The sequence below is a fragment of the Ornithodoros turicata genome, unplaced genomic scaffold (genome assembly GCF_037126465.1).
Source record: "Ornithodoros turicata isolate Travis unplaced genomic scaffold, ASM3712646v1 Chromosome147, whole genome shotgun sequence".
Classification (NCBI taxonomy): domain Eukaryota; kingdom Metazoa; phylum Arthropoda; class Arachnida; order Ixodida; family Argasidae; genus Ornithodoros; species Ornithodoros turicata.
Window position 1 is genome coordinate 5043 of NW_026999317.1, and position 288358 is coordinate 293400.

Sequence of the window (288358 nt, forward strand, 5' to 3'; positions counted from 1 at the left end):
TCTGTTATGAATCTCTATCGCGGGATACTTGCACATTGCTCTTCTACGTGCTATGATCTTGCAATAAGATTATGGACTTTGGATGAATAGACCACACAGCACTGCTCAGGTATTTTTGCCTAGTGAACAGCATATATGCAGTACGCACACAGTATTTGTGCAGTAGACACACTAAAAATGTAATGAATGTGGGATTGCCCACAGTAATGCACCAAGTGCAACACAAGTATTGTAAAATGCAGGTATTTTAGCGCACATGCCAATCCAGTGCCACTACCCAATTTGAAGTTGTGACAAATAAATAGTTCCCATTTTTCTTAGCTCTCAGAACACAGACAATGAATTAATAAGAGTAGACAATGTTAACATGAATTCTGGGCTATTCTTCAATCAAACATTCACGATTGCGATTGAGGGTAATAAAATGAAATGAAATGAAATATAGTATAGGCACCTTCCATTTTTGACGCTGATGGCTGTGAAAATTCTAAAACGTTATTGGAGAAGACATCAGCTTCTGCGTGTCAGGACGGATTGTATGTCCAGCAGAAATCCAGCTAACAGTAACAAAAATGCGCAAAAGGCAAGTAAACTACACTAATGTAGCGTACCTTCTATATCAGACAGTGAAGCTTGTACCACATGCCCAAGATTCGCAGACAAAAACTTAAAGTGTGCTTCGCCTGCATTACACCCATAGACGTAATGCATAAGAAACGTATAATTTTATTTTGATGGAGAACGCCGACACTTTTCACTGGTTCGCCACTGGATCCTGTGAGATCTGTATATAAGGAATTGTGCCGAAAAGGAATTATCCGTATATCTATAGAGGCTTTTATTCCCCCGGCGTTAGAAATCTTACACATTGTACTCAATGGGACATAAGTAGAATTCGCGCTCCATCGTGATTTCACAGTCTTATACATAAAAATATATCCGCTTTAGGTAATTTTCCACTGCAGTTTCATAATTAGGGGGATCATGTTTGGAACCTAAAGTGAATGTCTTGGTTTTGTAGCGAGCCAATTTTGTTCCCGATGGCATCAAAGTGCGACTAAAATGCGAGACATCACACTTCGCATTTAGGAAAGCAAACTGTACATTTGAGCGCGTGTAAATGGGAGGAGGAATGAACCTCGAAAGGGAGGGGAATTATCAGAGTTCAGCGCGCACTCTCCTCAGATAACCAGTACCGCAAGACTGGTTTGATAAAACATCTACAAAATAAAGGTGTGCTTTCACGGCCGAAGAGGCCAAAGAACTTTTCTGGTGACTTCTGCTTTAACAACACAAAAGACAAGGCCGCAGATACTGCTTTCCCCTGAGGTTCCCGTTTTGGGAAATCGAACGCTCTTCTTCTTCTTGGTATCACTTAACTCTTTCTGACATTGTACTTACGGCGTTAAAAAGATGTACAAAAATTCTTATGGCTGTAGTGCACCGTTATTGCACTGTGATCTGCCCGCAGATGATTTCCTTTTCATCTTTACCTTATCTGTCACCGTCATGTTTTCTGTATGTATACAATGTATGCTTACTTTTATGTTTCACACTCTTTCTTAATTTTTCCTCGCAGCACCACGGGGAAGCTTGGTTGCCACCAGTATGAAATTTGATGGGTACCTTAATGGCTGTAAAATCGTATATTTTGTCTAACGACGTTATGTACCTCTATTTAAGAGAAGCGAAGGCAAGGCAATTTTTCTTTTTCTTGCATACACTTGTCTCGGCGGCAGCATGCTTAAGCCGTGCTTGGCCGAGCCGTTGCGCCTGCGCTGTGCGGGAGCGTCATTCACGAAAAAAATGTGCATGTCATCTAAGTAAGGCATATGCCCCTATGTTCAACTCACTCAAGTGCGTCGAATACAACTGGGACCTAGCGCATAATCGTGTTACGTCAATGTCTTCTTGACTTCAAGCCGATCATGGCGGCGTACCTGTGCAGAAACTTAACACATTGCCAGAAGCGCGCTTTTGGTCCTTCCTTAACACATTCCAGACATGCATCATTCTGTGCAGTTGCCTGCTTATTTTGTCGGCATGTTTTGCGCGTGAAATAGTGCACCCTGGGCGATTCTTGCAAACACTTGTGGTGACGTTGTATTTCGCCTTCGACGAAGTACTGTCAATACCCTAAGATATCGTTACCCCAATATTACCATCACCATAGCGATATCCGATCTTCTTCTTTTCTTCTTCTTTTTTTTTGTGTACACCAGGGGTGCCGAACTCATTCGTGTCTGCGGGCCGTATTGAACCTTGGAGGAACTACGCGGGCCGCATACGGCTGCTTTGGTGTAGCCTGCTTCTGGTATACAGGGTGTCCCTGAAAACGTGTCATTGAATTCCAATTAAAAAAAAAAAAGCTACGCCACCTAGAATCATGTGGTCAACGGCATTTGTTCTTACTTGGTTTTCGTCACCTCGTGATGTGCATGTCATGTAACCTAAGTTTCATTATGTAAATGTTTGCGAAGTGAACTTGGAAATTTGCCAAGTAAAGGTCACTTTTTTACCCCACCAACATGGCGAGCGTGCCGAATTCTGCCGTCTTCTGGGGCACCTGTAGATGATCGAATTCACTCGGGAGATCACCAAGCCTACCGGTCCGTGTCTAATAGCTTTGAAGGCACTAATATTACAAATCGGCCTTGCAGGGTTTGCTCAGAATTTTGGTAGGAGTGTACTAGTAATACTAATCGAGCAAAAATCTGACGCTGAGACAGCTTTCGAGAGTCATTAGCCAATACGTCGAAAGCAACAGGGGCAGACAGGAAATATCGAACTTTTAACTTTTTATCGTATGATTAGAGGTTGAAATAACTTTTTGTAAGTTTCCGCTCAACGCAGAACGAAGAAATCGTTTGATTGGAGTCCTTTTGATCAGGAAAACGGAAAGATTCCCTGACATCGCATTTGTGAGATTCCCTGGGATACCTGTGTACAAAAAAAAAGACTCTAACATGAACCGGTGCACCGTACCAAGTCAGCGCTGTTTCCAGAAACGCCCCGATCAAACAGCTCGCCTAAGGTGAAGTAATTGCGTGCTTCCAGTGACTTGTACGCTTTCACAATATCAGCTATGAACCGGCTCGGCGAACATATTAGATAAACTACAGTGTGATTGTGATCGGCGGCATGTTTTGTGGCTGGGCTGTCCAGTTGTAGATGTGTAGCGAAAAGAGATCGTCACGTTGTATACCGTTCATAAACAACTTGGTCTTGTAGCGACTCTTGTCTGATTCCTTCAAAGCTCCAAATTATACTGGTATTGTGGAAGGAGACAGTCGAGAGCGGTGTAGCAGTGCGACACAGCCGATGTCGCACTTGCGGAAAGCATTCGCACGGCTGCGTTCATTTTATTTTTCCAACACCCCCTAGATAGCATCAGGCCTGCGCGCTTACGTCACCTCACGGACGCCTCCCCAGCAGCACAATGTACTGAAATAGGGGTGGACAGGTAGGTGGAAGACCTTGAACAGACTCTTGAAACTAAGGGACATGATAAGACACACACCGTCCACCCCTATTTCACTCGGCTTTCAGTACATTGTGCTGCTTGGGCTGTCTGGCTTTGCGACCCGCTTCAAGTTTTCTTCCCGTTCGCTCTTTCATCGACATCATAGCAGCATCCACAGCAGGCCTTCCAGGGCGTCAGTCGTGACGTTGCCCACATACGTGAGGCCGACAACAGCAAGCCCTTTCACCATCACCACCACCACCACCTTCCTGTGTGACGCCGTGTCACGTGGGAGCAGGCCTGATGCTACCTATGAGGTGTTGGTTTTCCCACACAAACTCCGCGCATGCGCTGATGGTGCATCTTGTTTGAACGAACAGATCACTTCTTTTCGTGTACGTTTGTGTTGCTGTCAGGCGACATTTCGAAACTTTAGGGGCACTTTTTTTTTTATGGAAAAAAAAGAAAAAAAGAAACAGAACTGAGAGGAGGTACATAATCACGGGTAAGAGAATCGAAGACCCTTTACCCCTCTACAACTCCGCCACTGACAGTTTTGCTATAGTCCCTGCAGTTAAAAGGAACAACAAATAATTGTAATTAACGAATTATGTAATTTACGCGGAAACAAAAAAATAGACTGAGTATCTCTGCACCCTTGCTAGCATTGCGCACTAAGTCCCGTTCAAGTGCAATGCGCCATTTTTATAAAAATGTTTGACTCATTTTAAATGAAACGTCCTTCAATAATAGTGAAAACAGAAAGTGTCGGAGGTATGATGGCATAGGGAATGCCATTCGTACCAGCGATACTCCTCTAAAAAGAAATCTGGGATTTGAAAGCGACGAAGCAGTTTGAAGAATCCATATCAAGCTCGTCACACGGTGCCCATTATCACCAATCAAAAGGAAGTGACCCGTGATAAGTGTTCACTCTCTCCTGTCCTCCTCTTTCCTTTCGGGTTTCATGCCTTCTCTCACCCGTACACATGTACAAAGGTAAAGTTGTCTCACTTACACAGCACGTGCTGTTAGGCTAAGCGCACTTTAGGGAGACGTGACCGCGAATCTTGGGCATGCCCCCTCCACAGGAACCAATGTTTTGGATAGCAAGAATGCTCAACAGATGCACAACAGATGCTCAACAGATAAATTTAGATGACTCGTACAAAGTAATAAACTCTAAAGAAAAAATTAAGGAAACAAAGAAAAATTACCCTGCCCTCTATTGTATCAGTCCCTACGTACTGTTTAACACGACGAGAGCGAGGCTCTTTTGGCGTCTCTTAAAAAATAAAAAAATACGACACGAGGCAGATGATTATCGTTGCGATAAACATATAAACATTTGATTCCGGTGGCAGTAGGATACATTAAGAAAGGTATCGTATGTGTGCGAAGTGAGCCCAAGGCATGCTGATGGGCGCGCATTGCTCTGTTGGGCACTCAAGCTTGCAGTCAATGATGTTGGAATGACAATTTTGTGAGTGTCATTAGCAACTTATCTATCTAGTGAAAGGTCGTATGCTGATGAACACATGTCAACTGGTTTGGTTTAAAAATGATGACAGCTACAGTGTGTAGCGAATGATGTTCGCATTTACCAGTTCCACTCGATAGTATTCTTGCAAAATATGTGGGTGCAACGAAATAAAAGCAAAAATAACCCTTCTGTATCATAACTGCTGCGCAAAAGCTCGGCACCGTTTTCTCATGGATGTATAGCGAACATGCATTCCTTTCTTTTTTTTTTCTTTTTTGTTACGATTATTATAGCATACTAATGAATACATGCATTCTCGTTTGGTTTAAAAATGGCTTAGAGGGGCTGTGTGTATAGCGAATCCAGATGTATTCTTTGCTCAATTGCTTGACTCACTTCTGTAGTATTGTTTCAAAATATTTTGGTGTAAGTAAATAAAGCAAGAGGCAACGAATTCCAATTCTGTGTTATTCATCTTTTTTTATCACTGCATGGAGCTCGATGTCTTTCTGTACGCAATGGCAATGTTCATTTCTGAGCTGCTTTATTTGTTTTTAGCTGGTGTCGTCTGCGTGGAAGTTCCTATCACATCCGGTGCGAAGACGCGCTGTCCTTTGTACCACTGGCGCATATGTGTGTTGCGTATTTTGTCGTTGGATAATTATTGACCTGAGGAATAATGTGGCTGGGAAGACACTTTTGGGAGTTTGAATAGGCGACGCTCGTTGTGTGTATGAAAAATATGTGGGGGCGTGTGTATTTGTGAAGCTAGGAAGTCACTTGAAAAGTAAGTAAGTAATCTCCGCGTTGTGTACGCCTTTTCGTGTGAAAGAAAAGTACTGTAGCGCGAAATATTGATTAAAAATAAAGTTTATCGCGTTTTCTGGAAAGAGATGGGTACAGGGTGCCCTGCAAACAAGGTGAAGTGCTTGTTGTGGACGCGCTATTTTACCAGGATTCGAATCGATTTTATGAGCCTTCCACGCGGTCATCACAGCGAGGGCTGCATCAAGCTACATTTGTTAGTTAAGAGCAACAACAACAGCAAGAACCGGAGTGCTTGTTCTTATGCTGGCACTCACTTGACGCGAGTTCAGACAGTATCAGTGCAAGCGTGTGTTTGTCAGTTTTTTGTTTAGCACGTGCATTTGTCATGCCCGTAGCTGTGTTCAAGCTGAGTTTTCGGGGTAAAATTCACAGTATGTGGTAGTATTATGCTGATCAAGGAGTAGTCACCGCTCACTGAATGTGTGAGCCCTTGTTTTGCCCGGGTTGCTCCGTGCCTCATTGTACAGCTCAGTTCTGTCAGCAGAAATGGGTGTGTTTGTTCTGTGTTTTGTCATGCCTGTCGGTATGCACATTGCTCGATAAGGCATGACAGGAATTATGAACTTGTTGAAGGTGTTTACTTTTTGCAGACATAGCTATTTTGCTATTTGTGCAAAAATGCGGGTATCTGAGCGCTTAACGCAGATGGTAGAAATTCCAGCCCCCGTACGGTGAGACGATTCTGCAGTAATTTGTTGCATTTGAAGAAATCGTGTTTAAATTTCATGCGCGCTGTGAAGTTGTGAACAAACAAGGGAAGGGATGTGCCTACTCATGAAAGCGAATTGCGAATCGGTATCGCAAAACATTTTTTTGTGTGCTAAATTTAGTAATTCTTTCCCAGCTTTATTACATGATAGGACGCGTCACGTAGCAAGCAGAAATGTTATGTGCGAAAAACTGTTTAAGCTACGTTTTTAAAGCAAAATCAGAAAGAAAAGACAGCCTTCAACACGGTGATTGTGGGAAGGGCTGCGTTGAGCTACATTTGTTATAGACTTTCTTCAAGCACTGTGCTTGTTCTTGTGAAAGCACTTATACGCTCCTACCGCGAATTCACACAGTAGAAATGAAGGGTTGTGTTTGTTAGTAGTTATTGTTGTCGTTAGCGTGTGCATTTGTTATGCTTGACAATATGCACTTTGCTATTCGAGTGCGCTTTCGTGCTACTTTAACGGCAGCAAAGCAGAAATTTTTAATCTATCTATGGCTCGCACAAAGTAATGAGCTCTTGGAAATAACGAAATAAAGAACAAAAATGCTCTGATATTGTTGTTATTATTTGCTACATATAGCGTGTAACACGCTGAGAGCGAGTGTTTTTACCATTTCTTATTTTAAAAAATACGACGTGCAGCAGATGATTATCTTTGCGATAAATCTTTATTCCAGTACCTGCAGGATATATTCAGAAAGGTTTCGAGCTTGTTAGGTGAACCAGCGTGTAGCGTATGCTGAAATTCTGTTCTCATTTTCCTGTTCCACTGTATATTATTCCTTCAAATTATTTTAGTGGAAGCGAATACAAGTAAAAGGAAAGAATCAGAATTTCGTGTAGCCCATCTGTATTACGGTGTTGATGTTGTTGAAAATAGTAATAATAATAGGGAGATGTATTAGAGATGCTGCATATGAGCATGATGGCACCGTTTCTTTCTTTTTTTTCTGTACGCATAGCCATAGCCAACGCACATTCCTGGCCTGCTTTCACTCATGTTTTTCTTTCTTTTTTTCTCTCTCTCTCGTACGCGTCGGTCGGCAGACGGTGAATCCTATTACATCCGAACCGAAGCTCTATTGTTTCATGGCTGCATACATAGTATATATGGGCAGTGTATTGCGATGAATAATTATTGACTTAGAGAAATAATATGGATTTCTGTGACTGTGAAGACTCGCGACGCTCGTTGTGTGTAGTGAAAAATGTGAGTCTGTATGTGTGTCTGTGTGCGTGCCTCACCCCACCGCAGCACCCCACCACACCCCATCTAATCGTCATCATTTATTGTTGTTGTTGTGTGCGGGCGTATTTTATGCGGGGACCCCACTTGACAAGTAAGTTCTTTGTGTATGCCTATTCCTGTCGGTCGAGTGAAGAAGTTATGTACGATTGCGCGAAATATTAGTTTAAAAAATGAGGTTTATCGCGCGCGTTTTTTAATAGAGTTCTTTGTGGAATGACTTGCGGGCAAGGTGAAGTGCTTGTTTTGGGCACGCTAATTTACAAGGATTCGCACCGATTTTATGAGCCTTGCACGCTGTTATCGCAGCGAGGGCCGTATTAAAACTACATAGCTGTTAGGCTTTCATAAAGCGGTGTGCTTTGTTCTTATCGAATCGCTCATGCCTTTAGCGTAGAATTAAATGGTGTGTTTGCTAGTTAACCGTCAGTTATTGTTATAGGTTGATAGATTGCGCGTTTGTCGTGCTTGTAGCTGTGTTCAAACTTAGTTTTATCGGTAAAATTCAGAGTATGTCGTATTATGCTGCTTAATAATTTTCTGAGAGGAGAAATGTGTGTGTGTGTGTCTGTTAGTTGTTGTTTGTTAGCGTGTATCTTGTCATGCTTCACGATTCTTGTGCATGCCCTTTGCTCGATAAAGCATGACACGCATTATAACTGTTATGTTGATGAAGGTGCTTAAGTTTTGCAGTCATAGCTATTACAATTCCAGCATCAATACGGGTATCTGGGCGCTTAACGCAGAGGGTAGAAATTATCGTCTCCGTGAATCGAATCTGGATTTCACTGCAATTTGTTGGAAGTAAGTATGATTATTGGGTTTTCATAGCCAATGTGAACAAAAAACGGGCGGCTGTGTGCCTGCTCATGGAAGCAAATTTCGAAATGGAATGGTGAAAATGACTTTCATATGCTAAAGTTACTAATTCTTGCGATGCTTCATTGCATGACAGGACGCGGAAGACGCAGGACGTAATGAGACGTAAGAAAAACTTGGAGCGCTTAATTGCTAGTTAACCGTGTTTTAAAAGCAAAATCAGCAAGAGAAGTCGTTTTTTGTGAATCGTGCCGCCTCCCACCCGGCTATTGTGGCGATGGCTGTGTTGAGCTACATTTGTTAGGCTTTCTCCAAACGGTGTGCTTGCTCTTGGAATCGCTCACGCATTTAGCGCGAATTCAGACAGCAGAAACGAATGGGTGTGTTTGTTAATTGTTGTTTTTCAGTTGTTGTTTGTCAGTGTTAGCTTTTGTCGGGCTTTTAGCTCTGTTCAAGTTTAGATTTCCTGGTAAAATTCAGGGTGCGTACAATTACGCGGTTCCATAATTTTCGGACAGTAGAAACGGGAGTGTGTGTGTGTTCTGTGTTTTGTCATGCCTGTCGGTATGCACATTGCTCGATAAGGCATGACAAGTATTATGACTTATGTGTTGATGATGGTGCTTAATTTTGCAGTCGTAGCGCAGAAAATCGGGTATCTGAGCGTTCAATGCAAATTTCCGTCTCTGTGAGACGAATCTGCTGCAGTTTGTTCCATTTCAAGTAATAATAATTAAATTTCATAGAGAACGTGAACAAAAGAGGGAGGGTTGTGTGTCTGCTCATGGAAGCAAGCTGCAAAACGGAATGGTGAAAATGCGTTTCATATGCTAAATTTATTCATTCTTGCCCTGCGTCACTGCATGACACATCATGTAGCAAGCAGAAATGGGGGTTGAGGAAAACTTGGCGCGCTTTATGGTTAATAATAATAATAATAATTGGGGGTTTACGTCGCGAGACAACTGAGATCGCGCTTTGTGGATAGTGCGCTACTTTTAAGGAGCAAAATCAGAAAGAAAATATTATTTTCGCGCATTGAGTAAGCCTATTGATCACTTTGAGTGGTCCAGGCTCGCTTATTATTTTCTCATCTTCAATAGGGGCAGTTATTTTAGACAGAAGCAACAGCGTCCATGAAGAGAGCGATGATTAGTTTCTTGAATTGTTGTACAAAAAATGTTGATATGGTTCACAATGATTGAAAGTAGAAAAAGCGCTTTTTGATATGTTTATTTAGTCATTTAGTAAGTCTTCGAGGAAATAGCGCTTAATTGCAAGGCTCAGTTTTTTTTTCTCAGCCTTTGCACATGGATGGTGTTTCCTTTCATGAGTGAATATAATTTATGACTGTTACAAATTAGAGTAATTTCATATGACCTTCAATAACAGGAGCAAGACCATTTTTTGTAGTAGTAGTAGTTTTTGTAATCTTTAATGTAAGAATGAAAAATCAGTAATAGCGCAGTAAAGAAAATAATATGGCGATGTAAATTCAATTAATACCAGGGAGCATGAAGCACTCTTGTCTGGCGCGCATTCTTCACTCCTGATAGCAAGAGCGAACTTTGAAACGTTGAACGTTTGGGCGGTGGTTGGGTGCTCACAGGAGCAGCCTCAGACAATGGGAGGAAATGATGACGTCAAACAGCGCGGTGTCTGGTAGACCAGTGCTTCATTCTCGCAGGGGAAGCTAGGGCAACGGGTATGGTGTGGGTGCGCACCCGTCTGGATTCCGCTTTAATGCAAGATTTCCATAAACAGTGACGTCATAATTGGTTACTATATTTAATGAATAACAGAGGGGGATTTGCGAAGCTCTCCTCTCTGGACGACCTTTGGAACGGATGACGTCACGACCAATGACAGTGCAGAGCTCCTGATGCCCTGGCGGAGAAATCAACGGACGCTTCATTGCTTCGGGTGGATCTCTGAGTGGCGGTCATGCTGTTGGTGCTCTCCTCGCCACGGATTTCGTGACGAGCGACTGTTTTTGACTGAGTGATGTGTGTGGAAATACTTCGGTGCCGGTGAGTTGTCGTTTTAATACTTCTTCTGTTGTCGCGTTTACCTACCCCCTAACTGTGATTACTTGACAGTGTGTATTGGAGTAGTGTATGTAGAAAGTCTTCCCATTGTTGTTGTTATTCTTGTCCGTGCATGCCCAAACATGTTCGCAATTCCCTTGTACGCCATTCTGTCAATGACCCTTGTTGCTATTCTCGTCGGTGCATGCCCGCACATATTCGCGATGGTGAAAATTTTGTGTGTGTCTGCCTGTTTTCGCGCGTGTTTTCCCCTCGTTAGCACTTCTTTGTTTTTGTTTTTTTTTTCTGCATTCCACGGAAGTCCCCATGATGACAGCGGTGCTGCCAACTGACGTGATGCTTTCCGACCTGCCTGGTGTGACGCTTTGCAAATGGCGGCGCCCATGGGCTGATGCTGTTACCGAACCTGGACTGACACATTAATGAATTGAATATGTGTAGTAATGACTTGAATTATTGAATGAGTTTAGAAAGTGTATATGCGTATGTGCGCTTCTTTTCGTGTGTCTCATTATAGAATAACACAACTTAACGATAATTTGATATTTTCCTCCTCTCTCTCTCTCGTTGGAATGAATAGTAATTGAATTTATTAATTGAAAATTATATTCTACGCTCTATTATCGCATTCTTATGCGTGTATGAGCGATTTTAAGTGAAAAAATTGAAAGAAAATTGGGTGGGGTGGAAATTGCAAAATTGGGGGTAACAGGGGGGTGAGAGAGGAGGAAGGTGTCATGTTGCTCGTTAAGTTGTGTTTATCCAATACTACTTATAACAGCTGCCTGCTAATCTACCATGCACAGATAACGAAAGAAGCGAAGCGGCCAAGCCAAGAGTCCACGCCAAGGCTGAGACAGATAAACCTAGAGCAATGACGTCGGTGTGCCCGTGCGCAGGGTTCCCCGACGGTCTGACGGGCAGGCGGGGAAACTAAAAAAAATGTTTACTAAAAAACTACAAACAGGTGAACCAAGATATTTCGCACACATATTCAGTGTTCGTTTATGAACACACAGCGCGAGTATTGCTCAGTTCTGGGGCACTTCAAAATTTGCATATCTGAGCTTTTGCAACGATTAAAGGCAGTAACTGCTTACTTAGTTCACTTTGTACAGTGCTGGACAAAAGTTTACGGAACGCGCGAGCGGCGTATTTTCTCTGTGCAGAGACACCCTAGCGGCGAGCGGAATAGGGCGAGTCCACTCGTTCAGAGGGATGGAAGAGTGCGCTTGTGGCGACCCACCGTGGTAGTAGTGGTAACTTTGCTTTTGAATGTAAGGAACGCCAAAATGGTTTCGTTTTCGGTCTACTGCACCGAGCGCGAGTGGCTATCGCGGGAAGGAAGTCTCTCCGCTATCGGTGAGATAACAGGGCGCTAAGATGAATTGAGGTGACAACGGGCTCGCAGTGCCTAGCTTTTTTCTTTTTTTTATTAGACAAAAACAGTAGAAAAGAGCGTGTACCCTTGAACACATACACACAAAAAAGAGGCAGGGGGAGATGATACTGTCTCAATACTTTGTCGGCCCCCTTTCGCAGCAATAACTGGGGCCATACGCACAGGAAGGGAAGCGTATAGCCGACGGACAAGGTCCACGTCTTCACGTAGCAAGGGCCACTCTGCTTCTATAAATTCCCAGAGTGCGTCCTTGCTCCTTGTAGGCGTCCGTCTCTTGCTCATCCTATTCTTCAGGCTGCCCAAGACGTTTTCGATGATGTTTAAGTCCGGGCTCTGCGCAGGCCATGTCAGCTACATTACGCTGAGGCGTAAAAAAATAAAAAAAGCTAGGCACTGCAGCCCGTTGTCACCCCAATTCATCTTAGCGCCCTGTTATCTCTCCGATAGCGGAGGGACTTCCACTCGCGCTCAGTGTAGCAGACCGAAAACGAAGCCATTTTGGCGTTCGTTACACTCAAAAGCAAAGTTACTACTACTACCACGGTGGGTCGCCACAAGCGCACTCTTTCATCCCTCTGAACGCGTGGACTCGCCCGCTCCCGCTCGCCGCTAGGGTGTCTCTGCCCAGAGAAAATACGCCGCTCGCGCGTTCCGTAAACTTTTGTCCAGCACTGTACATAGACGTCAGTGGTTCCTACCATAGGAACTTTATCTCCAGTGAATGTGCGCAACAAAAGGTCACATAGTGTCATTCTAGCCGAAGGCTGGAATTTATGGTATATATCTTTCAGGCATGAGCGTCACCGCGCAACCTATATCAAGCTCGAAATCCACTTCATGACCGTGTACCTTCATCTTCGATTTTAGAGGTTGTATGCCTGTTACGAAATTGTAGCGTACTATAACCATGGGCGTACTGAAAGGCGGGCAAGAGGGAAGGGGGCCGTGCCCCCCCCCCCCTGGAGCTCTAAGGTCGCTTGTGAAATTCGTGCGCTCTTTTGTCATAGGTCGTAACGATTATTCCCAGATATCATAGCCTCTGACCACCCGCACAGTACGCAACGCCCGCCTCCAGAAAAAGACGTGGTCGTGGGGGTGGTGTGGGGTTGCACACCTCCACCCCTGAAAGCACTTGCCCCCCCCCCCCCCGGGAAAATCCTGGGAACGCCAATGTAGCAACTACTTTCACTTGTTTTGGTTTAAGGCGTGCACGCCCTCTGACACACTGATCTTTAAGTGACCTCTTTTTCCGCATTTGAAACACTTAGCGTTCAAAAACGGACATTTCTGATGTTCGTGAGAACCGCAACGAGAACAATGTCCTACCGCATGTGTTCGCTGTCTGGCAACATCCGCTGCTTGATGAAAGTCCTGACGAGAGCTGCGCAGGCGATGCACATCCTCTGTACCAGAGTCAGTCTGATGTCTAAGCACCTTACACTGCTGCTGTGCAAGTTCCTTAACGAGGGACACCTTGTACACGTCTTCAAATGTGCAACTTCCTTTGAGGTGAAGGAGGGGCTGCTGAATATCACGAAGTCGACATCCGGCAACGTACCTCTCTCGAAGAGTCTCGTCGAAAGCAACTCAAAATCACAGGTAACCTCGAGCTTCTTAAATGCGACAGCAAACTCCGCCAAACTTTCACCTTCTTCCTTATAGCGTCGGTGGAACTTTGTACGTTCTGCTATCAGAGACTGCTACGGTGAAAAATGTTTCTTGAGAACAGTCGTTCGTTCCTGAAATGTCCTACCCGCTGGAAGGTTTCGAACCAAGAAATTATTCAGTGTTTTGTAGGTCGTTGTACCGAGGAAGTTCTGAAACGCTGCCGCTATGCTTTCCGTCTTAACAGCGTTGACGCTAACGTAAATCCAGAAGCGTTCTAGATAATCCTCCAAGGTTTCATTCTCGGGCCTGAATTCCTGAAATTTTGGCATGGTGTTATCGCATTCTCTGTCGCCAATGTTAGACCGGCACGAGAAATTCCCACGACTACACAGCGTCCGTGCCAGAACCCGAGGGCACCCTTTATTTCGTGCGCCAACTTAAATACAAAGGTGTCCCGCCCCCATACAGTTATCACAAGGCAAGATCGTTGGCGGGAAAAACAATCTTATATCTGACGAGACACAACAATGTTCAGTGTGGTGATCACGAAATCTACGAAATTGCAATTGCGCGTCGTCGGATGGGTGACGTCGTTTTGGATCGCAAATCCCATTTGCTCGTACACTTGTTCAGTGAAGCTGGTCGTCTTGGATACGTCTACGCCGTCTAGACGCCGAGTACTATCAATATCGAGGTTTAGTAGGTGGATATACGTTTATTTCGGGAAGGTCAGCCTGACCGTAGGTCGTCTTGATATTCCTAAAACAAAAATATAGTACAAAGATGAAGCAAAAACAAATATAAGATAACGAGGATGGGGTACAGTGTAGGTGACATGAAAGGTCAACTCATAATTTGGTCATGAGGTCTGTCGTCTGGAGGAAGTCGAGCAAAGCTCGAGTGACGCACCACTGACGGGAGTGTCGCACATGGCCAAGTAATACAGAAAGGTCTATGTGTGTGTGTCGCAGAGCAGTCAGGCGTCCTTTGAGGGTGCCACTGGCAGTGTCATAGCGTCTAAAGTGCAGTAGTAGATGCGCTGTGTCTGCTTCCACCGTGCAGGTTGCACATGCTGAGGAGTTCAGTTGGCCCATCTTGAATAGCAGTGACGGTGTTCGGGCTACGTTTAACCGTAAACGGTGTACAATAGTTTCTTCTCTTCGGGTGAGCCGCAGAATGGTCGTGTATTCCATCTTCGGGTCGATGGAGCGCGGGAATGTGTTTTTAGGCACAACATTCTCTGCGAAGTGTTGTTTGTTGCGGGCGCCGTACCAGAATTCTGCTGGGGGACGACGACATCGGTACTGATCCAATCACCTCACCTTCCTCATGAGCCCGGCGTGGCACGCAGCGTCGTCAGCCACTGGAACCAGCCACTGTGGCCCGAGACGAGTAATTCATTGTAGCGCTTTGTGATCCTCGTGCAGATGTCGTTAATCGTATTATTAACAGTATAAGGCTATCATTTGTAATGCTGGCTTGCTGTCAGTCAGGATCGTCCAATTGTCCGCTAATGAATGCGATATATGTGATAGTGCTCCGGTGACAGGGATGGGCTGTATTTAAATACTTTGCAATTGAAATACTATTTAAAATATAAATACATGTATATATATATATATATATATTTGTATTTAAATACCGACTTGAAGAATGTATTTATAATTATATTTAAATACCAATTCTTGGGTATTTATTCTTGTAAATACTTTATAAATACTCCTAACTGCGGTATATACTCACGCGTATCTTAAAGTTGCCTTGCATTTTACCTTTCGGGAAGAAGGGTGAGCTTGGGGCGCAGTTATGCGGTGTTTGCGCTAGCATGCGCATGCGACAAACCATTTTAGAGGCAAGTTTCTCACTGTTGTTGTGGACAACGGTCGCGACTACCCAATTACCTTGTAGTACAAAGCATCTTCATCAAATTTAATACAATAAGCATTTGTTCATCGGCGCCTGTGGAGATGTTGTTCTCCTTCGGGAATCCTACTGTACGGCCGAACAGAAGATGCCTAGAAGGTGCAGTCTTCGAGAATCCTCCAATATTAAAACCGTGATGATATTAATCTAACAAATAAATGCTTTTGTTCGTTGCTGACTTGTTGTCGTTATTTCTGTAATTCCAGATGACATTTTCCTCACAGTATCTATGGTAGTAGTTACGGTATTTAAATACTGTATTTATATTTTGTGTTCAGATACTCATGTTGAAAAGTATTTATGAAGAGTATTTAAATACCCCTTTCAACAAAGCATTTTGTATTTATACTTAAATGCTACAAAGTTTATTTATGCCCATCCTTGTCTGTAGATGGCATAGAGCTCTGCCTCTATGGAGGATGTTTCATGAGGAAGCTTAAAGGGACAGTCCGGGAAAACCGGAAGTTGATTTTTTTTCAACTGTCACGGAAGCTTACATGCTGGGTGGAAAGTTTCAGCTCACAAAACGGCGTGGTTTTCGAGATATCGAATAAAAAATACTCCTCTGAAGACATCCGGTTTCGTTTTTCTCCCTCGCATACTCCTTGTCCCTAGGATCCTCTATGTACGTCAGCCGTCACGTGAGCATGACGTCCCCAATGGACAAAGTGGAGCGGAGGACTACGCCGTTGCTGGGACTCCGAGAGGTGTTTTTGTCTATGAGTGTACTGTACAGAAGGCTACGTCGTGATACCTGTGTTTACATTGACGCTACTCTGCATTTTAGTCTACATAAAGGGCAACCTCCATGGAGCGAATGTACAGCGAAAAAGCTGCGGACTTCGCTCAGCGTCGGACGCCCTGCGCGAGGCGTCAAAAATGTGAGCGTCCGCCGCCGATCTGCCCATGCCAGATATTTTCGCCCAGCGTCCGCGATTCCGGAAGCGTCAACTGCAGATGAACCAATCAAAGTACTCTTCCGCTACGAATCTACGCCAGATCGCCTGCACGTGGTCGTCTGTTCTCGTGAATCATCGTCATCGTCCTCTTCTTGCAACTGGATGCTGTCGTCTGCTCGCTTGTTCGCCAACTGCATCGTTAGAACGTGAGGAATTCACTGCCAAGAAACATGTTTTCCTTTCGCAGTAGTGAATATGCCATTCGGTACGTTGCCGGGCGCAGCTTTTCAGACAGTTGTTGGGTTTCGTTGCAAAATTTGTGACATTAAGTGCACTTTTTCGAGCAATTGATTTCACTAAGCTTTCACCTTATACCCTGGCAACAGTGACATCACAGCATGACTTCCCGACGCCGTCCGCTGGTTTTTCGCTCCTTGGAGCTGGTACCGGCGAACAACTGGCGGCGGAACGCGCGTGGCAGTTTGCCGCGCGAATTTCGTTGCATAAATTCGCTCCATGGAGGTTGCCCTTAACGCGTGATTGCTACTCAAAAACATCATAATGCACAAATGCTAGCACGCAACAATCAACTATCGCGAAAACAGGCATGCGCAAGTCACGTGCGGCATTGCTCTCATGCACGTCGCGCGGGAGCTCGTTGCGGCCTTTACTCGGGACCAACTGCGGCATAGAAAAATGTCGATCATGTGCTCCATGATTTCGCCTATGCAGCTGGTAAGGGCTATTGGGCGAAATGAATCGGTGTTGTGCGGAGACTTTCCTGGTTTTAAGATGGAAATCACCATGGCAGTTTTCCATGGACTCGGAACAGTTTCCGTGCACCAAGATTGGTTGATTAGATTGAGGAGTGTTTGTCGTCCACTCATATGGAGGTTTTGAATGGCTTTGTATGTGACCTGATCAGCCCCCGGGGAGGTGTTTTTTCCGTGTTAGCGCCGCGAAGCAACTGCCCCGGGAGGGTGTGCATTTCGGAGGGTTGTACTGCAGAGTCCAGCTCTTTGAACGAGAAGAGAACGTCTACAGATGGTTCATCCGATGACTCCAGTTGTATGGGAATATCTTTTGCAGCTGCCAGTACGTGATTAGGAGTTGCAGTTAGGCGAGCACAGTACTCCACTGCGGTCTGTGCGTCCAGGAGCTAACGAAGAACTATAAAGGTAAAGGAAGTCATCAGATCAAAGCTTAGCAATGTGATGTCATACGCTGCAAAGAAACAAGGCGTCTAGCTCATCGTGATTTTGGAATCGTTATCGTCAACATCTTCTAATGTACTAAAACCCGTTACTAGTGAATTTTAGTGCACCGTAAGTTGTCGCCTTTCCGTGTACGTGAGGGATAGCAGTGGTGGTTCTTCGCACGCGCAAAACACACACACACACACACACAAAAGATCTTCGCGTAGTGCGCTGAACTACCACAACTAACTAATAATACTGCAATGTAACGTAAATGCCTAACGCATAAAGCGCTCAGCTGGCGCCGGTCTATACTAACGTCCTGTAGTGGATGAAGCAGTTAACAGGATACTGAGAAATACATCAAAAAGCCTTACAACGACCGGTCCATATATCGCACGAGTTTCTTTATCCGATTCCCGAAAGCGCTTTCTCGCCTGTCCCTTGCCCCTCTACCACGAAGCGTTTGACTGATCGACCGTATGCAGCGTGCCGGTTCCTGGAAATTCCTCTTAGTTCGATACGTGTGCTACTGAAATCCATCAGAACGCTTTCATACATGAAGCCAGCTGCGAGTTATAGGGCTTCATAGTAGGCGAAATAGGCCGCGCCAAACGCACGAAGCAAAATTTTGGCATCCGAACCCGCGCAAGGAACCTACAGATATAGGTATTAAAGCGTTGAACTTCCCATAATAATTATTTGACATGTTTGGTTTTGAACTCTCAGAGAACGTGTCGAGGTGTAAAGTTAATTGGAGTTAATGGGGTTGCAAATTAGCCGAAATCGTCGCGGCGCCCACTTCCGGTGAAGTTTTGGTAAGTGAAGCGGCGCCCGGGAAGGACAGATATGCGTATAAAAACGTGTAATTTCCCATAATAATACTTCTATATCTGTCCTGTTCGAATCCAAGGTAACATTTTGATACACAAAGTCAACAACAACTTCATTACGAGATGATGAATGTGGGGATTCATCGCGTGGGGCGATACTCTACCCCATTGCTGGTCATTAAAGTCAAGTAGGTGAGTAGGTTTTCTTTTCTTTTTTTCTTAATAAACATATCCCCCCAAATAGGTGAAAAAAGTCAAATTTTGGTAAACCAAGAAAATGCACTTCAAGTACCGTATAGAGTACACATTTTAAATTGTACTTCAAATAAAGTGCACGTATTCAGAAATTTACTTAAAACATAGCGGGCACTTGCTACTTCAACTCCTATGCACCACGCACCCTGTCAATATCCCGTTTCTGTAAGGTACACTTAGCGCGCTGTGTTCCGAAGCTGTACTTATCACTGTCACAAACATATCGCCTTAGAACCAGACACGCGAAGTCCTTGGTGTTGGATTCCATAGTTTCGGAATAGCCAGATAGGAACGTTTTCGTTCACTGTTTGCTCACAGGCGCAGAGACAGAAGGATTTTGCAGAAGCTCGCAACATGAGGCATTTGAATTTCCTGGTAATAATCGTCATCTTGGAATGTAAGTGATGCAGCGTCTCCTATTATAGATATGTATTTGTTTTTTGTTTTTTTTCTACATTATGACACACGGACGTATAGCGCAGCGGAGTGAACTTGTTATGCAGAGAAGAGAGTGGACTATAGTCAAATAGACGGTACGAAAAGAACTCGTAAGGCGCTGCGATACGTTGAGCCACCTCATGCACCACTGTCATTTTGGCATCAGTCTTAAAAACTAGTCTCTTCCATGCATACATTATGACTCCCATTGCATGGCACGGTTTCTGGCCATTGTTTCAACGCAATTGTACGATTGGTCGGTACTCGAGTTCTTTTGCAGAGCGATCTCCCTCTCAGTATGGCGTCATGTTGTTCATCGAAGGAATTGTGCGCCCTGGCCGACTTTTTGGTAAGATACGGACATTAGTCTCAGTGAGCCTGAGGAAACCCAGCGAAAGCATCCCGGCAGCAGAGCTTGCATTAGAACCAGGGACACCTCTTATTTTCCGCAACGTAAAGTAGTAGGCTAGCAGTTTTTGTTGACGGCGGTAGCCGACACGTAGCGAACTTATCTGTTTTGGAACCAGTGTTGTCTGGATACAGTGAAGTTCTAACGCCCTATTTGGCCAGCAACGCGCAATTGGTGACCTCTTTGGCACAGTGTCCCGTAATTTTGAATTAAAATTTTCTAAAAAAAGTGCAATTGATTCGTAAGCTGTAACGTAAGAGTTTAAATAAATTTTTAATTTAAGAGTTTAAATAAATTTTTGTGAGATTGCACCTCCACTGCTTTATGGTACCTGTAATCACTAACCGCCGTATTCCCTTCAATACGCCACGTGCCCCACGGCCAGGGGTCCCTTAAGTGTGTCACTTGGGGGACTGGTGAGTCCAGTTATGGGAACACCCTCTCAGTGAGCTGTGCCACGAGTGGGCTAGCTTCCCCAGGATACCCCAGCATCAGCACTTGCGCAAACGGGAGGATGCATCAGTGAGAACAAATATAGGAGGGTAATTCTACTTTAAATCGACTAAGGTCCGCCGATGACATTTTTCGATTTCAGTGAAAAATATATATGTCGGAAGCGACCTTCAGTGAAGACGTAAGCAGGTTCCCGGAGCTTCCTACGATCAACCAGTCCACAGATGGGGAGGGGGCAAGGAGGCGGCGTCTTCGCGACGTGATTTTTTCTCGCGACTTTGCAGCCTTACTGATTCCATTTCATTCGCATCACAGCCCTCATGGCTCGCACAACCTGTGTCGTTGCCGAAAGAAATGTCAGTAAAGTTAGGTGAGAGCAGAAAATTGCCGATGTTTGGTATGGCGTACCTTAGCCACTGCAATACTTCTTCCAATAATTTTGCGGTTACTGAAAGGCCAACGTATACCCTAAATCCAGCTGCAAAAATATGTTGCACAATTTTAGTAGGATGAACGCAGCGAGCTTTTCTCTGTGCCCAGGTTTCGCCGTTGCGGCCTTGCACTCCGACTCCACTTTCGAGTGGCACGCCGTCGCGCGTTTCAAATTTCACTATCCTTCGGTCTTCCTGATGTTGCATTGATTCACGCTGCTGGCATTTGTTTGTGGACACGACCACGTCGGCATTCTTAATTACGATCAAACCTTTTATATGCCGTTGCGAGACCAACACCAATGGCGTCTGTCTATTATGCCGCAGCGACTGAGAGTGGAGTACTGATTGGAATAGCTGAGTATAGCAGCAACTTTTGTCAATACCGCACAGGGTGTTAATTTTTTAAATTAAATTCAGTACTGGGAAGCGCTACCAGTGGCTGATTGCTGGGGGTGCCGTCTTTATTACAGCCGCACAAAGAAGCAACAGAAACTGCCTGCCTACATTGCATAGGTACCACGCCTTTCTGCGATGGAAATTATCGTGACATCTATTTGCGACATATATTAATAAAAAATAATAAGGTGTGCATTCTACCGGCAGGGGTTCGCCTGGTCTGGCGTGGTGCAACCTTCCTCGTATTGATCAAATCCTGTGTAGCCTTACCCTAACCCTTACCTAATTGACCAAATAATGTCGGGGCTCAGGGGATGCATATGCTACCTATGTAATGTAAGTTAAAACGTAAGTTAATGTAATGTAAGTTAAGGTACTGACAGTTTTTTGTTACTTCTTCTTGTGGCTGTAATAAAGACGGCACCTCCAGCAATAAGCCACTTGGCCTTATCACTTCCCAGTACCATTTTTTTAGCGCACACTCTGTGCCGTGTCGACAAAACTGTTCCAAAAGTTGTTGCTATACTCAGCTACATATTGTCAGCCAGTACTCCACTCTCAGTCGCTGTGGCATAATAGACAGACGTTATCTGTTCGTCTTACAACGGCATATGAAAGGTTGTACACAAATAAGAATGCCGACGTGGACATATCCACAAATAAGTGCCAGCGGCGGGAATCAGTGCAACATCAGGAAGACCGAAGGCAAGTGCAATTTGAAACGCGCGACGGCGTGCCACTCGAAAGTGGAGTCGAAGTGCAAGGCCGCGGCGAGACATTTGCACGGAAAAAAAAATCGCTGCGTTCACCCTACTAAAATAGTGCAACATATTTTTGCAGCTGGATTTACGGGATACGTTGGCCTTTCAGGAACCGCAAAATTAGTGGAATAAGTATTGCAGCGGCCTGGGTATGCCATACCAAACATCGGCAATTTTCTGCTCTCACCTTATTGTACTTACATCTCTTTCGGCAACGAAACGGGTTAGAATGATTTTCTATATATTCAACGATAGAGGAAAGATTGCAAATTAAAAGCATGCTTCATTTGCGGATATCTGACCAGCCGTCGAGGAGCTATGAGAGCTAAAAAATGTACAATTGTTGTCATATCTACTGACTTTGGCATTTTGTCTTCGCCGTCTCTTTAAAGTGACACCATTTTCACTCCGTACAGGTATAGTAGAGTGCCCAGACTTTATATGTGCTAGCTGTGAGGGCTGTGACGTGAATGGAACGGTATCAATAAGGCTGCAAAGTCGCGAGAAAAAAATCACGTCGCGAAGACGGCTCCACCTAACCCCCTCTCCATCTGTCGACTGGTTGATCGTAGGAAGCTCCGGGAACCTGCTTTCGTCTTCACTTGAAGTCTTTTCCAACATACTTTTTTTTTTTTTTTTTCACTGAAATCACAAAATGTCGGCGGCGGACCTTTCTCGATTGAAAATGGAACTACCCAGAAGATAATGAAGGCTTCAAAAAGGAGGGCACCCGCGTAAAGGTAGAGTGCGGATTGACATGGACCACCTCACCAAGACTATTAATTGCCATGGTGTTGCACCATATTTAAATTATTTGCGCCATATTAATTTATTTGGCGCGGTCCACTCAAGAGTTGCTGAAGCATGCTGGGGCGCCCCCCAGGAACCTTCAGCCGCAGCAACCTTTAGCGCACATTTGAGTGTGGGAGTTGCACAGGATGGAGCCGGCATTGAGAATGATAGAGAGGGTGGTAAGAAGTGTATTAGGCTCTAGGGATCCCCGAGGGCGGAGCCAGAATACGGCGGCAAGGCACGGCATGTATAGTATGCGAGTGGAGTTGTTGTAGAAAGCAACACACGGAAGAATGAAGAAAAGGATATGATGATAGAGCGCCTGAACGCTTGTTAAACACGGTTATATTAACCAGTTATACAGGGTGTTTCACGAAAATCCCCCGGCTGAATAGTTCGTGAGCAGGTGGCGCTATCGAAGAAATTTCGTTTCTGTAAAGATCCTTGGGACATCGACCATGAACAGAGTAGTCAGCGGCTCATTTGCATACGCTCACTATTTAGATAAACATCTTAACTTTTAACTCTTACTTCGCACGCTTAAAGGGACGGTCTCGTACAGCCGGGGCGATTCCGAAACTGAGCCAAAACTATCTTCACGAGTACTGTACGCATACACCCGTCAAAGTTTCATTCGGAATAACCAAGTTGCTTTCGAGGAATTTGTCGAAACGTGCCGTAATAGCAGACGACGAAAGCCGCGCTTCTCTCATGCATACGTCACGTATGACGTCGGCCTGCGGGTAAGTCGTCGTTGTCATGGTAATTGTAACTTGCAGACGCACCTTGGGTTGAGTCATCCCCTTTGCTCTCGAAATGGGGACACTGAGGCAAAGACCTCCGCGAGCGGAGAATGTAGTCCGAGCATTGACTGTGGGGTCTCCGATAATGTGGCGCATAATGAGATACGTGGAAGCTAGGTCACGTGTTTTCTTTCCGCGAGTATTTAATGCGGTTTTTAAATAAACACGCACTCCTTCTCCATGTACGTCGTCAGCGACAGTTCATTTCGAAGCATGATCAGTGTACAACGGGGAGTGTAATGGAAGCGCGCGTAATATATTTTTGGTCGGAGCTGTAATTCGACCGCGCGCGCCGATGGCCAGCGACTTCAGATTTGTGATTGTGGGTGTGGTTGTCCTGCGACTTTTCTCTTGTCTCTGAGGGTTAACATAGTTGTTCTAAAGCACCATGCTTACCACTTCTTAGAATGTGCGTTTATTACCTGAGAACTCAAAGAAAATGTACAAGAGTTGCCGCGGTGCCCAGAAACTTCTGAAAGTCGTCTGCTCATGCCGATCCACTAGCGCGCGCAAAAGCAGACGATTTCTGTATCCTATCACGGAGTTCCACGCAGGGCGACGTGGCCGCTCTTATCGTTGCCAACACAGATCGCGGCATGCTCTGCAATCTTTATCAACTTAATTCGGTTATTTAATAAATGTGGCGTGTTTTGTCGAGTAAATTAGCAGTATTCAATTTTCAACAAAGGGCAATCGAATGGTACATTTTATTAAAGGGGCAGGGGGTACGAGACCGTCCCTTTAAGGAATCTCTGTTTTACGCATCGGGACCTTCAGCGTAAAATATTCCAAGAAAAAACCCGCATCGACACTTCCAAGTAATTTTTCCAAGTAATTAATCGGTTTCGTTTACGTATTTCTTGCGCGGAGCAGTGCACCAATGCGATCTTTGGATCAGCTATCCGGCTATCAATTTCTGTTCATCCGCCTTGTTCACGCAAGGGGGCGACGGAAGATTAGGAACAGCCGCAAGAGATGCTTTGATAGATGCTCCTAGAGTGGAAAACCTCCCCACTTCATCATCAGACTATATATGTTGTTGTTGTTGCTTTGACATCCCTTCTCAAAGCCACTGGTAAACAGCGCTGCCAGTTCAGTCGTTCCGTAGGTGAGATAGCGTGCTCTTATCATGGATGATGACGAATGCGCCACGAGCGCTGTGAACTAGTGGGGTTCACTCTTAAAAAATAGCTACACCACATAGCACGCTCCTAGCCAACCATAATCCCGAATGACAACGTTAGCGGGATTTGTTGAAAACGGGAGGCGGGACCTTATTAGGGACCCCTATTTTCGGCATAATTGATACAAAAAAAAACCGTACGCCTCCCATTTTCCTCAAATCAAGGTAGAGAACGTTATCATTCGGGATGATGGTTGGCTAAGAGCGTGCTATATGGTGTAGCTAATATTTAAGAGTATACCCCACTAGCACAAAGCACGCGGCGCATTCGTCATCATCCATGATAAGAGCACGCTATCTCACCTACGGAACGAGAGAACCGCCAGCGCTGTTTACCAGTCCCTTTGAGAACGAATACCAAAGCGTCTCTTGCGGCTGTTTCTAATCTTTCACCGCCCCCGTGCGTGAAACAGGCGGATGAACACGAAATTGACAGCCGCATGGCTGATCCAAAGAGCGCATTGGTGCACCGTGGTATCGGTGCACCGTGGCATCGACATTGGTGCATTGGTGCTCCGCGCAAGACGTACGTAAAACGAAACCAATTAATTACTCGGAAAACTCACTAAGTGTCGATGCGTTTTTTTTTTTCTTGGAATACTTTTCGCTGAAGGTCCCGATGCGTAAAACAGAGGTTCCAAAAGCGTGCGAAGTAAAAGCTCAAAGTTAGCATGTTTATTTAATTAGTGAGCGTATGCAAATGAGCCGCTCACTACTCAGTTCATGGCCGATGTCCCAAGGATCTTTACAAAAATGAAATTTCTTCGATGGCGCTACCTGTTCACGAATTATTCAACCGGGGGATTTTCGTGAAACACCCTGTATATCGCCTGACGTATACGTGCGAAACATTTTGAGTAGTTTAAGTTGAAAATTTGTTCGTTAGCCGTGGCATTTTCATGACATGCAAATTTTACGGCGTGAACATGGAGGCCTCCTATATACAATGCGTGCTCCAGTCTGTAACGGCATATTAGTCGTTATATCTTTAAGACGTTTAGTCCAGCTGAGCTATATAGCTCGCAGGGAGCCTTGACGAGAAATTCCGTGTTAGAAAACTGAATATCTGAAGAGCAGAATAGTATGAGTCAGAAAATAGTGCGAGTCAGAAAGAAATACTGTCAGAAACACATTATTCCTACCGTAATTCAGACTATTGATAGTTTGACCGCCTAGTGGGCTCTCCTGAACAACTTTTAATCATACAGTGCACATTGGCTGCTTATATTCTGGAGCGAAACGCATCTCAGAGGTAACGTTTTCACAGTAGTGCAGATGACGACAACAACAACAACAACAATAAAGGCGCAGGTGCAGATGAACCAACAACGTTTGTATCCGTTTAGCAGAACACGGGTACTGTGCCTTTTGTGATCGACCCATTAATCGATTTTTTTTCCATGCTGACACTCTAACAGCTTTTCCATCCTATTGCGTTTTGTTTAAAGCAGAGTATTTGAATGATGATACAACGAAGAGTACCGATCCATTTTTCATTTTTGCAGTAAGTGCACTCATTGCAGGACTGTGTGGAACTTTCAATCAGAAGGTGAAACTATTCGTAGCTTGAGGAAAGCTTATTGTGGTCGGCTCACCTATTAATAACAATATAGATACTGCTTTAATGACTACCGCCAGTCACAAATTACGTATAACCCTGACTGGAATTAAAATGCACTGTTTAGATTGCAATTCCTTTTCCCTATTTCAGCGTATGTGGTTCAAGCACTAGGGTTATTTTTTGGGGAGTACCACGAGCACAATCGAATCGAGCTACCCTTTGAAGAAGGAGACATCACATGTCGTCGCTATAGGGATGGAGACGTTTATGAGATGCAAGCTATCGACAGTCTCTCGTTTTGTGATGGTGAGGATGACTGCATGAACCGCGAAGATGAAGATCCTGACATATGTGGTGAGTAAAAGAATAATGCACGATATCTTATCTAACGTCAAGCTGAGGGAACCAGGAAAATGCCAGAATGTGCCGACCTAGAAGGATGACAACTCAGTTGTTTGTTGTGATGGTGGTACGAGATGTAATGCCTCCAGTGCGGGGCATGCCGCTTGAGAGGATCGGTCGTGTGGCTGCAATTTTTTTTCGCCCAGGGGGGCAACTCTATCAGTGAAGAGGCGTAGGTTTGGTTATGTCCGGAACAAGTAGCAGGCTGGGATAAATCACTCCCTAATCAAGATGCAACTGTATTACTGAATGTGTTTCTTAGTTAAATTACTGTTTAACTTAGATGATACTGTCTCCGCCACAAATTAATATGGTACCACAGGTTCCCAGCTAAAGGTATACAATACGGCGAAGGTATAAACGTAAGAGAGAAGTACCTTATTATAGCCTCAGCTGCCGTGGAAGGTATGGCGTCGACGATTTATACCTTCCACATGGATTAAACGGGGTATAGACGTTCCTGATCAGCAAATAAAGACGTTGGTGATGAGGTATTTATACCTTCGTTATACCTCTTCTATGCCTTTTCTTCTAACAGTGATAGCTGTGTACCCGGTATCCTATGCAGCACTGCTTCCGGAAGCCGTTCCGCCTCGTGTAACAGTGTACAAGTAGGTAGTCGTGTACAATCGTGTCACGCTTGCGAACAACAACAACAACTTTATTTTTGACCTTGGAGAGTGGGGAGTTTCATCGTCACAGGCGATACTCTACCCCATTGCTGGTTGGAATGGGGGGAATAAAATAACTAGCCCCTTCACAATAACGATCGAAGTCCGATGGTGTCCAGAAATGTCAGAAGAGCTTTGAGCGCAGAGCGTTGCTGGGCTGGATTGGGCCAGGGACCAAGCAATTTCGATAGGGAGAGAGGGCGAGAGGGAGAGTGTGGTTCGGGAAGGTTGGTAGTGAGGGCAATGAAGAAGAATATGCTACAGATCCTCAAGAGCACCACAGTGGCAGCAGGTGGGAGAGTCAGCTTGTCTCAAGCGGTAACACCACTGAGCTGTAAAGGCCACATCGAGGCGCATTCGGTGGATTAATGCAGCATCTTGACGAGAGGTGTTTCGTGGCATGCGGAAAGCGAGCGTTGGGTCAACTCTGCTCAACATAGAGGGGGGAAGAATGTCGGTTGTCCATTGGCGGGAAGCCAGGGGTGTCACGAGGCGTCGGAGATTTGAACAGCGGTCTCCTCTCAGCCGAACAATACGGGTCCGTTTCCGATACGAGAGTGCTGCTTCTGCGGCGCTGTCGGCCTGCTCGTTCCCCACGACACCACAATGGGCTGGAACCCACTGGAGAACTAGCCTGTGGCCTGCGGCGTAGATAGTGTGGTAAGCCATTAGCACGTCTGTGACTAGGGGTGCGGATGGGCCTCTTCTTTCCAGAAGGTTTGGGAGGCGTACAAAAGTGGGCGGTACCGGTAGAGACCAGGGGGCTTCCGGCGGTATAGTGTCCTTAGTTATGAAGCCAGTGAGAGTCTGGCGTGTCCTCTGCTCTACTCGATAGAAGTCGCTTTCAGGGCGGTATAGAATTTTCCTGAGTCGCGGGTGGCGGGGAATGTGAGTATCCAAACGGAGGTAGTGCAGAGCCGTTGCCCGTTCACGGAGAACTTCAATCGGGAGCTCACCAGCTTCAGCCAGTACTTGCCGTGTTTCAGCGATTCTTGGAACTCCGAGGCATCGACGAAGGCTTCGAGCAAACAGGGACCGAAGTGTATTTAATGAAGTTCTTGATATCCTGTGCAGAATAGGAAGGCTGTAAAGCACAGTCGCCCTCACCAATGCCGCGTGAACCGCGAGCAGGGAACGCTGATCACAGCCCCATCCTGAGCTCACGCTTGCGATAATTCAACAGTATTTCCACTAAAGTGAATTCTGCATTCAAAACAAACAGCGCCCACCAACGAAACTGCGTATATATCGCTCTTGTCTACCAATGATGTCAATTACGCTGTAAAATAATGCGGTCTGCCAGCTGATGCAACGAGAAATAAAGCAACAGCAATCGTTGAGCTGCAAAGAAACTACCGGGATAATCTTAAATTTCGCGTGATGGTTTGTAGATACGGATCCAGTTTAGAGGAAGAACTGGAATGACTCATGATGTAACGCCAGAGAGGATAACGTGCTCTTGGGTTCGGCGTGAAGAAATAGTCGCCCGATGTGAAAGTGAAGGAACCGCGAGCCCGTAGTTGGTCCCTCAACGAGTTTGAAAGTCGCCCAACACGGCAACCATCCACCTTCCACCTGCATATCCTTTTACGGGATCATAAACAAGCTTCCACCGCGGGACCCCTTGATGCCATGCGACTACTCAAGCTGTTCTTGTGTGTGTGTGTGTGTCTTTCTGCTGTCAAGAGGACCTGTGCTCATGTCAGAGGAACACAGTTACATAAAAATAAGTGATGATACGTTTTACAGAATCGGTACGTTTCAGAGTGTCAGGTACACAATCAAGCGCAATGTCGATTCTCTGTGGAAGGCACTACGAGTGAACTCAGGGCCCTTCTGCGTAGCGTCTACTAAAAAGTGTTTGACGACCAGTATATCAGCTTGAGCGCTGTGAAATGTGCTTTTCGGTAATATGACTTTGACATTTGTGGATCCAGCCCGTCAGACAATGCGACCGCGCAAAAATGGAACAGATTGGAAAGTACGTCATACATTCGAGCTAATTTCTAAAAAGCCACATCATTTATCGTCTTTATGTTTTTCTCGTGACTTAATAAGCGCTTGCGACTGCAGAATATGCAAAAACAAACAAACAAAAAACATGCTGCATTACTTGCGTAGCTTCGACGTTACAGGGATCCAAAGTGAGCCTTCCTGCCAATCTATGCACCTGGTGGTTATAACCCCTCTTACGTTTCACCACATAACAGAGACTCACACATGTTTGACCAGCGGTGATGGTAATGTGCACGGGTTCCATGCAGGTTCGTAAGCGGAAGTAGGCAAGGGTGTCACTCTAGACAGCACCCATTATAAACGCAGTGATCATGGGAACTCATTACCCCTTCCCTGGGCTAAGTGTATGCATGTACGCATGTATGTTGGAATATCGGCATGGCAGGATGACGTCGAAATAGATCGTGTAAAAGTAAAACGTTCAAAAATAAATCTCTTACAGATCAACCCTTCAAAATAAACCCTTCAAAATAAATCAGGAGAAAATCCACGCTATCGAAATAAACTCCAAAAAAACGAAATAAATCTTCGAAATAAATATTTTAAAATCCGCCGTCTCTGATTGGCGGACAGCCGACGGCTCTACGTCTGCCGCGGAAAAGAGTGCGCTGATCGCGCTTGGGGATAGCCGAGGCAAGAACTGTGAACCAGGATTTATCTACGCCGGACGTAGGTTGTGTCTGTATGTGACCCGTGGCCAGTGTTCCCAACTTATTGGGGGGAATGTTTTCTGATTAGACGGCTGGCGAATTTTATTGTTCGTGAATCCTGGCCAGCATTATCTCCTCTCTCTCTGGAATAATAACATCCAGTACGAATGACCGTCGTCGCGCAATCCGTCCACAACACCGCCATAGCCATCTCCCCACCCCCCAAGCCTGTTATCCTCGTTCACAACTCAGCTCTCAGCTGGTTCACGGGTCAAGAGTGTGTGTCCTGGCATCCTCCTCATCACTTTTACACTGGATATTTAGAAATCCAAAGTTGTTATTTGAAGAAATGTACTTGATAACAGTACAAACAAGCATGTTCCGCCGAACATCGTGTCGCCCATAAACTACCATACGGAACATTACCTTGCTAAGCCTAGCCATGATTTATTTTAACAACGTTTATTTTGAGGGCGCGTATTTTTAAGCGGTTTGTTTCCGAAAATGGATTTTGAAGGGTGGAACTTTAAGCGTGGATTTTTTAATGTTTTATTTTAAAAGATTTATTTCGGCGTACAGCCGGCATGGCGAGGTTCGGGGCCTTATAAATGGTCTATGGTTACCAGGTTGCATGGTACCATTGCAAACTATAGGATATTATTTGTAAGCATTGCGTTATCTCGGTGGTTGCGCCACACGTAGTCTATATACCGGTGAGAAATGTTTTTATCTTTTATCGCGCCGCGCACGTTTTAAGAAATATTACAGGACACTTGAAGTAGGTCGATCTTTACTACTTACAGGTCTTTCATGGATGGAAAGACATTAAACGACTGCATGCTTTTTCATTCATCAGGTACCCTCCATCCTTGCAGTAGAGGTTTCCTGTTTACAGACGTTATAGTCAATTATTCATTGACTTTTTAAACCGTTTGCGTAAATCCTTTTAACCCTTCCTTCTATGTTAGGCACAGTCATGGTTTTAGCTATTTTCCCTACCATGTAGCACAGTTATATATGTTGCATATATCAAGCGACATGCCAGGCACGTGTGATATGGAGCGGGTGAACTGTTATACCCGCCACACGGGATGAGAACCATCATTTTTTTTTTAGGTGGGAGGGGGAGGGGGCAGTTCGGTTGAGGTTGGGTTTTAGAGTAGAACAAGTAAGGTTCGAACCAATTTTAACCGGTTCACCGAAGCCAATTATTTTAAATTACTGGTACTACAATTCATACGTACACTCTTATTTTGGTAACCTTAATATAAAGGTAAAAAAAATTGGACAAAAATATGCCTTTATCTATAAGTCTACACTGTTGCCTTTGGTTCCTTTAAGCTAGAAGTCTACAGCGTTCCCTGGAAAAATATCGCGGTTGCCTATAAATTAAGAGTACATGTGCCTTTTACATGTTTTGTTGTAACCCCTAAACAGGTAGTGACTTTTGGCCAAATTTACCTCATAATTTATTATTTAAGTTTAACCCTTTATTGTGGGTGCTGGTTAGAACAGGGAAATGGCGGGCAACATATGAGAGAGAACACTGTATGTGTGTGGAGAGAAAAAACAGTACAACCAAGTCAAGGTTAGTGCCAGAAATATGTATTTTTGAATGCTTACAAGATACATAAATCAGGATAGATACATTCAGATACACAAAATGTTCAAAGTACCCAGACAGTCCATCTTACTGCCGTGTTCTTTTCTTTCTGCTTGGGAAATTAACAAAATGAGTGTTACAGAATATGCTTTTTCTCTAACTTAGTTATTAGGTCCCTCAACTTTCCGTTCATGGAGCCCTTAGGTAAGCTGTCTCTGACAAGTATCCTCTGTATCAACAGCAGTATTTGTCCGTAAGCCAAAGGGTAGGTCCAATTTTTTATGTAGTACACCACAAGACAAAGGATCAAGGCTTTTCCTAGTGTGCACAGTGAGTCCAGTTGTACTCATTCCCCCTGGCGCCCACAGTGCAACTCCTTGCTGTTTTCTTGAAAGAATAGCGTAGGTCCCGGTAGGAGTGCGGAGGAGGGTGCTGATGCCTATGAGAAGAGGTAGGACACCATTATAGGCAAACAGCTATTTAAGGCTCGTCCAATATAATGACATTCTCGTCATCTGTATTCCGTAGGGTTTGATGTGTGTGTGTGTGTGTGTGTGTGCGCATCTTGCAGAAATAAAAAACATACAAATGCACTGAGAAGGATTGTTCTGTGGGGATAACTATTTTTGCCACTCCATCTTACCTGTACAATGAGCCTGTGCTGGGAATGCCTTGATCGCAAGTACTGCTCCAAGCAAATGTAAGATGGCACCTCCCCGGTAACTTCGCTGAATGCATTCTTCACCGAACGAAGCGAAAGCTCAAGACTCTCGATTTTGTCCCCGAACCGTAGTTCAGCTTCAAGGGTCAACTGAAATGGCATTTCACCGTTCTATACAACTCTAATGTTATCACGACAGGCGGGATATGATAACTTGGCAAATCTTCCCTGAGGAAATAGGCCGGTATATCATCACTGGGGTGGTTCTGTCTCTGGTTCAAAGTCGCTCTGAGGACCTCTCTTATTCTGATAATGTCTATGCAGGCAGTGTGTGGAGTTATGGCCTGCAAGAAATCCCCAAAATCAAGATGTGCAAGCAAATAATTTGCTAATAAAATATTTGATTATGCACAAACCAGGTACTGCAACTTCCCTATATATATTTCAAATTCAGAAAATTGTGAAATTGAATGACACGGAAAGCTATTATGTCATACCTCCAACTCCTGCATGGCCTCTTCCACTGTGAAAGGACTGCGCGGATCAGGACGCGTATTATCTGTTGTTGGACCTGACGAGGTTGCTGGGCTGCGGCTGTGTCTATAGCGCCTTTGCTTCCTGAGGGTGCTGACGCGATGGATAAACACAGACTGAAAACACATGATCTGCTCAGTACATGCAATGAAATTCCATCTGCATAACAAATAAAACATATTAGGAAAATCTTACCCAAGGGTAACGGCAGCGCTTGTACGTCTGAGCCTTAGTGGTTTCCCAAGCCATGTACGGATATGCTTCTGCAAGTGCTGCTGCTAGTGAATTGTATTGCCAACGCAGCTGTGCCTTGTTACCTTCCAAGATTAATCTGTGTTTGCTATACGGAAGGTCGAGGACATCAGACTTTTAAAGGAATGTTATTAGAACGTGCACGTGTTTTCTCTAAGGCTTCAATAAGTACTGTATTTACTCGAGATGATCAATCAGTTCATGTCGCAGCTGGATACACTGATGGGCGTACTGTGCTATTTGCATGTCTTTTCCTTCTAGCAATGGGCTTAGATATGCAGAAAATGCTGGAAGGTCATTCTTTGTCCACTTTCCAACCTGGAGACAAAATTAATCAAAGTAATTTTTATTTCGTCATTTTTATTACCAGACAAGCTAAGGTATAGCAGCAAATGATGGTCTGATCAGAATTAAAACACACCAGATGAATGCTCATCACTCAGTTGACGCAGGGAAAAAATGCAGGCACTTTGAAATGCAGCATAAGTGGTCAACCCTCTTGTATGCGAAGAGTGGCCACGGATAAAGGAAATCTGTACTGTTAATCACACATATGCGACTTGTTTCTATCAGCTCAAATGCATTCAGCTTACAGAGGAAACCCAAGTTCGTCAAGGAGGAACACACAAAATATTTTGTATTCTGCCACAGAACAATATTCGTAATTTTGACGAATTCTGGATCTTGTGTTGCTTCACCTGTGATCATAACGTCACGAACTTTTAGACTGACATTATCGATAACAGCTGAAGGGGTGGACAGTGCCGTTTTTCCTATGTGTTCTTCCTCGACACCAGTCCTTATAAATTCTGGAAGCAACACAAATGGTGTCAACACTTTGGGTGAACAAGAAAGGCTGCAGTCGTCACGTGGTTCACCATCCGGGCCCCAAAGATCATATGACATTTTCATCTGATACATTTCAGCAACACTCAGTGGAACGTTCTTGAAGTTCCAGAGTTTCTTAGATTTGGGCAGGGCGTTTTTACTCTCAAATCTCATGGTCCAGTGATGATGTGCTGGGCCAAACAGTTTGATCTGTTTTGGGATATGAATGAGCATGTGGTGCTTCGGAAGGAATTTCTCGGCTCCATAACAGCTCACAAAAAGTTCGTTATGTTGCGCTATTAGTCCTTCCAAGTCACTTAGCCCTTCTACTGTCAGCAGAGGTGACAAAACTGCCTGTGTAATAGAGCACAGCAACAAGAAGCAGTGTACATGCGGTTCATCAGGAGCTAACATGTAAGGATCACGCATCAACAGTAAATGCAACAGAAGGACATAAGTTGCAGCTGCAGAAGAAATTGGACAGCAATCAGTGTCAAGTGCACGCGGCCTCAACGTTTTGCCAACCGAATGATGAAAACTAAAGCTCGTAATAGCATCATCTAGTACCGGTTTAGTTATTACCTTAGCTCCATAAATGAGAAATTTGGCAAAAAGTGATATTTCCCGAGGCACAATACCTTCCAGTAGCACATGCATTGGGTCGTACAACAAGTCGTGCACCAAAGAAAAATTATCTATGTCGAACAAAACTGATCCACAGTTTATCCCAAATTTAATAGAGAGTCTCTTTCGTTCAGCATTTGTTCTTGCTGCACAGAGCTCTTCAACTTGTTCCCTAATTTCCTTGTCAGACCTAGGTATGCAGTCACTGTCATAGGTATGCTGGCAAAACTTAGCGGTTTCAGTCTTACAGCTTCTGCAAGAAAAGCGGATGTTGCGGCCGAACCCTTCTTTGAAGCCACCAATATTGTGGGCGGCCAATGAATCTCCAACATATGCTAGTAAGCAACCGTATATCTGTTCAGTACTATTTGGTGTCACAACAGAGATGCCTTTCTGTAAGGCATTGACTGTGCTGACAAAATCACTTAGCAGCACAGACTTCGCTTCACTGGTCTTGAGGTGCTTTGCATGGCCTACAGCAAGCAAAAAAATGTTCTGTACTTTAGATCTTTCTGCTGGAGGAATATTTGTAAAGCTTATGTAAAACATACTCAGTTTCCCTCTCAATCCTCTCTTTGCACCGATAGGGTTACTTAATTCTATTTCATCGCTGTACAGCAAGATAGTCACAACATTTTCACTATGCGCTTGCAAAACAGGGTGGCTCTTCGCCCTCAAACCATCTCTGAAATCGTGGAGAACGCCATCGTCCGACGAGACCTGTGATGTTTTGAAGTAGTTCATATACTTTGGATGTTTCATCAGATGTTCAAGGAGCGACATGAGGGGTACATAATATGCGGTTGCGCTATTCAAGAGTCGAACCGGTTCAGGCTTAAGGTAAAGTCCATGTGCTGCATAATGACGTTTCCGCTGACTATCTGTCGACAAGGACGAGAAACTCAAATCTAAGTCGTATGCTGTAAGCATATCCTGGACTTCGGAAACAACCGTATCAATGACAACCTTGGAACACCTGTGCTGACCCTCGAGCATGCGGCACAAGTGCCCTAACTTTGCAAGAGCAGGACATACTTGTGTGCTGCTGTCATTCGACAACCCAGGAGTTCCATGTGGTTCAGGCTCATGCTCCATAGGCTCCATGTTAGGAGGACTTGTTGTGTCTTCACAGCTTTCCTGTAATATTCCACCAGGTTCACAGAACTTCAAATGGCTTAGATAACGGTGAAAATTAGGAAATGTACACCACATAGCATGCAATTAGGTAAGCATTGCGGAGACACCGTAAGATGATGCTGGAATCGAGAGAGTGATGTGGTGGACAATTTACAATATCCACAACAGTAAATTCGTACTGTCCCATCCGCTTCATGGGCGTTTGTTCCTGGAGGCTCCAGATGACATTCTCCAAGGCCTGCATGGGGTGCAGCTTAAGAAGAGAGTAATGTCAAAATGCAGCCCTTCACTATAATACTATACACCACATTCATAAATACGTACGGTCCAAACGAGGCTGAGCTGTTTTGGTTAGCTGACTGGAGCTACAGGGCTGTTCTTGCTGTGAAACATTTCTTGGCAGTGAACCTATTTGGCAAACAAAAATACTTTACACAATATGATAGTATTAGATTTCGTGTTTTTCTAAGTCATGGCAAGGCACATTAATAAAAGTGCATTTGTGAATACACCACACTGGTACCAAAAGAAGCATTAGTTTCCCATTGTTTCAAAGAATCTGTTTTTCTTTCCGTGCGACTTTTCAAACAGAGCATTATAGCTGTGGACGCTGTACTTTGAATAGGATAACATTGTGCTCAGACGTATATGGAGTACAAGCAAAGCAAGAAACTGTGCCCACACTAATACCATGAAATTTACTGCATAAAAATTGCAACTGTTACTGTCTATGTTGTGTCTTACGCGTTCCTCGACTTCAGCGCTCCCCTATAGATTCCATTTTCTTTAGGATTACTTATTAGCGACGTACTTATAATAACACTTTCGCGCGAAATTTGTTTCAAACAGTTAGCACCGCGCACTGTCTATCCTGTCGTTTTTATTACCTGAAATCTAACCGAGAGAACGCCATTACGGCCTTCGCAGTCGAGATACCTATGGACTAGTGATTGGTGGACTAGGTTTGCGGCAAGCTTGTTTTTTTTCTTACCCACCTATTTCACAAAGTCCAGAGTGCTTTCCCGGAGCATGCTCGCAGTAGCAGCACAATATTCTTTTCGGCATACCCGCTTCGTTTGTCTCACATATATACTCTGGGCAGTCGCAGTGTCCATCGGTGCACCTCCCGCGGCGTACCCCATGGATGTCCGTATTCTGAAACGGCATGGCCGCCTGAAACAGTAATCAAGCTTCAACGACGTGAGCGTCCACTATAGCCGCAAGCTGTCAGCTTACCTGCTTCAGCGCGAAGGCACCGCAGAATACCGGGTTACCAGAAGCAGCAAGTAGGAGTTCGAACACCAAATGATCGCTAAGAATTTAAATGCGACGCAACCGACCGAAGAATTGTCCTGCGTCCGTTGTTCTCGACATGTTCGCACGGCACACTTCACGTGACAACGCACCTCGGTTGAAGAAAGAAAGAAAGAAAGACTCACGTGCAGCGCGAGCGCTCGGACAAGTCACGCGGGCTGTTTTTAGAAGTTGTCACCGTTGTCTTTATTTGCAGGGAACACCGAATTTACAAGTGACGCTGTTTCGGAATGTAGCCGTCACCTCTAAAAATGGGCTGTAACCTTTCTCGCCACTCGTTGTAACCGCAATATAGGACTGTAACCTTTCGAAGAGGAAAGAGTACCTTTTATGCTAGAAGTTACGGCTTTTTATACGTAACGTTTACGCTTACCAGATTAAGAGTGTAGGTTAAGCCATGCTAAGTACACATAACGTTACTTTCTCTCAGCGTGATTTCATTACACAACCTGAAAGCTGTAAGTGCGCCATACATAGCATCACCATATAAGCATATAAGCTACAGGACCACAGTGAAAGTCTGAGTTGTAATAACTCGAGAAGCGATTTTTAATGCTACACAAAACACTACATTTATGACAACAATAAGTTAGCAATAATATGTGGTGCCGAATAAATAAATAAATAAATTCGGGAGAGAAAGAAGGTCGAACTAAAGACGGGGAATTTGCTTCGCGGCGCTAACACGGAATTGAAAAATTGAAAATAAAGTGATGGAATTTCACAGAGTGGTTCTCGCCTCTATGCATGCTCGAAGTTCAGAATTAATCAAGCAAGTTGCTGTTTTTTTTTTCTTCTTTGTTGACTTTGTGAGGAACTATACAATGCCATGAACGAGCTAGTCCTGAGTGAGACAGTACTTTGTAGAAGACTCATAGTTTGGCTGATAAAATGTAAGAGCTTCACACAAGGTGTCCCAAAAAGCAATAAAGAAAAAAAAACGATACAGTTCCATCTCCAGCCTGCCTTCAAGCAGCACCGGGAAACCTGGTACACTTAAACAAAATCATTACCACACTGAATCCCCGTTTGCGCACGTTTTGGCTCGTGAATTCGTCGAATGTATGCGCTCGATTTATCTCAATATAAGATGTTCAAAACGTGGTTGAACTAGCGCTTCGTAGTCTGAAAGAAACCGCTACATGGTCAAACATGGACAAAGACCGTGGGGCTGGCTTGCTGAAGCAAGCATCCCACGTGAACAGTCTCGTGAACCGGTGCTTGAAATCTGTTCAGTTCTGGTTCGGTTCAGCCTGTGAAATAAACAATTTCGGTTCTGTTCAGTTTCTATTCAATTAAAAATAACGATTTTTAGCGCTTTTCGGGTCGGGTTGAGCTCCGGTTCCGACCCGTGCCGCCACATGCGCAATGTGGCCGGAAGGTTCAATTTGCAGCCCTGTAACGCCGACGCCACGCAAAGAATGCAACATGTTTTTGCACATTCTGCAACCGCAAGCCTATATACAGTCACGAGAAAAATACCAAGGCCATAAATGATGTGCGATTTTAGAAATTGGCTCGAATGTGTGGCCTACTTTCTGACTTTTTCGTTTTTTGCGCGGCTGCAGTTTGTGACATGCTGCACCTACAAATATCAAACTTAAATCACCGGAAAGCACATTTCACGACGCACAAAATGATATATTGCTCATCAGAATGATTTCAGTAGACGCTGCGCAGAAGTGTTCAGAATACAACAATAAAGTGAACGACCGGCCAAGTTTGCCATTTTTTTACATAAAAAAGGGATTTTTGTACACCTCTTTTGTACACTCGTACTTTCGTACTTTTCGTACTTTTGTACTTTTCGTACTTTTGTACACCTCTGTCCACTCTGCTCTATGTGGACAACAAGAAAAAGAATCACAAAGGTTTCTTGCGGGCATCTCGGCTCCGCCAGGAGCGGCCAAAGTTGGGAAAAACGAAAAATGCTACAAAGAGCGAATTCCACCTGATTTCATGCACATTTTTTTCTTGGCAACGAATGGACAAAAAGGCTTGAAACAAAGGTTTCGTCACCTAGAGATATCGGCTACAACATATAATTACGACATACAACATATAGACTATGTCCGGACCAACCTGCCCGAGCTTGCGTGGAATCACCCAATGATTGACACTATAGACGAGATATGGGGACTCTTGAGGAGTTTCTCATAAGGACTGGTAACTAAAGGCGAAGTGTAAATACGGTTTTTTTGGCAGCTGCTGTAGCCTGGTGAAGTGAATATAACAGTTCGCTGTGACAATACCTGATAAAGTGTGGCAGTGTGCTAATTTTACTTTGTGAGAGGGCAGTGAGGAAAAAGGTCTCATGATGCCATTGGGGATCAATGCCCAAGACCACGTGTTTTGTATCGTTGGAGCAGTCTGTAGTAGGCGCTGATCTGATGAGAAATAGACTTCTTTCCAGCCCACATAAGCAGAAGGTCGTGTCGCCTCTGCGCTCGGGAATTGCGTAGTTCTGATTTCGGCTAATTTTCATTGAAAAATTTGGCTATTTATCCCCACAAAGTACACGTACGTTTCAGCATTTTTTAAACGAAAGTGATATTCAAATAACGATTGCCTCCAATTCTGTAGTCGCAGATTTTCTCGAAAACATTTAATTGAAAGGTTAATTAATTTCACTAATAAGTCAATCCGCACTACCACTACCACCATCTACAGTAGGTCCGCCTAACCGCGCTACCTGCCGGTAAAAGTAAACTGACAAAAAAGAAAAAAGAAAAACAGGACGTGGCACTGTTCTATCTCAAACTGGTCACTGCTGTCATCTATTGTTGAAACAGGAATGTACGTCTATTGAACACGTTATACAAAATGAAAAGTGTTCAAAACGGTGGATCCGTAGCATTCGAAAAAATAAAATAAAATAAAATCAGAACGATGTCATTTGGAATGTTATTTGGCTAGGATCGTCTTCTGTGGTAAAGTTCTCTTTTAACAGTATATTGTTGGTAACTTTAGTTTTATGGTAGAAGTTATGGAGATATGAATATCTATTCATGTACGGAGATGTATTGTGCATGTTCTCTGGTTTCTACCAATGCCAACCGCAGCCCTGTGCATTTCGCAGCTAAAGACCTGGAGTCATTTCGCCTTGTCGTAAGGGACAGTGGGACCACGTGGGCTCTCCTCCGTTGGGACATCGAGGGCAATCCTCGACTGCCCTTTCCAGGATCCACACCGAGCGGCTTCCTTCTAACGCGTAGACGAGGTGATGTTGTTCTGTCCACGTATCTGGAATACTCGGAGCAGCGAAGTTATGTCATCGAAGATTTACTGCCATATATGAACTACACCATCATTCTACGACCATACAAATACAGGGACGAATATGACGGACATTACGAAGTCGGGAAAGCACACGCTGTTATTGTGCATACAAACAAAACAGGTACGAGTGAGCCAATGCTATTATCGTTCTGGTATTCAGTGTCTTAGGGCAAGATTAACAGATTTTGACTAGTGATGGTCAGAAATTGCAATCCCGTTTTGTGGCAAAAACCTGTTAGATGTTCACAAGTGTTGTAAGTAACCAGAGTAATAAAGAGGGTAGGCACGCCATAACATAAAACTGACTTCCTCCTCCGTTCACTCGGCATCAACCACAACAATAAATTAATAAATGTAAAGTGATTATTACGTGATTCGCCATCAAGCTGTGCATGAAAGGTTAGGTTCTAATATTGGTTCATCATTTCACATAGATGCGCCCGCCCACACAGCGCCAAGAGGGCTCGAGGAACTCGATTTCCATTGTCAGGATCCCATTGCTCCAAATATCAACATAACCGTGGCCAGCAAGTCATTATGCGACGAAGTACAAGACTGCTTCCAGGGCGCAGACGAAACGAAAGAGCTCTGTGGTATGTACGCTAAAACGCCTAAAAATAGGGTGTGGAAGAAGCCATGAAATGTCCATCTTAATTTTCTGTTCGGTTTTGCCTGCGGCGTGTTGTGCGACAAATAACATGAACTATTGTGAAGGAACGGCGACCCCAGCTGACCCCTGGCGCACGCAAGATGTGCCTCTGATCTGCACACCCTGTAGGGTCCCTCCACTATTTCAAACAGCGTGTAAGAGAACGACGGAAATCCAACTGACTTCGTGACGTTCGTAGTCCCGGTGGGAGGGGGCAATTTTTGGCGAAAAAAGAAAAAAAGAGAAAAGGTAAGATGAAATGGGGAAAGGTCAGACAGGTTACACGCCGGCTTGCTATTCCCTGAAAAACGACTCACAGTGAGCCAAGGAGTCCCGTATCACGCTGAAAGAAGGAGTACCGCGTTTGTGACAATGCACCGGCTAGCTCGCTGGACGAGTCCAATGATCGTTCCGAGGGAAGCGTCCGTGCAGCCAAGCTCTGAGAAGCATTGCTAGAGCACGGCCAGATGATGAAGGTGACGCCGACAGTGGAGGAGGATGTCGTCTTCTATGGCGCAGCAGCAAGGGGGAGATGGGACGCGGCCCATTTTGAACAGGAGTGAACGGGTGCGGGCAACGTTCAGCCGAAGACGGTGAACAAAACGTGTGACCAATATGAACCACGTCACGAGTGGGCGAATATGGAAAATACGCAACCAAAGTTGCACATTTTTGCCTTACCACCACTGACTAACCGTGCGTTAGGAAGTATGTCCGGGATTTTCCAACAATCTCTTTTATGTGATGGAAAGAGCGTTTAAAGGCGAACAGAACGATGTCACCCAACCTTCTGGTAATTGCAGAAAAGCAGTTACGCGTCGGAAAAGTGCGATTTCTTGCAAATGAGGCAACTTTGCGATTTTTTATCTGGACACGTGCAGACCCCAGAAACTCAAGGATAAGGCAAACGGTACTGCAGCACATAGGCAACAAGTGTGGAAAAAGTTAAGTGCATTTCCATAATGGTTATGATGGTACAAGGCCTGAAAATTGCGAGGAAGCACAGTGCTCGAAACGGTCAGTCATGAAGATTATAAAAAAAAGTATAAGGCCTTTTCAGCAGTTTTCACAGCCAATGCGTTTCCTAAGCACTAGGATTCAACACATATATTGGAACGAAAAAAAAAGTGATACAGTCCATTGTGCATTCTCCCGCACATTCAGTCCATGATCATAGTGTTGCTTTCAGGGTTGTCTGATTGAACTCTGAGGAGAATATTACACGCCGACCTTGAGTTTCATCCCTGCGAAATGATGGTTGCGCAGGAACTTAATCCACGCGAGTTGGAGAACCGAATGACATGTTGTAAGCATATCTTTAAAAGTGTTCCCTGTAACGATGAAAAAATACGGCTTTGAGATTAGGACTTTCAACATGCGAATATTATTTCCCAAGTTTTTTTATCTAAAAAAACATGGAACTTTTTTGACACACCTTGTTTTACTTTAGTTCAAACTTCTATAGAACCAAACTTGAAGTATGGCCAAGTACCGCAGCGGAAATTACCGTGGAGCTCCACAAGCAGGAGCACCGTGGGTCACTTAGGGGCCTGTTAATCGCCATAGTCCGCTGGCATGAGCTATGCAACAACGGACGCTGGTTGGTGGTAGAAAGGCCAGTGTCAAGTGCCAATGCAGGTCCGTCTTCTCCGAAATGCCCGGCCGAGATGCCGAAACAGCAGGAGCTTGCCTCCGTTGTTTTTGTGTGGTTTTGATTTTTCCGCTTTTGTTTTTGTTGCAAACTTCTGCGTACCCTTCGTTATGACACCAAAATTACGATATCTACTACGTAAACAAAGTCATCTCAAATCAGACGTTTTCCATTGCCTGCTTACTACATTAGTCTCTATACAGAGGACAGTCACATTAAACTCTCGTTCCCTCTTTTAGGAAATATAGAGCAAGTTCAGCTGTCAGTAGAAGAGAGGGCGGAGAAGTTTGCCATTCTGAAGTTGAGCGCGGCGGAGCATGGTAGCCCATGGGGAACAGCCACTGAAGAGCGGAGAGCAACCATTTACGGGCGTAGGGCGTCGCCAGATGGGTTCTTTGTGACAACGATATCCAACACGGAAGTGACTACTCCACGCTTTCAGAGCCTTCTAGGTAGACGGTACTTGATAACAAATTTGAATTCGTCCACAAACTACACGTTCATGGTGCGACCGTACGTCAAGGAAACTGAAAGCAGACGAGGCTACAGGGTCGGCAAGGTCGTTTCTGAATCCGTGATGACGAAGACGGCTGGTAAGTGATATCATATCATTCTACCACAGCATCAGAGAACAGGGCACTAAAATGTAACTGAGCTGGTGTATACCTAGAGCGGACAGCGTTTCCTTGCGTCTGATGTACGGGACACGACAACAGAGGCTGACCACAAACGAAATGCACACGGAGACTCACAAACCAGCAATGAACATACTTTATTGCCCATCCCTTATGCAAAAATATTTGTCCATGCTATAGAAATTCTATAGAAAAGAGTCAATAGACATGATATTGGAATTCTATAGATTTATATGGAAAATCCTTTGGACAGCAAATGGTTATTTGGGACAGACTTCCTTTTGACATTTGTCAAAAAGATTTCAAAAGACATTTCTCCTCTGGACTTCCTTTAGACTTTCTTTTGAGAGCGAACACGCTTTGCTTTGAACGTGTATTGAAAGTCATTTACTTTTCTGTTGATTACTTCCTCCCCCCCCACCCTTGCACATACTATACGTTGTCTCGGGTTGCCCTGGCAACAAATTTAATTCAGTTTGCTGTGAAGTATTAAAGGACAGGAACGCAGAATCACATGTGAACAGGTGTACTTTATTGAATCACCTCATTTTTGAAAGCATTGGCGCGAAGCTTTTTCTTGGTGTCCCGTAGGCTGGTATCTGTCTACTTTCACCGTGTTCCTACAGGGAAAGCACAATTTTCAGCATTTGTTTTGTTTTGTTTATTATACGTTCAAGGCCCTCACTCGAGGGCATTACAGTACGGAGTGAGTATTTACAAAATACATGTGTAAGTAGTGGCAACGACACGGACAACAGCCCGACAAGATAACACAACACGAAAAAAAAATATTGCTGATGCACAAGTTAGCGAGCATTGTATTGTAAATTAGTTTGTTGACGATGTACTGATGAAAGATAGGGAATCAATGCCTGCTTCAAGTGTGTCACGGAAGTTTGCGAGACAATGGATTGGGGAAGCGAGTTCCACTTTTTTCTCCACTTCACCCCACTTCTTCTCCACTCATCGGGTCTAGTCTCCAATTTTTTCGGGGAGCAAAGGATGTATCGTATATTAATGTTTGACAGAGAGGGTGATTTAGTTTGAAGTATATTGTGTACTGCAGACGTCAGGAATCAGGCTGTGATGGGCAAAGAAAAAATAACTTGTACAACAAGCACAATCGCGCTACCGCACGTCTGTCTGAAAGGCTAGGAATATCATGTTCAGATTTCATGCTTGATGTAGATGCGTATCATAGTTAGAGAGTATGAATCCGGATGTACGGTTCTGAACGGCGTCAATGGAATTTGTGAGATATTGTTGGTGAGTAGTAATGTATCAGCTCAACTGGCCCACAACTCACACAGTGGCCTGGACGCCATTAATGAGCAATTAGAGCTAATTGGGACCCCCCACAGTAATTAGGACCCACCAGGGAGTCATTACACTAATTCGGGCGCATCTAGGACGTGTCCAGACCACTGTGTGAGTTGTGGGCTAGTTGAGCTGATAAAAAATAAAAAAATAGGTAGAAAATAAATGGAAAAGATAGAGATAGAGCGGAGAGAAACAATTTATTCGAAAATCAACGATGCCGCGGCGAAGAAGCCGCTCCGCAACACCCGAGTGACCAGCGCCCGCCATGTTGGTAGTTTGCACCCAGCAGTTGCAGAGATCGACGACAGGTGGCCACGTAGTTGCAAGGCATCACACCAGATGCCGCCACCGTCATCGCTCTAGACGAGAAAGACAGAACAAGATACTAGAGGCAGGTAAAAATGGCAGCACTGCTAAACAAGTCTAGGCATGCGAGAGAAAAGGTCTAACCGCTACTGCTAAACAGAAAACAGTACACATCGGGGAAAAAGGCTCACGGGGGCGATCGCTTAGGCCTAACCACAACACTATGCAGCTAACACAAGGCGGGAACCACACATCGCTAAACATGCGTCAACAGGCTTGCTCACCGCACAACAAGTCTAAACATGCGAGAAAAGGCTTAACACGAGCGCGCTTGGGCATAACCTCAACACTACACAGCTAACACAAGGCGGGAACCACACATCGCTAAACATGCGTCAACAGGCTTGGACACCGCAAAACAAGTCTAAACATGCAAGAAAAGGCTTAACACGAGCGCGGTCACCGCTAAACACGGCAAACATACGAGAAAAGGAGCGCGTCAAATCACTCACCTTTTCCCCCGCGGCAACTTCCAGGCAGAAACTGAGCGACCGCGGAGAACACACGTCTGCTCTCTACGAGATCCAGCCAGAAAGTGAGCGAGCGCGCGGAGCACACGTCCGTCTTCCGCGACGGTCCGAGAGAAACTGAGAGAGGCGACGCGCAGCGGCAGCTATTGATGCGCGCGCCCTCTGCTCCACCCGTCCGCGCATGCGCGCGCGCGCTGCTAGCTCCCTCTGCGCCGGCCGCGGGTGTTTTCGGTTTCGGCTCTCTGCTGCGCGCGCGCGCGCGCTCCTAGCGGCGACGGGTGGCTTTTCAGTTTCGCTTTCATTCTCCGTTCTTTGCGCGCGCGCGTTTATCTCTATAAAGGCAGCGCGCACCGCGCTCGCGTCATCACTACGTGAAGATGTTCAGCTACCACTCTTTACAAACTTGTTCCCGCACCCACGCTTCTTGGGAAGAAGTGGAGAAGGAATGTTTCAACGGCGAAAGTCCCCGCAACGAGCTCGTCATCACTGCTTTTCGCTACGTGATAGACATGGTAGGCTTTGGCAATATAGGAGAGATCTCGCCGGGGCCACTGCAGAAGATGGTGCGTCGGATCTACGCCCGTTACAAGAACGTCTGCATAACGATTCCAGACGGACCCCTGGGACTAATGTGCGAATTTGTGAGCTTGGCCAACGCAGAATTCAACTACATCGCTGCAGACATCGTGGACCTTCTCGCTCGTGCCATCGCTCATATTAAGCACGCCCTGCGGAAGCAGCGACATTTGCAAGCAGTCTACATCGCCAATTTTGTCATTGATTTATTGAAATACCGATTGGTTATTGACATGCAACGCATTAAACAGTCCGAATAACTTTGACGAGACTCTGTGTTCTTTCACTGAAACATCTTTATTGAATACATACAAAGGACTTGGTCAATAGATGCCTGCACCCTCCCTCCCTCCCTTGTCTGATCTCACGAACAGAACGAGATGATCAGACGTGCCAGAAAAGGGGAATCTTCATCGCAGCGCCGTCATTGCGCGGGTCACTGCGCCAGCACGATGACGGAATGGTCATTCTTTTCGTACACCCATTCCGCTACCACACTGCCACGATGACCCGTGCTTCTCCTGTCTGAGGGAGAGAGAGAGAGAGAAGCATGTCTCGACTAGAACTTTTATTCTCGATTACATGCGCGTGCAGCTCTTTGTTCCGCGGTTACTCGATGCCTGACGACGACGACGACGCTCTCGGGCTCTCTTCCGGGTTTTCCGTTGCTGCACAAAGAGAGAGAGCACTATCGTAATCCTATACGCGTCAAAACACTAGGAAAGCTTACCGTATTCGCAGCTTCCATAAGGGAAGGAGTGTACGGCATCCACGAGATAGCGCTTGTCGTCGTAGGGGACCAAGCTCTTCTTGAGTCTCGAAATGGTGTACATCGTTTGCTTTATACTCTGGATGGTGCACTGCTTCTGAGAGACCGCCTTTTCATTGAACAGAGAATCTCGGTACACTTCGTGCAATAAATGTTTCCTCACCACGTCTTTCTTAACTCCTTTCGCTCTCGCGATCTGTTTGTGTGTCCCAGCCAAGAGGATGCTGTACATTTTCGCTCGGATGGCTACGACTTCCTGAATAACTCCACCTCCCGTCTCATCTTTGAAGTACCCCATCTGATTCGCGTGCTCGTCGTTGAAAAGTGGGTGGTCCGGCGGATAGGAAGATAGATCTAACTCACTCTCAATCTTCATCAGCTGCTCTTCCAGGCTTTCACACGTGAGAGAAAAAATTATGCTGTCCGTGTCGCTATAGATCAATTGCACTGGACATGTCAAGCGAGAAAAGAGCGACTCGTAGATGAAGCTGTACATTCGGACTTTGGATATTTCAAGAATGGCAAAGCCCACGTAAAGGGGGTGCGTGCATTTGATGCGGCGTTGCTTCATCTTGTATAAGATGCACTTATCACTCAGAATGTGAAAATGCTGACTGTCGACGGAGCTAGCTTTTCTGAGCGCGCTTTCTTTGTCGTAGGCTATAGCGTACCTTTTCATGCGTCTCACATTTTGTATCGACTTACCGAACGTGCTGTTCGACATGGTTTTGTACAGAAGTCGCTTGAATTTCGTGGTCGCGGCATTCCTCAACGCGACGTTTCTCTGCACGAAGGTTCGCAAAAAGTTGTCTTGGTGGAACGAGAGGATGTTGTGAACACGTTTTATTTTCATGCCCAACCTCACGTACAGAGCGAGCAATGCATAATGAACGACATAGCGTTCTTTGTCGTGGCACGTCAGCAAGAGTTTCTTGGTGGGAGGGGCGTTCAGCGACAACGCATCTTTCAGGTGGCGTTGGTAGGGGACAGTTCGTTCTCGTCCACGCACCTGTGTTCGGGTGCCAGGGGAAAATCCCTGGTGAGCGCGTGCAGTTCTTCTGGATATGACAAGTCTACCACGTACACGTAACCCACTTCCGAATCGTGAGGAATGTTGAGAAAATCGATCTCGCTCCACCTCGAAGGATCCACCCACTCAAAACCTCCTGTTGGGAGATGAAAAGTCATCGCGTACGGGTACAAACTGTTCACGTCGAGGTACTGGATAAAAGTCTTTTCTTGGTGGGGATCGTAATCGTCACACCCCTCGTGATTAGCCCTACAGTATCTGTGGAAGCTGTTACAAATACCTCCCCTGATCCCCTTCTCGATCGTTTCATACATCTCGCGATCGCTCATGAGCTCGAGTTTGACATTGGTGAGCTTCAGAGCGCTGCTCCACGCGTAACTGGCGAGGGACATGGCACGTAAGATATCCATCCCATCCGTCTCTAGCGCAATCTTCCTGAAATACAGTACGACGTCGCAGAGCTGACAAGCGTCCAGCGTGACGTAGAGACGCGTGTAATCTCCTAGGTCCTTGCATTTGAACAATTCGAAAATCTCGAGGGCGTACTGATAGTCCTCGTCCGTGATCTCTTGGTCGTTCAGGTCGCTTTTGAAAGCTTCCTTTGGCGGTATTGCGGACATATTGTACGCTTCGAAACTGTCGACGAAGGTGTACGGGTAAATTCCCTTCTTGAGAAGCCGTCGGAAACGGTCACCAAACATTTGACGGGTACAATGAAACGCGCTCTCGCCACCGCTGGCGAGAAGGGTTTCCACCAGGTTCGACAAGGACAGGTTGAAAAACTGCGTGGTATCGCGGAAATAGAGATCTCCAATATTGAACCCTCTTATCTTTTCCGAGCTCGAAGCTAAGGTCCACGGTTCGCCCAGATTTAGAACGTGCATGTGGCGGAGAAGGGAGCTCAAATCGTACTGCAGGTTGTGCACGCACACGACGAGTTCTTTGGTGTTACGACACGTAAGGTTACACGTATCACACAGCGTCGCGACAAAATTCGAGGAACCGGGATCTACGAAACGGGTGTGGTCGTGATGCGACACCTTCCGCGTATGTCGGTTAAATTCGATTCCACAAAATTCGCAGTGCGTAGCGCTCGCGTGCCGAAAGTGGTCTTCCATACTCATGACCAACGGTGAGGGAAGACGGTTCAGCCTATCGATTTGTTCGCTAAATCGCTTGAGCGAGAGCAAGCATTTTTCTGCCGCGTTGGGTCCCAAATAGCCATCTACGTCCATTATTTTCCCATCACAACTTCTCACTAGCACTATGCTATACGAGCTCATCCTGTGCACACTCGAGGCGTCCTTAACGAGCGCGTCCTTTTCCAGTATGCTTTCCATGTCCAACACCGCAAAATAGGGATAGGGATGCATGTACTGTATCTTGGTGAAGGAGACGCTCTCCCCCGCTTTCGGCATTTCGAGAATTACTTCGTTTACGTCTCGACACAAACGTTCGTGGTGCTCCAACGCCCCTCTCGTCCTATAACCGCTCGTGCATTTCTCACAATAAAAATAGTCACCTCGTCCCATGAAAGTGCTAAATTTTCTGATTCCATAGAAATGCTCCCTAACCTCGAGCAGGTGGACTTTATCCTGATAGAGCGTGCAGGGAATCCGCCCGGTAGATATCGAACTCGTCTGCTCGTCGAACACGTAGATGTACACAGAGATTTCGTTTTTTTCTCTCCCACAGGGCAATGTCTTCGTAAGTGACTGGGAAGCAGGGCGGCCAGTACGTTACACGCGTCTCCGGATTCGAAGGATTCATGTATTTGTGGTATCTGACATAATCGTTTGGGTTGTTCCTCAACGGATGCAAGAGTGCCAGCACGCTATACTTGAAACACTCGTTTTCGTGATTCGGCGGAAGTTTGACGTTTGTGAGAGTCTTTCGTTTTCTCTTCAACATTTCGGGAAGCTCGATCGTGCACCCAATCCGCTTCGGTTTTAAGCGCGTTAGTTTTAAGTCGATACATTGGACGTCGTTCCAGGTGAAACCAGACCCTTCTCTCGCATAGTTTTCTACGCGTTGCGAGGATTCTGCGATAGCAGCATTTATCGCGCCTTCGATTTCTTGGCGGTTATGCACCACTCTCAAGTGAAGGTTCACGTGGAGGAGATGAGAAGTCAACCCGTCGGCTCCGTCCTTAACCATGAGCGCTTTCGAGCACAGACAAAATTTGAAAGGCATGGGATAAGCTTCGAGGACGCGCGTGATTACTGGAGCTATGCTCGGTAGATAGAGTCGCAAATCGTCGACGTTGTCGTCGTGCGGGGAACAGAGAAGCGTGTACCTAGTAGCCGTTCCATCAAATGCCTCATCTGTGACAAAAAAAGGAAGGAATCGTCTCTCCGTGACGGAGGGATGATTCTCTACGACGTGTTCTCTCAATTCAACGATTCTACGTCGCTGGACAGGCTCAGCTTCGTTTCGAAATTCTGGGCTTGCATCTGGTGATTCATCTCGAACCCTACCAGACAGAGGAATGAAATCTGCATGCGACTGATCCCCTTCCCACATGAGCAATTCGTCTGCATTGTCATGTCCATCTAGGGGTTCGTCGTCGTCCGTTTCAGGTATTACGAAAGGCGGACTACTGTCTCTGTCGTCGTCGTCGTCATCTGAAAGGACGACTGGGCTATTACCAAGATTCTCTATTCTAGCTTCGTGCTCTCTTTCTACGGCCACGAGCATGGCATCGATGGGGTCGTACTGACATACGAGACAGCGCGGCACTGGGGTCAAACAAAATCAGTACGAGATTCCCCCTCACGAAACAATGCTCACTTTTCCCTTCAGTTGAGGAACGCTTGAGATTGATGATGATGATGAGAGAGGATGGGATGAGTCCCTGTGGTCAGTGTCATGCGGTGACAGCGGCTATCGGTTCCTGAAAAACAATGTCATACATAGAATACACTCTCACAGCAGAGACGGTCAACTTACATTTTGGTCCACGAAACGCCTCGTGTCGTGGATGGATGCCCCTCGTGGGCTTCCTGTCAAGCGTCGTAGAACCAGCGCACCTTTTATAGTCGCTACACCGCTCTCCTCCTCCTCGCATTGCGACGGTGTCGTCTGTACTTTGACCACCCCGCCTTCCGTCTTTCGCGCCTTTTTGCGATGTCGCATATGACAATGATAATACCATCGACGTTGAATAAAACATTACACTAATTTCAAGCTAACACTCTGGGACGACTTGTACATGACGACGAGAAGACCCAGAGTGGGATTCGAACCCAGGATCCTTCTACACTGGGCGCGACACACTAACCACCAATCTAATTTGTACTGCGTGACGTTTTTCGTATTGCGGGGTTCGTGTCTACACACGTCACAACATGTTCAAACATGTTCAAACATGTTCAAACACGTTCAATGACGTCATAGAGAGAGAGAGAGGAAGTAGTGTGTCCAGGGACGACTTCGACGCCTGTGTCTAAACACGTCCAAACACGTCCAAACATGTTCAGACACGTTCAATGACGTCATAGAGAGGGTGAGAGGAACGAGTGTGTCCAGGGGCGACTTCGCCGCCCATGTCCGAACATGTTCAAACACGTCTTAACATGTTCAAACACGTTCAATGACGTCATAGAGAGTGAGAGGCAAAGCTTTACTATAAATGTCGAAGCGAACGTTCGATCGTCATTCCATCATGATCAGCTTGGTAGATCCTCGTAAGTAATACCCATGACGTCATCATCATCGTCGAAATGTTTGAAGAGTTTTGTTTCCAGTGTACAACACTTTTGCTGCGCGTGAAGTCGGTTTTTTCCCGCCTCACATATTTCGGGAGATTGGCAGCGCCCGCTTCTTCTGCACCAATTGCGGTGGATTGTGGTCCAAAGGTACGCTTCCTCATTATTTTTTTTTAATACGTTCTATAATCGTTCACATTTTTTTCCAGAGCAAAAGCATTGGACGGACCGATTGATTCGCCCGTTTCTCGGCTGTCGGACGGTACCGTTCGACGTACGTTGCGAAGGACTTCGACTATTGAAGGAAGATGGAGAAGATGGACCATCAGTGTCACTCTGTGACTGAAGAAGATTGTACGTGTGTGTGTGTGTTTGAATTAAAAAACAAGCGTTTCTCACACTCCTTTCGTTGCAGATTACGAATGGCTACTGACGGGAGACCTACCCTTGGTCCTAACCTTCAACAGCCTTTCGTACCCGATATTTAAAAAATCGTTACTTATGCTGAGATCCATCAGACCGACTTTATACCGATTCGAGAGCTGAAGCGGACTATCGAAAGCTACCGTGAAGGCGTTGAGTTTATTCGAGGGAAACTTATCCATGCTGGCGTTCGAGAGCAGGTGGACGTAGATGTCTGACATCATTTCCCAATCTTGACCACGTCGCTGCTCGGAACCCAACTGTCGTGTTCTTTGTCGTAACCGAACCAGCGAACCAAGGAGAAGCTCTGACCGTTCAGTTGCTTCTTCCTCAGCACTTTAGTTACGGGCCAAGGCTGATTGGCGTCTCGGGTTACGACGAGTACCTCCTCCGGGTAGAAAAATCCGTCCACTTCCTTACCCCGGTAATCTTCCAGGTGTACGACGGGAGGAGAGGTGTCTCTCAGGCGGGAGACGGTGAAAATCTGAGGCGACCAACTCCCTTCCGAGCTCTTATGAAAACCTTTTCTGTGAAGTAGGACCCTCACTTTATCCCCCAGTTTGAGCTTCTTTTTCACGGAGGGCACGACGGGCTTCCCATTTATCTTATTGAACAGTCCAATTCGTTTTCGGGCGTGACTTCGGACGGGCTGATGCCCAAAGTCCTGTGTTTGGTGGTGTTGTAGTCGCGCACGATCTTGGGAAGCGCGGAAACGAAGTGGTATTTTCCCGTTACTCTAAAATAACGGAATATTCTGTCGCGTAAAGTGCGTATGACGCGCTCTGCCTGCGATGCTTTCATTACTGGAGAGAAGGTAGAATACATGTGTACCTTCTTTCGTGAGAGATACTCCTTGACGGTCTTGTTGTAGAATTCCCCGCCTCTGTCGCAAAAGATGCGTGTAGGTACGTTACCTCCCCGAAAAAGTCTTATCATGGCCCTTTTCATTTCGGCGGGGCGCTTCGTCTTTAGGGAGGGTGCGCAGAAAGCGGGAGAGGGAATCGATTGCCACGAGAATGTAGCAGTAGCCACCGTTGAATCTCTTGTATTTTGAAAAATCGGCGAGGTCCATTTGCCACACGTCGTTGATCTTGAGCGCGATGATGCGTCTCCTATTAAACTTTCTTCTGACCGGGTGGTGAAGCGTGTAGGCATCCAGCTTTCTGAGAATGGCGAGAGCCTTCTTTTTGCTCAAGTGATGCGCTTTTCTATAGCGTTCCACACCCCCCAAACCACCCTCTGGTTTCTCATATCCCTCCATAAGTCGTCCACGCAATGGAGGCCTGCTGCTGCTGCTGCTGCTGTTGAGGCTCGCGAGATTTGGGTAGAGAAATCAGACGCAATAGTTTCGAGACTTTGGGGAACCAGGAAGGTTTCTTTCCCGTCTTACGTTGCAACAAATAATTGACGAGTTCGTAAACGGAGGAGTGTCTGATGGGCTTGCCCGACACGGAGACACAACCCTCGCGATCCCAGGAAAGAACCTTCTTTAATTCCGAGACGACCCTTTCCGCTTCCTCTTCGTCCACCTCTGGAGAGAGGAGCGAATAGTCAAAGTCATTTGTAGCGTCGGACGCCTTGTTTTTATTGTCGTAGGGGTCAAATCCGTACTGCTTGAGTATGCGATACAGTGCTTGCAGTATGAGTTTCACTTTGACGTCGTCACTCTCCTTCGAGGAAAGAATGTTTCCGACGGAGGAGGTCACTTCAATTCTCTTGGCCATTGGCGAAAAGGTTCAACACGGCGGAAAGCAGGAGAGGAACCACCGACGAAAGAACGCCCTGTCCTCGCTGCTGAGACAGATAGCGCTTCAAACGTTGCGGATTCTTGTGAATCTTTTTGTAGGCGAGCCGTCGTAAAAAGCGTTTGTGCTTCTTCAAACGCGCGAACGTATCTGGAGCTAGAGCCACCTTTCCGTTCAATACATTAGGCAAATTTCGGAGAGGTGTTTCATGTCGGACGAGGACGAACGTCTCAAGACGTCGCGGCGGCGTGGAGGGGGTAGAGTGGAGAGTACTTTGAGTAAAGTGAGGTGAGGGCGGAGATTCATTTCGGAGCGTAGATATATTGACGTTCTCCCGGAAAGTTATTGCTACACAACCTGTGATCCTCGTGCGTATAGTTGTGAAGATCCACGAGTAAATATGCGTGGGGCGACGACATCGCTTGTTTATATGCGTCCAGAAAATACTCCAATCTTTTTCTGCCAAATAGCTGTTGGCCGAAATGTTCCATCTGGTGCACGCTGCGCACGGTGCGCCACAGGACGACGTATCTGGCATTGTAGGGTATTGTTCTAAAATGGCTACTGTCGAAAAAGATGTTTTGAACGAGTAAGAAGATCGACGCGTTGGCGTGGTGAGAACCCCGAATGAAAAGATCGGTCACCTCCTTCAAGGAACCGGCGTCGGTCATGTGATCGTCGACGACGATCAGCGTAGCGCGCGACGTGTCCCACTCTCGCGGTAGCTCCTTGGTAAATTTTACGGAGTCCCCGAATTCATCCTGCATGCTCGGCGAAGCATATTTCTGCACGTAGAATATTTGTGACGGAGGCTTGTCCACCACGTCGTTCAGGTTCCTCAACACGTTAGCAACGAACGTAGATTTGCCGCACATGGAGGGACCGCTTAAGATACAGCGAAAAGGATGACGGAAACGAAAAAGTTCGGGGGAAGACATGTTACGTGCGTACACGTTTCAGGAAGAGAAAGAAGAGACTGAGGCTCGAAGAGAAATGCATCGCTTTTATTTACACATCCTCGTCGTCGTCCTCTACATCGGAACTGCGTTCCCAATACAGATCGTCCAGGCTAAAGTTGGACTTCTTTTTCGCCAGTCTGTCCGCCGCTAAGATGCGGTCGAGCGTCTTCATCTTGTCCTGACACATTTCTTGACATGCTTGCAACCATTCCAGACGGTGGACTTGAAAGGCTTCCTCCACGATGCCGCGTATAAATTCGCGAAGTTCTTCGTTTTTTGTCTTTTCCTTGCGACGACGAGAAACGCAGGAGAATAAACCACACATGGCGTTTTCCACGTATCGGTCAGAATGATGACGCGAGCGCGGTGCGCGCTGCCTTTATAGAGATAAACGCGCGCGCGCACGCGCGCGTGCAGCAGAGAGCCGAAACCGAAAACACCCGCGGCCGGCGCAGAGGGAGCTAGCAGCGCGCGCGCGCATGCGCGGACGGGTGGAGCAGAGGGCGCGCGCATCCATAGCTGCCGCTGCGCGTCGCCTCTCTCAGTTTCTCTCGGACCGTCGCGGAAGACGGACGTGCGCTCCGCACGCTCGCTCACTTTCTGGCTGGATCTCGTAGAGAGCAGACGTGTGTTCTCCGCGGTCACTCAGTTTCTGCCTGGAAGTTGCCGCGGGGGAAAAGGTGAGTGATTTGACGCGCTCCTTTTCTCGTATGTTTGCCGTGTTTAGCGGTGACCACGCTCGTGTTAAGCCTTTTCTTGTATGTTTAGACTTGTTTTGCGGTGTCCAAGCCTGTTGACGCATGTTTAGCGATGTGTGGTTCCCGCCTTGTGTTAGCTGCGTAGTGTTGAGGTTATGCCCAAGCGCGCTCGTGTTAAGCCTTTTCTCGCATGTTTAGACTTGTTTTGCGGTGAGCAAGCCTGTTGACGCATGTTTAGCGATGTGTGGTTCCCGCCTTGTGTTAGCTGCATAGTGTTGTGGTTAGGCCTAAGCGATCGCCCCCGTGAGCCTTTTTCCCCGATGTGTACTGTTTTCTGTTTAGCAGTAGCGGTTAGACCTTTTCTCTCGCATGCCTAGTTTTGTTTAGCAGTGCTGCCATTTTTACCTGCCGCTAGTATCTTGTTCTGTCTTTCTCGTCTAGAGCTATGACGGTGGCGGCATCTGGTGTGATGCCTTGCAACTACGTGGCCACCTGTCGTCGATCTCTGCAACTGCTGGGTGCAAACTACCAACATGGCGGGCGCTGGTCACTCGGGTGTTGCGGAGCGGCTTCTTCGCCGCGGCATCGTTGATTTCCGAATAAATTGTTTCTCTCCACTCTATCTCTATCTTTTCATTTTATTTTCTACCTATTTTTTATTTTTTATCAGCTCAACTAGCCCACAACTCACACAGTGGTCTGGACACGTCCTAGATGCGCCCGTGTCCAGACCACTGTGTGAGTTGTGGGCCAGTTGAGCTGATACATTACTACTTTGGTGCAGATCCCAGATGGACGAAGCGTATTCTAACTTTGGACGAACAATCGCTAGGTATGATAGCCGTTTTAGGTCGGATGGAGCATGTTTAAAATTACGACGTAACTACCCAAGAGCTTGATTGGAAGTGGAAGTGATGTGGTTTACATGACACGTCCATGAGAGGTCGTACGCGAAATGAATTCCAAAATATTTGTAGGTAGGCACCTGCGATAGTGGAATGTTATGTAACGTGTAAGCAAAACTGATGATGTCACGGTTACGGGAGAAATTCACTACTTTGCATTTGCCTATGTTCAATGACATTTGCCATGTAGTACACCAGGCGCTTATTTTGTTAAGGTCGTTCTGCAATGCTACATGGTCGTCCCCCGAAGAAATTCTACGATATATTACGCAGTCGTCTGCAAATAATCTTACGTTAGAGGTTAAGGTAGAATGAAGATCGTTAATATAGGTCAGAAACAGAAGAGGACCAAGGACAGAGCCTTGGGGAACGCGGGATAACACAGTAGAGACGTCAGATAGGACGTTGTTGAAGAAAACGCACTGCTGACGATCATTTTGAAAGTTCCGAATCCAGTCGAGCACCTGCGGGCAGATGTTTAGTGCTGATAACTTTTTTAATAAAAGAGAATGAGAGATCTTATCGAAGGATTTCGAAAAGTCTAAGAAGATAGCGTCTGTCTGGTAACCGGAGTCACTGTTATAAAAAAAGGTCAAGAGAAAAGAAAGCGAGTTGTCTTTCGCAAGAGTAATGTTTCCTGAAGCCGTGCTGAGACGAGGAGAAAAATGGTTTAGATTCCAGGTGTGCCATTAAGAAAGAGAAGAAGAGAAAATTATATGTTCTAGTAACTTACATGGGATACATGTTAGCGACACAGGTCGGTAGTTTTCAACTGATGACCTTTCTCCACTTTTAAAGATGGGGAATACCTTGTTCAAATCATGATTGATTGAAATCATAGAATAGCATCTCCTGAATATTTGCAAATCCGCGTTATCTGCATTTAATATGAGTAATATCACACATCCTCTACGCCTACCCCATATGGGGAGAAAAGGTGGCCATTACTGGGTCGCTACTTGACATTTACACACGCTTCCATAGCTTAATTGTACACCAGTTATGCTAGTCCGTCATCTTGATAAATAGTGGAATAAACAAGTCCGACAACTGTATTATGCGTCCTCTCTCAAAATACGGCCGGTGTACCATTAAGCAATGGAAATCCTCTGTAGGCGCTCGAAAACTAAGTTGAGCTGGAGCGCTAAGTCAGAACCACGTGCACTGCAGCTGACTACATACACCAGCTGCAAGTACGTTTATCATCATTAAACTTATCCCTCCCTTAATATGTTGAAATAAATAAAACATTAGAAGACTCACCTGTAGCAACAATATACGCATCGGAAGCATCTGTGTCGGAAATCCACTTGACGACGAATTTCTTTCCTCACAAGTAATCAACGCTTTGCAGTATCCGTAAACACGCATCAACGTCCTGGAGGTTTTCGATCGTTTTTCGGTCCAGCATGCCCACATCGGGCCACTTCACAAAAACAAAAATCCACTTGGAATGCGAGAAAAAAGCTAACTTATCGGAGAACTTGTAAATGGCGCCACGACGCTATCAAATATAAACATGGCAAACAAACAGGCGAGGAAGGAATGGATTGGCTTGGCTTGGAAACTAGACAATGTTGCCCGCCGTGATTCACTGTCACCAAAAGCGAAGAATGGAGCAGGAAAGGTGCACGCTAAAAATGACAATATGGTAGAAAAAAAAGAGTAATGTGTGTTACTATAAGTAATGGAAGCAAAAAGGCGAGCTTTTCTTTTTTTATAATGCAGCGCAAATAATTAGGTATTAGGTACCGGCCTTGCAGGAGTGCTCGCCGATCAGGCTCTCGGGAGGGGGGAGGATGTTTATCCACGTCTTCGTTGCGCATCTGCTTGCCTAAGTAAAATTTATTTATTTACTTATTTATTTTACTTGACCGCGGTGAAATCATGCAGGGCTCTATTGACTCAATCATATTCAGCCCATTCACAGGATTAGATACGTTTGTGCTATTACGTGGAGCTCCCGAGCATTTTTCTCTTTCCTACTGTAGGAATGTGTAACCAACTTATCGTTTAATCTATTACCGCAACACTAATTCACTTTACACTTCCACCTAAATTTTCGTGTTTCCGTTGGAACACCCTTTTTTGGTCGGTCTTTGGACTACCTCTTGACTTGTGTTTTGAAAATGAAGAAAAGGGAAGTCCAAAGGCAGTCAATAGATTGCCTTTGGCGCGACCTCTTCAGACTTTCAGGAAAAATAAAGGCCGAACGCCACCTACAGAAATTGTTTGGACAATTGTCTGTAGGAAATCGAAGTCAAAAGAAAAGTCAAAGAAGCCAAAGAATGTCCAAAAGATGTCAATAGACAGGCAAATTTCATTTTCATAAGGGCGATATAGGAAAACATGACAACGAGCCTACAAGGCTACAAGGCAATGGATTGTGAGTTTCCGTGTCTACTTAGTCCGTCGTCCGTCTCTGTTGTCCTTGTCCCCTACATCAGACTCAAGGACATGCTGCCCGTTTTGCCATATCATATTTGAGAATTCGTGGCCTTTATTGGTTACAATCGGGGTCGAAAGAAATTGAATATCGTAACCGTAAAAAAATAAAAGTAAATAAAAACATACGAACAGGAAAACGGAGTATATAATGGCAGAGACTTGTACCTCCAAATCATCTGGAACACGCCGCTGTACTCTAAAAACGGAACTTGATTACACGACACTTAATGGAGATAACGCTTCTAATTTGATTTGATATGATTTCATTAGAAGGCGTACGCCTTTTTGTGACAATTAACATACATCGAAAGTGCCATATAAAAGTTTCCCATTTGCAACAAATGAAAAGCACAGAAAAAATAAGACTATATCATTCTGGGTGTCTGAAAGATGTATCGTCCGTCCTTTTAACGGATCCTGTAAATAAACGCTGCCGTACACATATCCGGTTTATCCTCAGACTTTGTGTCCACCCTGGGAAACTCACCGCGTTCTTTTAGGAAAACGCACGCAGATACGAGGGTGCCTGCGGACTGTACACGGCGCTGGCACAATAACTAATACACTGACTAACTAACTAGCACGCATACATTTACTACCTTTGCTTCCATAAAGTGCCGGAGGATATTTCAGGCTAGCTCAGTGTATCAGGAGCATGCATTCAGCCAGACTCATTGAACTACATGTCATGTCTGAACCTATCTTGCATTGGTTTATATTCCGTCAGATGAGCTTAACGAACATAATTAGAAAGTGGTGAAAATCGGACATCTGAAGGGTGAAGACCCTCAAATACCTTAACTTTAAAGGACCAGCGTGTGAATGATATATTGGGCCAGTATACCGTCGCTCAGTTTTCGGTTGCTTGCTTTGTCTCATTATCGTAAAAAATATACAACCTGTTGGCGGGTTGTTTAGCCGGTATTCCTAGGATTTCCTATGGCTCTTTGCTTCTGACATGTGGCCACCGGTATCTTGATCCAAACACATGTCATCTCCACGCAGAGCTGCAGAATCTGAGAAGTTTCTATGTGAACGGAAACCATGCGGTTGTGCTCTGGAATGCCGAACCTGACGCCCTGTTTTTTCGAGTAAGACCATGCCTTCACAGATTGGATTATCATATACTATTAGACTACTAGTATATACTATCATTATACTAATGGCCTTTGATTGGTCGATCTGAAGCGAATTAGCTTGTTTCTCTTATGAGCGGCGAGCCCTTTCACCTCCACCACCACCACCATCTCTTATGAGTTCCAGATCAACTCCCTCCACAACGGAGCGCTCTTTGTTGCTCCGTACTATTTGGCGCACTGCCAAATGCGTACGGAATGTGATAGTATTGCAGTAGACGAAGGACGGCCTCTGCGCTGTGACCGTACATGATTTGCGTGCGCGCAAATGCAAACACGACCATAGCAGCTCATAGACGTCGTACACGAACACTGGTATCGCATGCAAACGTGTTCACTTCTAGTTGAGGTCACTGTACTCTTTTTGGTGCGGATACCTGAACATCTGGCCGAGTGGAATTCCGGCACGCTTTGTCGCACGTCGCTTTCTGACATTAAGGGCGGATCACATAACACGCTACAAGCAAAAGCTACACGCGAGACAAATTCGGCAGCGGCGCCCGGATTCAAGCGACAAGAAGCTCGCTTTTATCGCATATCGCGCTATCGAATTTGATACTGTTGTCATTTCTCATATTTCGAGGTCGAGCCACAGCTAGTGTAAGACCGACTCGCTGAGTTTGCTGGATGTGCACGACATTGACTGAAGTGTAATTGTTCTATTGCGATGCATTATTGTGCCAGCTGCTCGGAAATTCTTGCGATCTGCTCCGAAAACTCAGGTTGGACGATAGATGGTGGTGGTGGTTGTGAAAGGGCTCGCTGTTGTCGGCCTCACAGAGGTGGGAGTAGTATACGGTCTCGCCCAGTTGAGCTCATACGCCGTCAGGAGGTGCCACCGTCGCGTCTAGGCCGACTTCTTTCGCGATTTTTTTCATCGCGCGCTAGCCGGCTGCGCGTGCGCTTACCGTCATGCACTTTTCAGTCTGGGCGAGTTCGTTGGCAATTTTTTTTCCCGGTGGCGCGTGGGCGGTTTACATGCACGTTGGCATGCCATGCATGCCATCATCGCACCTGGACCCACTTCACTCGCAATTTTTCCCCCTACAACAGCGGTATACATGCAAGTATAGACATACAGGCTGGCAACCCTACCAAGCGATGCCACCATCGCGCCTGGGCCGATTTCATTCGCAATTTTTCTGCCTGGGCCGACTTCACTAACAATTTTTTTCCGCTACAACAGCTGCGTCGTGGGTGGTTTAAATGCAAGTATAGACATACACGCTGGCAACCCCGCCAAGCGATGCCACCAACGCACCTGGGCCGACTTCATTGGCGATTGTTCTGCCTGGGCCAGCTTCACTCGCAAATATTTTTTCTTGCTACAAGAGGTGTGCAGTGGACAGTATTACGTAAAAGTACAAGCGGAAATATATTTATTAATGCCAATGGTTTAATGCCAACCTGTGAAGGGGAAAAATCCAGCCACAAAAACATGAAACAGAAGAAACACAATACAATACAATTCACATATTAAAGAATATACTTACAGTAGTAATGTATCAGCTCAACTAGCCGGCAAGACACATCTTTGTCTGGACGCCATTAATGAGTAATTAGAGCTAATTGGGACCCCCCACATTAATCAGGACCCACCAGGGAGTCATTACACTAATTGGGGATCATCTAAGACACGTCCAGACAAAGATGTGACTTGCCGGCTAGTTGAGCTGATAAAAAATAAAAAAATAGGTAGAAAATAAAATGAAAAGATAGAAATAGAGTGGAGAGAAACAATTTATTCGAAAATCAACGATGCCGCGGCGAAGAAACGGCTCCGGGGTGACCAGTGCTTGTTGACGTCGGGTAGTTGCAGAGATCGACGACAGGTGGCCACTTAGTTGCAAGGCATCACACCAGATGGCGCCACCATCATAGCTCTAGAGGAGAGAGACAGAGAACAAGATACTAGCGGCAGGTAAAAATGACAACACTGCTAAACAAGTCTAGGCATGCGAGAGAAAAGGTCTAACCGCTACTGCTAAACAGAAAACAGTACACATCGGGGGAAAAAGGCTTACGGGGGGGGACGATCGCTTAGGCCTAACCACAACACTACGCAGCTAACACAAGGCGGGAACCACACATCGCTAAACATGCGAGAAAAGGCTTAACACGAGCGCGGTCACCGCTAAACACGGCAAACATACGAGGAAAGAGGCTTACGGGGGGGCGATCGCTTAGGCCTAACCCCAACACTACGCAGCTAACACAAGGCGGGAACCACACATCGCTAAACATGCGTCAACAGGCTTGGACACCGCAAAACAAGTCTAAACATGCGAGAAAAGGCTTAGCACGAGCGCGGTCACCGCTAAACACGGCAAACATACGAGAAAAGGAGCGCGTCAAATCACTCACCTTTTCCCCCGCGGCAACTTCCAGGCAGAAACTGAGTGAGCGCGGAGAACATACGTCTGCTCTCTACGAGAGGCAGCCAGCAACTGAGCGAGCGCGCGGAGCGCACGTCCGTCTTCCGCGACGGTCCGAGAGAAACTGAGAGAGGCGACGCGCGCGCGCCCTCTGCTCCACCCGTCCGCGCATGCGCGCGCGCGCGCTCCTAGCGCCCCCTGCGCCGGCCGCGGGTGTTTTCGGTTTCGGCTCTCTGCTGCGCGCGCGCTCCTAGCGGCGACGGGTGGCTTTTCAGTTTCGCTTTCATTCTCCGTTCTTTGCGCGCGCGCGCGTTTATCTCTATAAAGGCAGGGCGCACCGCGCTCGCGTCATCATTCTGACCGATACGTGGAAAACGCCATGTGTGGTTTATTCTCCTGCGTTTCTCGTCGTCGCAAGGAAAAGACAAAAAACGAAGAACTTCGCGAATTTATACGCGGCATCGTGGAGGAAGCCTTTCAAGTCCACCGTCTGGAATGGTTGCAAGCACGTCAAGAAATGTGTCAGGACAAGATGAAGACGCTCGACCGCATCTTAGCGGCGGACAGACTGACGAAAAAGAAGTCCAACTTTAGCCTGGACAATCTGTATTGGGAACGCAGTTCCGATGTAGAGGACGACGACGAGGATGTGTAAATAAAAGCGATGCATTTCTCTTCGAGTCTCAGTCTCTTCTTTCTCTTCGTGCAACGTGTACGCACGTAACATGTCTTCCCCCGAACCTTTTCGTTTCCGTCATCCCTTTCGCTGTATCTTAAGCGGCCCCTCCATGTGCGGCAAATCTACGTTCGTTGCTAACGTGTTGAGGAACCTGAACGACGTGGTAGACAAGCCTCCGTCACAAATATTCTACGTGCAGAAATATGCTTCGCCGAGCATGCAGGACGAATTCGGGGACTCCGTAAAATTTACCAAGGAGCTACCGCGAGAGTGGGACACGTCGCGCGCTACGCTGATCGTCGTCGACGATCACATGACCGACGCCGGTTCCTTGAAGGAGGTGACCGATCTTTTCATTCGGGGTTCTCACCACGCCAACGCGTCGATCTTCTTACTCGTTCAAAACATCTTTTTCGACAGTAGCCATTTTAGAACAATATCCTACAACGCCAGTTACGTCGTCCTGTGGCGCACCGTGCGCAGCGTGCACCAGATGGAACATTTCGGCCAACAGCTATTTGGCAGAAAAAGATTGGAGTATTTTCTGGACGCATATAAACAAGCGATGTCGTCGCCCCACGCATATTTACTCGTGGATCTTCACAACTATACGCACGAGGATCACAGGTTGCGTAGCAATATCTTTCCGGGAGAACGTCAATATATCTACGCTCCGAAATGAATCTCCGCCCTCACCTCACTTTACTCAAAGTACTCTCCACTCTACCCCCTCCACGCCGCCGTGACGTCTTGAGACGTTCGTCCTCGTCCGACATGAAACACCTCTCCGAAATTTGCCTCAATGTATTGAACGGAAAGGTGGCTCTAGCTCCAGATACGTTCGCGCGTTTGAAGAAGCACAAACGCTTTTTACGACGGCTCGCCTACAAAAAGATTCACAAGAATCCGCAACGTTTGAAGCGCTATCTGTCTCAGCAGCGAGGACAGGGCGTTCTTTCGTCGGTGGTTCCTCTCCTGCTTTCCGCCGTGTTGAACCTTTTCGCCAATGGCCAAGAGAATTGAAGTGACCTCCTCCATCGGAAACATTCTTTCCTCGAAGGAGAGTGACGACGTCAAAGTGAAACTCATACTGCAAGCACTGTATCGCATACTCAAGCAGTACGGATTTGACCCCTACGACAATAAAAACAAGGCGTCCGACGCTACAAATGACTTTGACTATTCGCTCCTCTCTCCAGAGGTGGACGAAGAGGAAGCGGAAAGGGTCGTCTCGGAATTAAAGAAGGTTCTTTCCTGGGATCGCGAGGGTTGTGTCTCCGTGTCAGGCAAGCCCATCAGACACTCCTCAGTTTACGAACTCGTCAATTATTTGTTGCAACGTAAGACGGGAAAGAAACCTTCCTGGTTCCCCAAAGTCTCGAAACTATTGCGTCTGATTTCTCTACCCAAATCTCGCGAGCCTCAGCAGCAGCAGCAGCAGGCCTCCATTGCGTGGACGACTTATGGAGGGATATGAGAAACCAGAGGGTGGTTTGGGGGGTGTGGAACGCTATAGAAAAGCGCATCACTTGAGCAAAAAGAAGGCTCTCGCCATTCTCAGAAAGCTGGATGCCTACACGCTCCACCATCCGGTCAGAAGAAAGTTTAATAGGAGACGCATCATCGCGCTCAAGATCAACGACGTGTGGCAAATGGACCTCGCCGATTTTTCAAAATACAAGAGATTCAACGGTGGCTACCGCTACATTCTCGTGGCAATCGATTCCCTCTCCCGCTTTCTGCGCACCCTCCCGCTAAAGACGAAGCGCCCCGCCGAAATGAAAAGGGCCATGATAAGACTTTTTCGGGGAGGTAACGTACCTACACGCATCTTTTGCGACAGAGGCGGGGAATTCTACAACAAGACCGTCAAGGAGTATCTCTCACGAAAGAAGGTACAGATGTATTCTACGTTCTCTCCAGTAATCAAAGCGTCGCAGGCAGAGCGCGTCATACGCACTTTACGCGACAGAATATTCCGTTATTTTAGAGTAACGGGAAAATACCACTTCGTTTCCGCGCTTCCCAAGATCGTGCGCGACTACAACACCACCAAACACAGGACTTTGGGCATCAGCCCGTCCGAAGTCACGCCCGAAAACGAATTGGAGCTGTTCAATAAGATAAATGGGAAGCCCGTCGTACCCTCCGTGAAAAAGAAGCTCAAACTGGGGGATAAAGTGAGGGTCCTACTTCACAGAAAAGGTTTTCATAAGAGCTCGGAAGGGAGTTGGTCGCCTCAGATTTTCACCGTCTCCCGCCTGAGAGACACCTCTCCTCCCGTCGTACACCTGGAAGATTACCGGGGTAAGGAAGTGGACGGATCTTTCTACCCGGAGGAGGTACTCGTCGTAACCCGAGACGCCAATCAGCCTTGGCCAGTAACGAAAGTGCTGAGAAAGAAGCAACTGAACGGTCAGAGCTTCTCCTTGGTTCGCTGGTTCGGTTACGACAAAGAACACGACAGTTGGGTTCCGAGCAGCGACGTGGTCAAGATTGGGAAATGATGTCTGACATCTACGTCCACCTGCTCTCGAACGCCAGCATGGATAAGTTTCCCTCGAATAAACTCAACGCCTTCACGGTAGCTTTCGATAGTCCGCTTCAGCTCTCGAATCGGTATAAAGTCGGTCTGATGGATCTCAGCATAAGTAACGATTTTTTAAATATCGGGTACGAAAGGCAAGATGCGAAAATCGAGGTTTCTTTCGAGGACACGGTGGAAGCCGGCAGAACTTTTCGTGTCACCTCGGATCTCGAGAGGGATTTGGGAAAAGCCCTTTCGGAATTCGACGTTTCTTTCGCGTACAATAAATCGCGATACGACTTCGTCTTACCCGTGGACGTGAAAGCCGTGGAATTGGACCCTCGGCTCGCGCAAGCGCTCGACGCCTCGCTAGCGTCCCGCGAAGCAGGTCGTGCGGTGAAACCCCCCAAATTGAGCGAACGCGAAGCCACCTCCATCTTATTGGAGCACGCCGCACCCGTCGCTTTCGGCGACGTCACTCTGAATTCGGAAACCACGTCCCTACGGAACACACTCAACAAGTATTTCCAGACGCACAAGCTGGACGCCTCGCTAGAATTCGCGGATAACGTCTACTCTCTGAAAACGCCGAAAGGGTTGCACGTGCCGAACCCTTTGCCAAGCTGCTACATCTCACACCCGTCGAGGGACACGAAGAAACGCTACGCGTCTCTCTCCCCATAGCGCGTCAATTTTCTTTCACGATCAAGACGAAAATTCCTCGATCTTTGCAAGTACATCTGCCTCCCGGCTATTATGCGACACCGCAAGCACTTCTAAATGCGATTAATCAGCGCGTAGGCGAACGCGCGCGCTTCAGCTTCGACGGAACCGAACAGAAATGTAAAATTCGGCTTTCCGAGGGCACCTCCACCCTAAGACTTTCCGAGTACCTGGCCGTGCTTTTGGGCTTCGAATCGCGTACCGTGTTCACGGGGGATGAGGATGCTACGAGCTCCGTCGAGGTACTCCTGGAACCCCCGTTTCACAACATAATCGTGTACACGGATATCGTGGAACCCACGTACGTGGGGAGCGGGAAAAAACCGATATTAAAAATACTACCCTTTTATTACGAGAAAGACAAGCACGTCGTCACCTACACGTTAGATAACATCCAGTATTTTAACCTGTCTCAATTCGAAATTCCCTCAGTGACGATCGTTCTCGCGGACGAAACGGGAAGACGTTTGCCGTTGCGGTCCAAAGGCAGAACCAATCTAACGTTGCATTTCAAATATGTACCGTAATTCCCCCAAAATAATTCCCGTGTACACGGGACCCCTTTTCCAACGAGGGGGCGGTGTGTTGAGCAACATATCCAAGTTTATCGTTCCCATCTGGCAGCAAATAAAACCGATCGCCAAGAGAACGTTGAAGCGCTTGGCGCGGAATTTGGCCGATGGCGAAGGAATATCGCGCGCAGTAAAAAAGACGGCCATAGCAACGGGGAGAGACGTGCTGGATTCCATGGAGGGCTCTGGAAACAACAATGGGAAGAAACGCCGCAAACGACAACAAAAGGCGCCGACACACGACGCACCTGCAGATATCTTTGGTACGCCGTGAAGGTCACACATCCGCTGCGCGCGCTCCGTCATGACGTCAACGAAAGGAAAAATACAGACGCCGATCTGTCTAACGAGTGATGTGATGATATTCGAACCCCCTTCCATTCAATACGGCGTGGAAGATACTTCGTACCAACTCTTTTATCCGGTCAACGGAGTAAATAATTCCGTGATCGAGTTTTGTATTCAAAATTTGCAAAGGGCACACTTGGATCTCTACGGCAGTTTCGTGTCTTTGACCGTGCGCATTGTTCGCGACGACGGGGAAGAAATGGACGAGAAAGATGTCGTTTTCCCAATAAACCACCTGTTGAGCGGCATGTTTAAGACGGTCACCGTTTACGCGAACAACAAGCTCGTCAGTTCCAACGAGTTGTACGCCTACAGGAGTATTTTGGACGTCGTGCTTCATTCCACGCCCGCGGCTCAAGAAACAGTGCACGCGGCTGGACTTTATGTCGAGGACGACGAACATTTAAAGGACGATTACGACGTCTCGTCTCGCGGTCCGAAACAACGTTACGAAGCGACGAAGGGTGGAAAATACTTTAACCTGGTCGGTCAGATCAATACCGACCTGTTTCAACAGCCGCGCCTGATGGTACCTGCCGTCGAAATTCGCGTCGTTTTCCTGTTAAACAACGACGAATTTAAACTCGTATCGGTCCCCAAAGACAAGAAAACGTACAATTACGAGGTGGACATTAAAGAAATGACGTTACACTTGAAAAAGGTGACGCTGGCACCTTCCCTGTTTTTGGAATACGAGCGGCGGCTTCAGACCACGCCGGCCATCTACGTGTTACGCGGATTGGAAACCAAGGTGCGGAGCTTGAGTGCCGGGAGCTTGGACGCTCACTTTGAAAACGTTTACCCCGAAAGGGTGCCTTCCAAATTATGCGTCGCCCTGCTCGCCACGTCCGACTTTCTCGGCGACATCCAATCGAACCCCTACAAATTCCGTCATTACGACCTGTCTCATTCGATGCTCTCCGTGGACGGCCAGCAAGTGCGAGCCGAGTACGACTTTCAGAACGACCTCGTCAAAATTCCCTACTTTAACTTCTTGCAAGAACTGGGAGAGAAACATTTCAAGTATAGCTACGAGCGATTTAAAACGAACGGGTTCCTTCTCTACTTTAACTTGGACGTGGACAAGTGTTCTTCTCCTTCGCATTTGAACGAGTGGCGAAAAGGAAACGTTCGCCTGCAATTACGCTTCGCTAAAGCCCTTCCACACGCGGTCACCGTCCTCTTGATTTCCGAGTGTCCCAAGCTCATGTACGTCGACAAGGACCGTACGGTCACCTTCCCATAAGAAAAGATGTACGAGAGCGACATCTTGGAACTCGTGTCCCTGAACCCCCTCGCTTCCTCCATGCTGAGAGGCATTTGCGCTTCCGACGAAGCCTTCGTTTTACGCAAGCCCGGTTATTTAATCATCAATACGGAAGAGCGAAGAAGGCGCGGGCAGCACTGGGTGCTCTACCTGAAAAACTACGACGGGTCTACCGTGTTTTTCGACAGCTACGGACTTCCCCCCATCGAAGCAAACCTTCGAAGGACTTTACCTGTAGTGGACGAGTATAACGACAAGTGTATTCAATCACCTTTTCGCCTTACTGCGGGCTTTTTTGTATCTACGTAGCCACGCGCATGTCGAAACGCTACAGCTTGAAAAGTTGTGTATCCATGTTTTCCTGTAACCTCGAAGAGAATGACGAAACAATAAAACGTCTCCTCGTGAGCGAACTCGTTTCGTAAAAAATAGGCTATTTATTTATTCACGACATACACAAGACCCTTGCGAGACGATCTTCCAACGTGCTGACCCGACGCTCACCGCCGTCGTCGCCGGTCTGCACCGTGACGTCGAGGGATGTGTGGAGAAGCCAGTAGCGACGGACGATAGGTCGGTTGAAACCCGCGTTGATGAGACACGGGTCGACTGTCTCTCCTCGTCTATACTTTTCCAACAGCTCGAGCTTGTAATCTACGAAACGCTTCATTTTCTTTGCAATCTTCCCACTGACGGTGAACAGACGTAAGGGTATCGTCTTGAGAATCGAGCGAAAGTCTCCCTCGCAGCTATCGCCGTGAATATAATCGCGTAATCGCAGCAAGTCCCGATACATTCGCGTTTGCACAAAGGTGGCAAACCTCTGCTCGGGCGTCATCATGACTGAGACGGAATGAGAGTAGACAACCTTTTTTTATTTCTCGTTACACACGAATTAGGCTCCAGCTTTGGTTTCGTAGCCGGGAAGGCAGCCCAAATACGGACGAAGGCTCGAGTCTAACCAATGGCTGGGGTTTCTCGACCAGAGTCCACCGCAGCGACAGGTAGTCAGTTGATCGCCGATTCGCAAAAAGAAGGTCTTTGGAGGAGGCTTGAAGGTTAGGACCAGGGGTAGATCACCCGTCAGTAGCCATTCGTAATCTGCAACGAAAGGAGTGTGAGAAACGCGTGTTTTTTTTTTTTTTAACTCAAACACACACACGTACAATCTTCTTCAGTCACAGAGTGACACTGATGGTCCATCTTCTCCATCTTCCTTCAATAGTCGAAGTCCTTCGCAACGTACGTCGAACGGTACCGTCCGACAGCCGAGAAACGGGCGAATCAATCGGTCCGTCCAATGCTTTTGCTCTGAAAAAAATGTGAACGATTATAGAACGTATTAAAAAAAAATAACGAGGAAGCGTACCTTTGGACCACAATCCACCGCAATTGGTGCAGAAGAAGCGGGCCCTGCCAATCTCCCGAAATATGTGAGGCGGGAAAAAACCGACTTCACGCGCAGCAAAAGTGTTGTACACTGGAAACGAAACTCTTCAAACATTTCGACGATGATGATGACGTCATGGGTATTACTTACGAGGATCTACCAAGCTGATCATGATGGAATGACGATCGACCATTCGCTTCGACATTTATAGTAAAGCTTTGCCTCTCACTCTCTATGACGTCATTGAACGTGTTTAAACATGTTAAGACGTGTTTGAACATGTTTGGACACGGGCGGCGAAGTCGCCCCTGGACACACTCGTTCCTCTCTCTTCCTCTCTATGACGTCATTGAACGTGTCTGAACATGTTTGAACGTGTTTGAACATGTTGTGACGTCACTGAACATGTCTGAACATGTTTGGACGTGTTTGAACATGTTGTGACGTGTGTAGACACGAACCCCGCAATACGAAAAAACGTCACGCAGTACGAATTAGATTGGTGGTTAGTGTGTCGCGCCCAGTGTAGAAGGATCCTGGGTTCGAATCCCACTCTGGGACGACTTGTACATGGCGACAAGAAGACCCAGAGTGTTAGCTAGAAATTAGTGTAATGTTTTATTCAACGCCGATGGTATTATTGTCATATGCGTCATCGCAAAAAGGCGCGAAAGACGGAAGGCGGGGTGGTCAAAGTACAGACGACACCGTCGCAATGCGAGGAGGAGGAGAGCGGTGTAGCGACTATAAAAGGTGCGCTGGTTCTACGACGATTGACAAGGAAGCCCACGAGGGGCATCCATCCACGACGTGAGTCGTTTCGTGGACCAAAATGTAAGTTGACCGTCTCTGCTGTGAGAGTGTATTCTATGTATGACATTGTTTTTCAGGAACCAATAGCCGCTGTCACCGCATGACACTGAATACAGGGACTCATCCCATCCTCTCTCATCATCATCAATCTCAAGCGTTCCTCAACTGAAGGGAAAAGTGAGCATTGTTTCGTGAGGGGGAATCTCGTACTGATTTTGTTTGACCGCAGTGCCGCGCTGTCTCGTATGTCAGTACGACCCCATCGATGCCATGCTCGTGGCCGTAGAAAGAGAGCACGAAGCTAGAATAGAGAATCTCGGTAATAGCCCAGTCGTCCTTTCAGATGACGACGACGACAGAGTCAGTAGTCCGCCTTTCGTAATACCTGAAACGGACGACGACGACGACGACGACGACGAATTGCTCATGTGGGAAGGGGATCAGTCGTATGCAGATTTCATTCCTCTGTCTGGTAGGGTTCGAGATGAATCACCAGATGCAAGCCCAGAATTTCGAAACGAAGCTGAGCCTGTCCAGGGTCGTAGAATCGTTGAATTGAGAGAACACGTCGTAGAGAATCATCCCTCCGTCACGGAGAGACGATTCCTTCCTTTTTTTGTCACAGACGAGGCATTTGACGGAACGGCTACTAGGTACACGCTTCTCTGTTCCCCGCACGACGACAACGTCGACGATTTGCGACTCTATCTACCGAGCATAGCTCCAGTAATCACGCGCGTCCTCGAAGCTTATCCCATGCCTTTTAAATTTTGTCTGTGCTCGAAGGCGCTCATGGTTAAGGACGGAGCCGACGGGTTGACTTCGCATCTCCTTCACGTGAACCTTCACATGAGAGTCGTTCATAACCGCCAAGAAATCGAAGGCGCGATAAATGCTGCCATCGCAGAGTCCTCGCAACGCGTTGAAAACTATGCGAGAGAAGGGTCTGGTTTCACCTCGAACGACGTCCAATGTGTCGACTTAAAACTAACGCGCTTAAAACCGAAGCGGATTGATGCACGATCGAGCTTCCCGAAATGTTGAAGAAAAAAACAAAGACTCTCACAAACGTCAAACTTCCACCGAATCACGAAAACGAGTGTTTCAAGTATAGCGTGCTGGCACTCTTGCATCCGTTGAGAAACAAACCAAACGATTATGTCAGATACCACAAATACATGATCCTTCGAATCCGGAGACGCGCGTAACGTACTGGCCACCCTGCTTCCCAGTCACTTACGAAGACATTGCCCTGTGGGAGAGAAAAAAACAAAATATCCGTCTACATCTACGTGTTCAACGAGCAGACGAGTTCGATATCTACCGGGCGGATTCCCTGCACGCTCTATCAGGATAAAGTCCACCTGCTCGAGGTTAGGGATCATTTCTATGGAATCAGAAAATTTAGCACTTTCATGGGACGAGGAGACTATTTTTATTGTGAGAAATGCACGAGCGGTTATAGGACGAGAGGGGCGTTGGAGCAGCACGAACGTTTGTGTCGAGACGTAACGAAGTAATTCTCGAAATGCCAAAAGCGGGGAGAGCGTCTCCTTCACCAGATACAGTACATGCATCCCTACCCCTATTTTGCGGTGTTGGACACGGAAAGCATACTGGAAAAGGACGCGCTCGTGAAGGACGCCTCGAGTGTGCACAGGATGAGCTCGTATAGCATTGTGCTAGTGAGAAGTTGTGATGGGAAAATAATGAACGTAGATGGCTATTTGGGACCCAACGCGGCAGAGAAATGCTTGCTCTCGCTCAAGCGATTTAGTGATCAAATCGATAGGCTGAACCGTCTTCCCTCACCGTTGGTCATGAGTATGGAAGACCACTTTCGGCACGCGAGCGCTACGCACTGCGAATTTTGTGGAATCGAATTTAACCGACATACGCGGAAGGTGTCGCATCACGACCACACCCGTTTCGTAGATCCCGGTTCCTCGAATTTTGTCGCGACGCCTGTGTGATACGTGTAACCTTACGTGTCGTAATACCAAAGAACTCGTCGTGTGCGTGCACAACCTGCAGTACGATTTGAGCTCCCTTCTCCGCCACATGCACGTTCTAAATCTGGGCGAACCGTGGATCTTAGCTTCGAGCTCGGAAAGATAAGAGGGTTCAATATTGGAGATCTCTATTTCCGCGATACCACGCAGTTTTTCAACCTCTCCTTGTCGAACCTGGTGGAAACCCTGCTCGCCAGCGGTGGTGAAAGCGCGTTTCATTGTACCCGTCAAATGTTTGGTGACCGTTTCCGACGCCTCCTCAGGAAGGGAATTTACCCGTACACCTTCGTCGACAGTTCGAAGCGTACAATTTGCCCGCACTACCGCCAAAGGAAGCTTTCAAAAGCGACCTGAACGACCAAGAGATCACGGACGAGGACTATCAGTACGCCCTCGAGATTTTCGAATTGTTCGAATGTAAGAACCTAGGAGATTACACGCGTCTCTACGTCACGCTGGACGCTTGTCAGCTCTGCGACGTCGTACTGTATTTCAGGAAGATCGCGCTAGAGACGGATGGGATGGATATCTTACGTGCCATGTCCCTCGCCAGTTACGCGTGGAGTAGCGCTCTGAAGCTCACCAATGTCAAACTCGAGCTCATGAGCGATCGCGAGATGTACGAAACGATCGAGAAGGGGATCAGGGGAGGCATTTGTAACAGCTTCCACAGATACTGTAGGGGCTAATCACGAGGGGTGTGACGATTACGATCCCCACCAAGAAAAGACTTTTATCCAGTACCTCGACGTGAACAGTTTGTACCCGTACGCGATGACTTTCCATCTCCCAACAGGAGGTTTTGAGTGGGTGGATCCTTCGAGGTGGAGCGAGATCGATTTTTCTCAACATTCCTCACGATTCGGAAGTGGGTTACGTGTACGTGGTAGACTTGTCATATCCAGAAGAACTGCACGCGCTCACCAGGGATTTTCCACTGGCACCAGAACACAGGTGCGTGGACGAGAACGAACTGTCCCCCTACCAACGCCACCTGAAAGATGCGTTGTCGCTGAACGCCCCTCCTACCAAGAAACTCTTGCTGACGTGCCACGACAAAGAACGCTATGTCGTTCATTATGCATTGCTCGCTCTGTACGTGAGGTTGGGCATGAAAATAAACGTGTTCACAACATCCTCTCGTTCCACCAAGACAACTTTTTGCGAACCTTCGTGCAGAGAAACGTCGCGTTGAGGAATGCCGCGACCACGAAATTCGAGCGACTTCTGTACAAAACCATGTCGAACAGCACGTTCGGTAAGTCGATACAAAATGTGAGACGCATGAAAAGGTACGCTATAGCCTACGACAAAGAAAGCGCGCTCCGAAAAGCTAGCTCCGTCGACAGTCAGCATTTTCACATTCTGAGTGATAAGTGCATCTTATACGAGATGAAGCAACGCCGCATCAAATGCACGCACCCCCTTTTACGTGGGCTTTGCCATTCTTGAAATATCCAAAGTCCGAATGTACAGCTTCATCTACGAATCGCTCTTTTCTCGCTTGACATGTCCAGTGCAATTGATCTATAGCGACACGGACAGCATAATTTTTTCTCTCACGTGTGAAAGCCTGGAAGAGCAGCTGATGAAGATTGAGAGTGAGTTAGATCTGTCTTCCTATCCGCCGGACCACCCACTTTTCAACGACGAGCACGCGAATCAGATGGGGTACTTCAAAGACGAGACGGGAGGTGGAGTTATTCAGGAAGTCGTAGCCATCCGAGCGAAAATGTACAGCATCCTCTTGGCTGGGACACACAAACAGATCGCGAGAGCGAAAGGAGTTAAGAAAGACGTGGTGAGGAAACATTTATTGCACGAAGTGTACCGAGATTCTCTGTTCAATGAAAAGGCGGTCTCTCAGAAGCAGTGCACCATCCAGAGTATAAAGCAAACGATGTACACCATTTCGAGACTCAAGAAGAGCTTGGTCCCCTACGACGACAAGCGCTATCTCGTGGATGCCGTACACTCCTTCCCTTATGGAAGCTGCGAATACGGTAAGCTTTCCTAGTGTTTTGACGCGTATAGGATTACGATAGTGCTCTCTCTCTTTGTGCAGCAACGGAAAACCCGGAAGAGAGCCCGAGAGCGTCGACGTCGTCAGGCATCGAGTAACCGCGGAACAAAGAGCTGCACGCGCATGTAATCGAGAATAAAAGTTCTAGTCGAGACATGCTTCTCTCTCTCTCTCTCTCTCTCCCTCAGACAGGAGAAGCACGGGTCATCGTGGCAGTGTGGTAGCGGAATGGGTGTACGAAAAGAATGACCATTCCGTCATCGTGCTGGCGCAGTAACCCGCGCAATGACGACGCTGCGATGAAGATACCCCATATCCTTTCTCTTGAGGCAAGTCAGGGAGGGTGCAGGCATCTATTGACCAAGTCCTTTGTATGTATTCAATAAAGATGTTTCAGTGAAAGAACACACAGAGTCTCGTCAAAGTTATTCGGACTGTTTAATGCGTTGCATGTCAATAACCAAGCGGTATTTCAATAAATCAGTGACAAAGTTGGCGATGTAGACTGCTTGCAAATGTCGCTGCTTCCGCAGGGCGTGCTTAATATGAGCGATGGCACGAGCGAGAAGGTCCACGATGTCTGCAGCGATGTAGTTGAATTCTGCGTTGGCCAAGCTCACAAATTCGCTCATCAGTCCCAGGGGTCCGTCAGGAACCGTTATGCAGACGTTCTTGTAACGGGCGTAAATTCGACGCACCATCTCCTGCAGCGGCCCCGGCGAGATCTCTCCTATATTGCCAAAGCCTACCATGTCTATCACGTAGCGAAAAGCAGTGATGACGAGCTCGTTGCGGGGACTTTCGCCGTTGAAACATTCCTTCTCCACTTCTTCCCAAGAAGCGTGGGTACGGGAACAATTTTGTAAAGAGTGGTAGCTGAACATCTTCACGTAGTGATGACGCGAGCGCGGTGCGCCCTGCCTTTATAGAGATAAACGCGCGCGCGCGCAAAGAACGGAGAATGAAAGCGAAACTGAAAAGCCACCCGTCGCCGCTAGGAGCGCGCGCGCAGCAGAGAGCCGAAACCGAAAACACCCGCGGCCGGCGCAGGGGGCGCTAGGAGCGCGCGCGCGCGCATGCGCGGACGGGTGGAGCAGAGGGCGCGCGCGCGTCGCCTCTCTCAGTTTCTCTCGGACCGTCGCGGAAGACGGACGTGCGCTCCGCGCGCTCGCTCAGTTGCTGGCTGCCTCTCGTAGAGAGCAGACGTATGTTCTCCGCGCTCGCTCAGTTTCTGCCTGGAAGTTGCCGCGGGGGAAAAGGTGAGTGATTTGACGCGCTCCTTTTCTCGTATGTTTGCCGTGTTTAGCGGTGACCGCGCTCGTGCTAAGCCTTTTCTCGCATGTTTAGACTTGTTTTGCGGTGTCCAAGCCTGTTGACGCATGTTTAGCGATGTGTGGTTCCCGCCTTGTGTTAGCTGCGTAGTGTTGGGGTTAGGCCTAAGCGATCGCCCCCCCGTAAGCCTCTTTCCTCGTATGTTTGCCGTGTTTAGCGGTGACCGCGCTCGTGTTAAGCCTTTTCTCGCATGTTTAGCGATGTGTGGTTCCCGCCTTGTGTTAGCTGCGTAGTGTTGTGGTTAGGCCTAAGCGATCGTCCCCCCCCGTAAGCCTTTTTCCCCCGATGTGTACTGTTTTCTGTTTAGCAGTAGCGGTTAGACCTTTTCTCTCGCATGCCTAGACTTGTTTAGCAGTGTTGTCATTTTTACCTGCCGCTAGTATCTTGTTCTCTGTCTCTCTCCTCTAGAGCTATGATGGTGGCGCCATCTGGTGTGATGCCTTGCAACTAAGTGGCCACCTGTCGTCGATCTCTGCAACTACCCGACGTCAACAAGCACTGGTCACCCCGGAGCCGTTTCTTCGCCGCGGCATCGTTGATTTTCGAATAAATTGTTTCTCTCCACTCTATTTCTATCTTTTCATTTTATTTTCTACCTATTTTTTTATTTTTTATCAGCTCAACTAGCCGGCAAGTCACATCTTTGTCTGGACGTGTCTTAGATGATCCCCAATTAGTGTAATGACTCCCTGGTGGGTCCTGATTAATGTGGGGGGTCCCAATTAGCTCTAATTACTCATTAATGGCGTCCAGACAAAGATGTGTCTTGCCGGCTAGTTGAGCTGATACATTACTACTCTTACTTATTACAGGTACGATGCAATAGCATTGAAGAGGTATCACACAGAAAGAATCAGACAATATTTTTTATTAACGGTAATCATACACTCAAGTTTTCAATGAATCAGAATTAAAACGGAGCACATTTAATCAAAGAAGATATTCTTAATCAATATAATTACAATCAAAATCACAAGTTTTATTATAAAAAGTCTAATATCCCTAAATTTCTATTCCAACATGACACAAATTTAATTAATCAGTTTCTTATTAAGTGAATAGCATAGACGTAAGGAAATAATTCGAATCAACACAACACAATCAATACCTATCACTGTATGAGAAACAAAGCCGAGGCATCCTCCAACACGCAAGCAACAGTTACATGTAAGGAAATAATAGCGAAACAATTATCTATCAAAACGAGAAACGGACGTCACTTTTAATCAAAGAAGATATTCTTAATCAATATGATAACAATCAAAATTTCTAGTTTTATTATAAAAAGTCTGAGACGTGACCACCATCATTGCGACACTAGCAATAGCAGGGTTTTAATTTCAATTCGAAGTTCTGTTAGATGTAAGTAATTAATTATATATAAAGAAAATTTATTACATTGACCTGATGATATATACAGTGCAAGCAGTAAATAACAGTGGTATATACAGTGAAGCCGGTTAATAACATACAACGAATGACAGTGGTATATACAGAGAAACCAGTAGATAACATAGAATGAATAACAGCAGTGTATACAGAGTAACCAGTTAATAACATAAAATGAGTAAACAGTGGTAGATAAAAAGAGACAGCGAAGAATGGTGCATACAATGAACCAGTGAAGAACATTACTTTACATTACATACATTATATACATTACTTTACATTACATACATTATATACATTACATTACATACATTACATTACATGCAATGAACCACTGAAACTATGAGGAAGAAAACCTATACAGTGCTAAATTAGTGAAGAGAGAGGACTAAGAAGGAAAGATAAGACCAGCTTTCATTTGATGTTTTAACACTGTATAGAGGACACTGGTAACACGACTCAACAGTGCGTGAAAAATATTAAGGAATTTTTCACGGTGAAGACGTTCGTGGCTAGCCACGTCAATGAGAAAGCAGAGAGGTCCAAGTGGTGCAACTCACGGGTCAAAAAGTTTCGCACCTTACCACGAAGGGATGCTACTGCTGCCAGGACCGAAAGGAACCTCGCACGTCTCACCACCGCCCTGTTACGGGCCCTCCAGAGAACGTGAAACCCTAAAAAAGTAACCAAGCGGCATAGCCGATGCGCTACCGATCGCGGTGCGACACGGAGGGCACCCCACTCTAGCGGGCACCGCAACGAGAAACAACGCGCAGTTCGCGACCAGAAACATCTTGAACTGGAAGGCGCACAATAGTTCAATGGACTTCAGATTTGAAGTTTTGTGATGAAATACTGTCGTTCTTAGTGCAGTGACCATCAGCCTGAAAAAGAAATGCAAGCTATCCTTGTTCCGTTAGCTACCGGGAGAAAATAGTGCTTTCACTTTTAACATTCACGCAATCAATCGCTTGTCAATCGGCGTCTCAATCTGCCGGGCTCGAATTATTTGCAGCCAGCAGTCTTCGTCATAGTTCGGTAGACATGGGGAATCAGGTACTTACTCTCAGCGGCTTTCGCCAGATTTACTATCGTCATTTCTTTTTCGGGAGAATTAAAACTTGGTGAAATATTCGTAACGGTTCGTTTGCTTTTAACTTTACAAATGAAAGAAAATGCAGCCAACGCTAATCGCGAAGTCAAAGAGTACCGGGTACAATTTATTCTAGTTATTTCAATTCATTATTTTAGCGTATCAGTAGCATGAATTGCAAAGAAACGAACGTTATAAACGTTTACTTTGAACATCGCCTCGCAATGCTCACTTCACGCGCTCACATCACATTCATTAGCGTTAGGACGTCGTCACATTATTAGGACGTCGGGAATGCCAGTGTACCTGTACAGAACAGCGGGCTGGGTTATTCTTCAAAGAAAGTGCTAAAGTAGGTTCAGACAGTTCCATGAGAGCACCGAGAGGGGGGCAGGAAGGGGCCGTGCCCCCCCCCCCCAGAGCTTCAAGGTCACTTGTGAAAGCTGTCTGTCTCTGTTCGAAATATTGGCGGCCCTCGTCCTGAGGCAACTCCCTTCATACTCTTTTTCTATAGGTCGTCATGATTTGTTTGATATATCTAAGTAATGTGAATCTCTGAACACCACACATTCCGCATCCTCCGACTCCAGAAACAGATGTGAGGGGGTTACATGTTTGCACACCCCCTCGGGAGAAATCCTGGGAACGCCCATGGAAAGTTCCTCAGGCATGTTTTGAAACGCACAGACTGCGCGCTGTTCTGGTTTCTCATCGACAGAGCTGCAGTACTACAGTACACAGTTTTGTCCCAACATCTGCCTCAGAGTGTCTGTGTCTGAGCAAAACTCAGGGAAAAGACTCAAGCATAACAGGCGGTGGCGGTATTCTGCGGTCCTGTCTAAGTGTTCTTGGATTCCATTCCATGCAGGGTTACAGGTCAGAGCCTGTTTGAATGAATCTTCCGCTTGTAGTTCTCCACTACTGTGGTAGTCGTATGCGTCTTCAGCTTCCGAGCAATCCTGCACCTTGCAGATGGCAGTTCGAGAAGGGAGTATCTTACGTATTGTTTTATATTAACACAATTTTTTGCGGTAAACAAAACGGGTTTTGCTCCCGTTTCTTTTTATGGAGGACAATGGTAAAAACCAGGACCTCCGTAGAAGAAGATATTTTAACTCGAATTCAATCATCATCAATTCATCTTTTCCTCGAAAAGCAATATTAAAAAAAAAACTTATAGTGCGACTGGTGTTTTGTCAGCTGTGCATTGATGTTGCCCAAATGGAGCATCCCAACTGATACAGCCATTACACGTTCTGGTCGGCGTGCTTCGAATTACATCTTTTATCTTTTTCACGTGTGCTTCACTGGCTCCGTAATCGTCGTGTTTCTTTCGAACGTGCACCGTCAACGATTATAGTTCGAACTAAGTGAGGCATCTCGGGCCATTTCGAACTCCATTGGAGCTCTGACAAGGAATCCTGCCGAATGTGCTCGGAGCGCAGCGATGTGCAGGTGTTGCGGTCTGACATACAAATTTCCGAACTCAACATGTTTGGGAAATCACATTTTATCCTGTATGAAATGCCCTGTCGACCAAAAGGTTGAGCTTGTTAGAGGTCTTAAGGGAGAATCATTCCTCAGCAGAAGGTTATCTTTGGACCCTTCAAAGTCGAGGGATTCTCATTCGATTGTATCGAAGAGAAGTCGACCGGCAGGGGTGAGCAAGAATGTGAATTTCTTTATAGCAATACGCTAGCGGATGAGCAGAAAGAAGCTGCCTCGAAATGAACACTGGCTGGCAGTTTTTAGAATACTAGGACCTTCCTTTAAAGTACCGACGCGGTACATGCCATGTGGTCCTCTACTTGATGCCGAATACTAAAGATCAGAACGGGAAATTGAGGGCATAATCAGCTAATCAGCCGAGCAGTGTTCTTGACGGTGCTCACTGATAGCTGGACAAATCCTCGCGATGAGTACGCCGAACTTCGTTGTAGCGAGTCAACAGACGGTGTTCTACATGTCGATAGGCACTAAAAGGAACGGTCTCCGGTCTCTCACTAAACTTCTCCACGTCAGCACTGAAATCTGCAAGCACCCTGCGATCAGCCCATTGGCAGGTTTCTCAAGGCGTTGTTACTGCTACAAAAAAAAAAAAAAAGAAACTCCCTTTCCTCAGAAAAGTTGAGTCTGGTACAAGTTGTCTTGGTATGAATTGCCTTGGTATAAGTTGTCCTGGGAGTGAGTTGTCCTCGTCTGATCTCTCTTGCTGTGCGCTCTCTTGGTATGAGTTGTCCCGCTATGTGTTGTCTTGGTATGTGGGAAGTAGTCTCGGTATGGATTGTCCTGGAATAAGTTGAGTTTTGTCTGAATTCAGTGGTATGAGTTGTCCAGACATAACTTGTCTTGGTATGAACTGGATGGTCGGCCGTAAATGAATTCGACAAATGCCCCACGTTCAAGCGAGTGAAGAGAAAGCCAAAGCCAACGCGAAGACCGCGCCAATACCTTTATGATTAACCTTTCAATTGTGCGATGGTCCTTCCAGTATCGTCCTGAGCCTACCCCGTGAACGTTTTTCGGTCTCTTCTGTTTCCACATTCCTCCAACCAAAACTTCAGGCCCGACCAGAACTTGTTAGGAGGGAGGTGCCATCTGGAACACCCGTTGCAGTGTCCGACCTGTTCAGTGGTGACCTGTGCAAAGAGTTCATTCAGTAGGTCAGGTGAAATGCGGCGTAAAGTTTCCACCGCGGCTTCCGCAGTTCGCGCGTTCAGTGGTTATGCCTATTCCTCTGCTTGTTTCTGCTATCATACAGCGAGAAGAGGCCAGCAACCACAGAACATTTTCAATGAATTTTTGCAAATTTACCGCGTCATGTCCTATGTGCTCGGTTGCACACAATAGCAGAATTCGCCAGCATGAAGAGGTAAAACCTGAGTAATATAGTCCCGGATTGTTCAGCGAGTTTTCAACATACTCAGTAATGCCTGAAGGTGAGCACGTTTCCTATCAAATGTCTAGATAATGTGCTAGACCTGCCTAGCTCAAGTGTCCACGCTGAATGCGAGCACTTTAAAAAGTTCGAAAGTTATTGTATGCCATTGTGTGAACGGTCACAGCTATCAGGGCAGTTAGGACTTGTATGTTTCTGTAATTTTGTTTTAACAACGTTCTGAAATGTTGAGGTTATACTCTCCGGACCAATGAGTTTGTGCCTATAAAAGTTACAGCGTAGCTCAGAAGCAGTGTTGTACCCGTTGCCGAAATATGGTATCGCGATACCGATACTCGTTACTTGAGTAAAAAGTATCCAAATACCGATATCGATACTTCCTTTGTAAAGTAACGAAGTACCGCTACCGTTACTAAAAAAAGTAACGCGATACTTTGGGCGATACTTTTGTTTGAAATACGGAGATGGTGCAACATGGAAATATCGCTCACGTGAACAGTTCTGCAGTGAAAAGACAGCATATTTCATAGGTAGCTCGGAAACGTTATGCTTGACTTTTATCAATAGCTGGTTCTTGAAATCGGCTTCTGTCATTCTTGCAAGCTGTGGTGTCTCCGGCAGCTGACAGAGGCCAGTGTTGCAATTACGTTAGCGCCAGGCCCACACATACCATGAAGTCCAATGACCCAGGAATCCTATCTGAAGTTCACAATGCCACAGTATATGTGAGTGTGACTCAGTGCACCAGCTCCGGTGGCGCAGCGGTAACGCGTGCGCTTGGAGACTGGGAGGTCCGCGGTTCGAATCCGCGGGCCGGCTGTGCCGTCTGGGGTTTTTCCTGGGTTTCCCTCAGATGTGTAATAGGCGTATGCCGGCACAGTTCCCCTGAAGTCGGCCCATGGACGCAGCTATCCTCCCCCCGAGCGGATTCCGCTCGGTCTTCCACTTCACCCTTTCCTCTCCTCCTCTCCACCGCCTTTCCCTTCCCGAGAAACATGCCGCCTAATCAGGCAGGCAGACCTCTCGGGTTCCTCCCAAAACGACACTCCTCCTCCCCTCCTCCTCCCCTCGTGACTCAGTGCGACACGGCAGCTTAGCAGTGGAATTTAGAGCGCACTGTTAAAGAACTTGACCTCTGTTCGTTGAACTCAACTCTTTTGTTGAACACAGCGTGGTTATTTCCTTCAGTTTCAAAGAAAAACGGTGAACACGTGTTTGGTATAATTTAATAATTCCGGTTACGGAGCACGTAGCCGTGTCCACACGCTTCTTGTCGAGGGCTAGGCGAACCATTGACAATGAATAAGAGTAATAAATATGGTCGGTGAAGAAAGGGTGGGCACTAAAAAGTATCGGTATCTGTAACGATGCGCTACCATAAATGCGTAACGGAAATACTTTTCCGATACTGATTTTAAAAAGTATCGCCGATACGCACTCCGATACCAAAAAAGTATCGATTACTGTAACGGCGTTACTTGTAACGGCGACACGTACAACACTGCTCAGAAGATACCGAGTTTACCCATAAGTTTACCGAGGTCAACATGAGATTGTGTATCTACATTTACTCCTTCGAATCTTTTTTGAAGCGTGTACAGCGTGCTATTAACTTCTCCTTCGTTCTATTTGCTGCGAGATTGACCTATAGGGGGCGACACTGACACCATCCTAGTGCGGATAACACGTGGGCCGATGTTCGGATTTGATGGTTCTTTTCCGTAATTCCTGTGTATATTCACCGGAAGATCACTTGTGCCGCGATGGTACGATACCGTTCGGTTCCACCTACGGCACTGAACGCGGAATAAACGTGTAAAAGCAGACGACGCGTCCACACTGAGATAGTTCTCCGTTTTCCGCAGCGCGCCGACACCGTTCGATCTCGGAGCGAATAATCAAACTCAAACTCAACTTCTCCTTCGTCTTCAGGTTACCTACGGGAACTGGTGGAGTCACATATTGCGAAGTTTCCCAAACGTGAGGGCTGTTGATAAGAAGAACAATGTGTTCAGCTTCATTATTCCATCCGGCGAATTACCGTCACTTTTCACTGGCGCCGCCTGTGGAAATCATGGGTGCAGCGACGATGTCACGATGTTAATCGATGAAGCAGGTCAAGGTAATACTTTCAGAAAAATAAACGAAAGTAGCACAGATGTAGTTTATCATTGTTCACGTGTGTAGTAATAGGACTTTCCATACAAAATTGTTTGACTTGTTTTCCCGACGGTTACAATTGTGCAGTTTTGTGTCGTGACTGCACTGGACCCTTTACATTGATCTGGTCGATGAGGTCGTCCGTTCTAATGTGTACAATGTGTGAATTGAGTAATGGGTACTCTTATTTACATGGACAAGTTAAGATGGACAGATGACGATACACGTATAGTGAGATCCCAAGAGGCTATGACATGTACGAAAGCGCGCGCGCACCCACACAGAAACAAGTGTGTGCGCGCGCCCGTTTGCAGGGCCAGTTCTGCGTATGATCAATAGGGTCGTGAAGCTGTGGAGCCCACTGTAGCTCACTGCCAAGTAACGCAATGGCTTGTCGAGACTGGAAGGTACCCGTGTTTTTGCTGTCTAACGTTTTTCCTGGCTTTTCCTCAGACGCTCTCAGACATATGTCGGTACAGTTCCCTTAGAAGTCGGCCCAGGACGCACATTCCCCAGGGCGTCAGTCGTGACGTTGCCCACCTATGTGAGGCCGACAACGGCGAGCCCTTTCACCATCACCATCACCACCAAATCAATGGCTTTTTGGTACCACGCTTCTTTGAATAGGTCAATCCAAAACTTGCCCGTCCTATTCCGATTCGACAGCACCTCTCTTGCGCGACACTCGAAGTATCAATTATACGACCTTATTTAACCCTCGTCAAACAACAACTTTATTTTTCAAAGATGGTGAATGGAGAATTTCATCGCCAGTGGCGATACTCTACCCCAATGCTGATGGTGATGTGGGGAATGGAATAATGAGCCCCTTCACAATATGTTCCTCGTCAAGTTTCCCAGCGAGAGCTGTAGTATCATTTCCTATACGTTTTTCCCCCCTTAATTAATCCATCGCCTGGAGCATATACCTGCATGTCTCGAGAAACGGGTAGCTCCTCCTTGCCGTTATGTGTCGAGCTGTAGTGCTGCACTTGCTTCGACGAGCACCCTCCTTTCCGTGTCAGCTATCGATTCGACATTCATACAGTTTACATGGTTGTCAGTGCCATTCCCCAGGCTGAATTCACCAGCATCACAATACCGAAATCATCTACGTGAATCCGTACTCATTTTAAAAGTGGATCTGCCCTAACGAATCAAGTTGCGTTGAACAGACTCGTAGGGTATACAGGGTGAGTCACGTAGCGTGTCGTTTGACCTTTGCAAAAAACAGCTCAACAGAAAAATATGGGGTAAGCGGCTGCCTTCCGGCCATTCAATTTGCCTGCACCTACTAAAAATTGTTTTGACGACTTTTAATTGAAATAAATTAACTTTTTCAATTGAACTCGGAAATTTGCCTAGTCAGTAGTCAGAAAAACTAGCGTATCTCGCAGTGCCTATCTAGCAAAACAATTGCTAGATACGCTAGCTAGCGTATTTAGCATCCACAAACAAGACCGCCCCCGTCCCCGCCCCATCCCGCTCTTGCGAATGTTAATTAGGGCTAAACCACGTGAGCGCCAGCCCACAGATACCGACCTCACTGTATCATCTGAGGAATTAACCACGTGGGCACCAGCCCACTTTCACGACTCTATCTGGTAAGCCATCCCTGCCACATGCCTTTCTTAATATTATAATTAGGTGCACGCCCTACTGTGTTGGAGTAAACCACGTCAGAGTGATACCGACCTCACTGTGTCATCTGAGGAATTAACCACGTGGGCACCAGCCCCCATATCGTAAGCCAGCCTCCAGCAAGTCCCTCGCACGCGCAACACGCGCTTCTTATTATAATTAGTTTGCATGCACACCTACTATGTAAATAACTAAGACTGGGCACGCGCCTCAGTCTTATAAAAACGGTGCATGCAAACGGAGATTAGTCAGAACAGTAAAAAATGGCAGACCAGTTCTACATCAATTTACTCTCAAACGCGGTTGAACCAGCCCACGAAGCTGTCGTTATACTTCTTAATAAGTTTACCTCCACCCTCTCGCAGATTTTAAACCTGACCAGTTGTGGCTGACCACGTGGGGGCACCAACCCCTTTGCTTGCCTGTAGGATGCACTCACTGAATGTCATCTTAATTGTGTAGTTCCATCAGAATGATATACCTCTTGTTTTAAACAAACTACGTTAACAATGAATAATTAGCTTAGTTATGAAATCAGAAATGTGCCATAACCGTTCATCCATCTAAGGATCTTAGTAAAACATAATAATAATAATAAGATTACGAAGATTAATTTTTTATGGATAGTTGCACAATTCTTACTCGATCCTGCAAAAGCGTATACGAAGAGGGGAGTCAAGTCCTGTAGATCTCATAAACAAAATACAGAGGAAGCGTGGACCTCCACGCGAAAGCTTGTACAAATTAAACTTAAACAAAAATCTTCAGTGTCGGCTTCTGTGTTTTGTTTATTGGATCCCTGCAAGGATAAAACGATAGCTCGATTCATACATGGCACAACATTGTTCAAATATTTTTTTTTTTTTCTTATTACGTTTAAAGTCGACAAGTAGGACACCTCGCTATCGTCTGCCTAATGGAAATAGTTGATCAGCCAATCGACTCCTTCCGAAGTGCGAAGAGACAGTATATACTTAAACTTCAGAGCGCTAAGAGCGTAACCGAAAAAAAAAAAAGAAGGCCTACAGCTCTGATCTTCGACAACCGATCGAAAAAAGAAAAAAATGCACCGGCCGCCGCCACAACATCGTTGCGAATTGCAAGGATATGGCGTAGCTAGTATTGAGATGTGATTATGGACAGGGTGCTAAGGGCGTGTAACCGACAAAAGGCTTACCGCTTCGAAATTCGACATCCGACGCATCATGGGGGAACATCATGATATTCATTGTAGAGATTTCATTAAACATGCTTGGACTTGTAGTCGACCAGGCTACCTCTCCCTATTAATCCGTTTTGTGTACGACACGGATTAACTCTCGAGAAATGATAAGATCACTTTTTTCCGTATTCCATTAAGATGTTGTTGCGTTAGCGACGCTTTGCATATTAGACGACGGGATGGCTGAAGGTCACGCTGTTTCCACTCAGACTGTGATATCTCTTCTGCTGATTTGCATGAGCACGCGAGCAAGTCGAATAAACGCTCGAAGATACACGATGTTATTGCAATAGCAAGCATTTGCATATAAGACAACTCGTTGGATAAAGGTCGTACCTTTTTACTCTAGCCGGTGTCGCCTTTGCAACTCGAAGACAGGAAAAATAATTACTATGCGATACATGTTGCGCCGCAGGAAAAAGAAGAAGAAAAAAAGACGCAGTATACTAATGACAGCCACCTCCATGCTGACTGCTTTGATTTCTGAACAGAGCGAGCCAGCCCGGGTAAAGCCGTAATTACCTCTCAAGGATAAACGATAATATCACTTTCCTCATCACGTCTTTGGGGCGAGACGGTCGACGCTGCACTCTCATAGGCAAACGAAGCGACTTCTATATAAGACGGTTCGTCCGCAACGCTTTCCGGACTGAGCTGGAATGTCAAGTGAATGCCACTTGATTGTTTTCAGGTGGATTCACTTGACATTCCAGCTCAGGTTTTTCCGTGCGGGTGTTTGACTGGAAAAGCAGACTAAGGTGAGTACATGCTTTTTTCTCTTCTCTTGTTATAAGTTCTTCCCCTGTGAGCGTGCAAGGTCACAGCCATTTATGGAATGCATGTAGGTGAAAGAAAAAAAGAAATGAGGTTCATTCCTTCCCGCTGCCGACATGCAATCTTTGTGATTTTAAAGTGCACCTTCTTAGATCATCGCAGTAGATGAAATGAAAAATAAACGATTGCAAACAGTACAACATTATTTTTTTATTTAGGACATTGCTAATTTACAAGTCGGCTTCACCTAACTTCTACGTGCGTTGCGGGAAGTCAACGTTAGGAAATGCTCAGTCTTGCTGGATTGCTTGTTTCTTTGCATTTCAATTCAGCGGAACGGTGTTTTTCTAATTGTTTGACTTTGGTTCTTCATAAAACATATTTTCCAGTTCATCGTCTTTGTTGTAACTACTCCGACGAGGTTGAAGGGTCATCTCACATTTTGGGCTTGTAAGATCGACTTCTTCTAAGCATTTTTTTAGCTTCTCTTTTTCATTTCATGTTCGGGTAACAACAGAACACTTCACCTGCACGTCAATGGCAAACAGGTCAGAAAGAAAGGAATGTGTCTACCTTCATTTGTGAGATGTAGCTAGTCTTCACCCAACTCCTACGTGCATTGGGGGAAAGCCTACTTTAGGAAATGTTCAGTCTTGTTACTGCATGTTTCTTTGCATTTAAACTTAGCGAAACGGTGTTTTTTTTTTATCGTTTGATTTTGCTTTGACATAAAACATATTTTCCAGTTCATCTTCCTTCTTTTGCCGTAACTACTCCGAAGAGGTTGAAGGGAACAGTTTGAGATCTTCCTTGACAACAAGGCAAAAATGTGTGCTATACAATGGAGAAGAGGTGGAAAACTTTTTTTTTCAAGTTAATCCACTCGGGATTCCAGATGAAGATTTTTTTTCTCCGTGAGAGTGTTTGACTGGAAAGACAGACTGTGGTAAGTACATGGATTTGCCCTCCTCTTTTGCAATACATATACTATATATAATGCTTTTCTATGAACATGCAAGTCATTTATGGAAATGCAAATATGAGGAACGACAAGGTTTCATGCCTCTCGCTTTCAGTGGCGACATGCAGGTCTTTGTGATTTAAGGAATGCTTTCCTAGCCCATCACAGGAAGTGAAAACGTTTGCAAACAGTTAAATTTTTTTTTTATTTAGATACAAGGACAGTGAGATCACAGCCCTTTTAGATAGTGAGATTCCATAGCCAGAGTGATGTCGACCAATTGTTCTGCCAAGAGAGTAAATGTTGCCTGGGCAGCGGCGAAGTTTTAACTCACGTTCTAAGCACAAACAGCATACATCTGAGCATTCGTTATCGTAATAGGTCCTTGTAAGATTGGCTGTCTCTAAGCATTTTTGCAGCTGGCGTGTTTCGTTTCGTGTTAGGGTAACACCAGAACGCTTCGGTTTACCGTTTTCACTCCAAATGCGTACCACAAGCAAGTCAGAAGGGCACGAATGTACATAAACATATTTTTCCAGTTCAGCTTCTTTGCTGCAATTGCCCTGATGAAGCTGAAGGGAAGAGGATGGAAGCTTCGTTAGCTCGATGATCACCACAACAAGCAAAAACGTGTGCCACACAACGGAGAAGAGAACACACAAACATCTATCCATGTCTGTTCACTCACAATGAAATGAGAGGGCTTAGTACAAATGTACATTTTTATTTCCCTGATACATGAGCGGTGATTATTTTTTTTTATGCTCCATTGTGCACCAGTCGATGTTTGAAGAGGTCAAGTGTTAGCTTGCTGATGTAGCCTGTTAAGTAGTGCCAACCTTCAGACTCGGCTTGTTCCATGAAACATAGACTCTCGGCAGCAAGATGCATAGCGTCAACCTCGTCAGCATATGTCAAAATTTCGTCCACGTGACGTGACCATTCAGCAAGTAAGGCAAAAGGTGATTCCGAGGCAAACGTACAGGCGGTGTGAACTCTGGCATACATTGTTTTTGCAGTTTTCCAAGTAACCCTGTCAGGAGGTTGATCTGGCAGCGCTTGAAACAACACCATATCCGTCACAATTTTAAAAGCTTCCACGAGCGAAGTTTTGCCTACTTGTGTTAACCCACATTCCAATATCTCTTTGTAGGAGACGTGTTTGAGACGACACACAGGCTGCATCCGAAATTCGTGTGTGTAACCTCTTCTCCATCTGCCACACACATCTCTACCTAGCACAGGCTGCTCTTCATCTGCGTCTGATGATGACAACCATGCGCCATCAAGCCGAGGATCAACCTCAGGCCATGTTGTGTCATCGGCGGCTGACTTGTCTTGACTGGTCATTACAAACCAAGGTAATTTTCTGCGATCCACTTCTTGTCCAGACTGCCAGTGAACTGAACCAAGTACTGAAGCTTCCCATTTCTAACTCGTCGTTTTATGATCTTCTCTACTTTTGGAACCTCTCTCACTCGTACAATTTCACTCTCATAAAACCCACCAATGATGTCTTCATTTTTAAGATCACGTAATAGGTACGTGTTAGGATACCCTAACTTGATCGCTCTCACCACGAAGAGTTCTGACGTAAATGACCCTAAATAACGTTTTATTAGCTGATGTCTGTATTTTGCTATCCTCACTACGTCTCCAACGCTGTAGCGCGGCTTTTTTGGTGGTCCAACCGGGCTGGGGTACAGTCTCTCTCGGAAAATGTGCTCGTTTTCTTTCTTTACGTCCACTGGTCTGGCAGAAAGCGATCTGTGTACGCGATTGTTGTAAGCTTTCACTACTTGAGGTAAAATGTTCACATATCGCTTGTGACCCTGGAATGTGAAGATACGGTACAGTGTGGTCACAATTGTTCGCTGACATCGCTCGGCGATACTGGCCTTCATAGGAGAATTTGTATGGATGAGCCGGATCCCCCTTGCTTTCAGAAACTGTTGTACCACCTTGTTTGTAAATTCTGTTCCACGATCTGTGTGCAAAAGCTTGGGTGTCCCAATTCTTTTAAAGGCAAGTTTAAAAGCTCGAATAACCTCGGGAGATCGTTTATTACGAATAGGTACAATGGCAAGAAGCCGAGAGAAAGCATCTATACAAAAGAGCAAATAGCGAAAACCATCGTTCTGGTTCTTTAGACTTTGCAAATCCTTTAGGTCAGCCTGGAATAGTTCACGAAGTCCAAGTGCAATGGTTTTTCGAAACTTCGTGGGTCGCTTGTATTCCTTATGCAAACTGTACACATCACTTGTCTCCAGAAATTTAGTGACTTTGTCCTTCTTTTCGCCTATGGCTCGAGCAAGTCTCTGCACTCCACCAAAGCTGCCGACATGTTGCGGGTCATAGTAGGCTGCCATTAGTACTTCTTCCTACTGCAAACTCTAAGAGCATCGAGTGATAGATAAGCGTTGATTGTAGCTGAAACGTCTCCTCTCATCCAGGGAGGTTGCCTGTTGTGAAGTTCGTACTTCAAAAGCTCAACAATAGATGAGTGTGGCACCACCTTTCCGTGACAGATAACTCTTCCGTACTCGTCGTAAGCCAGAACCGTTGTCATCAGCTGAAGCATAGCTAATACCTTTTTATGATGTCTTGGAGGGAAGTGTGACAGTATTTTTTCTTCTTCGAAGTAGCCTCTCTCCTCGGAGTTCAGTACGGTGTCCATGTGAGCTGTCGTGCGCGCTTCGCGGCTCGTGTGAGCGGTGGTGACGCACGTCGAGGTGTGGAAGCTTCACTTACGGAATGAGGTGAAGGAGTGGCCAGAGTTTTCTCTGCTGTATGTTTTTGAAGACGAGATGGGTGCACAATAAGTGCTGGTAAGTTTAGCTTGACCAATAGCGGCAAAATCCGATCAAAATAGGGTGGTCTTTGAACATTTCTTGCTTTCGTCACGAGATAGTATACGAGGTCAATTATATTAGTATTGTCTACTCGCTCACCGTCGACAATTATCTGAAATGTTTTCCTATCCCATGAGATCGTTGGTTCCAGAAGACGTAATAGGTTTTCTGATCTGATTTTATAGCCACTGCTCATGAAATCAACGACAGTATTACTTTTTTCCTCGGTCTGTGTTTCCTCTTCTCTCGCTGTTGTTGAACCCAGTGTAGGTGTGCTCTCACTCACAGTGGGATGTAGCAAGGAGTGAAGATATTGGATTATCTCTTTTGCTTTGATATCGTCTGGTTCATCTTTCTTCAATATCTGTGGGATGGGGGTTTCCCGGTAAGGCACAAGCTCGTATTTCTGCATCGACTACACTCCGATTGCTTTTGCTATCGCCCTTCCACCTAAAGTCGAGAGGAGACCCAGCAAAGGTGGCAAAAGGAACTGTAGAAAACCACCAGATTGTTGCAATACCTTTCGAACTTTCTTCACTCCTGTAGTGTCTCGTTTTGCCAAAAAGCGGATAGGTGTTGCATAAGGTTGCAACTGATTTCTCACTCTTGGAGCTACCTTAATGTTTCCTTTACAAAGATTCATACAAATCTCTCGAATAGCAGTTAGTTGCTCTCTCGTAGCATGTTCCAGGAGAAAATAACGTTGCTCCGGCAACTTTGCATCAGCAAGCAACTGAAGGAAATGAATATTCTTCTTGACACGTTTCATGTTTTATATACTATTTGTCGCTGGTCGTCTGGAAATATATTAGTCCACACCCTAAATTGGTCTGAACAGTTTTGGGATAGGTCAATTACAAGGTATGAATATGGTTTCTTGCAAGCATCTTTATATATACTTGGCAGTAGTTCACTTTTCTTTCGACCAAACAGTTGTCGTGAAAGTATTTGCATTTGGTCCGCAGTGCGGGCGGAACGACATAAAATTAAGGCACTGCTGTTAAACTGAATGCATCTATACAGAGGATCATTAATAAATAAATATTGTGTTATGAAAATAGCTGAACAGTTGAGGTGGTGACAGCCAGCTACATAAAAATTGCAGATTTCTTTGAGCCTTTGTTTGTCGGCTAAGCAATCATCAAATATAATTAAAGAATTTCTTACAGTATCAAGATTAGTAGGAATATCCTGACTGAAGGTTACCTCTGGAAAATTATCAAAGATTGGTTGTTTGTACAAGTATATGTACAATATATGATCAAATGGTTTGTCGAAGACAGCAGCTCTATGTTTAATTAGACGTGTAACAAGTGTCGTCTTTCCACTCTGGCTTTGACCTGATATGGTCATTGAGACCGGAGTGGTAAACTTATAAGGTCCAACCTCAGCCATCTTTTGCAAACGAATGAAGCATGCTATGAAATCACAACATTACATAAAGGAAGGTTACAGCAAAGACGAGCCTGTACATCACTCTCAGATTGGCTAAACTGAAATACAGACCTTCAAGGTTGTAGACATTCAAGGTTGCGCACAGCCGTGTTAGTTATCAGACCAGGAGCATTCCATAATGGAAGGTTACAACAAAAAGCAAAGACAAGTCTGTGCTCTAAGCTTGCCCAAAGTCGAAGTACACACGTTCAAGGTTGTAGACATTCAAGGTTGTGCATGCAGGTATGTTAGTTACCAGACCAATGAAGTTAGATAGGACACGCTGAAACATGTCTTCACGTATAACGTTGCAAGGATGTAGACGTTCAAGGCTGTGCACACATGTTAGAGAGCTGCATGCAATCGCTATATAAGAGCGGACATAGAGAGTGGTTCTTCATTCAGAACGTCAGACTGAGGAGGTGTGTTACATATTCCTGTGGAAGATGTAAGAGTTTACAAATCTATTCTTCTCTTTCAGTTCATTCTATACAGCAAGAGGAGAAAGCAAATTGTCAACATAACAGCGAAGCCTCCATAACACAAGTAAGCTATGTCATCCGTCATGGAAAAGTTGGATAAACTGAAAAAATGTGGTGACGGTGAAATTCAGAAAATGAGCAACATACCCAAAAACGAAAAGTTCGAAGTGCTGGACATTCAGAAAATTGACACTATGTATGGCGAGGCCGTATACGTGGAGCTCCGCATGGAAAACGACAAGCCAGTGAAAGTGTATCTACCTGGACGCTTCAAAAAATTGTCGGAGGAAGAGCTAGAGGAAATGCGACTGCTTCCAAATCTCAAAATGGAGAAGAAAGAACGGTTTACCAAAGATGGTAAAAAAGTCATTTCGCCAGATATTATCTTCACCAATTCGAAGAGAAAGTGATGAGATATGGTGACGTGTCACTTATGCTCCCAGCACGAACGGCAGTATTATGCAACAGCATTAGGTCTTCAGATTCACTTGGCAAATGTTCACAATCTTCAAGCCCCCTGCATTCCTTTTTGTGAGACTTTGTGCACACTGCGAAACTATACTAATCGGTTCGAGCTACATTTACACGACAGGGACGTTAGCGGACATGATGTTACAACCTTTTTTCACGAGTACAGACAGTACATTGCTGATGTCTTACGACACTTTGGTTTCCCACTGCGCTATTTTGTATTGCTTAAAGTGGAACTTGGTCGTCACACGCCAGACGATGAGTTACAGCTCGAAATTAGTTTCGTGCCTTCCAAAGTAGTGACAGTATGGTCAGAGGCAGATGTAGAACCTTCTATCACTCAAGTGACTGCTGAAATAGCACAAAATTTGGAAAACCTCGAAGTAGAAGGTTCAGGTTTTTTTCTCTTTCGCATTCATGCCTGTATCATGAACATTGGACGTTTGATGCCTCAACTGATTGGATGTGCCCAGTTTGAGTTACCGCAAGAATTGAAGCATAAGTTTCGTTCTCTGTTGTGTGTGGACTTTGGTTTGCATGAAGATGAGCAGAACATGTGTTTTGCCTTCTCTGTAATAGCTGCACTGCATCCTGCTACTGGTTATCGCAGGCGTAGGGCATCTTCGTACAGACCATATATTTCTGAGTATGTTTTTCCGAAAACATTCCCGGTAGCTTTCCCAAAAGAGGTTGAAGCATTCGAAAAAAATAATGGTATCAGTATCAATGTGTACGCCTACGAAAGGGAAGACAAATCTCTGTACCCCATCAAGGTTGTCGATGACGAGCGTGAGAAACATGTGGATCTGTTGCTAATCGACTCTCATTTTCTGCTTATCACAAATTTTAATGGATTATTTCAACCTAGCGGACGGTTTCATTGCAAGAGGTGTATGATGGGCTTCTCATCAGACAGAATCCTCAGTGATCATTTAAAGATGTGTTTGCATCAGAAGGTTGCTAAGACAATTTACCCTAAGAAGGGAGAGACGGTAGCATTTGCCGGGGAACATCTCATGTCGGAAGTCCCTTTCTACTGTGTATATGATTTTGAAAGTGTTTTGTCACCTTGTTTGGAGGAAACAAACGTGTATGAGGATCACTGTCCTTCCTCATTTTGCCTTTTGGTTATACGTGCATCCGACTCACACGTGTTGCAAAAGCATCTTTTCCGTGGTCCTAATTGTGTCACAGTATTTATGGAGCTGCTGCGGAAATTGCATGACGAAATTTTAGGATGGATACATGCTTTTGCACCTCTAGAAATGACTGAAGAGAATGAGCGTCAACATACAGCAGCCACTCATTGTAATATCTGCAAAGAATCCTTTGCTAAAAGACAAAAAGTTCGAGACCATGACCATGTAAGCGGAGAATTTCGACAAACACTATGTCAGACGTGTAACCTGAAACTGAGAGTGCCACCCAAGATTCCAATCATTGCACATAATGCTAACTATGACATGAGTTTTCTCCTGTCTCATTTACATCTGCTTAAGAAGTCAGACATCAACGTGATTGCCACCAGCTGTCAAAAATTTAAAGCAATTGACATCGGCTCTTATCGATTCTTGGACAGTTTGAGTTTTCTGAACGCAAGCCTTGAAACACTGGTGAAAAATCTACGTGATAAAGGTGAATCCAACTTTCAATGCCTTCGCCAGTTTTTTCCAAATGAGGAACACTTTCAGCTGGTTGTTCGTAAGGGGGTCTTCTGTTATAACTTTGTCACCAGTTTTGAAGCCTATGATGAGCCTTCGCTACCACCTCGAGATAAGTTCTTTAACATTTTGAATGGAACCGAAGTAAGTGAACAAGACTACAACCACGCGCAGAATGTGTATGAAAAATTTCGGCTCAAGAGTCTTGGAGAGTATTCGGACTTATACCTTCTGACAGACACACTGCTTTTAGCAGATGTGTTTCAGAACTTTCGAAAGTGGACACTCGATGTGCACAAGATTGAACCGTTTCATTTTGTATCCCTTCCAGGATTAAGCATGTCTTGTGCACTAAAAATGAGTCAGGTAGAACTAGAACTAATTAACGACCCCAACGCGTACCTGCTCATCGAGAATGGCTTACGAGGAGGTGTCACACAGTGCTCCCTGAGAAAAGCAACTGCGAATGTGCCAGGAACAGAACAGTTTGATCCCGAAAAAGAAAAAAAAATAATTAACTACATTGATGTAAATGGCCTGTATGGAGCAGTCATGAGAGAACCATTGCCTTACGGAGGATTTGAGTGGCTCACTGAGGAGGAAATTGTTAACTTGGATATAGCTCAGATACGAGATGATAGCCCTGTGGGTTACTTTCTTGAGGTAGACCTAGTGTATGACCGAGCAACTCATGAACACCACAGAGATCTTCCCGTTGCCCCTGAAAAAATGTCCGTTCGTTATGAGCTATTGTCAGACTATCAGAAGGCGCTCATGAAGAAGTTCAATCTTCCACAGAAAGCTACCGAAGCAAAACTGTTGCTAACATTATTTGATAAAGAGAGGTACTTTCTCCACTATCGCAATTTGCAACTGTATCTGCAATTGGGGTTGCGTCTCACTAAAGTTCACAGGGTCCTCAAGTTCAATCAAAAGCCCTTTCTGCGATCCTATGTCGACTTCAATCACGAACTTCGGAAGCGAGCTACAAACGCATTTGAGAAACAGCAATCAAAGCTAATGATTAATAGTGTATATGGCAGGACATGTATGCAAGTCAGGAAATTCGTAAATTGTCGCCTCACAGTAACAGATGAGCAAGTGTTGAAGCTTCTACGTAAACCAAACTTGAAACAGTTCCGCCCTCTGAGCTCTCACGTCATCTTGTTCCAATTTAGTCAGTCTGTTCTTCGCATGAAGCAACCGCTGTACCTGGGCTTCACAATATTGGAATTGTCTAAGCTGAAGATGTTTGATTTTTATCATAACCATCTTCTCCGTGTAGCCCCTGATACACGACTGCTATACATGGACACTGATTCTTACATTGTGATGCTGAGTGACGATAAAGTACTCCACGAACTAGCTGATGAGCATCTAGACAACTCTGGATATGACCCTGATCACCCACTCTATTCGACAAAAAACAGGATGGTACTAGGAAAGTTTAAAAATGAGCTTCCTCGTGATCACATTCTTGGCTTCTGTTGTCTGAAGCCAAAGCTGTACGCCCTCGATCTGTGCAGCAAAAAGCAGTACAATCGCGCTAAGGGTGTTAAACAATGTGAAGCACAAAAACTCCACTTCTCTATGTATACGAATGCTCTCGAGCAGGGCACAATGCATAAAGTTAAACAGAACCTCATTGTGCACAAGGACAATGTCAACAAAAGTGTGTCAGTGACAAAAATAGCCCTCAATCCACTGGATACGAAACGCTTCATTTGTGATGATGGAATTGACACGCTACCTTTTGGCTATGGTTGAATTTTTTTAATGTGTACGGATTGGTCTCTCTAATGAAGCGATGGTGTTGGGGTGTGCACCGTCACGAGGTTTCATTACAGAGTTGGCATACGGGAGTAGGAGGGAACTCATCTGTTATCACCCCCGCAACAGATGTTGCCCTTCTATTCCTGGTCCCACAGAAAAAAATTGTAATAAAGATGTTACATCCATATAGCTATGGTTTGTCATATATTAGAACAATGTCATGTTAGAACCATGAACTAAAGCTATTGCATTATTCCACATCTATGGTTGTCAGTGTGGGATTACTTACAACTGTGAGTTAGGAGCTAGAGGATATTTGTTAGCCACGAGTGATGACTAAGCTGAGACCTGGTTTGATGAATTTCATGTCTTCCTGAAGTAATGTGTAGCTCTTGATGTGAGTGAAAGAGAGACAGTTTGCTTTCCCATATTGCTGCATGCATTTGCGATGGAAATAACAACTGACTTTGTCTGCAAGTCACTGTTTGTAAATGGACCGTCTCAGACGAATTTGATTATATGTGTGTGAAATAACCTGTTTTCTAAGAATTTGATTATAAGAGTATGTGATAACCAGTTTCTAATAGCATGTATGTAATCTATAACAACGTCTTTGTTTGCAAGTCAGTGTTTGCAAATAGCCTGTCTCAGATGAGAGTCACTGTTTGTAAATGATCCGTGTCAGAAAATTTTTGATTATACAGTCAAACTTCTTTACAACGAAACTCGGGGGACAGCAAGAAAAATTCGCAGTAAAGGTATTTTCGTTAAAAAGGATGTCCATTATTGGACCTATAGGGCTCCAGCAGGACCGCAAAAAAAATTGCTGTAGTGGTATTTTCATTAAAAAGGTGTTCGCTATAAAGGAGTTTGACTGCATGTGTATGAAATAACCAGTTTCTAATAGCATGTATGTAATCATCAACAATGTCTTTGTTTGCAAGTCACTGTTTGTAAATAGCCTATCTCAGATGAGATTTTTTTTTTATTACCAATGATTCATTATATAGTGTGCAAATTAAGTTGACAAATAAAGCTCTTTTCAGGCAAACTGAAATTTTATTGAATGCTCATAGTACACTACAGCATGACATATCCTCTGTTTTTCTTGGGAAATTTTTTCGAACAAGTGTTTCTATCAATCTGTCATTGTGTCTGAAGTTGGTTGGTGAAAACTTCTGAGTGCACTCTTGAAGAGAGAAACCACAGGCTAGAAGACTACCTACATACAAGCAGTACAGTCCACATGTAGCAGATCCATATCCCTGAAGTCGTTTTGCATTGTAGTGAAAGGAAGATGTTGGGTGAATAAACTGGTAAATTTCTTTGCAAACTGGTCGTATGCCGTAGCTGTCGAAATAAGAAATGCTGTTGTTCTTAGAGATGTAACATAAGGTCCAGTGTTCTCCAGGAGAGGATCTAGGAGCTGTGTTTACAACATACAGCCCTGGTTCAGCTTTTTGACTTGCAATTTCATTGCATGCAAATGTTCCACGAAACAGTGGCCTTGTGCAGTGATTTCGAGCAAAGGCTGCATAAAATTCCCATTCCTCCATTTTTTTTCTATACGAATTTGACTCGTCTGTCTTTGTTGATTTCTAGCACACGAGGTGTTTCTGAAACAAAGAGAACTGTAACAGCCTCTGTAAGATTTCCACCAAATGTTAGGGTGAGACGAACATTGGCTTGTACCACTGGACTCAGCGACTGCACTTCCACATCTGGAGTGAGATGGTAGTAGAGCATAAACGTTTCTTTCTCATATGCAGCCGGAGCTAGAGGTATGTCTTTCCGCTTCAGCTTGTGAAGCAAATTCATATATCCTTTAGAGTAGATCGATCGTTGAAAGTCAAAGTCATCTGTGTACTGTTGTCCACCAACATCAAGCACAGCTCTCTTAAGCTTGAAATTTTCAAGTTTAAATGGATTCCTTTGTCTGTTACCCTGGTAGGCTTCACTTCTAACCATCAATACTGTCAGCTTTGAGGGAACTCGTTCACTGTAAAGGTCATCGAAAATCACTTGAGATTGATTTGGAGCAATTGTCCTGTACTTAATCTCTAATCCTCGAAGGAGGTATGATGCTGGAGTTGTCTGAAGTCTTCGTTCGATGCCGACGAGTACACTTGGAGAAACCTGCACACGTCGCAGGTACAACACAATTCGTGAAAACTCTATAGTGTGTTTTTCAGTCTCGCTGGCAGGTGCAAGAAGTCGAAAATCATCTGTGTTCTGACGAAGGACAACTCTTATGTCGACTCCATTGAGAAGAAACTTTTCCTGTTGACATATATCACTGAAGATAGGGGAATAAAGATCGCAGAGTGTCGAACCTTTGGTCCGTTTGTAGCGTGCAAAAATTCCTTTTGCCTCAACAGGAGCGGCAAAATTTTCAGATTCTCCCACTGGATCTGGTTCGTAGAGCATTGCAGAGAGGGTGTGAGTTTGAGTAACATTATTAGCATTTGTTATTATGTCCAAGTATGAACGATATGCATAATTTTCGAAGTTAGAAACCAGTGTCGAATTAAGGTAGACGTGGACATGATGAAAGAGCGAGGATGCAAATGCTTGCACAGGTATCACACTATCTGGTGTCACTGTACTGCCAACTGTACTTGATGCTGTATCTCCATTTTTCCGTACAATTTTGCATTGAATGTGTAGAAAACTAGACTGCAAGTCAAAGAATCCACCTCCGAGACCTGGAACATTATATTCGATTACACCACTTGCTGTAGGGGCAGAAACTGGAAAAAACTCCACATATTCTGACTTCTCCAAGGAAAAGTTTGTTGGAGGAAGAGAAAACAGTTCCAATTGGTTTGTGGTGCAGAGGCAGGAATTCTTATGTACTATTGCGATGCTAGACATTTTCTGTAGTAAAAAAATCGACCTTTCTTCGCTTCTTCAGGGATTTTACTGACCGACCCACCCTCTTACGTTTGCTTTTATTGTTGACAGATTGTTTTCTTTTCCTTCCTTTTCCTCTGAGCCTCTGAAGCAACTCGTCACGTGTTGAATGGATTGTACGACCAACTCCTTTCCTTAGAGCTTCTCTAAACGTTGATCCCTGCTTAACTTCTTCTGCTATGTGTCGTCCAGTGTCGAGGAGCTTTCGACCCACGTAGGGAGCTACCTTCTTCGTTAGTATAGGTATAAACTGCTGCACTAAATCAGAGAAATAACCAGATCCGACTTGATAAAGAGGAGCTGAATAATGTGGCAGTGGTTGATCACGTTTGCCCGTACCATAATGTGCTATGCAACAGGGTGCCTGTGTTATATACATTTTCGAAAATGCAGTGTCACTCCAACACGTCCTGAGCCGGCAATGAATGGAATGAAATCACCTATCTCGTTTGCCAGTTCGATTTGAATGGTGGTCAGTTCTTTTGCTATCACATATTTATAGTAAAGATTAGTGAAAGAATATGAAATCACTTCATTCCGACTCTGCACTCTGAAAGGGAGTAAACGGAGAAGAGGTGCCGTGATATCACCGACAGCTTCATTCTCGATGATGTCACTGTAAATAAATATATAATTTTGTGCTGGAAAAAGACAGACATCCCGCTGGGCTACAGCAAAACTTGAGAAGGTTGTCCTTTTTCCGAATCCAAGCATCAGAGCCAAATATGGATGAAATGTGACATAACCCTCGCTACGTCCTTCCAGCTGACAAACTCCATTGTATGGATTATAAAACAAAACACGTGCACTTTCTGGTAGCCCTAGCTTTGTTCGGTATGCATGATTTATTGCATCAACTAGGTCCTTTCCCGACTCGTAATACCCTTCTGGAATTTCATATTTTGTTGTACGTGAGCGGTACGTGATTAAAGTAATTTTTTCTTCTGTATCCTCTTGATACTTCAATACTTTTACTGGTTGACCTTCATCCACTTCCGAACATCCAATAATCTTTTCAGGAAAACCAAGCTTGGCAGAGAGAGCTAGGCTCAACTCAAGTCCGGTATTGAGTGGCAGTTGTAGCTCATAATGTCCAGTGACACGTAGAATCCTTGCTTGGCTTTTTAAATGTTTCGTTAGGAATTGTCGAATTGGTAAGATAATGTTTTCTCCTGCGCGAAACTTAATTTGCTCTGTTGTGAGTGTAGGAGCAAAGAGACTAGTTTCAGATATAGCGTTAACAGTGTCCGTGACGTTCTTAATTGCAAACGGGACATTCACCTCTGTCAGGGCAACTTCCCACTTCCCATCTAAGTGCACGGGATGAGCAAGTTTAACTCTGAACTTACTCATCGTGTTATTAGGAAATACATCGGTGGAAGCGTTTGAGAGTAAATTGATGTAGAACTGGTCTGCCATTTTTTACTGTTCTGACTAATCTCCGTTTGCATGCACCGTTTTTATAAGACTGAGGCGCGTGCCCAGTCTTAGTTATTTACATAGTAGGTGTGCATGCAAACTAATTATAATAAGAAGCGCGTGTTGCGCGTGCGAGGGACTTGCTGGAGGCTGGCTTACGATATGGGGGCTGGTGCCCACGTGGTTAATTCCTCAGATGACACAGTGAGGTCGGTATCACTCTGACGTGGTTTACTCCAACACAGTAGGGCGTGCACCTAATTATAATATTAAGAAAGGCATGTGGCAGGGATGGCTTACCAGATAGAGTCGTGAAAGTGGGCTGGTGCCCACGTGGTTAATTCCTCAGATGATACAGTGAGGTCGGTATCTGTGGGCTGGCGCTCACGTGGTTTAGCCCTAATTAACATTCGCAAGAGCGGGATGGGGCGGGGACGGGGGCGGTCTTGTTTGTGGATGCTAAATACGCTAGCTAGCGTATCTAGCAATTGTTTTGCTAGATAGGCACTGCGAGATACGCTAGTTTTTCTGACTACTCTAGTCAATGTAACGTTTTTCTTGCTAAATCAGATAGCCGGTGGTTGAATTAGCAAAACCCACCGCAATATAGCCGTCCTCGGTAGCTCAATCGGTAGCGTGCTGGCTTGCTGAGCTCGAGATCGCAGGTTCGATCCCGGCCGACGGCGGTAGCAATGTGGAGGAGATTTCCGGCGCACATCGAAAGAACCCCAGGTGGTCCAAATTATCCGCAGTCCTACCCTGCGGCACGTGCAACATGTCACCACACTGCGCAGACCAACCTGAGGTGTAACATGACGGCACCATTACCACCGCAAAATAGGATTCGTAGTATGGTGGTTATGCCCAGAAAAGTTGTCCGAAAGTTGATGTTTAGTTGGTTATGCATATTTCAGCGACGCACTAAATCGGCCACAAAACAGTGCCGTGAGGGGGTATACCACTCTCCACCTGATAGACAGAGCAGCTGAAAAATAAGGGAAGGTAGCGACAATGTAGTTTGCTGCTGTCAACGGATATCACACATGGAGGTCACCGCCCTCGTTATCGCTCTCTTAGGTGGCGAGTGATATGCCCTCCTCTTGCGGCTGACTTAGTGCTTCGCTGACAAATGCGCAACTAAACCTCAATTTTCGCACTTTTCTGGACATAACCGCCGTACTACGTAACGTATTTTGCAGTGGGTTTGGCTAATTCAACCACCGTCTATCTGATTTAGCAAGGAAATCGTTACATTGACTGGGCAAATTTCCGAGTTCAATTAAAAAAAAATTATTTCAATTAAAAGTCGTCGAAAGTAATTTTAGTAGGTGGCAGATTGAATGGCCGGAAGGTAGCCGCTTACCCCATATTTGTTTGTTGAGCCGTTTTTTTACAAAGGTCAAATGACACGTTACGTGACGCACCCTGTATATCATATTTCAATCAGAAGGAGAAGAAACACGCGAAACGAAACCGTGGAAGGAGAACTCCCTTTGTATTGAAGGTTGATGAACGGCTGACGTAGATTATGAGGGCTTCGGTTGACCAGGTTCCTGGAACCAACATTTCTCGGCTTGCGAAAATGGTATACAGGGTGTTTCACTTAAGAGTGACCCCTAATTATTAAAAAAAAATGTACTTGAGATAAAAATGAGAAACCTTCTGCGTCATACTTGTGAAGGTTTTTGCCGCCCAAACAGGTTGTTTCCATCAGTGTACTTCATTAATTTGTCTAATGAGCTTAATTGAACTCAAAAAATCCCAACGAAAGGTAACGTTTTTTTTTTCGCTAATTAGAAAGCCCATGGCCACAACACCCCATTTCAGTCCCAATTACAGGATCTTTCACGATCTTTCCACAAAAATTGGACACCCGAAAGAACTGCCCGAAAAACCAGGATGCAGCGAGAAGCCAGGTGCACCCCTTTATGCTGTCTCGCGACACCCAGGAGGACAGCCGACTTCGGTGATTATCAGTAACTCATGGCTGCCAACAGATAAGCTTGTGAAGGCCAAATACGTGATTGCATCAGGTCCCCGCCCTCCCCTTTTTTCTTCTGTTTTCTCATGTTGTTTCCATACGCAGTGGGAGTGTCTTCGGGCCGAGACGATAGTCCCGGCGCGCTTGCACAGATTGCAAGTTTTCGGGTGTCGAATTTTTGCGGAAAGATCGTGAAAGATCCTGTAATTGTGACTGAAATGGGGTGTTGTGGCCATGGGCTTTCTAATTAGGGCAAAACAACGTTACCTTTCCTTGGGAATTGTTTGAGTTCAGTTAAGCTAATTAGACAAATTAATGAGGTACACTGATGGAAACAACCTGTTTGGGCGGCAAAAACCTTAACAAGTATGACGCAGAATGTTTCTAATTTTTATCTCAAGTACATTTTTTTTGAATAATTAGAAGTCACTCTTAAGTGAAACACCCTGTATAGTGAGCACAACAGGAGTATGCAAGTTAGCTGGTGTTGACATTGCCTCTAGTTAGAGGGAAAACACTCCGACGCGCCCAGTGTTTTCTCTCAAACTCAAGGAATGTCGAAATCTAGTATATCACATTTCAGCTGATAAGTCGGAGGCGGTTTTTCATGAACACGCCGACTCGTTTGCAGATCTCGATAAAAGTTTATCGTTCCACTCCACCAACCATGATGTAAATAGGCAACGGAGAGACATGCGCTCAAGGGATTTTTCTTTTCCATGAACATTTGGAACATATTTGTACCATTGTACCATATTGCATCATTTCACTTCATTTCAATTGTTGGAAATTTAATTTCTTGAATTGAACTGTGGAACTTCCCAAGTCAACCTAAAGTTTTCTTTCCGGAAATGGGTTCCTGGGGTCGGATTCACAAACACGATCGTAAGTAGCGACAAAATGCGACAAAGACGTCGCAGCCTGCGACGGGCGACGACGGCGTCATAAGCGGTCGATAGCGGGATTCACAAAGCTATCGTAGTGGAGGGGGTACCCCTCTTCCCGAGGAAGCGAAAGTTGCTCATTTCCTGTCACATGCAACTCATAGAGAAGCACCCAACGGGTGCGCGACTACGTTTTCGCTATGGTAACGATGACGAAAATCGGCAATCCTACCGATAGTAGTCGTCTCCTTAGAAGAAGTCGTCCGTCCCCAAATGTGTTGTTAGTACACGTGCTCTCTTTCTTTCGGTAGCGTAATGGATGCCATGGAATCACAGGCGAAACGTGTTCGACGACCCAGCAGAGATATTCCCAGTATGTTCGTCTCGGGGTGTTCTGTAGGGAGTGTGTGGCTCCCATATTTGCAGCTTTTCTGGCTTTTTTGGCCTTTCTTGCAGACAATTGGAGGGGTGTTACAAGATTTTGGGGGTGTCTTAGGGGGGCGTACGGGATGCTTGGAAAATCCCTGCGACCCGATTTTACGGAGCGCAAAACTGTAGCATTTGTTGAAGGTTATCAAGCAAAAAAGTGCGCAATTGACGCTACGGGGGATGGTCCCGAACGGTCTGTGACAAAGTGCGATGCGTGGGCGCGTATTACGTGGACTTTGTTTGCCGCTCCAAATCCACCGCTGCCAAATAAGCCGCCATCTTTCCTCGTAAGACCGCTCGGGAGCTCTTGTAGGATTCCGCCGTAAGTTGCGACGATTTTGCGACGCGCGCCCTTCGTGAACCTAGACTGCGTCGTAACTTCCTCGTAGGACCGAGATACGACAGGTTCCGTCGTACGAGCTTTTTGTGAATCCGACCCCTGGTGGTCATTTTACGCTCAGTATAGCACCTGATGAGACACGTAACTCGACGACAGTCGCTGAAATAAATTCGCCAAAAATCCACAGAAACAAGTCCTTAGCTCCACCTCTCTCTCTCTCTCTCTCTTTTTATGAGCTCTAGTTTGAGCACCAAAAAATTATTTCCTTCCTTGCGTGTCAAAACGTCGGGTGACCCAGTTTTTGATAAGAGAGCTCTAATCCCCGCACTCACCGAGCGTGTTTGTTGCATGGCTTGGGATTCTAACACTCTCCTTCGTATGGCGTGTCAATGTAACCTCTTTTCGTTGCACTTTGACGCTCAAACTAGAGCCGACAAAAACATGCGGGGCCAAGGACTCATTTCCGCGGATTTTGGGGGAATTTTTTAAAGCAATTGTCGTTGCGTTACGTGACTTATCAGGTGCTACACTCAGTAAAGAGACTACGAGGAACCCATTTCGGGAAAGAAAACGTTGGGTTGTCTTGGGAAATTTTGAAGTTCAATACAATAAACTAAATTTCCATCAATTGAAATGAAATAAAAATAGCAGCAGTAAGTGGCAAATGTTCCTGGTAGAAAAAATACCGTGACCGCATCTCTCTCCGTTGCCTACGTTATTTACTATGAATAATATGTCATCGTTAATGGACCACCCTGTAGAACACATTGCGACCACCGTTCATCTGACGCAAGTTTGAAACCATCTCTTCGATGTATGAAGTTCCGTATCGAACATGAACATCTTGTTCCCATCACGTTGTTTGAAAATTGTTATCGGTGCTTGACTTATCGCGCGTTCTTAAGCATGCGGTTTGCGAATACAAGTATTTTTTATCTAATTTTATTTTTACAGGCGTATATCCCATAATATTACGTGTCAGCAACTTCGTGCTGTCGTTTTGCAATACTTACGAAAGCAAGTGAAGAATCCATCATTATACATTTTTAAGCAAACGCCTGAATGTCTTACAGAATCATTATTATTTACCTTTTGGTGATTCCCAGTCCTTGGGCAACGAAAGCAAACACAATTGTGCTTAGGAGCAGTGTACAGCTGGGAGTCAGGGACTGACTTGCCTGTCGACATCTGGCTTTTTCCATCCTGACGTTTCACTGTCTTGAGCTTGACGTTAGAGCTACCAACGAACGCGCGAGGTATGCGAGTCAGCCAATAATAATAAGAAGAATATTTACGGCAGAAATCGCTGTGCAGGTTGTGATTGAAATACAAAAGCATGTATGAGCTCATCGCGGGTATACTCCGACATTGAGCAGTAGAGGCCTGTGGAGACCGGGGTTGCTGACGTAATTGGCAACCAGTGTTTGCCCTTGACGAAGACACGGTCTATAGCACTTCCGTGTGGAAATTATCAGCACACAGGGTACTGTGGCATAGGAAATCGAGCCATAGCTTCAGTTGTTCTTTCTTCATGATGCCACGCGCATATACCCTTACACACCAATCATCTTCTGTTGGTCCCCGTACAGTTTTGTGTCGTCGCGGAGACATTGAATCAATCTTGTCCAGCTCCACAGGTACGTTCACTATCTGTCTTATGATGTGGAACTGACCCTCGTACATCAGAGGTTCGTTGCGCATGAGGAGGATCTGCGAGCACACTACCATTTCGCTTGTCTCGTTCAGGGGCGGCAGGTAAGACGGATTCACGGGGTACACAAAGTCGTTTCTGCGGGATAGACGAGGAATCCAGCCGGCATTTAAGCCCGTCTTACACGTTGCGCACACCACAAACCCGTCTACCCGTTCGTCGGGAAACAACGCCGAGAAAGAGAGTAGCTTCACGAAGCTATACTTCACAGTACTCACGTCCGACTTGAACCACAAGCGGTCGCACGCTCTGTACACGCCACGCCGAACGGATGGGTTAGGGAATTTTCTCAGAGCATTTGGCGGCCAAAACATACGTTTGCGATTTCCCCCCCGATCTCTCGCTGCTACAACGCTCTTCAGCTGATACTCGTCGCGCTTGCTGGGTCTCCAGCTTGAGTTGTAGAAAAATTTACCCCTCCTCGTAGGTTTCACGCGACACCCTTACCTCCCGGGCGTCCCGCTCGCATAGTAGATGACCCGGCCTCGGTGGCTCAGTTGGGTGGCGTTTTCACCTACTGATTACCAGGCTGCGGGTTCGAACCCGGCCTAGGACGCAGGCAACTTGGTAGCAGAGTACAAGTTACTTGTACACACCGTCCTCTGCGACGGATGTCAAATACGGTGTGCCGTGCGTTCAGATTTCAGTGCACGTCAACGAACCAGCACATCAGGGCAAAATGAATCCACAGATCGACCAGTGGCGTCGCTCATGATCATAGTTATAATTCGGGTCGTTACGTCGCGAGACACTTTGATCATGAGGGGAGCCACAGTGGTTGGGTCTGTGGATTAATTTCGCCCAGCTGAGGGTTCTATAACCCAAATCTCGAATCCTCCAATCCTCCTCCTCCAAGTGCTTGCGCAGGCGTGGCATTGATGCCACCAGGGTAGGCGCTCCCCCTCTCACGGTGGTGGTGGTGATTTAACTGCTTGCCGTAGTCGGCCACGCTCAGGCGGGCAACGTCACGACTATCGCAGGGGGCGATCGCGCGTCCTGGGCCGACTTCGCGGGGAACTGTGCCTACATTAGTCTTAAAACGTCTGAGGAAACCCAAGGAAAATACCCAGACGGCTGGGTGCAACACCGGGATTCGAACCCGGGTCGCCTCTCAGTCTGTGCGTGGCATGACATCATCGTAACCACTAGGTCACGGGAGCTGCCTCTCAGTTGTTTCGTAGCCGCGCTTGAACACGTGGTCTCGAAGTAGCAGCAAATGGGTGCAGGTTTAACGCTGCGACATACCCCACCTCAGGAAAACTGGGGGGTTCGCTCATAAATGCTAACACATTTTAATAATGATACAAACAGCACTGACAGGATATGAGACGGTTACCAGCACAGACATTTTGCTCAAACTACCATCATGGTGGCCGACATGGTGTAGGACATATACTGTTTTTACCGTTCACGTGGTGGCTGTGAACTGGATAAACGAACAGTCTGTATTAATACTCCCTAGATGTTGGAGCACCCGCGATAATGCCCCAAACTCGCTTCACTTTCATGAGGTGAACTGAATACTACTTGTTACAACTTACGGAGTCTTATCCCATACGCAGTTCCAGGGAATCCAGTTGTCAAAATTACGTCGATTGCAGCGACGAGTCCTACCTCATTCTACGTCAGCTGGACTATGGATAGCTACAATTTCACGTCCACAGTCGGATATTGGGTTAGGTACTGCGCCGAATTTGCAACTACGTGCCGCTTGCAGCAGCTGTCGAAAAAGACACTTACAGTGACAGATCTCACACCAGCCACGACGTACACCGTCAAAGTGCAACCAAGAATAAAGACACGTGCTGGAAACATCGAACTCGGTTCAATGAGTGAAGCACGGGTGTCTACCTGGACCGCTGGTAAGTCTATATAGTTTTGATGACGGACGAAGAGAAACTACAAAACATCCAGCTCACAAAACGAGGGTATATACAGGATGGCCCACCAACTATGATAAAAATTCATAGTTGGCATAACGTAGGCAACGGAGAGACATGCGGTCAAGGGATTTTTTCTGCCAGGAACATTTGCCACATGTTGGTACCATTTTTATTTCATTTCAATTGATGGAAATTTAATTTCTTCAACTGGACTCCGAAATTTCCTAAGTTAACCTGACGGTTTCTTTTTTCTTTTTCTTTTTTCAGAAATGGGTTCCTCGTGGTCATTTTGCTCAGTATAGCACCTCTAACGCACCGTGCTGAAATTCAATTGAAACAAATTCCTGAAATTCCGTGGAAATGAGTGCTTGGCTCCGCCTTTTTTTTTTTTTTTGTCGGCTCTAGTTTGAGCGCGAAAGTGCGACGACAGGATGTTACCTTGACATATCATACGAGAGTGAGAGTGTTGGGATTCGATTTCTTTTTCTTTTTGGTAGGACGCAATTTCGAATAAACGATGCGATTAGTCGAATAAACGATAACATCGCGCGAGAGCTTTTCGCAGGTTACGGGCGAAGTGAAGCGCCAGCGCGCGTTGCGGGATAACGACAAGTTGAAGATCGTTACCATCCACACATGAACAGCCTAGGGCGCCAATTAATAGCATCATGAATGTATTGCCTTTTCAGTTGTTCAAACGAATCAGTAGACCTTCAACAACATTCTCTTGTTCTCCCTATTTCAAGGGCGGTCCCAGCGAAGTACTTGGGGGAGGGGGGGGGGGCGTTTGCGAGCCTTTAGCCCGCCGATATCAATTTGGGTACGAGGGAGGGGGAGGGGTTCTGGACACGGGTTCAACCTGTTCTCGCAAGAAATCCTGTCACTGGTAAATTACCAGTGATAGGGTTTCGTGCGAGAAAAGGTTGAGGAAGAGACGCAAACTGGACCAGGCTATGCTTTTTTTTGGGGGGGGGTGACTGCCCCCCCCCCCGTGGGACCGCGACTGCCCCATATGCACATAAAGATACAGGATTAGAAGACGAGAATCATTGACGGATTTTGGCAAAAAACACAACGTATGTCACTTGCTTGAATATATAGCTTACGGGTCACGCGTCCCAAGTTCTTCGCAAAACTTGCGCGTTAAGTGGGCTCACATCTCAATACTTTCCTCCTATCATCATTATCATCATCATGCTGAGCACAAAAGCGAGCAATTCATCGCAGTATGCGGATGAAAATGGCAACAATTGTACGTTGTGTATTGGTTGTATGTACCTACCTTTTCCGCCTATACTACTATTTCGAAAAAAAAGAGAGAGAGAGAGAAAACTTGTTGTTCTGTGTCCAACGCTAAATTAAACATCTTTGCTTATTCTTGAAGTAATGACCTTCCAGATTTCTCCAATATTCACTTCATCTATTCACTTAGCTATGTTCCACCCGTTTCATTGCTCCGCCAGTAATTCCGCCGAAAAAAGAACGTATTTTTCTGCGATGTACGTGTGCTCACGAGCGGATCAGAAAAAATGTAACTTTATAATTGCGCGCTGTTCAACGATCTACGCTGTAAAAATCGGCTGCGCCTGCTCAACTGATGCATAACCGAGTTGATTTGCACTGCAGACCTACACCCCAGCTGAATAGTGGCATTTTAAGAAAAGGTGCCAGCGGTGTGTGTGTGGGGGGGGGGGGAGGGGGGATATGTTTAATACAATTAAAAAAAAAGAAGGGAAACGCCCAGCGGTGGGATTCAAGCCCACAGCCTATGATTGCTGGTCAGAGATGGTAGTTGGTGGTACTCCCCATTATGTCATTACAGGGCGTAGCAAATGTGACCTTAATTCACCGTTTTGTCCTTCATTTCCTGCCACGTGGAACTTAATTGGAAATTGTGTAGGTCGCTGACTGTTGTTATAGAACGGTACAGAAGAGCAAGGAAAACCATAACGTAGCGTGCCAACCTGTTGAGAATGCATACAAGGAAGTTGACACAATAGTAGCTGACGTGACGTATAATGGATGACATGTGGAGAAATGTGCAGAAATATAAACAAAAACGTTGCAAGCAGTTATTCGCCCAGTTAACAGTCTTTTGACTCGTGCGTCCTCCTTTAACGGTAATTAACTGTTTATACCCAGTTCCTGCAAGCCCCATGCTGTACCCCTACCATGTACTCACGCCTCCTTGTCAACTCCACGTTGGCTGGACTTTCTACAATAGCACGTTGTCCTTTATTCAGGTCTGTGTATTGGGCGCTCGAACTCTCTTGTCACGCGTTGTTGTACCTGTGACTGAGAGGAAACATGCCAACACCGTACTTACGTGATATTAACAGATCTCACTGGAAAACGACACCTGGTTGAACTGCACAACGTCAGCGCATTGCAACGCCCACGTACTTGACAATGTTGCAACAGCCGGATCACTCATGCTTTGGAACCTTGAGTACTACACGACCTACAAGTTGCTTGTAAGAGGCTGCAACGGCAATGGGTGTGGTTCCTACAGCACCATTGTTTTCTCAACGCCAAGTGACGGTAAGAGAACTTATGATGCATAACACAAAGGAACGCACCGAGCTTATGTTGATGTCATTGCCAAAAGAAATTTAAAAAAAAATGCTAAACCATATTCGGCCGAGGTAAGTCCAGGAAAAACAACAGTCGATGATACGTGTACCATTGATGTGCTCGTAGATTCCCGCAGATCGCTCTTACTATGGTCAAGGTATTTGACTCTGAAAGAAAGCCCTATTGACGTGACGTTTTCTTTGTATAGGCAATAGTAGGGGCGCGTGTAGCATGCAGCGACATATACAGATTTGGAAGGAACGATAGGGGGACGTGGGAAGAAGAAGAGAAACTATATAAGTTCTCGTGCGGAACGCTCAATGGGAAACCATGGGTGTTATATGTCTCACAGCCGGTTGCACCCATCTCAGCTCAAGACGGCGCTCCCGCAAGTCCGGATTAGCGCTCGAGTTCCCTCAAACCACGTCCGACAGAGGGGAGCCCTCAACTGTGCGTTGCGCCAATCCTCACGCTCACTTAAGCCAGTCACTTTGCAGAACAAAGTTCAAGCTATAGGGAATTCTAGGGATCCTTGTTCTTCTGCAGTGAGGGTCGCGTGCTATTGGCTTTTTAAGGTCACATGACAACTTCACGCCTCGCTTAGCAGACGAGGTCTGTTATGTTTTATCGTGTCGTGACAGCATATCAAATAGCAGCCATAGGGATATGCGGAACAAAAAACAAAGCAGCGATGCCAAGTACAGCTCAATAAATAACAAATGCACGGTACGCACGGTAATAAGAAGCATTTATTGCACGTCAACAACACAGCACGGCGAAACTTACCGGAATGATATTCACTTGTGCAGCTAAACTGTTTCACAGACAAGGGGTACGGCACCCCATAAAACACAGCTTTCGAAAGAGTACGAAATGCAAAGTCACGGGTGATAGTACAAAAATACATGGTGCTATCTTCGACATGCGTGAACACGAACGAAACGAACAAAGAATGACGCAGAAATCAGATAGTTAGATGCCCCTCAGTTGTGCCTCCACATCATTTTCAGGCGTATTCTACTCTGCGGCATTGTTTTGCTGTGCGCTTAAGCCGGACACATTCTGTGCTACCAAAACTTAAGCGCGCACACACAGGCACCACACAGCAGTCATCATGGGCGCTTACACATCCCTCTTGTCTGATGGAGCTATGCCGCGCAGAAGAACCGCCGACACTATTCTTCCTCGTAGCAATGACTCAAAACCATTTGTTGTCGTCTCCGCACGACTTATTTCAACGTGTAACCGACGAAACGGCTGACAGTATGAGCTCTGCTCCGCGTCCTGATCCGTCGACGAGGACGGTTCCACAGAGTGCAGGTTTGACACGAGGGCTCGCAAGTGTTTAGCGTGTTTGGTGCAACGCTCGGAACTTGGAGCCGAGCCCAACTATATCTCTGTGAACTCGGTTCTGCGTTAAGCGTCGTTGCTGCAACCGGGGGTCAACCTTGATTTCAACTAACGAAGAGCCACAGTAAGACACAGCCGTAACGAGCGAGTGGGTGGCCCCAAGAGGACGCCAACACCGCGAAAAGTCACCACAGTATTCTAGACTAGGTCCCAGCGTGCATAGCAGCACTGGTTGTGAACGCGAGTACCACAGCCGATAACGGCTGCATATGTGATGATCGTGCCAGATAGCATACCGAGCTCAACGGCCGATGCTGCACATCACTGGCGTCCACGTGGCATTCACTGTCGATCGCTCCGGTTAAATCAGATGGCGGCTGTACACATTTGCCTGGATGGTCGAAGTATAGTCGCGTTGCTTTCGTTGAAGTAGGCGAGACACCCATGTTTGTAGCTGAACCCTTGGTAACTCACGTCGAGGAACAGATAAGGCTGACGTGACAGGGGGAGACACAAAGGATAGACGCACTCGGCATTATTCACGTGAATTCACTTGCCGGTCCCTCTTTTTTGTTTTATCGCTTTCGTTTTTTTTGGGGGGGAATGGCAAACTTCTCGTATGGCTAACCTTTCCTCTTTTCTTCAACCATTAAATGTGTCTTTCCTTTCTTGAATGAAAAACAGAGCAAGTGTAGCCTCTGCCGATGTCTCTAGAGCGCGTCGCATATTGCTTGCGGTTCTACGATGCGTCCCCACAATTACTTCCCACAACGAATAAGAAGAAGTTGATATAAGCAGATAGTTTCAGTTTAGGCGCATGCCCTGAAGACTACTCATCTGGTGAGCTAGTCTTAAGCTGTTGGACTTTCGATAGTTTTGTATAGCAATGAGCAGTACGGGAGTGAGTAGCGTTGACCGTATCATTTCTTGACGAACATATTTGTTAACTGCCGTTGTGATCGAATAGTACTCGTAGTGTGTCCAAAAACGGGAGAAGGAGGAAATATTTGTACCAGTGTCTATCATCTACCAGTATCATCTACCAGTACCATATACCAGTACCAGTATATACCAATTCATGTATAAGGCCCTCGGTTTTCTGCTGCGGCAAATTCAAAATTCTGCGTCACCGGCTTGTAAATTCCGCGATTTTCCGCGGGGAGCAGTCAACGGCTGCTTGAAACTGGAAACAGTTTATGATTTTGGATAATGTGGGAACAAAAAATAGTTTATAGAATTACAGATTCAAAGCACTGTTGTGGCTCAGCATTACATACATGCTATCTTGTGTTCTCTGATGTGGTCGGTCGCCTGCAATCATTTTATACCTGCTGAAAGATCTTTCAGCATCTGCAGAGTTTATAGGAACTTTATAGGAAGGAGTTTACAATACATGCCCTGCGGAAGTCGCATCTTTAGGACACCCTTTTTTGTTGCTGGGCTGTAGGCATTATTTAAGAGTCTTAACTTTTTGAGGGCAACATCCCAGACATCAAATCAAAATCCCCCACTGCAACCGCTAAACTCCACACGGGAGGGACACCGCCCCTTCCTCAGGCGAAGTATGCACAATATACTCGGGCTAACGTTATCTTTAAGCGGAACTGCAATCTGTCTTGTTTGTCTTGCAGCATTGACAATTTCGTAAAGCAGGCTTCAATTTTCTAAAGCTGGCTTCACCACATGAAGGGAAGGCGTCAGGTGAAGCCCACTTTCTCGGGAGGTGTCGTTCGTACTCGGCGAATAGTCGAATATCCGGAAACCCGAATACTGGGTATTTGATTTGCAAATCGAATACATTGAGTAATTGATATTCGATTCGAATTCCGGAGCTCGAATATCCGCACACTCCTAAAAACAAGGGATTCTGTGAAATTCTGTGCCAAATGAAGGATTCCTCGATTAATTCCGAATTTGCGGAAAACCGAGGGTCTAATCTATGTGTCGGCGTTTTAGTTGCAATCCCAAATGCCTAAGGCCAATAAATTAGTGTTTGCCATAGAATTAACATGAATTAATGGATATGGTGGCACGAACACCTTATGGCAGCGTCCTTTCGCATTGGTAGAACACAGAGGGTGGGCTTACCTGAAGCTATATTTGTTGTGAGCTCAAAACGGAAATCACGATCGCTCCGCCTTTCGTGATCAACATATCAACAAATCATGGGCGAGATTTCGCCCATGATTTGTTGATATGTTGATAACGAGAGGCGGAGCCTATTATGTACCCATTATGTACAGCTACAAAATGGGCTCCGCCTCCCGTTTTCAACAAATCAGGGACGAGAATGTTGTCATTCAGGATTATGGTTGGCTAGGAGGCTAGGCATTTTTAAGGGCCATACGGCGAGCCGTTTCACCTACACTACCACCACCACCTTCATTTTTAAGAGTGTAGAGCAGAACGTTATGTGTACCTCCGCGTTGGCGTCTGATTGGGTGCTACAATTCTTCAAATGACGTAACAATGGATAGAGGTATCCGGATGACAGTACTTAGTACTCGCACGTATCCGAAAAAAAGTGCGTTTTTGTATTAATGTTGCATATATTATGAAGGAGAAATGTTCAACAATAAATTGTAAATACAATTACGAAGCGTAGAAGAAGAATATTACACCTATTACACCACTAACTAGATACCTGCAGGTAGGGGTCCTTACCTCCTTTAAGGATGGTGACGAGACGGGGGGGACGCTGAGATGGGGGACGCTGTGCTGCTTGTGAAGCTTGGTACTCGTAGATCGTGAGCCGAGCCGTCACCGTACGCCGCTGTTGCGAGCGTCGGTTCTCATAGGGGCTGGGGCCATCCGGTCGCAATTCTCGGGTCATTGGGGTCTGATAGGTCTGTCGGCACTGGGGCTGGGACGTCGATGGCCACGGCACGAGCCATTCCGTCTGGGACACCCAGCAGCCCCAGCAAATACTACGAGAGAGAATGACCGTAGTTGATTATTAGGGGGCAGAGCGCGACAGGTGATATTCCCCCGTCGTCTATGTCCGTATATGTGACGATATTTTTGGTACTGAGCAATGTGAAAACAGGATTTCAGGTCACATGGTATTACACGAAATATTTTTCCCCTTAAATGCATACATAAACTCACGTACTGAACGATATGAAACTGACTTGTGGCCGCTGTCACTGTCCTGTGGCTAAGCTCAAGTCCTGTTGACTACCTATACAAGGTGTCCACGCTAACTTGCACCGGGGTCTAAAAAAGTGCACTGTGCGTCATAAGCGAATGGACACTGCAGAATATTGTGAGGAGTGGCGTGTTTTAATTGCCTGTATTTTTTTCATGGCAGCTGATTAATTAATTGGCTGATTGTTTAATCGTTCGCCTTAGGGCAGAGATGTGAATTGGAAGGTTGTAGAGCGTGTCGATAAACACCAATCGCAATCGTTTCCTACCGCGTACGCCTTGAGTGGAGTTCTTTTCTTCATTTCTTATTTTTTCTCATAAGAAATGAGGCGTGCGAAGTACGAAAGTGCACCACTTGACACGAGGCGAACGTGTCTATGCGCGTGCCTCGATATCTGAGCTCTGAAGCGTACAGAAGAACCACTACATCCGTTATCTAGTGCTCTAACGTTATCTTCCGAGAAGCGACCATGAGGTGGGCTCTGACAGCTGCTGACGCCTCCAGAGTGGGTTGGGTGCGCCGTGCTGAAAGCAGTATCAACAGGAATGAAATACAATGTAACGTCTTGGTCACGTGCACCTATCGCGGCTACTCGCACTAATGCTGTCCTGTAAGCTAGTAGACTAGTCGTGGCGTGAAAGAATCACGGTAACGTCATTTTTTTTCATTCCTGTAGGTACTTTATCGCCTTTCAGGATGGCGTACCCAACCCCTCCCCGGATGCTTCAGTAGGTGTCAGCGCTCACCCGAAGGTTGAGACGAGAATGTTGAGACGCGCTCGAGACGCGCATGTAGGTGCGCTCTCCCTGTGTCAAGTGGTACGCGTACGGATTTTGCGCACGTTATTTGTTACCAGGAAGAAAACTCATCGCAATGTGTACACTGTAGGAAAAAATTGCGACGGGCGTTTCTTGACACGTTCTACAACTTTCCAATTCACATCTCGGTCCTAAGACGGGTACTTAAAAAGTTGGCTAATTCATTCCGCCTAATTAATTAGTTAGTCACCACGAAAAAGTACGGGCGATTAGAACACACAACTCTTCACAATAGTCTTCAGTTTTCATTCGTTTGTGACGTACCGTTTTTTTTAACCCGGTACATGTTAGCTTGGGCATCCTGTGTATCTTGACACATGCATCTATCGTAAATAGTGCTTATTTCCTTGGACAGCATCGAGTGCTCCGATCAGCCTTAGCTCCGAGCGGCTGGCAAACGGCTTGGTGTTGTTGAGATGGGAGAGGCCATTGCATCCTCGTGGACCCTTAGATGGATATGACGTCTCCTGGAAGTGTGCCAAAGAAACGAGTATAGTGGATGGGGTGACCGATCTAAAGTTTCTCATTACTGGTAAGTACCTTACCTTACTGGTACGTCTTCTGGAATGGACGATACAATAACCTCAGATGCGGCGTCTGCAGTTTGAAGGCTGAATGCTCTTGAACGAATTAATCACTGCAAACTCATTTCTATCCAATTTTTTCCAAACAAATTTTTCCAATCCAAACAAATTTCTATCCTATCATACGTTCTAAGACGGTTCCGTGCGCTTAATTAGTACTATTGCTTGTTTACCCGTATGGTCATCTTGTCGGGAGTACGCAATGGTCCAGTACTTGGCGAAGTTCAGGTCCAATGCAGAGGGTAAGCGTCATCATGTAATCTATTATGAAGTAGCTCGACACAATATGAGAGCAGGGTCGTGCTCTAAGCCGTGCATCTGCACATGGGTACATATAGTTGTGACGAATGAGCAGTGTTGTACGCGTTACCGAAATACGGTATCGCGATTCCGATGCTCGTTACCTGAGCAAAAAGTATCGAAAAAAATTGAGGGCGGTTAATGTGATTAATGCGATGACAATGCGTTAGCTTGAGACGTTCGTCTTGCGAAGCAATTGAGCAAATGAGAAGCAATTAGACTGCGTCTAATTGCTTCTCTTATGCTTCTTTTCTGCTTCTTATATTTTTATCTACTTTGACAAGTATTTTGACTAGTAGAAGGTCCGGGATCTATTGGAGAACGTTGCAGTTTGAACTCCCACACGACATGAGATACAAACTCAGCCGCTCGCGAAACTCTCGGAAAACGCACGAGACATGTCTCAACACGCCAGAGACGAGGCGCAACTCACTAGAGTCCTGCACGGGTCGACTTTTCCGAGCTCGACCCGCCACGGGCACATAGAAAAATGGCCCGGCCCGGCCCAAATTAAATCAAAAATGCACACGGGCAAGCGCGTTATCGTTACATTACCAAGTTTTTGTGAAGGTAGAGGATGCTGTCGACAAACTCCTCCCAATCTTTATCACTCTCACCAAGCTTTGCGAACGTGTTTTTGACATATGTGAAACTCAATTTCTTGATCGTTTCGCCTTCAAATCTGGAATGTCTGCCTGGGACTCTAAATTAGTGGAAGAGCAAGGCGTTATTTTCCTTCCAGTGGTGAAGACCACAGCAGGCTGAATTTACTGCGGCGCACTGCCATTTCGCGTTGGAACTCTCGGTTTCGGTTTGCGATGTCGCGTACTTGAGTCCTGACAACGTAAATGTTAATCTACGCTCCACGTAGGTTTAAATACTTTGACATGTGTGCTCGCATCAACTGTGGCGCTCCAATGCAGGAATAACGCAGGGGCGCCGCATCGCGTGTAATAGGAACATTTCTCTCGCTCGTTCCACCCTCACAGTGGTGAGCGAGGATCGCAATGGATCACAAAAACAATCAAGCTCGATATATTATTTCCACAAATATAATGAAAGCGTACATTCATGACGCGAATTATAAACCTTGTGGTTTCTCTGCCAAGTGTCAAGCCAGTCAAGTGAAGCCTGTGAGGCAAACTGGTAACGCGCACACAAACGCACAACATTCAAGAGAACTAATTTAGCCAGTGGTCCAGTCGCTGTCAATGTCCTTGTCCTCCGGTGAGTCGCACCAGTTTCGTGATCGACGTATCAAATCCTTGTCAACGGCGAAGGCGAAGCAGCTTGACCCAACAAGCACGCGTTTTGTGTGCAGGAGGCCAGTTATGGCGTTCGTTGAGAGCCTGATTCTTTGCTTCGTTTTCATCAAATTTACTGCCCAAAATATTCTTTGCGCTGCAGCGCTCGAATGGGGTAGGCACAGCATCGCACCCACAAATTTTTGCAGCGTTTCACAGGCTGGTGAGCCGTCACCATGGGTGGTTTCGGACACGCTGTTCCAGAATTTCACCAGAGGCAAGTCCGACTGTATGTGCTCCAAGCTAGCGTTGCGGATGCTTCCCTCTTCGTTATCCTGAGACTGTGGTGCGTTCAGCTTATTTAGTAGCTGCAGCTAAATGCATTACTGAAGAAACCTGTGCCTCTCTGACTTTCGCTGGTGCGAGGATGGGCACCGCATCTTGAAAGAATTCACCTGCTCACGTGAATGTTTCTGACGTTGGCTAGACAAAGTCACTGTGACATTTGTGCCCAGGTAGATGTCATCAAACGGCAAGTAATGTGTTGGGTCTTTGTAGTGTCTTGGTCCACTGGAGTGCCCATAGCATAGGTATGTTGCGGATAACAGTCCATGATTGTTCTCACACCAGTGACTACAGCTTCGTGGAATTTCGGCAGCTGGGGTTCCTCAGATTGCATCAACTTGTTCAAGTTGTTAAACATAGGAGGGACGAAGCCAAGAAGCTCTAGGAGGAGTCTGTTCACTGGGTCCGTCAGCCTCTCGAATATGGTACCATGCGACAGAAGACGTTCTGTGAATGCCGCAGCTAAGAAATACGCTGTCAGTGCGTGATATTTCTCAGACACTGTAGCTACTGCTGCGTGCAGTGACAGCCATCGCGTTTGCGAATGATGTAAGAGCTTGTGAGGCTTGAGCTTTAGCAAACGCTGAAATTTTTCAAACATTTCGGCACACTTTGGGTTCACCGCGATGTAGTGATAGATGTCTCGTACGAGATCCTCTACAATGCGCAGTAACTTAGCGCAAGTGTAGCTGTGCGAAAGTGATGCGCACTGATGAAATGAGTTTCATAACAAGGAGGTCGCGGACGTCTCTCTTCAGCAGTGTCATTACCGAGTTGGTTTTGCCCATCATGAGGCTTGCGCCATCGGCTGCAAACCCAACCACATTTTGCTGATAAGGCACCTGATCATTCTCGAACGCAGCTTCAAGTGCATTGTAGATTCCCGCATCCAAGGAGTCCCCAATCCGTACGGGCGCGAAAAATCAGTCTTTCATTTTACCTTTGCCATAGACACGTGTTACAATGCACAGGTGCTTGTGCATAGATAGCATCTGTCGATTCATCGATTATTACCGGAAAATTGTCGTTGCGAAAGGTTTCAGACTTTGGAAACTCAGCTTTCCTGTAACATTTTTACAATGCTTGTCGCTGTAGTTCTTCCGCATGCCAGTTTCTTTGCAATACCATAGTCCTTGCATATCCTCTCTATCAATTCTGGCGGATGGTCAACAACGGTGAGCGGGAGACTATGTTCGGCTATAACAGACGCTGTCCTGATCTCCTCTTCTCTTGTCGACTGTTCAGCGGACGTGCTTCGTCTTAGTGCTGCAACGTCCAGAAGTGCCGGTTGTCCAACATATTTTTTGCAGGTTTCTTTGTGTTTTGCTGTTGCGATGTGACGCTGCAGATTGACGCGCCCAGAGGTTATCGACACGTCCATGCATGACACATGCCTTGCAAAGCGCGAAACTGGGGCCTTTCTTGCTCGGAGCACACTCGGAGGTAGCCAGCTGCGTACCTCTTCGCGAGCATAGCTCTTTGTCCCACGTACAATTATATTTTTGATCGTGCCTTTTCTTTTAGCTGCCAATGACGTGCCCGCCGTCGAAGGCTTGGTCGGTGTTTTTAGACATTCTAGGCTAATGCAGAAGCAACACGATATACTGGAAAACAAGCATACAAACTGTTTACGTGATGGCGTTCCCCGATATTCGATGTTTCGATCTCTGTGGAACGCGTCTCCTGAAAATACTCACGCAGAGCAAAATAGAAAGGGCGCGCATAGTGTCGGTTTCAGGTTCAAATGGTTTGTATGCAGCCTTCTTGTGTTCGTTTATTTTTTATGTACTCATGATGTATTCCATTCTGATGGCCAAGGCTCGCACAGCGGCAGATGTGCTCTGGAAGAACAAAAATTTGGTTTCCGTACAGGAACCTGCATGGCTTGAGTGATAAATAGGTTTTACAGCGCGGATATTACTGTCCGCTCGTCTAGTGCGGAAGGAATGATGCTGCGAACGTAGAATCTCTGGCGCTGGTTATATGGTAGTGCGCCACTGTCTAATCATATGCATTGCACAGTATATCGTACCAAATGCAGACGAGAGTTGCGCAGGACCAAAACGTGCGCCTCAATTTCTCTCTCCCGTTTCAGTTTCACTGCTGCCACATGTTCAACAAGCATTATGACAGTCTTTCCTTCAGGGTAAAGTAAGAGCATGTTTGCTGCAGTTCCTGTTCAGATGGTTGAAAGCGTTTCGCAGTCTTATTCCCACAAGTGTTCGCAGTTCCGGCTAATCCAAGACTGACTTATTCCCGCGTTCTGCTAATGTTTTTAATGTGATGATGATGTAATGTTGTTGATTTGTTTGTTTCCTGTAGAAATATTATAAAAACCCTCGGTTTAGTCAGTTTTTAGCCTAAGGTAATTCATAGGAAATATGAAGGAGGACATGCGAAATACCTCGCGCATTTGGGTTGCAGTTTTGCTTCATCACTTCGGGTAAAATCCGAGAGACACGGACAAACAGACACAACCGCAACAACGTCCGTGTCTCTCTCTCTCTTTTTCTTTCCCCTTCCTAATCATGCACCAGTTAGTCTGCGCTTCTCGTTACTATACACACGCGGGCAATGGAGACGCTGAGCATTGGACACTCAGCGCAGCTGCTCCGCATCTTCTGTCAATGTAAAATGGGAGAAGCCTTCCTTTTTTGTTTCCCGCCCGATGTCACTCCATTTTACCCTGTCTTGCAGATCTTGAAATAAAATTCGATTTTCACCCCAGACTTTGAAAAACGTAAAACTGAAAAACACAAGACCCCAATCATACTGTCCAGCACGATACAGTTCAGTCCTGGTGTTGGTACGAATAAAAGCACCTTCTCCACCTACAATACCTGGTGTCTTTCCCTGAGTAATCACTGGACACAGGCTGGCGCCAACTCACAACTAGCCTTAAACACAATTTAATTAGCAATTGCAGTTAATTGGGACCCCCCACATTAATCAGCATCATCCAATGAGTCATCACACTAATTGGGGAGCGTCTAACTCGTGTTCAGGCCAGCTGTGAGTTGGCGGCAACCTGTGTCCATAAAAAAGAATAAAAAATACATAGAGATAGAGTGGAGAGAAGCAGTTTAGTTGAAGATCAACGACACCATCTTGAAGAAAGCGGTCCGAAACGGCCGCTGACCATCGCCTTGCGACGGAGCACAGAGGCAGGTTGCAAAGCATCTTCAGCTGTGACGTCATCATGACATGTCTGGGCAGGCTAGGACAGCTCTAGACATGCGACGAGAAAAACACTCATAATACAGATGCTGGGAAAGCAAGAGTAAATATGCTAACCATCAATAGCTAACAACAAAAAGAATTAGTTACACAACAAATCAGCCCACCACAACAGGCGTCGCGGGGAGCGCAGAACGATGCGACTGCTCCATCCGACAGCCAGGCACAGAAGTGACTCAAATGCTTTTTTCTCTTCTATAAAGTTACGCATCAGCAGCCCCCCTAGCGGTTACTTTCTCAACAAATTTTATGACAAAATTCTTAAGAACCACGCCAGCGCTACTCTCGTTCCCAAGGCAGAAGAAGATAGAAAATGGCGGGGATGCCTGGACAACAGCAACCAGCGCCCGACTTGCACGGGCATGAAAGCCGCAAACAAAGCGGGGACAAAGTTGGCGAAAGAATTAGTTACGCAACACATCAGGAGCGCAGAACGACACGTCCATTCCGTCTGACAGGCAGGCACAGAACTGAATTGTAATGCTTTTTACTCCTCTATAAAGTATTGCATCTGTCCCTCTTGCGCTTACTTTCCGAACTAATTTAAGCGCAAGATTATTAAGAATTGTTCTAGCACTATTCCCATTCAGGGCAGCACTATCGGCATCGTAAAGACAAGAATGTTCGTTGTCGAAAAAGAAAAAAAAAACAAAGCTAGATCGTCAACAGAGGAAAGTATGCATGTCGGGGCATGTCAGGAGCGAGAGGACATTACACGAGGACAAATCACACGACTGCTGGGAAACAGAGGAAAGCAAAGACAGAGAAACACTTGAACACAGTGAAAAGACACTCACAGTCATCGGACACGTACACTACATTCCCTCATTGTAAATCCACTCGTAACAAAATCCACCACAATCGACACACAACATTCACCAGTGACGAACCACATATCCGCACCCCATCAGAGGCAAACGTAGCCCCACCGAAGTACGCTCTTCCACTAACGGCCAACGCAATTGCTAGGAACAGAATTAGCGCGTCCACACCCGCCAGTGTCCAAGAGAGAAGTGAATCCTTGGGCCCTCTGCAGGTTTTGCTCATTGGTTGTAACGTCATTCTATTGTCTCAGGGCTACACTGTTTTTTTCTCTCACTAATATCCAACCCGTCGCCTGTGGACGAGGTCCACCTGAAACAATAGAGTCGCGGTATGACGTCATCACCCAAGCATGCAGCTACGTGGCTCAAGGACGTGTACGCCCTAGACAGAGGACCTGTTACTTATTGAATCACTATCCCAAGATTATTTCCTTTATTGTACTATAACGATTGCATAGGAAACAAAAAACATGAGAGGTGGTTGTAGGAATTAAGCATTTCCAAAATCTTACTAATTGAGACTCGCAAGAGAACAAAATATCCTAACACCATCAATGGCTACATACAACGAGCTAATGGAGACATGTCCGGTCCCATCCACGAGCCAGGCAGATAACTGAATAATGACGGGTGGCGAAACTCTAAGATAAGAAAAGAATTACCTTATCGCATATCACTTAAAAAGCGCGATATTTTAAAGGTCATCCTGCCCGTACAAAATCGTTTATTTCATACGCTCCTATGGAAAAATGTACCTACCTGCTCTTCTTTCACACCGCAATAGGCCAGTGTGCAAGGGTTGCGTTGCGGGATGTTACAAAGGGTCAAAGGTTCCTGATTCAAGACGGCAGAAGCAGCCAAGGAAGCGATAGCACGAATTTTTTATGTGATCAGGGCCATTTCGAGATGCGCCATCGGTGTAGCTGCGACAGAGGTAGAAAACTTCGCGTCTTACGAGAGCATAAAAATGGGCTCGAAGGACTTCATGAGGAACCTGATCTCTGCGGCCCTGGAGGTCCGGAAAACATGCGAAGGGTAGATAAAACGGAGGCACAATGCGGACAGGATATTCCGGGCTCACGATGGGTGGTGGTTGTGCCTTGTCCTGTAGTAAGCGGTATGGAACAAACCCTTGCTTGTTGCTTGAACCTTTTGCTTGCTGTGTCTTTCTCGGCGACACTTCCGCACATGGAAACACAACCCTCGCGATCCCAGGAAATAGTCGTTTTGGCAATAAAATTATATGTTATGTGTAAGTGACCTGGCTGCTGAAACCAATATAGATGTAATAATGACTTGCCCAGGTCATGGTAGCAAGCAACTCATCCTTTTTTTTCTTTTTTTTAGTGGTTGGTTAATGTGTTGTGGCATGATTGTATTGGTCTGTGAACCGTCGAAAAGGAACAAAGGTGATCTCGTTGCAGCTTGCGCGGAAGCTCTCTTACCTGAAGCTGGTGCCTGGGAACAGGCTTTGTACCCTGTGCTACATGCAGTGTTATAAGGCGAAAGGCGAAATTGGCGAAGAAGAATTGTTGCCACCGTTGATCGAATGTATTCTTTTATATCTGCTGGCGCGCAACATTCACAAAAGTAAGCTCGCTGTTTCAAATCGTTTCGTTGATGTTTTCATGTGCAGGTTTATCTCCTGAAACTCTTGGCATACAGATCAAAGCCCGTCCTTCCCAAGAACACCGACGACACATCTGTTGACAGTTTCCGCGTCTGTAGATGCTTAGATACCAGAAACAGGATGGGAGGGGGGGGGGGGGGCTCACGCCGACATAGTGGTATCTGAAAGGATTAAGTAAACATTTATTACCTGCTACATCATTTCAGCAATTACTTGTTCTCAGATGAGGGGATTCTGCACCGTGTATAGTACTCATTAAACCTACAGGCTAACATTCACAGCTTTTAGTGTTTCTTAGCCTCTACACATCGGCGCAAAAATAAAGAGTTTCAAAGGCGAGAGCGTCCAAATTTTAGGGCTTAATGATGCCGTACTGGCTCTATGGCATGCTGCATGACTGTTCGGTTTGTGTGATAACCCTGAATATGCACCGGTAGGTGGACTGAATCGAAGGGTAGAAGAAGAAGTGCTGTATGCACATTTCTGTGGCTGTTTTGGCGGATACCAAGCATGTGCTCCTCGACTGCCATCTGTACACCTCCCAATCAAGAGTTTCAAAGGAGCACAGCACGTTTGCTTGAGACCATGTTGTCCCTCTCATATACTGGGACGCAGAACAGTGACAATTCTGTACAGAACAGCCGAAAAATTTACTTTAAAAGTAAATTACAAATGTGCTGAAGCAACCATGTTTGCTCCACGAAAGTTGTGTCGTAAGTGTGTCCCACAACATTGCAAAACATCCCTACCCCATGTTGAACAACCACTCAGCTGCAGCACATACCAGGTATCAGTGATTTATCCAGACCGCCCCCGCCCTCCCCCCCCAAAAAAAAATCTGCATCGCCAAAAGACACATCATAATATGGGAACAATCCTACTTTCCCGAATAATGTATGCGTCACATCGCCAGAAACTGACGTGCGAAGATCCATTCAATCACGGGTTGTAAGAGCAAATCACAAGCACGACATTGGCGAAGACATGTCGGCGGTGAAGTTCTTGCAAGCCTTCCGAAGATTTACAGCTCGTAGGGGAATCTGCCAAACCATCTACTCGGACAATGCCTTGACGTTCAAAAGGGTCGAAAGAGAAATTCGGGACATACAAAAGGGGATCCTGATGGTGTTGCAATTGTACCTGCCTCTCGTATTTTGTTATTCCCTCTCTCTTACACGCATATCCACATGGTGGTGGTGCCATCTCGTCTGATGTCTTGCAACTAGCTTGCCACCTGCCTCTGCAAGCGTCCTGTCCCCATCATCCCATCTCATCATCTATTGTTGTTGTGTTAACCTAACGTTCCTGGTGCAAGTTAACGTCTCTGCAGTTCCTGCAGTATAAACAAACCCTCAAGGCAGGGGCAGCGGTTGTTTTAGCGACTGCGAGAGAAGGGACTTACGGAACTGCGCTGCTCGTGGGTGGACTCTCGAGCACCGATGTATTTCGTATATGCAGAAGCAAGGATGATAAACTCCAAGCACACTCCAATTCAACATGTCGTCTATCCAACTATAAACCTATCATTCTCAATGTGTAACACCGTCGTCGATGTCATGGAACGACGAGCGAGGTAAACCAAAATACCAATCACATTTTAACCTTTTTGTGGGATTCTCTGCATTTTCCAGAGGCTTTGTTTGAATGACGCACTCCCATGTCATGCAGCGTCGTGTTACTGTGCAATAAATCCTCGAAACTTGATGATATTCTATCCGAATTTCATGTTAGAAACGACGCACAGTTCGCACTGCACCTATTTAACGAATAACGAAGGCGCACCGTGAGGCTGGGCTGGGGAGAAGGCGCACGTGCACTTAAACGTGCGATTTATAGCTTATTGCTTTGTTCCTCCTGAATAAAGTCACACACCTGTCCCCCTTGCAGTTACTCTCTGAACTAAATGAATCGGAAAATTCTTAAGAATCGTTCTAGTTCTACTCCCATCCAAGGCAGCACTATAGACAAGACGAGAATGTTCCTAGTCAAAAAGAAAAAAAAAATACAGAACTACATGCAGAAGGAAAGTATGAGAGAACAGGTCAGGCCATGTCAGCGCACGTTTGTCAGACAAGAAGGAGAAAAAAAGCAAAGCGAAACACTTGAACGAAGCAGAAAACCAGCATCAAACTCTTTCTAAACACACACACACACTCCTCTTATTCAAAAACAGTGCTCATCATAAATCCGTCCAGGACAATGCACACCATCCTCCATTTTTCTATTGCTAGACTTTTTTCCAGTAACGGTCAATGCATTGCTACAGACACCTGAAGCACTGCGTGACGTCATCACATCCTGTCTGAACAAGACAGCGGCAAAGACAAAGACTCGTATCATTTATTGAATCGCAAGATTATTTCCTTTGTCCTACTCTTAATGATATTCATACTTACATTAAAATTGAACAAAAAAGCACCGTGCATATTAGCGATTTTCACCCCAAAGGCTCGTCATGGTCATTAGAATCACAGCACCAGTAAAGTACCACTGCTCTTTGAAATAATAAGTGAGACCACTCAACATAATCACCAGGCTTATGTAATACATGGCCCTTTCTATGCTCATATACTCGTTGTCTCAGGCTAGAGCTGCGAGCAAAAAGGCGCGAAAGCCTGTGGGCAAAGTTCCATTCCCGCTCAACGGAGGACTAGACAGAACGTCGTTACGGGAACATGATTGCATTCCTACTATATTAATGATTATTGCATTGCAGTTTAGAAAGACTATCACAAAAAGTCCGTACTACGCTCAACTATAATTTAGGAGCCTTCAAATTCTACTTTCTGTGGAAACTAAAACTGCCCTGCTACCTGGATCACTATTAATCAAGCGCTCCAATTTTTTCTCTCTTCCCATTTCAGCCTTGCCATGCAGTGAAGCAGTCTCACAATCAAAATAATTATTTACACTGAGGGTGGCGTGCTAGGAATTTCTGTCCTGCGCTCAGATGCAAGCATTTCTGCACAAATACCTATAACAGCTGACTTCCTCAACACACCATGCTCCTATACATGTAACAAACAAAAAACCTACAAACTCTCTTCTCACAAATTCAACTGTACCAAGCGACTTTCTTCTGCGTAAAATCGGTGAAAAAGGGAAAGGGCAACAAAAAATTATGCGCACTTGTGCTTGAATTGCAATGACTTCAAAAACCGATATAATAAACTAAGAAAAAGAGAAAAAGACACCCATTTCTGCTATCAGATAATTCTTGCATAATGCTACATACACAGCCGCATTGCCCCTGCGTAAAGAAAGCACAGGACAAGGGCACACAAATTGCTTTAAGCGAGCAGGGAAAAGGCTTAAGACCACAGGAATAATCGCAGAGTCACCACACATTGCTACGCGGCTAACAAAAGACGACAACAAGATACTAGCAGCGGATAAAATTGTAACACTGCTAAACAAGCCCCAACATGCCATGATGACGTCACAAGCCAGGAAAAAAGCACACCCACCCACAGACAGCAGCTCAGGAATGCACAAGGAGAGGTGCTCTATATATGAATTTTTCCTTTACGCTCAGATACCAGCATTTCTGCACAAATACATATAACTGCAAACAGCCTAATTACTCCATCAACACATCAAGCAAAGTGAATTCTGACACTCAACAACATCTAACAATAAACAAAGCAATTCAATACTCACTTATTCCGAATGCCTCGAGACTTTCTTCTGCTCTACCTGATGCTGACTGTTTCCCCTCAGCTACATCCTGAGTAAAAGCAGTGAAAGAAGAAAGAGCCGCGAAAAATTACACGCACTTGCGCTCCAATACCTGTAACTGCAAGAAACAGTAGCGCACGTTAATAAACTGATCAAAAGGCACTCACTTCTGCCACCAGATAATTCTTGCATAATGCCACATACACAGCCGCATTGCCCTTGGGTAAAGAGAGCACAGGACAGGGATACATAAATTTCCTTAGGTGAGCAGGAAAAAGGCTTAAGTCGAACCGCTCAGGAATAATCGAAGAATCACCGCTTATCGTTACGAAACTCAACGGCTAGCACAACATGACACCAACAAGATACTAGCGGCGAATAAAACTGCAACAAGAAAGACACTGCTAAACAAGTCCAGACATGCCATGATGACGTCACAAATCAGGAAAAAGCACACACACTCCACGCACTTGTGCTCCAATAGCTGTAACTGCAAGAAACCGTAGCGCACGATAATCAACTGAGAAAAAGGCACTCATTTCTGCTATCAGAAAAGTATTGCATAATGCGATACACACAGCTGCGTTGCCCCTGCGTAAAGAAAGCGCAGGCCAAGCGTCTACACAAAACGAACAGAGAAAATCGCTTCTACTAGGCGTTACCGCACATCGCTACGAAGCTCATCGGCTAACACAAAACGACAACAACAAGATATTAGCGAAGGGTAAAAATTGCAGCAAGAAAGACACTAGACACATCGCATAGAAAATACTGCTAATCGGGAAAAAGGCCTAAGCCTGCGACAGAAAATCATAGAGCATACACAACTTCATTTTTCTATTTCACGTAAACTAAACGCGGTATGCTATTTCCTGCTCGGAAAACGACGTATAAATTTTCTTAGGGAGCAGAGAAATAAAGGAATTTCTACTCCGTGCTCAGATACCAGCATTTCTGCACAAAAACCCATAACTGCAAAATTAAGCACTGCTTACTTCATCAACATATCGACCACCCAACAAAATCAAACAAACAACCCCACTTCCACTGATAGAACACTATTCAGCTTTTACCAGGAGGCTTTCTTCTGCGTAAAAGTAGAGAAAATAAGAAAAGGCCAGTGAAAATTTACAGACACTTTTGCTCGCATAGCTATAAGGAAAAATAAAATAAAATAACGAGTCACACGGTAATAAACTGTGACAAATACACCAATTTCTGCTATCAGATAACTATTGCATAATGCTAAATACACAATTGCATCGTCCCTGCGTGAAGAAAGCACAGACAGAGGACCTACAATTTATCTTGAGCGAGCAGGGAAAGTCACTTTTTCTCTGACAGCTTACTACCATAAAGTCTGAAGTTTTGCAAAGAAAACAAAGCTTGAACAGCGCTACGAACGTGACAGACACATAAAAAACAAACAAACAAACACTCCTATTCATTTCTACTGACAGAATTGGAGCTAAAGCCGTGAACCACACTACAAGAACAAAGCATCCAGGATGTGAACCCGAGAGAGGGATGAAGAGACGACACAACAAATTCTCAAACTGTAAATTCAAATTGTAAAATCTGGTATTATTTCTTCCCTGTTAAATGCTTCTGTCTGCAAAAGTTGCATCCACCATATTAAGTATAGTTTGTCACGCCAGTGCTCTAGGTTACGTTCTGCGGGGTTCGAGGATTGTATAATTTCTTCTAGAGCCTTATTGTTATTTCGCAAGCTATTTCACCCCACACCTTGTTCCGCGATTGATCGGTTTCCGGTTGTCGTTATTCCCTACCACCACTCTGTTTCCCACAACATATATGCTGTTGCAAAAAATGTTGGTGTCAATATTGTTTTTTCTAATGCTTTTAAACTTAGTAGATTAACGCCTTTTTCTTCTGTTTTCACTGGTTGCCCCATAAAACATCGTAACCCGTTTGTTCCCTGCAATCACTCGGTTGTATACTCCATTCCCCTCGAATGCGTTTTTTGTTATGTAGGTCAAACCGGTAGATGTTTGAATGACCGTCTACGGGAACACTGTCTCAATGCTAAAAACATGGGCCTTGTATCAAGTGAACTTATCCAGCACCTTCGTGAATGCAACAATTGTAAACCTGTTTTCCCTGAAACCAGGGTACTATGTAAAGAAAATAATGTTTGACGAAGGTTGTTGAGGGAGTCTGTAGAGATTGCTGCACGTGACAATTGTGTGAGTAAGCCATCCTTACTTACTGTTCCTCCTCTCCTGAGGTTTTTGGATATATAGGGCATCGGTACATTAAAATTTTTGCTGTGTTTGAGAATTTGTTCTGTCGTCTCTTCATCCCTGTCTCGGGTTCACCTCCTTGATCATGAACCAGCTTGTCACCGCCCTGTCTCTTCTATCGAAGAACAAAGCACACTGCTTCAGGAAAGCATATCAAATGCACCGCAACAGGACCGGCGTCGGGCACTCATAAAATAGCTTGCTCAAAACAAAGACTTCACCAGGTTCGCGAGGCAATTCCAAACGCTCGGCCTATCCAACAGACAGCAATGCAAACGCGACTACCCTTATTTTTTAAACCACTATTTCACGCAATAGTACATAAATGTATCACTCGTGTCACACGAAAAGGCAAACACATAGCACTTACCTCTCAATTGGGGTCCCTGGTTCAGAAAAGCGCGCGCGCGCACGCACACACATACACACACTCACATTTTCACACTCAAAAACACAAAGTCTATTTTCACAACCGCATAAATCCATATTATTCCGCAGATCAATAATTATCCTACCATCGTCAAAAGACGGTACACACATGTATGCGAACGCAAAACAATAGGTCTTCGTTCCGGATGTAATAGGATATCGCCACTCGGCCGGCGCGAACCAAAAAAAAAGGAAAGGAATGCGTGTTTGCTATACATCCAAGAGAAAGCAGCAGTCATGGTACAGTAGGGTGTTCACTTCTTTTTGCTTTTATTTCCGTGCACCCATATATTTTGCAAGAATACTATAGAGCGGAACGGGTAAATGTGAACATCATTCGCTACACACTGTAGCTCTCATCATTTTTAAACCAAACCACCTAACATGTGTTCATAGGCCTTCACTAAATAGGTGATCCGATAATGACTAAAAAAATCATTCCACCATCGCTGACTGCAAGCTTGGGTACCCAACAGAGCAGTGCGCTCCCATCAACACGCCTTGGGCTGACCTTACACACCCGAAGCCTTTTCTGAATACATTCTGCTGGCACTTGAATAAAATACTTATTGCGAGGGTACTACAATGTCACCTCTGCTTCTGTTTAGGTGATAACACAGTGCGCCCGAACCGCGCCCCACGCGAGCCGCGCGCGGGCCCGTTCTCGCGGTTTGGACACGCGACGCGCGCGATCCGTTACCGATTCCCCGTGCGATCGCAACGCGGGCGCGTTCTCGCGGTTTGGACGCGGTACGCGCGCGATTCGTTACCGTTTCCCCGAGTGAGCGCACTGTTTTGTCACTTAAACAGAAGCAGAGCTGACATTGTAGTACCCTCGCGATAAATATTTTATTCCAGCGCCAGCAGAATGTATTCAAAAAAGGCTTCGGGTGTGTAAGGTCAGCCCAAGGCGTGTTGACGGGAGCGCACTGCTCTGTTGGGTACCCAAGCTTGCAGTCAGCGATGGTGGAATGATTATTTTATTTTATTTTATTTCAAGTCATTATCGGATCACCTATTTAGTAAAGGCCTATGAACACATGTTAAGTGGTTTGGTTTAAAAATGATGAGAACTACAGTGTGTAGAATAATGTTCACATTTACCCGTTCCACTCTATAGTATTCTTGCAAAATATATGGGTGCACGGAAATGAAAGCAAAAAAAAAGTGAATTCCCTTCTGTACTATAACTGCTGCGCAAAAGCGCGGTACCACTTTCTGTGCCCGATGTCCGGCCGACATCGGCCCGATGTGCTGCTGCCGACACTCCCGACATCGGCCCAACATACGCTTTGCAACACCGCCCAGAGTTGGGCCGATGTCGGGTCAGGATATTGGCCCGATATCATTTGGACATGCTGCCGATGTCATTTCGACATGCAATCGACATGCTGCCGATGTTGCGCCAACATAATTTTGCATTTTTATTCGTGTGTTGGCAATCGTAACTACAAAAACAACGTTAGACTAGTTGTTTGCAAGGAAGCAAGGTTTTATTTTCGCCATTGTTTATTACTCGTTTTATTTTCTGAGTTCCCTTCGTTTCTCATATTTCCCACGGCGTGCAATGGGCGCGGTGTTACAAAAAGCAAGACGAAGAAAATTTAAAAGCTCCTAGGTCGACGAAGTGCGAGAAGCTTTCAAAAGATACTGGCATTCCTTTCGAAGCGAAAACAGTACTACACATTTCATGTCTAACGAGCTTCCGCAAATTCGAGAGCCCTGCTCGTCTCGGAATCAAAATGGTGGAGGTGACATGTCTCAGTTTAGTACTCTCACGCATACAAACAAGGCCTAAATGAGGAATTGCTTCGAATATTAACTCGACATCAACGTAACGAATGTGTTTTCTACTTGCTTTTGGCGCGGGACACCAAGTAGGTCGATGGAAAGCCAGTGTCCGCGTCATGTCGTTGGCTTCGGTGAACATCGAGCCGACATTGCCAACTTCAGTGGGATGTTGGTCGCAAGTTAGCAGTCTCGGTGTCATGTCTCTGGTTTCCGTGATCAAGCCGATATTGTCAATCACTGTGAGATAGCAAACATGCATTCCCTTCTTTTGTTTTTTTTTGTTCGCGCCGGCCGAGTGGCGATATCCTATTACATCCGGAACGAAGACCTATTGTTTTGTGTTCGTATACATCTCTGTACCATCTTTTGACGATGGTAGAATAATTATTGACCTGATGAATAATATGGATTTATGTGGTTGTGAAAATAGATTTTGTGTTCGTGAGTGTGAAAATGTGAGTGTGTGTCTGTGTGTATGTGTGTGTGTGCGCGCGCTTTTCTAAACCAGGGACCCCATTTGACAGGTAAGTGCAATGTGTTGCAGTGCAACTATTGCGTGAAATAATGGTTTAAAAAATAAGGGTAGTCGCGTTTGCATTGCTATCTGTAGGATAGGCCGAGCGTTTTTAATGGAATTGCCTTGCGAACCTGGTGAAGTCTTTGTTTTGGGTAGGCTATTTTATGAGTGCCCGACGCCGGTCCTGTTGTGGTGCATTTGATATGCTTCCCTGAAGCAGTGTGCTTTGTTCTTGTAGTGTGGTTCACGCCTTTAGCTCCAATTCTATCAGTAGAAATTAATAGGAGTGTTTGTGTGTTTGTTAGTATGTGTCTGTCACGTTCGTAGCGCTGTTCAAGCTTTGTTTTCTTTGCAACACCTCAGACTTTATGTTATTAAGCTGTCAGAGAAGAAGACTTTCCCTGCTCGCTTAAGATAAATTGTAGGTCATTTTTCTGTGCTTTCTTCACGCAGGGACGATGCAATTGTGTATTTAGCATTATGCAATAATTATCTGATAGCAGAAATGGGTGTCTTTGTCACAGTTTATTACCGTGTGCCTCGTTATTTTATTTTATTTTTCCTTATAGCTATCCGAGCAAAAGTGTGTGTAATTTTTCACTGGCCTTTTCTTATTTTCTCTACTTTTACGCAGAAGAAAGCCTCCTAGTAAAAGCTGAATAGTGTTCTATGAGTGGGAGTGGGGTTGTTTGTTTGATTTTGTTGGGTGGTCGATATGTTGATGAAGTAAGTGCCTAATTTTGCAGTTACGGGTTTTTGTGCAGAAATGCTGGTATCCTGAGCACGGAGTAGAAATTCATTTATTTCTCTGCTTCCTAAGAAAATTTATACGTCGTTTTCCGAGCAGGAAATAGCATACCGCGTTTAGTTTACGTGAAATAGAAAAATGAAGTTGTGTATGCTCTATAATTTTCTGTCGCAGGCTTAGGCCTTTTTCCCGATGAGCAGTATTTTCTATGCGATGTCGCATGTCTGGACTTGTTCAGTAGTGTCTTTCTTGCTGCAATTTTTACCCTTCGCTAATATCTTGCTTTTGTCGTTTTGAGTTAGCCGATGAGCTTCGTAGCGATGTGCGGTAGCGCCCAGTAGAAGCGATTTTCTCTGTTCGTTTTGTGTAGACGCTTGGTCTGCGCTTTCTTTACGCAGGGAACACGCAGCTGTGTGTATCGCATTATGCGATAATTTTCTGATAGCAGAAATGAGTGTCTTTTTCTCAGTTGATTAGCGTGCGCTACGGTTTCTTGCAGTTACAGCTATTGGAGCACAAGTGCGTGCAGTGTGTGTGTGTGTGTGTGCTTTTTTCCTGATTTGTGACGTCATCATGGCATGTCTGGACTTGTTTAGCAGTGTCTTTCTTGTTGCAGTTTTACCCGCCGCTAGTATCTTGTTGGTGTCATGTTGTGCTAGCCCTTGAGTTTCGTAGCAATAAGCGGTGATTCTCCGATTATTCCTCAGTGGTTCGACTTAAGCCTTTTACCTGCTCACTTAAGGAAATTTGTGTATCCCTGTCCTGTGCTCTCTTTACGCAAGGGCAACGCGGCAGTGTATGTGGCATTATGCAAGAATTATCTGGTGGCAGAAGTGAGTGCCTTTGTCTCAGTTTATTAACGTGCGGTACTGTTTCTTCCAGTTACAGGTATTGGAGCGCAAGTGCGTGTAATTTTTCGCGGCTCTTTCTTCTTTCACTGCTTTTACTCAGAATGTAGCTGAGGGGAAGCAGTCAGCATCCAGGTAGAGCAGAAGAATGCCGGTTGGCATTCAGAATTAGTGAGAATTGAATTTCTTTGTTTATTGTTAGATGTTGTTGAGTGTCAGTATTCAGTTTGCTTGATATGTTGATGGAGTAAGCTGTTTGCAGTTATAAGTATTTGTGCAGAAATGCTGATATCTGAGCGTGGAGGAGAAATTTCTATACAGGGTGTCCCAGAAAACGTATCATTGAATTATAATAAAAAAACTACACCACCTAGAGTCATGCGGTCAATGGCATTTGTTCTTACTGGGTTTTTGCCACCTCCTCATGTGAATGTCGTGTAACCTAAGTTTAATTATGTAAATTTGTGCGAGCTTAAGTCGGAAATTTGCCTAGTAAATGTCACTTTTTTACCTCATCAATATGAAGAGCGTGTCTAATTTAGTCAAATTAATGATAATTGACAGAGATATTGAGGGGCTATCCCATCGGAAAAATAGCCGAACATCATGCCCTACGGAGGTCGCACAGAATAGCGCACGATGAATTTTTCAGCGCAATCTTTGTCAGTCAGACGAAATGAGGTTGGAAACCCAGCCCTCCCCGACATCGCAGAAAGAGATAAAACAGGCACGGCTTATGGCGTCCGACTTTCGCTGGGATAATGCTTTCCCTCTCCCAATTTTAGGAACTGTTACTTTTTCTACTATCACTCTGGGGCTGGCTTCGGAACCTCCTTTCGTCGTACTAAGAGCGATTGCGCTCAAAAAGTCATCGCGCGCTATGGTCCGGTGCTCCGAAAAGCATGATATTCGGCTATTTTTCCCGATGGGATAGCTCGTGAATATCACTGTGAATTATCATGAGTCTGAGTGAATTCGGCACGCTCTTCATATTGGTGGGGTAAAAAAGTGGCCTTTACTTGGCAAATTTCCGAGTTCAGTTCGCAAATATTTACATAATTAAACTTGAAGTGCATGACATTCACATTAAAATGTGGCAAAAACCCAATCAGAACAAATGCTGTTGACCGCATGACTCTAGGTGGCGTAGTTTTTTTATTATAATTCAATGACACGTTTTCTGGGACACCCTGTATAGAGCACCTCTCCTTGTGCATTCCTGAGCTGCTGTCTGTGCGTGTGTGTGCTTTTTTCCTGGCTTGTGAAGTCATCATGACATGCTGGGGCTTGTTTAGCAGTGTTACAATTTTATCCGCCGCTAGTATCTTGTTGTCGTCTTGTGTTAGCCGCATAGCGATGTGTGGTGACTCTGCGATTATATGGGTCTTAAGCCTTTTCCCTGCTCGCTTAAAGGAATTTGTGTGCCCTTGTCCTGTGCTTTCTTTACGCAAGGGCAATGCGGCTGTGTATGTAGCATTATGCAAGAATTATCTGATAGCAGAAATGGGTGTCTTTTTCTTAGTTTATTAGCGTATACTTCGGTTTTTGAAGTCATTGCACTTCAAGCAAAGAGCGCACAATTTTTTTGTTGCCCTTTCCCTTTTTCACCCATTTTACGCAGAAGAAAGTCGCTTGGTACAGCTGAATTTGTGAGAAGAGAGTTTGTAGGTTTTTTGTTTGTTACATGTAATTAGGAGCATGGTGTGTTGAGGAAGTCAGCTCTTATAGGTATTTGTGCAGAAATGCTTGCATCTGAGTGCAGGACAGAAATTCCTATCACGCCACCCTCAGTGTAAATTAATTATTTTTAATTAGCTGTTAGCTATTTTTTAATTAGCTGCTACAGCTAATTTAATTAGCTGTAGCCTCAGACAACGGGTATATGAGCATAGAAAGGGTCATGTATTACATAAGCCTGGTGATGATGTTGAGTGGTCTGACTTATTATTCTAAAGAGCAGTGGTAGTTTACTGGTGTTGTGATTCTAATGACCATGATGAGCCTTTGGGGTGAAAATCGCATTAAGAGTAGGATAATCTTGTGATTCAATAAATGATAGGAGTCTTTGTCTTTGCCGCTGTCTTCTTCAGACAGGATGTGATGACGTCACGCAGTGTTTCAGGTGTCTGTAGCAATGCATTGACCGTTACTGGAAAAAGTGTAGCAATAGAAAAATGGAGGATGGTGTGCATTCTCCTGGATGGTTTTATGATGAGCACTGTTCCTGAATAAGAGGAGTGTGTGTGTGTTTAGAAATAGTTTGATGCTGGTTTTCTGCTTTGTTCAAGTGTTTCTCTGCTTTTTCCCCCCTTCTTATCTGACAAACATGCGCTTCTCGTCTTGTCTATAGTGCTGCCGTGAATGGGAGTAGAACTAGAACGATTCTTAATAATTCTCCGATTCATTTAGTTCAGAGAGTAACCGCAAGGGGGACAGGTGTGTGACTTTATTCAGGAGGAACAAGGCGTCATTATTCAGTTATCTGCCTGGCTGTCGGATGGAACGGACATGTCTCGATTAGCTCGTTCTATGTATCCATTGATGGTGTTAGGATATTTTGTTCTTTTGCGAGTCTCATTTAGTAAGATTTTGGGAATGAAATACTTAATTCCTACAATCACCTCTCATGTTTTCTGTTTCCTATGCAATCGTTATAGTACAATAAAGTAAATAATCTTGGAATAGTGATTCAATAAGTAACAGGTCCCCTGTCTAGAGCGTACGCGTCCTTGAGCCACGTAGCTGCATGCTTGGGTGATGACGTCATACCGCGACTCTATTGTTTCATCTGTCGACGCATCTAGCTTTGTATTTGTTCTTTTTTGACAACGAACGTTCTTTTCTTGACAATGCCGATAGTGCGGCCCTGAATGGGAATAGTGCTAGAACAATGCTTAATAATTTTGCGATTAAATTAATTCGGAAAGTAAGCGCAAGAGGGACAGATGCATGACTTTATAAAGGAGTAAAAAGCATTACGATTCAGTTCTGTGCCTGGCTGTCGGAGGGAATGAACGTGTCGTTCTGCGTTCCTTGTGACTGATGTGTTGTGTAACTAATTATTTTGCCAACTTTGTCCCCGCTTTGTTTGCGGTTTTCATGCCCGTGCAAGTCAGGCGCTGGTTGCTGTTGTCCAGGCATCCCCGCCATTTTTTATCTTCTTCTACCTTGGGAACGGGAGTAGCGCTGGCGTGATTCTTAATAATTTTGGAATGAAATTAGTTGAGAAAGTAACCGCTAGGGGGGCTGCTGATGCGTATCTTTAAAGAAGAGAAAAATAATTTGAGTCAGTTCTGTGCCTGGCTGTCGGAGGGAATGAACGTGTCGTTCTGCGTTCCTTGTGACTGATGTGTTGTGTAACTAATTATTTTGCCAACTTTGTCCCCGCTTTGTTTGCGGTTTTCATGCCCGTGCAAGTCAGGAACACACACGCTGCCCCAAGAACACACTGTCATCCCAGGACTATCCTAAGGTTGTCGGATGGGGACAGGTATGGCATCCCTAGGATGCCAAAATCTGATCCTCAAAATGTCATAATACTGCCACTTTGGCATATGAGATGACGTCCCCGAGGCTGTCCCTCGCCCATCCTCAGGGACCAATTTAGGACAGTTTAAGTACACATGAAGGACAATGCTTCCCGTCAATTCTCTGCTTTGATTTGTTTTATGTATTTTGTGTTTTCTGGCACGCGCATCCGCCAAGTGCTTACACAAGTTGCACCAAATTGCAATGACACCAAAGTTATGGGAGCGTTTTTGTTGTTCCTGTTCGAAACAGAATCTTCTGAAGGACACTAAGTCTGAGAAATCCTCATAAGGGCGGGACAAGCCTTAAGCTTGCCCACTCAGAAACCCACTCCGAAAGGTACTAGAATTCTCTTCCGAAGTCGAAACAGATACCATTTATTAATATAACGCGTCCCTCCGTAAATACGGGAGTCCTGCTAGCCTGCTACGCAAAACGAAGGGTGAGCACTCAATGCTTCTTTCGATTACGCAAAGAAAAAATACTCAAAGCGAGGAATCGATTGAAGTATTAGGTTTGCCTCATTCCAAAGTCTATGTTTCTTACTCACGTTGGTTTGAGACATTCAGGTAGGAACTTTGAAAGTCAAAAGTAGTGCGACAGCATCGCGCGTTTCTGTTCTTTCCACGAGAAATCGTTCATGTATCATAGACAGTCATTCTTTTTGGCGGCAGGGAATTTTACGCTGGGCCATCCTTTATTTAAGAAAAATCTGTCAGGTCCCAGGATCGGCCCAAAAACAAAACAAATGTGTTTAGGGAGTCTGAGCACGTAAACTAAACAAAATACTATTTCTCGTCCCCCTAGCTACCCACAGGGACGGGCACAGGACGTACCTGAATGACTCTTCACGGACAGTCCGCGAGTGTTATCCTCAGGACGTTATGGGCATACACCTCGAAGGACGAGGACACGATAACACTGTGGGGACATCCTGAGGACCATGTGTGTTCTTGGGGTGGTTGCTGTTGTCCAGGCATCCCCGCCATTTTTTATCTTCTTCTACCTTGGGAACGGGAGTAGCGCTGGCGTGATTCTTTATAATTTTGTCATGAAATTAGTTGAGAAAGTAACCGCTAGGGGGGCTGCTGATGCGTATCTTTAAAGAAGAGAAAAAGAATTTGAGTCAGTTCTGTGCCTGGCTGTCGGATGGAGCAGTAGCATTGTTCTGCGCTCCCCGTGACTCCTGTTGTGGTGGGCTGGTTTGTTGTGTAACTAATTCTTTCGTACGTGATAGCTTTGTCCCCCCTTTTTTATGATTTTCGTGCCCAAGCATGTCAGGTGCTGGTTGCTGATGTCCAGGCATCCCCGCCATTTTGTATCTTCTTCTGCTTTGGGGACGAGAGTAGCGCTGTCGTGATTCTTAATAACTTTGCCATGAAATTAGTTGAGCAAGTACCCACTAGGGGGATGCAGATGCACGACTTTATAGAGGAGAAAAACATCATGAGTCAGTTCTCTGCCTGGCTGTCGGATGGAGCAGTCGCATCGTTCTGCGCTCCCCGTGACTGCTGTTGTGGTGGGCTCATTCGTTGTGTAACTAATTCTTTTTGTTGTTAGCTATTGATGGTTAGCATATTTACTCTTGCTTTCCCAGCATCTGTATTATGAGTGTTTTTCTCGTCGCGTGTCCAGAGCCGTCCTAGCCGGCCCAGACATGCCATGATGACGTCACAGGATGTCCAGAACTTGTGGTCACAGCTGAAGATGCTTTGCAACCTGCCTCTGTGCTCCGTCGCCCAGCGATGGTCAGTGGCTGTTCCGGACCGCTTTCTTCAAGATGGCGTCGTTGATCTTCAACTAAACTCCTTCCCTCCACTCTATCGCTATCTATTTTTTTCTTTTTGATAGACACAGGTTGCCGCCAACTCACAGCTGTCCTGAACACGAGTTAGACGCTCTCCAATTAGTGTGATGACTCATTGGATGATGCTGATTAATGTGGGGGTCCCAATTAGCTCTACTTGCTAATTATATCGTGTTTAAGGCTAGTTGTGAGTTGGCGGCAGTCTGTGTCTAGTGATTACTACTTCCCTGTATTCACCTCTCAATGTTTTTTTTTTCTGCCAATAAATCCCCGCCCTCCCTGTTGTTCTTCGCTCAATGCATCTTGCTTCCAGCCCATGGCTTTTTCTTTAGGCGCACATGGAGCAGGGCCCGGAATTTTTGGCATTTCCTATAGTATAAATACCAATAAATGCATAGAAGCGGCATTTGCGGGGTTGCCTGCCTTTTTATTGATTCTATTGGATTGTAGCCTTTTCTAACTTTTTTAGATGCCATGACATCATTTTTTAGTGGTTGAAGTGCGAGTGTACCTTTCACGCTCGTGCTGAGCTGCATTTTGCTTTTCGTTTCTGCGTATGTGAGCCCTCCGTTCTTCTTTTTTTTTTTGCGTTCTTTCAGTTTTCTTTCGGTTCTTTCTTTTTTGTTCTTTCAGTACCACGCATTGGTAGAAGGCGTTCATGCGTATTTGATCAAAAGATTTAGCCTTTCTTGGTCTTTCAAGATCTTCGAAGGCGGATGTCTAATAGCGTTATTCGATATAGCGTGGTTATTGGCCGCCTTTGCATTCACGTACTAGAAGTCGCAGCTCACACCGGCACCGTAGCCTTTAAAGTTTTCCCGGAAGGAGCATTCTGAAACACCAACAAAGCAATAGAGCGTACCAGGTTAATGTGCGTATTTTTGCTTTCTTGTGTGTCTATTTTGACGGCCTAAACGCCTGCCTATTCCCATCGTTTTTAGTGCCTAAATTTCCGGGCCCCAGTCATTAGTGATTAAAGCACTGTTATGGCTTTTGCTTCTAGGAAGCAACAACTACGCTGATTGGTACTGGTTACACACTTTTATCACATCATATGCGTCTCTTAGCTCTACACCTGACTTTCTTTCAATAATTTCCAGAGCCTCTGAACGGCCAGGGTTGCACAGCATCTGTTGCGGCATACCATATCACCGAGGAGGGTAACGTGCTGCGTGGAGTAGAAGCGCACATAGATATTCCACCGAACAATTCTAGTGACTATCACGATATGTAGGATATGTTCGGAGAAGTCGCATAACACAAATAAACAAACATGTGCCTCATTGAATATTTTTAAGTGTGTGTGTCTCTTTACTGTAGCACTGTACACTAGCTTCTTTGGTCTCCGGAGCAAAATCGAAAATGTTTTGCGTCTCAGAGGACCGAAGCAGCAATAGTTTTAATGGCCTCACCAGAAAGAGAATAATGGGGAGCCAGCTGGACGTGCGTTCACCCTACTTCGTTTGCCAGCCATTATCGTTCCCGTCCCCAGCACAACAGTTCACCTCTCACGCCTACAGGCTAGATCAACTTCGGCAGCTGATTTCCCTTCAGTAAACATGTTGTTATACGCTCCGCAAGTACCTTTCTGCGCAGCGGAAGAGGGCGAGGGTGCAAAATGACCTGCGCGGCGGCTGACGCACTCTCATTTGCCAAGGCACCTGCCGCCTCCACGTGCGAACCAGAGAAAGGTAAACACTAGGGAACCCGCCATACGTTTCATGTGTTTTCCGTTTTGCTAAGTGATACGGTGTTAAATACCTGCTGTATTTATGACTCTACTTCGTCCCATTTGGATGTGGTGTCACTTTTCTATTTCCAAAGCGAACACAGCTTCGCTGGCGGCGGCAGAACGCAATTAGCTGTTGCTGCTGCTGGAGGGTCCAGATGGCACCCTTATGAAAATAGGCTATGAACATTTCATACACTGTATACATTTTGCGTATACAATTGAAACACTTTTTCTTTACATTCTGTATATCCAGTGTATAAGGCTTTTGCTATACAATGTGTAGAGAAAACATTGTATACAAAAGGCTTTTCACGATGTGTTTATTATGTGTATACACGGTATACTTAAAGTACAAAGCACAGTAGCCTTGTGCACACTCTTGCCCGGCGGGTCTTACAATCGTTGGAGGAATGTCCGGACGCTCTGCTTGATTTTCGATAACTCTGTACCGGGGCACGCTGCGCGGCACTAATATGTAATCGCAATGGAAATGTATGTCTATGCAAAACACAATAGTGAAATTAGTGCTTACCAAAAATCGCTCGCATGCGGACCAGGTCTACCTTTTCTTTTGGAGGCGCATCTTTGTGGGCGTTGCTTGGGTTTCCAGTTATGGGCTTGCCCACAAACTCCTCTTCAGTGAAAAGGAGGTTGTCCGGTTGCCCCCCGGTTGTCCGGTCCCCTTGTCCGGTTGCCCCCACTCATGGTCTATGCGCAGTCATCTTGTAGTTCGTGAATCGGGTGCGCATCACATATCTGCACCCCACACCACTTGACAAGGATATAAACCGATCACTGCTGAGACAGCTTTGACGACCGTGGCATCCCGTGCCCAGTTCAACCGTAGAAACTTCGAAACGTCTCAGTTCAAACGCGGCGTCCTCTTAGCTCACAACCCTAGGCGCGTTTACATGAAAGCGACATAAGTCGACTGGGCGAGATAGGTCGATCTCCCCTCTCCATCTAAACCCGCCTACATCGACCTAAAGGGGGCGTCGACGCAGCAGAAATAAGTCGCTACGTCGGGGTAGATCAGACGACTGGAGTCGTCTCTGCTTTGCCATGTAAACCGGGCAAGTCGACTGTGCCGACGGCCTCCGCTACGTCACAACCGCATCTGCCGCCGTGCTCCGCGCGCAACAAAAATAAACATGGCGACGGACACGGTTAGCGTTCCCGCTGGTGCAAGCGCAAGCGTTTCAAGTCAGCAGCGTTGTGTATGGACGAAGGACAGCACGAGGTTTATGCTGTGCATTGTCTTAGAGCTTGATGTGGCGTCCCTACTCGACTCAAAGCGCCAACGCAACAAAGCGACGTTCGAAGCAGTGGAACAAAAAATGAAGAAGATCGGACTTGGCTTCACCTGGTCTCAAATAAGATGCCACTGGAAGAACTTGAAGCAGAAGTACAATGAAGTAAGCGTTATTTCTGTACTGCTACTTAAAGGCAATAGTATGTTAGCGTGCGGAAGGTATACGGTGTCTGCGCGGATGTCACAGTAAATCATTTTACACCTTTATTTGCTAAAAAAGGTGTATTTTTATACAAACACCCTTTTCTAGTCCGCAAAGGGTGCAAGTCCGCAAGTTGCAATATCGACATACACCACGTTTTATCCAATGTCGATCATTGAGAGTATAAAGTGGAGTGTTGAAACAGGTGTTTACCGTCTAATACTCCTTTTTTACACCCCATTTGAGTTGGGAATGTGGTGTTAAAAATGGTGTTCTATTTCGTGAGAGAAAAATTATGCTGGTTGCACAGCTCCGCTTAGCAAGTAATCACATTGTAGACAATAACCTAGCTGAGTTAAAAACACAGTATTTGACAAGGAGGGATATTAGAAATATAGCTTATATCTTTGACTCGACGCAAGCGTGGGTGTTAATTGCAAAAACGCATTCCCGTCACCGTTACAAACGTTTCCCGCCCCATTATATGTAACGAACGTGCTCCAAGAAATTGTATTTCAGTATATGATCCATCCGACACGCCAATATAGGCTACGAAGGGTGCCCGAGGTCTTGTCCCATCCTACTGTTGGCGATACAAGGTCTTGAAGCCTCGGCGCTCACGTTGGTCCCACAGTATTACCAAGCTGACGAGGCGTGCCTGCGACGCATTGCGCTCCGATTTAGGCTCGACGATCGAACCACGGTTGGAAGTCTGCCGTGTTCACGCTGCTGCTTACCATAGAAGCAAGAACGTCGAACTGTATGTCTCGGCCACTGGTCTCGGCATGTTGCCGCAGAAGCTTCTATTACACTATTTGCGAGGGAATATTTGCTAGCAAATAATTCCATCAAAAAAGGTGTTTTCAATAGAATACTCCTCTTTTAAGTGTGATTTTGTTTTTAAACGCCCATTATAACAGTGTTTTATTAGGAATACACTTAACTAAAGGGTGTGCTAGAAAACACCCACCATTTGAGTGCAAAGGCAACACCAAAAAGGTGTGCTCCATGGGACAAGCCATTTACACCAAAAAAGTGTAAAAACGTTTACTGTGTATTCTGCTTCATGCTGTATTCGTGGGCACTGAAGTGCGTTTCTTTGTCAGAAATGCAGAAATGACAGGGAAAATCGCGGCTACCTTGTGAACGTTCATAGTTGATGGTGGTAGCAACCTTCTACATGTGTCATGTAATGATGACAGTTTGTGCGTGCACGTCACGAGACAGTCGTCCTTGGTGGCGGTGGCAAGACACGAGCCATACTATTAATTATACTAATGCTCGTGACGTGCGTGCACGCACAAACTGTCATCATTCCATAACACATGTAGAAGGCTGCTACCACCATCAACCATGAACGTTCACAAGGTAGCCGCGATTTTCCCTGTCATTTCTGCATTTCTGACAAAGAAACGCACTTCAGCTATTGTTACAGCTATGCATTATGAATACAACTGTTTATAGATTGTATAGTTGTATTCATAATGCATAGCTGTACAACCACTGATTGCAGCTTGCATACACCATTATGTACGTTGTGTTAAACAAACAGCACCTGGTTAAAATATCATTTGGTCTGCTAACCAGGAGAAACTTAAACAAGGTCGTAGTGGACAGGCACCATCATGTTGGAAGTGATTTGGTCAGATGGATGTCATCCTCGGTGCACGACCAAGGGCAAGAGCAGCTGAAAACGGTGTGGACACTGGTGAAGAACAAGTGCTCCAGATGCTGGAGCAATGAATGCTGAATGCAATGAGATGGAGGGGATGTATATGGCTGAGTGGCTATAAATCACTGTCATGCATGACAACTTATTTCACATTGAATTACTCTTCAGCAGAAGACAGTTTCATGGAACAGCCCTCACTACAGGGTATAGGTTTTTTGCAACGTCTGGTATATCTCCATGTGCAAAACTATTGGCCACTTAGTGCTGCATCGATAGGATAGATTATGTAGTACTTCTGTGAAAACTTAAATTTCAATTTCGCTAGTACAGGGATACATGCAGCACCTTCTCATACCCCTGCCTCGTGCTTAGTATTCCTATCGAGCACTGAAGATGCTACAATAACAGGACAGGAAAACTGTTTTCAAAGTTTAATTGTGATGATAAACAAAAGGTCACAGTATTGGACGTCACTCTTCTTGCAGACCCTCCCACCAGCAGAGGGCAGGAAGAGGAAGATGGTGAGCACACTTGTCATTCCCAACGGTCTTCGAATGAAAGTAAGATATCCACCACTTTGTTTTGTATTCTGTGTTCACTGATGCTGCTCGCACAGTAAATAACATCTGCTGTCCACTTGAGGCCCGCCTCATCAACAGGAACGGCCAAGGAAACGCACCAAGAAAGACTGTTTTCTTGATGGCCTGCAAAAAATTATGAGGGAGTCAGCATGCAGGTCAGAGAGAGCTGCCATGGAAAGGGACGAGGAAGCGCACAGACGTAACGTAAGTAATGTTGCATATGAGATACGCCTTTCCGGTGGCAATACCTATATGGGCGAAACAGGACGATGCGTGAATGACAGACTCCGGAAACATGCCAGGTCACTCACTACACACACGGTGAGAGCATAGCCACTCAGTGCCGTGATTGCGGATGCCGTCCGCTCCTAGAGTACACACGTGTGTTAGGACGATATCGAGATAGAAGGGCAGGGAAATCTTCGAAGCTATTCAAATCCATAATAGAGGTGATACCAGTGTGAGCATGCCTTCTATTAGCCTTCTTTCCCACGAGATCAGGTATGTCAACCACTAACTTATATCCATTCCTTCCCAATAAACCGCAGTTGTTAGTCAGAGCTTCGTTTGTGTGTTCACGTCCTGTCTCTGCGCCGTTTCTTGTGTCAGTATGTACCAACTCGCCTACACCGTTGCCTTGATTCTAAGTACTCCCCCTCCGAGAGGCTATGTCCCTGTAATTACTCTTCCACCGATGTCTTTTTATAATTTGAGTACTCTTATTCGCCTTGGTTGTAGGAAACTAATTCCAACCCCTTTTGAATTATGCGTTCCATAACTCCAGTACGACTTTGTGTTCAATATTTTATAGAATTCCTTTCCTTCTTGTTGTTTCTCCCAATGCGTCTCTTGAATTAAGATACAGTTAACTCCCAAAAATTTCGACAGTTGAATTGCTTCATTTTGTTTCGGTTTACTTCTAAATCCTATTGTATTAAATATCAGGAATTCGAATGTCATAATAGAGCAGAGTGGAATGGAGGAAACTCAACTGCCTGACACACTTATATTTTTTAACATTTTTGTCTCAAATATCAACCATCGCCTCTCTGCCACCTTTTTTGCCTTCTCAAATACACTTCTCCTTTTCAAAGCCATACTACGGCCCTTCTTATCAACTTCCTCGCTTTCTCGTCCCTCACTTTCCTCTGATACCATCGTGTGGAAGCTTTCTCCGCTGTCAGAATATGTGATTTGTGACACTGAAGACAAGCTTCTTGAAGGAGGGTGTGTGCATTGTCATCAAGCAGGAGAGCTACCTATGGAGGTAGTCCCCATAGGTGTGTGTATTGTCATCAAGCAAGATAACTACCTATGTCGGCACCACACACTCTAAATCTTTTTACACCTTAAAGGGTGTAAACCCAAATGTGCAGGGCACGCACCTTTTAAGGTGTAGTTTAACACCATTAACATTATTAGGATGTAATCATGTGGAAGGGTGTAATTCTCAACGCCGAATAAGAAAATACGCAGAAAATGTTGTCAGCTTGATGCGAAAAATCTACTTTTTTCGCCATCGAGCTGACAACACTTTCTGGTTATATGCCCAGGATCATCTAGGAATGAAGTGTATTTGTATGTCATTTTGATAATCACCAAATGAACATATCTAAAGTTTCACTGCATCTAAAGCATTCAGTAAAAGTTGCTCTGCTCATGCAGCATGGTGGTATGGCATGGTGGATGGTAATTGGTGAACTCTAATGCGATCAACTATGTGTATAAGAATGTTATGTTAAGGAAATATATACGGCTATACTGAAGGATAGCCAATTCATCAGAGCACACTTCAATGAGCTATATGAAAAATGATATGAATGGTCTGTTACATGCTCTGAATTGTTTTTCTTTCTTTTTTTGCTGAAAACTGATGGAACAAGAGAGGTGTCACTTGAACAGGTACCAGAATGTCACATAAGAAAGCTTCTGTCAGAAGTGTCACGATTGATAGCTTTGCAGTTTCAGCAAATTGTGTAATTGTAAAAGAAATTCCTGAAAATGTCTTGACGGTATTTTCAGAGATCTTAGGAATATATGTTTTAAATTCTCAGATTATTTTCATTGCCCTTTGTTTAACCACCGTTGAATACGATTGCCACTTGCATGTCCATGTGGTAACCACCACTCAGGAATCAACTGTTTTGGAAAACTGGATGAGCGTTTCACCTGACGTGCTGAACCTGCACAAACTTCCGGATGGCAGGCGCATTATCAATCCATGTCATGCGCTTCTGTAGTGTGCCTTACTTATGCCAATTCATGTGACGCGCTCTCTGATTGCCTATGTTATTTCTTAACTGACGTCAAGCTCTCCTTAGTGTGCCTGAATTAATCCATGCCTGGCTGTTAATCATGCCATGTGTTTATTATTTCGTCATGTCGTGAGTTCTTCTAGTGTTTCGTAAGTAATTTTATGTAATGTGGAAAACCTGCCCACTTCATCGGCAAAATATAATTGTTGTTGTTGTTATGTAGTGCGCTCCTTTCCCTGTCATGTCTGAAGTATTCGATCTCCTTTCAGTGAACAAAGTAAATGTATGTTCAAGATTCAAACACACCCTAGTATATACCCTGTATCACACCCTCACCGAGATTTTCCAGAAAAGGGTGTAATACACAATTCTTACACCCTCAAGAGCTCTGAAACATATTTTTGGGGTGCACAAAGGGTGTATTACGCCTGTGTACAACCATTTTACACCCTTTTTACACCTCTACAGGTGTGAAAAGATTTAGAGTGTAGGTGTGTTTTGTCGTATATCCAACTGTCACCAATTGTCACCAAGCAAGATGGTAGGTACCATGGACGTACCATGGGAAAGACACTAGACAGGAGATTTATAGGAAGGAGTTAAAGATCAAAGAAATCATCTTCATATCATGAGTGCTAGTTATCCAACTTTGCCGCTGTTGTGGAAGCTTAACAATAAAAGTGTTCGCCTCTCACCCACTTAGCGGTACGCAATGAAGATGACGTTCTACTTTTGATAACTGAAATAAATGTTGATCGCGGTGCACCGTTAAAGACAGACTTTACCACATAGCACGCACGCAGCCAATCATCATCCCCTGTGACATCGTTCGTTCCCCTGATTTACTGAAGCCGGGAGCGTACGCTTTCTTTTCTTTTGTAGGCTGTTTTATCGGGGGTATTTCCTGGGTTTTCCTCAGACGCTTTCAGACATATGTCGGCACATTGTTCACATGTTCCCTTGGAAGTCGGCCCAGGAAGCCAGAAAGCCAACAAAACAAAGCAACAAAAGGCCAGTTAAATGAGGCAAGCACGAAGGACCATAGGTCTACCGCTAGCAGAAATGCCTCCCTTCAAGTGTGTGGTCTACTGAAGAGTCTGCTGGTGGTTACAAGCCTACCCCGCCACCAGTGCCACCAAGTAAACTGATACCTCGGCCAGACACAACATGTCTCCTTGGTCTTTTACGTCTTTCTTTTTGTTCTGGAAGCATTTACGGCCATTGTTGTGTCTCTCACACAAGCAGAACAACTTCCCCAGGTAAAGTATGGGTAAAGTCCCCAGGTAAAGTCGCTCATTGGGCTTTCTTAGAAGAAACTTAAAATCGGCTCCTCGTCATCTCAAGAAACTCGCCTATACGTCGTTAGTCCGGTGCAGCAAGTAAACAGTGCAGCAGCTGCGAACTCATTCGCGAACCAGCCTCTGTGCGATGTTGTGACTGGAATTCGTCGTTTGTGTTTTGTGAGCACGTACAATTTGTATCAAGTCGCCGTTAGTCCCTTTACTTGCCTGCCCATTGCCCATGCCCTTGCCTGCACTTGCCTATTGTAGAGGCTGACGTTTCGACAGCCGTGTCAGCAAGAAGATGCCGACAGCGTTTTATTACTGCAGGAAAATTGTGCTATGTATTTGAGAAACCGCATACTGCTATTGGACAAGTTTTACGTACGATTTATCAATGTGCAACGGCGTCGACGATGGTATGTAACGACGAAAGACGTAAAACGAAATACAAATCACATTTTAAACATTTTGTGGGATTCTGTGCATTTTCCACAAGCTTTCTTTGAATCACACACTCCCATGTCACGCTGCGTTGTGTGGTACGCTACAAACTACTGCATTTTATGTCTAACATCTGGGTATTGTTTGTAATGAACACCGTCGCACAAAAACATGCACACGAAAGCACCAGTAGCCATGTGGTTGCACACTATGCAGACGCAAAAGAAGTACCAGAGCACATATTGCCACTTAGCACATATTGACATCACTGGCCAGCCTCTGGATTAATTCCGTGCTCAGGAATTATTGTAGAAATCACTTTGTATGTAGGACGTGATAAGCAATATGTAAGTTGCAACCTTGTCTGCAGCATTCTCGATTGCCTCTTACCTTTACAGTTCGAGACACGTTACCAAACCATTTGCAAAGGGCACTCTTACAGGGGCCGTGTAACTTGAGTTTTTAGTTTATAAAATTTATAAAAATATAAGTATACAATATGTAATATGAAATTTATATAGAATCAAAAATAACATTTATAAAAAGAATTTATAAAAAATAAATTAAAAGGCTTCATGGAAGCAATCCGTTAGGATACCCATTGCACATGAAGCACAATTATATATGCTTGGACATCATCGAATTAATCTTCTGAACCATATGCGTGGCTGCATACGAAATTTTTTATGCGCATCCTCTACCTTCCTATTCCTACATGTGCACACGAATAACAGTGCATATATGTGAAGTGGCAAAAAGCAACGCTAGACTCTACTATCATTGTGCCCCTTTAACTTTTCCCCATTCATGTCTGGTGAACAGGGAATATCTCACTAGAAAAGAAGACATTTGTGCATTGTTTGGCAAGCAAATAAATATATTTATTTACATTTTCCATAAATCAACAATGTTGTGACCTGGTGCAAATATTAATGTCAACAAGTAAAGTACTTACAAATTATTCCAATGTGCTCAAATGCAGATATGACAATTCTGTTTTTGTACCTCAGCACCGTACAGTTTCAAAATTAACAAACTGCACAGCATCAGCAATCTTACAGTATCTGAAGAGGGGAATCACATAAAGCTCCAATAACAGACTGTGCACACAAAGCTAAAAAAACAAAACAAAGCACTTCAAGAAAAATCTGAATAATCGGTTGCCGTTGTGATATGTACTACTATGCACAGTTCATGAATGGAACATGTTACCTCATTGCATTGCCTCCATGTGAGCACTAGAACAGGCAGCTTTTTAGGTCGCTCTTTCCGTGTTTTTCTATTGTCTTTTTTTGTTTTCTGTTTTTGCAATAGCAAGCATGGCCATAGTGAATCACAAGCAACCAAGGACAGGATGAGACATCTACAATGCGACTGCTAGCTCTAAACTGATATATTTATTAGCAGACTCTGTAATATACACACATATGCTGCTAAGAAAATGACAATTTAACCAATAGAATAACAGACAAGAAAAAGGGTTATACAGTAGAACCCCTTTGTAGTAAACTCTCTGGGACCATGATGAAATTTTACTAGATCAGGAGTGTTATTATATCAGGTGTGCCATTGAATGTATAGGATTCTATCGGGATCACAGTTCTCGTTTACTATAAGCAGAGTTTTACTACAAGAGGAGTTGCTATAAAGAGGTTCTACTGTATATCTTCCCCTCTCCTCATTCTATTTCACAGGCAGCCCTAGTATCAATCTGAGTGTGTCCGTGCGTTCCCTTTGAGATAACGTATCTCTGACAGAAGCAAATCAACAGCGGACTGCTTACGGATGCAACTATCTTGGATTTCTCTAACCACTTGTTATTTAACCGCTGCCTTGAGCTGTGTGTTCTGGAAATTTAGGCAGCATCCAGAGTCCCTGCAATGTGTTGCCCTGTGTCTCGAGGGCCTGTGTTTCACTATGGCTCTCATATACAAACTACCCCATTTCAACACAGTAGAAAACACAGATTTGTAAATAGCATGTGTTGATTGCACTGTACATACCCCCCACATAAAGGATCATAGTGGACACTACATCTTGTGCGATAATGTCAGGAACACAAAAAAGCTAGATTTCAAACCACTCTTAGGTCGTTGTAGTATTTGTGTGAAGCTGCGCAATTCCTGTCCTGCAAATAATTTAAACCATATGTTTCATCTGCCAGCGTGATGGTCCCCTGAAAAGCAATTCACACTTGGCAGGAACTACCGGTTCTGAAACCTATCCCTGACATGTGTAGCCATCAGGGAGGAAACCCAAGGGTTGCGGTGGAAAAGACAAACACACACGGGCTATGTTCTCTCTGTGTATCAGCTGATCTGGCTACTAAGAAGAACATGTTCCAAATTAATATAACATGGCTTGACATGGTACGCCAGCGAAAGCTAACGAATAAAATTAGTAGTTAAATGTACAATACGTAAACACTTGCCATAACATGACAGTTTCCTTCCTGCATTCATGCGCTACCATTCAACCCACACAAACAGTGTACTGAATTTTTTTATAGCATTACAGGTTGTTTGACAGAACTTTAACAAGATTATATAGCACACGATAAAAGTAGAGTGAACATAATGTGCAGAAAAAATGGCTGCAGGCAAGCGAGCTGGTGAAGATGATGCATATGTAAAACCCCGAGACTAGGGAACACAAAGGGACATGTTTGTGTCTGTCCCTTCGTGTTCCCTAGTCTTGGGGTTTTACATCATGGATAATGTGCAGGTTTCTATTCACGCTTAATGGGCGTAGCAGTAATGCATGAAGACCACTGCTAAGTTGTGTTGAGAAACACCACTTTATGTTTGCCATGTTTAAATGAAACGTACCTGACCTGACCTGATTTAAATTAACCGTTCTGAGTCTGGAACACACAAAGAGAAAAACGCAATACACGCCACAACATTAACTGATAGCAAATGAGCTGTAGCGAGCTCCACCTTGGGACAAAGTCAACAAGTAATTCACCAAAGGTCAATGAGAGCCTGAAATGTAACATCTCCAGTGGCGTAGCCAGACCTCAAAGGTAGGGGGGGGGCTCGATACGAAAACTCGCCCCCCCCCCCCCCGCTGATCGTGTGTCGACAACACACACATACTTGTGCACACTGCAAACTGAGGATTAAAAAAGGGAACGAAAATAGTTGATTTAGACGTTCACAGTACGATTACATGTAGAGGCTGTCATGACCAATGAAGTGGTGTCACGGGATCGGAAGTATTTTGAAAAGCTCATACTTTGAAAACCATTCAAGAGTGCTTCTTAGATAGACGCCATGAACTGCAAGAACTTTCGCGATAGTCACACTGGTCCCCCCCCCCCCATATATTATGTTTTCGGATTTGCACGATTTGTGTGGGTCGGTCCGTGGCAGGTAGGGGGGGGGGCTGTAGCCCCCCCATAACCCCCCGTGGCTACGCCACTGAACATCTCTGACTGGTAGCAGGACGGGCCACGTTCAATTCCTGGTGCTAGCACTGACTGGCCTTTTCATGAATTATTTGTTGGAGGTTTCGATGTGCTTGAGAACCATTTGTCAACCATTGTATCCTCATGAGGTGATGAGGGTTTGTCATCCCAAAGAGACTCCCTTTCTGGCATGTGTCCTTATGGATGCTCATCACTGCAGAAAAAAAGAAAGAAAGAAAGGAAAAGCATTTAATGACAAGAAATGGATAGTCGCATTTACTGTATAATGATTGTGCACAACAGAAAGAATACTTTTGCACAGAAGGCTGTACTTCTTGATGTCTAACATCAAGTTACAAAATTCCAGAATATATGACATGTTGTGAGGTAGAGAATAGGAAGAGTTATTGAGTTGTCGAGTTGAGTTGAGGGGGGAGTTGTACCCCCTTTTTATTTAATTATATATGATTATATAATTATCTTTATGTCTGTACCACCCCTCGCTGTCTACGTTACAACATGTTTTATATATTCTGGGATTTTGTAACTTCATGTTAGAAATTAACAAGAGCAGCCTTGTGCACGAAAGTCTCGTCTCATTAAAATTTAGATGCTCTCAACAGTCTTCTTTCTGTTGTGAATCTCTATCGCAGCATACCTGCACAATGCTGTTCTACGTACTGTGACTTTGCAGTAAGAGTATGGACTTTGGGTAAAAAGACTACACAGCACTGCTCAGGTATTTTTGCCTATCGAACAGTATGTGTGTATATGCAGTATGCACACAGTATTTGTCCACCGGACATGTAGTGAATGTGGCATTGCCCACGGTAATGCACCAAGTTGAACACAATTATTGTAGAATCCAGGTATTTTAGCTTAGCTTATGTCAAGCCAGTACCACACCAGTATCCAGTGTGAAGTTGTGACAAATAAATAGTTTCCATTTTTCTTAGCTCTCAGAAAACAGACAGTGAATTAATAAGAGTAGACAATGTTAACATGAATTCTGCGCTATTCTTCAGTTAAAGATTCACAGATAGTAAAGGCACCTTCCTCAATGGACGTTGATGACACTGAAAATTCTAAAACGTTATCAGACGCAACATCAGCTTCGGTGTGTCAAAGGATTGTATGTCCAACAGTAATCCAGCTAACAGTAACAAAAATGTGCAAAAGACAAATTAACTGAACTAATGTAACATACCTTCTATATCAGACAGTGAAGCTTGTAACACCCCATCCACAGGGACCAGTGTCCAGCCAGCAAAAGTGATTGAACTGGGAGATAGCAGCTAATCGGAATGGCGACCTTTGTTTTCCACCCTGAAAGCACATGTTGTAACTTTGAGGGCAGGTTTAAAAGTGGTGTCAAGATGTCTGCATGCGAGTGCACATGAAAAGTTGAACATAGATGAATACTCAAATTATAACATCACATTGTCATACCTGTTGGTGGAGGTGGACTGCAACTAACGTGTCAGCAATTTCTTCATGACCAGATGCAAGCCAAATCATGCTTCATTTCCGCCTTCAGCGTGCACCTGTGATAATTCAGAAGTTAGATTATCAATAGTACTATTGTGTTGTTAATCGTGGTTATATCAGAGTAAGCGCAGTAGGACAGCTGCACAATCGATTCATTAAGCTTCCTATTTTTTATATCTGAACCTCGACTTACTTTTTTTTGTTCTCGTTTTTTGCCTTGATCCTCCGTGGCACGTTCAAAATGTTATGCGTCGGGCACCTCAGATTTTCATCAGACGATTTCGTGCCGAGATTCCAAATTGCCTCTGGAGTCGCGCGTAATCTATGATAACATTCGTGGACGAAATCCTTGCAGTGGAAATTAGCAGGCACCACTGCCAGCCAAGAGCTTCGCACTGCTTGGTCTTTTGGCAACTTATAATAGGTAACACTTGAATGCTCCGATGAATTATTCTAACAGCGTAGCACTGTCGCATCTTCGACAACTTCGCCGTGGCATATTCACGAATCATATCGCTCCAGCCCATAAAAGGCAAGGTCAGAACAAGGAAGTGCACTTTCCAAACGACGCTGTGCCAAGAAAAAACATTCACATGCTTTGTTTCCGGCTTAGCACCAACATAACAGCTGTACGATGCATTGTACGATGATTATGTACGATGCACAGAGGAGGAAACGAAAGAAGCCAAGCAGCCAAGCCAAGAGTCCATGCCAAGCCAAAGATAAACCGAGAGCAGTGACGTCGGTGCGCCCGTGCGCAGGGTTTGCCGACGGTCTGACGGCCGGGCGTGGGAACTAAAAAAACTGTTTTCTAAAAAACTACGAACAGTTGGAGCAAGATATTTCGCACACATATTCAGTGTTCGGTAATGAACACACAGCGCGAGTATCGCTCAGTTCTGCGGCACTTCAAAATCGGCATATCTGACCTTTAACAATAAAAGTGTCCGCCTCTCACGCGGCTTAGCGATACGCAATGAAGACGACGTTCCACTTTTGACAACTGAAATAAAGGTGGATCATGGTGCACCCTTACAAACGATGGTGGTGGTGGTGATGGTGAAAGGGCTTGCCGTCCCTTACAAACGAACTTCACCATATAGCGCGCACCTAGCCAACCATTATCCCCAGTGACATTGTTCTTCCCACTGATTTGCTGAAAACGCGGGCGTACGCTTTTTTTTCCTTACTTGATGAAAATACACTATCCTTACAAGTGTGACACAAAATTGGCGTACGCCTGCAGTTTTTCATGAAATCGACGGAGAGAACGTAGCCATACAGGATGGTGGTGGTGGTGGTAGTCGCCTTTATTAGGAAAAGAAGTCTGCAGTTGTCTGTCTACTCAGAATAGTGGCGGCACCTATATTTCCAAGGGATGGGGTAGGAGACGAAGTGATTAATAGCGTCATTGATAAACTTGCACCGGAATTACGCCGAAACTGCTGGGGTGCTTGGCGCTCTACACTGGCGGTGCCCCGGGAGGAGGCATTATCGAATATAAAATTGCACCGCTGTTGTAGATCTGGTGCATACTAGCGTGCGCAGCCTAAAGTTCTGTACACGTCGAGGCTCCTAGGCTGTGCGACACGTAGAGAGCGGCACCGATCGAATGTCATGCTCACGATGGCTGTCTGCTGCTGCTGGTCCGGTTATACACCTGGCTACTTGCTGCTTCCGCCTTCCGCCGTGCTTCCGGCAATCGCGATGCTTCTTGGGATTGCACTATGGCGCTCGGTCGGTTTTCTCGGTGTGGGTTCGGTGCAACCCAGTGCTGCACTGGCCGGGTGCACTCTTTTAATCGAGGACGTTCAGTGCGCACCTGTGGAGTTTGTCGAAGATGGCAAGCCGCACCCATATCGCACCGGGGCGCACCGGTGCAGTTTATCGAGGACGCTATATGCTAATAGTTAAGAAAAAAGGAAGGAGAGGGGATGGAAGGAAGAGGGGATGGAGGGGAAGAGGAGGGGATGGAGGAAGCCCATGTTCTTGAGAAACTCCTTCAGTCTCACATTCCACTGCCTGCCGGACTGATGTAGCCCGTACAAACTCGATCGTCTTCAGAAAGCAGACTTCATCTCTATCTGATTTCCTAGGCGTTCCGAGCGGCTAGCCGCCAATCCAAAGCAAAGTTATTCGTGCTTTGCAGTAAAAACGAGCGATTTCGTGTCTGATCCTCAAACTGTGCAAGAAGCACTGTCAGCGCTTAACGGAACCGAATGGAGAAAGGCCATACAAGAGGAGATTACAAATTTGATTTTAAGAAAAAATATTTCCGGGACAGCAGCGCAAGCAGTACTGTACTGACGGCCTTTTTATCGGCTGCGAAGAATGTGTCGCTCGAGAGCTCTCACAGCAAGTGCCACGGGCAATGTCACGCACTCTAAAAGCAGTGGTGGTGGTGAAAGGGCTCGCCGTTGTCGGCCTCACAGATGTGGGCAACGTCACGACTGACTGCCTGGGGGAATGTGCGTCCTGGCCTTTAAAAGCAGAGCTTCGCCGCATCGTGCACGGAAGTCCAATCATGGTACAGAATGGCGCAGTTAACACTGCTGATTAGCGCACACCTTGTTGGGACACTTACGTAATTATGTGAAGTGCCCGGAAAAGACTTATCCTCCCTTTTCCAACAAATCCGCAGTGATAAAGGCATTAATCTGCAGAATGGTTGGTCTTCAGCGTGCTATGCGATTAAGTTCTGTGTTCAGAGTTCGTGAGATCATTATGGTAGTAGTCGTGCTGGTGAAGGTCTCATCCAAGACAGATTTCCCTTTAGGTCCGCAGCCGCAGCATGGAAATGCGCCTGAACACCAATTAACACCAATGTAAAAAGCAGAAGACGAGTGAGACGACAGAGAAGACTGCATTCACCCATATAAGTAATATCACAAATTATCCCACGTGATACTATATATGCGTCCCTCCTACGCGAAGAGCAACGACACGCCATTCACTAGCCTTGCTTAGTTTCTGCTGCTCTAACGCCACTTTCTTTTTCGCCTCAAGGTGATCAAGAACGCAAGATGGTCTTCCATATCTGCGTTACAACCTCCACCGTTCACCGGATTACTTGGACGATTCATTTCTAATGAGCGCATCAATGGCTCTCATGTTTATAGTTGCCACACTTCTCAATCTAGAACTCCTCAAGAAGGTTAGGTTGGGTTAGGTTAGGTTAGGTCAAGGTAGACGTTAGGGTACGTTAGTTATATACACTGGGTGTTAGCGCCCGTCACGGGACACACAAACCTCGCGTTGCGGTTACCTGTTGCGTACTGCGGTTTCAAGGGTGTCCTGTTGACCTAGCGCAGGTAGATTATGCACCTGCACTCACGTCACTCCTCTGTCGCGACTTTCGTGACCGGTGCGACGTTCCGCTGAATGAGTAGACCAGGTGTGAATAAATCAAGAGCTATACTCGGATATCATCAACATGGTTTTAACCTTATCAGGCCATTCGATTGTCCTCGTGCTTGGCTTGTGCGTACACATCTTGACCATCTGTTGCACGTTCTACCCCCTCGCCCTGTGAATGAATGACTTTGCTCTACGCTGAAAAAAAAAAGTCACACGGACGCCCATAGTACAGACAGATAGCCGAAAAGAAGTGAAGTTGCGATCACTGTTCCGTAATGTTGGTTTGTTTTCTTTTTTATTTTTTCGCTCATTTTTGTCGATAGTACAAACAGACAAGATAAAGATGCACAAGTAAAGTTACAAAGCAAAGAGAAAAAAATATAAAGAAGAAGACAAAGCGTGTAAAAAATGCACGATGAACTCCACCACATAGCACGAACCCAGCCAACCATCATCCTCAGTGTCACTGTTCTTTCCCCTGACTTGCTGAAAACGGGGGCGAACGCTTTTTTTCCTTACTTCTGGACAATACTCTTAGAAAACAAAGCAAAACACACAAAAGACAGAACAGCCTCTGCCACCACAGTCAATGTGCGAAAACTTTCCTCAGCTGCCACAAAGGCTAGATAAAACAAGGCAAGCACGACAGACCACAGGCCCAATCACCAGCAGAAATGCGTCCACCGCGTCCAAGTGTGTGGTCTACTCAAGAGTCTGTCGAAGGTTACAACCCTACCCCGCCGCCAGCGTCACCAAGGAGGCTCATCCTCCGGCCAGACACAAGGGTTCCACCACCTACAGATCTCCATGGCCCTCCATATCATTCCTGTTGTTCTGCATTCCACCATTTAAGGCTATTGTTGTGTCTCACAAAACCCCAACAACTTCCCAAGATAAAGCAGGCGCTAGACTTTGAACGTGAGCTGCTGGGGATCATTACGCAAGGCAATCATGGATAGAACCTACGGCAGCGCAACCATAATGCAGTGGAACTGCAATGGAAAGATACGAATGAAACAGATGAATGAATGAAATGAACGAAACATATACGGATGACGCACTCTGTCAAAAGCTTTTTGCATGGTCCAAAGAGGCTAGCATCGCTGTTATGTCTCTTATGTTTATCCACTGGATGCATCATGAATGTCCACCCTATGGAGGACCGATTACCTGCCGAGAACGGAACAGTATTGACATGGGTGCAAGACCTCCTGCAACTACGGCTAAACACGTGGGAGAAGTGTCCTGGTTAGAATTCGAGTCTGAAGTTGTTGTATTGTTGACTCTATGACACGAGCTACGGAAAAAGAGCAAAGTGCTACGGGGTGGTACGCATCCGCATCCTGCTGTTTGGGAAAAATTTATTCAGTGTGTGGCGTAATTACAGGTGGTACAAAGACATGGCTTTTAAAACTCCTGTGCTAATGAACATGTGGGAACGTGATGGACAGGTGAAGCCTGTATATGCTACGGCGAAAAATTAAATGTACAGGCTATATACAGGTGTTAATGAGATACATACAGATGGAATGAGCAATGAAAAATGGAAATCACGAAATGGCGAAATTGTACCACTTAGCGACCTGCAGTACTCGATAGGCCCACAAGGAAACCGATCCTCCCCAAAGTTCCAGATGGCACAGGCCTTCCCACCTTGCAAGGAGAACGTGGTCAGCACTTGAAGAGAGCTCTTCTTGGAGTGCCCTCACTACGAGACACCTTGCCCGCTGTACAACTTGCAAGGTGGAAGTCTCTCGGCGACTCTGAGCAACAGCTTGTAACCTGGCGGACCAAAACGACTGATGATCCGCATGCGGTTAGCAGGACTCGCACGTGAGCATCGGGCGAACGCTGACGAGGCAAGGTTTCACGAAAATCCACGGGACACCGAATGCGTGTGGACCTTCGCAGATTCTGCCAAAAAACTGTAGCTACAGGACAGCCATATATGACATGTTCGTTCGACTTGGGCTGTCTGCAAAAGGGACACGTAGAGTGGGGTACGATTCCCCAGCATCCCAGTCGGTCTCGAGTAGGCTGAACTTTCCAGGAGAATCTGCAGAGTATGTCCTGACGGTCACCAGAAAGCCAGGATGGGACCAAAGCAGGCCACCGAATTTGCGCACCTTGTATAGCGCGACGAGAGGGTCCAGCTGTGGAAGCTACGAGAGTGGCCACAGGGAGCGGTGGTGCTATTCCGGGGTCGACAGTGGGAATTGCAACGCATACTTGTTGTAAGAGTCGCACTATTGCGGCTTGGAACCTTCCATCGTCAACGCTTACACTGTTGTTCAGCTACGCATCAGGTTCGAGGTAGCGACGAAGGGGGCCTAGCCAATATTGTAGAAGTGCCTGTGCAGGGGTATGCTCCGATGAGAAAATGCGCATTAAGGTACGCATTCCAAAACACCGACAGACAATGGCAACATCCGAAACAGCCCAACCTCCTCTCTGTGGAGGGATGCGGATCATCTGTAGATCGACAAGCGCTGTTTTCCGACTCCAGAAGGACGAGGATCTTCGTGTTTATACGTGATGTTCGAGTGGCAGGTGGCAGAAGAACGTGGGTCAGAAACTAAAGGTGGCCTAGAAAGACGCACCGGAGGAGATATGCTCGGTCTCTGTACGAGAAGTCGTACGTTGCGCGACACGAGTCCTGGATCCGCCGAGTGGCCAGTGCCCATTTGGGATGCGTGGGGCCATGTTGATAAAACACACACACACCAATAATGCGCATGCTCGTGGATTGTTGCATCGGAAAGTCAAGGTCGATATAAAACGATCCAAGAGGGAGAATCTTGGACCTTTTTTTGTTAAGTTGACTGCCTGATACTGCTGCGTATTACTCGTACAGCTGCAGGACTGCCGTTAGCGAGTATCGGTCGAGCGAGAGCGTGACGTCATCAGCATACGCAGAGGTATTCGAACTTCCTGCTCCAGGACGGGGGAGTCAGTTGACTGCACGGGACGCTTCTACGCATTGTAAAAAAACGGTCCAAAGCTAGGACGTAAAGGGCAGGAGACAATGGGCAGCCTCCGCGGACACCTTTCTGGTCGAAGAAGCAAGAGGACTGCAATCCTGCTACGCTAATTTGGCTGCGATGATTCGCGTACAGCAGAATTATGCCGGACACAAAAATCACAAAAAAAAAGGTATGCGTGTAACACTCTGTCAAGTGCCTTGGTCTGGCCCAAGGAAGGAGACCGCCGGACGTTTCCCGTCGTCGTGTGTAGCGCAAGAGGCCGCAGATCCCACTCAGGCTATCGCACAGGCTACGGCCTGGCACACCGCAATGTTGGCCAGCGTGGAGCAACGGGAGCACTTGACTGACTTGGAAGGCTAACAACAAGGCTTGGAAGGAGCTTGTAGTCGTTGTTGAGGAGTGTGATCGGCCTTCGAGATTCGGGATCTGCAGGATTGTCAGCTTTCTTGGGCACAATGATAATGCTTCCCAGTCCAAAAGACGATCGAAGGGCACCAGCCTTCAAGCCGCGTCGAACAACCTGTATGAAGAAGCTAGGTAGCACTGGCCAGAACGTGAAATAAAACTCCGCGGGTAGCCCGTCCGGTCCCGGGCTTGTACCACACTTTGCTATACGCACATCAGCATGAATATCTTCGAGGTGAATGAAGACTTAAATGTACTACTCTCAGTCGGCGGGGAAGTTTTTAAGGGAAAAGCACCGAGACGAACATCGGCAGTCGATGCAGGGACTGAGTACAATCCACTGAAGAACTCAACGAACCCCGTTGCTACCTCTGGAGGATCTGCCGTGATGCTGCCATCCGGTCACTGGAAACTGTTAACAGTTGCATGAGCTTTGCCTGACGCCAACGTGCCATGGAGGTAACGTAGGACTTCAGGGTCGGTCACTGATCTAGACTGGCAGCGTTCGTGGCGGGCTGTAGCAGATGTACACCGCAAAAGAGTGAGTCAGCGGTTAATTTAGTGTGTATTGTCATCAAGCAGGAGATCTACCTATGGAGGTAGTCCCCATTGAACAGACACTAACTTTACATTACAGTCCTAGAAGCTAGAAAACAACACCCTCTAGGAGAGTTTGCTTTTTGTACTGACCATACCAAGTGAACAATCCAAACACGGGAGGGTCGCTGCGGAGTGCAGTACAGTCCTAGCGAGCTGACTAGAACATGATTTGCCAGTCACCCTGAACGTGGCGGAAAAGACGAGTAGACGTGAGCCAGCGGCGAGAGCACCCCACGAAATAATACATGCTTCCTCGCGAACAATGTAACTACAACGTGACTACCAAGCCCTGCCCTGAACTATAGACTGTACTATAGTACTGAACTATAGAACTAAGGCAGCCTGAACTATAGCTGCTTCCCCGAAGTCTGGGCCAGCCAAAAGCCAGCCGGCAACGACGTATGCAAATTTGAAAGTTGATCTCGGTAATTAATAGTACCAATTGTTTACGCTGAACGCGCGAAACAGGCAACGGTTCCAGGAACTGTACGGTGGGCCAGGCGATAGTCGACAGCTGAAATACCTGGGTTAATCTGCGCCACAGCAAAAGAGGAACACGACAAAGCCTGAAACAGTGCCCTGCGGTTTCACACATTCAGCAAGACGGGCAATCGGCGAGCGAGAGATGTGAAAACGGTGAAATCGCTCACGAAGAGGAAGAAAATCGTGGGCCAACTTCCACTGAAGACTGGCGCGGCGGGCATCTAGTCACTCCGCACTGAACCGACGGCAAGACAGCTTCGTGGTACCGATGGGACAGGGGGACCGGGCTCCCTGAAACTCCCTGATAGCTGTATAAAAATCGCTGACAGCCCATAACTAGATGTCAGCGCCCGGATGCTCGAGTCGTAAACGCCTTACACCATCAACACAGGCTCTGTATTGATGAGGCAGGACTTCGGAACTAGCCCGAAACCTATAGATCTCAACGAACCACTTGGTGGTACATCCCAGAGAGCACTGCTCAAATGCGCACGCTGGGTGTTGGGGTGTGTGCAGTGCCTCGAGATAAACACGCGACTGAAGTGCAAGGCACTAGTCGAGAACCACCACCAAGGCTAAGCAGCCTTGGTCACGTGTACGATGCAAGCGGGACCTCACGACCCACTCCACGGAACCGCCCCAGAGAAAGCTGAACGCGAGCCTAGTGATGGCAGTACGAATTAGTGGTGGCGGCGTGTCAACGACTTCTAGGAACCCCAAGCGACTGTAGTGCCAGCCGACTAGCAGAAGAGCGCGAAAAGCGATGGGCAAATCAACAAGCCTAAGCTGCCGTAGGACAGCTCTGCAACGAATAAACACTCGCGGCCAATTTACGCCAGATATGTCACTGCAATCAAAAGTCACAACAAGAATTTTGACTTCTGGCCTCACTTGAACACGGAAAGGAGCCCCGCAGAAAGGCTGGAGTTTCAAAAACAGTGCTGCACTTTTTGATCAATTCAATCTTGCCCCTGAAACAGCTCCGTAATCTTCAAACGCCTTCAAAACTGGCCCAAGGGAACACTCCCGAGAAACGATCACAGAGATGTCGTTCGCGAACGCGAAAACAGATGGAGGGCATCCACCTGTGCAGTGGTGATCTAATAGGAAGCGGGCACAGTCTCTCAAGTAGAGGGTTGATGGCGATGCCGTACGAGGCGGGAGAAAGAGGACATCCTTGACGGACCCCACAAGTTGCATCAAAGGGGGTGACAGTCCGCCAGCGACAGAGACAGGGCTTCTAGCGCCCCTATACAACGTCTCCACATACATGACCCAAGCAACGGCGAACCCATATGCCCTCAGTCGAGAGATCAGGTATGGGTGTCGCACGCGATCAAATGCTTTGGACTGATCGAAGGACGCCAGCACAGCGGGGTCATGGCCACTGTTAATCCAGTGGATGGTATCGCGAAGAGCGATTCTATGAAGGACTGAGGACCTGCCGCGGACGGAACATGCTTTGCAACGATATAACACGTTCTCCAACAGATGTGAAACGCGCAATAGAAGACTTATAGCTATGATCTTATGATCACTCGCCAGTAAAGTAATGGGACGAGAAGCATCTCAGTCCAGTTTTCGAATCTTGTCTTTGCACAGAAGAACAACACCAATGTGCATGCTGGGGCATAGCAACCCCTTGGTTAAGCAGATGTTAAAAACCCGAGTCATGCAAGAACCAGTCATGCTCCGGAAGCACTTGTAGAACTCAACTGGGAGGCCACCACTTCCCGGGCATTTTCCACTAGTCATTGGGAGACAGACGCGAAAACTTTATTTTGCGTGAGCTGCCCTGAGTCAACATGCTCCATTTGTTTCGCCGGCAGTGAGCACTCTCGGCTGACAACAGGCTCGTCGTGAGGTGACTCCTGAGGGCCGCGCAATGTTCACGCATTGCTTCCTGAGTGTCACAGGGATCAGTATATGTTGTGCCATCAGCTGAACGGAACTCAGTAATTCCTATGTCCGGATTTTCTGCCACATTGCGCTCGAGTAACGCACGGGAGCAATATGCCTCCCGGCACCAGCGCACCACATTGTGGTGCGCAACAAAGCTGCCCCAGGACTGGATTCACAGAGGCGCTAGGCGCCTCCGCACGTCCTCGATATCGGACGCAGATTCATGACTGCGTGAGTCAGCGTGGCGAAGCACAGCTAACACCTGCCTGACCGCATCTCTACACTGCCGGTGTTCACGCGCGCGCTGTCTTCCCCTGTGCCGAAAACGATGTGCTGCATCCAGCTTCAGAGGTTCCCAGTGACAAGGCCCAAAATGGGCTCTGAAGAAACATCCGGAAGCCGATTTTTTGCTTAGTTTCTTAATTTCGGGGTCGTTGAGCAAAGACACATTCAGGTTCCAAATGTGCCTTCATGGCTCCTTCTCTTGGCTTGTCACCTCGAAACCGTTCATCTCGACGGCGTTGCGATTGCAATTGTTTTTCATTAGTGTCCGTCTGACGACTCCAGCAATTTCGTGCATAATGTCCGGGTTTACCACAGTTGAAACATTTCAGTTGCCTTGCGTCCTTGTCTTGTGGGTACCTCTTGAACTGAGCACGGGCTTTGCAAGCCGCCTCGTCTCCAGAATATTTCTTTCGACGCCGTTCCTCCTGGCAGATCGCATACTTCACCTTTTCGAGTGTAATATCTGCCATCGCACACACATCGAATCCCCGGGCTACTCCACAGTAAGCTCTTGGGAGCCCTTGGATGGCGATAGCAGCAGCCTCAGACTCTTCCAAAGTATCACCTAGGCTTCGTAGCTCTTCGCAGAGGGATTCCACTCGATGCATGTACTGCGATGCGTTCTCACTTTTACTCCACTTAATGCCATGCAGGTCCCGCTTCAGGGTAAGTTTCTTCTCCAGTAGGCGCCCTCTATTTACCTCTTCAAATTTCTTCCATATACCTTTGGCGGATGCGTGGTTGAGGATGTAGCTGGTTTGAGCACTGGAAAGGAACTGCACCATCAAGTTTATAGCCTCCAGTTCACTCTTGTCCCATCGTGTTCTCTCCTCAGCATTTCCGGGAGGATCGCTTTCCACAGTGGACCAAACTCCCTTTGACTTCAGCAGTATTATCATATTGTATCGCCAGGTCGGGTAATTGTTGAAATCCAAGCTTCTCAAGTAGTCGTGGCGCCGACTTTCCAGCGTCGACGTTCCTTCCGCCATCTTGGCGTTCTCTCGTTCCTCACTTCGTGGACTTCCTTATTGAATGATGCCAGTCGCCGCCTTAGTCCCTTCCTGGGCCCATAACCTCTTGTAAAGCTCTTACTTCGGTGCGTGGGGCTTTAAGAGCAGAGAGCAGACATCCGTACTTCGGTTCGTCCAGCGAAAGAATGAGAGTGTGAGCTTCGTCTTTTGGCTCGCCTCGTGCATGACATTTATTTTCATGGCAGAAAAACGAAAGTAACGACGCAGAAGCAAGCGGTGAATTGCGAGTAAAAAAAAAAAAGTTTGCGATGACGCGAAAGGTACAGTCTAACACCAAAAACTGGAGCGAGAGCAAACATTTAGCACGCCACATGAAGATAACAGAACACCAAAATGATTCGTGAGATCCCCAGGAGGTGGCGTCATACAGTCATACAGACAACGTTTAACTTTTGAGAACTGAAATAAACGTTGTTGAACATAGCACACACCTAGCCGACCATCATCCAGAGTGTCAGCTTTCTCTCCCCTGATTTGTTGAAAACGGGAGCGCACTTTTTTCTTTTTTTTCCTTGTTTGATGACAATACGCCATTTTTGTGCCAGAACAGTGGCGTACCCTGTTCGTTGATCATCAAATCAACGGAGAGAACATTGTCATACGGGATGGTGGTGGTGGCAGTGACGTGTATTAGACAAAGAAAGTCTACAAAACTCTGCCTGCTCAGAATAGTGGCGGCCAGTTACATTTCCATGGAAGGGGGTAAGAGACGAAAGGGTTAAGCAAATAGTAAAGATAATGTTTTCTTTGACAAATATTGCTTTCTGTCTACGGACGTAAACGACACGCTGACCCCACATTGCGAACCCGGATTCAACGCTGGTGCGTTAAGTTTACACTTGGACTGCAAACAAGTTGCGGGTGCCCGCTCACGAACCAAGACGTTCGATCGAGCGTGAGACAGATACTTAACTTTCATGCAAAAGGCCTATCAAAAAGTGGCTGCATAGACTTCAGAAATGGATAAAGATGCAGGTGACACTGACATCTGATGTTTGTGGAAGGCATGCTCAGATGCTAGCGGTCATATGAAAAGAAAATAATTCTATTTCAGAACAGACACACTGTGAGGTAATCGGCGTTCAAGACCCTCTTGGTAGAGGAATCCGAAGAACCAAATGGCACTCGTTGTTCGAAATGCAGCTCGAAATACGGGGATGTCATGAAGGGGGAATGGTAACTGGGTAACTAGCACAAGAGATTCATCTGTGTATGCGATGGCAACACTCTATTTTTTCACATGATATCCTGATATTTCCTAGCAAGGGTTCTGAGGGTATAAGCATAAGTGACCAGTTTAGATAATCTGATATTAAAAAAAGGAATAACAACAAAAACGAAATGCAGAACGTAATAAGAAGAAACATCGCAATGAAGAAGAAAAATAGGCGGCGAAGCCATGATTCTAGGGAGCGACTCAAGAACGTGTAGTTTTTTTTTTTTTTTTTTTCTATCGCTGTATCTTGCCATTTCGGATGTCCAAGAATTATGGCGCACAGGTTTGAATGTGCGCTGGTGAGGGACGCCGATGGCGCCAGAATAATACAGGGTGGGTGCAGATAAAGTAGCTCCACATTTTCGCACATAGCGCGTTCCCCGCATACCGTACGAACTTGCTGTGGTGCAGAACGGTGCATTTACACGGTCCAAATCGAGAAGAAAAAATACAGTAATAACCAAACTTGGCGGAATAAAATCGTGAAAAAGGCGAGCTTCGTTGCGTGTATTTCCAATGGGACACGGTAGTGTAGCACAGCTGCATCGACCTACCGCTGCTCGACATTACTGCCGTCTGCCTGAACAGGTTTTTCGAAGAACGCATCTATATGTAGCAACCAGAGCTGTTTCATGATGGATATAGAGATGACGTCTGTTTTTGAAGAGCAGGTTGTACGTGTTACAAATGCCGAAAGAGGGGTAGAAATGCCAAAACTGGTCTCGTGCCTCCGGCTATGCAAACCAATCTACCAACTGCCTGGCGGTATCTGTGGCACAAATCCACTGATAATTGGCCGTATTTGAGCGTCTGAATCTGAATCATATCTTCTGAATTTCCTGGATCGCCGACAACGGCGAACCCTTTCACCACCGCCATCGTGCATGGATCGCGTGGCGTTTATGCTCCCTTGCGTCTTTCATCCCAAATGCGTCCAGAATGACTGCGGCATACCCTGACTTATCCAGGGTCAAACTCCCATCAGCACCACGCCTTTGTTCTCATAGAGAGAATGTGGCTAATTCCCCCGATATATTTGATATCAAGGGCAGCTCCAGTGCCTTGTTTCAGCTTTCTTCCTTTGTCTTCAGATATTTGGACATATAGATGACATATACAGGACATATTATTATTAGTAGATGGGTAGAAATCCAGCGAACCGGTAGAATGTAGGAAGGGAGTTGCCTCAGGACAGAAGCCGCCGATATTTCGAACAGAGACTGTTCTTCTTCTGGGCACCGTCCTCATCATTGGCATCGTATTTAAAGGGTTAGGTGTGACGTGTTTAAAGGTTCATGCGAATTGTGGGTCAACAGCCCGGAGCCTCCGGGCTGTTGACCCACAATTCGCATGAACCTTTAAACACGTCACACCTAACCCTTCAAATACCATGCCAATGATGAGGACGGTGCCCAGAAGAAGAACAGTCTCTGTTCGAAATATCGGCGGCTTCTGTCCTGAGGCAACTCCCTTCCTATATTATTATTAGGGTATTTTACTGCTTTTTGCAATTTTTACTAATTCTACAAAAAATACTACTCTGCAACAGAGAACATAGTATCAACGAACGTTTGTTTATTGAATACAAACCAAGCACATTGACGGTACGTGCACTGTAAAAAAACGCTCTTTCTAATTGTACAAAATATTAGGAATTATATATATATAATATTATAATTACGACATAAGTAGGCTGATAATTAACAATATAGGGTGACACTGATAAGCGCGATGCTGCTGGCACATTCGATAAATAAAACACCAAAATCCTGAGATGAGTATTCTCATATGTCTAGTACCGCTGTCACAACAGCTGTAAGTGCACCTAATGTCTTCTCTCTGTGCACAATGACCAACGTGCATGAGAAAATTTGCAGCTGGTATGGTTGATAATGTAACGTAATATGCTTCAACTTCTCATGTGAACATATAACAATGATATGACTTGCGTGCACTTTAATATCAATGTGCTTCAACACTTCACAGGATTTCCCCAGAGTCCAGTTGCAGGGTATGACGGACAACAGAAATTCGAAAAGACGGAGCATAACTGTAATGGGAAAAACAAGCTGTCTGGCCGAGTCCATCCTTGATCAGGTGAACAATTCTTAAAACAGTTACATAAATATGCGAGAGGTCAAATGAATTCGCAATGCAAGGAGGTACACTTGTAACCACGAAATGTAAAGTCAACGTTGAAATAACATTGCAAGTCTAGAATATCACCATAGAATCTGCGATAGCGTGCAACGTAGATTCTCCGTAGAAAATGTCCGCTCAAAAACACGTAGAATCAGCATAATTTCATAACGCGCGTTGACATTTGTTTTTTCTATGTTGATATAACATTCATCAAATGTTGTGAATTACTGTTTATTTTACGTTGTCTTCCGCTACCTCTTCCTACTATGTTACGTTAAAAGTTCCACTTCTACTGGCGCAAAAGCGCAGGTAACCCGAAACCTAAATGTGTCCAAGTACAATACTACAAATGTGTAATGGTGAATATTCAAGAAGACAATGAGGGGTATGTCCTTTTATGTGCACGTTCATTAAAATCACAAATCAACTAGTGAAACATCGTGTACAAAAAAGATAATCACTGATAATGGTCTAATAATAACCATCACGTGATTGCTACGCCTCTTCGCAACGGTCATCCCTGAAGGATAACCACTTACATAGTTCATACCATCTATTCGGATAGGAGCTCAAACACTGCCATAAATAGGCGTAAAGAACATACACTCTGCAACAAGTGGGAACAAATGCAAGACAGTGGCTTATCGCAATTTCTTTCGATGTACATAGATGATTAGATGCGAAAGCAGCCTAAACACTGGCAGACCCAAGCGACGTCTTCTGATTTACGCCTGGCTCTTCATTGTTGTAGAGACACCAGGTACTTTACACATGCGTGAGGCTGTCCATGGGTGTGTATGGATACTGTAAAACAGTCACGTTTCTTTAATCTAGAGTCACATCGCATCCATTGTGACAAAAACACACGGAATTCAAGCTTTCTGACAACTGTAACTGAAGTTATATGTAATAAAGAATGGAAACAGCACAACCATCTTGCTCTACAGCAAGATTAGCGGTCATGCAAAAACTGAGGAACTTTGAAGAACAGCGTAGTAAGACGTGAAAAGGTAAATGATTTCCTTTATATGCAAGACAAATGTAGCTGAGCCAAGCTTATCTACTAGCAGGCAGCTCATAGTTCATAGAATAGGCCACCGTTACTTTCATCATCCTATAAAATAAACAGTAAATAAAATAGTACCAGAATCAAATAGATGTGAAGAAATATACGTGCATTTTGCAATATGCAACATCGCAAATAACTTCGCTACGTACTGTTTGCGCATACGCCAAAGTACATATCACACACACACACACACACACACATAGTCCCACAGTTCGCACGAGTTCGTCAGTAAAAACGCACCAGTCTGAAAGCGATAGCTGTTTACCCAGATTCTAAGCTGTTATCGCTCCACACCTCTACCACATGTGACTGTTGAACAAACAGCAATGCACAGATCTTAAGTGAGGCAAAAGGAAGAACGAAATCTCACCTGAACTCCAAAGCCGGAGAACAAAGGAACGCTACCTCTCGCACACCACGGCATTGGCTGTTATGCTCAACGTAGTTGTTCACCGTATTGGCCAGTACTGCCTCGATGATAGTCCAGTACAAAATACGCATGATGCTGTAGCTCCAAAGACTCTTCCGTGTAACAAAATGCCATATCCTACCGAACTGCTACGATGCTACGACGCGCCTGCGCCTCGCTTGTTTGAAACGGCGGTTGGAGAATGTCGATGGCGATGATGCTGACGTCGTTACGCTTCGGCTCGCGCTTCTTGGGAACTTCGTTTCCTGTTTCCCTGTCTTTCTCCCTGTTCCTTCTTTCTCCCTGTGTCCTCTTTCCTCTTTTGTTCTTTCTTCGTCCTCCCTTTCTTCATACCTCAACCTACGTGACCGATCATAATAATTCCCGTGGGAAAGGTAAAATATGTTTTTTCTCTCTTCGTTTATTGACTATCGTGCGATATGTATTGAGTCGTTACAAATATGATTACAAAGGGTATGGATATGAGGGTATAAAATAAATATTATTATTAATGGAGGAATGCGTGAGATAAATACCACGTCAAACAGTCCTTACTCTACATGCGAACGGCACATTAGAATTTATAAATAAAATACAGTGCAAAAAAACTGGGTGCGCAGTATGTTGACTAAAGATGCAAAGACTTTTCCATTCGTGATACATATTGACAATATGTTGAAGGTACAATGTAGAATCCACCCAAATATTTGCTGCGTAAATCCTCAGTTGAGTGGCTTGCGGAAACTCAACGTTGTTTCTTTGTGTTCACAATCTACCATTGACCAGGTACAGTTGAAATAGCGTTGATTCAGCGCTATCTTCATACGCACAACATTGTTCAACGTTAGTCAACATTAGATTCTACGTTACACCAACAGTCGGTGTTGACTGGCAGAGAGCTTTTTGAGAGCACTGTGAGAGCTTTTTTATTTGCTCTAATGGACATGCCTCAAGTGAGAAATTATTTATTTAAATATAGTTTATACATTTTGATGCAAAAAATGAAATTGTCACGCATTCGGAGAATGCTGGAAATGGCTGTTATTGCCACAAGAATTTTTATTGTAATGTCAAGAAATGTCATTGTTGTGATATTCGTAGTATATCCACAGAATATTCACTGGAGGATATGTGTGACGTCTCATGGTGGATATACAGCGGACGTTGTGACGATACACGTGACATCTGTGACGTGTGAGACCAATTTGGGAGGTCTGTGGGATATTGTATTTTGCTGGGAAGTCTCCTGTTCATAAAGTTTTAACAAGTATTCTACAGGAATTTTACATATATTCATTTAACAGGTGTGTGTACTGTCCTGCTGCATTGCAATCAAGCAGGAGACCTACCCTGTGTATTGGCAAGCTACCAGAGCTTGTATTGTTGACTGATTAGATGAATGACAAATTTAGTGAGCCCATCTTCCTTATCTTTTAGCCTGCCACTCCCTATATCCTTAATTTACTGATTTGCTTTATTTTCCCAAACCAAGTCAATAACTGAGGCCAGTTCTAAAACTCTGCCCCATTGCTTTTGCACTTGAGTGTAACGCTGTATCGTGTGCTTCAGAAGAGCGTCAACACTCATGTGCTTTACAAGTAACTCACCCCAAAATTCCGATAGATCTCCTCCTTGTGTTGCGGCGTTAGTATATTCTAAATTCATTTAACTAACCTGCCAATTTAAATTTAATAATACCCTCCACTACTCAGAACCCTTTACACTGCCACTATTTCGCGAAGTTTTTTGCTCCTAACCTTACCCGCTCCCTCCCAAGCCAAGTTCGTACGTAGTACCTGATTATATTTCTCATTCGTCCTTTACCCCAGCAGTCCACCATGCACCAATCTACACCTGTTTACCCAAGCTTGATATGCGATTTCGACTGCTATTAACATGTAAAAAATATGTTGTCTTTTGGTTACTTTCCCAACATGTATTCCCCACAGGTTCTTCAAACGTTAAGTTACTTAATCCAAAATATTTCTTAAAACAGGACCACAGGTGCACCAGTACCTTACTCGAAGACGGCGTGCCTCACCGTTTCTATTTAACCGCAAAGCTCGCAGTCCCTTCTGCGGCTTTTACCCCACACTTTGTCCCTCACTGGTATGACCTCATGCGCCATTTTCCACAGCAATGATTTTCTTTTGCCTTCCAACCAGTAACTATTAATTCTTTCCCAACCTTTCGCTGTTATTGTAGATGGATATTTCTCTATTTCTTTCACCCTCAGATCTCTGTATATTTCAGTGACTTAGCTTCCGCTGTAGTCTTTGCTCTTCTCTAATCTTCTCAATTGCAGCAAAGTGTGCTTCCCTGCTTCATAAATTGCTAGCTTTTAATGCCGACATTGGACTCCTGTGATCCATCCCGTGTTGGCGAAAATGTCTTATGTTTATTCCAAGCCAAAATTTTGCTACCTGCTGTCCGATGTCCTTGCCATCCAACATCCTATATATTCCATAGATTGAAAAGCTACCCGTCTAAAAGAACTCGTTACAAGTTAAGTTACCGCGTGCAAAATGTAACTAAGTTAATAACGAAGTTCTTCAGCCTGAAATGTAACTAGCAGTTACTGAGTTACTTAAAAAAAGAACGAGTTACCTACAAGTTAGTTCGGACACAAAATAGCTTTACGCAGGTGCAGTGCGCGTGAGCAGTTGAATGTGCCACCGCGCTTTTAGAATGCGCCACCAAACAGCCCGGCTTTTATCGGTTTTTAGCAGTTGAGTTAGCCCTTGACTTGCCTGCGGAGGAGTGCAACACGCTTAGGTCGTTTTCGTTTATGTCCAACAATATACCTCTCCCTGTTTGTAAACAAATGACGTCATAGTGTTCGACAGCGCCAAAATTTGGTAGAATTGAACTACTCTCGAAGTTAGAGGTCGCACAACACAACAAGGTCGCACCCGAAAGCCACGGTCTTGAGGAGATTACGATATGGTCCCTTGAAGGGACGCGACCCTCGGTCCTTCTTCTCTTTCAATTGGAGGCAGCGAACAAGTGCCCGTTCGTGGAACCCAGCCCTCTCTTTCCGGTTTGTTTCGGTGTCAGTTTGTCTATACCAATGTCATGATGACGTTCCTCTGGTAGAGGTCTATTCGAACGCTTTGCATCTTACTCCCTGTAGGCCACAATGGTTCAGTTTCATTTCAATGGCAACGGTTCTTACTTCCTCAATAAAGTAGTGTCATTGATTGAATATCACGTTTTATGGCAAAAAATGCCATGAAGGAACCTGAGAGAAAGCAAGAAAAAATGTGGACGCGAGTGAAAAGCGAGTTAAAAGTAACTTGGATCTTAACTTAAGCTACTTTGGCAAAGTTACTTGAAAAAGGAACGAGTTTCTCTGAAAGTTAGCACGGCGCGAAAGTACCGAGTTAAGTTACAAGTTACCAAAAAAAGGAACTTAGTTACAGTAACGAGTTACCTCGAACTCTGATATATTCCATGTAAAGCATGTGCTTGTGACAATTGTTTCAGATCAGCAATCGGTAGGCCCCAACTTCAATAGGCAGCTTCAATTTCTCTTGCGCTACTCATTGCGTTTTCCCATCCCATATAAACTGAAAGCAGAGTTTCTCAATTCTACGGCATATTTCAGGAGAAGGGTAAGCGACAGAAAACAGGTACGCACATCTCGGTATCATAATTCTTTTGACAATCTGCGCTCGAGCTGTAAGTGGCCGTTCCCGGTTCAACATAGTCTTCCTTAAATTTTGCCAAGTATTTTCCCAACTGCATCCAATTGTTGTGTGAAACCCTGTCCTTATTAAACCTGAATCCGAGGATTTTGCTCTCCTCCACAATGCTCAAACCCAGATCTTTCCTCGGCTTCTCCCCACCTAAATATATCAATTTTGATTTGTCTCTATTTATTTTCGCCCCGCTCATTGTCCCATATTATTCCGTTACTTCTAAAGCTTTCTCAGCTTCCTTTTCGCCTTGAACTACCATAGTGAGATCTTCTGTGTAGGCCACTATGGTTTTACACTGTACTGCCCCAGGTATCCCAACCCCTTTCACTGCCTCAGACTGGTTCAGCTCTCGTAATAACCTATCAAAGGCTAACACATACACCAGGGGAGAAACGGGGCAGCCTTGCCATACTTCTCTTTGGACATGAAAGCTCTTTCCCAATTAACCATTGATGAGTAGCCTACTCCTGGCGTTTTCATACATTGCTCCTATTCTGTTTATTATTGGATTTTCCGTCCCAATCCTTCTAATGTTTCTCTTAAATATGCGTGTTTAACCCGGTCAAGTGTCTTTTCTTGGTCTAAGGTCTTGAGAATACTCTTTATCCTCCTTCTGCTTGTCCATTCTATAACATCTCTTAGCTCCCATATTTTCCTTTCGATTCTTTGACCTTTAACTGCAGCACCCTGTGATAGTGTCACCCATTCTTCCATATTTCCTTGTATTCAGCCCACGACTGCCCTTGCTAATATTTTATAACCTAAATGTCAACCTTCGCCTTTCTACCACCTTTTTTGCCTTCCTAGATACCCTTCTCCTTTCAAAGCCATACCACGACCCTTCTTATCAACGTCCTCGCTTTCTTGTCCTTGACTTTCGTGCTCTCACTCGTGCAGCAGCAGTGACAGTAGTTGGACGTTGTTTTCTTCTGTTGCTGATACCTGTTCTGTATCTTTACAGTTTTTACAGTTGTTATCGACTGCTGTCGTCTACATTATCTGTGTCTACAGAATATCACAAACAAGAAAGCGTGTTTTCCCGCATTGAAGAAGGCCCTCCCAACCGCTCTTCAAGAAGTCGTCATATCCGGCAGCTACCAGGACACTACATAAGAAGCATACCACGCGTGCGAAAGTCTCACTCGTGCAGCAGCAGTGACAGTAGTTGAACGTTGTTTTCTTCTGTTGCTGATAGCTGTTCTGTATCTTTACAGGTGAGAGTACATTTGCTATAAGAATTTATATACTGCTGTTCCTGCTGCTGTCGAGTGCAGTGTTTTAGTGATATAGTTTCACGCTTTCTCCATCTGTTTCGTGCATTACCCGTTGAGGTCATCCTGATTGAAACCATAAAATTGAAAAAAATGCAAAACTTATAGAAGAACTGAAACGGGAATTTCAAATTCAGTTCAAAGAAGTTCAGGAGAGTTTTGAGCGTGAGGTTCGGAAAGAACTTCGTGACGTAAAGCAGGGCATGCATTTCATGAACGAAACCTTTGAAGAGTTACGTAAAAAAGATGGATGCTGTGCTCGACGAAAACCGCTCACTAAAAAATGAGAACGAAAAACTACGAAAGTTGTACGCTGAAAATAAGTCAGAACTAAAACAGAATGTGGTCAGAATCATAGAGCTAGAGCAATACTCGAGGAACTCCAATGTAGAGATAAAGGGCATACCCCCGACAGAAATGCGGGACTTGCCAACACTTCTCGGGAAAATTGGCACGTCTATCAATGAGCCTATAACGAGAGATGATGTTGAGATATGTCATCCCGTCCCTATACCCAATACAGACTCAAAGAACATCATCGTTCAGTTTAAATCCCGCCAAAAGCGAAATGCTGTCCTTGAAAAAGCACGACAAAAGAGAGTGACGTATGTCGATATTGGACTGCCTGGTAACTTTCCTATATTTGTCAATGAACATCTCTGCCCATCTCTAAAACGTCTTCTTGGTGTAGCAATTTCTTTACGGAAGGATGGAAAAATACACCATGCATGGACAAGAAATGGGAAAGTGTATGTATGAAAGCTACCGAAAATGCGCTACCAATCCTTGTTCATCACATAGACGACCTTGAGTCCTTCCGTTAATGGCGCCTCAAATTCATTATATTTTATCTATGAGTGCGTGAGTATGCAGAATTCCAATTTTTTACCGTGTGATTTTTCACGCAACTGCTGTACACCTAGCAGATGTCTCAGTGTTTTTCATCTAAACTGTCGATCTGCGGCAAGTAAGCAGGATGATTTGTCGGTATTATTTGATGAGTTGCGCTTTACATTTGATGTTGTTATGCTATGTGAAACATGGTACAATGAAAGCTCTCCTATGTTTGAGATGAGTGGTTATGAGCACTTCTTTGTAAATAGATCGGATAGACGGGGAGGCGGCATTTCAATGCAGCTTTCCTACGCATTAGGCAAATTTACAATTGTGCCGCATCTCACCGCTATTACCAATGATTATGAATTGTTGACTGTTACAAACATGAAAATGATGTTCAGTGTTATGTACCGTTCGCCACAAGGTAAAATTCCTCCATTTATGACAATTCTCGAGCATCTTTTATCTTATGCTGAGGAAAATGAATATAAAATATTCCTCGGAGGGGATTTGAATATCGACCTTGGTTTGGCATCTTCTGTGCATGATCAGTTTGACCGGCTTCTTCTTTCATTTAACGTTTCAAATAACATTATTGTTCCCACCCGGATCACCACAAATTCAGCGACTCTTCTAGATGTTATACTAACAAATACAATCACCAAAGTGAACGTAGCAGGCACAATATCCACGGGCATTAGTGACCACTTGCCAGTGTTCGTTCTGTGTACGCAAACACTTAATAAGAGAACAAAAACAGAAAGCATAATCTCTCAACCCATTACGGAACAATCCCTCGAGTCATTTCGACGTGAAGTTACTTCGGAAGATTGGACATCTGTATTTAATGAAAGTGATCCAAATTGTTGTTATGGCTTGTTTATTAACAAGTTTATAAACATATATAAAAAACACTTTCCGTTCGTTAAGAAATGTTTTTCTAAGAAAAATAGGAAGCCGTGGGTAACATCAACACTTCGCAAATTGATAAAAGAGAAAAATCGAATTTTTGTAGCCTTCCTGAAAACACGGGATAGTAGACAAATGAAAGAATTCAGAAGATTTCGAAATAAGGTGACACCCGCCTTAAGAAAGACTAAAATGAAGTATTATTTAAAATTTTTTGATGAAGCTTCCACAAAAAGCGATGAAATATGGAAAAATTTAAACGACATCTTAAATAGAAAACCTCGTCAAAGACCAGTTGGTAGTATTGAAAAAAATGGCATTGTAATTTCTGGTAAGGAGTTGGCAACAGAGTTTAACGATTTCTTTGTGAATATAGCCCCTGAACTCCCGAAACCTGGTGCTAAAGTTTTTTTGAGAAAGCATGTTAACGACACGATTTTCTTGTATCCGACAGATGTCTACGAAATAATTAGCAATTATCTGCTGTTTAATAATACGAAAAGTTGCGATATCTCTGGACTTCAGATAACACCTATTAAGCATGTCATCGACATAATCGCCCCTGCTCTTGCTCACATTTATAACTCGTCATTAAAAACGGGCGTCTTTCCGACTGAACTCAAAATGCGAAAGTGTCGGTATTACATAAAAAAGGTGATAAAAATGACTTTTCTAACTACCGACCCATTTCCGTTCTGCCTATTTTTTCTAAAGGTCTTGAAAAAATTATTTGCACTCGCCTTACAAAATTTTTAAGCAAACACAACGTTATCATTAATGAACAGTTTGGCTTTCAAAAAAATAAGTCTACTGAAACGGCATTACTGAAACAAAAAGAGATACTATTGCAAAATCTTGAGGAAAAGCGACTAACATTAGGGGTCTTCATAGATTTCCGGAAGGCATTCGATTGCATAAATCATAACATATTAATTGATAAGTTGGAGTGGAATGGAATTCGGGGCACTGCATCAAAGCTTCTAAAATCTTACCTGTCGTCTAGAAAGCAAGCCGTAATTCTTAACAATATTTCATCTGACCTCGGATATGTAAAATCAGGAGTGCCTCAAGGTAGCATATTAGGACCTCTACTCTTTAACATTTATATAAATGATATTGTTAATGTGTCCTCTGCAGTAAACAGGTCAGTCAAATTAGATTTTATAATATATACCGACGACACCACACTTCTTTTTTCTGCATTTTCGATAACGGAAATAGAAAGGTTTGCAAACTACGTAATGCAAAAACTACAGGTATGGTCGGACTGTAACTCTTTAAGTGTTAACACAGATAAAACCAAAATGATGTTGTTTCGACCACGGAACAAAACTGTTCTTACAGATATTAATATCTATGTCGCGAATAGAAAGCTCCAATTAGTACCCTCCTTTAAAAGCCTAGGCGTTGTTTTCTCAGAGTGTCTAAACTGGAATATACATATTAGGGATGTTGCAAAAAAACTAGCTGCCATAAATGGTATGTTAAGTAGGTACCGATATTTCTTGCCGGAAAAGGTAAAATTACAAGTTTACAATGCATTCTTCGTCTCGAAATATAGTTACTGCTTTCTTATATGGGGCACGACTACAGTAGGTAATGTAAATATGTTATTCCGTTTGCAAACGAGAGCACTTAGGGTTATTGCTGGAACTCGCCGTTTCTCCCAGATTCCAGATTTATTTAGATACTACAACAATATCCCTATGCAGAAGTTCCTCCATTACAGACTTGCACTGATATACTCGGTGAGCACTCGGCAAGACAACACAGCGTTTTTGCAACTTTGTAACATTCAAAAACGCCCCTCTCCTTATCAGTTTCGTGCCGAACAGTTTTATACACGGCGATGTCGAACAAATTATGGCAAACAATCATTACAATATCTGCTACCTACTGTTCTTAATAAATACATTCGTATCTTTTCCGATTTCCTGCTAATGTCTAAAAATGGACTTGTTTCCTTTTTCCTAGATATGGAATAGTGTGCTCGTTTTTTGTGCCTTTGTTCTTGATATGTATAACGTTTTGTTTGTTTACATGTGACTGCTGCTGTACGTTGTTATGGGAGCGGGATCTCTGTCAAGCCTAATTGTTATTTATCCCGACTTCCATCCGCAAAGGAGAAATAAACTGAAACTGAAACTTTCATCCTTGTATTGCCAACTGTAGGATGGGACAAGCGTAAGCTCGCCCACATCACGCTTCAAAAATATAGCGCCACCTGCGGCACGCAAGCGCCACCTGTGGCACGCAAGGGCTCATATATATGTATTGGCATCATCGTGGAAGACCAGCCATATTGGCAACAAAAGCACTAGTCTACAGGCTCATGGCAGGTCTGGGATTGATGTACGTGCTAAATGCCACCTCGTGGGACAGCAGCACGAAGGATATTAGAAGCGGATGATCAGGAAAAGATCTTCCCGGAACAGCACCGCAAGCGGTACTGCCCCGGCGACCTTGTTATCGGCCACGCGTTCAAAGACACGGCCCACCCAGGGGCGGACCGCGTTATCAAGGGGCCCTTCTCCAAATATGAAGGACCGGCTCCCATTCGCCTCCCTCCACCGCGAAAGATCCTGGCCCAAAGGCGAAAGATCAATATGCGGATTTGAAGGGAGACCAGAAGCGTGTGTATTGGCATCGAGGCGGAAGACCAGTCACAAGGACATTAGAAGCGGATTAACATTGTTGTATTGTTGACCACAACAATGTTAATTTGTTAGCATTTGTTTGTTGTCAGCATAGTTTGTTAACATTGTTAGTGCGACGACTGTTCCAAGCGCCTGTGTTGCAGTCTACCACTGCTACATATTATCAGTGCTAGTTATCCAACTTTGCCGGTGTGGTTGAAGCTCAACAATAAAAGTGTTCGCCTCTTACGCCACTTAGCGGTACGCAAAGAAGACGCCGTTACACTTTCGAGAACTGAAATAAATGTTGATCATGGTACACCCTTAAAAATGAACTTCTCCATGTAACACGCACGTAGTCAACCATCATCCCCAGTGACCTTGTTCTTTCCCCTGATTTGCTGAAAACGGGGGCGTACGCTTTTTATGTATTACTTGCCCTTTCACCACCATCACCACCACCTTGTATTACTTGATGACAGTACGCTATTCGTTTTTCACGAAATCAACGGAGAGAAAGTTGCCATACGGGGTGGTGGTGGTGGGTGACGTTTATTAGTGAAAGAAGTCCGCAGCAGTCTGCCTGCTCAGAATAGTGGCGGCAGATACATGTCAAAGGGAGGGGGTAGGGGACGAAGAGATCAAGCTAACAGTTAAGAAAAAGGAAAGAGGAAGGAGAGGGGATCGAAGGAAGGAGAGGATTGTCGAAATAGATACGGGGATGGGCTTTGGGCCTGGTTACGCCGACGCACTTGAGAAACTCCCCAAGCCTCACATTCCACTGCCTGCCAGACTGGCGTAACCCGCACAAATTCCTCTTCAAAAGGCAGATGTCATCTCTATTTCCTTCATGAAACACGTCTGGTAAAACCTCTGGAAACAGAGTCTGGTATTCACAAAACACTCTCGGCGGACTCCCTTGTAACTTCCGGTTATGTACGAAATACGCGTTCCTCCAGCTCGGTGGGCGGGCAGGTGCCAGACCAGCTGTGGTTTGGCAAAGAATCCCGTAGCGGCCACACAAGGGCATCTGGATGCAGATCCCTGGGCCATAAAGAAGCAGCATCGACGGCCCAAACTGGACTTTAAAGGAGCTCTGAAAGCCATCTCAAGAATTTTCCGTTCCGAACGCGTTGTGGAAGCAGGTAACTTCGCGATGTTTTTCGTAGAAAAAAAGACACTTGAACATCGCCGCGCGTGTTCCCACTCGACTCGCTCCTCCGGGTCAAACGAGGAGGAGAAAGAAAAAAATGTGATTGGTGACGTAATAAAAGTGGTGCGGAAGCGGCGACCGCGCTTCTATCCGGGTCAGTGCTGACTGGTTTTCTTTTCTTTCTTTCCGTTTTCTGTCACCCTGCTTTCTCTTTGTCAAGGGATGAATAAGGGAGGACCTCGATATTCATGGTCGTGAAACCCCGTTCTCGAAATTCATGTTCTGGAAACAAGGAAAAGGGGCAATGCTGCTTCGTAAGATGTTATGCCGCGATTAAGAACATAACGTCACTATTTAACCACTCAAATTCAGGAATTTTCTGTATGTGTTCAAGTCGCCTTAGCGAACGAAAAACATATTTAGAAGCCATTTGGCTTAGCAGGGCGGCATGTTGGTTGGTTAGTTGTGTGCTTGCAATATTATGGGTGGGTTAGTCACAGTTTGCCGTTGGCAGTTTTCCGCGCGCAACATGTACATTTTATAGTCAGCTAAAATTTACGCTTGTCACGTGTTGTTTCAGTGCACGCTGATATGTCGTCAGACGCAAACTTAACCGGCGCTGTCGGTCACTATATGGTGGATAAAACTGATGCACTATATGGTGACAAAACAAATGGCGCCGAGCACTGGTGAACTCAAACTTGGGTGTCTGCGTCGTCCACATTTGTAGTCTGCATCGGCCAATTCTCGTTTAGCTCGATGGTTGGTAAGTTGACCATAAATTGTGGTGGTCTTATGACACTGCTTGGCTATGTTGGTGTGTAACTCAGGCAATGAATGTTCAACTCCTGATGCCACGATGTGCCGGCGACGGCATATTGCGATAGATTTCACTGGATTGTATCTGGCAACGTATGGGCAAGAACACTCCTCCAGCTGAATAAGGAATTAACTGAATGGCTAACAAAGTTGCTAGTCAAAGTGACGGGCACTAGTGATCATAGCGAATTAGTGATATAGCGTATATTGATATAATGACATAGCGGACGGAATTACTGGTCATAGCCATGCAGCGATCATTTCCAGGCGTGAAGTGAAGCAGCAGTTAGTGCCGCACTGTGTTTATACGTATTGCCACCAACAACACAACAAGAAACAGTCACCACGATAACGAACAGCATACAAAACACAGACACGGACAGAACAGCGTTCAACTGGCACCTGAAGTTTATTTTCATAATCCACCTACTCCGGAAGGTCACTTTAGGGAAAGCAAGGTCAAGCGGGGAGAGGTTGACAGATTTTTGGTTGACTTCGCTCGGAGAGTTCAATGAGGAGGCCTCTACAATCTCACGGTCTAACCTTGAACAGTGTCTGTAGACCAGTCTTCGTTTACTGTATCTGATAAACCAAAGAAAAAGCAAAAGAAACGTCTTCCACCGTTGCAGCGGGGTTCCGAGTGAAAAATAGCAGACGACGTTCTTCGAAACCAATCAGGGGCTCCACCTTTCTCACGTCAAAATGACGTAAGCGGCTCGACGGCTCGTTCCGGGTATTGCCACCGTTGCGCACGGTCGCGATTTTCAAAATCGAATTCTGGGATATTAATGCACCTGTTGATAGTATTACTTCGCATGGTGCATTTTAATATGCTTATTAATCACTTGGTTAAAAAAATGCTAGTGATTAAAGTGCTTTCCTAGCTCCTTTAAGACAACAGAATGTATGCTCGCCGGGTACCCCGAAGGCGTAAAAGGGTACAACTTATGGGACATAGAAACCGACTGTTTCTTCGTCAGCCATGACATTTTCTTTCACGAAGATTAGTTTCCGTGTAAAGGAATAAACGACACGCTGGCCGCACCTTGTAAACCTGGATTCACCGATGGTGCCGTGGGTTTACACGTGGATTGTTCATTACACAAAGTTGTTCGTTCTTTGCAGTAAAAATAAGCGATTTCGTGCTAAACCCAAGAATTGTGGAAGGAGCACTGTCACAGCCTGACGGAACCGAATGGAGAAAGGCCATACAAGAGGAGATAACAAATTTGATGTTTAAAAACCTTCCCGCGACAGCACCGCAAGCAGTACTGCCCCGACCAGAGTTCGAGGTAACTCGTTAATGTAACTAAGTTCCTTTTTGGTAACTCTCTCGGTAAAACTCGGTACTTTCGCGCCGGGGTAACTTTCAGAGGAACTCGTTCCTTTTTCAGGTAACTTTGCAAAAGTAACTTAATTTCCAAGCTACTTTTAACTCGCTTTTCACTCGCGTCCACATATTTTCCTATATCGGTTCCATATCGGTTCCTTCGTGCCCTTTTTTGCCATAAAACGTGATATTCAATCAATGACAGTATTTTATTCAGGAAGTAAGAAGCGCTGCCATTGAAATGAAGCTGAGCCATTGTGCGCCCACAGGGAGTAAGATGCAAAGCGTTCGAATAGACCTCTACTAGAGAAACGTCATCATGACATTGGTAGGCAGACTGAAACCGAAACAAATCGGAAGGAGAGGGCTGGGTTCCACGAATGGGCACTTGTTCGCTGTCTCCCATTGAAAGAGAAGTAGGACGGAGGGTCGCGTCCCTTTAAGGGACCATATCGTACCTCAAGACCGTGGCTTTCGGGCGCGACCTTGTTCACCTCTAACTTCGAGCGTAGTTCAATTCCATCAAATTCTGGCGCCGTCGAACACTATGACGTCATTTCTTTACAAACAGGGAGATGTCTATTGTTGGACGTAAACGAAAACGATCGAAGCGCGTTGCACTCCTCTGCAGGCAACTCAAGGTCTAACTAAACTGCTAAAAAGCGATAAAAACTGGGCTGTTTGTTGGTACATTCTAAAAGCGCGGTGGTACATTCAACTGCTCACGCACGCTGCACCTGCGCAAAGCTATTTTGAGTCCGAAGTAACTTGGAAGTAACTCGTTCTTTTTTTAAGTAACTCAGTAACTGCGAGCTACATTTGATGCTGAAGAACTTCGTTATTAACTTAACTACATTTTGCACACGGTAACTTAACTTGTAACGAGTTCTTTTTGACTGGTAACTCCTCAATCTCTGGCCCTGACCACCTTTTTCTCACCCGTGCATTCAAAGACAGGGCCCGCCCGGGGGCGGACGCCTTTATCCACGGGCCCCTCTCCAAAACCTAAAGGACCAGCTCGCTTCCGCCTCCCTCAACCGCGAAGGGAGACCTGAAAATAAGGTTATAAAGTGTGCTAGTAATAGCGGACAGTTGAAAAAGAAAACAATATGAATAGGGTTGTGCTCGTCTTTATATGCAACCACTGAAGATGTGCAACACAAACGTGAACGAAAGACTATCGATAGGGGATAGTTCATTTTACCTATTTATTTTTCATCGTCGTACACAACATGCTCGACGTGCTTGTGGCGTACGCAAGATTTGAAAAGCTTGGTGAGTTAGTAATTTTTTGCCATATTAAATTTTGAAGTTTCTTCCTCAAGTGTTCCTGCGAATACCGCCAGCTTTTATCTATTAAGGGCACGTAAAAAAATTGAGTCCCGAGTGTGCACTGTAAGCCGCAGCAAATAGTCGCCAGCTTGTGAAAATTCGGCAAATTGCACGTTTTTGGTCGGACAACTCGGTTTGAGTCGGTCCTTGGTTAGAAGCGTGATCAATGTGTGATTCGATTCTTGTTCCTTTTGACAGTTGTAATGGTAACGGAAAGAGAAACGGCACATTACTCAAACTGAAGACAGCAACAATAATGGAAATAGAAACGCATACCACTGTCCCCCATTACCACAAACAGGAACGAAAACCAATATTGAATACGGGTAATGGCTATTCTTGTCGTGCGATCACATTTCAGATACTTTTCATTTCGTTCTTGTATTTTGAAGACTCTATTCCCTGTAATGCTCTAAATCAGCAGGAGAGCGTGGAAAAAAGGCGCAGTCTGGCGTGTGTACAGGCGTGTATCTGGAGGATGCACCCCTCGCTTGCCTACTCGTCCTAGTACTGATAACTCCATAACATCAGACATCTTCCTACGTTTCTTCAAAAAATCTTACAAGGTGTGAGCATCTCAACGACGCAAAGTTACTTGTGTAGTGTGTACGCTAGGCACCGAAGCGGAACTTCTGCAAAACAGCGTGCTGAGAGCCGGACAGGCTGTCCTCCCGCAGCTCTGTAACTGCCGTTCCATCACCGGAAACAGTAGCGGAAACGTAATGAAAAAGAAGTTGAAATGCTGGTATCAGAAACGTATAGCGGTAACGAAGATATAGTAGTAACGAAAATACTTCCGTTACACTTCTCTGGTTGTAGGCTTCCTTGTACGAGATTTCTGTAGCCCAGCAAGCACAAGGTTTCATTTCGGGCTGTGAAAATAACATACAGTACCAAGATGCCAGTCCCATATGGATAGGATGTATCAGGTTCTCGCGATTTGTGAACTAGAGAGTACACTATACTGCCTTAAGGTTGTACGTCAAATGTACATCTGTAGCGCGTAGTGCTGCTGTGAAACACTGCTGCGTCGGCAACAACAACTACAAAAGTACATTTGTGACATTTGAGAATCGTTAGGATCAAACCGAAAAAAATAGCGGTTCCGATCCCTCGTGATAATGAGCCACCTAAAAATACACATAAAATTCTATGGGGAGGACAGTTGCACCTCTGGATCATTTGCCTGGAACGGCCCTGCTACGGGTGAAGAGGAATCATCAATACTGGAGAGACCTCGGCAACGAGATGCCTACCTCGGCATAGTATCTACGTTACTTTTATTTCAGAGTGGTAGGTAGCGGTATTGCGTTAGTGTTTCGAAGTATGTAGTGACGGTACTATTGTATTGCGCTGTCTGCTTTTATTCTGTCTTTTTTTTTTATTTGTGGGGTAGGTGGTCTTGGTATCCTGTTACTTCGTTTCGGTTGCTGGTACTACACTACCTCATTGCACGGGTTCCTCCCCACTGTTGCCCCGCACCACTGCAACTTTCTCACGGTACGGAAATAGCATGTGAAGAAGACAAAGGCAGAAAATCTCGATATTTGTTTTTCAGTTTGCGCATTTTCTCGAGTTGTATCAGTCATGTACGGTTGAAGGAAATGGAAAAAAAGTCAACTCAACAAAATTAAATAACGTTCCTTGTTATTTCAATGTTGCCTCTATTAAAGGACTATCCTTGATTAAGGGTCCGTCGCTTCCAATCTTTGTACTACAGTGTTCAACTTAAAACAATTCGTGAAGTAAACACACTCAGACGTAAACGAAAAAGTGAAGAAAAGAGAGAGACCGGACGGGCATGGAGCGTGCAAACAGCGAGAAAACCATTCCAAACCGTGTGTCCGGCCGCTGCTACAGCAAGAGCCGCAACTCGCGTGTCACACGTACTCCCAGGCTTGGGTAATCAGCTGTGACACCAGTACGCTGTGTGGCGATCCAGTTTTGGGCTCGCTCAAAAGTGGCACAGCAGTTACATGTGTCGCTTAAGTGTCACTGTTTTAAGAGTGTATACCCAAGTGCCCGAAACTCGCCAGTTCCTTTGCGGGGTAAAGTGAGGCGCTTCATGCGTTTCGCGTCATCGGACGTCAAAAAACGTCATATATTGAACGCCATGGAGACATCCGGTGGCTAGTGATTACTGATTGGTTCCCATGAGGATGAATTCGTTTTCTGAGCGATGATTGGCCGCTTTCAAATTTGTTCGCGAGCGCTCAAACAGGCGACAGCCCGTCGTCTGTGCCGGTTGGAACTGGCGTCCACGGAGTCGCCGGCGTCCGTTTCAGACGGCTCGTGTTGTGTAGCGGTTGGGTTGGAGTATGAGTTGTGATTTTTCCTGTTTAAAAACGCAAGCTGTGTCATGTGAGTGCCCTTGAACAGTCACAGCTGTCAGGTAAGATGACTACGCAACATTTCTGCTCTGCTTCTTGGTGTAGAAACGATTCGAGAGTGCGAACGCCTCGTACCCGATACCCGGTCAACGACTGCCGACAGGTAAGTCATTTGTCATTGCTTGTTGCATTACAGAACCGCGTTCACTTCGTGTATTGAGAATAAGTTGCTTAACAGTCAGTAAATCGGTACCGGAATACGCTCTGACAGACAGCGGAGCATTGCAGATACGATGGTAGACTATATTTCTTTTTGTGAAACAATATCACCTAAATGTTATGATTAAATACCCGTTCACGTCGTATACTATACAAAGGTATGACGCTACTGTAAATCTGATTCTCGGTGATTTCGCTCGACAAGTTTCGTCCGACGTTGACTTAGTAGCTGCTCTGTACGTAGCGCCAAAGCGTCAGGCTATTCGGCATGAATATATCATTGTGACGTAGCGCAATAAAAGGTATTTTTTGTACTAAGGTCGCTCATCACACCCCATGGCTACGAGCTTCTCACAACCCAACCATCGTTCTTATTTTTAGCGTTCAACAGCACCTTTATTCTTTCTATTTAAATTGCAACTTTCACATGCAGAGCTGTAATTTTCATCTTGCAGCCACTGAGCTCCAGCCCCCAGTAGCAGTCCTTGCAAGAGGCAGTCCGACATTATCAGTCTTCTTCAAGCAAATTCCGGAGCAATATTAATGTCATGTTGTTTTCGTTAGAGCAAGTCATGCTGTATACGTCTTGCTTTGTATAACCGCATGTCGCACAATAAAATACTTCATGTGACAAAAACAACCAAGGCTCAGTCGTATTCCTGTAACTCCCACTGCATTTCGACAAACGCGAACCAAAAAACAGTGAATGAAAAAAAAAAAAAACAAGGAACAACAAAAGAGGACGGGAAGCAGAGCAGAGAGGAGGGGAGTAGTGAGAGAGAAACGGATAACACGTCATTTACGTCATTCGCGAAATAATCAAAAAATAAAAAAAAATATGGTGGCTAGTCCTCAGTCATTGATCCAGCTCCGGAGGTCACGTGACTTTTCAGCTACAATAGATTTCTACTAGAGCTTCGCGCCCCTGGTATACCTTTGGCTTCAGCAGTCGAAATAGGGAGGCCCGCGCACCAAATCGACATTATGGCCGTACACCCGAACGCGTTGTTGGAAGAACGCATCTACATGGAGCAACCAGCGTTGTTTCATGAAGGAAATGGAGATGACGTCTGCCTTTTGAAGAGGAGTACGTGTTCCGTTACACTCTGAAAAAAGGGGTGGCGTCACGACTCTCTTAAGGGAGTAAATGGCTTGGCTCAAGGAACACTCCTTTTTTTACGTAAATACCTCAAAGAGCCGTTAGGGCGATACAAGAGGGGGATACGTACAATATATGCAACATTAGTACATGAAACAGCACAAACACTGCACAAAATAGTTAAGGTAATAACAAAACACACATACAAGACATGAGATAATGCTTCCCCACTAAATGTGTAGATATGATGCCAAGTTTCTACGGAAAGTTTGATGGTTAAGCGATGTGACTAAGGACCGAGGAAGGTAATTCCAATCGGCAATCGTATGTGAAAAAAAAAAGAATACAAAAAGTGGGAAGTGTGACAAGTGATTGGTTCTACCTTACACGGGTGGTCTAATCGGCCTGAGATGTAAGGTGCTGCTGTGATGAAAGATGGCCATATAGATGGGCTGGAATAAAAATTGTGAAAAAGGGAAAGACGGAAGAAACTTCTGCGAGTTACGAGAGGCGGAAGGTCCAGAGAAGACTTAAGTGATGAGATGCTAGAAGGATCGGAATAGTCTGAAAGGATGAAACGAGTGGCGCGGTTTTGAACTGTCTCAAGAAGGCTGATGAGGCTAGCATGGTGCGGATCCCAGACGCTTGACGCATATTCAAGCCTGGGCCTAACTAGTGTTAGGTAGGCCAAGCGCCTGACATTCGAGGGTGCGCAACGAAGGTTTCGGCGTATGTAGCCGAGTTTCTGATTGGCATCACGAACAACACTACGGATGTGATCCGACCAGGAGAGATTTGAGGAGAGATGAACTCCTAAGTATTTATACGAAGACGACTGTGGTATAGGAGAATGGCCAACGTGGTACTGGTAAGGGAGCGGTGACCTGGAGCGAGAAAACTGGACATAGGAACATTTAGAAGAATTGAGAGAAAGAAGTCATGTGGAGCACCATGAGAAAATTGAGTTTAGGCCTTGCTGAAGGCATAATTGGTCAGAAGAGGATGTTACGAAACGATAGACAACACAGTCGTCGGCAAAAGCCTGACACAGGATGAGAGTCTACCTGGCAGGTCGCTAATGTAGATGAGGAATAATAGTGGGCCAAGGACGGAACCCTCTGGGACACCGGAGGAAACAGGAAGAAAAGGAGAAAGAGAGTCATTTACAAGGGTTGCCTGTGAACGATCACTGAGATAACTCTGAAACCAGCGTAGTACAGTAGGGTGGATATTAAGCGATGAGAGTTTGCGTATTAGCATAATATGAGAAACGGAATCAAATGCTTTCTTAAAATCAAGAAAGAGTGCATCCGTTTGAATACCACGATCCATGTGAGAATCAACATCAAAGACAAAAGAAGATAGCTGTGTTTCACAGGAGTAACCCTTGCGAAATCCATGTTGGTGTTCATGAAAAAAAAATCATTAGATTCGAGATGAGAACAGACGGCTGAATAGATTATGTGCTCTAGGATTTTATAGCATATGCTAGTTAACGAGATGGGACGATAATTCAAAGGAGAAGTCTTATCGCCATGTTTATGAACAGGAATGACCTTCCCCAGACGCCAGTCGTGAGGCACATACCCGTGATCGAGTGACTGAGTGAAGATGTCACGCAGGTACAAGGATGACGCCTCTTTTGTATTTTTAAGGATCTTGGAGTCAATGCAATCCATCCCACATGAAGCCGAGACTTTTAGGTTATCAATGATATTTATTATTCCTGCTCGAGATATTGTGAGCTTACTCATGGGTGTTAGGAAGCCTATGGGGGCCAGATAGTCAGGTATGACAGAATCAGTGTCATTAGTGAAGACGCTAGCAAAAGCTTAATTGAACTTGGCAGCACACTCTATGCCAGTCACTTTGGAACCGTTTGAATACTGAACGTGTAGCTGCTCGGGTTGTGATGGGTTAATAGCCTTCCAAAATTTTCGACGGTTAGAAGGAAGCAAGTAGGGGAGGTGGGTGGTGTAAAAGGCACGTTTGGCCTTGCGTAGGGAGCTTAAATACTGTCGGGAGCACTCTTGATACCTTAAATGAGCGGATTCAGTGCCAGTACGCCTTGCCAATCGATACAAGCGCTTTTTCTTATTGTTCAGTTTGTTTAGGCAATTAGAGCACCATGGTGCTCTTGCGGGTGCCCGGATAACCGCTGATGGAACGTAAGTCTCAACTAGATGATTGAGTGTACTGCGGAAAAACCCGCCAATTCTCCTCTACTGAATGCGTGTCGAACAGACTACGAAAAGTTGCATAATATGAAAAAAGTTCATTATTGATGGATGAAAAATCAGCCCGCTCGTATAACTTTATAGTTTTAGGTACTCGCTGCCTTGCAGGGCGGGGTAAGCGTAGTGGCACGTGAATTGCTTTATGGTCACTCATATTCAAGGGCAATGAAACAGAACCGAGGATGGAAGGGTCAGTGACTAGTATTAAGTCAAGAATGGATTGAAATGAGGACGAGACTCGAGTAGGTTTACAAATCAACTGCGATAGGCCAAAACTCATGCATACATCAACAAAGCGTGACTCCTCAGGGGAAGTACCGCATGATACTGTCCAGTCAATACCGGGGTAATTGAAATCACCAAATATGCAAATCTTGGCACTGGAGGAGCGGAACTTTAACAGTGATAACGATTCAGTGAACAAAGGTACAAACTCAACGTAATCGGGAGGCCTGTAAAACACACCTACACATAGTCAAACGGCATGGTGACCCAGCACATTTCTAAGGGTGACGACACTTTCACTTCCATACACTGAAGGTCACACTTTATTCCAATCAAAACACCACCCCCACGACGTTGATTACGGTCACACCGAAAAATGTTAAAGGACGGATACAATGAAGATATTTCACTGTTACAAATATCTGGGGATAACCAAGTTTCGGTGAGAGCGATAAGATCGCAAGAAGAGTCGTAAACAAGACTATACATACGTCATCATGTTTATTTACAATGTTCCGAACATTGGCGGAGATGATTGATATTGTCCGTGGCAGTTCGCAGATATGAGTGTCATATGTAGCGGCAGCGGCTACAGTCTCAATTGCCTGTCAATTTTGCATTGCAGCTATTGCTTGCCCAAGCGACGCTGACATCACGCGGCGCCTAAGGTTCCCAGATATGATGCGCACTGTGAGGCATTCTGGGGGTTGCAATTCTCTGTGCAAAGACGGCATACCATGCGAAATTGTTTCATAGGAAAAAAACGAACAGCTGCTACAGCAGGATCTCGATGCTACGAATGTCACAGGGCATGAAAAAACAGTTGGTATCATCCGAGACTCGTCAGCAGTTCCACATAGGTGCACGAAGCATGTGTACGGACGGAAGCCCGTTCACTTTTATATGCTATCGCTTAAAAGATATCCATGGTATAGGCATAGCTTGTTGCTCATCCAAAAGACTTGGCAATTGACAGTGCGCCACAATAACTAGGCCCACTGCACTGCAAAATCGTATGACACAGACAAACCCATCCATCACGTGAATAACAGATATAAAAGGCACGTTCTTGCGCAAGGCAAGCGATATACAAGAGTTCTCGCGACAGTCAAAAGAAAAATAAGAAGCACGAGTGCATCACTTGAACCGGGTTCATCGTCTCACTATAGCCCGCGATCTGATTTAAATCAGAACATCTGAATACATGGAAGTATTTCCCACAGCGTTAGTAGCACGTATCTAAACCGTAATGCAACAAAAATTCGCCAAATAATTCCACTTTATTGCAGGAAAGAGCACAGAATAATAGATACATCCATGTGTTTATAGAATATTGCACCTATGGCATGAAAATGGTGTGTCTTAAGGTGCACGTGCCCAAACATAAAAAAAATGGGAACAGCATACTAGCCATAAACCAACAGATTACAACACTTGCAATATTTTAGAGAATTATGAAATGACATTTGTGCATCTTCACAACACTTCAACACAACAAAATATAAATTGTAGACTACTATATGAGCTAGTAATTGGATTAACTTGCGTTTATAATGAAAAAAAAACATTTAATGAGCGTTATATCACAGGATGAGGCATCGAGCTACACAGAATATCAGACATACACAAAAAGAAATCCATAGCAGACAGGTCATAAACTAATTATATATAGGGTGATTCCACGCCGGATCAGGCAGGGTGGTCCAGTCGACCTCTTCATTTTTTGTTTTGTTTCAAACTCATATTAAAGCCTTGGCCCTAGGAGGCATATGGGTGCTGAAAGTAGTTGAAAATAATTGGTGGGTATTTTTAATGAATTATCATTCAGATGTGAGCTTCCTACGCAGCTTGACGCAACGCATCTTGAAACTATTTGACATACTCAGCTTATGACTTTTTTTTTTTCACGCATTGTCTGGGGTGGGTAGCATTGAATCCTAAGTTGTGAAGATCCTAAGATTTGCCTTCCAGGAGATAAAAAATCGGAAATCTGCCTCATTTGTAAAATATGGTACGTTTTGGGAACCTCACAACTCGTGCCCCAGTTGTGATACGCGAAAGTAATATACATCATTGTGTTCGTCTCGAAATGCCCTTTCTTCGCATAGCGAGTACGTCGTATTGTGAATTGAGGCAACGCCCCCAATAGGGTTTTTGTGAGGGATATCTACGGAAAATGCGTAAATTCGACACCGCACATCCCATATATTCCTACTCGTAACATCGTTCATTTTGCTCGCAAGCGTTCATCATGAGTATTCTTAGTTGCCGTACCCCAGACTAAATAGCAACAGTTTAGGTGAGACATGAACAGTGAACGGTATAGTAGTAGCTTATTCTAAAAGGAAACACGAGTCTATGCCTAGCGGTCATGCCTAATATTTTGCACAGTTTATTCTGAACGTATTCAATGCGAACGTAGCGTGTCTCTCGTGTTTGTCCTCGTTCCTGTTTGGATGCATCGAAGGATCACGTATCAACCTGCCCATCTAGTAACGAACGTATTCAATGTGTTCATCCCATAGCAACTGTTCGTTGAAGATGACACTCAAACATTTGATGCATTTTACAATATCAACAGGACTATTAAGATATACTATCTCTTTATTTAGACTAACACTCCTGTTTTTGGTCGAAATATGATTGCTTCAGTTTTACTACTATTAATGCGTGAAGGGTTTAAATTAACCAATTTTTCCAAGTTGCAAAGCATCTCGTTAGCAGTAGTGGTTATTACGTCAATATCAGAGCCACTGGAAAACACGCTTGCATTGTCCCCATACGAAATAAATTCACAATTGACATCAATGTTAATGATGTCATTTAGATATCGGGTATCAGATCTGGGTATCTCAACTGGGAGCCGAGTTGTGAGGTTCCCAAAACGTACCATATTTTGCAAATGAGACAAATTTGCGATTTTTTATCTCCTCAAAGGCAAACCTTAGGATCTCCACAACTTACAATGCAATGCTACCCACCCCAGACAATATGTAAAAAAAAGTGTTATATAGTAATGAAGATACGTGGGGTCAAACTGCGCAGGAAACGCAATGGTCGAAATGCCCACATCAGAATGATAATTCATTAAAATAGAACCGCCGATTATTTTCAGCTACTTTCAGCGCGAATATGCCTCCTAAGGACGAGGCTTTAATATATGTTTGAAAGCAAAAAAAAAAAAAATCACCACCGTGCATGATCCGCCGTGAAATCACCGTATAATAACTGAAGTATACAGGGTGTTCAAAATTAAGCTTTCAATAGCACTTTATAAATAGGCGAACAAAAGAAAACTGGCTGCTATTTTTCTGTTCCTTGAGTAAGAAACAGGTGCTACATAATTAGCAGCAGCTGTTTCTTACACAAGTAGCGTAAAGTTATCATCCGGTTTCCCGTCATCGCTGTGTTTGCGTAGCGCTCGTGAAAGCTTAATTTTGAACACCCTATAGTTCAGTGTATTGCAGACGTTGCATTTATCGAGCAATGCATCATTACTCATGAAGCAGTCACAACTTACAAGTGATCTTTACAGGTGAGTTGTACTGGTTGTACATGCGTGAGGGAGTAGAGTCTTGTGTATTTCTTCCCACAATGTGTCGCACAGTAGAAATTTTAGGAGCACCACCTAATGCAGCTGAGGGTGCATGCGTGGTATTATGCAGTCCAGCATGGCTACGAAGAGCATGTCGTGTCCTGTTCCTTGGGATGCTGGGCATAGAAGTTTATTGTCATGAGGGCAAAATAATGTGCTTGCTGATATTGTCAAGTGGCTACGCATGTCCGTTCAACAGTAGATTCCAAAGATATGGTACTGCACTTCAATGAGAAAGCTAATCTCGAAAATGTGCTAGCGTCATAATACGTGATGCAGATAAGGTCTTCTTCGCCAGACCTGGGTCTTCTCCAGAGACCTCCCACATGAAATGGTCACAGGCTGGCAAACATAGCATTCTGAAATCTTTCTCATCCTTTAAGTAGCATTCAACTGAATTTTTTAGACCCGTAAATTATTTTATCATGTCATTGATGTGATCTGTGGTACTGTCAAATGGGTGCACGTGTCTGTGCAGCAGTATATATCATGGAACTGATACTGTTTCTAGCGTTTAAATGGGAAAGCTAATCTCGTAAATATATTAACGCCGAAATAAATCATGCCGATGAGGTGCTCTTTGCCAGACCTGAGTCCATCCCCGCAGAGGCCCGTGACATGAAATAGTCATAAACGTAACATGGGCTTCACAAACCACTTACTATAACTGGAAACACTCTAGTCCTTTAAGATAACAGCTAACTGATTAATGTTAGACGCGTAACTCATTTCAGCTGTCTAAGAAGTGGCGTTCCACACGTGTTTTGCAGCACCACCACAACCACCACCTGCACCACGTTATCGAAAATCGTGACCATCAGAAAATCGATTTGCATCATGTCAACACATCATGCTGCGGTATAATCAGCAATAATCATCCGAACTCCTGTTACAAGAACGGATTGAGGAATCATTAACAAAGATGCTTCAACGGGGAGAAAGGCACATCCGAGAAAAACGAGAACAAAAAGAGTCTCACCTGGTGGACAATGGGCGTACGCATACGAATTTGTAGCGCGGAGATAGCGTGGAGAATCACAACTGTTCAAGCAGCGTCGTCCACGTGCCTTGCCCACATATCGTGCGACGTTGTCTCGTTCGATCCCATCTTTCCTGTGATAAGTTTGACACAAATGAAATATGAAATTTAAAAAAACTACAGACACCCAGCGCAAAATGTGACAACTTACATTTGCTAGACCGTGCATGATGTGAGACCGTGAGACGCCAGAAGGCAGAGTGACCGTTAACGAAGCGAAGGAAAAGACGCTTTGCACACGGAACCATGCACGTGTTCTCAGAAGGCAGGGCCCGTATAACAATTGAAAAACAATAAGCGTCAATATAGGCGTAAATGGATAATATGAGACGCCAGAAGGCAGAGTGAACGTTAACCAAGCGAAAGGAAAGACGCTCTCCACACGGAACCATGCACGTGTTCTCAGAAGGCAGGGCCCGTATAACAATTGAAAAACAATAAGCGTCAATATAGGCGTAAATGGATAATATGAGACGCCAGAAGCCAGAGTGAACGTTAACCAAGCGAAAGGAAAGACGCTCTCCACACGGAACCATGCACGTGTCCTCAGAAGGCAGGGCCCGTATAACAATTGAAAAACAATAAGCGTCAATATAGGCGTAAATGGATAATATGAGACGCCAGAAGCCAGAGTGAACGTTAACCAAGCGAAAGGAAAGACGCTCTCCACACGGAACCATGCACGTGTTCTCAGAAGGCAGGGCCCGTATAACAATTGAAAAACAATAAGCGTCAATATAGGCGTAAATGGATAATATGTGACGCCAGAAGCCAGAGTGAACGTTAACCAAGCGAAAGGAAAGACGCTCTCCACACGGAACCATGCACGTGTTCTCAGAAGGCAGGGCCCGTATAACAATTGAAAAACAATAAGCGTCAATATAGGCGTAAATGGATAATATGAGACGCCAGAAGCCAGAGTGAACGTTAACCAAGCGAAAGGAAAGACGCTCTCCACACGGAACCATGCACGTGTTCTCAAAAGGCAGGGCCCGTATAACAATTGAAAAACAATAAGCGTCAATATAGGCGTAAATGGATAATATGAGACGCCAGAAGCCAGAGTGAACGTTAACCAAGCGAAAGGAAAGACGCTCTCCACACGGAACCATGCACGTGTTCTCAAAAGGCAGGGCCCGTATAACAATTGAAAAACAATAAGCGTCAATATAGGCGTAAATGGATAATATGAGACGCCAGAAGCCAGAGTGAACGTTAACCAAGCGAAAGGAAAGACGCTCTCCACACGGAACCATGCACGTGTTCTCAGAAGGCAGGGCCCGTATAACAATTGAAAAACAATAAGCGTCAATATAGGCGTAAATGGATAATATGAGACGCCAGAAGCCAGAGTGAACGTTAACCAAGCGAAAGGAAAGACGCTCTCCACACGGAACCATGCACGAGTTCTCAGAAGGCAGGGCCCGTATAACAATTGAAAAACAATAAGCGTCAATATAGGCGTAAATGGATAATATGAGACGCCAGAAGCCAGAGTGAACGTTAACCAAGCGAAAGGAAAGACGCTCTCCACACGGAACCATGCACGTGTTCTCAAAAGGCAGGGCCCGTATAACAATTGAAAAACAATAAGCGTCAATATAGGCGTAAATGGATAATATGAGACGCCAGAAGCAAGAGTGAACGTTAACCAAGCGAAAGGAAAGACGCTCTCCACACGGAACCATGCACGTGTTCTCAGAAGGCAGGGCCCGTATAACAATTGAAAAACAATAAGCGTCAATATAGGCGTAAATGGATAATATGAGACGCCAGAAGCCAGAGTGAACGTTAACCAAGCGAAAGGAAAGACGCTCTCAGCACGGAACCATGCACGTGTTCTCAAAAGGCAGGGCCCGTATAACAATTGAAAAACAATATGCGTCAATATAGGCGTAAAGAGCGAATACTCCAACGCAGAGCTTCAGTTTATCCCAGGTCCCCCAAACTCACCTCTGAAAAGCGTGCAACGAAGAAGGCCGCCACTAGATACCCCACTGTTGCCGTTCCGAACCACTTCAGCGCGCTAAGTTTAGCGGTAAAATGTTTTTGTTGTTTCTGCGAATGAATCTAGTCTTTATATGTCCAAATAAAACGCATATAACAACTTTCTGTGTCGTGTTTCATTTTTCGGTCCCGTTTTTAAACGTGTTGAGCGATCGGAAGGATCTAGTGCACGGCTGCGTGCATCACCTGTCGTACCAGGCGCCGCAGGCGCAGTCGTCTATTTCTCCTTCGGTGACTTGGCCTGGCTTGGATTGTGCTTCAACTGGATCTTTTGCGCGCTACAATCAAACGCAAGCCAACGTCTGGTAACAATGGGGTATCTAAGGGCGGCCTCCGGCATTGCACGCATCGGGATAGGAACAAATACATGGGAAAATGGCGACCTTGGGGGACCTGGTTTATCCGTCAAGACGAAATCGTATGCGTCAGGATGTAAGAGTAAATCATGTCCTCCGTCCCATTTACGCATAAAACTCCGCCCTTTACGCTTACAGTGAGCGCGTTTACGGGTACTAGGAATAAAACAGAGCTTGACGGATACGGCGTCTCGCGATTTTGTCGAACTTTACGCTTAGTAGGGGTAAGATTGGACGTGAGCGTAAATTTATCCGTTTCGTTTCTGAGAATGTAGCTATGGTTGGATTTCGTGGACATTGTCATTAGCATGGTCAAACATATAGCATTTATCTCTAATGTGCAATTGATCAAAGCGGAGCCTGAAGGGAACGCCCAGTGAACGTCCGTATTCAATGAGTTTACTTCTGGCACGTCGTGTAGCGGCGGAATAATCCTGAGAAACAGACATATTTATTCCACGGAGAGCACTGCTTTTAGAAACAACGTTACCTTTGACTTTCGTAGAGAGAAACCTGATGATAATAGGGCGATTTTTACCTGGCACGTGTTTCCCGAGACGGTGAGCACGCTCGATATCACTCGGTGCAACTTCTACGTTAAGACAGGTAGAAAAGGAAGATACAGCAACCTGCTCAGACTCCGCCCATGATTCAGTCAGGGAATCGTTTAACCCAAAGAACAAGAGATTGTTGCCACGTGAGCGATCTTCAAGGTCAGTAAGGCGTGAAGAAACTGCATTAACTGATCCCGATAGCGTAGCAACTGAGAACTTAATGGTGGTCATGTCGAATGACAATTCACGCAGGTTAACTAGTTCGTTTTCAATAGCAGTGACTTTGTCCGTAAGGGACTGAAGGCATCGTTCAGCGAACTTCTGGCTATCCTGTATCTTACGCAATTCTCGAAGAAGAGTATCTTGACCCTGCTGCAAAGATGCCAAAGCTGCGGGAACGTCATCCAGAGGCCTAATTGTAGGTGGGCCGGGATTTAATTCTATATCGCCGGACAAAGCGAGCAGGTCACGGACCCATGAATACAACACACAGTGAAGACAAACATAACGTCTAGAGAAGCCCGCGCACGGCACTGCGAACATATATATCGTTGCTTCGGACAGATAATGCACGACTCAGGTAACTAACCTGAAGACGAACCAAAGGTGAGTGTGTCGTTTCGCGCGCAGTGCCGCGCCCCGACTGGAACCAGGCGCTACGTTCCTCTTGAAGAAACCACGATCCAGACAAAGACCAGTGTTGGCAGACAACAGATGTGACTGTAGATTGACGCGCCGAGAATATTGTCCAATCGGTAGACAGGTGGGCGATAACAGGAACAGCGGGTAGAGTAACCACCGAGGTACCGCACGTGTAAGGAGTTAACGCTGAGGCAGCTAGCAGTACCTGAAGAAGAACCAAAGGTGAGTGCATCGTTTCGCGCGCAGTGCCGTGCCTCGACTGGAACCAGGCGCTCCGTTCCTCTTGAAGAAACCACGATCCAGCCAGTAAAACGTTTTGGAGTAAAAGTTATACCCCTAAGGGGAGTAACATGCTACTCTATTTGTGAGACATAACCGTGACACCCTAGCAGTAGCTGTACCAACACCAGTAAGGGGGGTCACGCCAGCACCTGCAGATGTTGTCCTGACGACTTCCTCCCGTATGGTCCAAAGGGAGTTCCCTTAACACCGGGGTAAGGTATGAACACTGCCTCCGCTGTGGGAGCATATTTTGAGCAAAAATGCTGTCGTCACAACTCTTTTGGGGGAGTAAATGGCTTGTCCCGTAGAACACTTCCTTTTGGAGTAACACTTAAACCTATCCAGAAGGGAGTTCCACTTTAATACATTTCCTAGAAGTAGCCATACATACAGGCGCCATGCTGACACCATGCAAGAGATTTATGCCAGAGCCCCTGCAGCTGATTCGGAATCATCTGTGAAATTTCTGATTTCGGAATCTGTGCATCCGCTTATAAGCAACTCGCATAGTACATACTCGATGGGGATGCGAAAAGTTGTGCGTAACGAGGAAGGGAAGTGTTAGGACATTGCACAAAAGGTCGCGGAGGGGCCGGTGATACCTCCATGTAAGAAATTCGGTAGTCCCACGGAACAACTCGCTAGAAAAGAAAATATCCGAGCTTCCCTCAGTTACCTTCATTGGGTGTGTATTGTCATCAAGCAAGATAACTACCTATGGAGGTAGCCTCTTTTACACGAACTCTATCTTACATACCAGATAACAACGCTCCAAAGGGAGATTGCTTTTGTACGTGCCATACACTGCGAACAATCCTGGAACTCCGGAAGAGTCGCTACGGGGGAGCAGTACAATCCTAGTGGGCTTACTAGGACTTGATATGCCACTCACCTTGATCATGACCAAACAGCCTAGTCGCTGTAAGCCAGCGGCGACAGCACTGCTCACGAATGATATGTGCACGCAGCCCGGCTCTCACTGCCCGAAAAATAGCCATGCTCCCAACTTGCGGGCCACCAAAGGACAGCCGGCACCGGCGAATTCAAATTTGGAAGTTAATTTTCGAAATCAGCAATGCTAGTTGCTTCCGCTCGGCGCGTGCGACCAGCAACGCCTCCAGCTACCTTACGGTGGCCCAATCAACTTCTGGCAGCCCAAATAGTTGCCCTTATAAATAAAAGTATTCGCCTCTCACGCCACTTAGCGGTACGCAAATAAGACGGCGTTCTACGTCTGAGAACTGTGGGAATCCTACTGCCATCACCAGGCAGGCGAAACCCACCCAGGGGAAGACCCCTCGTTCTGCCTCCGAGGAACGACACTCCAAACAGACATAGGAAATCCAGATACTTTATTACATACCAGTTAGATCCAGAGCCAACAATACAATACCGCGCACAGCCACGCTACCGCCACCAGCCCAGAAGCGCCGTGTCTCTCAGCCGAGTCTTTCAGCCGAGTCCCATCGACCGTCCCCCCGACGTGTCTTCCCATCGCGAGCGCTGCTGCTTCTTTTAAGCCCGAGAGCAACGCCCCCAGTTGATCATCCTCACCCCGGAGAGCAATGCTTATTATCAACGACAGCAGCAGCAGCAGCAGCAGCAGGTGAATCAAAGATAAGCGGACACGTTTCTGGCTATCGCTCCCACACTCCCCACCCGCTAAGACTGGACACGGTATCCAAAAAAACTTCAACCACATACATAGTTTGTATGAAAACAAAACAATTTACAGTTCGCATCGTAACAGGGGCCAGTTCAGCGAAGCACACATTCCGTTTCAACCCCGTGAAACAGTCTTCTTGGTCTTCTCACAGTCTTTGATGAGGAGCATCGCTGTTCAAATATCTTGGATGTCAATAAGGTTGTCCTCTTCCGGTTGGGGCAGATCCCTGCCCCGCAGCAGTTCGGGTCGGTGCCTTGCAATGACCGCGACAGCTGCCTCCACGTCGTTGGCCGCATTTCTGGATGTACGTTCCGCCTCGACCTTGGAGCGATGCAAGGACCCGCGACGGTGGGTTTGTCGATGAATCTCCGGAACGAAACGCTTTGGGCACAACATGCGGCGCTCGTCTTCGTTGAGAGGAAGAAGAGGGTCACCTAGGCGGCGCTCCTCGATCGTAAGACCACGGAAAGGGGGCAAGACGAGCTGGGGGTCCTCTCCTCTAAGTGGACGTTGTTCGGAGGACCATTTGGAGCGGGAAACCCATGATACCGGGTAACCATCAGCCACGACCGTCCAGGTTGCTACTGATCTGCAGCGTGTCAACCCGGGCCGCTCGATTGGACTTGCGTTGCTTTGTCGATTTCGCCAGGGATCGGGGTCCTCTCTTGGTCTTCGCCGGGCTGGCACCGGCCTCCCTCGTCCTGGAGCCATGTCAGTACTGCGAAAAATAAAACTGAAGAGGTCGTGCGATATGGTTAGGAGGGGACTCCCTGCCTAAAGGGTCTGCATACAACCCTTTAAGAGAAACCAACTACCGTGTCCCGCCGTGAAACGGAGGAGGTAAGGGTAGCTAGTAATGGACCTAACCAAATTGAGAGCGCCGGATGCATGCGACCGAAATGGTGGATATTACGTTAGGGCGCATGAATAGCAGCCCGCACGTGAAACAGGCTCGGAAGTGTGTCCTAATCCGTAACCTAGGCGAAAGCGGGTCAAGCCGCTAGGCCCCTGAATAGTACGCTTGATAAAAGAGTGCACAACTCCGATATCAATCAAGGGGACCAGATTCAGACTGCGCTATGCAGCTGTCTGTCCCAAAACTTGTTTAGCACCGATAGGAAACTACTCTGACAGTCAGGAAGAGTAATTTCTTCTTGCTGTTGGCGGCGTGCGCGTGATAATAAACGCTCCGGGGGTGGGGAAACCTTTCTCAATCAGGTGATTACAGATTGGAATTTGGCGGGCTGATAAGCTGCCCATATTTACCGTACCTCGTCGAGGCTCGTGCACAAAGCGGTGGTCTTAGAGACGAATCGTCAAAAAGGCACACGCTACTCACGTGTTAACAGACTTGCTGTAACGCGAGACTCTGAAAACTTTCACCTACCCTTCCCAGGGCACTGGGTTGGATGGCTGTTAACAAGGCAGGGGTTCCACCGCTAACGAAGATTCCTATCCGGTCTGGCACTGCAGATACCTCGTAACAGGAATGGGCTTCTCTGAACCGTAGGCCCGCTGGGCCAATGGTCGGGCTGTGACTACAAAACAGAAAAGTGGCACAGTGCGGGCAAGTTATAGAGTGCTGGCTCTAAAGTACAAAGTAAGAAAAGCGCGGCAGGCCGCCAAGTGAGGTACGCACAGAATGCAATAGCTAAACCAAAACAAAATTGGGAACGGTGTCTCCTCAAACGAACGAGAGGCTCCCCTAACCCGAGGCGCTTCCCCGTATTTCGCCTTCCGGAGAAAATACTGCACAATCACTGTGCTCTCCGGCGATCAGGAGTCTCGCCCCACGTTGGGCGCCAATTTGTGGGAATCCTACTGCCATCACCAGGCAGGCGAAACCCACCCAGAGGAAGACCCCTCGTTCTGCCTCCGAGGAACGACACTCCAAACAGACATAGGAAATCCAGATACTTTATTACATACCAGTTATATCCAGAGCCAACAATACAATACCGCGCACAGCCACGCTACCGCCACCAGCCCAGAAGCGCCGTGTCTCTCAGCCGCGTCTTTCAGCCGAGTCCCATCGAGCGTCCCCCCGACGTGTCTTCCCATCGCGAGCGTTGCTGCTTCTTTTAAGCCCGAGAGCAACGCCCCCAGTTGATCCTCCTCACCCCGGAGGGCAACGCTTATTATCAACGACAGCAGCAGCAGCAGCAGCAGCAGGTGAATCAAAGATAAGCGGACACGTTTCTGGCTATCGCTCCCACAGAACTGAAATAAATGTTGATCATGGGTGCACCACATAGCACGAATCTAGCCAACCATCATCCCCAGTGACGTTAATCTTTCCCCTGACTTGCTGAAAACCGGGTCGTACGCTTTTTTCTTACTCTTAGAAAGCAAAGCAACAAAGCAAAACAAAACAAAACGCTCAACAAACGAAAGAAGAGTCTCTACCACCACCGCCAATGTCTGAAAACTTCCCTCAGCTGCCACAAAGGCCAGATAAGACAAGGCAAGCACGACAGACCACAAGTCCACCGCCTGCAGAAATGCCTCTACCGCCTTCAAGTGTGTCCTCAGCGTCCTGAGATGCTTTCAGATGTATGTCGCCACAGTTCCCTTAGAAGTCGGCCAAGGACGCACATTCCGCTAGGAAGAGAACGGCGAGCCGCTTCACCATCACCATCACCACCACCGTTCCTTGCTTGGTGGCAATACTGTTACGAAACAAAACAAAACAAAGCTAAAGGCTCAACAAATGAGACTAGCCCCTGAGAGCACTGCCAATGTATGAAAACTTCCCTCAGCTGCCACAAATGCCAGCTAAATGAGGCAAGCACGACAAACCACAGGCCCCCCGGCAGCAGAAATGCCTCCACCGCCTCCGAGTGTGTCGTCTACTAGAAGAGTCTGTCGAAGCTTTCAGGCCCACCCCGCCACCAGTGCCACCGAAAAAAGTCATCCATCGGGCAGACACAATGATTCCACCCAGAACAGATCTCCTTGGTCCTCCAGACCATGGCAGCATTTAAGGCTATTGTTGTGTCTCTCACAAGAACAACAACTTCCCGAGGTAAAGCAGGCTCTAGCCTTCGAACCTGAGCTGCTGAGGATCATCACGCAAGGCAATCATGGATAGAACCTACGGCAGTCCAACGATAATGCAGTGGAACTACAATGGACAGATATGAATGAAACAGATGAACGAATGAAATGAATGAAACAGATACCAATGACGCACTCTGTCGAAAGCGTTTGCCTGGTCGAAGGAGGCTAACACCGTTGTTAGCTGTCTCAGGTTTAACCACTGGATGGGGTCAAGAACGGCCATCCTGTGGAGGACCGATGACCTGCCGAGAACCGAATAGGCTTGACGTCGGTATCCTGGCTAGAATTCTAGTAAAAATTTGTTGTATTGTTGGCTCTAGGAGATGAGCAGCAGTAGGAGCATCGGGCTCTAGTGTTGGAAACCCGCGACCAGCAGGTCTTTGGCCTACAACCTACGCCGTGGCGTCTAAAAGTGTCCTTGTTGGAGGAAGAACGTGTGATGACCGAAGTTGCGACATACCTCCGGGGTCGCATGCAGGAACCCCGTAGCCTCGACCGGTGGGATAGCGTTAAAGACGGCGCGCGAGACATCTTGCGGACATGGGGTGGAAGAATGGCGGCTGAGTCGCGCAAGGAGATCGCGATGCTACAGGTTGGACTCCGAGGTCTCCTGGATGCTGGCTTAACGACACAGGAAGAGCGCACTGCGTACAAGGAACTTCAAGCTGACCTCTCTGCTCTCCTGTACCAGAGGTAACAAGGGTGGTCAACACAGACAGCAGGGATTTTCACCCCTCGGCACACTTCAGGAAACGCTCCACGAATTCGGTCCGTCCTCGCCGACGGACTTCGATCGCCGCCCGAACGTCTTACACATGTACAGGAAGACGGTTCCGTCGCCACGAGCATGGACGAGCTGATGAGCACCTGCCACTCGGTTTACGCAAGCCTGTTCGGCCGAAAGGCGGTGGGCACCTCTCTGTGGGAGGACGTTTGCCAAGACTACCCGAGTTTCACCGATGACCAGTCGTGTGATCTTGATTTTGAAGTGACGCCGTTGGAGCTCTTCAAGGCTGCGAGAGCAATGCGGAAAGGCAAGTGTCCAGGGCCCTATGGTCTCCCGGTGGAATTTTATTTACGCTTCTGGGACATCATCGGCGCTCCTCTGTGTGACGTGTTCGCGGAGGCCATCGAACAAGGCTGCTTGCCAGCATCATCGCGCTGTGGCCTTATCAAGTTAATTTGTAAAGATCGAAGTCCATCGGAAGACCTCACGGCCTGAAGAACGATTAGTCTACTAAACGTGGATTATAAATTGTTCGCTAAGGAGATCCAGCTGCTCCTGGCCACCTGCATCGATCGGCTCGTCTCCCCTGTCCAGGCCTGCTCGGTTCCCGGAAGAAGCATTCAGCAGCACTTGTTCGCTCTGCGGGACATTTACTACTGGGTGACATGCATGGGTTCTCCTGCGTTCATCTTCTCGTTTGACCAGACGAAAGCGTTTGACTTGGTGAGCCACGATTTCCTGCATTTCGTCTTGAGACGTGGGGGATTTGGTGAGCCCTTTTGGTGCTTTGTTCGAGTGCTCTACGCTGACGCTCAGAGTAAAGTGTCGGTGAATGGAAGAGCTACAGCGCCATTCAACGTGCGATCAGGAGTGCGGCAGGGGTGTCCGTTATCACGAATGTCAGGTCCCTCGACTTCCCGTCCCAGGCAGCAGCCGGTTTCCTACCATCTTCGCCTATGCGGATGATCTGACTGTATGCTTGCCGGAGCCAAGGGCAATCCAACAGGTGCTGGCCTGTCTGGCCACATACAATGCAGCGTCTGGCGCAAGACTGAACGAACAGAAGTCAGCGGTGCTTGCTCTCGGGGAAGACTTCCCCTACGTCTCAGCGTACGGCATACCGGTGCAGGAGTCTTGCCGCATCTTCGGCGCACATTTCAATCGAAGAGGTCCACTTACCAATAATTGGGCCCTCGCCCTGCAAGACATGGAGGCCCGCCCAAAGCGCTGTCGTCAGTGGATGGATTTTAGAAATCGCGCTGAGGTTGTCTCACGAAATGTTTGTTCTCGGTTGTGGTTCTTTGGGACGGCCTTCCGGCCCGCCACTGCTACGGCCCGAAGGGTGAACCGCATGACATTTTCCTACTTTTGGAATGATCGTCCTGAACGAGTCCAGCGGTCAGTGATCGTTAGGCCACCACAAGAAGGGGGCTGGAACTTCCCCGACGTTCGCCTCTTCTGCGTGGCCTTGGGCATTGCGTCGCTGTTCAGAATTCTTCGCAACAAGGACCACATCTGTCACGACCTTGCCATCTACTTCTCCGGCAGCTCGATACTGAAGAACGAACGAACGGAAGTCAGCGGTGCTTGCTCTCGGAGAAGACTTCCCCTACGTCTCAGCGTACGGCATACCGGTGCAGGAGTCTTTTTAGACAATCTGATGATGTTTTTTCTGTCCTTTTCCCCTTCTTTGTTTAGGTCACTCTGAGCTTTGTGGCTATTTGCGGCTTAAGCAAGTGCACTAGGGCTTTCGTATTGCCAACTGTAGGATGGGACAAGCGGACATGGGGAGCACTAGGGCTTTGACGTATATGTCATTCTCAAAATTATTGATCGCCGCCTGTGTTCCGTGTCTTTGCTTTTGGCGTTGTAAGGTTTTTAGTATTTCCGTTGTATCGTTTATTCAATTCAATTCAAAAGTACTATAGCGCGGTAAACATTGTTAGGGCGACGACTGCCGCAAACGCTCTATGCTATCTGCCCAGTGCTACATATCATGAGTGCTAGTTATCCAACATTGCCGGTGTGGAGGAAGCTGCTCGCCTCTCACGCCACTTAGCGGTAAACAATGAAGACGACGTTGCACTTTCGAAAACTGAAATAAATGTTGATCGTGGTGCACCCTCAGAAAATGAACTTCACCACATAGCACGCACCTAGCCCAACCATCTTCCCCACTGATATCGCTATTTCCTCGGATTTGCTGAAAACGGGAGCGTACTAAACGGTAAAGCTCTGTTTTGAGAGTGTGATATAATGGCAGCTCAAGCTAGTGTGTGCAGACTACTGCTCATTTTGATGAAACGCTATTTAAGAAAAATTTTTTTCGAATTTTACGAATTTTTCGAATAATGTTTACGAAAAAACAAAAAGAACGACCTTTTTTGACACAGCTAATCACTGACGCGACATAAAAGTCAACATAACCTATAGATAAAAACATGGTGGTTGAACAACTATAGTAGGATAGCAACCGTCTTAAATATTGATACACAGACGAAAAACAAAGCTTCACCGCATAGAACGGTTCTAGCCAACCATCATTTCGAATGACAACGTTCCCCATTGATTTTATGAAAGCGGGGGGCGTACGCCATATGTGTGTCAATTAATCCATAATGCCACCATCTGGGGCAGCACACGTACGGACGCTCGGGGCGCGCGCCTTGCGGCTCTATTCGAGGAACGGGACCTCCTTGTTCTGAACGACGGCTCCCCTACGTTCCTGAAGCCCACATACCTTTCTTCGTGCCTGGACGTCACCGTCGTCTCCTCTCCCATTGCGCGGCTCTTCAGGTGGGGCGTCGACGCCGACTCTCTCGGAAGCGACCACCAGCCCGTCCTGGTTAGCGTGATGGGACCCCGGCGGGCCTGCCCCTCTCACCGTGTGAAGAGGACAGACTGGCAGTGCTACAGGTCTACACTCAGGTCCCACGTGGCTGACCATGCTCCGGACAATATGGCGGACTTCTCCCGAGAAGTCGTGCCTGCCGTGGACGCCGCAACGACAGTCCTCACCTTATCCTTTAAGTTCACGGCCGTCGACGCGGAATATGAACGACTCCGTGCCGTACGGCGCCGCGCTGAGCGTCGTGCCCGCCGCACCCGTCTTCCAACCCACGTCCGTGAAGCACGAAACATACAAACAGCAATACAAAGGCGTTTACGCACACTAGCGCGGAATTATTGGAGAAACTTTGCATCATCTTTGTCCCCCCGCACGCCCTCTCCCGGATATGGACTGTCCTGCACGGCCTCGCAACACCAGTCACCCAGCGACACCCGTTTCGGTCGCTTGCAGTATCCTCTGGACAGCCCGAAGTCCAGGTCGCCGAGGATTTCTGTTCGCGCTTGCCGTCAGCGCCGGCCAACGCCCTTACGTCACCTTGTGATATTCCTATAGCCTTGGAGCCGTCGACAGAGCCGTGCTTAGACGCTCCTTTCTCCCTCTTTGAGCTCGAGTCCGCCATAGCACACTCACCCATGCACACCTTTCCAGGGGCAGACCAGGTCACGTACAAGGCACTCCGGAATCTCCCTCGCAGCGGGCGCGAAGCCCTCCTCAAACTCTTTAACGAATCATGGCGTTCAGGATGCGTCCCGCAGCAGTGGAAAACGGCGATGGTGGTTCCCATCCTCAAACCAGGGAAATCCCCTCATAACATCGACTCCTTCAGGCCAATAGCCCTGACAAGCTGCGTCGGAACGGTTATGGAGCGCATGGTATCCTCCCGCCTCAACTGGTACCTCGAGTCCACGATGTTCTTCCCTGAAGCCATTGCAGGTTTGCGGCAAGCCAGGTCGTCAATTGACAACGTCATCGACATTGTCTCCAGCACACAGCAAGCACGCTCTGAAGGGAAGCTCACTGTGGCGGTCTTCCTGGATGTGATGAAGGCCTACGACAGCGTCCTCCACAGCACCATCGTCGCGACGCTTCAAGAAGCGGGAGTGGGCAACCGCCCGCTCTCGTGGATACAAGATTTCCTCTGCAACCGGTCCCTGTTTATTCGTACTGCCGACGGCGACACCGCTACCTTTGCTGTGCAGCGCGGCGTTCCGCAGGGCTGTGTGCTCAGTCCCCTCTTTTTTAATGTCATCATCCCCGATGATGAGAGAGTAGAATCCCCGGAGAGAATCCCCGGCCCCCATCCTCCGCGACAAGGAGACCCTCCGAACCTACGCGCGCTTCATCACACGGCACCCCCCTGGATCACCTGCGAACGATACCGCAGAAGTACCCGGACTCTGCCTTCGGCGACGCCATTCGCAGTCTCAACGGGCGCCTTCCGCCTGCACCGGCGGGGTCGTTCGCACCCCCTATGTGGACCTTCGACCGACCCACAACGATAACACGCATCCCCGGCCTCCCTCGCAAGCATGACACACACGGGGGTCGCGCGGCAGCTCGCGTTGGAGCACATTTACTCGCTTCATGACCAGCGAGTACCCATATACACCGATGGCTCGGTGATACCAGGCGGGTCGGCAGCAGCCTTCTACGTGCCTCACGCCCACTGCAGCCGTGGGTTCAAACTCCCGTACGAGACTTCATCCACCGAAACCGAAATGATCGCCATTCATGAAGCCCTGAAGTTCATCTCGGCATTCGTTACCGCACCATGGACCATCTTTACAGACAGAAGGCGGCGCTAGAAGTGCTGTCATCATTCTCGATCCCCCTTGTTCAGGACATTGGCGCGCTCATCGTTCAGTGCCTCAGCCGTCTCACCCGCGCGGGCCACAGCGTTTGGCTTCAGTGGGTCCCCAGTCACACAGGCCTCCCCGGCAACACATCCGCCGACGCCGCTGCGAAGCAGGCCCACACCTCTGCACCATTGTTATCGGTCCCGCTATCACCCTCGTCAAGCCGACTCCACATACGCCGCATGTGCGCCCAGCACACTCGCCTCTTCACTGAGAGCGCCGTCCCAGCCCGCACTTTCCTTCATTCCATCGATCCCAAGATGGAGCTCACCATCCCACTGAGCCTCTCTCGAAGGGAGAGCTCACTCCTTCACCGCCTACGGCTCAAACTCGCTAAGACCCCATCGCGCCAGTTCCTCATGAGCAACATAGGTTCCCCACTATGCACGAAATGTGGTGTGGTGGCGGACACTACCCACTTCCTCCTGCACTGCGCCTTTACTCCTCAGCCAGAGCCGCACTTGAGCAGCAGCTCACACACCTTGGCCTGCACCTCACGCTGCGGACCTTACTCGGCCCCGTGCAGCCTCGTACGTACCAAGTACGTAGCCAAGGAACGTACGTACCTTGGAAGTAACTGTTGCCACACGTGATGTTTCTAGTCCCGCCTACTCCTTTTGCGTTGTGCACACTGTGACTAGTCTTCTAATAAAACAGCAAACATTCGAATACACAGAAATAACGTGCAGGCACGCGTTCAACGTAATACTGCCCTATAAACTTTGACACAGCTAGCGTCGTCTGCTCCGTTGGCGCCATGCTGTCTTGAGGTCACGTGAGCGGTTACGTGGTAGAACAGGAATATCACAGAATGCAATGCGAAACCGCTACGCTCGTTCCGGTGGAAAACTGTCGGAGGGCAGCTCCTTGTGCTTCCTTCCTCCATAGGACAAAAGCTTAGAACATGCCAGAACACGGAACACGGAACATGCCAGTGCTATGCTTTTTCCTCGGTGCGGCACCGCAGCGGCTGGCGGAAGCGGGTGAGGTAACTGCACGGAGGTGTGGCAGCGTGCGCTGTTAGCGACACACAATACTAGTTCCGGCGCCTCTTGGGTGTCTGGAAAGTGGAAGTTACCACTGTGTGTCGGGCTAACAGGGCACCCCTGCCACCCCTCTGAAACAGTGAACTCACCCGCTTCCGTCCGGCGCTAGGGTGGCGCACGGAAGAAAAAGTACGGCAGTAGTATGTAGTGGTTGAGAAACTCGGACAATGATAAACTCGAGAAATTTTTATTGAGTTTTGCTCTTATTTTGCATAAACGCTGTCTCCCATTGTATCACATCCTGTAAGGCAGGTTCTCGCGTAGCGGCTGAGCATAGTGGCCGAGAGCGCTGACGGTGACCGCGAATTTTGGGATTGATACAATCTGCGTCGAGCTTATAGTAAGCACAGGGGTTCCTATTTTAGACATGCGGTACTTTTTCTTCGCTGTACACTTGAGCAACAACTAATACATTTTATGTGTGCATGAATGAACATAGGTATAAATGTTAATCGCATTATTGTGACTTATCACTTCAACTTTTTTCTTATCGCTTATACTTTTTAATGTTGCACCACTGCTTCCACGCTGTCCGAGGGAAACGTATGCAGTAGGTATAAAAAGGTGTAAACCAGGGCTGAAATACACCTTGGGACAAGGCTTACGGAACACGCGAGAGACGTAAGTAGTATGTAGTGGTTGAGAAACTCAGACATTGATAAACTCGAACATTGCCATCAGGGCAGCGTCTGAGCCCTGCGCGTATTTTTCCCTGCGCGGTGCCTGTGCGGAGGGTTGTCTGCGCGCTTATCGGCGAGGGGAGGGCTGCGTGCGCGTTTGCCCTCTCACATTTTTCAGTGGGCCAACTTCTTTCGTCATTTTTCAATCTGCACTTCATTTTTTTCAATTCATTCTTCAATTTTTTCCAGTGCACGACAGGCGGCGCTCGGGTGGAGGGCTGCTGCGGTGGGCGGAGCGTGACCGGAGAGTTGCGTGAGCGCTTACTCGCTCACATTTTTCAGCCTAGGCCGACTTCTTTCGTCATTTTTCAATCTGTGTCGATTTCAATCGTAATTTTTCCCAGCTACAACGGGTGTGCAGTAGGCTGTTTGCATGCAAAGGATAGCCATACACAAAAGTACAAGTGAAAATATATTTACTAAAGTCATTAGTGTCGAGAATTATGTTATGACTCTGTGTGAAGGAGAAAAACTTAGCCAAAAAATCTGATGCAATAGCATTGAATGGCTATCACAATTTTTCTTGATTAGTGATAATCACGCAAGTCTTCAATTAAACAGAAGGAGTAGCACATTTTGAATAAAAGATGATATTTTTAATCAATACGATTACAATCAAAATTAAAAGTTTTATTATAAAAAGTCTAACGTGACCACTATAGTGGAGTTTTAATTACAAAGTTCTGATATGTAACTTCAAGAACAATAGCAAGACCGATTTCTCTAGTGATTTTTTATTATTTTCTTCCAGCGCGGTGGGTGGCGCGCAGGTGAGGGGCTGTCCGAGTGCTTACCAGTAGGTCGACGGTGCGCCCTGGGCCGACTTCTTTGGCGATTTTTCCATATGAGCTGACTTCTCTAGCGATTTTTTTTCAGCGCGCGGTAGGTGGTGCGCAGGTGAGGGGCTGTCCGTGTGTTTACCAGCTGGCTGAGGAGCTGAGCGTACACTTATGGTTGCACACAATGGGGCGATTTCGTTCGCATTTTTTTCATGCGGCGCGCAAGTAGGGACATGCACACTGACAACATCGGGCCACATCTTTGGAGATTTTTTCACCCTGAGACGACTTCGTTCGCATTTTTTTCAGTTGGTGCGTGTATCAAAATTAAAAGTTTTATTATAAAAGTCTAACATGAGCACTCTAGCGGAGTTTTAATTAGAAAGTTCTGACAAATGTACGTAACTTCATGCACAAGAGCTAATATTCCGTTATGACACATTTAATCGAAAAAGATATTTTTAATCAATATGATTACAATCAAAATTAAAAGTTTTATTATAAAAAGTCTAACATGACCACCATACTGGAGCTTTAATTACAAGTGCCGATATATGGATGTGGACAGCAGAGAACCTGGAAGACCACGAGACACGAACACGAGAGGAAAATAAAATCTATAACACTACATTGATTAATCAAAACAACAGAGGAGGAGAATAATCTATAATTTTTAACTACCATAAAATCATCCTCATGACTTCCCCATACAATTTTCATTCTAAGAGACACTACAAACCTTACTTTGTTTTATGAATTCAACACAGAAAATATATTAAAAAATGAACTTAGAAAAAATGAAAAAATGAATAGCACGCTCCTAGCCAACAACCAGCTCTAATAATATCTGCCATGATTTGTTGAAGGCGGGAGGCGTACGCCTGACAGTTATGAACATTTTCGATCGTATTAGGGAAGATAAGTTCCAACATTACACAATTAATCAATTTCTTATTAAGTAAACAGCATAGACATACGGAAATAATGAGAAACAAAACGATCAATAGAGAGCCAAAACCTATCACATAAGCAACAGACACATGCAGGAAAAGAAATGAAAAAGAATCTATCAAAACGATCAACATGCACGGATGAATAGCAGAGAAACACTTTGAATGGCACATGATGAATAATTTAATACAGCACAGAGCTAACGCCGAACAGCAGAGAAACACTCTAAACGGCGCATCTGCCAAAGTGTAAACAACAGACAGGAAAATATTACTGAAACAAGACCAACAGCTAATAGAGAGCCAAAATCCAACACGTTGTGGCGCGCCACGCTCCCCTATCTTATCGGGTGAGCCACCACGAAAGCCGCCAGGGGGCCGCAATCACTGGGAGGGCGTGGCGTTAAGATACATAAGAGGCCACATGCCTCTTCGGAGGCTCTGTTTGTTCCCCGCTGGGAATTGAAGCTGTTGCTTGGCAATAAAACTGGTATGTTGCATTGAATTTCTGGTGTGTGCCGCTTGTTCCTTTGCGCGCGGAACGGACGGGCTGACGCCCCGAGGTTGTGGGAACTTAGGTTTCCACAACTTGCGCCCAACGTTTGGGGTTCGAGCTCGTTCGTCCCGTGGCGGGGAACACGCGGCACTGTGAGTTTGTGCAGTTAGTAGTTCGTGTAGTTCTTGTAGTTTGCAGTTTTTGCTGTTAGTTTTTTTGGGTGTGTGTTCTTGCGTGTGTATTTGTCTTTGAGTTTTTAGAGCTCCCGCCCAGTACCTGTGTCCCGGAGCGGATGCAGCGTTCACCGCCTTTACACAGGTACGACCTCCGTAGCAGATCCGAGGCCCCTGGACGGGAGCGGGCCCGTTCGGAAGAAAGGCTGGTCTCCAACGCCTCGGCGGGAGCCGAAACGACCAGCCGAGGGCAAGGAGGCACATGCCGTGCCTTCGTTGCAAGCTACGTCGACTGAGGTACCTGCAGTGCTTCAGTCTGACGCCATTGGAACAGCAGAACTCCTGTCACGCATGACGGAGTTGTGCTAGTTGGTGGTTCAACGCCTGGATGGCGGGTCGGTTTCGCCGCCGCAGGCACAAGCGCCTCTACGACTCAACTTACCGGTGCCTACCTTCTCAGGTTACACCGATAAGAAGTCTGTTGCCGATTTCCTGAACGACCTTACCGCCTATCAGACGGGTATGGGAATTTCGGACGACGTTCTAATCCAACGCATCCTGCAGGTTGCTTTGGTCGGAGACGCCGCCCGCTGGTCTCGGTTGCAATCGGAGTTTACGTCCTTGCAGGACTTCCAGGAGCGGTTCAAAAACGAATTTCTTCCCCCGGATTACGAATACCGTGTCCTAGAGGAATTGCATAAGCGTACTCAACATCCTGAGGAAAGCTTATCTGAATTCTTCGGGCATTGCAGGATCTGTACAGCAGAGCGGATACCACTGCTACGGAAGAGCAGCGAGTCGCACGGGCGATCCGTCAGTGCCACCCACGCTTCCGGCCCTACTTAAGAGCCCATCGCTTTAAAACCCTTGAGGCGTTGGCCCAGGGGGCTCGTTCAATACAAGGCGACCTCCTGGCAGAGCTTGAATATCGGAGCCCCCGGAGCTAGCGTTGGAACCGCGCTGCGCGTGGACGGGAGGAGCCGCCTCGGTTGAACGCCAGCATGCAACAGGTTTGGGTGACAACCCCCGTAATTCATACAATGCGGAGTCATCCCACCGAGCCCTAGATCCGTTCCTCTATGACCAGAGGACGATCCCCGCAGGAACGAGCCTTGACAGACCCGTCCCGCCCCGAAGTCGCGGTCAACCTGGCATTTCAGCTAGCGAAACCCCACGGCAGCGGGAGCGGCATCATCCTGCGCCCCCGCAGCCACGAGCGCCCAACGGCTGTTGGAATTGCGGCAGCCCTGAGCATTTTCGTCGGGAATGCCCGCGACAAAGACCGAACACCCGTAATGTGCCATCGGGAAACGGTCGCAGCCGGCGTCCATGAATGCTCGCTCAACGACGTCGGCTAGTTGCGATGAAAGCGAGCAGACGGTTACTATCCGTGGCCTTGATCAGTCAAAAACTAGCTTTGCAAGCGGTAAAACAACGCAAAGAGATGCTTTGGCTCCTCTTGCTTTTTCTGTCCGAGATTACATCGAGGATAAGGAACCAAACATCGCCGTTCGAATTTTGGGTAAAGATTACATCGCCCTTATCGACACGGGAGCTACGCTTTCCCTTATCGGGGATAGTGTTTACGAGCATTGCGTATCACGGCATGTGGAATTGCAATCCACAGATGTCACTCTTCGTCTTGCTTCCAATGACGCCGTTCCAACACAGGCTGCAGTTGTGCTCTGGGTACGTTTGGATGGGAGACGACGAAAGCAGCGCTTCGTGCACCTTCCTGGCCTGGCAGTTCCTGTTATCCTGGGCAGAGACTTCATCATCCGGCAGAAGTTGGTGCTGGACCTACCCAATGGAGGATACGTGTACCACGGCTCGTCGGGATTTTTCCGCTTCGCCGCAGCACGGGAACACTGCACTGCACAGCAAGCTGTGGCAGCGTCCGTTGAAACGTCTGGGCTGCCGACTGTCTTGGGGTCATTCCATGGTCCTGAGGAGCAACGCCGCCAGCTTGGACAAGTACTGCGGCAGTTGGACGGAATCTTTACCGAAAAACCGGGTAAGTCGTCTGTGTTACAGCATAGCATAGACACCGGTAACGCTAGACCCTGGCGTTGTAATCCCAGACCACTCAGTGTGCATAAGCGTGCTTTATTAGACGCAGCTCTTGACGAAATGCTCCAAACCGGTGCAGTTCGAAGGTCCCAGAGTCATTGGGCATTTCCTGTTGTTCTGGCTCCGAAACGAGATGGTACGGCTAGCTTATGCGTCGACTACCGTCGACTTAATGCAGTAACTGTAAGGGACTCTTATCCCTTCCCGTCCATTGAGTCAATCTTGTATTCCCTGGGCAATGCAACTGTGTTTTCAACGCTTGATTGTAGTAGAGGATTTTTGCAAATCCAAGTTGCCCCGGAGGATGTCCCGAAAACAGCCTTTACGTGTCATAGAGGTTTGTTTGAATTTGTACGAATGCCTTTCGGACTGTCCAATTCACCCGCCAGTTTCCAGCGGTTGATGGATACAGTGTTGGGAGATGCGAAGTACAATTTCGCAATGGCATACATGGATGATGTCGTAGTGTTTTCTAGAAATTTTCAGGAACACTTGGAACACCTGTCAATCGTCCTTGCAAGGATGAACGAAGCGGGCATTACGATCAACCCCCGCAAGGTGCAGCTGGCATCGTCTAGGATCAGCCTTCTCGGCTTTGTGGCGGACAGAGGGACCATCCGTCCTAACGACGACAGGCTAAAGGCGATCACGGAGTTTCCGGTTCCCGGTAACGTCAAAGCCGTGCAGCGCTTCCTAGGTATGGTTGATTTTTTACAGACAATTAATTCCTAATTGTGCCGAGCTAGCGCAGCCGCTTAACCGGTTGTTGCGCAAGGACACGTGCTGGAATTTGGGAGAAGAGCAGGAACGATCATTTCGAGCTCTATCACAAGCAATCGCTGATACGGCTAGGCTTTATCTGCCCGACCTTAACAGACCATTTGTTGTGCAAACAGATGCAAGCGATTATGGTGTTGGCGCAGTTCTCTTGCAGGAGCATGACGCTATTCTTTGTCCAGTGGCTTTTGCAAGTCGCACGCTGAATCCGGCAGAACGGAACTACTCCGTGACGGAAAAGGAGTGCTTGGCGATCATCTTCGCTTTCAGGAAGTTCGACCTTTAGCTAGATGGCAGTACCTTCACTGTCCAGACTGACCACCAGGCACTTTCTTGGCTGCAGCGGCTCCATAACCCGTCTGGACGACTTGCCAGGTGGGCCCTGATGCTACAAGGCTACTCCTTCAACGTGGAGTACAGGCGGGGCTCAACGAACGTGGTAGCAGACGCACTGTCCCGCGCGCCTCCACCGGAGGGGGAAGAGGAAGGCACCGAGGCGCCTTCTCAACTTCTGGCAGCAGCACAGGTGGCACGAGACGTATCTTCGTCTTGGGGCACGGTCGTGAGCAGAGAGCAGCTCCTAGACGCTCAGAGAGCGGACGGCCTTTGTCAGCGGGTGTCGCAGTGGATAGCTGAGCAAGACTCGGCGGACACCGGAACGACTGACGGACGGCACGACTCCTATCTGCTGGGCGAGGATGGCATCCTGTTCAGATACATACCCCAGGCGGATGAGGACGACGGCTCATCCCCGTTCAGAGTCGTGGTGCCACGGAAGTTGCGTAAGTCTTTCATACGTTACTTTCATGACTCTGCCTTGGCAGGTCACAGCTGCGGCAGGAAAACTTATGAAAAGTTGTGTCGTGTTGCGACATGGCCAGGAATGAGGCAGGATGTAACAAAGTATGTTTGTACTTGTCCCGTATGCCAGAGAGCAAAACCTCGTGGTGGTTTACCCCCTGGGCGCTTACAGCCTGTTCACTGCAATAGACCCTGGCAGATAGTTGCTTGTGATGTGATGGGACCATTTCCCCGTAGTCCTAGAGGTAACCAGTTCGTGGTTACTGATCATTTCACGAAATGGGTTGAGCTGTTTCCTCTCAGGACACTGACTTCCCAGAGAGTGTGGGAAAAGTTACTCGACACCTTTTGCCGGTTCGGGTTTCCCGCACAGCTGATCACCGACAACGCAACCTACTTTACAAGTAAGGTGTTCTCAGATTCTTGCGCTGTCTTAGGCATTCAGCATAACAAGACTTCCCCGTATCACCCTCAGGCTAACATTACCGAACGTGTTAATCGGAACCTGAAAATGATGTTGGTTGCTTTTACTAGCCAGCACCACCGTGATTGGGATCTTCGCCTGGCAGAACTGGCGTTCGCTACACGGACGACGGTGAACAGATCTACAGGATTCACCCCGGCGTTCCTGAACTTGGGACGAGAGGCCCCCTTTCCAGTGGAGAATGCTCTGGGCCTCCCGGATGGTGCTACCCGGCGTCCTTATTCAAGGTTTGCTGAGGACCTCCGGAGTCGACTGGACGATGCAGCCCGGACGGCTCGGGAGAACCTGGACGTCGCAAGGTTGGACCAGGCTCGCCAGTACAACCGTGGACGTCGGAACCTCACCTACAGCGTCGGTGACCTCGTCCTTCGACGGACTCACCCGCTAAGTGATGCGTCTCGAGGCTTTGCAGCTTCACTCGCAGATAGGTGGGATGGCCCCTTCGAGGGGAGTGCGTGCTCCTCCGGCCTCACTTACAGGCTTCGTCGCTGTGACACCGGCGAAGAGACTGGGCCAGTTCACATCTCGGACTTGAAGTCTTACCATCTCCGAGACCCGGACGGAGAGGAGCCCGATTCGCAACCTGCCTCCCTCCAGGACCTGGATCTGGATCCCGTTCCCGGACCTGCGTCCAGCCGCTACAACTTGCGTCCCCGCAGGCGGCGCATGTAGCTGCCACTATCTCCATCGCTAAGCATAGTGCTTGTGATTTAGTGCTTTATGAGTGTGATTTTTGTTCGACAGTTTTCCGCAATCTGTTTTAGGGGGACGCCTTCTCAGGCGCCCACGGTTTGAGGCCGCCTTCTTACCGTTTCCCTTTCTCCCTCGCAGATGCAACGACTTCCTCAATCCTCCGCCCGCCGTGCACCCTCCCGCTCCCGTTCTCGCGGGAGCCGCCCGAGTCCCTCCGGACCTCCAGACCGAGCCCAGGTGCAGCGCCCACAGCACCACTCGGTCGCCACTTGGACGCTCGTCTCTAACGGGCAACCCGTCTCCTGGGCATCCCGCTCACGCTTGACTGCCCAGCCACGGCCTCTCAGAGGTGACGACCTGGGCCGCACACCGACACCGTTCAAGGGCCTGACTCTCTCAGAACGCCACCCGACCGACCCCCTTCAACCTCTGACAGCAGAGGAAAGACGGATCCTGTGCCCACTGTGCCAAGTTCCCGAGATACACCGTGCCACACACCGCAGAGGAGCCCTCCACCAGGCCCGGGTCGAGGCTGCTCGCACCGCGAACGACGCAGCCACGGCCATCTCGACACTAAGGCGTCTCCAACCCGATCTCCTGGCCGAGACTAGGCCTCCTCCACCGGCCGCACCCTCATCGGTCCTGGAGGATGACGCCGTACTGGAGCTGTCAGACGACCTCATGTCTCTATAAAAGGGAGGGGGGATGTGGCGTGCCACGCTCCCCTATCTTATCGGGTGAGCCACCACGAAAGCCGCCAGGGGACCGCAATCACTGGGGGGGCGTGGCGTTAAGATACATAAGAGGCCACATGCCTCTTCGGAGGCTCTGTTTGTTCCCCGCTGGGAATTGAAGCTGTTGCTTGGCAATAAAACTGGTATGTTGCATTGAATTTCTGGTGTGTGCCGCTTGTTCCTTTGTGCGCGGAACGAACGGGCTGACGCCCCGAGGTTGTGGGAACTTAGGTTTCCACAACGTAAACAAGAGATACACAAAGGATAAATAGTTGAAGAACAATCTAACAAAACAAGAAACATGCACGGATGAATAGCAGAGAAGCACTCTAAACGGTGCATCTACCAACGGTAACAACAGATACATGCAGAAAAATAATTGAAAAAGAATCAATCAAAACGATAAACATGCACAGGGGAATAGCAGAGAAACGTTTTGAACGATGCATCTGCCAACATGTAAACAACACACAGGAAAATAATAGCGAAACAAACTGTCAAACATTACAATTTGAAATTGAAATAATACATTTTTTGAACTCTCATAAAATCAACCTTGCGAGCTAACAATATAGAATTTTCATCCTACTCAGGCACTATAAACATTACCTTGACAGAACTATCCAAACACGCAGCACAGCTATGCTTTACACAGTACAACCAGACTCGAGACCCGGTGGGGTCACTCTCTCCCTCTATGCAGCCAGGTGGGGTCACTCTCTCCATCTATACAGCCCATAGCGAAGAACCAGTTGTCAATCTGCGGGGTGGGGAAGTCATCTCTCTTTTTCAAATTCTTTCCTCCAAAAGGAAATATTCTTAGGACCGGTGTACAGAGACGAAATTTTTATTGATCGCAAATAGACATTGGAATTATTCGACTCTCAAGAACACAATAAGAATTCTATCAAAAACAATAGCACGCAAAAAATCTAAGAATCGACTTTTATGTCAGTGCAAACTGATTTTAGAGAAACATCATCTAAGCAAACGAGAAAATATTATCGGCGCAAACAATACCAAATGCGAAACGATGCATTTTAATGTATTTCAAATCTGACACAACTATTATGCATACATTATTCTCAACTCACAAAATATCAGTCGAGTGAAAGTCAAGTTTATTCAGTGATAAAAACAATAGTAATTCGAAAACGAGAATCAAATTTAATTACATAATTCTTAATGATAACTTTGCAACAGTAATTTCTACATGCAGAAGCCACAATCAACTCATCTGAAATGCAAATTATTGTGTTTGCTACAGCGGAAATCAACGCACACAACATTCCCAACTAATAAAATATTTTTATTAATATCAATCGAGTGATCATCTGAAACAAAGTCAAAAGCAGTAATTAATTTAGGCAAACATTTTTCGTAACCACGCAGCGCAAATATAAATCACAGAAACACGTCTTTTTCATTCAGGACCGACTAGTGGAAACGAAGTGAGAGAGCGAAGCTGAGTTCCCGTACACTTTCGTTAAGGTTACGCCTGCAGGGAGTAGGGGAATCCAACAATAGTCTTGGTATACAAAGCCATAAACCGACTCCCGCAAGTCAAGGTAGGGAAGGAGGAGCTCTAGCGCTGTCTGGTACATAGAATCACTGAAAGCAAACGTTTTTTTCCTTACACATCACATCTTTTTGTAAATTGAATTTTATAATTCTCACGGCAGGTGGAACATTCTAAACGCGACAATAAATTTTTAATAAATAAAATTACCACCAATATGATTTAATTAAATGTTGAGGCACACTACAAAACAGAACAGACAATTGCTATACATTGAAGAGATGGACGGATTTTGTACTCGGTACCATACGTCATGGGAGGACCTGATAAAAAGCTGCTTCGAAAAGGAGGAGTCTCCAAACGATTCAATTATCGCTGCATTTCAATACGTCCTAGACATGGTCGTATTCGGAGATATGGTCCAAATTATGGAATTCAAGATGCGAGAACTTGTATGCCGAATCTACAATAGTTATAAAAATATTTGCACGTCATCATCGGAAGGACCACTGGGATTAATGGTGGAGTTTTTGAGGTTTGCTAACGAAGAATTAAAATACACTAGACCAAACGTAATTGTAATCATTGCAATGGGCATTGCATTAATCAAGAAAGCAATCAGATCAAATTATCATATACAAGCAGTCTATATCGCACGATTCATTACGAATTTATTGAAATTACACCTAACGGTTGAAATGGAAAGTACATAAAAAATCTTATCACGTGATATATTCCACTAGAGCCTCTACACATTTATTTTATTCTAACAGTCAAGGATGTCGAATGAACAGAAGTTCAATATTGTCGCGCAAGGTCTGATGTATCATCACTTATTGAAACTCAACAAACATATCAATTGTGGTGGGCCACCGGACGATTTTCATCTAATACCCTCTTGTACGCCATTCAAGAATCTTCATACAAAGAAAGGAAACCTCAATAAGAGACTGTGCAAGTTCGTCGCAACAAAGTGCAAGTTGTTGAAGCAATACAAACAAAGTCAAAACTGTATACTCTTTCTCGCAATTTTTTAATATATAGATTAAAAAGCTGTCTATATAGTCACACATTGTATACAATATATTTGTTTGTACATTAATTGCTAAAATTTATCAGATCACATTCCGGAGCAGTGATGACTAGCGGTAAGTGTTTAATTAAAATTTGAAGTTGTAGAAAGTGTAATTTCGCAGCTTTAGCTGGCTCACTTTGATACGCGAAGGTTTTAACAACTCTTTGACGATGACAAAGAATTTAATCGAATGTGTTGACATTTTCTATATACTCTATAACGTAATGTGAATTCTCCATGACGTGGATAGTAAAAGTTACGAATATTTTTCGAACTAAATTTACTTGAAACTCGAAGAAACGGTCATCCGAGTCGTCGAACCCGTTTCCGGAAGAAAGCAACACGCTCGCGTGGGGTGCCGCGTTAACGCGTCGGTCGCCGAATCGCGTTCGGTTTCGGAATGAGTGTCCAGGAAACGCTGCCCGGCGTGTTGCCGAAACGCATTCGACGACGCGGATGACCGTTTCTTCGAGTTTTCAGTAAATTTAGTTCGAAAAATATTCGTAACTTTTACTATCCACGTCATGGAGAATTCAAATTACGTTATAGAGTATATAGAAAATGTCAATACACTCGATTAAATTCTTTGTCATCGTCAAAGACTTCTTAAAACCTTCGCGTATGAAAGGAGCCAGCTAAAGCTGCGAAATTATACTTTCTACAACTCAGTTCGTAAATTGCGGCAGCAGTTCAAATTTTAATAAAACACTTACCGATAGTCATCACTGCTCCGGAATGTGATCTGATAAATTTTAGCAATTAATGTACAAACAAATATATTGTATACAATGTGTGACCATATAGACAGCTTTTTAATCTATATATTAAAAAATTGCGAGAAAGAGTATACAGTTTTGACTTTGAGTTTTGAAAATTTAAACAAGAACCTTTGGTGTTGGAGTTTGCGTTTTGTTTCATTATGAGCTAAAATCTTCTAAAATTAATGTATGTCCTTCCCATTTGTAGTGCCTCATATGCCGTGACATAGTGAGTAGACTCATAGTTTTTCAGTGTGGCTCATGAAAAAACTCGGGTGCGTTCTGTGAATTGGAGCTGCGTTTATGTGTGCTGCTTTGGTTAAGTTTGCAAAAGGAATATTTACTTATTATAGTTACATATCTTATGGATAGTGCACATCTTCATTGGTTAAACATTTCTGATGACAGTTGCGTGATTCGATTCTCCCAAAATCTTATTGGAATTGTGTGCCGCATGTTATGATGATTAGAATTGTAGACTCTGCTAGCGCATCATGCATGTCCATCACTTGCATCGCGTCATTTGATAATAGATTCCTTTCAATATAGTATTGTCAACTGTCCAATAGTCTGAGAAAATATATACACTGTGCAATTTAATTCGTAAAATAAGCTTTCGCAAAATATTAGTGATTCTCTTTGTAAACAAAGATTGATGTAACATGCCTCTAAATTTCTATTATCGATTCTTCTTCTACAATTCTTTTCTTCGGGTGTCGGTGTTGTATAGAGTGCGGTCGTGTAAAAATCTCTTTGATTGCCAGCGCTGATTCCATGCGAAGATCCTTGTACGTAGTGTCTCCTTAGCAATCTTCAATCTAGTCATAAGCTGTTTTCGTTGCGCTGTGTAGAGTACATTACAATGATGACAAAGAATACAATTATTATTTCAATTATACACTTGTTTATTTCGATAAATTACAGTTCTATTCCAAACTCCAAAGTTTTCGTTTGTTGTCTCGATTGATGAATTCCGAAGACATCAAGTAATTTATTCTGATTATTGGGCGCTTGAATTCACCGTTGATTAACGCAGGTGATATGTTGTCGCCGTGTTTTTATTGCTTCAACAACTTGCACTTTGTTGCGACGAACTTGCACAGTCTATTATTGAGGTTTCCTTTCTTTGTATGAAGATTCTTGAATGGCGTACAAGAGAGTATTAGATGAAAATCGTCCGGTGGCCCACCACAATTGATATGTTTGTTGAGTTTCAATAAGTGATCATACATCAGACCTTGCACGACAATATTGAACTTCTGTTCATTCGACATCCTTGACTGTTAGAATAAAATAAATGTGTAGAGGCTCTAGTGGAATATATCACGTGATAAGATTTTTTATGTACTTTCCATTTCAACCGTTAGGTGTAATTTCAATAAATTCGTAATGAATCGTGCGATATAGACTGCTTGTATATGATAATTTGATCTGATTGCTTTCTTGATTAATGCAATGCCCATTGCAATGATTACAATTACGTTTGGTCTAATGTATTTCAATTCTTCATTAGCAAACCTCAAAAACTCCACCATTAATCCCAGTGGTCCTTCCGATGATGACGTGCAAATATTTTTATAACTATTGTAGATTCGGCATACAAGTTCTCGCATCTTGAATTCCATAATTTGCACCATATCTCCGAATACGACCATGCCTAGGACGTATTGAAATGCAGCGATAATTGAATCGTTTGGAGACTCCTCCTTTTCGAAGCAGCTTTTTATCAGGTCCTCCCATGACGTATGGTACCGAGTACAAAATCCGTCCATCTTTTCAATGTATAGCAATTGTCTGTTCTGTTTTGTAGTGCGCCTTGACATTTAATTAAATCATATTGGCGGTAATTTTATTTATTAAAAATTTCTTGTCGCGTTTAGAATGTTCCACCTGCCGTGAGAATTATGAAATTCAATTTACAAAAAGATGTGACGTGTAAGGAAAAAAAAAACGTTTGCTTTCAGTGATTCTATGGACAAGACAGCGCTAGAGCCCCTCCTTCCCTAACTTGACTTGCGGGAGTCGGTTTATGGCTTTGTATACCAAGACTATTGTTGGATTCCCGTACTCCCTGCGGGCGTAACCTTAACGAAAGTGTACGGGAACTCAGCTTCCCTCTCTCACTTCGTTTCCACTAGTGGGTCTTCAATGAAAATGACGTGTTTTCTGTGATGTATATTTGCGCTGCGTGGTTACGAAAACTGTTTGCCTAAATTAATTACTGCTTTTGACTTTGTTTCAGATGATCACTCGATTGATAGTAATAAAAATATTCTATTAGTTGGGAATGTTGTGTGCGTTGATTTCCGCTGTAGCAAACACAATAATTTGCATTTCAGATGAGTTGATTGTGGCTTCTGCATGTAGAAATTACTGTTGCAAAGTTATCATTAAAAATTATGTAATTAAATTTGATTCTCGTTTTCGAATTAGTATTGTTTTTATCACTGAATAAACTTGACTTTCACTCGATTGATATTTTGTGAGTTGAGAATAATGTATGCATAATAGTTGTGTCAGATTTAAAATACATTAAAATGCATCGTTTCTCGTTTGGTATTTTTTGCGCCGATAATATTTCCTCGTTTGCTTAGATAATGTTTCTCTAAAATCAGTTTGCACTGACATAAAAGTATATTCTTAGATTTTTTGCGTGCTATTGTTTTTGATAGAATTCTTATTGTGCTCTTGAGAGTCGAATAATTCCAATGTCTATTTGCGATCAATAAAAATTTCGTCTCTGTACACCGGTCCTAAGAATATTTCCTTTTGGTGGAAAGAATGTGAAAAAGAGAGAGGATTTCCCCACCCCGCAGATTGACAACTGATTCTTCGCTAAGGGCTGTATAGATGGAGAGAGTGATCCCACCTGGCTGCATAGAGGGAGAGAGTGACCCCACCGGGTCTCGAGTCTGGTTGTAGGTAGTAAGTACTGACCACGTTTATCCGGTAACGCACATCTTCGTCTGAACGCCATTAATTAGCAATTAGAGCTAATTGGGACCCCCACATTAATCAGCACCCTCCAGGGAGCCATCACACTAATTGGGGAACGTCTATCTCGCGTCCAGACGAAGTTGTGCGTTTCCGGATAATCGTGGTCATAAAAAAGAAAAAAATAGGCAGAAAATAAAATAAAAAGATAGAAATAGAGTGGAGAGAAACAATTTATTCGAAAATCAATGATGCCGCGGCGAAGAAGCTGCTCCGCAACACCCGAGTGACCAGCGCCCGCCATGTTGGTAGTTGGCACCCAGCAGTTGCAGAGATCTACGACAGGTGGCCACTTAGTTGCAAGGCATCACACCAGATGGCGCCACCATCATAGCTCTAGACGAGAAAGACAGAGAACAAGATACTAGCGGCAGGTAAAAATGACAGCACTGCTAAACAAGTCTAGGCATGCGAGAGAAAAGGTCTAACCGCTACTGCTAAAACAGCACGGAGAAAACGGTACACATCGGGGGAAAAGGCTCACGGGGGCGATCGCTTAGGCCTAACCACAATGTCACAACACTATGCAGCTAACACAAGGTGGGAACCACTGGGCACACATCGCTAAACATGCGTCAACACGAACAAAAGGCTTGCTCACCGCAAAACAAGTCTACACATGCGAGAAAAGGCTTAACACGAGCGCGGTCAAATCACTCGTTGGTCACCGCTAAACACGGCAAACTTACGAGGAAAAAAGCTTACGGGGACGATCGTTTAGGCCTAATCTCAACGTCACAACACTACGCAGCTAACACAAGGCGGGAACTACTGGGCACACATCGCTAAACATGCGTCAACACGAAGAAAAGGTTTGCTCACCGCAAAACAAGTCTAAACATGCGATAAAGGCTTAACACGAGCGCGGTCAAATCACTCGTTGGTCACCGCTAAACACGGCAAACTTACGAGGAAAAAGGCTTACGGGGCGATCGTTTAGGCCTAATCTCAACGTCACAACACTACGCAGCTAACACAAGGCGGGAACTACTGGGCACACATCGCTAAACATGCGTCAACACGAAGAAAAGGTTTGCTCACCGCAAAACAAGTCTAAACATGCGATAAAGGCTTAACACGAGCGCGGTCAAATCACTCGTTCGTCACCGCTAAACACGGCAAATATACGAGAAAAGGAGCGCCTCAAATCACTCACCTTTTCCCCAGCGGCGACTTCCAGGCAGAAACTGAGCGAGCGCGGGGAACACACGTCTGCTCTCTACGACAGCCAGCCAGAAACTGAGCGAGCGCGGGGAGCGCACGTCTGCTTTCCACGACAGCCAGAGAGAAACTGACTGAGGCGACGCACAGCGGCAGCTATGGATGCGCGCGCCCTCTGCTGCACCCGTCCGCGCATGAGCGCGCGCGCGCTCCTAGCGCCCTCTGTGCCGCCTGTGGGTGTTTTCGGTTTCAGCTCTCTGCTGCGCGCGCGCGCTCCTAGCGGCGACGGGTGGCTTCTGAGTTTCGGTTTCACTCTCGTTTCTTTGCGCGCGCGCGTTTATCTGTATAAAGGCAGCGCCCTCCGCGCTCGCGTCATCACTACGTGAAGATGTTCAGCTACCACTCGCTACAAAATTGTTCCCGCACCCACGCTTCTTGGGAAGAAGTGGAGAAGAAATGTTTCAACAGCGAAAGTCCCCGCAACGAGCTCGTCATCACTGCTTTTCGCTACGTGATAGACATGGTAGGCTTTGGCAATATAGGAGAGATCTAGCTGGGGCCGCTGCAGGAGATGGTGCGTCGGATCTACGCCCGTTACAAGAACGTCTGCATAACGGTTCCTGACGGACCCCTGGGACTGATGAGCGAATTTGTGAGCTTGGCCAACACAGAATTCAACTACATCGCTACAGACATCGTGGACCTTCTCGCTCGTGCCATCGCTCATATTAAGCACGCCCTACGGAAGCAGCGACATTTGCAAGCAGTTTACATCGCCAATTTGGTCATTGATTTATTGAAATACCGATTGGTTATTGACATGCAACGCATTAAGCAGTCCGAATAACTTTGACGAGACTCTGCGTGTTCTTTCACTGAAACATGTTTATTGAATACATACAAAATAGTTGGTCGATAGATGCCTGCTCTTTGTTCCATGGTCACTCGATTCACAAGGGCGCTCACGGTCTTTCTTGCCCAATGCTGTACAAGGAGGGGACCTACTGCTATACAGGAAGGTAGTTTGGGCTATTGGGGAGGTTGCTGGACGACTTTTCCTGTGCTGCATGATATGCGACGACAGCGGCTATTGGTTCCTGAAAAACAATGTCATACATAGAATACACACTCTCACAGCAGAGACGGTCAACTTACATTTTGGTCCACGAAACGCCTCGCGTCGTGGATGGATGCCCCTCGTGGGCTTTCGATCAACCATCGTAGAACAAGGGCGTCTCCTCCCACTCGCATTGCGCTGATGGCGTCTGTACTTTGGACACCGCGTCATGTCTTATTCGACGCCATTGCAATATCGCATATGATGTCGACGATGACAACCAAACGAAAAATGAAAGAAGGTTTTAATTTAACCCCAATTTGAAATAATTCTCCGTTTAAGAACTCCTTAATTTTGCATAATCAACATGGTCTCTAATGAAATTCGTGTTATGCACGAATTCTCCCCCCCGTTTTGGAATAATCTAACGAAAAATGAAAGAAGGAGTTCAATTTTGAATAAGGCCAGATTAAAATCCCGCCAAATCTCCCCCATTACGCCTAATCAGAATTCATATTTGCCATGAATTCTCTTACCCCTTCTCAATTTTGACTGGTGTGGGGGATGCCCGCCAATTCCCACTAAGCCTAATCAGAATTCATGTTAGCCATGAACTCTCATCCCTCCCCAATTTTGAATAATGTGGGCGATGCTCCCCCAAATTTTGAACTTAGCGGAGCCTAATCGGACCTCATGTTAGGCATGAAGTCCCTCCCCCAATTTGAAATAATTCTCCCGAGTGTACCTAGCAAATAGAGAAAAGGAGGCATTAATCAAACAACGATCTAAACATATACAAATGCACTTACCTCCTGCGCAAGCAGACCGAACGTTGTGGTGACATCGTCGACATCATCATCTTTAACTGCGGTCTATCCCACGCTCGCTTTGATACGCAGGATCTGTGGTTTCCTATTCTTCTATTGTATTGGGGCAGATAGAGAGAGAGAGGCACATGATGCGAAAGACGATACACATTATTGTCTATCGTTTTTACATGGGTTGTTCGTGGTCTTCCATAAGAACCCAGGGATCCAATCTAGTAATAAAGGACCAGAATAAGGATTCTACGAACAAAAACCACAATCGAAAAACACTCACGGTATTTGACTCGCCATCCAGCGTTCAGCGAGTTCTCTCCAACCCGCTGCACTCGCTCTGTTCCACTCGTGCACCAGGGAGTAGAGGAGGTGCTCCGCTTCCCCGAAGCTTAAAGGGGCAGTACCTTCTAGCGGTAAAGTCTGCTCATCTAAGCTTCGGGGCACTCTGAAAAAGAGCTCTCCCTCTAGTCCCCGCTGCACAGCGATTTCTCGCCACTCCCTGGTGTAGCACGCCATGAGCACTTCTGTGGTAGCCGTCTCAATGTCCTCTTCGCCTACGATGGCGAGCGTTTGCAAAAACGTCTCCATATCCAAGCGGGGCACATCTCCCCCCGCACCAGGGATCAGCTGGAAGAATAGCTGTACAATGTGCGTCACAGTGAAACCTACAGAGGAACGTTAGGTATTAGAACATAACTATTTCTAAACAAGAAGAGATAGAGAAACACTTACGAAATGGTGGACGAATGTGGATCAAAAGGTCCAAAATTGTGTGGAGCATATGCAGCATTGTCTCGGCGCTCTTGATTCGAGAATAGTGGACAAGGGGGGTACAGGGGATGACCATCTTATAGTACAGGGTTCTCACGCTCGCACTAGCTGCATTCACGTCATATCCATCGATTACATAAATCCGTCACTTTGCTTCTGTGACAAGATGCCGCCCTTTGTTCCTCCAATATCGTGCGAGGAGGAGGATGGGAGACACAGGGGGTTCGAGACCAGACACGTCCAAGGACTACAAAGACGGAGAGAGAGAGAGAGAAAGAGAGAGAGACGACCCGCTGTCACATCCTGTGTAACCGTCCCAGAGTGGGATTCGAACCCAGGATCCTTCTACACTGGGCGCGACACACTAACCATCAGTCTAATTCGTACTGCGTGACGTTTTTCGTATTGCGAGGTTCGTGTCTACACACGTCACAACATGCTCAAACAGGTGTTAACATGTCCAAACATGTGCAATGTCGTCATAGAGAGGAAGAGAGAGGAACGAGTGTGTCCAGGGGCGATTTCGAGAGTTCGCCGTCCGTGTCTGAACACGTCCAAATATGTTTAAACACGTCCCAACATGTTCAGACATGTTCATTGACGTCATAGAGAGGAAGAGAGAGGAACGAGTGTGTCCAGGGGCGACTTCGCCGCCCGTGTCTGAACATGTCCAAACACGTTCAGTGACGTCATAGAGAGGGAGAGGAAAAGCTTTACTATAAATGAAGAAGCGAACGTTCGATCGTCATTCCATCATGATCAGCTTGGTAGATCCTCGTAATACCCATGACGTCATCATCATCGTCGAAATGTTTGAAGAGTTTTGTTTCCAGTGTACAACACTTTTGCTGCGCGTGAAGTCGGTTTTTTCCCGCCTCACATATTTCGGGAGAGTGGCAGCGCCCGCTTCTTCTGCACCAATTGCGGTGGATTGTGGTCCAAAGGTGCGCTTCCTCGTTATTTTTTTAATGCGTTCTATAATCGCTCACATTTTTTTCCAGAGCAAAAGCATTGGACGGACCGATTGATTCGCCTGCTTCTCGGCTGTCGGACGGTACCGTTCGACGTACGTTGCGAAGGACTTCGACTATTGAAGGAAGATGGAGAAGATGGACCATCAGTGTCACTCTGTGACTGAAGAAGATTGTACGTGTGTGTGTTTGAGATATAAAAACACGCATTTCTCACACTCCTTTCGTTGCAGATTACTAATGGATACTGACGAGAGATCTACCTCTGGTCCTAACCTTCAAACCTCCTCCAAAGACCTTCTTTTTGCGAATCGGCGATCAACTGACTACCTGTCGCTGCGGTGGACTCTGGTCGAGAAACCCCAGCCATTGGTTAGACTCGAGCCTTCGTCCGTATTTGGGCTGCCTTCCCGGCTACGAAACCAAAGCTGGAGCCTAATTCATGTGTAACGAGAAATAAAAAAAGGTTGTCTACTCTCATTCCGTCTCAGTCATGACGCCCGAGCAGAGGTTCGCAACCTTTGTGCTAACGCGAATGTATCGGGACTTGCTGCGATTACGCGATTATATTCACGGCGATAGCTGCGAGGGAAACTTTCGCTCGGTTCTCAAGACGATACCCTTACGTCTGTTCACCGTCAGTGGGAAGATTGCAAACAAAATGAAGCGTTTCGTAGATTACAAGCTCGAGCTGTTGGAGAAGTATAGACGAGGAGAGACAGTCGACCCGTGTCTCATCAACGCGGGTTTTAACCGACCTATCGTCCATCGCTATTGGCTTCTCCACGCATCCCTCGAGGTCACGGTGAAGACCGGCGACGACGAGCGTCGGGTCAGCACGTTGGAAGATCGTCTCGCAAGCGTCTTGTGTATGTCGTGAATAAATAGATATTTTTACGAAACGAGTTCGCTCATGAGGAGACGTTTGATTGTTTCGTCATTCTCTTCGAGGTTACAGGAAAACATGGATACACAACTTTTCAAGCTGTAGCATTTCGACATGCGCATTGGCTACGTAGATACAAAAAAGCCCGCAGTAAGGCGAAAAAGGCGATTGAATACACGTGTCGTTATACTCGTTCACTACAGGTAAAGTCCTTCGAAGGTTTGCTTCGATGGGGCGAAGTCCGTAGCTGTCGAAAAACACGGCAGACTCGTCGTAGTTTTTCAGGTAGACCACCCAGTGCTGCCCGCGTCTTCTTCGCTCTTCCGTATTGATGATTAAATAGCCGGGCTTGCGTAAAACGAAGGCTTCGTCGCAAGAGCAAATGCCTCTCAGCATGGAGGAAGCGAGGGGGTTCAGGGACACGAGTTCCAAGATGTCGCTCTCATACATCTGTTCTTATGGGAAGGTGACCGTGTGGTCCTTGGCGATGCACATGAGCTTGGGACACTCGGAAATCAAGAGGACGGTGACCGCGTGTGGAAGGGCTTTAGCGAAGCGTAATTGCAGGCGAACGTTTCCTTTTCGCCACTCGTTCAAATGCGAAGGAGAAGAACACTTGTCCACGTCCAAGTTGAAGTAGAGAAGGAACCCGTTCGTTTTAAATCGCTCGTAGCTATACTTGTAATGTTTCTCTCCCAGTTCTTGCAAGAAGTTAAAGTAGGAAATTTTGACGAGGTCGTTCTGAAAGTTGTACTCGGCTCGCACTTGCTGGCCGTCCACGGAGAGCATCGAATGAGACAGGTCGTAATGACGGAATTTGTAGGGGTTCGATTGGATGTCGCCGAGAAAGTCGGACGTGGCCAGCAGGGGGACGAATAATTTGGAAGGCACCCTTTCGGGGTAAACGTTTTCAAAGTGAGCGTTCAAGCTCCCGGCACTCAAGCTCCGCACCTTGGTTTCCAATCCGCGTAACACGTAGATGGCCGGCGTGGTCTGAAGCCGCCGCTCGTATTCCAAAAACAGGGAAGGTGCCAGCGTCACCTTTTTCAAGTGTAACGTCATTTCTTTAATGTCCACCTCGTAATTGTACGTTTTCTTGTCCTTGGGGGCCGATACGAGTTTAAATTCGTTGTTGTTTAATAGGAAAACGACGCGAATTTTGACGGCAGGTACCATCAGACGCGGCTGTTGAAACAGGTCGGTATTGATCTGTCCGACCAGGTTAAAGTATTTTCCACCCTTCGTCACTTCGTAACGTTGTTTCGGACCGCGAGACGTCGTAATCGTTCTTTAAATGTTCGTCGTCCTCGACATAGATTCCAGCCGCGTGCACTGTTTCTTGAGCCGTGGGCGTGGAATGAAGCACGACGTCCAAAATACTCCTGTAGGCGTACAACTCCTTGGAACTGACGAGCTTGTCGTTCGCATAAACGGTGACCGTCTTAAACATGCCGCTCAACAGGTGGTTTATTGGGAAAACGACATCTTTCTCGTCCATTTCTTCCCCGTCGTCGCGAACAATGCACACGGTCACAGACACGAAACTGCCGTAGAGATCCAAGTGTGCCCTTTGCAAATTTTGAATAGAAAATTCGATCACGGAATTATTTACTCCGTTGACAGGATAAAAGAGTTGGTACGAAGTATCTTCCACGCCGTATTGAATGGAAGGGGGTTCGAATATCATCACATCACTCGTTAGACAGATCGGCGTCTGTATTTTTCCTTTCGTTGACGTCATGACGGAGCGCGCGCAGCGGATGTGTGACCTTCACGGCGTACCAAAGATATCTGCAGGTGCGTCGTGTGTCGGCGCCTTTTGTTGTCGTTTGCGGCGTTTCTTCCCATTGTTGTTTCCAGCGCCCTCCATAGAATCCAGCACGTCTCTCCCCGTTGCTATGGCCGTCTTTTTTACTGCGCGCGATATTCCTTCGCCATCGGCCAAATTCCGCGCCAAGCGCTTCAATGTTCTCTTGGCGATCGGTTTGATTTGCTCCCAGATGGGAACGATAAACTTGGATATATTGCTCAACACACCGCCCCCTCGTTGGAAAAGGGGTCCCGTGTACATGGGAATTATTTTCGGGGAATTACGGTACATATTTGAAATGCAACGTTAGATTGGTTCTGCCTTTGGACCGCAACGGCAAACGTCTTCCCGTTTCGTCCGCGAGAACGATCGTCACTGAGGGAATTTCGAATTGAGACAGGTTAAAATACTGGATGTTATCTAACGTGCAGGTGACGACGTGCTTGTCTTTCTCGTAATAAAAGGGTAGTATTTTTAATATCGGTCTTTTCCCGCTCCCCACGTACGTGGGTTCCACGATATCCGTGTAGACGATATGTTGTGAAACGGGGTTCCAGGAGTACCTCGACGGAGCTTGTGGCATCCTCCTCCTCCCCCGTGAACACGGTACGCGATTCGAAGCCCAAAAGCACCGCCAGGTACTCGGAAAGTCTTCGGGTGGAGGTGCCCTCGGAAAGCCGAATTTTACATTTCTGTTCGGTTCCGGCGAAGCTGAAGCGCGCGCGTTCGCCTACGCGCTGGTTAATCGCATCCAGAAGTGCTTCCGGCGTCGCATAATAGCCGGGAGGCAGATGTACTTGCAAAGATCGAGGAATTTTCGTCTTGATCGTGAAAGAAAATTGGCACGATACGGGGAGAGAGACACGTGTCTCCGTGTCCCTCGACGGCTGTGAGTTGTAGCAGCTTGACAAAGGGTTCCGTTACGTGCAACCCTTTCGGCGTTTTCAGAGAGTAGACGTTATCCGCGAATTCTAGCAAGGCGTCCAGCTTGTGCGTCTGGAAATACTTGTTGAGTGTGTTCCGTAGGGACGTGGTTTCCGAAGTCAGAGTGACGTCGCCGAAAGCGACGGGTGCGACGTGCTCCAATAAGATGGAAGTGGCTTCACGTTCGCTCAGTTTGGGAGGTTTCACCGCACGACCTGCTTCGCGGGACGCTAGCGAGGCGTCGAGCGCCTGTGCAAGCCGAGGGTCCAATTCCACGGCCTTCACGTCCATGGGTAAGACGAAGTCGTATCGCGATTTATTGTACGCGAAAGAAACGTTGAATTCCGAAAGGGCTTTTCCCAAATCCCTCTCGAGATCCGAGGTGACACGAAAAGTTCTGCCGGCTTCCACCGTGTCCTCGAAAGAAACCTCGATTTTCGCATCTTCCCTTTCGTACCGGATATTTAAAAAATCGTTACTGCTGAGATCCATCAGACCGACTTTATACCGGTTCGAGAGCTGAAGCGGACTATCGAAAGCTACCGTAAAGTCGTTGAGTTTATTCGAGGGAAACTTATCCATGCTGGCGTTCGAGAGCAGGTGGACGTAGATGTCTGACGTCATTTCCCAATCTTGACCACGTCGCTGCTCGGAACCCAACTGTCGTGTTCTTTGTCGTAACCGAACCAGCGAACCAAGGAGAAGCTCTGACCGTTCACTTGCTTCTTTCTCAGCACTTTCGTTACTGGCCAAGGCTGATTGGCGTCTCGGGTTATGACGAGTACCTCCTCCGGGTAGAAAGATCCGTCCACTTCCTTACCCCGGTAATCTTCCAGGTGCACGATGGGAGGGGAGGTGTCTCTCAGGCGGGAGACGGTGAAAATCTGAGGCGACTCTTCCGAGCTCTTATGAAAACCTTTTCTGTGTAGTAGGACCCTCACTTTATCCCCCACTTTGAGCTTCTTTTTCAGGGGCTTCAGAGGGTATAACGGGCTTCCCATTTATCTTATTGAACAGCTCCAATTCGTTTTCGGGCGTGACTTCGGACGGGCTGATGCCCAAAGTCCTGTGTTTGGTGTTGTTGTAGTCGCGCATGACCTTGGGAAGCGCGGAAACGAAGTGGTATTTTCCGGTTACTCTAAAATAGCGGAATATTCTGTCGCGTAAAGTGCGTATCACGCGTTCAGCCTGCGATGCTTTGATTACAGGAGAGAAGGTAGAATACATCTGTACCTTCTTTCGTGAGAGATACTCCTTGACGGTCTTGTTGTAGAATTCCCCTCCTCTGTCGCAAAAGATGCGTGTAGGTACGTTACCTCTCCGAAAAAGTCTTATCATGGCCCTTTTCATTTCGGCTGGGCGCTTCGTCTTTAGCGGGAGGGTGCGCAGAAAGCGGGAGAGGGAATCGATTGCCACGAGAATGTAGCAGTAGCCACCGTTGAATCTCTTGTATTTTGAAAAGTCGGCGAGATCCATTTGCCACACGTCGTTGATCTTGAGCGCAATGATGCGCCTCCTATTAAACTTTCTTCTGACCGGATGGTGTAGCGTGTAGGCATCCAGCTTTCTGAGAATGGCGAGAGCCTTCTTTTTGCTCAAGTGATGCGCTTTTCTATAGCGTTCCACACCCCCCAAACCACCCTCTGGTTTCTCATATCCCTCCATAAGTCGTCCACACAATGGAGGTCTGCTGCTGCTGCTGCTGCTGTTGAGGCTCGCGAGATTTGGGCAGAGAAATCAGACGCAATAGTTTCGAGACTTTGGGGAACCAGGAAGGTTTCTTTCCCGTCTTACGTTGCAACAAATAATTGACGAGTTCGTAAACGGAGGAGTGTCTGATGGGCCTGCCCTCGCGATCCCAGGAAAGAACCTTCTTTAATTCCGAGACGACCCTTTCCGCTTCCTCTTCGTCCACCTCTGGAGAGAGGAGCGAATAGTCAAAGTCATTTGTAGCGTCGGACGCCTTGTTTTTATTGTCGTAGGGGTCAAATCCGTACTGCTTGAGTATGCGATACAGTGCTTGCAGTATGAGTTTCATTTTGACGTCGTCACTCTCCTTCGAGGAAAGAATGTTTCCGATGGAGGAGGTGGTGGTCACTTCAATTCTCTTGGCCACTGGCGAAAAGGTTCAACACGGCGGAAAGCAGGAGAGGAACCACCGACGAAAGAACGCCCTGTCCTCGCTGCTGAGACAGATAGCGCTTCAAACGTTGCGGATTCTTGTGAATCTTTTTGTAGACGAGCCGTCGTAAAAAGCGTTTGTGCTTCTTCAAACGCGCGAACGTATCTGGAGCTAGAGCCACCTTTCCGTTCAATACACTGAGGCAAATTTCGGAGAGGTGTTTCATGTCGGACGAGGACGAACGTCTCAAGACGACGCGACGGCGCGGAGGGGGTAGAGTGGAGAGTACTTTGAGTAAAGTGAGGTGAGGGCGGAGATTCATTTCAGAGCGTAGATATATTTACGTTCTCCGGGAAAGATATTGCTACGCAACCTGTGATCCTTGTGCGTATAGTGTGTGAAGATCCACGAGTAAATATGCGTGGGGCGACGACATCGCTTGTTTATATGCGTCCAGAAAATACTCCAATCTTTTTCTGCCAAATAGCTGTTGGCCGAAATGTTCTATCTGGTGCACGCTGCGCACGGTGCGTCACCGGACGACGTAACTGGCGTTGTAGGATATTGTTCTAAAATGGCTACTGTCGAAAAAGATATTTTGAACGAGTAAGAAGATCGACGCGTTGGCGTGGTGAGAACCCCGAATGAAAAGGTCGGTCACCTCCTTCAAGGAACCGGCGTCGGTCATGTGATCGTCGACGATGATCAGCGTAGCGCGCGACGTGTCCCATTCTCACGGTAGCTCATTGGTAAATTTTACGGAGTCCCCGAATTCGTCCTGCATGCTCGGCGAAGCATATTTCTGCACGTAGAATATTTGTGACGGAGGCTTGTCCACCACATTGTTCAGGTTCCTCAGCACGTTAGCAACAAAAGTAGATTTGCCGCACATGGAGGGGCCGCTTAAGATACAGTGAAAGGGATGACGGAAACGAAAAGGTTCGGGGGAAGACATGTTGCGTGCGTACAGGTTGCACGAAGAGAAAGAAGAGACTGAGACTCCAAGAGAAATGCATCGCTTTTATTTACACGTCGTCGATGCGGTCGAGCGTCTTCATCGAGTCCTGACACATTTCTTGACGCGCTTGCAACCATTCCAGGCGGTGGACTTGAAAGGCTTCCTCCACGATGCCGCGAATAAATTCGCGAAGTTCTTCGTTTTTTGTCTTTTCCTTGCGATGACGACAAACGCAGGAGAATAAACCACACATGGCGTTTTCCACGTATCGGTCAGAATGATGACGCGAGCGCGGTGCGCGTTGCCTCTATACAGATAAACGCGTGTGCGCGCAAAGCAAGGAGAGTGAAACCGAAACTCAGAAGCCACCCGTCGCCGCTAGGAGCGCGCGCGCAGTGGAGAGTCGAAACCGAAAACACCCGCGGGCTGCGCAGAGGCGCTAGGAGCGCGCGCGCGCATGCGCGGTCGGGTGGAGCAGAGGGCGCGCGCGCATCCATAGCTGCCGTGGCGCGTCGCCTCAGTCAGTATCTCTCTGGCTGTCGTAGAAAGCAGACATGCGCTCCCCACGCGCGCTCAGTTTCTGGCTGGCAGTCGCAGAGAGCAGACGTGCGCTCCCCGCGCTCGCCATTTCTGCCTGGCTGTTGAGCAGTCGCCGCGGGGGAAAAGGTGAGTGATTTGACGTGCTCCTTTTCTCCTGTTTGCCGTGTTTAGCGGTGACCAACGAGTGATTTGACCGCGCTCGTGCTAAGCCTTTTCTCGCATGTTTAGACTTGTTTTGCGGTGAGCAAGCCTTTTGTTCGTGTTGACGCATGTTTAGCGATGTGTGCCCGGTGGTTCCCGCCTTGTGTTAGCTGTGTAGTGTTGTGGCGTCGTGGTTAGGCCTAAGCGATCGCCCCCGTAAGCCTTTTTCCTCGTATGTGTACTGCTAGACTTGTTTAGCAGTGCTGCCATTTTTACCTGCCGCTAATATCTTGTTCTCTGTCTTTCTCGTCTAGACCTATGATGGTGGCGCCATCTGGTGTGATGCCTTGCAACTAAGTGGCCACCTGTCGTCGATCTCTGCAACTGCTGCGTGCCAACTACCAACATGGCGGGCGCTGGTCACCCCGGAGACATTTCTTCGCCGCAGCATCGTTGATTTTCGAATAAATTGTTTCTCTCCACTCTATTTCCATCTTTTTATTTTATTTTCTACATATTTTTTTAATTTTTATCAGCTCAAGTATCCGGAAACTCACACTGTGGTCTGGACACGTCTTAGATGGTCCCCAATTAGTGTAATGACTCCCTGAATGATCCTAATTATTGTGGGGGGTTCCAAATTTCTCTAATTGCTAATTAATGGCGTCCAGGCGACTGTGTGAGTTTTCGGATACTTGAGCTGATCTCATACTACTGTTGTACTGTGTAAAGCATAGCTGTGCTGCGTGTTTGGATAGTTCTGTCAAGGTAATGTTTATAGTGCCTGAGTAGGATGAAAATTCTATATTGTTAGCTCGCAAGGTTGATTTTATGATAGTTCAAAAATATGTTATTTCAATTTCAAATTGTAATGTTTGATAGTTTGTTTCGCTATTATTTTCCTGTGTGTTGTTTACATGTTGGCAGATGCATCGTTCAAAACGTTTCTCTACTATTCCTCTGTGCATGTTTATCGTTTTGATTGATTCTTTTTCAATTATTTTTCTGCATGTGTCTGTTGTTACCGTTGGTAGGTGCACCATTTAGAGTGTTTCTCTGCTATTCATCTGTGCAAGTTTCTTGTTCTGTTAGATTGTTCTTCAACTATTTATCCTTTGTGTACCTCTTGTTTACGTGTTGGATTTTGGCTCTCTATTAGCTGTTGATCTTGTTTCAGTAATATTTTCCTGTCTGTTGTTTACACTTTGGCAGATGCGCCGTTTAGAGTGTTTCTCTGCTATTCGGCGTTAGCTCTGGGCTGTATTAAATTATTCATCATGTGCCATTCAAAGTGTTTCTCTGCTATTCATCCGTGCATGTTGATCGTTTTGATAGATTCTTTTTCATTTATTTTCCTGCATGTGTCTGTTGTTTATGTGATAGGTTTTGGCTCTCTATTGATCGTTTTGTTTCTCATTATTTCCGTATGTCTATGCTGTTTACTTAATAAGAAATTGATTAATTGTGTAATGTTGGAACTTATCTTCCCTAATACGATCGAAAATGTTCATAACTGTCAGGCGTACGCCTCCCGCCTTCAACAAATCATGGCAGATATTATTGGACCTTGCTCCTGGCACTTGCTGTGAGAACTCTCGTGACACATTCCTCGGAAAGCAACACAAAGCTCTGAAAGTGACGCTTGAGCAAAGAGTCACTTGCTTGGAAAAAGTGACGCTTGCAACGGGTCAGAAAATCGCCACCATTTTTAGAGTGTACGAACCGACTTCAGCTTGACTACTGGCGAAAATGTCTCCTTGAGGTCAATTCCTTCAACCTGGGAGAAGCCACACGTGACCAGCCTGACTTTATAACCGTCTAGATCGGGAGACCCATTTGCTTTTGATGACATGTCCACCGCTCGGCCAAAGAACCACCTCCCATGTTTCGTTGTTCTTCAGGTCTCCCTTTAACTCCGCGTACGCTGTGGACGGAGGCGAGAGCGAACTGGTTTTTCAGATTTTCGAGAAGGGCCCTTGGATAACGCGATCCGCCCTTGGGTGGGCCTTGTCTTTGAATGCGCGGCCAAAAAAAATCGATAAAAGGACCGGAAGTTACAAGGGCGTCCGCCCAGAGTGTTTTGGGAATACCAGGCGTGTTTCATGAAGAAAATAGAGACGACGTCTGGCTTTTGAAGGGAGTTGAAGGAGTTTGTATGGGTGACGTCAGTCCAGCAGACAAGCAGTGGAATGTGAGACCTGACGAGTTTCTCAAGAGTTTGGGTTCAAGCAGGTCGAAAGCGGGTCCCTGTACCTATTTCCACAACGTGGAATATCCCATCTTCTTTCCATTCCCTCATCTTCCTCTTTCCTTTTTATTTGCTATTAGGTTGATCTTTTCGTCCCCTCCCTTGGAACTGGAACTGTTCCCACGATTCTGAGCACACAGACTGCTACAGATTTCTTTTCCTAATTAACGTCACCACCACAACCATCCCGTATGACAACGTCCTCTACGTTGCTTTGATGCAAAACGAACGGCATACGATAATTTTGTCACACAAAAATGGCGTATTGTCACCAGGTAAGAAAAAAAAGCGTGCACGCAGGTTTTCAGGAAATCAGGCGAAAGAACGATATCACTGGAGATGAAGTTGACTAGGTGCTTGCTATGTGGTGAAGTTCATTTTAAGGGTGCATCACGATCAAAATTTATTTCAGGTAACAAAAGCCTCTCGCGCTCTTATTGCGTAGCGATAAGTAGCGCACCACACCGGCGTAGTTTTCAGTAAGTAGCAGTTTCATAAGTAGTTTTCACCACACCGGCAAAGTTGGATAACTAGCACTCACGTTATGTACCAGTGGGAGTGAAAAACAGCGTTTTCGGCTGTCGTCGCAATAACAATATCACAGGCGCTTCATGGCAATACATCAGGCGCTCTTACTTTAAATGCATAGCGAACCTCTCCTGCGCCGGTTCAAGTTCTTGTAAGGCAATGAGGTTAAAATCCTAGGAGTTGTTTTTGAAAGTGCAGGACTGTCAACTGGCCTCGAGAATTCAGCGGCTGTTGTATTATGCTGTGTGAGCTTTGTTGACCTGCCGATGACTTTTCGGGCACGGGTAGTACAAGCTGCTATCGCATGACACACGTTCCGCTTTCTGTGGGGCGGATCGGCTGAACGAGTCTGTAGGTCTCATCTACACGGAAGCCGTGAACGGTGTGGCTCAGGAGTACCAGCTGTGCGAGAAAAGTGCTTGGCGCTTCAATCGCGTATTCTTTTTTAGATGCTCCGTGCGTCAGAGCACCCGGCCTGCGCAATATAGTGCAGTATTTCGTAGGGCACGCCGCTAGGTGGTTCCTAGAAAGTCCCGAGTTTCGCCCGAGGGCGGAAGTACTCCCTGCCTATTTTTGTCCTTGTGTTGCTATTGTGCGGCACTTGGGTGTCGATGCCCAGGTGAAAACATTTCCTTCTGGAGCGTTCGTGATTTTTACGCCGCCTACAGGGAAATGCGACCGGGTCCCGCAGCGCCAGCAGTGCCAACGAAATTCCCTTGGGGCTTATCACTACCTGCTGGCGTGATGCACGGCGCACTAGTCTCCAGTGGAAGCTGGCCCATGATGTCCTTCCACTGCGTGAACGTTTGCACCGTCTTTGGATTTGTCGCACGGATAGTTGTCCGTCTTGTGGCATATCTCACACTGCAGAACATTGTTTTTGGCGATGCCATATTCCACTTCTACTGTGGAGTGGGGTGGCGCAAATGTTTGGGCTCCCAGCAGTTGATTGAGGCACCATGATGTACCTGGAGCCGTTGCCGGCCGTACGCGCAGAGCGGAAGAAGTAGCATTGCTGATTTGGGATGTTAACTTCCAGATTTGGATTCTCCGGTGCCGGCTGGCCTTTGGTGGCCTAGATGTTGGGAGCATGACTATTTTTCAGGCAGTGAGAACTGGGCTGCGTGCATATATGAACCGTGAGTAGTCATTATTTGGGTCTGTGGAGTGCTGTCGCCCCTGGTTTACAGCGGCTCAGCTCTTTGATCATGATCCAGGTGAGCGGCATATGAGGTTCTACTAAGGCTACCAGGACTGTGCTGTCCCCCCCCCCCCGTGGCGACTCTTTCGGTGTTTCAGGATTGTTCGCAGGGTATGGCACGTACAAAAAGCAGTCTTCCTTTGGAGCGTTGTTATCCAGTATGTAAGATAGATTTTGTGTAAAAGAGGCTACCTCCATATCTAGTTCTCTTGTTTGAGGACAATACACACACACACATCATACGTAGCAATAACCTACCTCCATAGACAGCTCTCCTGCTTGATCACAACACACACTCTAGGGGAATATCACGGTCAGACGTGTGGGAATCCTACTGCCCTCCAAGGGCAGGCGAGACCCACTCACCAGGACCACCGCCGGTTTCCCGCAAAAGATGTGCAACACAAGAAATACAGTGCAAACGACAGTTAATTACATACCAGAAGAATTCCCCGTTCTGCACCGTCTAACCGGCAAGCAGGAAAAAAGCCCATATCTCACACGCAGCATCCCTTTTTAAGCAATTCGAGGGCGCTGGCTTCCCGCACACAAAACATGTCCAAACAACAAGACACGCCCCCGTACGGCGTCGGTGACGAACGTACCGAGATGGCGATAAGCTATCACAAGATTTCCCCAATTCCCCCACTCTCAAAAGATGTACTAGGGTGTCCGAAATTGAACTGTCACACAGCCCTTCTGGTGTTTACAAAAACAACGAAACAATCAAACAACGCCAGGGCTCCTTTTCGCACTCAGAGGTCATCGGGGATGTCAATCAGCACATCGTCGATGCGCTCGGGGGCACATCAAGTTGTTGGGCTTCCGGTGTTCGTAGAAGATCTGGACGGTGTCTGGCGATAACGGCGAGGGCGGCTTCAACGTCCTCAGGAGCAACTCGGGGAGCACGAGCAGCTTCAACTCGGATGAAGTGCACCTCTTCGATGGGTTGTTCGATGGATCTCTGGTACTTGGCAGACGGGGCAGAGGATACGGCGCTCCTCCTCCGTATACGGGATTGGGGATCCTCCGGATGACGCTGTTCGATGGTTAAGCCACGGAAAGGTGAAAGGACCTGTGTCAAATCCATGCCCCGAGGAGGCCGCGGCTGAGCAGCCCATCTCGAACGCGAGGCCCATGAAGCTGGTGCACCGTCTGCCACAACGGTCCATGTGACCACAGACCGGAAGCGGGAGGACCTCTGACAGCTAATTGAATTCGTAGGTGCTGACGCCGGACGGCTGTGAGCGAACCTTCTCTGGCCTGCAACGTGCCTGCGACATTGTACAGACTGAAAACATAAAAAGTGTCACAAAACGCCAACAGGAACCTCCTGATGGCAGGATCTGATAAGTCTCCAAAGAAACTGCAAACCGTACAAACGGTAAACAAGTCATATAAACAATCGATTACAACGAGAGCGCCAAGTCTTGGCGACCGAGTAATAACGTTCCGTGCACTACCCGAAAGGGAATGGGCAGCAGTGAGGAACACGTGGAAGGAACATGCACTCCCCAAGCCTGTTGGGAACCAGACAGACACGTGTGTTTCTTAATACAGCCAAATTAAGATTTGCTCGAACACGGGAACTGTCCTCGGGTATTCTGCCGTGAAATCAAAGCACGTCGTTACCGGGATAAACTGTGGATACGCTCGATAAGACAAGCGAGAGCTTCTGTCTACAGTACGCTCGCCGATAAGAGAGGAAAACTCCCGTTTTGATCAAGGACGAGTGTCATACGCCCGCACAGCAAACGGCGATAAGCGGCTTCGCCACCTGAAGCTCGCTCGGAAGAAAACCACCTACGCTCAACTGTTAAAGGGACCGAAAAGTGAATATCAACCTATCGAAACTTTGTGTTCAGCGAAAAGCTTTAACCTTCAAAAGTTCAAATATCAAAGAACTCCACTGAAATCGCTGTAGTTTTTCTGTAATCGAATTTTCCATAATTGCATGCCCAGGGACCTAGTAGGAAACCGAGCAGTCTGTCAACAATTGCATGACCCCGCGCCATCTGTCGAGGGCGCATGTAATACGCGCACTTTCGGGTGCTAATCCGGCGACAACGAAAATGGCAGTGGATATTTGTGACCACTTTTGACGTCAAGATTGTCAAGCCTTTTGAACTTCAGTGCGCTGGAATTTCGCATTCGAGAACTGTCGCTCACACAGAACTGTTGTTCCTGCGTTAGCGTGGTGGAAAGTGTGTTCTTCGCAGCAGAAGATTCCTCGTCCAGAGATTACGCGGAGTCACATTCGTCCTCAGCAGTTACTCACCGTGCAGTGAACGTGGACTGCTTTGTGAAACTTCCATGTATCAGGGAGAAGCATTTGTGTAAGCCGAAACAAGCGCTGTTTTTTCGTCGTCCAGGTGTTCATGTGTGAAATGCAAACCGACGGATACTACGGTTTTTGCTGCCGAGAGGTAGAGAATGCGTGTGGAAGGCAGGCAGACAATTGCATCAGAACTAACGAATATTTCGAAATACTGTGCCTTGACACCGAACTACTGCAAGTATCTTTTACACACATCCGAGAAACCGAAGAGCATGACACTCCCATACACGGCACCCCCGTGTGGTCTTTAAGCGGTACTTGAACGGCAAACTGGACAGAAAACCCTTATTTCTGCAGGAAATTCCGTTATACCACCTGTCTTCCGTTCACAAGAATGATATGGGGTGCTCCGAGAAAATACAATAGAAAGTACTCCACTGGATCTCGATGTATGTCATGCATGCAATTAGGGATGCTTTCACATCAGATTTTCGCGCAGACTTGTAGAAATGTTGATGTCAGCATATTTCCATTTCGTGCTTGCTGCAAGTTTTTCTCATTGCTTTTTCTTTTCTGTCACAGCATATTATAATTACTGTTTTTTTGCTGGAGGGTTAAGAGGACATACCACCCCCTGTTTTCTATGTGAACTTCGCATAAGTTTTGTGGCTGAACTACGAGACAGATCGAAATGCGGAAACTTTCATTGGAAAGGTTACGTCAATATATCTTAACTCTGGTAACTGACATATCGCTCTAGCGTTGTAATTTTTTTAAAAAGAAAAAGAAACGAATTTTGTCGCTACAGCTTAAAAAAATCCAAATAAATAAATGAAAGCAAATAAAAACAATCCGCTTCTGAGGTTAACCGGGGACATGTTTCAAAATTCAAATGACACGTCTTTTGTGTGTTTTTAGCATTCTGTTTTTCCGAAAAAGAATTAAAAGTGAGTTAGGGCATGCATCCAAGGCGCGTTTACCACTGATTCCGGAAGGTGGCGCCGTCCGCTCGCAGCGCCCGAACGTACTCCGCGTGTAAACCTCCGCGTACTGCGCAGAAGCTGATCGGCGTCCGTGGTTTCGGTTCGTCCTGAAGTGACTAATTCGTGGCTAAGTTACGCGTTTTTTTTCAGTTTCTTGTCCTGTTCATTTGCTCTCTGTCCTTGTGTGTTTTCTGCGTGTTCATAGTATTTACCCATTATGGCTCGAAGTCACGTCTACGGACAACGGAAACGTAAGAAGAAGGACTTTGCGAATTTACGTGGTAGAGGCAGGCATGTGACGAAACCTGCGGATTTGAGAGATTTTGGTAATGCAGGATGCTCCAGCCGTGCTGTTCCGAGTGATCGTTGCACTTCGACGACTCCACATCACGCAGATACCCTTGTAGGCTCAATCTTTGGTGGTAGTGTTGTTCCTCAAACTGTAAGTGATGCCGGTCGGAATGCTTGTTTCGCTTCGAGCACAAGCGAAATTCGTCCTTCAAATTTCTCATTTGCTGATTCAGCTGGGGTAGATAATGTAGTCCCCTGCAGTTCAGGTTGTGACGAGCCGCCGGTTCCAGAGCAAGTCCCGTTCCAACCACTGCCGCTGTTACACCCAGTCGATCTCCATCTTTCGATACTGGCAATGTTCACCAGACACAGAGTCAGCGCACAAGCAGTGTGAATGGTCGGCGTATAGTGGAGATTGATCACTTCTTCTCGTCTTTGCAAAGTTTGTCGGTACATAGTCCGTTTGGTTGCGGCCTGGCTGACATGGAAATTGTATCAGAACATCGGCGAGGTCTGTGTAGCTCTTTCAGTTTGAAGTGCAGGATGTGTCTGAGGAAAGATGTAGTCACAACGGAGGCACCAGTTGATCAACTTGTTCAACAACGCATGGACGTCAATTCCTCAGCAGTGAACGGTATCGTGTGTATAGGTTCTGGTTTCTCAGGCCTTCTCGAGCTCCTAGGTGCTCTGGACATACACGGCATGGCTAGTAGCACGTACAGTAAGTATCAGGATATTGTTGCTAAAGGAATCGACAAAACAGCTAGGGAAGAAATAAGAAAAGCAGGCATTGAGGAAGCTTGGTTAGCTAGGGAGGCTGGGGACGTCGATGCTGACGGTTTTCCTATAATTACGGTCGTTGCCGATGGTGCTTGGTGCAAACGTTCATACAAGAACAAGTACGACGCTCTTTCTGGCTTGGTAAGTAAATATTGTTATCTACACTAAATAAAGGTGCCCGAAAAAGAAGGATTTATCTTGCACACCGCTTGGCAGACGGGATATACAGGAAGTCTGTGCCCACCATTTGCGGAAAGAACACTATGAGAATTCATTTGGAGGAAAAAGTTGACCCCTCTGGTGCTATTAGTGGCACTGCTGTCTTTTGGTAAACACACTTACTAGAGTGGTATACATCCTGTGATTACGATACGCATACAGATGCATAATTCCTGGAAACATTGTCATTGTGGGTAGAGTTTTGTGGAATACAATCCTGACATTTTTTCGTTTTTGCAGGCTGTAATTGTTGGGTACCGCACAAAGAAAGTACTGTTCCTAGGCGTCCGGAACAAATTTTGTACACTGTGCGCAAGTTGCAAGGCAGGGTCGAGCCCAAAAAAGCATCTGTGCTTCAAGAACTGGGACAGCAGCTCTACCAGTATGGAGAAGGATATCGTCGTTGAAGGCTTCAGGCGCAGCATTGAGTTGCACGGGGTAAAGTACTTGCAGTTGATCGCTGACGGTGATTCGAGCACATACAAGTCAATTCTTGAAGCTGCACCGTTCCAGCATCAGGTAGTTCAGAAGATAGAATGTCGCAACCACCTTCTTCGAAACTATGTAAGTCGTCTTCGAGATATTGCTTTGGCAAAGAGAACAACCCCCATTCCCCCATCGCTGAAGAAGCTACTTCTGGATAATGCTGTTCGACTAAGAGTTGGAGTTGCTAGGGCTATTCACTATCGCAAAGAGCAGGCTGAGTTCAGCAAACAAGATCAGATTCGGAACCTGGCGGCTGATATCCGTAATGGGCCACTCCATGTGTTCGGCGACCACGCAAAATGTGCGGGTTACTTTTGCAGTGGTCCAAAAGAAGGGGAAGTCAACCACGTCCCAGAGCTCAGAAAATGCGGACTTTTCAATGAAATCCTTGTAGCGATGAGTCGTTTGGCAAACAATGGTAGCAGCTTGATCCTTGACGTTAACAATAATGCTGCAGAACATTTCAATTCTCTCGTTGCAAAGTTTTCTGGCGGGAAAAGAATAAACTTTTCCCAGAGGGGATCATTCGGAATGCGGGCTTCAGGGGCTGTCGTGTCTTTCAACTCTAAGCAGTACCATCGTGCTGTACATAAGGCAGTGTACAACACCAGCCCTGGGAAGTATGCAAAAATTATGCTGAAGCGTAAAGCAGCTGTTCGTGCTGCTTGAAAAGGCATCGGAGTTCTGGGGCTGCTCGCTGTAAGCGTTCACTTGAAGGTGCGCCTTGCAAGCGTGCTTCCAGCGACAACCACTATGGTTCCATAGTGGATGCCTCAGACATGAACCACGATGACTATGTTGAAGCTGCTGCGGCGTACAAGGATTCCCTTGTGCTCTCCCAACCAGATGCAGAGCAGCTCGAGGCTGATACTCGAGGTCAAGAAGGGAGAACTTTGTGGATGCAGGAGAGGCGAAAGCGACTCACCGCTTCTAATTTTGGCAAGATATGCAAGATGCGAGATGCAACGAGCAGTGCAAGTACTGTTCGTTCCTTGCTCTATGGTCATTTTGACACTGAGGCTCTCCGATATGGTCGCGACACTGAGCCCATTGCAATTGCTAAGCTGCAGGATGAGTTAGGGGTGACTGTTTCACCATGCGGCCTTGTTGTTGATCGGGAGTTTGCATACCTTGCTGCAACACCTGATGGGCTTGTCGGTGACGACACTGTCGTGGAAGTGAAGTGCCCTTATTCGGCTCGGTCCCTTACCCCTGTGGAGGGAGTGCGGGCAAAAAAAAATCACCTTTTGCACTATTGATAACTCTGGTAATATTTCGTTGAAGGAAAACCATGACTACCACTATCAGGTGCAGGGACAGCTCCACATCACTCGACGTCAGTTTTGTCTTTTTGTGGTATATTCTGGTGAGGAAATTTTTGTCCAGAAGATCGAGAGAAATGATTGCTTCTGGAGCAAAATGATTGGCCACCTTCAACTGTTCTACACGCATAGCCTTCTACCGGAGTTGGTTGACCCTCGTCAGTCCCGTGGGCTGCAGCTCAGAGATAACAAGAAGAGTGACCATCAGGTTGCCTCGCTCTGTGATGCAGTCAAAACAACTTCCAATCAGGGCGATTCATCCAGAAAGAGACGGAAGACTGGTAAAGATAACTAACCTGCCGCTGTTCTGTAATTATGGCTAGACTGTGGATTTACGTGTCATTTAGTTTGTGCGGCTCCACCTTTGCCAAGTGTTTTAATGCATATTCATCCATTTTGCTTCATAATTTACTGAATGTTTTTCCATATACATATCTTCGACTTTTGCTCAGGCTGCATATCTTCACGTTTGTGTTTCATATTTAAGTTACCTTTTTCCATTTTTACGGTACATATCTGTGCATATTTTTCAATTTTCCTAAATATTTATATTCATATATTAATATATTTCTATGTATAAATCCACAGACTAGTCGTGGGATGCTTGTCATATTTTAAACATGGTGTAAGAGTGTGAAATCTGAATCCAGCCATCAGCACGTGAGGATCTAAGTATGGGAATGGTGCACAATCTCCCAACCGTAGAACCGTCTTCCCCGGCATTGTTGAAACACGTCCACACGTTGATGCTATATGTGTGAGGCCATCATCGTATTCTACCTTGGCTTGAGTATATGGAAATATAGCAAAGCTGTCCCCAAACCGTCGTTCTTCCCAGGCATGGTTGAAACACGTCCACACGTTGATGCTATATGTGTGAGGCCATCATGGTATTCTACCTTGGCTTGAGTGTATGAAAATATTGCAAAGCTGTCCCCAAACCGTCGTTCTTCCCAGGCATTGTTGAAACACGTCCGCACGGTGATGCTATATGTGTGAGGCCATCATGGTATTCTGCCTTGGCTTGAGTGTATGAAAATATTGCAAAGCTGTCCCCAAACCGTCGTTCTTCCCAAGCATTGTTGAAACACGTCCACACGTTGATGCTATATGTGTGAGGCCATCATGGTATTCTACCTTGGCTTGAGTGTATGAAAATATTGCAAAGCTGTCCCCAAACCGTCGTTCTTCCCAGGCATTGTTGAAACACGTCCACACGTTGCTGCTATATGTGTGAGGCCATCGTGGTATTCTACCTTGGCTTGAGTGTATGAAAATATAGCAAAGCTGTCCCCAAACCGTCGTTCTTCCCAGGCATGGCTGAAACAACGTCCACACGTTGATGCTATATGTGTGAGGCCATCATGGTATTCTACCTTGGCTTGAGTATATGAAAACATTGCAAAGCTGTCCCCAAACCGTCGTTCTTCCCAGGCATTGTTGAAACACATCCACACGTTGATGATATATGTGTGAGGCCATCATGGTATTCTACCTTGGCTTGAGTGTATGAAAATTGTGGAAAGAAACATGAATGGTGTTCCAGAACTTTTGAAGCTGCACCAGCCTGTTCAGATGTCGACATCCTGAGTGAATCCATTTTGATATTCTGTCAAGGTCGGTAAGTATCATAATTGTGCAGAGCTGTCTCCCAACTATCGCCAGTTCCCCGCATTGTTGAGCACGAGCAACATCCCAACATGTCGCTCTGCGTTACGTCCTCTTGCCATCTTGCCTTTACTTGGGTGTCATTTCAACATATGAAAATTGCCTTTTCAGATTCAGGTTTCCAGTACTACTGCAGATATGATGGCCAGACGCCCAAAGGTCAGACTTCCTAAGTGTTACTGTCTTTATCTGTCATTTGAAAATTTCCCACTCTCTCCCTGATTATGAAGCACCTGCCCTTGCCAGTGTTGTACCTGGTTCAGCATTATGTGGCCAATGATGAATGGTGCCCTGTTGGATTTTTTTCCCTAAACACACACTCTGAGGCCTTAGCTGCCAACTGACAAGCATGGCAAAAGCAACTATCAGTTGCTACTTCATTGCTCAAAAAGGAAACTCGTTGCTGAGTAACACGTTCCAAGTTTTTACTATTCCCATATTATGAATCTGGCTCTGTCCACCAGGATGCTATATGTTGATGCCGTATGTGCGAAACCTTCATGTCCAAGTGCGCCTACATGCAGCGGACTGTATGGTACTTCATTATGTGTTTATTCCATATCGCCAATGATGAAATGTGCTCTGTTGGATACTGTATCCACGAATGAACATTCTGAGGCTACAAGCGTAAGCTGATACGCATAAGTAATGCAGAAAACGTGACGATGTATACATGCTGCGTTCTTCAATAAAATATCTCCAATCTACCAATAGTGAACACATGCTACTGATTTCTTTTTAATCTTTCGGGTGCTGGCTGTCTAGGATTTTCTGCTTGCAGGAATCTGTGAACCAGTGGTTACTAACAATGGCTATTGGTCACCTTGACCAGATTTCATCTGAAGAAAAACCAGAGTCCGGGGGAACACTGCAAACACATCTGTACGGACCACAATACGAATTTGAGGAGAAATACATTTTTTCCCTTGAAAAGCTTGCTATGAAGCATAATATATTTTATTAACCAAAACATACCGCACGAGTTGCACCCGTAGGAAAATACCCAGCCATCTTATTCAGGCTACAGTGGGCATCAGTGACTCGCACTCATAGTGGCAAGCAACGCACTAGTCTTTGAATTTCAAATTTCACACGCATTATCATGCACCACCTCGCTGTGTTTAGAGTTTCTGCTCCAGGAAATATCACGGGGAGGGGGGCATATGCGCCCTGGACCAACTTCTTAGGAAACTACTAGTCTCAGGGTGCCTAGGGTAACGAGCAGACAGCCCAGCCGGAAGCTGGCAGACGGCATGGAGCCATTACAAAATCGCCATTGGAATGATGATAGTTGTTTACAAAATTTTATCGGGCAGGTCTTGCGTAAAATGTGGGCCATTTGTACAGTAATCATGGGGCAAAGTATGCGATGGCAGGAGGAACAGGTTACAAAAAGCTTTGGCTACGTTGCTGCTGCTGACAGAAGTGAGCATAGGATTGGGGATCAGATGACGTGGTTGTTATAACACAGCAGGTAATGGTGGTAACATCCTTCTGTGTCGTCATGACATGGTGGCTAAAATGGTGAGCGTTCACCACGGTGAACGCACAGGCCTGCATGCACTCGTGGAGTGTCCCTTAGCACGACATTATTCACACGACTCCTTTGGCTTGAGTACGATGCCACGACGCTGACCCGGTGCTTTCAGCCATGGTCCATAGCGTTTCACGAGGGCTGTGCGGAGGATGCCTGCTAGGCACGATAACCCCCGTTCCCTCGAAATGTGATAGCCATCCCGTGAAAGCATCCCCTCTTTCACCTCCTTGTTCCTGGTAAAAGACCTTGTGCTGGAAAAGATATTTGAACATATATACGGAATGTTTTTGCAAACAGCACTTCACAAAGACAGCAATACAAATAAACCGGAATTCCTGGTAGGCATGTGCCAGTACTTCGTACGCATTTTATTTTCGGAAAAATTTGCGCGATAAAAAGCAACTGGAAACTAGCTTTGTGATACTTGAATTACAAACAGGTACCGCATCAAGACCAGCACCTGTTTGTAATTCAAGCACCACAAAGGTAGCCCCAGTTACTTTTTGTCGCACTGTTTTTCCAAAACTAACGAGCATACTGTATAAAATACCTGCCATGACCACCAGGAAGTTCCAGAGTTAGTGTTCGAGAAGCGACTACTCACGTCAATGCTCAACACCGTAGCGTCACCGGCACGGACAGCTGGAATCGTGCGCAGCATCGCGTTATATCCCTTAATTGTGCCAGAAAGTTCAGGCCGCCTTGTCTGTGGCATCAGCTTATACAGGAATATATGCTCCGCGCAGCCTTTCGCCACCTCAACGGTATCCTGTGAAAGAAGACAATTCGTGGAAATGAATCTTCCCTGGCGTGTCAGAGGAAATGGGTTTTAGCAGCACAGAGATTGAAATCGTTGCAATCTGTACTTACTGAGAGTTCCCGCAAAACAGCTGCGGCACTCTTCCCATCCTGGATATCGTTGCCACCGATATACATGACGATCCAGTCTACTGCTAGGTGCAGTGAATGGATTTTTTCTCTCAGACGGGCCGCTGTAGCTCCGGGATAGCTAAAAGTGATGATTTCCACGTCAGCGTCCACGAACAACCTGTCGCGCGTCATAAACTTCAGCTGGCTACTGCCCACCAACGCGCCTTTCATCGTTTACGTTTCTCTGGGATCACAATGCGTGATGCGGCGAACTGCAAAGTCAGCTGAACGCTAAACAAGTAAATCTCCGAAGAAGCTGCAAGGGAGAAGCTTGCGTGCGTCTGTGCCGTGCGCGAGACGCAGTTGGCGCCGTTGCGCAGTTCTCCTCTCCACGGCTGTCTGGTCGTCTGCTCGCTGAGGTCGACGCGACGACCAAGCCTTTGGCAGCCCGCTCGTGCAGACGCGGGTGTTATGTGACGGGGCCCACACAACAAACCCATCGCATGCAAAAATATAAATAAAATCAAATGCGTTTGTGGTGTTTTGCACATTGGTTTAGGGCCTTATGGACCAGCCAAACCAAATATATTGCGATGACCGTGAGGGTGGGTACGTTTGCCACAAGATTTTGCGGCACGCTACCCAAACCCGGATTTATTTGTCATGAGCATTCTGCATGTATTCCTAAGAATCATTCGCTGCAGGGGGACGATCATATGTTTAAACACTAAAAACAACAAATTATTTATCGAGTGGTCAAAAGCTTCCTTTTATGAACTGTATATGCACCGCGGAAAGGATGGAAATTCGCCTGCAATCTCTGACGGTGAAAATGAAATCGTAGTTCGATTGCCGCGGAAATAAACACTTTCTTTTATTTTTGAATCGGATAGTCCGTAATTGATGCAAACTACACTATGATAAACAGTCGCGTCCGAAATATCGAATATTTATTTTTTTTTTAATTTTTTTTTTTTATTTATTTCCGTTTCCATCAAGAGATGGCGGTGGTCCCAGACAAAAAGCTGCCATGATGCAGCTTGAAAACGCCTGGGGACCGCGACGTCAATAGCAGTGCTAACACATACCAAACAAAGGAAAATAAGTGGCATTCACATACGCGACACTTCAGCAACAACCAAATAAGCACATCTGGCATGATTACGTGCATCAATAAATTAATTGGTAAACACTCTTACAAAAAGCACCACAATAACACAGACAGTAACAGCTTTGCTGTAATTACACACACTCATGTCTCTCCCATCATCAATAACGGTTTGAACTCGCAACAAAAAACACAGCTACTTGATGATCGATCAGAAAAAACGGAAGAACGCAGGAAATGCCCTCGTAATAATCCAAAAGCGAAAAGGAGTAATAAAAAAATTCTAATGTGATTGAAGGATATTTAGGTAGTGTGCACGGAGAGCTTTTTTCGAGACCTTTTTGAAGTCAGGATGTTCGAACAGGTAACAGTATTTGTTTAATAACGTTGGTAACTGATAGCGTATCATTTGTGTTCCGTATGTGGTTCGGCATCGCGGAGTCAGCCAAACTTCCCTAGCCCGTGTACGAGCAACAGTGTCATTCTTTGTTAAGTGTGACAAAGTGTGCATTTCGTGAATAACGGCACGACCAAATTTTAACATTACTAAGACTCTGTATTCATATAAATATGTGACTGAAATTATGCCCAACTTAAGGAAAATTGGCTTGGTATGTGCAATGAAGTGTTCATTACAAATAGCACGAGCTGCTCGTTTTTGGATTAATGTCAGTTTATTGAAGTTCGCCTTTGTGGTCGTTCCCCAAATCAAGTGTCCGTAACAAAGGAGAGAAGAGAAGAGCGCGTTATAAAGGCGTAGCTTAACTTGCGTAGGTAGTATTGCCTTGCACTTCCACAAAGTACCAGACACCTGCGACAGTTTACTAGATAATTTATCGACGTGTAAGTCCCAGCTCAAGTCATAGGAAAAAAAGACACCGAGTATCTTGACATTATTCACTAGCTCTATTTCATCACCAGATATAGTCAAAGGAATATTTGTTATGACATGTTTGTTCTTTGGTCTGAACAAAACGCCCTTTGTCTTTGTATTAATCTGTAGGCAGTTATTGCGTGACCACTCATCTAGTGTCTTGAGTGTCATATTTGCAGTGCGGGATATTTCATCTGCATCAATGCCAGAAAAGAAAAGACTGGCGTCATCTGCGTAAATTACAAAATGCGCACGAGGGCAAATGTTTACAATATCGTTAATGTAAATATTAAATAACAATGGCCCCAATATACTGCCCTGAGGCACCCCGGAAGTGATCTCAAGAACGGAAGATAAGTGGCCATTAATTTCAACCGACTGTCTTCGGCTGCCAAGATACGACTCTATTTGAGTGAGTGGGATACCACGTACACCATAAGAGTGCAATTTTTTTAACAATACACTGTGATTTAAAGAATCGAAAGCTTTTTTGAAATCTACATATACGCCTAATGTCAACCGCTTATTTTCAAAGTCAGTTAAAATAATTTCTTTTTGCCTTAGTAAGGCGAGCTCTGTGGATCGACCTTTGCGAAAGCCATACTGTGAATCAACTATAACCGAATGTTTTATGAAGAAGGAATCCAACTGAATAAATATCAGCTTTTCCACTAGTTTGGAGAAAACTGGTAAAAGCGATATAGGCCGATAATTTGCTAATAGCTGCCTTTCTCCACCCTTGTGAATGGCTATCACCTTCGCTATTTGCATCCTTTGTGGAAAGACAGCACTCGAGAAGCATTTATTAACGATATCCGCCAGCACAGGCGCGACTATATCGCCAACGTATTTAACTGGTCTTATCTGAATGCCAAAAATGTCACAACTCTTACTATTGCGTAATTGAGACAATGCAGATGAGACATCGGTTGCATTTACTGGGCAGAGAAAAAAAGAATCTTTCACTCGTTCAACTGTCCGTGAGCAAAGAGGCTGTCTCGCCGTTCTACTGGATACAGCGTTCACGAAATAATCATTGAAATGATCTGCTAGGGCTGAACCAGACACATTCTTCCCCTTAATACAAAGGTCTGTTATCTGTGGTGTGTTCTTTTTACGGTGCAGCACCATGTCTATCCTCTTCCACAGGGTATGACTGTTGCTAAGGCAAGAAGTGTCAAACATGTTGCTATAGTAAGTTTGCCTGGCCCGCCGCAGCTCGAGATTTAACATGTTACGGTATCTCTTGAAGTCACGCAGCTTCTCGGGATCACGCGTTTTCAAGAATTTTTTGTACATGCGACCTTTCTTTCGTATCATCTGAATGTGTGAACTAGTGACCCATGGTTTCCGTATGTGTCTAGATGCTTTGAGCACCTTGTAAACGAAATGCCGCTTATAAATAGAAATAAACGTGTCTAGAAACATATTATATGCATCTTCAGGATCATCTTCGGCATAAACAAAGTTCCAAATGACTTTAGAAATTTCTTCGCGGAAACTGTTCAGCGCGTGATCACTAACACATTGGTACGTCAATATCTCATTAGTGAAAACAATGGGGTGGTCATTTTCCGCAAGTAAAAATACAGGCAAGTGATCGCTGTAGTCAGCTACTAGAGTATCAGCACGATAAATGGACTGAGGTTCATTCGTAATAAACAAATCTATTAGCGCTATAGAATCAGTGGTAATACGAGTCGGATTCTGAATAACATTTTGAAACCCTAAAGACTTAATCAAATTCTGAAACATTAAACTAACTCCACTACTTTCTAGCAAATTGATATTAAAATCGCCTCCCAAATATAGTCTATAACCATTCTCGGTACAAAATTGAAAGAGTCGTTCAAGATAGCTCACGAAGTGATTAATATTTCCACTGGGTGGCCGGTAAATCACAGCGTAAACACACAAGTTTGACTGTACACATAACACTTCATAATCATTCAGACATACAGTGAGCGAAGCAACTTTTTCGCACTTCATAGACGTTTTTGTGAGTATCGCAACTCCACCGCCTCTTCTATCGCGTCGACACAGACAAAAATTACTATAATTTGGCAGTACAAACATGTCATCATCACGCTGTAGCCATGTTTCGGAAAACATGATTACATCAAAAGATATTCTGGTACAAGTAAGTAGGGTAAAGATATCATCTTCCTTGTTTCGAACAGATCTTACATTGTGGTGAAGGATCGATAACAAGTTATTTGTTTGCGCATCGTGTACAATCTTCAAAAGTTCGCTAGGGGCAACAGGCATTTTTATCTACATAAAAATACTATCTACACACAGGAAATCTTAGCTTATCACAGAAAGGTCGTCATAACCAGCGATCTGATGGACCGGTGTACCCTCTGATTTACGCGCGAACAGCCTTCCATTTTTTGCCCATGCATACTTCCAACCAAATTCGCGTTTACGTGCAATGGCAGCGCCAAGTATTCGTTTAAGTGCAGGGCAAAGGTGTTCGTTGATAAAAACTGGAGCCGTAGGAGTAATACACAGATCAGCAGTAGTCATACGCTTTTTCTTAGCTTTATCTAGAATTGCATCTCTTTTGGAGCGATGGACAAATTGCACTATTATATTTGCCATGTCTCTGCCACCAGCAGCAGGAACTCTGTGACATATTTCGATATCATTAGTGCTCAAGCTCTCCCCCACTATTTCGCTGACCTTCGTGACAATATCGGCCACATTTTCATTTGTTTGAATAGGTACCCCCTTGATTTCGAGGTTGCGGTTCCTACTGTACTGCTCAAGCTGCACTATCCTTAATTCATTTTCCCTTAGTTGTTTCTTTAGGGTGTTGCATTCTTGTATTACGCTCTCGTTCATTCTCTTTAACACTGCATTTTCCTTTGACATTATTTCCACTGTTTCTTTAAATTCTTCAAAGGACTTATTCATGAATGTCAAGCTAGCATTTATTTCCCTGACCTCTTTTCTGAAATCTCTTTCAATACCGTCACGGAGTTCTTTCAGCTCATTTCGCAGGTCTTGTTTGAATTCCGAGAGTAGTTTAGCAACCTCTTTGGTTACAGACATGGTATCACACAAGTTTGTTGGCAGTGTTGGCAGCAAAGAGAACAGCAAAACAAGCTTGCGCTACCAACCTGCAATGGTTCACAGAAGAATTAGCCGTGAAGCGTGCGAGAGGCTGCCAGCACTGCCAAAAGACGACGATTGTGCCCGTGCAGCTTCTTAAGTAGACGACTCGACGTGGTGGCGTGTTGGTGCAATCGCTGGGCGCTCAGATAGGTGCAGGATCGTAGATAGCTTTATCTTCCGTTGTCTGCAATGGTTCACAGAAGAATTAGCCGTGAAGCGTGCGAGAGGCTGCCAGCACTGCCAAAAGACGACGATTGTGCCCGTGCAGCTTCTTAAGTAGACGACTCGACGTGGTGGCGTGTTGGTGCAATCGCTGGGCGCTCAGATAGGTGCAGGATCGTAGATAGCTTTATCTTCCGTTGTCTGCAATGGTTCACAGAAGAATTAGCCGTGAAGCGTGCGAGAGAATATTCAGAGAGAGAATATTCAGACAAACAATTCAACACGTCAGCCTGAACAGACTGGAAGACACAATTTTTATCGTGGTTGAGGAAGGCCCGGCTAGCATTAAACCCCATAAAAAAGTAACAATAATACAGTGAAGGAAGTAACAAATTGATACCTGCCGTCTGCACGCACACTGTATCAGGAAATTGGCCAAATCCGGCGGCTATTTACTCAAAATCGCCGCCAAAATTTTGGCACGATTTTCGGGTATGTTATGGAGCTATCCTTCCCGAGAACACAGAAAGAAAATTGGAATGGACAAATGGGACTGGCCATCGGGCCCGCTGCGAGCCTGGGGAACACTTAGATGAGAGGTGGGTTTGGATAGGGCCTCAGTATGGAAATATTGGTGTATGGGCAGGGCACGAGCCTGGAAATCCGGCCCATGCAGTGCTCTACCCCTTCTCAAGAGGCGACTACAGTGCCAAAATGCGCGTGACCTGTGCATACGTGCAATGTTTGGTTTGTTTGATAGCTGAAGAAACTCGGGACGGGGAACAAGACAGCGGTTTCTATAGAAAAGCGCTATCACGCATTTTGTTTTCCCAAATGTTCGCGTAAGCCAGACGGACACAAAATGGGCGTTTGGACCGTATGACGTGCAACCCATTATTTGAGGGTGAAATCCATACCCGACACCTACCTTCTCTGACAGGACCCGCCACCCGCGCTCTACCAGAAAATGAAATCCGCACCCAACCGAACCCGACCAGCAGGGGGAGCGGTGCCTTTGTTTACTTATTATTTGGTATGATCTTTTCTCTTCGCTGTTGTTGCTGTAGCCGTTGCTTGTTCGTGGCCGACTCGCCAGCAGTGCTTGTGCCAAAAACGCTGCCCGCAAAAGTCTCGCAACCCGCGCGGGTGTCAATAATATCACCCGCAACCGACCCGCTACCCGCGGGAAATTCCGAACCGGGATCCGCACCGCAGGATTTGAGCGGGTCGTGCAGAACCCTGCACTACGCCTGAAAACTTCTGCTTTCCTCTTGATCGGCATCTCACTCTGCTTCACGGAGAGAGCGGTGTCGTGTGTACGCGGTTGCTCCTCTCTGGCTTTGTTAAAGGACGCTCCCTCTGCTCTCCTAACGCGCCCACCACGCCTGTGGGCCCCAACGTGTGTGAGTGCATGTGTGTGGAATTTGGAGTAGCAAGCCGTAGCCATCTGGCTGACCTATGATCTCCTAACCCCTATGAAGAAGAATAACCGAGACCCGTTACACGAAATAGGCATGAAAATGGACACAAAAATTCAGCTGTCGAGTCTCATGAAGTCTGTTGACATACATGCCGCACCATGGCATGTGTTGTCGGGTCTGAACCTGGCACGGGCACGTGCGAAAAACGTAAAGTCCGGCCCGACAAAGCCCGCGCAATGCTCTAACGGGGAGTGCGAAACCCTATCGAAATTTGCTAGCAGTCCTGTGCGAGCGCACCGGCCTTGAGTTCTACTATGAAATAATGCGAGCCGATTGAGGGAGCGCTTTCACGACACCAGTCGATAGCAACGAACGTCATGGTTCAACAGCTAAATGTCACTGGCAAGAAAAGCAGGGATATTTTGCAACGGGATGTTGCACTGTCATATGAACGTCGACAACCCCGCGTCCTTTCTGGATACCGTTGCCTCTGACAAAAATCGCTATTCAGCTCACCTGGAGTCCCCCGATACTCTCATGGACACGTGATCCTGTGACACCACGAAAACTGAAAACTACGATCACCATATCACGAATACACACCTCCACGGACAGTCTCTGCGTATCGGGTGAAAAGCTTTAGCCCGCTGCTACCGATCAGAGCAATCTTCATCCACGAGAAAGCGAGGTGGTAACGGCGGTACGCGACAGTCACACGGCATGTTCGAGAAATGCCAGAAAAACGTACACACCAAACAGCAAACGCGAGACAACCAAATCCACCGCGCAAAAGCAAATCGGGGAAAGGAGGAAATCTAAAAATAAAGGAAACGCAACCCAGCTCATAGGTCTCCGCCTGTCACGTGGGCTTGTCGTGTCCTCCAATCAGAGACGCGATGGATTTCTTACAAAATCGGAGGAGTAAAGAAGGCCGCGCGTGTGACGCCATCTATCGCAGAAAAAAGTTCATTTTTGAGTTGAGACCTATGTGATATGTCCTCTTAAATAACCTGTGGGCATAGATGTATCTGCAGGTTATACTCACGTGAGGAGTATGTCGCAGGTTATACGCAGCAGGTTATACGCATGTGAGGAGTAAGTAAGATAATTTTCATCAGTGTCATTCAGCTGAACTGTGTCCATAACCTTTTAGTATACTTCCTAGTGACCACGTTTCCAAATGTCAATTCATATTGGGACAAATATTGGGATTTAACACTTAATTATCTGTTTTGCTAAACGGAGTACTTGTAACGGATTCATTATCACGTCGCCAACTAACATTTGGAAAGGAGGACTTGAGGGCTGATTCAATTATTATTAATCCTTGATCTGGGTACAAATTTAACCATTCACCATTGGTGTGCATAGTACTCCAAAATGGCTAAATAATTTATTGCATAAGTTCTCTGTTACTGTAATTGAGATGTACTTTTGACAGCCCTGCAAATTGAAACTGGCTTCAGTGTACACTACAAATGCATTGTAACATTTGATTGAAATATAATATAAGAGCAGAAGCAACGTTTTGTCACAACTCAAACTATATCTTTCTTTTTTATTGTCCAGGGATTTAGGAAACAGAGTAGGACTTCCTTGATAGAGTTGTAAAACCTGCAACAAAATAAATAAGAGATGTATAAACAGTTTTGTCTTTTGCTTTTGAATTTAACAAGCTAGTTATATTTTACCATTTGTTCACTTTTGTATTCTCTGTTGGTGAAAAGATTACAGGAACAATAATGCTGCAGATCAAACAATAACCTGTCATCTTGATGAAGATGAGAACATTTCTTCAGGCATGCTAAGTGAGACAAAAGAAATGTACAATTAATGTTGCACAAAAACAGCAAATCTCCGTCGACTAAAACGTTATATATGTGGATGTTACCACATCGTGTAGTTTCCATCCAAAAGTAGGAGTAGGCAAGGTTGTTTGGTGTTAGTTGGTAGCTTGTTGGCATGTTGATGTGCTATACCGTTATAGCACATCAATATAGACGAGGAGCAAACAGCAGACACAGCAGAGACAGGAGCACAGCAGACAGCGTAATGGCTGCAAACTCAAGTGAAGATTTATTCAAGAGAACAAGAAACCGAAAGCATGAGTAGAGAAAAGCAGTGCCCATGCAGTGTATGGTGAACCACACTAATCTCTGAGAAGGTAGGATCGGAAGAGCAATAAAGAGAAATGACAGTTGCGTCCGAGATAGGGGAACTCTGCAAATGATGTGGTAACCTTGCATGGCTCACTACAGCTCTGACACATAATTGAACAATTCCAGTAGTGGGGCTTCAAAGACAATGAACGTTCGCTGTTTCATAGGGCATTCAAGTGTAGAGGATGCATCTCTAGAAAATTAATTAGCGTTCCTTAGTCATAAAGTCATAACTACACCTCAAAAGGAAGTATTACCCTTCAAACAAGCTAGTAGTACTCATCGGTTTCTTCTCCTATTGTTGACGTCATACTAATGTTCTGCACCTGTCCAAAGACTCAAAAAAATGTCACAAAGTCTGCAACACGTAAGAAATCTAGTGCTTCCATCTGCGGACTTTGCATACCTGCTTTGAGCTATTTCTGTCATGTCAACTTGAGTGCCTGGATCACACACACACACGAAGCAGTCTTGCACCACCTCAACACTGGAAGGCCCCTAAAATTAAATTTGTTGATGTTGACAATGTTGAGTACGGGACAAGTAGGATAACGGAAGTTAGATGGAATACGTCGTCGCTATATTATAATTTATACATTATTATTTCCAAATTATAGGTGGTCCTTTTTATTTTATGCGTGCGGACTAAACACGCGTGTATGCGGTATTTTGCATAACAGTGGCTGCCTGATGAACTGTGCACGTTTATGCTTTCGACATATGGCTTTATTTTCATATTATAGGTGGTTCTTTTGATTTTGTACGTGCGGACTAAACACGTGGCCATGCGGTATTTCACACGACAGTGACTCCCTGATGAACTGTGCACGTTTATGCTTTCCACACATGGCATTATTTTCAAATTATAGGTAGTTCTTTTTATTTTGTAGGTGCGGACTAAACACGTGTGTATGCGGTATTTCGCACAACAGTGGCTGCTTGAGGAACTGTGCATGTTTATTTGTTCGACAATTGCATTATTTTCAAATTATAGGTGGTTCTTTTTATTTTGTACATGCGGACTAAACACGCGTGTATGCAGTATTTCGCACAACAGTGGCTGCATCATGAACTATACACGTTGATGCTTTCGACATATGGCATTATTTTCAAAAAATAGCTGGTTCTTTTTATTTTGTACGTGCGGACTAAACACGCTTGTATGTTGCGTTTCGCATAACAGTGGCTGCTTGATGAACTATACACGTTGATGCTTTCGACATATGGCATTATGTTCAAATTATATGTGGTACTTTTTATTTTGTACGTGCGGACTAAACACGCCTGTATGCGATATTTCGCACAACAGTGGCTGCATGATGAACTATACACGTTGATGCTTTCGACATATGGCATTACTTTCAAAAAATAGGTGGTTCTTTTTATTTTGTACGTGCGGATTAAACACGCGTGTATGCGGTATTTCGCACAACAGTGGCTGTCTGACGCACTGTGCATGTTTATGCTTTCGACATATGGCATTATTTTCGAATTATCGTGGTTCTTTTTATTTTGTACGTGCGGACTAAACACGCGTGTATGCGGTATTTTGTACAACAGTGGCTGCCTGATGAACCGTGCACGTTTATTATTTCGTCAATTGCATTATTTTCAAATTATAGGTGGTTCTTTTTATTTTGTACGTGCGGACTAAACACGCGTGTATGCCGTATTTCGCACAACAGTGGCTGCCTGATGAACTGTGCACATTTATGCTTTCGACATATGGCTTTATTTTCAAATTGTAGGTGGTTCTTTTTATATTGTACGTGCGGACTAAACACGCGTGTATGCCGAATTTCGCACAACAGTGGCTGCCCGATGAGCTGTGCACGTCTATGCTTTCGACACATGGCTTTATTTTCAAATTATAGGTGGTTCTCTTTATTTTGTACGTGCGGACTAAACACGCGTGTATCAGTATTTCGCACAACAGTGGCTCCTTGATGAACTATACACGTTGATGCTTTCGACATACGCCATTATTTTAAAAAATAGGTGGTCCTTTTTATTTTGTACGTGAGAACTAAACACGCGTGTACGTTGTATTTCCCACAACAGTGGCTGCCTGATGAACTGTGCACGTTTGTGCTTTCGACATATGGCTTTATTTTCAAATTATAGGTGGTTCTTTTTATTTGTTACGTGCGGACTAAACACGCGTGTATGCGGTATTTCGCACAACAGTGGCTGCCTAATGAACTGTTGTCGTTTATTTGTTCGACAATTGCATTATTTTCAAATTATAGGTGGTTCTTTTTATTTTGAACGTGCGGACTAAACACGCGTGTATGCGGTATTTCGCACAACAGTGGCTGCCTGATGAACTGTGCACGTTTGTTCTTTTGACAATTGCATTATTTTCAAATTATAGGTGGTTCTTTTTAATTTTGTAGGTGCGGACTAAACACGCGTGTATGCGGTATTTCCCCACAACAGTTGCTGCCTGATGAACTGTGCACGTTTATTCGTTCGACAATTGCATTAATTTCAAATTATATGCGGTACTTTTTATTTTGAACGTGCGGACTAAACACGCGTGTATCCAGTATTTCGCACAACAGTGGCTGTATGATGAACTATACACGTTGATGCTTTCGACGTATGGCATTATTTTCAAATTATAGGTGGTCCTTTTTATTTTGTACGTGAGGACAAAACACGCGTGTATGCGGTATTTCGCACAACAGTGGCTGCCTGATGAACTGTGCACGTTTATTCGTTCGATAATTGCATTATTTTCAAATTATATGTGGTACTTTTTATTTTGTACGTGCGGACTAAACGCGCGTGTATCCAGTATTTCGCACAACAGTGGCTGCATGATGAACTATACACGTTGATGCTTTCGACATATGGCATTATTTTAAAATTATAGGTGGTTCTTTTTATTTTCTACGTGGGGACTAAACACGCGTGTTTGCGTTATTTCGCACAACAGTGGCTGCCTGACGAACTGTGCATGTTTATGCTTTCGACATATACATTATTTTCAAATTATAGCTGGTTCTTTTTATTTTGTACGTGCGGACTAAACACGCGTGTATGCGGTATTTCGCACAACAGTGGCTGCCTGATGAACTGTGCATGTTTATGCTTTCTACATATGGCATTATTTTCAAATTATAGGTGGTCCTTTTTATTTTGTAGGTGCGGACTAAACACGTCTGTATGCGGTATTTCACACAACAGTGGCTTCCTGATGAACTGTGCACGTTTATGCTTTCGACATATAGCATTATTTCCAAATTATAGGTGGTTCTTTTTATTTTGTACGTGCTGACTAAACACGCGTCTATGTGGTATTTCGCGCAGCAGTGGCTGCCTGATGAACTGTGCACGTTTATGCTTTCGACGTGAGGCATTATTTTCAAATTATAGGTTTTCCTTTTTATTTTGTACGTGCGGACTAAACACGCGTGTATGCGGTATTTTGCACAACAGCGGCTGCCTGATGACTTGTGCACGTTTATGCTTTCGACATATGGCTTTATTTTCATATTATAGGTGGTGATTTTGATTTTGTACGTGCGGACTAAACACGCGGCCATGCGGTATTTCGCACGACAGTGACTCCCTGATGAACTGTGCACGTTTATGCTTTCCACACATGGCATTATTTTCAAATTATAGGTAGTTCTTTTTATTTTGTAGGTGCGGAATAAACACGCGTGTATGCGGTATGTCGCACAACAGTGGCTGCTTGATGAACTGTGCATGTTTATTTGTTCGACAATTGCATTATTTTCAAATTATAGGTGGTTCTTTTTATTTTGTACATGCGGACTAAACACGCGTGTATGCGGTATTTCGCACAACAGTGGCTGCATGATGAACTATACACGTTGATGCTTTCGACATATGGCTTTATTTTCAAATTATAGGTGGTTCTTTTTATTTGTTACGTGCGGACTAAACACGCGTGTATGCGGTATTTCGCACAACAGTGTCTGCCTCATGAACTGTGCGCGTTTATGCTTTCGACATATGGCATTATTTTCAAATTATAGGTGGTTCTTTTATTTTGTACGTGCGGACTAAACACGCGTGTATCCAGTATTTCGCATAACAGTGGCTGCATGATGAACTATACACGTTGATGCTTTCGACATATGGCATTATTTTAAAATTATAGGTGGTTCATTTTATTTTGTACGTGCGGACTAAACACGCGTGTATGCGGTATTTCGCACAGCAGTGGCTGCCTGATGAACTGTGCACGTTTATGCTTTCGACATATGGCTTTATTTTCAAATTATAGGTGGTTCTTTTTATTTTGTACGTGCGGACTAAACACGCGTGTATGCGGTATTTCGCACAACAGTGGCTGCTTGATGAACTGTGCATGTTTATTTGTTCGACAATTGCATTATTTTCAAATTATAGGTGGTTCTTTTTATTTTGTACATGCGGACTAAACACGCGTGTATGCGGTATTTCGCACAACAGTGGCTGCATGATGAACTACACACGTTGATGCTTTCGACATATGGCATTATTTTCAAAAAATAGCTGGTTCTTTTTATTTTCTACGTGCGGACTAAACACGCTTGTATGTTGCATTTCGCATAACAGTGGGTGCCTCATGAACTGTGCACGTTTACGGTTTCGACATACGGTTTTATTTTCAAATTGTAGGTGGTTCTTTTTATATTGTACGTGCCGACTAAACACGGGTGTATGCCATATTTCGCACAACAGTGGCTGCTTGATGAACTATACACGTTGATGCTTTCGACATATGGCATTGTTTTCAAATTATATGTGGTACTTTTTATTTTGTACGTGCGGACTAAACACGCCTGTATGCGATATTTCGCACAACAGTGGCTGCCCGATGAGCTGTGCACGTTTATGCTTTCGACACATGGATTTATTTTCAAATTATAGGTGGTTCTTTTTATTTTGTACGTGCAGACTAAACACGCGTGTATCCAGTGTTTCGCACAACAGTGGCTGCTTGATGAACTGTGCATGTTTATTTGTTCGACAATTGCATTATTTTCAAATTATAGGTGGTTCTTTTTATTTTGTACATGCGGACTAAACACGCGTGTATGCGGTATTTCGCACAACAGTGACTGCATGATGAACTATACACGTTGATGCTTTCGACATATGGCATTATTTTCAAAAAATAGCTGGTTCTTTTTATTTTGTACGTGCGATATAAACACGCTTGTATGTTGCATTTCGCATAACAGTGGGTGCCTCATGAACTGTGCACGTTTACGGTTTCGACATACGGTTTTATTTTCAAATTGTAGGTGGTTCTTTTTATATTGTACGTGCCGACTAAACACGGGTGTATGCCGTATTTCGCACAACAGTGGCTGCTTGATGAACTATACACGTTGATGCTTTCGACATATGGCATTGTTTTCAAATTATATGTGGTACTTTTTATTTTGTACGTGCGGACTAAACACGCCTGTATGCGATATTTCGCACAACAGTGGCTGCCCGATGAGCTGTGCACGTTTATGCTTTCGACACATGGATTTATTTTCAAATTATAGGTGGTTCTTTTTATTTTGTACGTGCAGACTAAACACGCGTGTATCCAGTGTTTCGCACAACAGTGGCTGCATGATGAACTATACACGTTGATGCTTTCGACATATGGCATTATTTTCAAAAAATAGGTGGTTCTTTTTATTTTCTACGTGCGGACTAAACCTGCCTGTATGTTGTATTTTGCACAACAGTGGGTGCCTCACGAACTGTGTACGTTTATGGTTTCGACATAAGGCATTATTTTTAAATTGTAGGTGGTCTTTTTTATTTTGTACGTGCGGACTAAACACGCGTGTATGCTGTATTTCGCACAACAGTGGCTCCCTGATGAACTGTGCATGTTTATGCTTTCGACTTATGGCTTTATTTTCAAATTATAGGTGGTTCTTTTTATTTTGTACGTGCGGATTAAACACGCGTGTATGCGGTATTTTGTACAACAGTGGCTGCCTGATGAACTATACACGTTGATGCTTTCGACATATGGCATTATTTTCAAATTATAGGTGGTCCTTTTTATTTTGTACGTGCGGACTAAACACGCGTGTATCCAGTATTTCGCACAACAGTGGCTACATGATGAACTATACACGTTGATGGTGTCGACATACGGCATTATTTTCAAAAAATAGGTGGTTCTTTTTATTTTGTACGTGCGGACTAAACACGCGTGTATGCGATATTTCGCACAACAGTGGCTGCCCGATGAGCTGTGCACGTTTATGCTTTCCACATATGGCATTATTTTCAAATTATGGGTGGTTCTTTTTATTTTGTACGTGAGGACTAAACACGCGTGTGTGCGGTATTTCGCAGAACTGTGGCTGCTTGATTACCTGTGCACATTTATGCTTTCGACACGTGGCTTTATTTTCAAATTATAGGTGGTTCTTTTATTTTGTACGTGCGGACTAAACACGCGTGTATCCAGTATTTCGCACAACAGTGGCTGCATGATGAACTATACACGTTGATGCTTTCGACATATGGCATTATTTTAAAATTATAGGTGGTTCATTTTATTTTGTACGTGCGGACTAAACACGCGTGTATGCGGTATTTCGCACAGCAGTGGCTGCCTGATGAACTGTGCACGTTTATGCTCTCGACATATGGCTTTATTTTCAAATTATAGGTGGTTCTTTTTATTTTGTACGTGCGGACTAAACACGCGTGTATGCGGTATTTCGCACAACAGTGGCTGCTTGATGAACTGTGCATGTTTATTTGTTCGACAATTGCATTATTTTCAAATTATAGGTGGTTCGTTTTATTTTGTACATGCGGACTAAACACGCGTGTATGCGGTATTTCGCACAACAGTGGCTGCATCATGAACTATACACGTTGATGCTTTCGACATATGGCATTATTTTCAAATAATAGCTGGTTCTTTTTATTTTGTACGTGCGGACTAAACACGCTTGTATGTTGCATTTCGCATAACAGTGGGTGCCTCATGAACTGTGCACGTTTACGGTTTCGACATATGGTTTTATTTTCAAATTGTAGGTGGTTCTTTTTATATTGTACGTGCGGACTAAACACGGGTGTATGCCGTATTTCGCACAACAGTGGCTGCTTGATGAACTATACACGTTGATGCTTTCGACATATGGCATTATTTTCAAAAAATAGGTGGTTCTTTTTATTTTGTACGTGCGGACTAAACACGCGTGTATGCTGTATTTCGCACAACAGTGGCTCCCTGATGAACTGCGCATGTTTATGCTTTCGACTTATGGCTTTATTTTCAAATTATAGGTGGTTCTTTTTATTTTGTACGTGCGGATTAAACACGCGTGTATGCGGTATTTCGCACAACAGTGGCTGCCTGACGCACTGTGCATGTTTATGCTTTCGACATATGGCATTATTTTCAAATTATCGTGGTTCTTTTTATTGTGTACGTGCGGACTAAACACGCGTGTATGCGGTATTTTGCACAACAGATGCTGCCTGATGAACTGTGCACGTTTATTAATTCGTCAATTGCATTATTTTCAAATTCTCGTGGTTCTTTTTATTTTGTACGTGCGGACTAAACACGCGTGTATGCGGTATTTTGTACAACAGTGGCTGTTTGATGAACTATACACGTTGATGCTTTCGACATATGGCATTATTTTCAAATTATAGGTGGTCCTTTTTATTTTGTACGTGCGGACTAAACACGCTTGTATGTTGTATTTCGCACAACAGTGGGTGCCTGATGAACTGTGCACGTTTACGGTTTCGACAGAAGACATTATTTTTAAATTATAGGTGGTCCTTTTTATTTTGTACGTGCAGACTAAACACGCGTGTATGCTGTATTTCGCACAACAGTGGCTGCCTGATGAAATGTGCACATTTATGCTTTCGACATATGGCTTTATTTTCAAATTGTAGGTGGTTCTTTTTATATTGTACGTGCGGACTAAACACGCGTGTGTGCCGAATTTCGCACAACAGTGGCTGCCCGATGAGCTGTGCACGTTTATGCTTTCGACACATGGCTTTATTTTCAAATTATAGGTGGTTCTCTTTATTTTGTACGTGCGGACTAAACACGCGTGTATCCAGTATTTCGCGCAACAGTGGCTCCTTGATGAACTATATACGTTGATGCTTTCGACATACGCCATTATTTTAAAAAATAGGTGGTCCTTTTTATTTTGTACGTGAGGACTAAACACGCGTGTACGTTGTATGTCGCACAACAGTGGCTGCCTGATGAACTTTGCACGTTTGTGCTTTCGACATATGGCTTTATTTTCAAATTATAGGTGGTTCTTTTTATTTGTTACGTGCGGACTAAACACGCGTGTATGCGGTATTTCGCACAACAGTGTCTGCCTCATGAACTGTGCACGTTTATGCTTTCGACATATGGCATTATTTTCAAATTATAGGTGTTTCTTTTTACATTGTACGTGCGGACAAAACACGCGTGTTCCGTATTTCGCACAACAGTGGCTGCTTGATGAACGATACACGTTCAGGCTTTCGACATATGGCATTATTTTCAAATTATAGGTGGTTCTTTTTATTTTGTAGGTGCGGACTAAACACACGAGTATGCGGTATTTCGCACAACAGTGGCTGCCTGATGAACTGTGCACGTTTATTCGTTCGACAATTGCATTATTTTCAAATTATATGTGGTACTTTTTATTTTGTACGTGCGGACTAAACGCGCGTGTATCCAGTATTTCGCACAACAGTGGCTGCATGAAGAACTATACACGTTGATGCTTTCGAGATATGGCTTTATTTTCAAATTATAGGTGGTTCTTTTTATTTTGTACGTGCGGACTAAACACGCGTGTATGTGGTATTTCGCACAACAGTGGCTGCATGATGAAATGTGCACGTTTATGCTTTCGACATATGGCTTTATTTTCAAATTATAGGTGGTTCTTTTTATTTTGTGCGTGCGGACTAAGCACGCGTGTATGCGGTATTTCGCAGAACTGTGGCTGCTTGATTACCTGTGCACATTTATGCTTTCGACACGTGGCTTTATTTTGAAATTATAGGTGGTTCTTTTATTTTGTACGTGCGGACTAAACACGCGTGTATCCAGTATTTCGCATAACAGTGGCTGCATGATGAACTATACACGTTGATGCTTTCGACATATGGCATTATTTTAAAATTATAGGTGGTTCATTTTATTTTGTACGTGCGGACTAAACACGCGTGTATGCGGTATTTCGCACAGCAGTGGCTGCCTGATGAACTGTGCACGTTTATGCTTTCGACATATGGCTTTATTTTCAAATTATAGGTGGTTCTTTTTATTTTGTGCGTGCGGACTAAACACGCGTGTATGCGGTATTTCGCACAACAGTGGCTGCTTGATGAACTGTGCATGTTTATTTGTTCGACAATTGCATTATTTTCAAATTATAGGTGGTTCTTTTTATTTTGTACATGCGGACTAAACACGCGTGTATGCGGTATTTCGCACGACAGTGGCTGCATGATGAACTATACACGTTGATGCTTTCGACATATGGCATTATTTTCAAAAAATAGCTGGTTCTTTTTATTTTGTACGTGCGGACTAAACACGCTTGTATGTTGCATTTCGCATAACAGTGGGTGCCTCATGAACTGTGCACGTTTACGGTTTCGACATACCGTTTTATTTTCAAATTGTAGGTGGTTCTTTTTATATTGTACGTGCCGACTAAACACGGGTGTATGCCGTATTTCGCACAACAGTGGCTGCTTGATGAACTATACACGTTGATGCTTTCGACATATGGCATTGTTTTCAAATTATATGTGGTACTTTTTATTTTGTACGTGCGGACTAAACACGCCTGTATGCGATATTTCGCACAACAGTGGCTGCCCGATGAGCTGTGCACGTTTATGCTTTCGACACATGGATTTATTTTCAAATTATAGGTGGTTCTTTTTATTTTGTACGTGCAGACTAAACACGCGTGTATCCAGTGTTTCGCACAACAGTGGCTGCTTGATGAACTGTGCATGTTTATTTGTTCGACAATTGCATTATTTTCAAATTATAGGTGGTTCTTTTTATTTTGTACATGCGGACTAAACACGCGTGTATGCGGTATTTCGCACAACAGTGGCTGCATGATGAACTATACACGTTGATGCTTTCGACATATGGCATTATTTTCAAAAAATAGCTGGTTCTTTTTATTTTGTACGTGCGGACTAAACACGCTTGTATGTTGCATTTCGCATAACAGTGGGTGCCTCATGAACTGTGCACGTTTACGGTTTCGACATACGGTTTTATTTTCAAATTGTAGGTGGTTCTTTTTATATTGTACGTGCCGACTAAACACGGGTGTATGCCGTATTTCGCACAACAGTGGCTGCTTGATGAACTATACACGTTGATGCTTTCGACATATGGCATTGTTTTCAAATTATATGTGGTACTTTTTATTTTGTACGTGCGGACTAAACACGCCTGTATGCGATATTTCGCACAACAGTGGCTGCCCGATGAGCTGTGCACGTTTATGCTTTCGACACATGGATTTATTTTCAAATTATAGGTTGTTCTTTTTATTTTGTACGTGCAGACTAAACACGCGTGTATCCAGTGTTTCGCACAACAGTGGCTGCATGATGAAATATACACGTTGATGCTTTCGACATATGGCATTATTTTCAAAAAATAGGTGGTTCTTTTTATTTTCTACGTGCGGACTAAACCTGCCTGTATGTTGTATTTTGCACAACAGTGGGTGCCTCATGAACTGTGTACGTTTATGGTTTCGACATAAGGCATTATTTTTAAATTGTAGGTGGTCTTTTTTATTTTGTACGTGCGGACTAAACACGCGTGTATGCTGTATTTCGCACAACAGTGGCTCCCTGATGAACTGTGCATGTTTATGCTTTCGACTTATGGCTTTATTTTCAAATTATAGGTGGTTCTTTTTATTCTGTACGTGCGGATTAAACACGCGTGTATGCGGTATTTTGTACAACAGTGGCTGCCTGATGAACTATACACGTTGATGCTTTCGACATATGGCATTATTTTCAAATTATAGGTGGTCCTTTTTATTTTGTACGTGCGGACTAAACACGCTTATATGTTGTATTTCGCACAACAGTGGGTGCCTGATGAACTGTGCACGTTTACGGTTTCGACAGAAGACATTATTTTTAAATTATAGGTGGTCCTTTTTATTTTGTACGTGCAGACTAAACACGCGTGTATGCTGTATTTCGCACAACAGTGGCTGCCTGATGAACTGTGCACATTTATGCTTTCGACATATGGCTTTATTTTCAAATTGTAGGTGGTTCTTTTTATATTGTACGTGCGGACTAAACACGCGTGTATGCCGAATTTCGCACAACAGTGGCTGCCCGATGAGCTGTGCACGTTTATGCTTTCGACACATGGCTTTATTTTCAAATTATAGGTGGTGCCCTTTATTTTGTACGTGCGGACTAAACACGCGTGTATCCAGTATTTCGCACAACAGTGGCTCCTTGATGAACTATACACGTTGATGCTTTCGACATACGCCATTATTTTAAAAAAATAGGTGGTCCTTTTTATTTTGTACGTGAGGACTAAACACGCGTGTACGTTGTATTTCGCACAACAGTGGCTGCCTGATGAACTGTGCACGTTTGTGCTTTCGACATATCGCTTTATTTTCAAATTATAGGTGGTTCTTTTTTATTTGTGACGTGCGGACTAAACACGCGTGTATGCGGTATTTCGCACAACAGAGGCTGCCTCATGAACTGTGCACGTTTATGCTTTCGACATATGGCATTATTTTCAAATTATAGGTGTTTCTTTTTATGTTGTACTTGCGGACAAAACACGGGTGTATGCCGTATTTCGCACAAGAGTGGCTGCTTGATGAATTATACACGTTGATGCTTTCGACATATGGCATTATTTTCAAATTATATGTGGTACTTTTTATTTTGTACGTGCGGACTAAACACGCCTGTATGCGATATTTCGCACAACAGTGGCTGCCCGATGAGCTGTGCACGTTTATGCTTTCGACACATGGCTTTATTTTCAAATTATAGGTGGTCCTTTTTATTTTGTACGTGCAGACTAAACACGCGTGTATCCAGTGTTTCGCACAACAGTGGCTGCATGATGAACTATACACGTTGATGCTTTCGACATATGGCATTATTTTCAAATTATAGGTGGTTCTTTTTATTTTGTAGGTGTGGACTAAACACACGAGTATCCGGTATTTCGCACAACAGTGGCTGCCTGATGAACTGTGCACGTTTATTCGTTCAACAATTGCATTAATTTCAAATTATATGTGGTACTTTTCATTTTGTACGTGCGGACTAAACGCGCGTGTATCCAGTATTTCGCACAACAGTGGCTGCATGATGAACTATACACGTTGATGCTTTCGACATATGGCTTTATTTTCAAATTATAGGTGGTTCTTTTTATTTTGTACGTGCGGGCTAAACACGCGTGTATCCAGTATTTCGCAAAACAGTGTCTGCATGATGAACTATACACGTTGATGGTGTCGACATACGGCATTATTTTCAAAAAATAGGTGGTTCTTTTTATTTTGTACGTGCGGACTAAACACGCGTGTATGTTGTTTTTCGCACAACAGGGGGTGCCACATGAACTGTGCACGTTTATGTTTTCGACATAAGGCATTATTTTTAAATTATAGGTGGTCCTTTTTATTCTGTACGTGTGGACTAAACACGCGTGTATGCTGTATTTCGCACAACAGTGGCTGCCTGATGAACTGTGCACGTTTATGCTTTCGACATATGGCTTTATTTTGAAATTATCGGTGGTTCTTTTTATTTTGTACGTGCGGACTAAACACGCGTGTATGCGATATTTCGCACAACAGTGGCTGCCCGATGAGGTGTGCACGTTTATGCTTTCGGCATATGGCATTATTTTCAAATTATGGGTGGTTCTTTTTATTTTGTACGTGAGGACTAAACACGCGTGTATGCGGTATTTCGCAGAACTGTGGCTGCTTGATTACCTGTGCACATTTATGCTTTCGACACGTGGCTTTATTTTCAAATTATAGGTGGTTCTTTTATTTTGCACGTGCGGACTAAACACGCGTGTATCCAGTATTTCGCACAACAGTGGCTGCATGATGAACTGTACACGTTGATGCTTTCGACATATGGCATTATTTTCAAAAAATATGTGGTTCTTTTTTTTTTGTACGTGCGGACTAAACACGCGTCTATGTTGTATTTCGCACAACAGTGGGTGCCTGATGAACTGTGCGCGTTTATGCTTTCGACATATGGCATTATTTTAAAATTATAGGTGGTTCATTTTATTGTGTACGTGCGGACTAAACACGCGTGTATGCGGTATTTCGCACAACAGTGGCTGCCTGATGAACTGTGCACGTTTATGCTTTCGATATATGGCTTTATTTTCAAATTATAGGTGGTTCTTTTTATTTTGTACGTGCGGACTAAACACGCGTGTATCCAGTGTTTCGCACAACAGTGGCTGCATGATGAACTATACACGTTGATGCTTTCGACATATGGCATTATTTTCAAATTATAGGTGGTTCTTTTTATTTTGTAGGTGCGGACTAAACACGCGTGTATGTGGTATATCGCGCAACAGTGGCTGTCTGATGAACTGTGCACGTTTTATGCTTTCGACATAAGGCATTATTTTCAAATTATAGGTGGTCCTTTTTATTTTGTACGTGCGGACTAGACACGCGTGTATGCGGTATTTCGCACAACAGTGGCTGCCTGATGAACTGTGAACGTTTATAGATGGGTAGAAATCCAGCGAACCGGTAGAATGTAGTAAGGAGTTGCCTCAGGACAGAAGCCGCCGATATTTCGAACAGAGACTGTTCTTCTTCTGGGTGAACGTTTATGGCTTTCGACATATGGCAGTATTTTCAAATTATAGGTAGTTCTTTTTATGTTGTAGGTGCGCACTAAACACACGTGTATGCGGTATTTCGAGTAACAGCGGCTGCCTGATGAACTGTGCACGTTTATTCTTTTGACAATTGCATTATTTTAAAATTATAGGTGGTTCATTCTATTTTGTACGTGGGGACTAAACACGCGTGTATGCGTTATTTCGCACAACAGTGGCTGCCTGATGAACTGTGCACGTTTATGCTTTAGCCATATGGCATTATTTTCAAATTATAGGTGGTTCTTTTTATTTTGTAGGTGCGGACTAAACACGTCTGTATGCGGCATTTCACCCAAACGTGGCTTCCTGATGAACTGCGGACGCTTATGCTTCCGACATATGACATTATTTCCAAAATATAGGTGGTTCTTTTTATTTTGTACGTGCGGACTAAACACGCCTGTATGTTGTATTTCGCACAACAGTGGCTGCCTGACGCACTGTGCACGTTTACGCTTTCGACATATGGCATTATTTTCAAATTATCGCGGTTTTTTATTTTGCACGTGCGCGCCAAACACGCGTGTATGCGATATTTCGCACTACAGTGGCTGCTTGATGAACTATACATGTGCATGCTTACGACATATGGCATTATTTTCAAATTATATGTGGTTCTTTTTTATTTTTTACGTGTGGACTAAACACGCGTGTATGTGGTATTTCGCACAACAGTGGCTGCCTGACGAAGTGTGCACGTTTATGCTTCCGACATATATATTATTTTCAAATTATGGATGGTTCTTTTTGTTTTGTACGTGAGGACTGAACACGCGTGTATGCGGTATTCCCACAACAGTGGCTGTCTGATGAACTGTGCACGTTTTATGCTTTCGACATAAGGCATTATTTTCAAATTATAGGTGGTCCTTTTTATTTTGCACGTGCGGACTAAACACGCGTGTATGCGGTATTTCGCACAACAGTGGCTGCCTGATGAACTGTGAATGTTTATGGCTTTCGACATATGGCAGTATTTTCAAATTATAGGTAGTTCTTTTTATTTTGTAGGTGCGCACTAAACACACGTGTATGCGGTATTTCGAGTAACAGCGGCTGCCTGATGAACTGTGCACGTTTATTCTTTTGACAATTGCATTATTTTAAAATTATAGGTGGTTCATTCTATTTTGTACGTGGGGACTAAACACGCGTGTATGCGTTATTTCGCACAACAGTGGCTGCCCGATGAACTGTGCACGTTTATGCTTTAGCCATATGGCATTATTTTCAAATTATAGGTGGTTCTTTTTATTTAGTAGGTGCGGACTAAACACGTCTGTATGCGGCATTTCACCCAACAGTGGCTTCCTGATGAACTGTGGACGCTTATGCTTCCGTCATATGACATTATTTCCAAAATATAGGTGGTTCTTTTTATTTTGTACGTGCGGACTAAACACGCCTGTATGTTGTATTTCGCACAACAGTGGCTGCCTGACGCACTGTGCACGTTTACGCTTTCGACATATGGCATTATTTTCAAATTATCGCGGTTCTTTTTATTTTGCACGTGCGCACCAAACACGCGTGTATGCGGTATTTCGCACTACAGTGGCTGCTTGATGAACTATACATGTGCATGCTTACGACATATGGCATTATTTTCAAATTATATGTGGTTCTTTTTTATTTTTTACGTGTGGACTAAACACGCGTGTATGTGGTATTTCGCGTAACAGTGGCTGCCTGATGAACTGTGCACGTTTATGCTTTCGACATAAGGCATTATTTTCAAATTGTAGGTGGTCCTTTTTATTTTGTACGTGCGGACTAAACACGCGTGTATGTGGTATTTCGCGCAACAGTGGCTGTCTGATGAACTGTGCACTTTTATGCTTTCGACATAAGGCATTATTTTCAAATTATAGGTGGTCCTTTTTATTTTGTACGTGCGGACTAAACACGCGTGTATGCGGTATTTCGCACAACAGTGGCTGCCTGATGAACTGTGAACGTTTATGGTTTTCGACATATGGCATTATTTTCAAATTATAGGTAGTTCTTTTTATTTTCTAGGTGCGCACTAAACACACGTGTATGCAGTATTTCGAACAACAGCGGCTGCCTGATGAACTGTGCACGTTTATTCTTTTGACAATTGCATTATTTTAAAATTATAGGTAGTTCATTCTATTTTGTACGTGGGGACTAATCACGCGTGTATGCGTTATTTCGCACAACAGTGGCTGCCTAATGAACTGTGCACGTTTATGCTTTCGGCCATGGCATTATTTTCAAATTATCGATGATTCTTTTGGTTTTGTACGTGCCTGACTAAACACGCGTGTATGCGGTATTTTGCACAACAGTGGCTGCCTGATGAACTGTGCACGTTAACGGTTTCGACATAAGGCATTATTTTCAAATTATAGGTGGTCCTTTTTCTTTTGTACGTACGGATTAAACACGCGTGTATTCAGTATTTCGCACAACAGTGGCTACTTGATGAACTGTGCACGTTTATGCTTTCGACATATGGCATTAATTCCAAATTATAGCTGGTTCTTTTTATTTTGTACATGCGGACTAAACACGCGTGTATGCGGTATTTCGTACAACAGTGGCTGTCTGATGAACTGTGCACGTTTATGCTTTAGACATAAGGCATTATTTTCAAAATATAGTTGGTTCTTTTTTATTTTGTACATGCAGACTAAACACGCGTGTATGTGGTATTTCGCACAATAGTGGCTGTTTGATGAACTGTGCACGTTTATGCTTTCGTCATAAAGCATTATTTTCAAATTATAGGTGGTTCTTTTTATTTTGTACGTGCGGACTAACCACGCGTGTATGCGGTATTTCGCACAACAGTGGCTGCCTGATGAACTGTGCACGTTGATGCTTTCGACATGAGCCATTATTTTCAAATTATAGGCGGTTCTTTTTATTTTGTACGTGTGCACTAAAAACTCGTGTATGCGGTATTTCGCACAACTGTGTCGGCCAGACGAACTGTGCATGTTTATGCTTTCGACATGTGGCATTATTTTCAAATTATAGGTGGTCCTTTTTTGTACGTGTGGACTAAGCATGCGTGTATGCGGTATTTCACACAACAGTGGCTGCCTGATGAACTGTGCACGTTTATTCTTTTGACAATTGCATTATTTTCAAAGTATAGGTGGTTCTTTTTAATTTTGTACGTGCGGATTAAACACGCGTGTATGTGGTATTTCGCACAACAGTGGCTGCCTGATGAACTGTGCCGTTTATGCTTTCGACATAAGACATTATTTTCAAATTATAGGTTGTTCTTTTTGTTTTGTACGTGGGGACTAAACAGCCGTGTATGCGGTATTTCGCACAACAGTGGCTCCCTGATGAACTGTGCCGTTTATAAATTCAACATAAGGCATTATTTTCAAATTATTGTGGTTCTTTTTATTTTGTACGTGCGGACTAAACACGTGTGTATGCAGTATTTCGCACAACAGTGGCTGCTTGATGAAGTATAGACGTTGATGCTTTCGACATATGGCATTATTTTCAAATTATAGGTGGTTCTTTTTATTTTGTGCGTGCGGACTAAACACGCGTGTATGTTGCATTTCGCACAACAGTGGCTGCCTGATGAACTGTGCACGTTAACGGTTTCGACGTAAGGCATGATTTTCAAATTATAGATGGTCCTTTTTATTTTGTACGGCGGATTAAACACGCATGTATGCGGTATTTTGCACAACAGTGGCTGCCTGATGAACTGTGCACGATTATTATTTCGTCAGTTGCATTATTTTCAAATTATATGTGGTTCTTTTTATTTTGTAGGTGCGGACTAAACACCTCTGTATGCGGTATTTCGCACAAAGGTGGCTGCCTGATGAACTGTGCACGTTTATTCTTTCGACATATGTCTTTATTTTCAAATTATAGGTGGTCGTTTTTTTTTACGTGCGGAATAAACATGCGTGTATGCGGTATTTCACACAACAGTGGCTGCCTGACAAACTGTGCATGTTTATGCTTTCGACATATGGCATTATTTTCAAATTATCGTGGTTCTTTTTATTTTGTACGTGCGGACCAAACACGCGTGTATGCGGTATTTTGCACAACAGTGGCTGCCTGATGAACTGTGCTCGTTTATGCTTTCGACATATGACATTATTTCCAAAATATAGGTGGTTCTTTTTATTTTGTACGTGCGGACTAAACACGCCTGTATGTTGTATTTCGCACAACAGTGGCTGCCTGACGCACTGTGCACGTTTACGCTTTCGACATATGGCATTATTTTCAAATTATCGCGGTTCTTTTTATTTTGCACGTGCGCACCAAACACGCGTGTATGCGGTATTTCGCACTACAGTGGCTGCTCGATGAACTATACATGTGCATGCTTACGACATATGGCATTATTTTCAAATTATATGTGGTTCTTTTTTATTTTTTACGTGTGGACTAAACACGCGTGTATGTGGTATTTCGCGTAACAGTGGCTGCCTGATGAACTGTGCACGTTTATGCTTTCGACATAAGGCATTATTTTCAAATTATAGGTGGTCCTTTTTATTTTGTACGTGCGGACTAAACACGCGTGTATGTGGTATTTCGCGCAACAGTGGCTGTCTGATGAACTGTGCACTTTTATGCTTTCGACATAAGGCATTATTTTCAAATTATAGGTGGTCCTTTTTATTTTGTACGTGCGGACTAAACACGCGTGTATGCGGTATTTCGCACAACAGTGGCTGCCTGATGAACTGTGAACGTTTATGGTTTTCGACATATGGCATTATTTTCAAATTATAGGTAGTTTTTATTTTCTAGGTGCGCACTAAACACACGTGTATGCAGTATTTCGAACAACAGCGGCTGCCTGATGAACTGTGCACGTTTATTCTTTTGACAATTGCATTATTTTAAAATTATAGGTAGTTCATTCTATTTTGTACGTGGGGACTAATCACGCGTGTATGCGTTATTTCGCACAACAGTGGCTGCCTAATGAACTGTGCACGTTTATGCTTTCGACCATGGCATTATTTTCAAATTATCGATGATTCTTTTGGTTTTGTACGTGCCTGACTAAACACGCGTGTATGCGGTATTTTGCACAACAGTGGCTGCCTGATGAACTGTGCACGTTAACGGTTTCGACATAAGGCATTATTTTCAAATTATAGGTGGTCCTTTTTCTTTTGTACGTACGGATTAAACACGCGTGTATTCAGTATTTCGCACAACAGTGGCTACTTGATGAACTGTGCACGTTTATGCTTTCGACATATGGCATTAATTCCAAATTATAGCTGGTTCTTTTTATTTTGTACATGCGGACTAAACACGCGTGTATGCGGTATTTCGTACAACAGTGGCTGTCTGATGAACTGTGCACGTTTATGCTTTAGACATAAGGCATTATTTTCAAAATATAGTTGGTTCTTTTTTATTTTGTACATGCAGACTAAACACGCGTGTATGTGGTATTTAGTACAACAGTGGCTGTCTGATGAACTGTGCACGTTTATGCTTTCGACATACGGCATTATTTTTAAATTACAGTTGGTCCTTTTTATTTTGTACGTGCGGACTAAACACGCGGGCATGCGGTATTTCGCACGACAGTGGCTGCCTGATGAACTGTGCACGTTTATGCTTTCCACATATGGCATTATTTTCAAATTATAGGTGGTTCTTTCTATTTTGAAGGTGCGGGCTAAACACGCGTGTATCCGGCATTTCACCCAACAGTGGCTTCCTGATGAACTGTGCACGTTTATGCTTTCGTCATATGGCATTATTTTCAAATTATAGGTGGTTCTTTTTATTTTGTACGTGCGGACTAAACACGCGTGTATGCGGTATTTCGCACAATAGTGGCTGTTTGATGAACTGTGCACGTTTATGCTTTCGTCATAAAGCATTATTTTCAAATTATAGGTGGTTCTTTTTATTTTGTACGTGCGGACTAACCACGCGTGTATGCGGTATTTCGCACAACAGTGGCTGCCTGATGAACTGTGCACGTTGATGCTTTCGACATGAGCCATTATTTTCAAATTATAGGCGGTTCTTTTTATTTTGTACGTGTGCACTAAAAACTCGTGTATGCGGTATTTCGCACAACTGTGTCGGCCAGACGAACTGTGCATGTTTATGCTTTCGACATGTGGCATTATTTTCAAATTATAGGTGGTCCTTTTTTGTACGTGTGGACTAAGCATGCGTGTATGCGGTATTTCACACAACAGTGGCTGCCTGATGAACTGTGCACGTTTATTCTTTTGACAATTGCATTATTTTCAAAGTATAGGTGGTTCTTTTTAATTTTGTACGTGCGGATTAAACACGCGTGTATGTGGTATTTCGCACAACAGTGGCTGCCTGATGAACTGTGCCGTTTATGCTTTCGACATAAGACATTATTTTCAAATTATAGGTTGTTCTTTTTGTTTTGTACGTGGGGACTAAACAGCCGTGTATGCGGTATTTCGCACAACAGTGGCTCCCTGATGAACTGTGCCGTTTATAATTTCAACATAAGGCATTATTTTCAAATTATTGTGGTTCTTTTTATTTTGTACGTGCGGACTAAACACGTGTGTATGCAGTATTTCGCACAACAGTGGCTGCTTGATGAAGTATAGACGTTGATGCTTTCGACATATGGCATTATTTTCAAATTATAGGTGGTTCTTTTTATTTTGTGCGTGCGGACTAAACACGCGTGTATGTTGCATTTCGCACAACAGTGGCTGCCTGATGAACTGTGCACGTTAACGGTTTCGACGTAAGGCATGATTTTCAAATTATAGATGGTCCTTTTTATTTTGTACGGCGGATTAAACACGCGTGTATGCGGTATTTTGCACAACAGTGGCTGCCTGATGAACTGTGCACGATTATTATTTCGTCAGTTGCATTATTTTCAAATTATATGTGGTTCTTTTTATTTTGTAGGTGCGGACTAAACACCTCTGTATGCGGTATTTCGCACAAAGGTGGCTGCCTGATGAACTGTGCACGTTTATTCTTTCGACATATGTCTTTATTTTCAAATTATAGGTGGTCGTTTTTTTGTACGTGCGGAATAAACATGCGTGTATGCGGTATTTCACACAACAGTGGCTGCCTGACAAACTGTGCATGTTTATGCTTTCGACATATGGCGTTATTTTCAAATTATCGTGGTTCTTTTTATTTTGTACGTGCGGACCAAACACGCGTGTATGCGGTATTTTGCACAACAGTGGCTGCCTGATGAACTGTGCTCGTTTATGCTTTCGACAAATGGCTCTATTTTCAAATTATAGGTGGTTCTTTATATTTTGTACGTGCGAACTAAACACGGGTGTATGTTGTATTTCGCACAACAGTGGCTGCCTGATGAACTGTGCACGTTTATGGTTTCGACGTATGACTTTATTTTCAAATTATCCGTGGTTCTTTTTATTTTGTGTGTGCGAACTAAACACGAGTGTATGCGGTATTTCGCACAACAGTGGGTGCCTGACAAACTGTGCATGTTTATGCTTTCGACATAAGCCATTATTTTCAAATTATCGTGGTTATTTTTATTTTGTACGTGCGGACTAAACACGCGTGTATGCTGTATTTCCCACAACAGTGGCTTCTTGATGAACTGTGCACGTTTATGCTTTAGACATATGGCATCATTTGCAAATTATAGGTTGTTGTTTTTATTTTGTTCGTGCGGACTAAACGCGCGTGTGTGCAGTATTTCGCACAACAGTGGATGCTTGATGAACTATACACGTTGGTGCTTTCGACATATGGCATTATTTTCAAATTATAGGTGGTTCTTTTTTATTTTGTACGTGCGGACTAAACACGCGTGTATGCGGTATTTCGCACAACAGTGGCTGCCTGATGAACTGTGAATGTTTATGGCTTTCGACATATGGCAGTATTTTCAAATTATAGGTGGTCCTTTTTATTTTGTACGTGCGGACTAAACACACGTGTATGCGGTATTCTGCACAACAGTGGCTGCCTGATGAACTGTGCACGATTATTATTTCGTCAATTGCATTATTTTGAAATTATAGGTGGTTCTTTTTATTTTCCACGTGCGGACTAAACACGCGTGTATGCGGTATTTCCCACAACAGTGGCTTCCTGATGAACTGTGTACGTTTACGCTTTCGACATATGGCAATATTTCCAAATTGTAGGTGGTTCTTTTTATTTCGTACGTGCGGACTAAACACGCGTGTATGCCGTATTTCGCTCAACAGTGGCTGCTTGATGAACTATACACGTTGATGCTTTAGACATACGGCATTATTTTCAAATTATAGGTGGTTGTTTTTATTTTGTACGTGGGGACTAAATACGCGTGTATGTGGTATTTCGCACAACATTGGCTGCTTGATGAACTGTGCACGTTCTGAATATTTCATTACACTCTTATGGGTACTCAAAATCAAAACAAAAAACATGATCGGCCACCGAAAAGGAGCCGCACCGAGGAGATAGTGAAAATCACACTTAAAACAGATAGAACGCTCCCTGACAGAGCTGTCCTTCCCGAGGCATCTAATTGTTTATTCAACAAACGACGAAAAACCCTTGAGCAAAATATCGCGATTCCTAATTGCAAAGGCCATTGACGCTGCATTAGGAAAATCGTACTCAGCAAAAAAGCTGACCTCGGGTGATTTGCAAGTAAAAATAAAAAAAAAAAAAGACAGAGTGATGTGTTACTAGCTATGAAAGACGTTGCCGGAACGCCAGTATGTGTTACGCCCCACCGTCAGGTGAACACTCTAAAGGGCATAATCTCAGAAGATGACCTCCTGCCAGTTCTCCCTGGTCGGTGTTTTAAATGTCAACGGTTCGGACATGGCTCGCAAACTTGCCCAGGTGAGGCTACATGCCCGAAATGCGCGGGATAGGGCCACTCTTATGAAACTTGCAATAACTCAGTAAAGTGCATGAACTGTTCAGGGGACCGCCCTGTATACTCGCGATGCGCCGTGCCCTCGGTGGCAAGAAGAGAAGCAGATCATTAAGCTGAAAACAGTTCAGAACATATCATACAAAGCCGCAAACGCTCAGTTCGAGTTCGGGAGAACAGGTACTTACTCGGAGGCAGTGCTCAGGGGGATGGCACTGCCCTCGACGTCCGTTGGAAATCAGACCTCGATGGGGTCTGCGTCCCAACCTACCATCTCCCAAAACACAAGACGAGTTACACGGGCACCAAAGCTGGTGGCCGTTGCGTGCCAAACAGATTTCGGTAGTCTCGTGGGACTATCTCCGATAACTTTAGACGTTCCCTCTTCTGACGCTGGTAGCGCAGTCACAGAGGGAATAAACCAGCAACCTATGGAGCTGTCGGATGCCGATGAGCGAGAGTCGCTTAAAGTGGCACGAGTCGTTTCTAGCGTACCTCTCCGATCCGACGCTCCAAAAGGCAAGGGCTCTAAAGGCAGAGGCAGAGGAAAAACAGGTGAACCCTCCATGTAGTTAAAATGAGTGGTAATCTTTTTGTTGTAAAATTATACATTCAATTATGGTCATCTCATTTACACAATGAAATTGTCGAGGCATGCGGAGTAATCTGGAGGATATATATAAAATAACTGAAAATAATAATACCGTTGCCATGTGTCTTCAGGAAACCTTCCTTAGTGGGCAGAGTAAAAACCCTTTCAAGTATTTTAGCTTTTTTTCAAAAACGAGGATGAATTCAATGCGACCAGCAGGAGGGGTTGCAATACTGACAAAAAAGGTTTTACCAGCTGTGGAAATTCCTTTGGTGACAGATTTTGAAGCAGTAGCGGTGCAGATATGTGTGGACAGAGTTCTGAGCCTCTGTTCATTATACATACCTCGAAACTTTGCCTTCGAACCTGAGGATTTGGAGCGCCTTGTGTCGCAGCTGCCACGTCCGTTTACAATACTGGGTGATCTCAACGCAAATAATCCTCTTTGGGGCAGCGACCGAGCTGATACGCGTGGGAAGATTATTGAGAGCATGATGCATAACCACTCCCTATGTGTCCTAAACTCTGGAACACCCACACACTATAACGTAACACACCGTAGTTCTTCTTGTCTAGATGTGTCGGTGTGCTCAGCGTCAGTGTACCAATATCTCGAGTGGTCAGTGGAGGATTATTCATATGGAAGTGACCATTTTCTAACCAACCTGAAATATATGTCTACCAATAGCTCACTCCCCAGACGACCACGACGATGGAAACTGTCCCAAGCAGATTGGGCAGCATTTCAGGATGCATGCAAACTAGAACCACTATCGTCCAACGACGTGTCAATTGACAAAGTAAACCAAAATATAGTAGCATCAATACTAAATGCTGCTGAGAAAAACATCCCAAAGACGTCGACATTCTTGTCCAAGCGACCCAAACCATGGTGGACAGATGAATGCAAGATGTCATTTAGAGCGCAGAGGAAAGCTTGGGGGAAAATTCCGTAGATGTCCCACGCAAGACAATCTAATATATTTTAAGAGGAAGCGTGCGGCAGCAAGACGGATTCAACGACAGGCAAAAAGGAGATCTTGGCGCGAATTTCTCACGTCCGTTAACTGTAACACATCTTCCAAAGTGGTATGGGACAGGCTAAATAAGATACAGGGTGAATATTGAGGCTTCACGATACCCCTGATACATGTCAATGGGGTCCCCTGTAAAAGTCTTCAAGAACAGGCCAACGCCTTAGGACAACATTTCGAGCACGTATCCAGCTCGGCACACTACAGCCCTAACTTTGTAAAATACAAAAATACTGAAGAACGGAAAAGAATTACTACTACATTTTCTGGTTATGAACCATACAATACAGACTACACCTGGGAAGAACTTCAGCAAGCTTTGCGTTCAGCTAAAAAAAACGGCACCGGGACCAGACTTAATACATACTGAACATCTCTCAGCTGAATCACAGAGATCACTATTAAACTTCTTTAATCGGGTGTGGAGAGAGGGAGAGCTCCCAGCAGGATGGAAGGAAGCTATCATTGTTCCTATTCTTAAACCAGGGAAAGAACCGTCATCACCTAGTAGTTACAGACCAGTTGCGCTCACCAGCTGTATCGCGAAGATCATGGAGCGAATGGTTAATAACCGTTTAACATACATACTAGAAAGCAAAGGTGTTCTCGACAAATATCAGTGTGGCTTTCGGAAATGCCGTTCTACAACAGACCACTTAATCAGCTTGGAAACGCAAATTCGGAGGCAGGCGTTTTTACAGAAACACTACTGCATCTCTGTATTCTTTCACTTGAAAAGAGCTTATGACACTGTCTGGAAATATGGCAAAATACGGGATCTCGAGCGGTACGGATTTCGTGGGCGCATAATCAAGTTCACACAAAGCTTTTTGCGGGATCGGGTATTTCGAGTCCGATTAGGAGATGCTTACTCTCGTCACTTTATCCAAGAGAACGCAGTTCCGCAAGGGTGTGTCCTCAGCGTCACCCTTTTCATAATGAAGCTGAACTCTATATCTGAGGTCATTCCCCACAGCATTCCGTATTCATTATACGTGGATGATATCCAACTATCATATAGCTCGGTCAACCTTCGAATGGCACAGAGACAATTACAAGTCGCAATAAATAAACTTTGTGGTTGGGCGGACCAAAACGGTTTTCACTTTTCTGCTGAAAAAACCACATGCGTCGTTTTCTACCGAAAGCGCGGGCTCTTTTCAAACCCCGAACTTAAGCAGAATGGGCATGACCTACCAGTTCGAAAGGAACACAAATTTCTTGGGTTAATTTTTGAGCAAAAGCTCACGTTTATTCCACATATTAAACACCTCAAACAGAAATGCAGCAAGGCCCTCAATCTCATGAAAGTATTATCTCATAAGTCAAGGGGAGCCGACAGAGAAACTCTCATAAGAATATACGAGTGTACTGTACGATCCACTCTTGACTACGCAGCTGCTGTTTATGGGTCAGCTAGCACTAGTGCGTTGAAAATTTTCGATCCCATACAAAACGAGTCACTGCGCCTGGCAACAGGAGCATACCGCACTTCGCCAGTGGAAAGCCTGTGTGTAGAGACAGGCATTTGCAGCCTAAGCAAAAGAAGGCTATTTCTGTCCTTCACATACGCAGCAAAAATAAGGTGCCAAACAAATAACCCTGCGTACAGCTGTATTACACAGACCAGGCACAAACGACTCTTTGAAAACAAAGCCAGTGCAGTCCCACCAATAAGCATGCGTCTAGAACAGGAAGCCCACAGATTGAACTTCAGTGATTTTCAGAATCCGCTATTCAGTGTAGTGGATAGTTCCCCACCGTGGGAGAAGAAAAAGGTTCAGTGTAATCTCATGCTGAGAAAGTTCGACAAGAAGGTGATTAACCCACTGACAAGAATTTCTGCAGATCAAAGAGAGGTTGGACAAACATGAGGAGTTCTATACAGACGGCACAAAAGGCATGTGTGGAGTTGCATGTGCTTTTGTTGGAAATACAATTAGGAAACGGCAGAAATTAAATATGCATTCTAGTATCCTTACTGCGGAGTTTTACGCAATAAAAATAGTTGTTGATCACTTTCAAGAGCATGTAATCCAAAACTCAGTTATATACTCAGACTCGTTGAGCTCACTCCTGGCTATAACATCTGATGAACAAAAAAACAATTATCTAGCGCAACACATCCAAGACGCGATATCCGCGCTTTCAACGACCGGACATACTGTCAAACTCATGTGGATCCTACGCCATAGTGGGAGAGAAGGAAATGAACTTGCAGATCGTGAAGGCTGCACGAGCACTGCACTGAACCAACTGAACGGAGGATATTGTTGCATGACTTCCGAACCGTAGTGCGTAGGGTTATACATTCCGATTGGCAAGCTAGATGGAATGATCAGAGCGGAAACAAGCTCCATATGATAAAGCCTGAGTTCATAAACAGAAATTGCGGCATAAGCGCGGACCGCAGAGAAACAGTGGTGCACTGTAGACTGCGCATTGGTCATACGCACCTCACCCATGCACACTTGCTCATGGGAGAAGACCCACCATTTGTGAGTTCAGCGGTGAGGTCGTCACAGTTCTTCACCTTCTGTTGGTATGTCCTGCATATCAGCAGCTTAGACGAAGGCACTTCAAAAAGTTGTACGATTTGTGCATTCCGCTCCACATGAGGTTACTTGTGGGAGATGAACCACTGGTCGTTTTTAATGCGGTGTTGGCTTTTCTGAAAGACATTAACCTCCTGCAGTTTATTTACCAACATTGGTTGCTGGAGCAGGGCTGTAAACCCTCGCCCGAGTGTGCCCCGAAGTCCAGAAGGACAGAGGAATATAGGTGACTCCCTCGCCGGGAGCACCCTCGGAATCCCTCTCGGTAGAGGGTTTGGTGAGCCCCTCGCCAGATGTACCTCCGAAGTTTCACAATGAAACAGAGGAATATTGGTGACTCCCTCGCCTGGTGGTACATCAAAGCTCCGTGGCTTTTTGTTGCGACATGTTATATTCATACACAACCATATACTTTATTAAACCACAGATCATCTTCTATGTACATTACACATCACCCCATACTAACTTTGCTGCGACCTACCCACACGTTTAGCACCATTCGGCCGGCAGCGAGCTGGGTTGTCCTTACCCAGTGTCACAATGATGTGGGCTCTGCAGCATGATGAGAGCATACACAGTCTCAGATCTGACAATGGGCATAGGAAATTCATGGTCTCTGATAATCCAAATACCTGACTGAACTGGACCTAATGTAGAGTAACTCAACAAAATTATTCGGTGCAGCATGATCTTTGATATCCTTGCGCCAGTAAAGTCAAATCAAATCAAATCAAAACGTGAGAACTAAACATGCGTGTATGCGGTATTTCCCACAACAGTGGCTTCCTGATGAACTGCGCACGCTTATGGTTTCGACATAAGGCATTATTTGCAAATTATAGGTGGTTCTTTTTATTTTGTACGTGAGGACTAAACACGCGTGTATGCAGTATTTCGCACAACTGTGACTGCCTGATGAACTGTGCACGTTTATGCTTTCGACATAAGGCAATATTTTAAAACTATAGGTGGTTCTTTTAATTTTGTAGGTGCGGACTAAACACGCGTGTTTGCGGTATTTCACAAAACAGTGGCTGCCTGATGAACTGTGCACGTTTATTCTTTTGACAATTGCATTATTTTCAAATTATAGCTGGTTCTTTTTAATTTTCTACGTGCGGACTAAACACGTGTGCATGCGGTATTTCGCACAACTGTGACTGCCTGATAAACTTTGCACGTTTATGCTTTCCTCATACGGCATTATTTCCTAATTATAGGTGGTCTTTTTATTTTGTACGTGCGGACTAAACACGCGTGTATGCAGCATTAAGCACAACAGTGGCTGCCTGGTGAACCGTGCACGTTTATGCTTTCGACAATTGCATTATTTTCATATTATAGATAGTTCTCTTACTTTGCACGAGCGGACTAAACACGCGTGTATGCGGCATTTCGCACAACTGTGGCTGCCTGATGAACTGTGCACGTTTAGGCTTTCGACATATGGTATTATTTTCAAATTATAGGTGGCTCTTTA

General features: G+C 45.4%; 4 protein-coding genes and 2 long non-coding RNA genes across 10 annotated transcripts; 4 read left to right on the forward strand and 2 right to left on the reverse strand.

Moving 5' to 3' along the window:
* Positions 1 to 19016: 19016 nt before the first annotated feature.
* LOC135372411 (uncharacterized) lies at positions 19017 to 140785 on the forward strand. Its single transcript, XM_064606026.1, has 12 exons — positions 19017 to 19115; positions 26099 to 26302; positions 39720 to 40040; positions 40354 to 40512; positions 42459 to 42812; positions 59276 to 59361; positions 82781 to 82970; positions 107519 to 107818; positions 109982 to 110082; positions 110179 to 110380; positions 116085 to 116261; positions 140604 to 140785. Exons 1-12 carry the CDS (start codon positions 19073 to 19075, stop codon positions 140735 to 140737), a joined length of 2271 nt encoding a protein of 756 aa, XP_064462096.1. The 5' UTR covers positions 19017 to 19072; the 3' UTR covers positions 140738 to 140785.
* On the reverse strand, positions 31372 to 36759 carry LOC135372406 (uncharacterized). The gene is made up of 10 exons (XM_064606018.1): positions 36563 to 36759; positions 36322 to 36499; positions 35651 to 35734; positions 35506 to 35579; positions 35225 to 35326; positions 32919 to 33055; positions 32681 to 32825; positions 32449 to 32601; positions 31934 to 32295; positions 31372 to 31729 (listed from the first exon to the last, which is right to left on the reverse strand). Exons 2-9 carry the CDS (start codon positions 36491 to 36493, stop codon positions 32098 to 32100), a joined length of 1065 nt encoding a protein of 354 aa, XP_064462088.1. The 5' UTR covers positions 36494 to 36499; positions 36563 to 36759; the 3' UTR covers positions 31372 to 31729; positions 31934 to 32097.
* LOC135372410 (uncharacterized) lies at positions 68704 to 69539 on the reverse strand. Its single transcript, XR_010415988.1, has 3 exons — positions 69267 to 69539; positions 69064 to 69208; positions 68704 to 68998 (listed from the first exon to the last, which is right to left on the reverse strand). It is a non-coding gene; the product is annotated as an uncharacterized LOC135372410 (long non-coding RNA).
* Positions 73557 to 74289, forward strand: LOC135372409 (uncharacterized). Its single transcript, XM_064606024.1, has 2 exons — positions 73557 to 74115; positions 74178 to 74289. Exons 1-2 carry the CDS (start codon positions 73581 to 73583, stop codon positions 74231 to 74233), a joined length of 591 nt encoding a protein of 196 aa, XP_064462094.1. The 5' UTR covers positions 73557 to 73580; the 3' UTR covers positions 74234 to 74289.
* LOC135372412 (uncharacterized) lies at positions 75268 to 76036 on the forward strand. The gene is made up of 2 exons (XR_010415989.1): positions 75268 to 75394; positions 75876 to 76036. It is a non-coding gene; the product is annotated as an uncharacterized LOC135372412 (long non-coding RNA).
* LOC135372407 (uncharacterized) lies at positions 85998 to 99937 on the forward strand. 5 transcript variants are annotated; one of them, XM_064606019.1, is made up of 4 exons: positions 85998 to 86629; positions 87163 to 87193; positions 87392 to 88967; positions 92374 to 99937. In XM_064606019.1, exon 4 carries the CDS (start codon positions 92791 to 92793, stop codon positions 96271 to 96273), a length of 3483 nt encoding a protein of 1160 aa, XP_064462089.1. In that variant the 5' UTR covers positions 85998 to 86629; positions 87163 to 87193; positions 87392 to 88967; positions 92374 to 92790; the 3' UTR covers positions 96274 to 99937. The 5 variants fall into 5 exon arrangements, with proteins under 5 accessions (XP_064462089.1, XP_064462090.1, XP_064462093.1 ...); XM_064606020.1 differs by lacking the exon at positions 87163 to 87193; XM_064606023.1 differs by lacking the exon at positions 85998 to 86629 and having other exon boundaries at positions 86984 to 88967; positions 92374 to 92798; positions 93167 to 99937.
* Positions 140786 to 288358: the final 147573 nt, after the last annotated feature.

What these genes read in the sequence shown, in the direction of transcription:
- LOC135372411 (XM_064606026.1), top strand. Translation starts at nt 19,073, where the DNA reads ATGAGGCATTTGAATTTCCTGGTAATAATCGTCATCTTGGAAT. An exon ending in CGAAACGAAAGAGCTCTGTG is followed by an intron (nt 40,513 to 42,458) that starts GTATGTACGCTA and finishes TCCCTCTTTTAG; the next exon opens with GAAATATAGAGCAAGTTCAG. An exon ending in AATCGATGAAGCAGGTCAAG is followed by an intron (nt 82,971 to 107,518) that starts GTAATACTTTCA and finishes TCCCATACGCAG; the next exon opens with TTCCAGGGAATCCAGTTGTC.
- LOC135372407 (XM_064606019.1), top strand. Translation starts at nt 92,791, where the DNA reads ATGGTGACGTGTCACTTATGCTCCCAGCACGAACGGCAGTATTATGCA.
- LOC135372406 (XM_064606018.1), bottom strand. Translation starts at nt 36,493, where the DNA reads ATGCCGTTTCAGAATACGGACATCCATGGGGTACGCCGCGGGAGGTGC. An exon ending in CGAATGACAGCAGCACACAA is followed by an intron (nt 33,056 to 35,224) that starts GTATGTCCTGCT and finishes TTTTGTCTCCAG; the next exon opens with GTTGGAAAGTGGACAAAGAA. An exon ending in GAACTGATTGATCATCTCGA is followed by an intron (nt 32,826 to 32,918) that starts GTAAATACAGTA and finishes CCTTCCGTATAG; the next exon opens with CAAACACAGATTAATCTTGG.
- LOC135372409 (XM_064606024.1), top strand. Translation starts at nt 73,581, where the DNA reads ATGTACAGCTTCATCTACGAATCGCTCTTTTCTCGCTTGACATGTCCA. An exon ending in TTATGGAAGCTGCGAATACG is followed by an intron (nt 74,116 to 74,177) that starts GTAAGCTTTCCT and finishes CTCTTTGTGCAG; the next exon opens with CAACGGAAAACCCGGAAGAG.